Source organism: Chionomys nivalis, chromosome X (assembly GCF_950005125.1).
Source record: "Chionomys nivalis chromosome X, mChiNiv1.1, whole genome shotgun sequence".
Classification (NCBI taxonomy): Eukaryota; Metazoa; Chordata; class Mammalia; order Rodentia; family Cricetidae; genus Chionomys; species Chionomys nivalis.
This window is the reverse complement of record NC_080112.1, coordinates 27469032-27757389: the sequence shown is the minus strand read 5'-3', so window position 1 is coordinate 27757389 and position 288358 is coordinate 27469032. Positions and strand designations below refer to the sequence as shown.

Genomic DNA, 288358 nt, shown 5'->3' with positions numbered 1-288358 from the left:
CCCCATGCATACATTTGTGTGAGTGTGTGTGTAATGGTTTTGTTTTTAGACTGAATGCTGGATGATTCAGACAGAATTTGACATCAGAAGGCGGGAAAATAAAACTTTGTGATACCCTAAACCTCATTTTTCATTTTGCTTTATCTGGGGACTCTCAAAGGCAAGATGGGGTGTTGTGATTCCCAGCTGGGGAAGAGATGTTTTGGTTTAGGGCAGAGAAGTGGGTGGAACGTTTCTGTACATCCTATTCTTTAGTTTTTACATATGCTATGTCTCATGGAGAACCTCCTAAGAAGCTGGAGGGAAGAAAACAGAGCAAGAGAACAAAGAATCCTTTTATAACACCACACACACACACACACACACACACACACACACACACACACTCCTACCACTTGGTAATTTGGTATTCCTTACTTCCCTTCTCTGAGAAAGGAGGAATTGTGTTGATTAGGTAACTTATCCAAAATGGTCTCCATCAAACCATCTCGTGACAGTCTTCCTGACAAGGGCTACTTAACTGCTTTTAGACTGCACAAATCACAATTTAAAAGCCTATTGCGCAGAGGGAAGCATTACTGTGACTCATTTTTCCTTGAAGACAGACAAGCAGCAGTTCATGCATTTTTAGAGACCTCACAGATGCTGTGTAGATGCCTCTATTTTGCAATTTAAATATTTCATTTTTATGACTGATATTAAAAGTCTACATTGCGCTAATGCTGTGGGATGTGAAAGCCAGTTAGATTTTGGGTTTACTCTATGTTGTTTTTGGAGCTCCAGAAAGTTACTTTTATGATGCCTACATTTTGAAAGATTTAAAATATCATTTTTCCAGGAACTTGGAGTCTTCTCACAAGAAAGCATACAAATACAGACAAGTCATACCTGAATTTTATCTAAATTAAACCAATGCACTCTACAGAAACAACTGCTACATAGTCAGGACACCATGAGATGACTAATATAATACTAATATACTAGCAATATGAATACTAATATATTGAAATACTTCTATATTGGTTCATCAAAAGGACTAAATAAATCCTTGAATAGCAACTGAAACAACACAGGCTCTTGTCTCAGGCTCTCAGAAGCTACTCCTTGACTTAGCAAGCAAATAGCTATAGTGTACCACGTAAGGCTTTCTTCGGGACTCTGCCCCAATGTTTGAATGGGTTACTAACTGGTGCTATATATAGTTATAAAATATTTTAAATATATGTTCGGCACACACATGTGGTAACAAGAGGTCTGACATGAAATTTTGGATTGAATAAGTTATCTCTTATTTTTGAGATTATGTCAGTCTCCCCTTCCCTTTACCCCCTCTGAACCCTCCCATCTGGAAATTGGGGTTTTTTAAATTAGATTTCTTGCTTAATCTCTATGGACCTCATTTTATCAGTAAATTAGTGAAATGAGAGTTTGTACAAGATAATACCTAATGACACTTTTAGGTCTATTCTGGGATTCTATGACTTAGAAACATCTGAACAGTTTACATTTTCAGCTGGAGGCTTTTGTGTCTTACAGAAGGCAAAGAATGACTAAGTGGAATTTGATAACTAGTTCCTAAATTTGGCACATAGTGGGTTTTGTTGAGACCAAAGGCAACAGAAACCAAACAGAACACTGGCTAAAATCCTGCACAACCATGGTAAGAAAGTCATTTGCAACTCTGATTCTGAAACCTCTCAAAAAAAAAAAAAAAAACAAAAAAAAACAAAAAAAAAACCTCACAGTGGAGCTGGATAATGTCCAGAGGAGAGCAGCGAAGATAACCGGAAATGCAGGGGACCTTCTCTTTGAAGGCATGGGAAAAGGCTTACAATTGTGTTACTATTGAATAAGAGATACAGTCTAGATTTATACCCATTTTTGAAATAGGTACTTGTGTGTGTATGTGGAGGGGTGAAGCCTGACTCATTCAACGGTCCTTGATTATCCTACATCTGGGGAAAAAAAATCCCTTGAAGATTGAAATGGATAAATTAAATGCCTTCTAATCTAGGTAACCCTGATAGCGGTGTGGGATTGGGATAATAAATGTATGAACTAGATGTCCCATAAGAAGTTCTATGAGCTCTTTACATTGACTCAAAGTACAAAGATATTCATTCATGGCCGGGTGGTGGTGGCGCACGCATTTAATCCCAGCACTCGGGAGGCAGAGGCAGGCGGATCTCTGTGAGTTCGAGACCAGCCTGGTCTACAAGAGCTAGTTCCAGGACAGGCTCCAAAACCACAGAGAAACCCTGTATTGAAAAACCAAAAAAAAAAAAAAAAAAAAGATATTCATTCATAATGATGAACCTAGATAATCCAAGCATGGACACAAATGTTGAGGGTTCATCAAGGAAGGTAGAGCTGAGCTCTTCTAAAGCCCATTCAGAAGAAACAGCAGGACAAAATGTTAGCAATTTGCTTTTCCTTTACCCATTTTGTTTTTATTTTATTATTATGCTATAGAAGTAATTGTCATTTCCAAAGAGCAATACAAGCAACTCAGATTATAAAGTGTAAAATTGAATTTTCTCCACTGCCAACAAAAGTACTTGTTCATTTCTCATTATAAAAAGGTATACACATATATGTATATCTAGCTGACATGGATGTATCTCAAAGATCTCTATATGATCAGGGCATGCAAACAGTTTTCTTGATAACAGTTAAATAATATTTCACTGTGTGACTTGACTGCAATTTATTTAGCCTAATGTAAATTGCCTGCATCTTTCTTCACATATGCAGTATTACAATGCACATTTTTCAATCTTGTTCATATTTGCATTTTTGTTCTCTTGTCTGTCAAGTTGCTTTTGCACAACAATTTTCCAGGAAAAGTAGTGCTCTTTTAATTATATCACATGATAGCTTTTGACAAAATAGCCAAATATGCTTTCCAAACTCTGCTGTTTCTGAGTGTCCCCTTTTCTGTAGTTTTTCACAGTGTAGCGATTTTTATGTTCCCGTGTCTTCATACATCTTCTCCTGGATAAACAGAGACATATTCCATTACGTATGTTATTAGTCTCCTAAGAGTAAGAGCACAGATGTTGTGAGGATAGCAAAGTGGAACTTGGAGAAATGCCATAGAATCATATCTCCACTGGCCACATGGATAAAATCCTGAAGTTTTCTGGTGAACTTCATTCCCATATTCTCAAATATAGAATTTACTTGATCATATATTTATTTGATTATAAATCTCACAAAATTGACATGTATTTAGAACTTTCATGGTAGTTAGATCAGGTTAAACGAAATCATGGTAGTTTTCTTTAAACACAATTACATTGATCATGCTGTTTGCCCTCTCTGTCCTTTCCTTGCTAGTCCACTCTACCTGTATCCAGTAAAGTAGAAATTATTGGTGCATTGTGTTCCTTTTAATTTTGAATGTATTAACTATAACAAAGATTATAGTTTGTTTGAATTCAAAAGCTAAGGTGTCATGGTGTCATATGCATCTCAGAATTGTAGCATAGTACTAAAACAAGGAAGTTACAGCCAAAGAATAAATCCACGGATAAAAATATTTTGTCATAACTGTGTGGTGGTGACATGCATCTTTAACCCCAGCATTTGGGAGGCAGAGGCAGGTGGATCTCTGAGTTCAAGGCTAGCATAATTTACAGAGGCCAGCCTGGTCTACAAGAGCTAGTTCCAGGACAGCCAGGACTACACAGAGAAATCCTGTGTTGAAACAACCACAACAACAATCAAAGAAAATATTTCATCACTGGAAAGCAGATGGGAATGTGTTAACAAAATCAGCCTTTAGGAAAACCTTAGTGAGATGTGTGTGTGTGTGTGTGTGTGTGTGTGTGTGTGTGTGTTTTAGTGGCCCATGTGCTTCTGAAATATACCTCCTGTCTCGAGTTATACAACACGGAGAAAGAATGCTAGAGCTTGGCAGCTAACTGTTGGGAAAAAAAGCCTTTCTTGCTCCTCCACCTCAGCTTGCACCATATGGTCCTAGACTATCACAGGCAGAAAGACAAGCTGATCATCCAATGCTTGATCGAGACCTTGCCTTCCTCCTGTCTTGTTACATCTGAATGCACCAGGTCAAGAGGAAGGTGTTTTTCAAGCATCACGTGGAATCTAAACTAGTAATTTCAATATGATTATAGACTGGAACATTGGTTGGCTGCTCCCTGGCACCATGGCTTTTATTACCATGGCTACACTTCCCTGACCCTGTGACTAGGAGCATTCACTGGCTTCATGATGCTTTTTCATTTGAAAACCATACAGAAAATTTGAAGCCCTAGCATTCAGAGGGATTTGTGTGCAGAACCTAATTCCCATACAAAATAAATAAGAATCCCTTCCTCTTTAGCAACACTGCCAACTTGTTTACTTCAAGGGGGCAATTATGCACCTGCCAAAAGCACACTGGCAAATAGCCCCCCTGTATTTGAATTTGAAAGTCAGGTCCTCAAGAGGCTTAGGATCAGAAAGAACCCAGTGAGAGCTTACTTTGGGGGACTCATGCTCAATGTGAAATTTGCATCTTAATAAAGAGAATTTCTTTCCATTTGGGGCTAAAAGGGAGAGAAAATGATGAAAGGGAGTTAAGACCTACCTTCCCAATTAAGGAGTCCCAGTGGATCAGACTTGCTAATAGAAACTCAATTAAAATACATTTTTGAAAGATTTGGTGAGAACTTGTAAATATCCAAATCTGGTACTGGATTGTCAGCTCTTTTTTTTTTTTTGTATTTTTTAAGTTTGTAATTACATTTTTGTTGCGTGTTGCATACCAAAGGAAATTAAGTCTGGTTAATCAAACCCTTAGCAATCAGCAGAACCATTTAGAGCTTGAAATGGCTTCAGAATTCCTTCTAGTTCATGAGTCACACGGTCTCTTATTTCAACAGAGAAGGCTGTGATTAATTGGAGAATCTGGGCAGCTTCATTTGTGTCTGAAGATCGAAAAACTCTGCCCTTAGTAAGTTCACAGCCTCACTGCCAACCGGCAGGAACCTGCCAGGTTGGGAGGGTACAGCCATCTGGAACAGCAGAGAACAGGGTGAGGAAAGCCTTTTCAATTTGCAGAGAAAGCAATTACTCCATAAAATGAGCGAGATGGGACCCAAAAATGAATGCCCTGTCTACCCACCTGCTGTTCTTGATCTAGAAATAATTCCGTCCTTAGGTTATTTGCAGGGAGCGTTGGGAAGGGAACACATTTCCTAAATCCCCATGGCTACAGAGATTGCTGCAATGGTTACAATCCTGCCCAACACCCCTGGATTCCTGTGGACTGTTACACGGCTCGGCTGACTCTGAGTCACCAGCACCTGCTGCTATGAAGAACCTCGTTGTCCTCACTGCTGATAAGCGCAGCATGAGTGATGCATCCGAGAAGATGAACTGGCTGCCTTGGGCTCATTGCAGGTATTAGCACTCTCAGTTTTATCTCTGATGCAAGTCAGAAGACTGGAATAATAAAAGTTAACCCATTAATCCTTTAACCCATTATGCTATGAATCTGAGAATATGCTGGACAAAACCTTTTATTAAACCTACTTCTAGTATTTCAAGACCGTTTTCTGGGGTCCTCACAATCTCAAGCTCCACAAACACTGATGAGTGCCTTAATTTTGTTTCTCTAGGAAACAGATCTCAGACCAAGTGCTGGGTCTATGTTTGAAGGTGGGGGGGGGAGTACGATGGGGGAGGATTCGATTCCAGGGAACACTGTTGGGTGAGGTGGAAAACTAAACAAGGAAGAAACAGAAAATAGTCAGGGAGGTTTTCCAGCTACTGTCGATAGAATCCCTAGAGAAACATTGAAAGGTAGTACAGAACAAGAGTTGGTGAACGAAATCCTTTGTCCAAATCCAGCCCGGCTGTGTAGAGCTTATCCAGTATCTAGTAGTCAACTAATTATCACGATCGTGAAATATCTTAGGTAATGAGAGTTAATTTATAAAGACAAAAGGTTCAAAATTTTGGAGTCTGGGATGAAATCTCCCCACTTCATGAGGTAGGAAACAAAAGATAGGGTTCAGGCTAGGATCTTACAGTACCCCTTATAGGCAAAAATGACTTACGAACCTCTCACTAAAGTTTTTACTACCCTCCAATAATAGTACCACCAAGGGAACAAAGTCTTTAATACGCTTTTGAAGGAAACGTTAACATCTAAACTAAAGTTAGCAGATAAGAAGGCTTCCTATGTTTGCAATTGTGTGCAAATGGCCAAAAGAGCTATGTGTAACATAAAATTAAATGGGATTCAAACTTTGGTGTTCGCAAAGACTTTTAACGGAACCTAAACCATGTTAATTCATTTACATATTGTTGTGGTTCCCTTCACTCTTGAACACGGAGATGAATAATTACACAAGAGACCACGTGGCCCACACAGACTACAATGTTTTGAACTTAGCCATAATATTGCTAACCTATGATGTACAACATGCACCTCAGAAGGATTTCATCTTCCCCACCAATTTCTATCTATCATTGTCACTGCTCTTGCATACTTTTGCCTTCCCAGCTATACTAGCCTGTCCTGCCATAAATGGAGAACACGCAGGTACTGTGAGCTTCTGCAAAGATTCATTTCTAACCCCTAAAGGCGTGATTTCATATTTCTATCATTAAACAAGAAAGCATATAATTTGTATATTATTAGTTTTCTAATTTCCCCAGAAAACTCAGCTGCATTCTGGGCCCAAGAACATAAAGTAAAATAAATATTTCTGCCTGTTTTCTAAATGTGGTTTGAAACAACAATATTAACAAATTACATAAAGGTTCAAAATACACAGCCTATATGTAGCAAGGGTGGTGCAAGGAAGTACCTTTTCCTAGTTGGCATTATCTATGGTTATGAGAAAATAGATCTGAAAAATATCTTTTTACGTAACTCCACTGTGATGGCTAATCTTGGTTGTCAGCTTGACATGTCTTGGAAGAAGCAAACAACTGAAAAATTGAAAAATTGCCTCTGCAAGGCATTTTCTCCATGGCTAACCGATGCAGAAAGGCCCAGCTTACTGTGTGCGGTGCTACCCCTAGGCATATGGGGCTGGGCAGTATGAGAACAGTTATCTATCTAATAATCAAGCCAAAGACCCAAGCCAGTTAGTGGTGTTCCTCCAGGGTATGTGTTTCACTTCTTGCCTTGACTTTTGCCCTGCATTCCTATAGCCTCTAAATTACAGTTAACCCATTCCTTCCCAAGTAGTATTTGGTCAATGTTTTATCACATGAACAGAGAGGCAGACTAAGACATTCCCTATGCAGATTGTAAGGTAGTTCAGTTAAAGCAGGCGGTGATAGTGCACACCTTTAATCCCAGCACTTGGGAGGCAGAGGCAAGCAGATCTCTGTGAGTTCAAGGCCAACCTGGTCTACAAGAGTTAGTTCCAGGACAGAGAAATCCTCTCTTGAAAAACAAACAAACAAACAAACAAAACCAAAAACAGTTCAGTTAGAATGTTATCAAAATCCAAATGAACACAAAATATCATCTGATTGTTGCATTTATAAATAACTGAAAGTAATGAATAATAAAAGGAAGAAACATTGTCTGAATAACTAAGATAAAGTTCCCATTAATCAAAGACAAACTTGTTCTGCTAGCAGGTTCTAGACTATTTATTCCCAAGACTTATATATTCTTCTGTATGAGCACATTAAAAACAAAGAGTAGGGGCTGGAGAGATGGCTCAGTGGTTAAGATTGCCCTTCCAAAGGACCCAGGTTCAATTCCCAGAACCCACATGATGCTCAGAGCTATCTTTCACTCCAGTTCCAGGGACTCCACTCCCTCATGCAGCCATATGTATAGGCAAAACAGAAATGCACATGAAATAAAAATAAATTAAAAACAAACAAATGAACAAAGACTAATTTGAGTCAGTCCAGCAGTCTTAGGGTACGTTATGATGAAACACAAAAAGCAGTTTGGGGAGGAAAAGGTTTATTTGGCTTACACATCCATATTACTGTTCATCACTGAAGGAAGTCAGGACAGGAACTCAAGACAGAAACCTGGAGGCAGGAGCTAATGCAGAGGCCATGGAAGGGTGCTGCTTACTGGCTTGTTTCCCATGGCTTGCTCAGCCTGCTTTCTCATAGAACCCAGGACTCCCAGCCCAGGGATGGCACCACCCACCATGTTCTGGGCCCTCCCTCATTGGTCTCATAGAGTTGAGGTTTCCTCCTCTCTGATGACTCTGGCTTGCGTCAAGTTTGACACCCAAAACTAGCCAGTACACAGCCTTACATCCAAACACTGAAATGCTTAAACCTTACTCCCCTTTCTCTAAAAGTGAGAACAGCAGTACTGCTTAAAACCCAAAAAGAGCAATGCATAAAATAGTAAATCCAAAACAGTTCCATTTTTCATTCAGAAATTTCTTGAAGTTCCCTAGTCATCCAACTTAAACCCACTTGTTTACTCCAATTCCATTAAAGCTTTTGTGTTTTACATGTATTCTCCCAATCTAACATTAAAATGGAAAAAGGAAGTCTCTTTGTCCTAGGCCAGTCCCACAGTTAGAACAAATTGTACACTTTATTGATCTTGCTCATAACATTATTTCATGCTACACACTCTAGAGAATGCTTAGACTAAATGCAGCCAAATTTCGTCATGCCCGCATGAATTCCCCTGCTGATCTGATGCTTGGCCTTCCTGCCATGGGATTTGCCCACAGACATGTGTGCCTCCTATGCTAAGCTCTCCTTGTTTTCCAGTTTTAGAAGGATGGCCCATGATAGCAAGGTGGGAAAACAGTCATCTTATCTGTCTGAGTCTCGGCCTTATCATGTTGTTCCAAGTCCAAACGGCACTTTTCTCCAATTATCTAAGGAGTCTCAGAATTCCTTGAATTCATTCATTCGGTTATTTTCTTTCATTTGATAAATCTTTGAGTTTTAGTGTGTTAGGCAATAGCCCATTGTTACCTTCACCTCATCTCTAGTTAACTTAATTCATATTGTCCCCCCTGCCCAGCTGAAGCAGAGCAGGCAAGGAATGTGTGCATTATATAAGGACCTCCTATTTCAACAGGCACCAGAAGCACATAAGAGCTTTCTACAACTTTGAATGGTAGAGTAAGGAAGAGGATATTGACTTTGGACTTGAAACACTCTGGGTTGAATACCCAGAAAAATTTCAACTAGGTTTTACAAACAAGACTTACTTACTGGACCTTGAAGGTCATTTAGTGGTTGAGTATGTCTGGCCAGCAAAAGAAATAGAAGTTACTAAGCACTGCAGACTAGAGTTCTAGGTAAGGTACATATAGACAATGTAGCTTTGTAATAAATGCTATAGCTTTGGGGATGTGTTATTACTGTAGGTCAACTGTGTGCTGTGGAATTAGTTCCATAATCAATAGTAGGGGGATGCCGCCTGTGCCCTCAGCTAAGCTACGCAATGTGGTACATGACCACAAAACATCAGTTTTGTTCCTTCTCTATAAGAATAAATAAATGAATAAATGAATACATTATTTATTTTACATCTTGGCCACAGTTTCCCCTCCCCTCCCTCTTCTCCACCCAGTCCCTTCCTCCACCCCTCTCTGTTCCGACCCCCACTGCACTCCTCTTAAATCAGACCTTATGCTTCCAACCTTAGATTTCAACTAGATTTGAAGAAAAGATTTCTGCAATTTTAGTGTATTTCCATCTTCTATTGGCTCTCTTTTTATTGGATAAATACTAGCTGCTATGGCCATATTCTTGAAAGGAGACCATCACACAATACAACAAATTTCATTGATAACCATGAGATCATACATACCTCAGAATATCAAAATATCACCTTTTAAAACTGAGGTTAATTGTCACTCTTCCTCGGGCTGCTATGCAGCAGGAGTAGGAAGTGTCTGTTGAATGGGTTCTAATTGCCCCGTCTGAGCAGGACAGGCATTACTGGCCATCCACATATCTCTGTATGCAGATTCGGAGTATTTCTCCACATAAAGTGCAGGAGATCATTAGCAATATGAAGCCTAGGGAGGTTTGTTTGACATTCTTGGCATATTAGGCAATGAATCCCATTCTTGGGGATTAATATCAAGAAAATTATTTTTGAGATAGGTTTGATCTAGTTTTTAATTTAGAAGGGATGAAGAGAAAGAATGTGAGAGCGAATAGTGCATTGCCCATATAAAGAATGTTTTTTCCCTTTTCCTGAGGAGAATGCTTACTGGATTTAATTTCTATTCTAGCAGATGGATTTTAGCATTTAAACACAATCGCTTGGGTTTGAAAAGTCCTCTCATGGGTCATTTAGCTCATCTCTTAGCAGCAACACAAGGTAGATCTCATTATTTTTCTTAAATCTTGTCTTAAAGATGAATGAGCATCTAATGAATCTTTAAATGGTGGTTTTACTACCTACTCTGGTAATTTGTCTCATGATTTCTTCATTTGAATAGCTTCATAACTTTCAGATTTCAGCTGCTACCAATTCTCTGATATTTATCTAAAATTTCTCCACAGCATTAGAAGTCCATTTCTGTATCCCCTCTATTCACCTATTTAACAGTTATTTTTCACTGGTTCTTACATAAAATCTCATCTTTCCTAACTTCAAATGCTTGAAGTTGGGGGATAGTAAGACCCCTGGCCCTCTAGATTTAGTGTCACCTTGGGTAGGTCTTGGCATTGTCTAATTACTTCTCTATATTCTTTTGTATCTGATGCTGTTTCAGTCAGGAATCCCTATAGTGTTACACCCTACCATCATCTCAAACATCTAATCAAAAGAAACTATAAGACATTCTTACCTACCTGGTTCTTCCAAGCCATAGATCAAGTGGAGACTTAACTTTATGGAATGATTTGAGTGAGTCACTTTTATAATCAAAACAAACTTTCTAACTCAATAGAAAGGCTGAACCAATCATTAAAGAGTCCTTCTCTTTGGTTAATTACAAAAATAACCCAAGATTCATCGATGTTAATGATTTAAAAGTGCTATCCCACTGCCAGACATTCTTTAATATGAGTTATATACTTTTAAACTAACTTTCTTCCCAAATGGGCAAACATTAGTATTATGCTGGTATACCTGGTAGTGATGTTGAAATAAAAAAAATTGAGTGACAGAAGAGCACCCAAATGAAGCTTTGACTACTTCTCTACATGATAATAAGATAGAAGAAGTAAAAGCTCAAGAAACACACACACACAACACAACCATAAAAACTCAAGGGTAGGCCACATCTTTCTTTTAAAAATCTTGAGCTTCAAATTTACATTTTGTTATTAATTCTTCATTCTATTTTTCCTTTTATTGAAAACAGGCATTTTCCTCACATAATATATCCTGATTATGGTTTCCCTTCCATCTGTTCCACCTAGTTTCTCTTCAACTCCCTTCCTATCCAAATCTACCCCTTTTCTCTCTCTCATAAAACAAAACAAAACAGAAACAAAAAAATCCAGACTTCTGAGGGATAATAAGCCTACTTGCTTTTCTGGCAGGTTAGGCTGTCAGCTTCCCAGAGAATTCCTGCTGGAACTGGAGGTTGGAACAAAGTGAGTGGGGAGGAAGGTTGTGGGAGAAATGGGACAGGCCACACAAATGGGGGTAGGACTGGGGTGTTAGTTTTGGAGGAAGGAGATATGAACATGAGAAGAGCCTCCTTGCCTTCCTGGCCAGAGTGACCTGCTGGTTTCCAGGGAATGCCAACTGGAGTTGAGAACATTTAATAAAGCAATGGAGTGGGGGTTGGAGGGAAAGATCTGTACTATTCACTGGAGATCGAGTAGGGAGGGAGGGGAGGCAACAGCAGGTTGTCTTCTACAGAGTTGAAGATGAGAATGGGGAAAGGAAGATCTGCAGTTAGCGTTCCTGCTTCCCTAGTGGGAGTGGCCCATGGCTTCCCAAGGAATGTCTGCTGGATGTGGTGGGGAGGAAGATTGGAGGACAAGTTCTATATGACTGTTGGGGTTGAGGGCAGAGAGGAAGGGGAGGCTGTGGCAGGTGATTCGCCACAGAAATGAGGAAGAGATGGGGGTCTGGACTTAGAGGAATGGAGGAAAGGTGAAGATCTGCAGTTACCTACCTGCTTCCCCCACATGTCTGAATTTATCCCAAATTGATTTTGCTATTTTTATAACATTTGCTTAGGAGATGGTTCCTCAACTACTGAACAATGGCATTGATTTATGTAATATAATGTCAAAGCAAAGAGGTTTTCAAAAAAATATTTGTAAGATGTTTGGATATATACATTTACAGAGTGAAACAGTTATAACAGTCTAACATACTCATTATCTCAGTTACCTTTCTCTATGGTACAAATGTAGGAGGAGGCCACTAGTTAGTTCCCGGCTGCTCAGCCCTGAAATAATCACACAGAAAATGTATTATTTAAATCATTGTTTGACCCATTAGCTCTAGCTTCTTATTGGCCAACTCTTACATCTTAATTTAACCCATCTCCATTAATCTGTGTATCACCACAAGGTCGTGGCCTACCAGCAAAGTTTCAGCACATCTGTCTCCGGCAGCTCCGTGGCTTCTCCTGACTCTGCCTTCTTTCTCCCAGCATTCAGTTTAGTTTTCCCTGCCTACCTCTATTCTTTTGCCCTATCAGGCCAAGCCAGTTTTCTTTATTAATTAATCAACTCTATTCACAGCATACAAAGGGGAATCCCACATTGTAAAAACATCTAAAATCTATACTTTAACTAATTTATAGTTGTATAACATTAACTATAGTTTTATGCTATACATTTGATATGTAGATATGTACATCCCACATAACAGTAGCATGGCATACCTTGACCTAAACCTCCACCCACCCCCTATCCTCCTTGTAACTACTATTCTATTTCTATATCCTTGCCCTTTTCATCCTTTTCAATTCCATGTGCAAGTGCAATGGAAATCATGCACTATTTGCCTTTCAGTGTCTTGTTTCTGTTACTTATCATGTCTTCCTAGTCTCTCCAAGTTGTCACAGACAACAGCATTTTCTTATTTTCAATGCTGAACAATATTCCATTGTATCTACTACATTCCTTGAGTTCTTTACGCCACCATCCATCCACTGACGGACGCTGAGGTTGACTTCATATTTTGGGTGTTGTAAGTAATGCTATAATGAGCATACCATGACATCTGCAGATATCTCTACAGAATCTCTCTACAGATGTTGGTACAGTTGCCTTTAGTATATATTCATAAGTCTGGCTCATGTGGTACATCATATTAAAAACCCTTAGAGGAACCTCCATATAATCCATTATAATGCTCAAAATAATGGGTGAAGCTTTCCTTTCTGTTACACTCTGGCAAGTACTTTTTAATCTTCTTGAGTGTACCCAGAAGAAACCTAGATACCTGGAACAAAGGGAACAAGGAAACAGGACAGGGAATCATGGAAGCTAAGGAAAGAATTGGCTTTAGCAGAAGTCTAGCTAGCGTCAGCTTGACCCTATAGGGATCTTTAGAGCAAGGATAGCATCACAGACCCTTCTCCCTTGTGGCAAAAGGCTTTTGTTCCTACAGGCTAAGTAGCCCTTTTCTAGAATGCTAGGTACAAGAAACATTGAGATTTCAGAGTCTTGAGGATTTTCTATTATTCACTTAGACTTTACCCGTTGAGCTTTCTTAATTAGAATGAAAACCGTCAAACCGTTTTGAGTTTCATGTTAGTATTTAAAAGTATCACTTCAGAGAATTTAGTATTCTAAATTTTGTGAATATACACACTCAATCTACACACAGCACTCAGCCATTGGTTGTGCTGTGGAGTGTGTAACCTTGCAGGCATTGCTGCGTGAGGTGGCCACCAGCGAAGAGCAGTTCTTCACAGAAGAGCACAGCTGTGAGCTGTTAGCAGCCACCACTCAGAGCTGCTAAATATAAAGTAAACAGAGCTAGCCCTGGCTCTTGGTAAACTAGAGTAAGCAGCTGGGGATGGGTGTGCCAGACTTGTAAACAGGGCCCGGGTGGGGCAGCCACACCACCTTAACAACGGTTAGTCACACATTTCAGTAGAGATAATCACTGAACGCTGCCATTTCCTTCTGGAGCAGAGAACTACTAACCAGTTGTGACAGTGTGAGAACCATGCCTACGATGAAACAATCAACCTCCGGGGCACGTGTGGAGCGGGCACGAGGCTGACTTGGGAAGCTTATTAAAGACGCAGATTCCAGTGTTGCTGCAGAGATTCTTCTTGAGGAGCTCGGCTACAGGAGCTGCTTTGTAACAAGGACAGACGCTCATGTTTCTCTTGGAGATTATGGGGTGGTCATAAAATCCAAGCTATTTTAATGATGACAAACATCTTTCTATTTAAAATATGTTCCCACAACCAAAGGTGAAACGGAGGAGAACTCAACGTTAAAATTTGGCAGTTCCTTCTACAATGACGTTCACAACCATAAGAAGTATTTTTATAAGGATATTTTAATTAAGCTTGTATCAATTTCCTGTTGGAGGGTTCCAAGTAATTGCTTTATAAGGAGCCTTGAATGAAGTGATTGTACGCATCTGGGGCATAGAAGCCAAAGCTCGCAGCATGAGCCATAGGATCTGTGGAATTCTAAATGGCAGGTGACTCCATCAGCAATGAATCATAGCTGTTTTAGAATCATCTTCAGATAGTTCAAGGGAATCAGATGCTTATCAGCACAAAAATTCCTGAGAGCTGGCACCCTGAGTCAAAATGTAATGGCATGGATGGGAGAGAAGCATCTGTTCCCACAGCTGTGATTGTCCATATAAATTGACGTCAGCGTCAATTAGATGGCCTTCCACTAGAAAAGACAGTATATTGATCAGTATCCATGTCTGCTTAACAATGCCTGCTCTGTGTTGACGATCTAGAAAGAGCCTAAGATCCGAAATGAAATAGTATTTCCAAAGAAACAGCATAAAAGAAAAGGAGCTCGTCATATGACACGAGCTGTAATTTAGGTGGCAAGGGAAACGAGACTGATGACTAGCCTTGGCTACATAGCAAGCTTCAGGCTGTACGACAGAGAAAGATCCCGTCTGAGAGCTGAGCATGGTGGTTCATATCTGTAGTCTCATAACTCAGGAAGCTGAGGCAGGAGGAGTTTTTAAAGAGTCTGAAGCCAAATTGGGCTACGCAGTGAATTTCAGGCTAACCTAGGCTATTAGATAAGTTTCTATCTTTAAAATAATGAATGGATTAAGAAACAACATTTAAAAACATAAGATCCTGAATTCACAGCAACTAATTACCTGCACAAGATTGAGCCCATCTATATTCCCTCATCTAGGGTGGGGGAGTTCATGACCTCCCTCTCCTAGCTGAGGAGCTATTGGCAGTTAATAGTTGCTAGGGGAAGGGGCATTGTTTTTCTTTGAGAGTGTGCTCCATGCTCTCTCTACTAAGCAGCCCCACAGCCACGCTCATGCAAGCAACCCTAATTAAAGCAAACAACAAATAGAGACATGAAAGAGAGGGGTGCAGGAGAGGGTGATGGGGTGAATGCTCAAAGTACACTACATACGTGTATGAAATTGTCAAAGAAGAAGTCAAAATATTAAAATCCAAAACATAAGATACTGTTTATAAATAAATGTCAAATAAATAAATAAATAAATAAATAAATAAATAAATAAATAATATCACAAATCAATTGTTAATCAAGGACTTTTTCACGTCCTTCTGGGAATGTGACTGTATGGCATGAAAGCAAAGGGTCGCTTAGGAAGGTCTACTTAATTAGATGAAGTATCTTCCCACAGAATTTTTTTTAATGTTGACAATTAGTTATACACAGCTGCAATTATTTCTGTCCCTTTATTAGGATAGCAAACACAATGCTACACACTTAAATAAAGCAGCTGTTTTACTTATTTTAGGGCTATTTGTTTTGCTCATTGTTTTATTTTTAAAAGCTTATTTTTTTAAAGTTTTTAAAAAGTTTCCTACACATAAACCAATACATTATTTATTAAACATATTCTCCCACCCCTTCGTGTTAGTCCCCTTTGTGCTTTAAGTCCTCATTTGTTTGATGTATGCTTTAAGATCAAATGGAAACTGAGTTTAATATGGTTCCATTTCAGGCAAGATGACACGTGAGGGAGTATGTTATAATTTTATGGACCATTAAAAAAACCAAATTTTTTAATGATTACTCAGAACAAAATGCCATTCACAGTCAAAGCAAATACTAGGCTTGGGATTGGCTGTTTCCAAAAGTGTTATCAGAGAAACTGACTCTGCCCAAGGCTGTGTTTATAAATATATCATACCTTTCCAAAACTGTGCGAAGCAACTGGCTGCTTTATTAGTGCTAATGACTGACTCTTTGTCTGCTTTTGACATACAGTCAAATGAGCTTGTTGTTTGCTGATAAATTCTCAGAGGACTCAGGAGGTCAAAGGAAAGAGGCAGTGTTGTGTGGCAATCCATGATCATCTGTCTTACTTCCTCAAGGAAAGAGGCGCCCCGAGGTGAGGTGATGAGTCACAGGCAAGAATTGATTAATGGGCTTCATTTTTCTAGCTCCATTTATGTGCTTGTGAAAGCAAGCAGACTAGACTAGTCATGCCTCTGCGAAGAGGTTAAAAACAATAACCAAGGATGAGTTGCTCGGGCAGCCAGGCAGCTGCCATCCTAGGAGGCCATTGTGTTGCCTGGATTTAGAGGTCTCTCAGGGAATACAGAGACCTTGTGGTGACCACGAATGACCTTGGAAAGTCACACCTTCCTAACAGGGCGCGTCTTCTGAAAATCTGATTCTGAGATAAAGTTTAGGAGACTTTGTTTACTCAGGGTTGTACCTTTGAGATCAATATCTGGGAAAAGAGAAGAGACAGGAGTGAGCAGAAGAAGGCCAGTTGTGACGAGGTCTTAATAATGTTCTCAAAGGCCGGGCGGTGGTGGCACACGCCTTTAATCCCAGCACTTGGGAGGCAGAGACAGGCGGATCTCTGTGAGTTCGAGACCAGCCTGGTCTACAAGAGCTAGTTCCAGGATAGGCTCCAAAACCACAGAGAAACCCTGTCTCGAAAAACCAAAAAAAAAAAAAAAAAAAAAAAAAATAATGTTCTCAAAGACTCCACAAAGGACTTCTGCAACTAGAATGTTATCCCAGAATTGTCTTCAGTTGGGCCAAGATGGGTGGGAATTTATATTCTTTCACATGTATGTCACCATAGATGGTCACCCCAGAAACTAATCAAGGTAACTGTCTGATAGTTGCAGCTGCTGTCCTCAGCTGCGACAGTCTTTAAGGGAGCTATGACCCGAGGGCTATCTACTCTTAATTATCCTCCGATTTGGGATACCATGGACTTTATTGTAGGGGGGGGGGCTACACTGCGCTGGTTAGCACACTACTCAAAGTTAGGCTTTGACTTGCCTAAGTGATTGTATCATCTAATGGAAACGTAGAACTTCTGCTAACTCTAAAAGGCGAGTTATAGTACCTGAATTTGGTTGCATCTGTCAGAATGAGTTTATTTCAAGATGTGACACAAAAGGACAAAAGTGAAGACTTCTGATTCTAGCCATCACCCTGTCTGCAGGGAGAGGATGAAGTGCAAAATGGGGGTGACTATAGACTTATGGAGCATTAGAATAGTGGATGAGCAATATAATCTAAGAGGTTGGGCAACAGTAAATCAGTCAATATAGAAAATGAGACAAGCCAGGGATGGAGGCTTGGGCCTTTCCTCCCAGTACTTGTGAGACTGAGGCAGAAGGATCCTTATGATTTCTGGGTCAATCTCTGTTGCCTAGTGAGACATTGTCTCAAACTCCTGAAACAGGAGCCAGTGATATGGCTAAGCAGGTAGACACTTACATGCAGGCCTAAAGACCTGAGTTCAAGTCTCAGAACCCCTGTACAGGTAGAAGGCAGAAACTTGACTCCACAAATTTGTCCTCTGATCTCACACCACACACAGTGGCACATGCATGTACATAGACATTAATAATAATAGTAATAACAACAACAACAACAATTTAAAAATCAGGTGGAAAGTAGTATTTAAAAGTTCATGCAGTGTCAGGAGTACAGGGGAAAGCTGACTTTTGGATGGCATTATGGAGACTGATCTTGACTAAGTGCTTATGCATCTTACATATACAATCTCATGAAATACTTTTGCAGTTGACTCATAGTAGGCATTATTGTACACACATTTTACAGACAAATAAGCCAAATCCAAAAGGAACTTACTTAAAATTATACAGCTGCTGTGTGGCAGAGATTCTGGACGCAAATTCTAGTTTACAGGATTATATGATTTAGGCATGCTAATCTCTCTGTTCCTCGGTTTCTTCAGTTTTAAGGTGGGAATGTTAGCGCCTACTTCTAGCTGTTGTGGCTAGATGTATTGTTGGACTCCTCAGAACAATCCTGGCATGTGTTAAGAGCCCTGAAATTGTTCACTAAGTAGATGGGTCAGTGCAGTTCCAAAGCCTATTCCAGAGACAGGTATGCTACCCTGGCAACCCATTCTTGGGATGTGCCTGGAGAGAGGTAGGCAGTCTGAGTGACAAGAGGTAGCTATGATTCTAGACAACCAATCATTCATTCTTTCACAGATAGCATACATCTTTGTATTCGTGGGAGGCAATTTGCTAGGTAGTAGAGCTAAAAAAAAATGGACCAGAGCAGCCAAATGCCCAGTCATTGCAGCTGTTATATTCCAGAGGGGAGGCTGATGTGAAACAAAACAAGTAGGTAATTATATAAATAATTAGAGGTGCTGGTAAGAGAAATGAATGAATGGAAAGCAGAAACTAAGGCTCGAGGGGGCTGTGGGTAAGTGGTAAATGTGTGCTGTTTTTAGACAGAAAGATGGAAGAAGTCATGATGGTATGGCACTTGAACAAAGACCTGAAGGAAATGAGAAGAGATTCGGGTGGTAACTGGGGAGACAAGTCCCAAAGGGGATCATTAAGGGTAATAGGAATGGACCCCCAGAGTTGTCCCAAGCTAGGGAGAGAAATTGCCCTTGGAATGATAAGGTCTTCAATCAAGCAGTGTTCTTCACTGCAGCGGGTGCCTGGACAGTGGCTGACAGTTGAAAGCCTCCTTCCAGCAGCCTTGCTAGCATCAAGGGCAGTAACTGCTTTATCTTGAAGGGTCATCTGGGTGTTGGATCTCCTCTTACAGCCCCTGGCCTGCTTCAGTTGCTTGTTCTTCTATTCGTGGAAACTTCTGTGTAAATCAGTTGTTGCCTCCAAAGAATACATACAAAGAATAAATGCAGAGCATTCTAAAATTTCACCAACATTCTTGGGTAAAGTGTAAAGGTTGAAATGGTACTTTGGATTTAAGCAGTTTGACAGACGATGTAATACGGAACCAAGGATCCCTGGATTAGCCAGGGGCAAGAACAAAAGTCTGCATCTGAAAGTTCTTCGGGGGAGAGGACTGGCAGGCCAGTGATTTGAAAATGAGATACCATAGATGCGTTTTTTTATGTGTTATCAATAACACATCATCACTGCCCACATATTCTAGAAGCTATGTGAGGAAAGAGGCTGTCGTTAGATGTAGAAATTGCTTTGTGGTGTTGGCACATTTGTTTTTCAGCCAGGTTCAGGTTTCCCCATTTCTGGATTTGAACCCAAAGCAGTTGTCACTTTGTTCAGGAGATGGTGGCTCTCGGAGTCTGTGGTCAGAATGAATTCTCTTCCCTTAAAGCGTGATTTTGGCAGCACAGAAGTCTTGCGCTTAGTAAACCGAGCAAGCATTTCCATAGCACAGAAACAAGCTACTGTTTGACCCAGAGAGGCAGTTCTCAGCTGTCGTTTGTTGACCTGAACTGAGAGAAACAAGATGACAGATTGGACAAGCAGCACACCATGCAATGTATGCCCTTCATGGACTGTCAAACATTAATTTAATTTTAATCATTACCATCTGGTCCTTATATAGAAAGACAGATCCAAAGAGATGTTTCCTAATCTTGAACTGGTGAATAGAACTGTGGTTTGGCTAGCAGCCACTTCTGCACACCCCACCGAAGGATCAGAAAGAGCATCAGAAGGGAGGTTTGTAGCGCTATCAGGCATACAGCCATCAGCAGCCCAGGAAGTTGTAAGCAGAATCTGTTGTTGGTGTTGGCCCTACTATGGCTCAGTGGTTCCTTCTGTAGCCCACCATGGAGACAGAATCACTAAGTCCTGTGCTTGTATTCCTGAATATTGGTAAAGGGCTGTTTTTTTTTTTGTTTTGTTTTGTTTTTTGTTTTTTGTTTTTTTTTTTTGAGGGGGTGAGTGGAAACACTCAATTGTGGCTTAGACTCCAAGAGAAGTCAAAGTGACTACTATATAATTATTAAGCCCTGACAGTTTGAATACAGATTGGAACCAAATGTCCTTTAAGGTTCCCTCACCCTCTGAGAATTGGTGATTCTTTATACAGATAATGGTACCAGAACATCACTGTATGTTTATATTGAGACCAAGTAAGGAACAGGACAGGGGATAAAGCAGTCTCTCTGTCCCAGAAGTCAAGTCAGTCCCAGAGAAGATTTCCCTTTCTTCTCGGTCCCCAGATTGAACCTAAGGTTATTAGTGGTTAGTCGGCAGTAGAATGGTTGCCATTGAACTCCTAAGGATTGGAGAATTTAAAGCCAAGTAGCTTCTTAAAAACTGGAGGATGTCATTCAGGAAACTAGTACTGACCCTGGGAGTCAAACACTGAGACTTCTGAGGTTTCTTCATTTCATTATGGGCAAAGATCATGACTTTGTGAGAGGAGAACAAGTTTTTCCCTTTCCTTTGAACATAGCATCCTGTCTTCCCCCAGATTGTCCTGTAGTAATCTGTTGTACTTCACTACCCCCCAAACAAAATAGCTGCCATGCCAGGAGACCGTGTTTACTTGCAAGAGCTCATCACTATGGGAATCACTATTGGACCTGTGGAATGAGGAAATTCCTTCAAAGAAGGAGGCGAAGACTGAAAGGCTCCTGAGTCCCTCTCCTGAGCATTCAGCCATTCCTCACAGTCACATGTGTGCAGTTTACCCCTAATTGCAGTGTGGCCTCAGGGTCTTGGGGAGGGCTATGTTGTATAACCTGGGGAAGGCTAGGGGAAGGGCTTTCCTTTACATGGATAAGGGGAAGCCTTCATTCATGCTGAGGAAAGGCTTTCCAGTGTAGCTGCTACTGGGTTACCCACACTCCTGTCAATAGCCCCTCAGCCGTGTTATATAAGTAAGCCTAAAGGCTCTTTGGTCCCCACCAGGGTGAACTGTGGTCAAATCATAGTTCAGTTTGTCTCTGGAACATTGAGGTTTGTGAATAGATATTGTTCACATCTCCCCCAGGCAAGGACCTAAGCATTCATATATGGAGCACACAGATGTAGACTACTATTAATCTCATTTTGGTATCTATGTCTACACACACACACACATGCATACACAAGATCATGTGATAGTTAAAGAAAGCAAAATCTCTGTTGGGTGATTTTCTTCTCCAGTCAGATGTCAGGATGACCAAAAGAAATATTCAAAGGTTTCAAGCAGAGAAAAAGAGAACAGTACTATGAAAGTTCCCACTTCGAATTGTAGGACTCCATGTTCTTTCTAACTCCAGCTATATCTTTCCTAGTCACCTCTTGGCAACCATCAAGGCCAGACCTTCCAGCACTTCTGAAATACAAGGCCACTTCAATGTAGAATGTGTGTCTTCTATTCTTACTATGAAACAGTACATTTTTTATTTTTTTATTGAAAAAAATTTTCTGCCTCCTCCCCGCCTCCCATTTCCCTCCCCCTCCTCCCGCCCCTCTCCCCCTCCCCCCACTCCTCTTCTCCTCCCTCTCCAGTCCCAGGAGCTGTCAGGGTTCCCTGCCCTGTGGAAAGTCCAAGGTCCTCCCCCCTCCATCCAGATCTAGGAAGGTGAACATCCAAACTGTCTAGGCTCCCACAAAGCCAGAACCTGAAGTAGGATCAAAACCCCATGCCATTGTCCTTGGCCTCTTGTCAGCTCTCATTGTCCGCCATGTTCAGAGAGTCCGGTTTTATCCCATGCTTTTTCAGTCACAGTCCAGCTGGCCTTGGTGAGCTCCCCATAGATCGGTCCGACTGTCTCAGGGGGTGGGTGCACCCCTCGTGGTCCTGACTTCGTTGTACATGTTCTCCCTCCTTCTGCTCCTCATTAGGACCTTGGGAGCTCAGTCCAGTGCTCCAGTGTGGGTCTCTGTATCTATCTCCATCCATCGCTAGATGAAGGTTCTATGGTGATATGCAAGATATTCATCAGTATGGCTATAGAATAGGTTCATTTCAGGTTCCCTATCCTCAGGTGCCCAAGGAACTAACTGGGGACATTGCCCTGGGCATCTGGTAGCCACTCCAAGTTCAAGTCTCTTGCCAACCCTTAGGTGGCTCCCTTAACTAAGATATGAGTTTCCCTGCTCCCCTATCCAACCTTCCTATATCCCCAATCATCCCGTTTCCCCAAGTTCCCCTCATCCTCTCCTTCACACTTTTCTCTCTCCATCTCCCCTTACCCCCATCCCACCCTACCCCCAAGATTCCAATTTTTTGCCCGGCAATCTTGTCTATTTCCCATAGCCAGGAGGATAACTATATGTTTTTCCTTGGGTTTGCCCTCTTGTTTAGCTTCTTTAGGACCACAAATTATAGACTCAGTGGCCCCCTATCCATGGCTAGAAACCAATTATGAGTGAGTACATCCCATGATCTTCTTTTTGGGTCTGGGTTACCTCACTCAGGATAGTATTTTCTATTTCCATCCATTTTCATGCAAAATTCGAGAAGTCATTGTTTTTTACTGCAGAGTAGTACTCTAATGTGTATATATTCCACACTTTCTTCATCCATTCTTCCATTGAAGGACACCTAGGATGCTTCCAGGTTCTGGCTATTACAAATAATGCTGCTATGAACATAGTTGAACAAATGCTTTTGTCATATGATAAGGGATCTCTTGGGTATATTCCCAGGAGTGGTATTGCTGGGTCCAGGGGTAGGTTGATCCCAATTTTTCTAAGAAACCGCCACACTGATTTCCAAAGTGGTTGCACAAGTTTTCAGTCCCACCAGCAATGGATGAGGGTACCCCTTTCTCCACAACCTCTCCAGCAAAGGCTATCCTTGGTGTTTTTGATTTTAGCCATTCTGACAGGTGTAAGATGATATCTCAAAGTTGTTTTGATTTGCATTTCTCTGATTGCTAAGGAGGTTGAGCATGACCTTAAGTATCTTTTGGCCATTCGAAAATCTTCTGTTGAGAATTCTCTGTTCAGTTCAGTGCCCCATTTTTTAATTGGGTTAATTATCATTTTAACGTCTAGTTTCTTAGGATACCAGAAAATGGAAGGATCTCCCTTGCTCTTGGATTGGGAGGATCAACATAGTAAAAATGGCAATTCTATCAAAGGCAATCTATAGATTCAATGCAATCCCCATCAAGGTCCCATCAAAATTCTTCACAGATCTTGAGAGGACAATAATCAACTTTATATGGAAAAACAAAAAACCCAGGATAGCCAAAACAATCTTATACAATAAAGGAACTTCTGGAGGCATTACCATCCCTGACTTCAAACTCTATTACAGAGCTACAGTAATGAAAACAGCGTGGTACTGGCATAAAAACAGAGAGGTCGACCAATGGAATCGTATAGAAGACCCGGATTTTAACCCACAAACCTATGAACACCTCATTTTCGATAAAGGAGCTAAAAGTGTACAATGGAAGAAAGAAAGCATCTTCAACAAATGGTGCTGGCACAACTGGATGTCAACCTGTAGAAGAATGAAAATAGACCCATATCTATCACCATGCACAAAACTCAAGTCCAAATGGATCAAAGACCTCAATATCAATCTGAACACACTCAACCTGATAGAAGAGAAAATGGGAAGTACCCTACAACATATGGGCACAGGAGATCGCTTCCTATGTATAACCCCAGCAGCACAGACATTAAGGGCAACATTGAATAAATGGGACCTCCTGAAACTAAGAAGCTTCTGTAAAGCAAAGGACACTGTCACTAAGACAAAAAGGCACCCTACTGACTGGGAGAAGATCTTCACCAACCCCGCAACAGACAAAGGTCTGATCTCCGAAACAATACATTTTCCTTGTAAAAAGGAACAGAAAGCACTCCTCATCCTGGAGGGCAAGGGGCAAATGCAACACAAGCAGATGCACAAAAGAGAAAGCACAGCACCATCAGAAAACAGAAAGCCATTCTTTGTCATCATTCCCTGACTTCAAGGAGAGTCTTGGCCCACGTTTCCTGGGGACTTTTGTTGTAAAGAATGATTCCATCATACAGAACCTATTTCTATCTGTGCACAGACATATTAAAAAGATACAGCCCACACATGTATTTGGCCTTTGGGAAGTGCAGAATTTCAGCTACCTGCTCAGAGGGAAACCGAGCCTTGGCTTCTAGACTTACCAGGTGATAGAAGTCCACAGAGGCAGTCTGGATGAGGAGCAATGGAAGGCACCCAGTGTGTTTCAGTGAAGGAGGGACGTCTCAGACTAGTGGGAAGATGGCCTGCATTTATTCTCTACTTTTGTCAAGTTAAAACCAGAGAGGATCAAAGGCAGAATGAGTCACAGAGATGACGCCTACAGTGAGAGTGTGAGGGGAAGGAACAAGTGTAAAAGCAGCTAATGGTTATAAAAAGATTTATTATTTTCATTTTACATGGGTGAGTGTTATTGTTTGCACATATGCATGCCTGGGCACTATCTATCGGCCTAGTGCTCTTGGAGGTCAGGAGAAGTCAGATCCCCTAGAACTGGAGCCACATATGGTTGTAGGAGTTGGAAATTACACCTGGGTCCTCTACAAGAACAGCCAGTGTTTATAACTGCTGAGCCATCTCTTGGGCTCCCAAGGAAGCTAATCATTATTGAGTATCTATTTTGTGTTATAAGTTGTGCTATATTCCTTGTATTACTTTATTTCTTCACAGTGACCTTAAAATATAACTAAAGACCGGGTGGAGTTTTTTTGTTTTGTTTTGTTTTGTTTTTTTGGTAGCTAAAAAGAGTAAGAGTTGGAAAAGTTAAGTAACTTGCCCAAAACTACACGTCTTAATGGGACAACCGTGAAGAACTTCATATCTGCTTGGCTCCCAGTGTCTGCTTGAATCCCAGTGGCCTGTTCCCTCCACATCACACTGTCTGGAAATGGAATGAGTAGTCTTTAGGAGCTAATGTGTTCCTTGCTACTGGGATAAATTAAAGCAAAGACTTAGCTGTTGGGGATGACCTTATGGGGATTTATATCGATACAGAGCTGCACACATAGCTTCTGATAATGTTTTCAACTACATCGTGAAACAAGGTCCCTAAGTGAAACACATCATTCTGTCATCTGGAATGTCTATTGTGTTCACAATTAGAATGATGTTTTTGGTGAAGGTGTCATTTTAATAAAATGGAGCCGAAAGTATAGTCATATGGAGGTTAGAGGATCAAGTTCAATTTTTGTTGTTGGTAGTCCTCCCACAGTCTCTCAGAATTCACCATCCTAATTCATGCTGCATGTTCCTTCTGTAAGCATCCATGGTCCTCTACCTTATGAGTATCACTTGGTTCTTTTTACAGGGAAAACTGAAAGTGCCAGAAAATGACTAGCCTCTGAGGCAGCTCTCAGCTAGCGACTGAAAATGGATCCAAACATTGCCAGATATATCTGGGAACACAAAATGGGCCCCAGTTGAGAACGGTTTCTATTTGCTTGCCATGCCCATAGTAAATGAGTGTGGAGGGATGTAGGATGCGGTGAGGCAGCACTTTTTGGGTGGACTGTGGGCGAGATTCTCAGTGCTCTGCAGAGTTTAATGGAGGGGACAGGTGGAGTGAAGAGGAGGTTCTGTGTGTGTATGTGTGTTTTGGGAGGAGAAAAATGATGATCCAACCTTATTTCGTAACACTGCCGGGTGTCAGGCAGTCCCTTGAACAAAGCAGTTGAACAAGTTAGAGCTAAACTCTGAACCCCATATAGTCCCGTTTAGAAAATGATGAGTATAGAGAAACCATTTTGTTGCTTGTACATCAGTTTTCAGGTGAGTTCAGGTTGGACGACAAGCCTTTAAGCAACCATTTCACAGCTTTTCAGAATCTGGCTTGCTAGAGATACTTTGACTTTTGCTGACTTGTTTGGAGCTATTAAAAATCACGCTGGGTGGTGGTGACGCACACCTTGAATCCCAGCGCTTGAGAGGCTGAGGCAGGTAGATCTCTGTGTGTTCAAGGCCAGCCTGGCCTACAAAGCTAGTTCTATGACAGGGCTGTTACACAGAGAAACCCTGTCTTGAAAAAGCAGACCAAAACAAAAAATCAATATGTTGTTCTAGTAAGGATAATTGTGTCAATCAGAGGGAAAAGTTAGACAAAAGATGCAAATGCCTTTTCAGCTGAAGTTCTGGACCAAATTTGGCTGGTAGCTAGACAAACAAGACCCTTGAAGTGCATGCCAGATTTTAGAGGATGGTAAAATGGAGATATAGATGTCTGGTATTGCCCCTTAATTGGAATTCCATCCACACCTAAGAGGGATAAATATAGAGTATTAACCATGGCAAAGTCTTTATCCATTAATTTTCTTATAAAATGAGGTCCTAGTAGGAGTTTCTCAGTATTGTTGAAGTCTGATACTTCCCACGGCCAAGGGGTTTAGCAGGCTAGTGTTGCAGACAGGCTAACTTCCTGATTAACTGTTGGGGGAGGCTGTTCCTTCGTGTTCCCGGCTGCCCAAACATGAAATAATCACACAGAAACTATATTATTAGCAATACTGTTTGGCCAAAGCTTAAGCATATTTCTAGCTAGCTCTTATATCCTAAACTAACCCATCTCCATTAATCTGTGTATTGCCATGTGACTGTGGCTTACTGGCAAGGTTCCAGCAGGTTCCCCCGGAAGCGTCTGCCTCCTGCAGGCGGCTACATGGCTTCTCTCTGACTCTGCCTACTCTCTCTATATATATCTCTTTCAGCCTGGCTTTACTCTGTTCAGCCATTGGCTGAAAGCAGCTTCTTTATTAACCAATAGCAATAAAACATTCACAGCATACATCACCTCCCACATCAACTAACCTCATATCACTTCTGCCAGTTTGCTATGCTCAATGTGCACCTCTGCTGATGATTTGTACCCATGACCTTTGTTAGTGGCTTGTTCTTGAACTAATGAATTTACTTCCCCGCAAAGTAAGGGCCTGGAAGTTTCTTTTACTCTGGGGAGGCTCACAACTGGTGGGCAGAACTAGGAAAGCCTTGTCTCCATGCCTCATGTTGAAATCACCTCCAAAGGTAGTTTGTATTCTGGAGCTTGACCATGTGTTTGGGAGGAAACAGAGACTTTCTGAAATTGCAACTTTATTATTATTTTTGACTTCTTTTCTTTTTCTGTCCCGTTTCTTCATGTCTTTTCTGTCTTTGCTGGGCATGCTTTTCCAATAAATCACCTACATAGGAATCCTCATGTCTGTGTTTGTTTTCTGGAGAGTCTGTCAAACACAGACACATCCTAGATTCATTTGAGTTGAGGGGGAGGTAAATTCTGTGAATTGTATCACTCATATGGAATGTTCCAGAAATTTACCATCACCAACAAGATAGGTCCTTGCATGTTTCTTGTATCAGGGTCATGGGCTGGTAACACAACTCTGCCATTTATATACTGCGTTCATAGTCAGCAGGATCACAAGTTATCCCAAGAAGTATTGTAGAAGCCTGTTTAGCCAAGGAATGGCAGCTAAGCTAAGCTTGCTAAAGTTTTGAATGATTGGATCTTAAACACTTTAACTATGCCTCAGTGGCTTCAAGCTTGAAAGTCACAGGGAATCCTGTTTCAGGAGGATAGCTCTTTAGTGAAAGGATCTCCATAATTTTGTTGCAAAATGGATTGATATTATACCCCCATTTTTCAAGTTCTACTAATTCACAGTGTTTTCTCATTCATTATATAATTTACCTTGGTATCACAGTTGTGAGATGCTAATATCTCTCTCTTTTATAGGCAAGAAAGCTGAAGCTAAAATATAAATAGTAAAATTACTGTATCCTGCTCTAAATTAATACACAAGGAAGATTTAAGTTACAAATGATTAGAGAGAATTCATTATGAAAACTTGAGAAGTTCCTGCCTCACGTTAGAATTACGGCTTTAAAACCGGGCCACAGAACAAAGCGATAATGGAAGAATTTGACAGCATTCGTACACGACACACTACAAAGTCATCCGGAAATGTTTATATTGACTATGACACCGTGCTTTCCTAGCACTGAGATCGAAGTAGCTGAGAGAGCAAGTTGACAAAGGCAGGCGGTATTGTGCTTACGGTTTCTCAGGCTTCAGTCTGCATATGCTGGATACAGGGTATGTGTTCCTATTATAACCAGAGCAGTAAAAAGAGACTGCATGCTTCCTTTTACATTCTTAAAATGTATGGTTTCAGTGACTGGGGAGTCAAATTTGAAAGCAACTACAAAATAATTGATTTACTTTCATTTTCAGGAAGTCCAAGTTTAGAGCAGAGGTTTCATTTCTTTTTTTTCCCCTGGGGTCCAGAGTTTTAGCATGAGTAGGATATGTCTATGTGACCGAAATCATAGGAAAGGGCTCTAATTGTGAAACAGCTCAAGTCTAATGGCACTTAGCAAACCAAAAGCTCAGCGTGCGATTAGAAAGCTGAAAGAGGCCTTATGACGACATTGAGGTCTCTATCTCTCAGTGGAGACCAGCTAACTTATAATCTGTGTGTGGTTAATTTTGATACACTTTATAAATATGCATTATTTAATTTTTATTCTCATTCACATTATGTTTCAGTTAATGGTGGATTGTCTAGAATCACAGGCTGCCTAGGTACAATGAATGTGAGAAGTGAAGAATAATACTGTATAGAAAACTAAGAACAGAACTTCTTACAGGCACTGCTGGTGAAGCAGTAATGGGAAACTAAGCCAAAGTGAAGAAGAATGCCTGTAGTCCCACCGCTTGGAAAGTTCGGGTCATCCTTGAGTCAGAGGCCAGCTTCAACTCCATGAGAGGCTCGCTCAAAAGAAACGAATTATACTCACACAAATATTTTGTGTGACCCAATTTTCACATTTATCTAGAAAGAATAAGGTGACTATATAATACATATTCCAAACAAGGGCCTTTGGTAGGGGGGTGGGGTGCTATTAACTTTATCAGAACAGTAAGACTACTCTGAGAAAAGGGGATTAATGGCTACTCATTGAGACAATGAGGGATTATATGCAGAATAAAATTACTGTATCCAGCTCTAAATTAATAGGCAAGGAAGTTCTAAGTCACAAGTGATTAAGGAGATTTCATTATGACAACTTTTGATGTTCTTACCTTACACTAGAATTAGGATTTTTTTAAAACCGGGACACAGAACAAATAAAGACTCCATTCCAATAACTACAAGACTAAATCCTTATCTGAAAAGATTGGGAGACTGTTCACCTACCGCCCTATTAAAAACTCTCAGCCCCACCCCTTAGACTCATAACTACTCTCTCTTTCTTCCTCAACATGCACAACTTTTGGGTCAATTTGCAATTTTCTGTTTCTGGAAGCAAGCAGCTTCCTAAGTTCCAACTGTGAGTGCCTGGAGCTCTCAAAATTACACCAGGGAGGTGGAGACCACTATTGATGGCATGATCAGCATGCGCGTACAAACCTCAGGTACCTACCTCTTATTCAAAGATAATATGTCTGTGAAAGGCCTGGTTCATTTCTTCCGAGATCTGTCTGGAGAGAAGCATCAGGGTGCCTATCTTCTCCTGCCACAAAATCAGCACAGCAGCAGTGACCTCGTCTCTGATGTACAGATGCTGCCCTCATACCAGTGTGGTGGGAGCCTAGAGGCCATGGAAACATCCTTGGCCTTGAAGAAGAACCTGAATCAAGTCCTTTTGAATCTGCTCGTCTGGGTTCAGCCAACGCAGACTTGCAGCTCTGCGACTTCTTGGAGAAGCATTTCCTAGGGAAGGAGATGAAGCTCATGAAGAAGATTAGCGACTTTCTGACTAACCTCTGCCTGCAGACCAGTGAGAACAGCCTGAGAGAGTGTCTCCTCAAAAGACTCATGTTTAATGGTAATAAGGACCAGGAGTCTGTGGCCTTTGGCCTTACAGAGCCACCTGGGTTTTTCTGATTCCAGCTTCTCACCCAGCCCAGTATCACCTGCTAAAGCCACATGCCAAATGGAAGCAAAAAAGTTTCTCTATGCAGACAAAAACTACTAGGCTGGGGGTTTTATTGAGACAAGCATGAAGGATTTGTTGCCTGTCAGTTTCTAGTAGTGTTAAGTAAACCACTCTTTTCTGAGTCATCCATACACTAATGAAGTGAACCTGTGTTTTGTCATCGAAAAAACTGTAATAATTCATAACAATTGTATGCGGTCTTAGAGGTGTGATTCCAATCAGTTCTGGTTGCTCGACTACTGCACTCCAGATGTATTCTAAAATGTATAGTTATTTTTTGCCAAGTAGGAGAGAAAACTGATCACCTGAACTATATCACATTGAGCCTCACTGGCTCCCCACCAATCGCCATACAATTGCTTTCCCTGATTTCAAAGTTGATAGGATGCCATCTGCTTATTTGAGGGAACCCAAGAAGTAATTTTAAAACGTAGCAAGTGGTCTTAAGTGCTGAGCCAATTCTCCAGTATTCACCCAAAGTCTTCTGATGATAATAATAGAAACCTTATTCCTAGAGAAAAGAACTTTTCCCATTTGTTTATAGCAAGCAGTATGATAGATATGGAAGCTGATATCTCTTCAGAATTGTAATAAACATTTAAATCTCTGTACTTGATATAGAGAGAGCAAAAATTAGCACTCAAATGTGCTAATAAATAATAAACCCATATGTCCAATTTGTTTCCTTATGATAACAATATTTTATGAGGCCATTAAAGCTTCCCAGCTAGGCCCAAACATTCTTTGGTCATGAAAGAATGCTTGAAAAAGAGCCCTTTGCTGAGGAGAGAATAAATGATTCAAAGATTTGATAAAATATTATTTTGGCTCTTAGAAAGGGCTAAGGTCCTTGGCAAATTTATCTGTGGAAAATGGGGGGTTTCGTGATACTACATTTCTAGAGATTAATTTAAGAACAAGCCCCACAGTGATTTTCTCTGTGGCTATGAAGTTTGTGCTTGCACCCTTACAGAGACTTACATTAAATAGTTGTATAAAGCTCCAAGCCTTTCCTTGCTATACCATACATAATTGGGTTTTTAAGTCAAATTCCCTGTCATTGCAATTTGGGGTCAAGAAATTGATCCAATTGGTCACAAGCAAGTTTGTGATCCACTAGAACAGATGAGAAGTCAGAGAGAAGTTGAGACACTGATGGTAAGGTTGAGTTGGGGTTTGTGTTAGGGCTTCCTGTTGCCACACCCTAAGTTAAACTAAACCAGCGGGTTCTGAGACGGAGAGCAGAGACCAGACAAGCATGAACAGAGGCCAGCCCAGCCTTTTCTGCTAATCTCATCGAGACCCAGGAGAATGTCGGTGGGGGAAAATGCGGGAAGAATGTAGTTGACTCAATTGCCAAGACATTGCAGTTCCCCTGTCCCTTAGCTGATGTGCCCCAATACACATCAGGATGTCAAAGTGCTCCATATTCACCTTTCCGTCCTGTTCTTAGGGACAGACTGTAAGAGTTCTTTCATTTATAGAAGTGAAGCCAAGGTCTTTTGAGGTGACAGCAGGAAGCACTCAGTCAATCCTTGATTGCTTTCACCAGTATTTGTAATACTCGTGGGGTTCCTTTATCTGGAGGAGCTCCTAAACACCCCTTCACCAAATCAAGCTCTCCTTGCCTTTACAGAGCAGTTTTAATTGTCTTTGAAAAAGTCCCCTCAAAGGCAATGCTTTGTTCTTACTATCAACTTGGTTGGACTGAGGAATGCCTTGGAGGATTAGTAACACACACCCTTGGGAGTCATTTGGAAAGCACTGCCAGAGACGGTTCCATAATGGTTACTCCATCGATGGGTTCCTGGTATGATAACACTCCTGAGAATTGGCCCAAGGTAGGAGGCAGGGACTAGATAGAGAAAAATACTCCCGGGTGCATGTCTTACAGGCACTGTATCACACTCTGGCCCCTTCTTGGATTCTCTTTCTCTGCGTCTTGTCTGCCTTGCTGTGACCTGCTGAGCCATACCTCTTCCGTCAGAATGGGCTGAACATTCGGAACCTGAGTGAATGAATAACTCTGTCTTCCTTGCTTACATCAAATATTCTGTCCTGGCCAAAAGAAAATATGTCTCACATAGACAGCAATTGGTCTGGCATTGGTGCATCTTCTCTTAGATGACTTATGCCCCCGTCAGACTGAAGGCAAATGGTGAACTGGAAGGCTGATAGGACAGTGGTGAGCAATGAACCCTGGACCAGACTTAACCTGCATTTAAATCCTGCTTGCCCCTACAGTTAGCATGCTCTGGCCCAGCTCCTTTACCTCTTTGAGCCCTCTCTTCTGAATAGGTAGACCTGTTCATAATAACAATGGCAATAACATGCAACTCCTAGAATATAATCGATATGAAATGAGGTAGTCACGTGAAGCCAGAAGTGATGGGCCCGCACGTGCTGACGGCACACTAAATGTGCTGCTTTGAAAATCACCTGTCTTCATGAGAGCTATGCTAGGTATAGCTCTAAATAAACTTGCTTCTCAGCTGCTGGAAAATAGACAACTTTGGAGTCTAGGATCTAGCTTAATAACCATTCCCCCCTCTAAATAGCCCTCATATTCTGAAGTAATAGGAATTTGCTGATTTGGGGGGATGTGTTCCTTGGTGAGTAGATGAAAACACATGAAGGAGGGCTCCTCTCCAAATAAGTTGAGCCATTTTATTTAGGACCTAGGACTAATTGTTTTAATTAACACACTGCTGAAAGCATTTTTAACTTCTCTCTCAGGAAGGACAAGTCACACAAAGGGGTCATTTCAAAGCTGAAACTAATCAACCGCTGGCTGTTACTCTCTATCCAGTTGCCAATTCTTGGTGGCCGCCTCCCCCTCCTCTTTAATCTTCCCCATCCTCCCCTTGCACTCTGCGGGAGACGACAATCTATCAACGTGAGAAAACAGGGACTGAGAAACAGTTGTAGCTCCAGACATCCCTGAGACCTTGAACTTCTTTGCTCTGGGGCTTGTGGAAATCTCATGCGTTTGGGTTTCTATGCAGTTGATTTTCCCTCTCTGGAAAGTGGCAGTTTTGAAGTTATAAGGTATTGAGTTTTAAATGCCATCTATTCAGAAGTGAGCAAAAAAGGAAAAAAAATAAAGGAAATGAAGACCTAGAAAATGAATAAAACCAAAAACTAGAGGAAGAAGCTGTCTTTACTGCATTCATGCTGTGCTATTTATCTTTGTCAGTCATTCACCCACCCGAGTGAATAATTTATTCATCACAGTAATAATGAAGTGGGCACTAATCCATGCGTGAGTGCAGGCATATATTGGGAATTAATATAATATTTTAGCAGAGTGTAAGCTCCCCCAAAAGACATCTTAAGAATTATAACAATTCTTATGACTTAATTAATAATTACTGGAAGGAATATAGAAATGTCTAACTTCCCAATAATGCACAAGGTTAGGCCAAAGTGATACACATATGGGTAGAAGCAGATATTCCTGGAGTTAAAAATCAACTGCTTAAACCGGACATAGTGGTATATGCCTGCACCTCCAGCACACAAGGACCCAAGATGATGAGACAGCAAGATTGAGGCCAACCTGGAATACATAAAGAGCACCCATTTCAAGACAATAAATTCTAGCAAGGGTACAAGGAACCAGAAACCTTTATTTGCTTTTGATGTGAATGCAAACTGGTCCAGCCATTGTGGAAATCAGTAAGGAGATTTTTACAAAGATTGAAAATAGAACGACCACAGCCCAGCTGTACTACTCCTGGGCATACACCCAAGGGACTCTTTATCCTGCCATAGAGATGTGAATACTTGAATATTCAGATCCACTGTGCTCTATTCACAATAACAAGGACATGGAATCAACTTAGATGTCTATCATGAGATGAATGGATGATAAAATCTTGGTACATGTACACAATGAAGTTTTATTCGACCATAAAGAACAACGGACTCATGACATTTACAGGAAAATGATTGAACCCATATTTATTGTTAAGAGAAGTAATATAATTTATTATATTATATTATATTATATTATATTATATTATATTATATAAAGAGATGTAATCCAGAATCAAAAGGATCAATACTACAGGTCTCTTTTAGATGTGTATCTAAACTTTTTACATTTATATATGCATTTTTACATTTATATATGCATATTTATATGCATTTTTACATTTATATATGTAGTTATGACTGTGAATATAAGCCACAAACCTAGAAAAGTGACTACAAGAGTGGAAATAGGGTCAGGCAGTGGTAGCACACACCTTTAATCCAAGCACTCGGGAGGCACAAGCAGGTGAATCTTTGTGAGTTTGCGGCCAGCCTGGTCTACAGAGTGGGTTCCAGGACAGTCGGGGCTGTTACAAAGAAATCCAGTCTCAAAAAACCTAAAATAAATAAATAAACAAACCAACAAACAGGTGTGGATGGAGGGATAGGGTAAGAGAACACACGTAGAAGGGTATAAATGGGTAAGAGAACACACGTAGAAGGGTATAAATGGGTAAGAGAACACACGTAGAAGGGTATAAATGGGTAAGAGAACACACGTAGAAGGGTATAAATGGGTAAGAGAACACACGTAGAAGGGTATAAATGGGAAGAAAGAAAGATGGCAGAGAGGGTAGGAGGAATCAACAAAAACCAAATTGTGTTTGAGATGCAACAATGAAACATAATATGTTTTATAGTAATTCCAAATAAAAACACTGAAAGCAAAAAGACAAAATCATTCAAAAAAAATCCAGCAACCTATTCTTCCCAAAATGTAATAGCCTGAATCTCAGTATGAGAAAACATTACATAGAGCAATCTACGGAATAACTAGCCTATAATAGAACACTCGGGATCAAGAAGAGCTATTGTCCAAAGTTCATGAAACCTATAGAGCACAATAACCATATGACGATTAGAGAAGGCTGCTGTAGAAAACCTTTAATGCTATTGAAACTTTTGAGAAAATGTGCATGTGGGCCTCAGATTTGATGATGACACCGTGTCAATGGTCAGTTTCCTAATTTGGATAATCACATGGAAGTTAAAGAAGAGAGTACCTTTAGAATATATACATTTAAGTGTTTAGGACTAGCTAGTTTGACAAAGTACCTCCAACTTTCCAGTGGTTGAGAAAATTGATTAGGAAATTTGGATTCAGGCTAAATATGAATTCTTATACTATTCAACTTTTTCTGTAATCTAAAAATTATGTCTAAAGTTGCTCCACCCCCAAAATCAATTTCAGAAAGTTAACATTTATACATTCATGCTAGGCAAGCATGATGACCGTTAAACTACAGAAACTTAATTAGACATAAACATTTATGTAGGTGTGAGCACGTGACTAGCTGCTCAGGATTGTATGTTTGCCTCTAGACCCTACCATGTCCCCTCTCATTGTCAGGGTCTACATTCTGTCAATGAGGGCTGGGGATCTTGCTTTCTCCACTTCCATATTGTGAGCTCTTCAAACAAAGATTGATGTTGATGTCCCCATCTTTGGAGCTCCTTTATGCAACCTAACTTAGAACAGGGTTCAAATACAATGTGCTACATGAATTCGGACCTAGAATTCCAGCCATAGAGCTTCATAACCAAACAACCAAAAATTCAATTATTTTCTTTCTGGATACATTTTCTATACTATCAGGTTTGTTCTCCCATTCTTATACATACACAAAAATAACAGTTTTTTTTTTTAAAAGAGAAAATAGCAAGAATGGGAGGCAAAGAAAAAAAAACCATACTATTTTGTTGCTCCACAATTGCTATTGGTATTGTCTTAAGTGTTACAGTTCCCAGGCCTAATCATTTATATATTTAAAGAGGGGGATCTATGCTGCTTACATTTCTGGTAAGAAAAGTATTTCTTTCAGGCATTATCTGTTTTGGGGATTTGGCAAAGCCTCAAGATTTCAGTCTTGTCTACCTGAAAGGTCAAAGAGCAGGATAGGGAGGCCATTTTGCTTTCTGCTTTTATTCTTTCCCTCAATTCAGTTCTCATTCGCTATGACTGAGAACAATCAACATAAAGTCATTTTCTGAGCCTTTCCCCCATCTCAAAAAGTCATTGTGTGATGTTCAGAACTTACCTGACATTCACAAACAAATCATCCTATTGCAATCTGGCCAAATGCTCGTGGTCAGGCCATGTCGGTCTGTGAGACAGAAACTGCCTCACACACACACCAGCTTCAGATACTCTTGTGAGAACAAGATTCAGTGAAACAAAGCAAGCTCCATTTATAATTTTGCCTAAGCACAGACAAAATCAAAGACATTTGCTCTTCACAAATCACAAATCAATTAAGATTACCTCCTCTTTCTCATAGCATGAACTCTAGAGCAACCCTTGCTTCCTTGGCCCCTTTCTCCAAATCACTAATTTAAACCCCCAAATACTATTACAGTCTCCAAGGTGTACTTACAGAAATTCCCTACATTATGTTTTTCTCTTATTATTTGTGAATGAATAAAAAAGAAAGGACATGACTACTCCTAGGTACGGAGGAGAAGAAAGTTTCTTGTAGATACGTAGTATAGCATAGTCAGAGGCAGGGACATCTGGAAGAGTGCAGAGTGGACATGACCAGGCTGAACTGGGCCACGTAGGGAGAGGGGGAGGGGAAGATAAAGGAGAGAGAGAGGAATTAGGGGGAGCCAAGATAGAAAAGGTACAAAAGATCAGATAACCAAAATGTCTGGATTATATAGGCAAGGGCCTCTGGAGGAAGGGCAGCCTAGGCCCTAGTCTGGAGAATTCATGGTAGAAGGTGAGGTGACCAGCCATATCCTGTAACAGGTAGGGACTGAGTAATGCTGGGAAAACCTGGAGGTCAGGTCTTCTTTGATATGTTAAATAGGCACCTCAGTTTGAAGCTTAACAGTGAAAATTCATCCTGTGTAGCTTCAGGGATTCTTGGCCATCTCTGGTTGAAGATTATGGGTACTTGATTCTGAGTACTATTTACCACAACCATACACACATTTAGACTACCAATATTTGGGAGGCCTTTTAAGGATACCCACAGATGGCATCTTCAGTTCCATGATTTGCTGAATCCGAAAGTACTTATTACTCACACTCATTTATATACCAAAAATATTACTGAGCATTTACGCCTTGCCATGCATTGAGCTGTGTGTTACAGATAATGAGAGATCTGTGACACTATTCACTTCCTCAAGGAGTTCGTACTCTGTAATCCAGGACCAACACACAAAACAAAATTTAATGGCCAGAGCTGCAGCTCAGTGGTAGAACACATACATCAGACAAACAGCAGGTTCTATTCTTGGCACCACAAAAATAGAAATAGAAATATATTCTTAAAATGTCAATACACGTTGATAAATTGTATAGATAGTGGCTAGGAAAAGGGCATAAGTATTTGGAACTTGGAACATTTTATTAACGAAGAGGTACATAGCTGATTCTGTAAGATGTGAGTCAATGCGTTTGCAATGGAAGAAAGGTTATTGTAGACAGAATCTGTGGCACGAGAGAGTAGAAAGCAGACTTTGTCTTCACCCCCCCCCAACCCCTGCTAACTTATGGGTAACCGGGTGGACTAAATCTTGCAATAGCAAGGAATTCACCAGAAGTCATAGAGATAGGGCAATCATACAAACATAAGAAGTGGCCCATGTACTCCAAGAGTTTTTATTACTGTTCATGAGATGAAAGTCATACATTAAAAAACAAAAAATGAAAATAATATAGAATTTTGACTTCCATATTCTGTTAATCTATCCTAGAAATTTCCTGTAAAATCCTTGGCATGAAGGAGCACACTTGGTCTACAATGAGATAGACCTGAAATGCCAAATGTTAACTTTCAGCCCTTCCCTCATACTTGATCTTGAATAAAGAGCACAAGTTAATGGATAAACATCTTAGTTTTCTCGGGTGTCACAGACAATTCTGAGGTATATTTTACACAGTAATGCTGTGGGCTATTTGTCCACTGTGTGAAGATGTGTGGCAGTGATTGGTATAATAAAGAGCTGAGTGGCCAATAGCTAGGCAGGAGAGGTTAGGCAGAACTTTTGGGCAGAGAGGGAGTCAGAGGGATGAAACTGAGTGCCCAGGAGAAGAATAGAACAAATTAGACAAACAAGACACAGGAAAGGTAACTGAACCACATGATAGAGCATCGATTGATGAATAGAAGCTGGTTACTTTGAGTTAGAAGAGCTAGTTAGAGAAATAAGCCTAAGTTAAGGCCAAACTTTCATAATTAGTAATAAGTCTCCATGTCATGATTTGTAGGTTGGTGGTTCAAACAAATAAGTACAACTACACAGCATTTCAGAGAAGGCCCAGGAAGACTCATCATCAGTTGCCCCAAGTATAAAACCTGCATTTACATACCATTTTAGAGTTTTCCTTTTCCTGAGATCAGGCTGCCTCTTCTGATCAATTAATTGTTCTCATATCTTCGATCAAGGTCTTTTTTTTTCTAGACCCTCAAACAAAGACATGCATTGGTGTCAAGCTTTGACTCTTAAATGTCCTCTAAAGGCTATGAATTGACAGCCTTGGTTTCCAGCATGTAGGCTGATTGAGAGGTCATTGGATCTTTAAGAGGTAGGGTCTAGTGTATGGAATTTAGGTCACTAGAAGCATGCCTTTGGGGGGTATGTTGGATGCCAGATCTTCCCTCTCTCTAACCCCATGCCCTGGGTGAGTGATCAGATGACAGATTGGTGGGGGCCATTGCCATCTCAATGTAATATGATCTTCTCTTTATGGGGTCCAGATGTGGATGCTGCACTTTTCCTTGACCTGGTATGCTTGATAAGTTTAGGCCCGACTTTTTTCTGTATATAGTTTTTAAATCACATATGTGCTTATGTGTTCCCAGTCTACTTTGATAAGCTTATAGGATGGTATATATATATATATATATATATATATATATATATGTATATATGTATATATGGAGTCACTTTTGACAGGCGGTGGTATTTATGTGCAAATTGAGATGTAGAATAACCCTGTCTCTGCAATTGCACTCAAAATAGAGCTAACTGCTGGTCATAAAATGGAATCACCCAGGGCAAGGAACAAGCCACTCTTCTTACCCAATATACAATAATTTAGAGCTGGGCACAGCCTGACCTCCATAGAGTGATTTTGATTGGAATTCAAAAGAACACATTTCTTATAAGAATGTAGCCAATAAACGCTGTGTTGCTGAAGTTTTCAACGAGGACAAGGCCTCTCCTGGAAACTGGACTAGGCGCCACTCATCTTACAAAGAATATGTCTGTGTCTCCAAAGCCCAAGACTTTTTGAGAGGCAGAACAACAACAACAAAGAAGAGCCCCCTCAATTAATTAGTTAGGATGAAGAAGGTCCAACTGCACCATATTAGAAACCAGCATGAATTTTAATGATCATTGTTTTCTAGATTTATGAAAAAATCACAAGCAAGAGGGAAGATCAGAAAAACTTTCTGTAGGACCACAAAAATGCATACACTCTACTTTCCCACCAAGAAAGGAGCAGTTGCTGAGATGATGAACATTGTTAAAAAGAACTCAAGAGTTTTACCTGGAGTCACAGGGCAATGTCTTGAGTGTGTCTCAGGAATTGTTCACACCCTACTTGTGGCAGGCTCAAACTGAGTTCTGGGGTGCACTGCTTACACGAACAGTGCCTAGGGAATTATTTTCTTGGGATTTGTTTCTCAAACTTCAGGTGGCAAGATATTCTGGCCATAGAAGCCACACCTTCTAAGGATTCAGCAGGCACACCTCATGCTGTGATAGGCCTTGGCATCATTAACATGATGTTGCATGTGTGCACAATGCAATAGCTGAGAAGCTAGCTATGCTGGTGTCTTCCCAGATTCCTAAAGAAAACCTAGAACTGAAAATGGCGGTGCACATCTGTAGCCCCAGCACTCAAGAGGCAAAGAAGGGAAGACTGCTTTCAATCTGAAGCCAGCCTGTTCTGTATAGCAAGTTCCAGGTCAGTGAAGTCTACATAATGAAACCCTGTCTCAAAAGACTTCAAAGAAATAGAAGCCCAAGAAACCTGTAGGTGTGTGGCAGGGTCAGGCACACAAACCCTGAGATGACAAAACAAACATGCAAGCAAGCAAGCAAACAAACAAAAAGCAGTAAGAGTTTAGCTAAAACTACAAAGGGAGCCTCTAGGATGTAAGGATGCCTGATGGAGGTGGGTCATCTTTCTATCTGTTGTTTCATTGGTTAAGTAATAAAGAAACTGCCTTGGCCCCTTTAATAGGACAGAAAATTAGGTAGGCGGAGTAAACAGAGAGAATGCTGGGAGAAAGAAGCCGAGTCAGGGAGTCACCATGATTCTCCCACTCCAGACAGACGCAGGTTAAGATCCTCTCTGGTAAGCCAGCTCGTTGTGCTACACAGAATATTAGAAATGGGTTAGATCAATATGTAAGAGCTAACCAATAAGAGGCTGGAACTAATGGGCCAGGCAGTGATTAAAAGAATACAGTTTCCGTGTAATTATTTCGGGGCATAAGCTAAACCATGTGGGCGGCTGGGTGCCGGAGACGCAGCCCCGCCGCTCTTATTACAACAGAGTGGCACCCAACGTGCTAATGAACTCCATGTAAAACCTGAGAGGGCTTGAAAAGGACACAGAATTTAAGACAGCTTTTTGCTGTTTGTGGGTTGCGTGCGGCAAAGAAATTGTCCTGACTCAGCAACAGGAAAAAACTGGCTGTTTTAAAATGCCGGCTTTCTGCGCTGTGCCGCCATTGTAATCTCTGTCTGGCTCCTGCGGGAGACAGAGCTTTTGAATGGAGCATTTGGAGTAAAGTGCTACGATTTGTTTGATGGCAACTAGACTCACTGTGTGCCTAAAAGGAAGTCATTTTGTGCTGCGGCTCAGAGGCACAAACAGCTCCACCATGCTACTGGTGCAATGTGCAAGGATCAGAGGCACGAGCGGCTCCGCCATGTTGGACTGGGTGGGGCAAGCAGGCAGTACCTGTTTTTGACCTAGGGATGTCACAGCTTAGATTCTTAAGCGCTTAGCGATTTAAAAGCGCAAAACAAAATGCTCCTGGATAGTAAAAAAATTACAGATTCACAATAGAACTGATTCAGACACTGTTGGATGAATGTACGTAGGCTTGAGAGAGAGAAAAATATATATATATATATGAAGAATAAATTTAATGTCTTAAAAAAGGGTAAAGTCTTTAAAGAGACAGAGTACAGATAGTTATAGATTGAAAGAAATAAAGAAAAATAAGCCATGTAAAAATGGAAAATTCACAGAGAGTCTGGATTTTTTCTATTATTGTGTTTTCTTTAAAATTTTTGACTGTAAAGGAGCTAATTGCAGAGAGACATTTCATTATATGGGCTGCCAAGCTAAACCAGAATGGATACAGGGGTATTATGATTTCAGAATATGGGTCTAAGGATATGATGCTTTGGAGAGGGTCTTCTTTTGTTTTCACAGAGGATGCGACCCTGTGGATTTCTTCTATCCCAATATGGTATGATAGACCACGCCCTCCTGAAAGGTTACTGTGAACACCTTCAAAAACTTACTTCACACAACTGCCAACCGAGATGACCCTGGCACACAGGTTATCCCATAAAAGACCTGAATAACAGCGCCCCCATTCAGCAGGAAGCAGTTCGGAGAGAAAAAACTGCGCCCATATTCCCAAATATTGTTTATAAATGTTCTTTTACATTTAAAGGGGGATATGATATAGATATGAATAATTTGCATTGGTATGGATTTTAAGGTCAATTTTGTTATATGTATATGTATTTCTGATCTTGATTACTGTATTGTGATTGTATAGTTCATTTAAAATGTAATGTATAATTAGGAAATATAGGTTGTTAATGGACAATCATCAATAATAGTCAAGCTTGTAGTCATGTTAGTTAGATTTTCTAGATATATAGAGATATATTTCAGTTAGATAGGCATTCTTCATATCTTTCAAAGACTACAGAATATGGCATTTTAAATGTTTTAATAATTTAGGGCTTTTCATGACAATGAGACACGTCTGCTTCTGGCAGCACCAGCTACTTCAAGAGGAAGATGGGCACCGAAGAGGCTCCTTAAGGAGTTTGATAGCCATTTGGGCAAGAAACTGCTCTTGCCTGGACTGTTGCATAAACTGGACACAGAGAACCCGCAGAAAGAGGACTGCTGAACTTGCCTAAAGGTGAGATGGTTTTTCGGGGTTCCTAACTCATAAAAGAGTCTGCGAGACATTCTGCAGGACACAGCAAAAAGTGACTAAACTGTCTTTGGAATTTCCTGCTTGGTGAAAATGTCTGCTGGATACTATGGGCCTGAAGGCTGAAGATGGATGCCCCAACAGTACAAAAGAACTTTGGGTGACTGTCCAGGCAATGAGATGTCTCTGTCATTTCTAGAGTTTTCTTATTTCTTGTTTACTTAGGTAATATTATATCCTTCTGGAGTCTTTGATGGAGTTGAAGAATGGATAGATAGTTATAGTTTTCCTTAGTTATGATAAAGATAAAATAGATATAAATATTGTAACTGTAATTCTTGCTTGATAACTATTTTGTTATATGTAATCTTACCATGTTAAAGTGAAAGCCATTTTTTGTTTAAACAGAAAAAGGGGAAATGATGGAGGTGGGTCATCTTTCTCTCTGTTGTTTCATTGGTTAAGTAATAAAGAAACTGCCTTGGCCCCTTTAATAGGACAGAAAATTAGGTAGGCGGAGTAAACAGAGAGAATGCTGGGAGAAAGAAGCCGAGTCAGGGAGTCACCATGATTCTCCCACTCCAGACAGACGCAGGTTAAGATCCTCTCTGGTAAGCCAGCTCGTGGGGCTACACAGAATATTAGAAATGGGTTAGATCAATATGTAAGAGCTAGCCAATAAGAGGCCGGAACTAATGGGCCAGGCAGGGTTCAAAAGAATACAGTTTCCGTGTAATTATTTCGGGGCATAAGCTAAACCATGTGGGCGGCTGGGTGCCGGAGACGCAGCCCCGCCGCTCTTATTACAACAGAGTGGCACCCAACGTGCTAATGAACTCCATGTAAAACCTGGGAGGGCTTGAAAAGGACACAGAATTTAAGACAGCTTTTTGCTGTTTGTGGGTTGCGTGCGGCAAAGAAATTGTCCTGACTCAGCAACAGGAAAAAACTGGCTGTTTTAAAATGCCAGCTTTCTGGGCTATGCCGCCATTGCAATCTCTGTCTGGCTCCTGCGGGAGACAGAGCTTTTGAATGGAGCATTTGGAGTAAAGTGCTATGGCTTGCTTGATGGCAATTTGGACTGCTGTGTGCCTGGAACTGTGTGTGACTCAGGGGCACCAAATGGTTCTGATGCTGGAGCAGCTCAGCTCCACCACACAGAACCGTGCTGGTCTTAGGCAGGATCTACCGTAATTACCATAACAACAGCGCAGTTAAGGTTTAGACTGGGCAGGACACAGGCAGTACCATAATACTTCTAAATGGTACAACTTAAGTTTTTAAGAACTGCTTAACATTTTAAGAAATGCTCCTGGATAGTAAAAAAAAAATTACAGATTCACAATAGAACTGATTCAGACACTGTTGGATGAATGTACGTAGACTTGAGAGAGAGAAAAATATATATATAAAGAATAAAGTTAATGTCTTAAAAAAAGGGTAAAGTCTTTAAAGAGACAGAGTACAGATAGTTATAGATTAAAAGAAATAAAGAAAAATAAGCCACGTAAAAATGGAAAATTCACAGAGAGTCTGGATTCTTTGTATTATTGTGTTTTCTTTAAAATTTTTGACTGTGAAGGAGCTAAGTACAGAGAGACATTTCATTATATGGGCTGCCAAGCTAAACCAGAATGGATATAAGGGTATTATGATTTCAGAATATGGGTCTAAGGATATGATGCTTTGGAGAGGGTCTTCCTTTGTTTTCACAGAGGATGAGACTCTGTGGATTGCGTCTCTCCCAATATGGTATGATAGACCACGCCCTCCTGAAAGGTTGCTGTGAACACCTTCAGAAAATTACTTCACTCAACTGCCAACTGAGATGACCCTGACACACAGGTTACACCATGAAAGACCCGAATAACAGCGCCCCCATTCAGCAGGAAGCAGTTTGGAGAGAAAAACTGCGCCCATGTTCCCAAATATTGTTTATAAATGTTCTTTTACATTTAAAGGGGGATATGATATAGATATGAATAATTTACATTGGTATGGATTTTAAGGTCAATTTTGTTATATGTATATGTATTTCTGCTCTTGATTAAGGTATTGTGATTATGTAGTTCATTTAAAAATGTAATGTATAATTAGGAAATATAGGTTGTTAGTGGATAATCATCAATAATAGTCAAGCTTGTAGTCATGTTAGTTAGATTTTCTAAATATATAGAGATATATTTCAATTAAATAGGCATTCTTCATATCTTTCAAAGACTACAGAATATGGCATTTTAAATATTTTAATAACTTAGGGTTTTTCATGACAATGAGACACGTCTGCTCCTGGCAGCACCAGTCTACTTCGAGAGGAAGATGGGCATTAAAGAGGCTCCTTATGGAGTTTGATAGCCATTTGGGCAAGAAACTGCTCTTGCCTGGACTGTTGCATAAACTGGATACAAAGAACCCGCAGAGAGAGGACTGCTAAACTTGCCTAAAGGTGAGATGGTCTTTCGGGGTTCCTGACTCATGAAAGAGTCTGCGAGACATTCTGCAGGACACAGCAAAAAGTGACTGAACTGTCTTTGGAATTTCCTGCTTGATGAAAATGTCTGCTGGATACTATGGGCCTGAAGGTTGAAGATGGATGCCCCAACAGTACAAAAGAACTTTGGGTGACTGTCCAGGCAGTGAGATGTCTCTGTCATTTCTAGAGTTTTGGATCTCTTGTTTGCTTAGGTAATATTATATCCTTCTGGAGTCTTTGATGGAGTTGAAGAATGGATAGATAGTTATAGTTTTCCTTAGTTGTGATAAAATAGATATAAATATTATAACTGTAATTCTTGCTTGATAACTGTTTTGCTATATGTAATCTTACCATGTTAAAGTGAAAGCCATTTTTTGCTTAAACAGAAAAAGGGGAAATGATGGAGGTGGGTCATCTTTCTATTTGTTGTTTCATTGGTTAAGTAATAAAGAAACTGCCTTGGCCCCTTTAATAGGACAGAAAATTAGGTAGGCGGAGTAAACAGACAGAATGCTGGGAGAAAGAAGCTGAGTAAGGAGTCGCCATGATTCTCCCACTCCAGACAGACGCAGGTTAAGATCTTTCCTGGTAAGCCAGCTCGTGGGGCTACACAGAATATTAGAAATGGGTTAGATCAATATGTAAGAGCTAGCCAATAAGAGGCCGGAACTAATGGGCCAGGCAGTGATTAAAAGAATACAGTTTCCGTGTAATTATTTCGGGGCATAAGCTAGCCATGCGGGCGGCCGGGTGCCGGGGACGCAGCCCTGCCGCTCTTATTACAACACTGGAACTGTTAAGGCATCTAGGAATTCTTGGAGAAGAATGGATTGTTTTGCATTGTAAGATGGAAAAGAGCTTTTAGAGACCAGAGACAGAAATCTTAAAATGTCCCCCAGAAAGTTTATGTGTTGGAGACTTGTTTCTCAGCATATGGCAATATTGCGAGGTGGTAGAAACTTTAAGGGTGGGGTCTTGTTAGAGGAAGCAGAAACATTGGCTCTTGAGTGATGGTTTGGGATCCTGATCCATTCCTCTCTCCCTCTGCATTCTGACTGCCTGATTTGAAGAGCTTTGTTCCATTCTCGCTTTCTGCTATGGTGCTGTGGTTAGCCACAACCAGAGAATGATGGGACCAAGGAGCCATGGATTGAAACTGTAAGTCAAAATAAATCCTCCTTAGAAGTTGATTGTCTCACGTGTTTTGTTACAGAAACTAAATGCCACCTTTGTATAGTCTCTAGCAGTTCTAACAACTATAAGGGATAATGCATTCTTTTCTCCTCATCACTCTCCCATAACACTGTTGTCATTGTCCTATCCTCAGGGAAGTAACAGTCTAGTCTTAGTGTCCACATAGTTCCAGGAAAGAGTTGGCTAAAAAAGACCATTTCCTTATGTGAAGCTGCCGCTCTTTAATCTCAGCTAGCTAAGACAGTCACTTTTCATCTTTCATAAAAAATTGTCATGGTTTGGTGACACTAAGTCACTGTTGCTTCCTAAATATGAATACAGCAGGGTGTGGTGAACTCTTTGAACAGCCATTGGTCACTTGAGAGGCTCTGCAGAATGAGAACCTTAGTATTGGGCCCAACTACAAATGTATTCATGTAGGCATCCAGGTCATGGACCTGTTGAGACTGGAGACAAGCACTTGAGACTATTTCTCCGAAGCAAACATTAATGATCCCGAAAATCTATTCTTGAGTCAGCTCTCATTCTAATTATTAGCTGCTTACATCAGTAAACTTGTATTTCGAGTCACACCTGCTGCAAAGAGGATCATGTTTCTGTATGCCTGGAATAGCAACTTAACTCTTTAGGAGCAGCCAGCATTTGACATTGAATCTATTCTTGTAGACTGGGGAAAAAAATCTTTTTAGCATGCTGTGAGTGAGAAGAGAAATTTTTTTTAAAAAGTTAAAAAATAGAAAGATCAAAGAGAAAACAAGGAAATTAGAATGTTTTGTAATTTTAATGATTGGTTAAATCTAGTAATGATTTTCAGGATATATATTGAAAACAGTTTATCAACTTTAAAGGTTGTAAAAACAACGTAAAGTTTCACAATGACAGTAGTGATTAAATGGGACACATTTATACAATTTACATAACAAAGATATGTGTAAACTCTGCACTTTAAATATGGATTTTTAAAGAATCAGAGTGTAATGAAGTGGATTAAAATTAGCAATATTCATATATACAAGTAATAAGAATTTAAAGAATTTAACAGAAGTAATGATCCCATTTACAAGACCCCATCATTTGTTACAATAATAATAATGTGTTAGAATATAGAATAGAAGGAACGATTCCCTGATTAAACAAAGAATAAACTGAACTAAATAAAAAGCAACATTCATTTGAAAACTTACTTCAAACATGTCCAAAATCTATATGAGAAAACTTAAGACATTGCTGGAAATACACAAATACATATGAACAAATGAAAAGATGGCATTGTCAAGAACTTTTTTCTTTAAAGTTCTTAATTAGTTTTATTTTTTACTTTAAAATCAAGCAATACTTCATCACCTAAAATAGCTTAACTATTTGGATGGACTTAATGTTAAATTTTAGTTTTTTAAACAAAGGCTAGATAAGGCATTAAATAAAAGCAGACTGGTGATTTCAACCTCACTTCTCTTATAAAGTAGGTTCAGGGATATAGAACAATAGAAGAACATCTGATGGGTTTGCATCCAATGACCTCATTTTCCTTTTACAAGGATTAAAAGATGTAAGAGGACATTTCCTTTTAATGCTGATAGGCCTGCTATGAAAATTTGGCTAAAGGTCAGGTTTCTAACATCTCCAAAGGCCAGATAACAATTTGGTTTTGGTTTGACAATGTGAACATTTTTAGCATTTTGATTTTCAGTCTGGTCTGTCCTGGTGCAATGCAAGAATGTAGTCTGCAATAGCTGTGTGTAGAATTTTTATTAGTACTATGCTCTAAGTTTGGAGGACTCATTATCACTGAAGTATCAATTCTTAAGTTGTTTGATATTTGCATATTAACTAATAACATTAAGGAGTTATTTTTAATCTTTTAATTTAATTTGTCATATAATTGCTTAATTGATGGAGTAAATTATTCTTAATATTGTATGATAATATTAAAACCATACTTAAAAGAGTTTTAATTCATTAGAGAAGTATTTTGAAGGGTGCATGAATAAATTAACATTATCTGGGCTTGCTTTAAAAAATTCAGTGTTCAGGAGTAGGGAAAATGGTCAGATTATGTATAAAATCAAGATGGTTTTGGTTGCAGAGTCTGAAACCAAGTGATAGAATATGGGAACATTATCTTATATTTTAAATAACCTTATTCAAAAGCTAAAATTGTAATTATTTTTTAAAAAATAACAGTGTATTCCAATTATCATTATTATTTTCTGTTATTCCCTTTCCAGTGATTAGACAGACAGATAAAGCCCCCCAAATATAAGCCAATATGTCCCAAAGCAAAAACAGAAAGATACTGGGGAAAGAAGGAAAGAAAGGAAAGAAAAAAAGGCAGGGGGATGAGGGAGGAGGGAAGGTGGGAGACAAGGAAGGAAAAGAAAGAACAGAAGAGATAGTAAAATATATATGGTTAAGTCAGGTTCCTAATGCTATTTTGCTATACTAATAGATTAGTGCCTAGCCCATTTGTCATCAGAGAGGTGTCATCCAGCAACTGATGGGAACAGATGCAGAGACCCACAGCAAAACACTAGATGGATCCAGGGGAACCTCGCAGAATACGGGGAGTAAGGCTTGTAAGAGTCAGAAGGGTCTAGGATGCCATGACATCATGGCCCACAGAATCAACTAAGCAGGGCTCATAGGGGACCACAGAGGCTGAAGTGACAAACACGAACCCTGTATGGGTCTGAGCTAGGTCCTTTGCATATGCTATGGTTCTGTAGTTTCATGGTCTGGTGAGACCCTAAAAGTGGGAGTGGTGGGTGTCTCTGACTCTTTTTGCCTGTGACTGAGACCTTTTTCCTTCTACTGGGTTGACTTGTCCAGCCTTAATATGAGGACTTGTGTCTAGTCTTCTTGTAACTTGCTATGCCATGTTTGGTTGGAATCCATGGGTAGGCTGCACTGTTTTTTTTTTTTGAAGACAATTGGAGGAGAAGTAGATCTGGGGGAGAGGGAAGTTGAGGGGACGAACTAGGAGGAGTAGAAGGAGGGAAAACTGTGTGGGCAGGATGGGAGAAGAATATAAAAATAAAAAATTAAACAATACATTACAAATATCTTCTTACTCTTTTAGCTTCACAGTGCACCCGAGCAGTGGTTCTTTAATTAAATAACTTTCTGAAATTTGCAAGTACAAGTTCCATACATTTAGCATATATGTGTGTTTTGACCACTATCCCCCAAGTGCATGGCCCCTAGCTCCTTGCTAACAATTACCCTGCCTTCTCCTTTTGTGGGATCTGCTGTTTTAGATTCTATGTATTAGTGAAATCAAGCAGTCAGAGAGGAAAGCTGTGTCCCAGACTGGATAAAAAGGAGAAAGTGAGCTGGATACAAGCCTGATGCTCTCTGCTTTCCATCTGTGGATGCAATATGACTTGGTGCCTGTTCCCATGCCTTTTTTCCGTGACAAACTGCATGCGAGCACATGAACTGTACAGCAAATTCCTGCAGTCCAGAAATTCGTTTTCCCTTCTTCAGTCTGCCATTTTTAGACATATGTGATGAAGGAATCCTCTTATCATGTGATACCCACTAGAATCCTCCGAAGTCACTGTTCTTTAATAAAGCAGAAAATTCTTCCTTGAATGCTGTTTGAGAAGTAGAAGTTTGGATTCAACTACCTCTAAGGAATCTTCTCACTCTGTGAATTGAAAATTGCAAGGCCCCATTATTTATGGCTGAAAATATACTCCTGACTATATTCTAGCTACTTTTAACTGTCATCTTGATACATCCTAGAGCCTTCTGAGAGATTGTCCCTATAAGATGCCTTGTGGGTATGCCAGTGGGGGATTGTCTTGGTTATTGACCAGTGTAAGAGAGACTAGTCCATGGTAGGCAACACCATTCCCTGGGAAGATGGTCTTGGTCTGTACAAGAAAGCGTTCTAAGAATGAGCCTGAGCAATCCAGCAAGCCAGCAAGCAGCTTTCCTCCATGGTTCTGACTTTAAATTCTTGTGTTGAGTTTTTGCCTTAGCTTCCCTCAATTACGGACTATAGCGTGCAAGCAGAAATAAATCCTTTTCTCCCATATGTTGCTTTTGGTCAGAGTGGCTTTTCAGCACAGCAACACAAAGGAAATAGATGAGAATGGAGGTAACTTGTCCCTCTGTGTCTGCTCGGGTCATCCCTCCAGTTGATAATGCACTGGCAGGTTCAAATGCTTCCTTAGTGCACGCTTTTAATTGCTTTCTGCCTTCAAACTCACACTCCTAGCTCCGCCTCCCACCTTTTCTTTCAATATACCATGGAAGCAAAATTAGTAAATCTTTCCAATATTTGTCACTTTTTAATTGAAGAAATAGCATTTATACCACTACCTTAATTGGAAAATTCTGTCAGGAGAGCATTTATAGCTTTCAAAGAGAAAAATCTTAAGAAAAATGTTTTTTATTACCCCACCTCCAATTGGAAAGCAAGAGAGCTGAGGTCTCTGAGAGTTAATTGTTGGTACCAGGGTGACCAGCCATTCTGATTTACCCAGGACTGAGCTATTTCTAGGGACACGGAGCTTTCTGTGCTAAACTGCCCTATTTGTTGCCAACGATTGTTTGACAAGGATGGGGGATATGCACGTGAGCCCAAAGACATTCCTTATGCATTTTCACTAACATTCTGGCTTTTCCCTACTCCTATCGTCATAGCTATCGACTGTTATTAGGCGTCGTCCATCCCTTTATTATGCTTTCTTACCTACTCAAAGGATTGTTTCAGGCTGCTGAAGTAGTTCAAGGGTGACATCTTTTAAGATTTTACTTTTAACATTTTGATTTTTGAGCTGACATTCCATGCCAGTGAGAGAAATAAAGACTCGGAGAATGCATCCTTGGGTGGTTTCCATCTGCATGGGCACTGATGAGTGTTAGTGATACGCACGGCTAGAGAGAAAAGCACATATTGGGGAACATGCAGTCTCCTAGAAGGCACTGAACACAGCTTTGTTCAAATAAGCAATAAGCCAGATGGTACCAAATTTACGCTGCCCCTTATTGATTGATTAACTGGTTGAAACAAGCACAGAACAAAAGCTTATTTTGAAAGCATTAAAATTTCCTTTATTTGGTCCTCACTAAGAATTTATTTGTTGTTTGTTTAGCTCTAACAGCATGCTGGAAATGTAATGATCTGAGGGGCTTATTGCCACAATTCTAGTTATGTTTATTAGACTGCAATAATAATAATAATAATAATATTGATAGATTATGAGTTGGAATTCCTGTTAATAATTCCCTGAGCTGCAGTTCTCAAGTATGACGCAGAATAACAAGACCTGCTCTTCTGTTTCTAGGCAGCAAGATTCTTTTTACTACCCTACATTTATTATTTTCTGGCTTCAGTGGACCATGGATCCAGACCCAGCTTTCTCAAAGCCTTCTGGGTTAAGATCTCCTAAAGGCTGCAGGCAAGATGCAGACAATAAGTACAGTTTGATCTCAAAGTTATTTGTCTGAGAATGATTGCTTTTACTCATCTAAATGTTGGCTTGGTCACCTGATCTGAGAACATCAGATTCTCATTGGATCTTAACTAGAAGCTACTCTCAATTTCCCATCACCTGGGTTGCTCCAATATGGCAGCTTGCTCAGTGAAGCCAGTGGGATGATCTGCTACCAAATCTAGCATAATTAACCCAGCAGTTAAAATCAATTTTACAATATTTTATTAGTGAAAGTCAAATCACAAGATCCAGCTCATATTTATGAAGTGGGGATTGTATATGTATATTTACAGCATTAGGTGGTGATCTCAGGGTTCATATTAGAAATCTCCCTTCTACAAAACAATGTACCCTTGCAAAGATTATAGCAAATCAGTTGATAGATCCTTGTTGGATTCTGAGCATTGCCAACTATAAGCTCTATAGATTTTAAAATTCTTAAGTTCTTTAAACTGTGCATTCCTCTGCTGTTAAATCATGATGTTACTTTGTACTCAGAACAGACTTGAGGGTTAAAATAATAAAATTATTGATGGGCACATTTAATGTGGTATCTGGCACTTGGTTGGTACAGTTGCTCAGCGGTTGACATAAAGAGACAGGAAAATGAGTTAGGAAGTAGGGAATGAAACCGAGATAAGCAAGGGTGAGATTTTCGTAGAAATTCTTCACAAAGAAATCACTGTAATCCCCAAAGGATACTTTCTTATAGTGAATTAGGCCTCCAGTCTGTGTCTTCACAAATGCCAATATATGTGCGTCTGTATTCCTACACAGTCATCTCGGAAGTAGTGAGGGAGGGTGGAAACTGCCCGCTGACCCTTCTGAGACTATGGGCAAAACCCCAGTAGCCTAAGGGCACACCAAAGGTACTGGTCTGGCAATATGAAGAGTACTGAAATTGTCGGAGGGAAATCATACAAGAGTGACATTATAAAGAGTAATTTAAAATAACCTACATGGAGCAATGACATTTTCTAATATACAGCCACATGGAGTTCAATAACAACAGATTCTGTTAAATCTTTCGCTGACTATATATGATATATACCTTACTGCTTGCCTAGATCATATGGTAAATATAGGCACAAACATCGTAAATGTGTTTTAGTCAATGACAAACTACTGCTATCACTGAGGTACTATGAGATTATAATGGAGCTACAGTGAGTATACAGATAATACAAATTAGACTTTTGTTATTGTTGTTGTTGTTGGAGGGGGGTCACGAGAGCAGGGGTGGACATGAAGGACTGGGAAGTGAATGTGATAGGGATGTATGATGTGAAATCCTCAAAGAATCAGTAAAAATATTATGTTGGACAAAAGACTATAATGGAGCCACAACATTTCTGTCACCTTACAATGTAGGCTTCATGACACTGTCGCACAGAGCTTTGCACTCTAGCAAATAAATTTAACTTTGTTGGAAAAGAAAGGAGAGAAAGCTCATGCGTATTTACCAAAGACAAGGCGAACAGGTATGAGAATTGGGAGTAAGGCAGTTGCGATGGTGAGAGATAGGGGGCACTGATTCGGATATTAGGAAGACAGAGAGCTTGTATATTTAAGATTTCCTGAAAATAAAAAGAACCAAAAATGGGCTTTGGGCTCTGAGAAATGAGATAACTCGTACACAGTCAAAACGCAGTTACCATTGGACTTGTGGAATTCGAGATGCTGTTGTCTTAATTGGTGAATGATAGCTATTAGGCAGTTGTGAGCAGACGAACACAGATTCAGAAGGTGACTTAAGATACACAGGTTAGGGAGATAAAATCATGGACATTGGTATATTTGCCAAGATAAGAGACAAAGTCCTGGCAAAACTTTAGAATCAAGTGGAAAAAGAGAATCAAGGCGGGGTCTGTGAAGGACTATTCAGAATAAAGAGAACAAAGGGGCTTCGGCATTATAAAAGTCATGGATAGGAGAGGTTAATGGTGGTGTGCAGAGATCTCCACGAGAGGAATGGGAGAAAAGGAAACAGCAATGAGATTGGCAATCTGTGGACAGTCACAGTGGGAAAGCCATCTGGGATACTGACGAGTGGCTTCAGTACAGTGCAGAGAGTGCTATCTACATTTTAAAGAGATGAATAGCAAGAAGGTATTGGGTTGTTGTTTTTTTCCAAAAAGTTTAAGTGTGGTTAGTTTTGTGGCCTGTGGGAAGCAGGAGAATTTTATTTTTAATACAAGATAGACCCCAAAATATAAAGGGAAGGGCTATTGAATTAGGAAAAATTAAAAATATAACTGGAAAAAGCCAGTTCAAAAGTGTTACCAGAAGAAAATGAAGTTAATATTTGAATTCTTCCTCCCTGTAGATTTTAGTCAACCCATTTGTCGCAGCTTACTGTCGTTGATGTTGGTGTTATTATCACAGCCCCCACTCTTCCTTTGAGCTTAGACACTGTCACATTGTGATTTAAATAGCCCCTCTAGTAAAGTGCCTCATTTCAGATGAAGCTTGCCGCTTGAGAAAGTAATACTCAAAAGATGATTCTAGCAGGATGAGGAAGAGCGGATGCCTGACTAGAATGAGAGCTTACAAATCCACCCACATACTCATCAGTATGGAAGGGAGCCATTATCCTCAAACAAAATGCCATTTACAGACATCATTTTTGCTTTCTGTGGGAACGAAAATTTGTATCAGCACACAGAGAAAAAAAATAACTTGCAATTGGACTTCATGTACGCAGTCCCTTTTCGGAACTTTAACGGGAAAGATGAGGGGACAAGTTTGCTAGAACCACACAGAACCCCAAATGATTGAGTGATGAAGCTGGTCACTGTTTTCATCTTCAACACATTTTTGTTTCTGTTGCTTGATTCCCTTTCTCAGACAATGGCGATTTAGGTTCCTACAATAGGACTGGTAATGCAGTAAGTAAATCTAGATCAATAGCATCACCAGTATTTCCCTCAGTTTATTTCAAACCAGATGATAGTGCTTAGATACAGAAGGCCCTTACCTTGTGCAGAGCCTTGCTATACTGTGCAGTCACCTTCTAAATCCCAACTTAAACAAACTGAGAAATTAGTCATATGGTGTGCACATGAGAGTTTCTTTTCACCCATCTGCAGTCAACATGAAAAAAGAATCTAGGACCACACAATGGAACAGAAAATACAGTTCACAGACATTACTGGAGAAAACATGGCTGGAATGAAAGGAGCCCTGAATATGCAGATTGAAGTGATATAGTCCAGAAAAACGGGTACTAAATGAATATGTCAGTTAGTCTCTCAGCTCTAAACTCACCTCTATGTTCCACTTGGTAGTACTGGTGTTGGGCTGGGATTCTGCAAATTGTAGTTTTTTTTATTATCTCTTGGCTCCCTAGAGATGTGTCATAAAGAAGAGGGAGCAACTTGTCTCTTGTTTGCATCATTCTCCCTTTCAAAGTATCCTACCTAAGACTCTTCGTAGTTCCAATTTCTTTGGCATTCTCACAACTGACTTACTTTGCTGCTTTAGTCATAAGAATAGCATCCAGGAACATGTATTCTTCAGAGTGTTGAGGTTCAGTTGAATTATAAAAAGCTGGCATAGTCATACTCCATTGAGTCCCTCCTCCACGTCTGGAGGCTTTGTTCCTTCCTTTTGCTTCCTGTTTCTTGGACCTGGGAGCAGTTTTCTGCAGGTAAGGTCTTATCTTTGGGTTCCATGGGCACTTCCTCTTTGTTCTGTTAACTCGTTGATGTTTATTCAAACAATTAATTATCTATTCTAAATTTTCTCAGACTCTGATATTCCTTTTTATGATGACATATTAACTGATAGAATGGTCAAGAGCAAAACTTATGCATTTTCTAATTTTTTATTTTTTTCCTTTCTTTTTTAAATTTTTTCATACAATATGTTTTGATCATGTTTCCCCCCACTGATCTCAGATCCTCCTCACTTTCTCAAACACAACTTTATGTTCATTCTCTCTCCTATTTAAAAAAAAACTAACAAAACAAAATTCAAAACAAACAAAATAACAGTAGGACAAAAATGATTAAAATTTAAAAATCAAGAGGGTATCTTAAAACATAAAGTCACCTATAAGGATCATAGCAATGACTATACACTGCTAATGGTAAAAGCATATATGAGTACTATGGTAAGATAAATATTGTTCATGTATAAAGCCAATAATGTTTTTAGCTATGCAAGAGTTCAGGAAATCTTTTTGATGAAACTGAAATAAGTTTTCACAAGCAAGTGATTGATAGAGAGTGGGGTAAATGAACCAGTAACAGAACTGACTTTAAAATATGTCTAATAATAATATGAGAGTAGACTGCAGATATCAAAATAAAATTTGCATATTAATGACATGATTGTGTTTGTTTATTTTTACATAAAGAATTAAATCATGGCTGAGTGATTGATACTGTAGGGCACAAAGCATCTTCAGTGCTTTCCAGAGTTAATCCACATTTTGGCACTATAATTATCAATGCTAAGAACACAGCTTTGCATAAATATACAGTGTAAAATGGCAGAAGTATACGTTTAGATTTGGATTATTTTTGGTTATTGCATGTTCAGAAATATTTGTTGTTGTCAAATAGTTTTCAACCCCTCACAGTTTAAAAAAAAAAGAGTTCTAGAGAAAGCAAGAGTCAAGAAAGTAATCACATAATCACATGCATCATGAGAAGGCTTGCTAATATACTAAACACACACCATGCCAGTTAACCCACTGTTAGAGATAGCAGAATGGGAGGGGAAGCCCTTTAGGATCCAATTACTTTAAAATTTCATCACCTAATATTATCATAGTGATAATTCAATATTTTATATTTTATTTGTTTTCTTTTGTATATATGAGTGTTTTGCCTGCATGTACATATGTGTAGAATGGGTGTGCACTGCCCACAGAGGCCAGAAAAGGGTTTCATATTTTCTGGAACTGACATTATTAGTGGTTATGAGTCACCATGTGAGTGTTAGGAGCCAATGCTTTTAACAGCTCAACCATCTCTTCAGCCCCATGGTTATAAAACTTTAACATGGATTTTGGAAAAGACCCTCATTCTTAGCGTCAGTATGGCTTTTCAATATTAAGTGATAGATGTAGTGAACCACGTGTATTAATTTTTCTAGTATCAAATCAGTTTGCATTCCTGAAGTCAGCTAAACAATGATTTGTTTATTATTTATTTATTGCCTTTGTTTTTGTTAGGGGTTAAAAAAACCCATTTGGTTTTGTTTCTATTTTTCATAGTCATCCTTTTGTATATTTCAAGATTCTTTTTTAATTTACTATTTTAAATTTCATGTTGCATTCCATCCATAGTTCTCCCCTCACCCCTCCTCCTGCTCCTCTGTCTTTCCCACAGAACACCCCCAATCAACTGCTACCAATGGGTAAAGGCTCCCATGGGATGTCAACAAAGTCTGGCACATTAAGTTGGGGCAGGACCAAGCCCCTTCCCCCTGTATTAAGACTGATCATTGCATCCTACCATAGGGAATGGGCTCCAGTAAGCTAACTCATGCACCAGGGATAGATCCTGGTCCTACTGCCTGGTGCCTCACAGATAGTCCAAGTTTCACAACTTTCTCCCACATATGAAGAGCCTAGTTCAGTCTCATGGAGGCTCCACAGCTATCAGTCTAAAGTTCATCAGTTTCCATGAGCTTGGTTCAGCTGTCTGTAGATTTCTCCATCATGATCTTGACCTCTCTTGCTCATATATACCGTCATCCCTCTCTTGGATTGTATTCCTGGAGCCCAGCCTGGTGCTTTGTTGTGGATCTCTGCATCTGGTTCCACCAGTTGCTAGATGAAGGCTCTATGATGATAGCTGGGGTATTCACCAATCTGATTACAGAGGAAGACCAGTTCAGGCTCCTTTTCCACTATTGCTAGGATGATGGAGGAGTTACTTTTATTTAATAAAGAAACTGTCTTGGCCCATTTATAGGCCAGCCCTTAGGTGGGTGGAGTAAAGAGACAGAATGCTGGGAAAAAAAAGCCGAGTCAGGAGTCGCCATGATTCTCCCACTCCAGACAGACGCAGGTTAAGATCTTCCTGGTAAGCCAGCTCGTGGGGCTACACAAAATATTAGAAATGGGTTAGATCAATATGTAAGAGCTAGCCAATAAGAGACTAAAACTAATGGGCCAGGCAGTGTTTAAAAAAATACAGTTTCCGTGTAATTATTTCGGGACATAAGCTAGCCAATGTGGGCGGCTGGGTGCCGGGGACGCAGCCCCGCCGCTCATATTACAACAGAGTGGCGCCCAGCGGCGCCCAGCGTGCTAATGAACTCCACGTAAAACCTGAGAGGGCTTAAAAAGGAGAGAGAGAGAGAAAATTTAAGACAGATTTTTGCTGTTTATGGGTTGCGTGCCGCAAAGAAATTGTCCTGACTCAGCAGCAGGAAAAAACTGGCTGTTTTAAAATGCCGGCTTTCTGGGCTGTGCCGCCATCACGATCTCTGTCTGGCTCCTGCGGGAGACAGAGCTTTTGAATGGAGCATTTGGAATAAAGTGCTACGACTTGCTTGATGGCAATGTGGACTGCTGTGTGCCTGGAACTGTGTGTGACTCAGGGGCACCAAATGGTTCTGATGCAGGAGCAGCTCAGCTCCGCCATGCTGAACTCTGCTGGTCTCAGGCAGAAACTACCATAATTACCATAATAACAGCGCAGTTAAGGTTTAGACTGGGCAGGACACAGGCAATACCATAATACCTCTAAATGGTGCAACTTAAGTTTTTGAGAATTGCTTAACATTTTAAGAAATGCTCCTGGATAATAAAAAAATTACAGATTCACAATAAAACTAATTCAGACACTGTTGGATAAATGTATATAGACTTGAGAAAAAAAATACATATAAAAAATAAAGTTAATGTCTTAAAAAAGGGTAAAGTCTTTAAAGAGACAAAATACAAATAGTTATAGATTAAAAAAAATAAAAAAAAATAAGCCATGTAAAAATAAAAAATTCACAGAGAGTCTGGATTATGTACATTATGTTTTCTTTAAAATTTTTGACTGTAAAGGAGCTAAATGCAGAGAGACATTTCATTATATGGGCTGCCAAGCTAAACCAAAATAAATATAAGGGTATTATGATTTCAAAATATGGGTCCAAGGATATGATGCTTTGGAGAGGGTCTTCTTTTGTTTTCACAGAGGATGAGACTCTGTGGATTGCGTCTATCCCGATATGGTATGATAGACCACACTCTCCTAAAAGGTTGCTGTAAACACCTTCAAAAAATTACTTCACTCAACTGCCGACTGAGATGACCCTGACACACAGGTTACACCATAAAAGATCTAAATAACAGCGCCCCCATTCAGCAAAAAGCAGTTTGGAGAGAAAAACTGCGCCCATGTTCCCAAATATGGTTTATAAGTATTCTTTTACATTTAAAGGGGGATATGATATAGATATGAATAATTTACATTGGTATGGATTTTAAGGTCAATTTTGTTATATGTATATGCATATTTCTAATCTTGATTAAGGTATTGTGATTGTATAGTTCATTTAAAAATGTAATGTATATAGGTTGTTAATGGATAATCATCAATAATTGTCAAGCTTTTAGTCATGTTAGTTAGATTTTCTAGATGTGCATAGATATATTTCAGTTAGATAGGCATTCTTCATATCTTTCAAAGACTACAGAACATGACATTTAATGTTTTAATAACTTAGGGCTTTTCATGATAATGAGACACGTCTGCTCCTGGCAGCACCAATCTACTTCAAGAGGAAGATGGGCACCGAAGAGGCTCCTTAAGGAGTTTGATAGCCATTTGGGCAAGAAACTACTCTTGCCTGGACTGTTGCATAAACTGGACACAAAGAACCCGCAGAGAGAGGACTGCTGAACTTGCCTAAAGGTGAGATGGTTTTTCGGGGTTCCTGACTCCTAAAAGAATCTGCGAGACATTCTGCAGGACACAGCAAAAAATGACCGAACTGTCTTTGGAATTTCCTGCTTGATGAAAATGTCTGCTGGATACTATGGGCCTAAAGGCTGAAGATGGATGCCCCAACAGTACAAAAGAACTTTGGGTGACTGTCCAGGCAGTGAGATGTCTCTGTCATTTCTAGAGTTTTGGATCTCTTGTTTGCTTAGGTAATATTATATCCTTCTGGAGTCTTTAATGGAGTTAAAGAATGGTTAGTTATAGTTATAGTTTTCCTTAGTTATGATAAAAGATAAAATAGATATAAATATTGTAACTGTAATTCTTGCTTGATAACTGTTTTGCTATATGTAATCTTACTATGTTAAAGTGAAAGCCTTTCTTTTTTGTTTAAACAGAAAAAGAGGAAATGATGGAGGAGTTACTTTCATTTAATAAAGAAACTGCCTTGGCCCATTTATAGGCCAGCCCTTAGGTGGGTGGAGTAAAGAGACAGAATGCTGGGAAAAAAAAGCCGAGTCAGGAGTCGCCATGATTCTCCCACTCCAGACAGACGCAGGTTAAGATCTTCCTGGTAAGCCAGCTCGTGGGGCTACACAAAATATTAGAAATGGGTTAGATCAATATGTAAGAGCTAGCCAATAAGAGACTAAAACTAATGGGCCAGGCAGTGTTTAAAAAAATACAGTTTCCGTGTAATTATTTCGGGACATAAGCTAGCCAATGTGGGCGGCTGGGTGCCGGGGACGCAGCCCCGCCGCTCATATTACAACACTAGGAGACTTAGCTGGGGTCATCCTTGTGGATTCATGGGAATTTTCCTAGCACCAGGTTTCTTCCTAACCTCATATCTCTCTACCAAGATCTCTCTTTCATTGCTCTTCTACGCTGTGTCTCTCGCCCCTCGTGTTCTCATCTCTCATCCCCCTTACCTCCAGTTTACCCAAAGAGATCTCATCTAAGTCTGCTTTCCTGGGCAATTCATGAGTCCCTCTTAGGGTCTTCCTTGAAACCTAGCTTTTCTGGAGCTGTGTATTGTAGCCTGGTTATCCTTGGCTACATTTCAAGATTCTTAATGAAGCATTTAAGACTCCTTCATGTATACTCAGTGATGACAATACGCCATTATTTTCTCTTCTTGTACTATGCTTGATTGATTATTGAATCAAAATTGTGCTAACCTTATCCAATGAATTGGAGTGTTTCCTTTTTTTTGGATTCATGACATGTATTTGATTTTACTGACACCCAAATATAAGTACTGTTTGTGTGAACAGGATTGGGTAGATCCTCATTAAATAAAGGTTCTCTTTACTTTTTATGTCTGGCATGACAGACAGACTGTAAATACAATGTTCAAAGTGTGTTGACAGGATCAAATTTGTTGATTGTCATAATTAAATCCACACCTTACTACTTTTCTGTTTTCCTTAATTCCTGAGGTAAATTTGTTAGTATTTTTCTATGAAAATCACAGATGTGTTTATTTCTTCTTGTATTCATATTCTTTTTAATTGATTTTTATTGAGCTCTACATTTTTCTCTGCTCCCCTTTCTGCCTCACCCCTCCCCTTCAACCCTCTCCCAAGGTCCCCATGCTCCCAATTTACTCAGGAAATCTTGTCTTTTTCTACTTCTCAAATAGATTAGATGTCTCTCTTAGGGTCATCATTGTTATCTAGGTTCTCTGGGATCACTCTCACCACTGGACAGGTCAGTCAGACAAAAATATTAACAGAGAAATAAGGGAACTAACAGATGTTATGACTCAAATGGACTTAACAGACATCTATAGAATATTCCATCCAAACAGAAAAGAATATACCTTCTTCTCAGTACCTCATGGAACCTTCTCAGAACTTGAGCACATACTAGGTAACAAAACAAACCTCAACAAATACAAAAAAAAAATGGAATAAGCCATTGTACCTTATCAGATCATCATGGTTTAAAACTAGAAGTCAACAGAAATACCAATTCCAGAAAACCCACAAACACATGGAAATTAAACAATGCTCACCTGAATCATCAATGGGCCAAGGAAGAAATAAAGGGAGAAATTAAAGACTTCCTAAAATTCAAAAAAAATGACCACACAACATACCCAAATTTATGGGACACAATGAAAGTAGTGTTAAGAGGCAAGTTCATAGCACTAAATCCCTACATAAAGAAGCTGGAAAAAAATCCCACACTAGTGAATTAATAAACATTTGAAAACTTTAGAACAAAAAGAAGCAAACCCACCTAAGAGAACTAGACGGCAGGAAATAATCAAATTGAGAGCTGAAATCAACAAAATAGACAAACCTTTATCCAAACTAACCAAAAGGAAGAGAGAATATCCAAATTAACAAAATCAGAAATGAAAAGAGGGACATAACAGCAGACACAGAGGAAATACAGAGAATCATCAGGTCATATTTCAAAAACTTGTACTCCACAAAATTGAAAAACTTAAAGGAAATGGACGACTTTCTGGATAAATATCACTTACCAAAATTAAATCAAGACTGGATAAGCAAATTAAACAGATCTATAACTGCTGAAGAAATAGAAACAGTCATCAACCAAAAAAAGCCTAGGACCAGATGGTTTCAGCTCAGAATTCTACAAGATTTTCAAAGAAGAACTAATACCAATACTCCTCAAATTGTTTCATACAATAGAAACAGAAGGAACATTGCCAAACTCTTCTTGTATTCATATTCTTACATGGCATATGCAAATGTATTATGTTACATCTTCTTGTTGACTTAAAATATGGTAACAAAGAAACATGTTTATCCTCCTCTTGAGCAACACAAATATCCTAAGGCTTTCTCTTAAGACAACTTTTAGGCAGGTGGTAGTAGCATGTACCTTAATCCCAGCACTTGTAAGGCAGAGGCAGGTGAATTTCTGAGTTCAAGGCCAGCCTGGTCTATAGAGTAAGGGCTACACAGAGGAACTCTGTTTTGAAAAATAAAAAATAAAAAAGACAGCTTTACATGCAAACATAATTTTTAGTATGTTAGTTTTATATTATTTAGATGTCACTATCAGTATATGTCAGTATATTTACCTGTTTTCGATATTCAATTTGATTCCAACCATTAGCATTTGTCCTTAGCTCTGAGATTAGATTTTCTTACTCAGACATGGCAGTTTTCTGAGCTTCAGTGGGTGTGGAGGTTTGAATAAAAATGACCTCCATAGGCTCTAGGCTCATATATTTGAATGCTTAGTCATCAGGTAGTGGCACTACTTGAGAGGGATTAGGAAGTGTGGCCTTGTTGGAGGACATGTGTCATTGGCATGAACTTTGAGGTTTCAAAGGCCCAAGCCAAGTGCCAGTGTCTCTTTATTCCTGCTGCCCGTGGCAGTTCCTCCAGCATCATATCTCTGTGTTGCCAGGCTTCCCACCATGATGACAATTAACTCAATCTCTGAAACTGGAAGCTAGCCTCAGTTAAATGTTTTCCATTATAAGAGGTGCTGTGGTCATGGTGTCTTGTCACAGCAATAGAACACTGACTAAGACAGGGGTTGGAAAAGCAGCACAATGTGAGATTTGATCCTCATTACAGAAAAAAAAAATCTTCAATAAAGCATCTTACTTTAGTGAAACTTAGGAGGAACCTTCCAAACTTTCTGTACTAGATTGTGAATGCTGAGGCACCCAGACTTCTGGACTGACCTGCATCCAGTTGTCAGCCTGCCTGTGTGAGAGAGCCTCTGTGACCACTCTGACACCTGAGGCACAAAGGCTGGAACTGTTTCTGCTTGGTAATCTCTACTTTTTCAATCTTCTCCTAATTCTTGTTTTTTTCCTTCAGCATCACAGAAACAGTCGTCCCCCCCCCACACACACACACAAGTTAACTGGCTAAGGAGACGTTTGGTGAAAGAGTAAAACTCGATCTAAGGCGATTTTCTTGAGGCCTCTATCTTGGCTTTGAAAATGTCAAGTACCTTATCTCCAATCCAGTAAAAGAAAGGAAAATGGTACCAGTAAGGAGTTACAACAACTTACTTTACAGATACTAAACAACCAAGGGAGCCCCCTCTCCATCTTCACGTCTAGTTTTTCCATTGTTTTGGCTAAAAGAGGTGTTGCATGGACTCCCTTTTGTTGTGAGTTCTTTTACTTTTAGGAACTTTGTTTTCTGTACTGTGTTTTAATCATGCTTGACACTTCTCCAGCTCTTCCTGGATCCAGTGGCCTTCTGTACCCTCCTGACTTTGTGTGTCCTTCTTTTGTTTTGCCCATTAAATCTGATTTGTGCTGTCATGTAGTCTTGGATATATAGTCTTCCACTAGAGGGGGCTTGATTGACCAGGGCCTAAACTCTTAGCAAAAACTGATTCTTTCTCCCAGAAGCTATCACTTGCCAATTACTCTTCAGCCAGGGGTGAGAATTAATGTCCACTTCTCCTCTCCATTCTGAGATTTGGTGTGGTTTCAACTTCCACAGCACTAGAACATGCTGTCAGAATCACAGTGAGTTCATATATGTGGAGCTACCCTGCTGTGTCCAGTGGACACTGTTTCCTTATAATCGCTCACCATTCTGACACTTAGCATCCTCTCTACTGCCTCTTCGATAATGACCCTTGAGCCTTTGGAGGAGGGATGTTGTATACTTCAGATCCAAAGGAAACCGGGCTTCCCCAGATTCCAAAAGGCAGAGGGGACAAATGACTATCTAAGGTGCCTATTAGCATATCAAAGAGCATGCTGGACTCCAGGCTCCCTCAGTAACACAAACACTTGCTCCACATTTCAGAGTCCATGCTAGCAACTCTCTTCTCACTTCCTCCCATACCATAAACTTCCCCAGCTCACAAGCTCATCTCTCCCTAGTTACTCATTTTTGGCTATGGTTGCTCTGTCTTCTTTTTTCCCTCTCTCTCTATGTCCCCTACCAGTTTTGTTCTTGCTTCTCTCGTCAGGTCAGATCTGCTGGGTATGTTCCATCTAATTTCTCTTTCCACTCTGGACTCTTCCAGCTAGCTCTAGCTGCTCTCTCTCATACATTGATATTAAAAACATTCCCCTTAACCATCCCATGGAACAGGCATGCCATCAGTTTATATAACATATATGTTCATTTAGGGGTCAACAGTCTGTGAGTCTCTTAGTCTCTGAGTCTTGAACAGCTGTGGCTCTCTCTCTTTTTTAATCACCATCTACTACAGATAGAGGCTTCTCAAATTAGCACTGAGAGATGCCTTAATCTATGTCTCCAAAACACTTAGGCAGGCTAGAGGGTCCATAGTGGGCAAAGTATGGGTTCTAGCAAGTCCAAATGGGTGATTGGAAACCTGGTTAGCAGCTGCTGAGTGACTAGAATTGGAGTGGGAGGGATCTGTACATGTGATTAAAAAAAATCTTTAAATCACTTTCCTTACAGGTGAGAGACCCTTTGAACTTATATTTAGAATGTTAATTGGTCATTTGTCATAAGTGTTAGGCATTAATTCTAATTTCAGAGAAACAGGAAAATCTCATGCAGTATCTGGTTCTACAGAGAAGTATTATTTCTGAGAATTACTGAATTATCACTGTCAGTTGGGTCCACAACTCTACTCTTCAGTATACTGCACTTTAGCTCAACTAATTAAATGAATAATGGAATAATGCTTACAAGAGTCACAAATTCTCTTTTTAAAAATTTTATGTGGCATGTGCACCTGTGCGAGCACATGTGTGTGTGTGTGTGTGTGTGTTATGTGCACATGTGCCAAGTGTGATCCTGTGCAAAAGAATGTGGAGGTCGTTTCCTCTACTGCTTTCCACCTTGGTTTTTGAGACAGTTTCTCACTGAACATGAAGTTCATCTGTTAGGCTAGGCCGGTTGTCCAATAAGCTCCCAGGATCATTGTCTCCGCCCAACAATGATGGGACTATAAGCACAGCTGGCCATACCTGCTCTCTTCTTTGGGGGTGAAATTCAGATACTCTTATTTCCACAACAAAAGCTCTTAACCACTGAATCATCTCCCTAACCATCACTAAATATTCTTGAGCTCTTAATTATGATATTAGAATTTACTTTCCTATTCCAGACAGGGGAGCAGGAAGGCTGACTGCAGATCTTTATCCTTCCTCCAGTCCGAGACCAATCCCCTAGTCTCGTCCTCAACTCTGGAGCAGACTACCCACTCTCTGCACCCATTCCCAGGGGACTAGGCAAATCCCAGGGGAACATCCTGTGAAGGCTCTCCGCCACAACCAGTCCATCCCCACTCCTAAGTGTCAGGTCCCAAGACCAAGAAACACATTTAAATGGAATCCCCCAGAAGCCATGCCTATTAGGATCCCAGAAGAATTTCCTACCAGGCAACACATAGCCACCATACTCTGCAAAGAACCAGAGAGGAAACAGAAACCAAGGAACAAAACAAGCACTTAACAGAAAAGATCAGATATCAGAACCTAGAGTTACAATGTTCCTAAATCAGATGCCTAGGCACCCAGACAAAACAAAATCAATAACACCCAGGACAGTGACGCCTTCTCTAGAGCCCTGCAGCACTGCAGGCCCTGAGTAAGCATCATAGCTGGAACCCAAGAAAAAGATCTTTAAAGCAGCATGTATGAAGATCATAGAGGTTCTAAAAAGGAAATGAATACATCCCTTAAAGAAACCCAGGAAAATACAACAAACAGTGGAAGGAAATAAATAAAACTGTTTAAGACCTGAAAGTAGAAATAGAATCTGATGGAGGAAGGTCATTTGTCAATAAACAAACTGCCTTGGCCCATTTGATAGGCCATCCCTTAGGTGGGTGGAGTAGACAGAATAGAATGCTGGGAGGAAGAGGAAGTGAGCTCAGATGCAGGGCAGCTCCTCTCAGAGGCAGACGCGATGCAGCCAGCCGCCAGGTCAGACATGCTGAATCTTTCCTGGTAAGACTGATGCTACACAGATTATTAGAGATGGGTTGATTGGGATATGAGAATTAGCCAGTAAGGGCTAGCGCTAATGGGCCAAGCAGTGTTTAAAAGAATACCGTTTGTGTGTCGTTATTTTGGGGCATAAGCTAGCCAGGCAGCCATGAGCTGGGCTGTGGGAAGAGGCCCACAGCTCCCTACTACAAGAATCAATAAAGAAATAAATAAACTGAGAAGAAACTGGAAATGAAAAACTTAGGAATTTGAACTGAAATCTTAGAGGCAAGCCTCGCCAACACAATAGAAGAGAAAGAAGAAAATCTCAGGTACTGAATACATGATAGAAGAAATGGATTCCTTGGTCAAAGAAAATGTTAAAACTAAAAAAAAAAATCCTGGCACAAAACATCCAGGAAGAAAAGGATAGTATAAAAAGACCAACTATAAGAATAATAAGGTTAGAGGAAAGAGAAGAAAGAGTTCAAAGGTACAGAAAATATTCTCAACAAAATTATAGGGAATTTCTATATCCTAAAGAAAAAGATGTCTATACAGGTACAAAAAGCATAAAGAACACTAAATAGTCTGGCCTGGAAAAGAAAGTGCCTTTGTCGCTTAATAATTCAAACACTAAATGTACAGAACAAACAAAGAATATTAAAAACTATAAGGGAAAAAGACTAAGTAACATATAAAGGCAAACATATTAGAATGACACCTTCTCAATGGAAACCAAAAGCCAGAAGGGCCTGGACAGATATTCTACATTCCCTAAGAGACCACAGATGCCAGCCCAGACTACCATATCCAGCAAAAATTTCAATCACATTAGATGGAGAAAATAAGATGAATGTTAAAACCATGATGAAACCAAATTCATACTACCTATAAATACAACCCCACAGAAGGGGCTGGAAAGAAGACATTCATATCTCAATAATATATATGCTACAGTTGTGTAGCTTGGTCCTCTTGTGGGGCTACTAACAGCAGAATTGGGACTGTCTTCAACTCTTTTATAGGCTTTTGGGACCTACCTCCTCATACTGGTTCATCTTGCCCAGTCTTAATACACAGGGGGGTGCTTAGTCTTACTGCAACTTGATGTGCCATGTTTTGCTAATATTTATGAGAGCTCTGACCTTTCCTAAATAGAAAGGATGTGTGGATAGGGGGGATGGGAGCAGAAAGGGGTGGGGGAGGGGAAATAGGCCAGGATGTAAAATAAATAGATAGATAGATAGATAGATAGATAGATAGATAGATAGATAGATAGATAGATAGATAGAAGAAATGGGACACAGATCTCAAAAGAGGAATCTCAAATGGATAAGAAGCACTTGTACTTAAAAATTGCTAAAATCCATAGTCAGCAGGGAAATGCAAATAACTAAAACTACTTTAAGATATCATCCTATATCCTTCAGCATGGCTAAGATCATTAAAACAGTGACAGCTCATTCTGAGGAGGATGTGGAGTAAGGGAAATACTCAGACATTGCTGGTGAGAGTGCAAACTTGTACAGCCATAATGGAAATCAGTGTGGCAGTTCCTCAGAAAGATGGAAATTGATCTACCTCACAATCAAGCTATTCCGCTCTTGGGCATGTACCCAAAAGTTGTTTCATCCTTCTACAGAGACACTTGCTCAACCATATTCATTCCTGTTTTCTTCTTAAGAGCCAGAAATGAGTAAGAACCTACATATCCCTCAAAATATTAGATAAATAAAAGTGCTAATCTACATAATGTAGTATTACTCAGCTGTTAAAAAATGAAATAATGAAATTGACATGTAAATGGATAGAACTAGAAAAAAATTATCCTAAGTGAGGTATCCCAGACCCATGAAGAGAATGTGTAATGTATTCTTTTATATGTGGATATTGTGTCAAGTCAATGATTACTAAGCTACAATAAGTAGTATCAGACAGGTTAGGTATTGAATAAGGAACTATGGGAGACAGATCTCATTAGGAAAGGGAAATAGAATAGACAGCTATGGATGGATGGGTGGGCTGCAATGGAAGATCAAATAGGGAGGCAGAGGGAAAAAAGGGACACGGTAGGGAAAATGGGAGAGACAACTAAAATTAAGAGTCATTTGAGGGGTAGTATGGAAACATAATTTAGTAGAAGCTTCCAGTATATATATATACACACACACACATACATACATACATACATACATATATAAGTATATATATGTGAATGTTATCTAAAAGAAATTACCAAATAATGGGAGACACAGAGTCCCAACTAGCCACCTCTTGTCACCAAATGAAGCTCCAGTACCAGGATTGGGTTACATCTAATTGAGTTGTTGATCAAAGGGTTGCAATGAGAGTCCTCAAACAACCCAAGTGTTGCCAAGACTATATAGGTTGCTCTCCACAAACTGCAAGCAAGGCCCTGTTGCTGAAGGCAACATGTAACACTACTCATTGAACATGGAGAAGTCAAGCTGGTGTCTACATAGAGCGTTCACCCCTACTTTCTAGTATCTTTGGTACAGGAAGGTTCTTTGACTGATACCAAAAATGAAACATAAACATAACCACAAATCCTTGGATCAACGTTGGTTTCCTGCCTTCAAGACATGTTAGTGTAATGTGGTTCAAAGCTTGTGGGGAGTAACCAATCTATATATGATTTGACTTAAGGTCCACTTGAGGAGTAGCAAACAATCGCTGACACTGCATGGGTGACCAAGAACTGAGAATAGCTAGCACAGGGACCAGGGCTAAAACCAAAAACTACTATTCTTTTAAAAATAGCAATAATTATTCCTAAAAATAATCTGGCTGGGCAGTGGTGGCACACTCCTTTAATACCAGCACTGGGGAGCCAGAGGCAGGCAGATCTCTGTTAATTTGAGGACAGCCTGGTCCACAGAGCTAGTTCCAGGACAGCTAGGGCTGTTACACCAAGAAACCATTTCTCCAAAAACAAACAACCAACAAAAAAATAAACTAAACAAACAAAAGAATATTCTGCTTTACTCATAGATCAGTGTCTTGCTCAACCATCATCAGAGAAGCTTCCTTCTGCGGCAGATGGGAACAAATGCAGTCTCACAGATCTTGGAATTCTCAGCCATAAATGGAATGTCTCTATCATATCTCTCCCTTAAGGGTGCAGGAAGCCCTGCAGAAGAGGAGGCCAAAAGAATGTAAGATCCAGTGGGAATGGGGGACACCAAAAAAGCAAGGTCTTTTAAGTCAACATGATCAAAGCTCATATGCACTCATCAGAGACTAAGGTAGCATGCACAGGGCCTGGACAGGTCTGCACCAGGTCCTTTCATGGCTTCTAATTTAGTGTTTTTATCAGATTTCTGAGTCTGTAAAAAAGTAGGTCTCCAATTCTTATGCTTTCTCTTGGGCTCTTTCTCTTTGGTTTGTTTGTGCTGTCCAATTCATATCCATTAGTTTCTGTTTCGTCTTATTATATTTCATTTTAGTATTATCCTTTAGAAGCCTATTTGTTTTCTAATGGGAGACAGAAAGGAATGGATCATATTAGAGATGTGGGGAGGAACTGGGAGAAGTAAAAGGCAGGAGAAACATGCCTTATATATTATGTGAGAAAAAAATCCTAATTTCAATAAAAGGGAAAAATTTAAAAATAGAACTTACTACTTTATAATAAGATACTACTTATATCTATTATACATTCATAAACAGTTTTCAAGATATGTAGTCTAGGCAGACGCGGCAGAGACACAGCGCAGATGCGAAGGTCCAAGCATGAAACAGTGAAGCCCACACTGAGAGTAGATCATCCCACTACAATTAAATCAAGTAGGTTTTTGGGGGGCTGGCCTGCAGAGTGGTAGGCCTTTTGTTGGCGAGGTCCCTGGTGAACGGGGAGCCTGGTCCTGTCCCTGAAGACCCTCCTGAGTGGTGAGAGTGTTCTTGGCCCACAGCGGGACCCAGGAAACGAAGTGGGGGCATTCCCTGACCCCCTTGTCTCCCCAGTCATTCTGCGAGGGCTGCTCCTCTCTGCTGGGGCTGCTCCTCCTCTGCTGCAACCTCTCTCTCTGTGGCCCATCCCAGCTTGTGCCCAGGGGCTTCCTTCCTTCTCCCTCCCTTCCGCAGGGCCGCAGGATCACCCAGTTCAGCCTGTTTGAGTGCTGGGTCGGGTGCTCGGGCAGAGGGCAGTGGGAGTTTCTTTGTTTTGGTGGCTGGCCTGCAGAGTGGTAGGCCTTTTGTTGGCGAGGTCCCTGGTGAACGGGGAGCCTGGTCCTGTTCCTGAATACCCTTCTGAGTGGTGAGAGGGATCGTGACCAGCGGAGGGAGCCAGGAAACGGAGCAAGGGCATTTTGTAAGCCGGAACCCTGGCCAGCAGGGAAACCTGATCCTGTTTTAGAAGACGCATTAGATAACATTGAAAGGAAGAGATGGGCAGGTGCCAAGGCAAGAATTCACCCATCAATCTGAAAAACAACATGAAAACACCAGAACCCAATGATCTTACAACACAAGGACTTGAACACCCTAACATAGAAGAAGAGGAAAAAATTGACTTTAGGAAAGCAATAGAGTCCCTTAAACATCATGTAAAAAATGCCCTTATAGAAATGGATGAGAAGTATAACAAAAAGTTTGAAGAAATGAGTAAATACGTAAATGATACCCTGGGAAACCAAGAGAAAATGATCAAACAGGTAATGGAAACAGTTCAAGAATTGAAAACTGAAATGGAAGCAAGGAAGAAAACACAAACTGAGGACCGGCGGGATATGGAAAATCTAGGTCAATGAGCAGAGACTACAGAAACAAGCATAATCAATAGAATACAAGAGATAGAAGAAAGAATCTCAGATTCTGAGGACATCATAGAGAAAATAAACTCACTGATCAAAGAAAACAGCAAAGCCAACAAATTCTCATCACAAAACATCCAGGAAATATGGGACACAATAAAAAGACCAAACCTAAGAATAATAGGGATAGAAGAAGGAGAAGAGTCACAGCTCAAAAGCCCAGAAAATATTTTTAACAAAATTATGGAAGAAAATTTTCCCAACATAAAGAAAGATATTCCTTTGAATATTCAAGAAGCATACAGAACACCAAATAGACTGGATCAAAAAAATCCCCTTGCCATATAATAATCAAAACACAAAACATACAGATTAAAGAAAGAATATTAAGAGCTGCAAAGGAAAAAGGGCAAGTAACTTATAAAGGTAAACGGATCAGACTTACATCTGACTTCTCTATGGAAACAAAGAAAGCCAGAAGGTCCTGGATAGAGGTACTGCAGAAACTAAGAGACCATGGATGCAAGCCCAAACTACTAAACCCAGCCAAGCTATCATTAACTATCAAAGGAGAAAACAAAACATTCCAGGATAAGAACAAATTTAAACAATACATAGCCACAAATCCAGCCTTACAGAAAGCAATAGAAGGAAAATAACAACCCAAGGAATCCAATATTGCCAACACTGCCCACTATAACTCAGGCATCTAGCGACCCTTCAACAGCACAACTCAAAGAAGAGAGACACACAAACTATACTACCAAAAACAATATAAATAACCAGAGTAAACAACCACTGGTCATTAATATCACTTAATATTAATGGTCTCAATTCACCTATAAAAAGGCACAGGCTAAGAGATTGGATATGAAAACAGGATCCAACATTCTGCTGTTTACAAGAAACATATCTCAACCACAAAGACAGGAATCTACTCAGAGTAAAGGGTTGGGAAAAGGTTTTTCAAGCAAATGGTCCTAAAAAACAAGCAGGTGTGGCCATACTAATTTCTAACAAAACTGACTTCAAACTAAAATCAATCAGAAGAGATGGAGAGGGACATTTTATACTCATTACAGGAACAATCCATCAGGATGAAGTCTCAATCCTGAATATCTATGCCCCTAATATAAAAGCACCCACGTACGTAAAAGAAACATTGCTAAAACTCAAGGCAGCAATCAAACCACACACATTAATAGTAGGAGACTTCAACACACCTCTCTCACCAATGGACAGGTCAATCAGACAGAAACCTAATAGAGAATTAAGAGAATTATTGGAGGTAATGAAGCAAATGGACTTAACAGACATCTATAGAACATTCCATCCAAATAGGAAAGAATACACCTTCTTCTCTGCAGCTCATGGAACCTTCTCGAAAATTGACCACATACTTGGTAACAAAGGAAACCTCCACAGATACAAAAAAAATCTGTGTCCACCTGTGTCTTATCAGATCACCACAGATTAAAGTTAGAAGGCAACAACAATGCTACCCCAAGAAAGCTGACAAACTCATGGAAACTGAACAGTCAACTACGGAACCACACCTGGGTCAAGGAAGAAATTAAGAAAGAAATTAAAATCTTCCTTGAATTTAATGAAAATAAAGAGACAACATACTCAAACCAATGGGACACGATGAAAGCAGTCCTAAGAGGAAAGTTCATAGCACTAAGTGCCCACTTAAAGAAAATGGAGAAAGCATACATTGGAGACTTAAGCACACCTGAAAGATCTAGAAAAAAAAAGAAGCTGATGCACCCAGGAGGAGTAGAAGACTGGAAATATTCAAACTGAGGGCAGAAATCAACAAAATAGAAACACAGAAAACAATAGAAAGAATCAATGAAACAAAAAGTTGGTTCTTGGAGAAAATCAACAAGATCGACAACCCCTATCCAAACTAATTAAACGACAGAGAGAGAACACGCAAACAAATAAGATCAGAAATGAAAAGGGGGACATAACCACAGACACAGAGGAAATTTAGAGAATCATTAGATATTACTACAAAAGCCTGTATGCCACAAAACTGGAAAATACAAAAGAAACGGACATTTTTTTTAAATACGTACAATATACCAAAGTTGAACCAAGACCGGGTGAACAATCTAAATAGACCTGTTAGTCATGAAGAATTAGAAGATGTTATCAAAAACATCCCTTCCAAAAAAAGCCCAGGACCAGATGGTTTCAATGCAGAATTCTAGCAGAACATCCAAGAAGAGCTAATACCTATACTCCTTAATGTATTTCACAATATAGAAATAGAAGAGTCATTGACAAATTCCTTTTATGAAGCTACAGTCACCTTGATACCAAAACCTCACAAAGACCCAACCAAGAAAGAGAACTACAGGCCAATCTCACTCATGAACATCGATGCAAAAATTCTCAATAAAATACTGGCAAACCAAATCCAAGAACACCTTAGAAAAATTATCCATTATGATCAAGTAGGCTTCATCCCAAAGATACAGGGCTGGTTCAACATACGTAAATCTATCAATGTAATCCACCATATAAATAAACTGAAAGAAAAAAACCATATGATCATATCATTAGATGCTGAAAATCATTCGATAAAATTCAACACCCCTTTATGATAAAGGTCTTGGAGAGATTAGGGATACAAGGGTCATACCTAAATATAATAAAAGCTATTACAGCAAGCCGACAGCTAACATTAAATTAAATGGAGAAAAACTCAAAGCCATCCCACTAAAATCAGGAACACGACATGGTGTCCACTCTCTCCATACCTCTTCAATATAGTGCTTGAAGTTCTAGCAATAGCAATAAGACAACATAAGGGGATCAAGGGGATTCGTATTGGAAAGGAAGAAGTTAAGCTTTCATTATTTGCAGATGATACGATAGTGTACAAAAGTGACCCCAACAACTCTACCAAAGAACTCCTATAGCTGATAATCACCTTTAGTAATATGGCAGGATACAAGATCAACTCCAAAAAAATCAGTTGCCTTCCTATATACTAAGGATAAGGAAGCAGAGAGGGAAATCAGAGAAGCATCACCTTTGACGATAGCCACAAATAGCATAAAATATCTTGGGGTAACTCTGACCAAGGAAGTGAAAGATCTATTTGACAAGAACTTTAAGTCTTTGAAGAAAGAAATTGAAGAGGACACCATAAAATGGAAGGATCTCTCTTGCTCTTAGATTGGGAGGATCAACATAGTAAAAATGGCAATTCTACCAAAAGCAATCTATAGATTCAATGCAATCCCATCAAAATCCCATCAAAATTCTTCACAGACCTTGAGAAGACAATAATCAACTTTATATGGAAAAACAAAAAAACCCAGGATAGCCAAAACAATCCTATACAATAAATGATCGTCTGGAGGCATTACCATCCCTGATTTCAAACTCTATTACAGAGCTACAGTATTGAAAACAGCTTGGTACTGGCATTAAAACAGAGAAGTCGACCAATGGAATCGAATAGAAGACCTGGACTTTAACCCACAAACCTATGAACACCTGATTTTTGGTAAAGGAGCTAAAAGTATACAATGGAAAAAAGAGAGCATCTTCAACAAATGGTGCTGGCAGAACTGGTTGTCAACCTGTAGAAGAATGAAAATAGATCCATATCTATCACCATGTACAAAACTCAAGTCCAAATGGATTAAAGACCTCAATATCAGTTTGAACATACTGAACCTGATAGAAGAGAAAGTGGTAAGTAGACTGCAACATATGGGCACAGGAGACCACTTCCTACATATATTCCCAGCAGCACAGACATTAAGGGCAACATTGAATAAATGGGACCTCCTGAAACTGAGAAGCTTCTGTAAAGCAAAGGACACTGTCACTAAGACAAAAAGGCAACCCACTAACTGGGAGAAGATCTTCACCAACCCCGCAACTGACAAAGGTCTGATCTCCAAAATATATAAAGAACTCAAGAAACTAGACGTTAAAATGATAATTAACCCAATTAAAAAAATGGGGCACTGAACTGAACAGAGAATTCTCAACAGAAGAAGTTCAAATGGCCAAAAGATACTCAAGGTCATGCTCAACTTCCTTAGCAATCAGGGAAATGCAAATCAAAACAACTTTGAGATACCATCTTACACCTGTCAGAATGGCTAAAATAAAAAACACCAATGATAGCCTTTGCTGGAGAGGTTGTGGAGTAAGGGGTACACTCATTCATTTCTGGTGGGAATACAAACTTGTGCAACCACTTTCGAAAGCAGTGTGGTGGTTTCTCAGGAAATTTGGGATCAACCTACCACAGGACCCAGCAATACCACTCTTGGGAATATACCCAAGAGATGTCCTATCATACAACAAAAGTATATGTTCAACTATGTTCATAGAAGCATTATTTGTAATAGCCAGAACCTGGAAACAACCTAGATGCCCTTCAATGGAAGAATGGATGAAGAAAGTATGGAATATATACATATTAGAGTATTACTCAGCAGTAAAAAACAATGACTTCTTGAATTTTGCATTCAAATGGACGGAAGTAGAAAACACTATCCTGAGTGAGGTAAGCCAGACCCAAAAAGAGGAACATGGGATGTACTCACTCATAATGAGTTTCTAGTCATAAATAAAGGACATTGATCCTATAATTCGTGATCTTAGAGAAGCTAAATAAGAAGGTGAACCCAAAGAAAAACATATAGTTATCTTTCTGGATATTAACCTTCATCAGGCGATGAAAGGAGACAGAGACAGAGACCCACATTGGAGCACCGGACTGAAATCCCAAGGTCCAAATCAGGAGCAGGAGAGAGAGCACAAGCAAAGAACTCAGGACCACAAGGGGTGCACCCACACACTGAGACAATGGGGATGTTCTATCGGGAACTCACCAAGGCCAGCTGGACTGGGTCTAAAAAAAAAAAAACATGGGATAAAACCAGACTCGCTGAACATAGCGGACAATGAAGGCTGCTGAGAAGTCAAGAACAATGGCACTGGGTTTTGATCCTACTGCACGCACTGACTTTGTGGGAGCCTAGGCTGTTTTTATGCTCACCTTACTAGACCTAGAAGGAGGTGGGAGATCCTTGGACTTCTCACAAGGCAGGGAACCCTGACTGCTCTTTGGGCTGCTGAGGGATGGGGAGTTAATTTGGGGAGGGGGAGGGAAATGGGAGGCGGTGGTGGGGAGGAGGCAGAAATCTTTAATAAAAAAAAAGACAGGGCTGGAAGGAAGGAGAGCCAGTAACTCCATCCCCCTCCGGCATCCTGGAAAAAAAAAAGATATGTAGTCTACAGAGCTCAGTACACTCTATCCTTATCTTGAATTTTCCTTCAAAACAAAAACAAACAAACAAAAACATCAACTTCTGGTTAGCTTTCCAAATTAGAGTGAGTACATGCACGAACTATTGATTGTCTGGATGAGCACACACTAACATCATCCATTAACAACTCTAATTAGGAGAGCATCAATTAATGCAAATCAGGCCTTTGGCTGACAATAGACATGACAGAAAGAAATCAGGATCTACTAATTACCTAATCATTAATGGACATCTGGAAGTTGAAGGGCAATATGACTCTCACAAAAACAATGAAAATTTAAAGTAAAATGCTACATGTTTATTATAAAAGAAGTTTAAAAAGATAAACATGAAGAGAATATAATCATCTTAGCAAATACCATGACCTACACAGAGATACTATTAATATTTAAAAATTTTTTTCTAGAAAATTAACTCATGAGGTTTTATGTTTTTATGTGTATGTGTTTTGCTTGCATTTATGTGTGTACACCACATGTGTACCTGATGCCTGCAGAGGTCAGAAGAGGGTATCAGAATCCCAGAAACTGAAGTTATAGTCATTTGTGATCTACCACGTGGATGTTTAACATGGGTCCCCCATTCGCTGCAAAACAAGTCCTCTTAACAGCTGAACTACCTCTCCAGTCTCAGCCATAGTCTCGAAAAGAATCCCACTTTATCATGGTTTTGAATATACTATTTATTTTATTTTCAAAAGTTCTTCAGTATTCACCATAAATTTTCCATGTTTCCATTTTATGGGTTACACAAGATTAGCCTGTCTATCTGTAGATATTCACCTGAAATGGTCATCCTTAAGAACACAATACAGAGAGGCTTATGGAACGGATTGAAAAGCAGGTAAACATTCGGTTAACTATAGTGTTAGGGAAACGTACCAATACTGATGAGGAAGAGTATATTTAAAGTCATGGTGTTAGCATGTCCATTTTGCCTTATTGATCCCATGCTGGTGTTAAAGTAGTGGTAAGTTCATTTTGCTTTCCTTCTGCATGGCTCTTCTTTATAACTGTTGTCTTTGTAATATTTCTTTTAATTGCTAAGCAGGACTGCCACCTAGCTTCAGTGGTTTACGTTTCCAGAATGTCATTGCTTCCATCAGGTAATGAATAGTCAAGATGGAGGACCTCTCAAATTCCCTTAACAGTTACCTTTATCACAGAGCAAAGAATCTCTTCATTTGGAAGATTGGGGTTCAAGTTTGGTTATAGTACTATTGTCAGAAATGAAGTTTTCAGAAGAAAAAGTAGAACAGTTTCTACTTGCGTGATCAGGAGATAACATGAAAGAACAGAACCTTTGGTTATGCAGAGGATGAAGCAAAGAGGAATGTGTCAAGGTTCTTGCTTAAGAACAATGAGGGCACCCCTCTTCTACCAGGAAATTGATTCTAAGTTGCACAAATCACTCATTACCAGGTGTCTTGTAATAGAAATAGTTGTTTTAATGATCATCACAATCTATAGTCCTTAACATTGCTTGCACATTAGAATTTTCTGAGATGCTTTAAAACTGCATCAATTACTCGTTCTCATCTCCAGAGACACTGATTTAGACAGCGATTGTTCTAAGATGCCCCTTAGGCATTGGATATCTAGAAGATTCTCAGTAATTCTAACACCCATAGTTTCAAATCGCAGGAGGAAATAAATAGAAAAGAGAAGCCTCATTAACTTTTAAATCCATAATTTAAAACATGCAAGATGTCACCTTGAACAGTTTCTCAAACTCTGGGAAAGGAGAAACAGGGTAGAGGGAAGACTTAGGGAGTGTTGGGTTTTTTGTGCTTTAGTATTGTTGGTTTACAGATGGGATGACCATATGGTTGATCATCCAATAAGGACACATTATATAGTGAAGTGGAACTATTAGTTATGATACAGAACAAAAAATGTAATTGTCACTCTGCTTAGAACTATGTTTTGCCTCTATCAGTAACTGCTCAATGTTAAGCTACAGTGTTGTTGATGTTTTAATATTTCCCTGATTGGAAGAGTTTGAAGACACTTGTAAAAAGTGGATGCTGTCACCATATCAATTTTTGGGAACTTTTTAAAGAATTTAAAATTTCTTTGCCCCAACATTTTATATTCACCTCTACTCTACCACTCTCTTCCAAGAGATGGAAAATGAAAACTACAAAAGTGGGCATTAAAATAATTTAACCACTATTGGATACTCTCTAGGACCAGAGTTTAGTGAAATATAACTTAGAAACTATGTTCTCCAATTAAGTTTTTAGATTTTATGTAACTTTTACACACAAAATAAGTTCATTAACAAAGAAAATTAAATGTTATTGGAACTTAAGACAATCATGAATTCATAGTCTTAGTTAATTACCTTTATTGATCAGGTCTGTTCTTCTGGCTAACGAAATGTCATTGGAAGCTACCCAAAGAAGTAGAAAGTACCTTCTAAATTAAGGTCATTATTATATCACAGAAATTTAAAATGTATTTGTTTTGAGGGACAAAGAGAGAGAGAGAATACATTTGTGTGGGCATCACAGTATACCTATAGAGTGGATAACTTTTGAAGATTTCCTCTCTTCTTTCACCTGGTGGATCTTAGGGATTGAACTCAGCTTGATAGGCTTGGGAAAAAACACATTCACCTGCTGAACAATCTATATTTTAAAATGACAACAAAAGATTAGCTTTCTGCTACAGTCTGAAATATTAGTGTACTTCTTGAAGTTTTCTTTCTAGTTGGGGGAGATTAATATAGTCTACCACCAGTCTGTCATTCTGGAATGATGCTTGAGTCAACGATGATAGCTATAATATATTTCTGCCAATGAGAATTTACACACATCTAATACTGTCTACTTTTATACAATAAACTCATTACTAATGCTTTTTTAAAGTTGAGAGAAAATACAAGACAGAAACATAGCTTCTGAGTTAAAGAACATTCTAAGCAGATCCTTACTTTCTTTTTTTACTATTTTTAATAAAGTCAAGTATGGTGGTTTGAAGGAGAATGGCCCCCAAAGGCTCATATATTTTCATGCTTAGTCCCAAGTTGATGAAAATTTTGGAATAATTAGGTAGTATGACCTGTTGGAGTAGGAGTTTTCTAGCTGGGGCAGGTGTGTCACTGGGAGTGAGCTTTGAGGTTTCAAAAGCCCACATCAGACCTAGTCTCTCTCTTTGCCTGCTGCCTGTAGATCAGGATGCAAAGCACTCAGTTACTGCTACAGCACCATGCTTGTCTACTTCCCGCCATGATCATACTGGACTGACCCTCTAAAACTGTAAGCAAGCCCCCACTTTAATGCTTTCTTCTATAAGTTAGTTGCCTTGGTCCTGGTGTCTCTCCACAGCAACAGAATGGTAATTAAATTACAAAGCCAACAGAGTTCACCCACTCTTGAAATTTTCTTCTCATAGATCAATAGTTAATGAATGGATGACTAAATTGTGGTATATCAATAAGAGGACCAAATTTCAAAAACATTGTGAATGAAAGATGCTAGATACAAAAGACCACTTTTTGATTCTACTTCATAATACTTGAGAAAAGGCAGATCTAGTATCTAGAAACAGAAAGCAGATCAGTGCTGCCTATACCTGAAAGTGGAGAGGACTGACTCAAATAGAGTACAGTTTCAAATCCTTGGGATTTGGAAACATTTTCTATTTATATGGTGAAGCTTTCAAGAATTTTTATATATTTGTCAAACTAACCAAAATATTCATTAAAAAGTAGGTGAATCTCTGGGGCCAATAAAATGGTATAGCAGGTACATATGCTTCCCACCAAGCTGGGCTACATAAGTTTAATACATGGGTCCCTCATGGTAAGACAAAACTGACTCTTTCAAGTTGTCCCCTGACATCCTCACATTACAATAGTTCATGCCTCCAACCCAAAGGAAAGGGAGGAAGTAAAGTGATAAGATTCTATTTCAATTAAAAATTTATTTTAAAAAATTTATTTAAAAGAAATATGTAAAAATGCAAGAATATAAGTACATTTTAGTGTATATAAACAGCATGTAAGTTTAGTTGATTAAAATGTCTTATTGTCAAACAAGCAGTCATTTGTTCTTGACAGTGATGAAATATTATGTTGAAACAGTGTTGTGTGTTATATAGATGAGTTGGTCTGCTTTCATCCCTTAGACATGATTCTATATTTTAAATTTATATCCTCTAAATTATTTTTATTTAAACCTCATCTTAATTCTTGTCTTTACACATTTTATAGTATTTTCACGCATATACACAAAAATACTGACCACTACGAGACTTGGAAATTCAGTGATTCTGGTTCATTTCAAAAGGCATTTCATTACTGTGGTTAGTTCAAAAAATGAATGTTTCTTGTATTCTATAAGTCTCTTCCTGAAATAAGCAGAAATTCAACCAAATGGGTTTAACAGGAGATATCCTGTTAATGAGAAACCTGGTTAAAAAAAAAAAATCTCAAACAAATATACTATGGACTAAGGTATTGGTTCTCATTGTTATTGGTGGCAATGGAGATAAAAAGTCCCTAAATATAAAGATATTTAGGGATATTCACAATAAACTTTTCCTTCCTGGAATCAAAACTGTCTCATGATATTGATGAAATGTGTTGTTTAGGGAAGATTTGCCATTGGGAAATGTGCCCAAAGAAAAGTAAATAAGTGAGATTATAAGTAACGAGTCCTTCTAGCCTCTGTTTGGCTAACTCTCCCATCTAGAATTTATGGGCCATGCAATAATTTAATTAATACAATTTCTGTGTGGTTATTTCAGGGGTTAAGCTAGCCGGGTGGCAGGATGCAGCCCGCCATCCTACAACAACTTCTCGCATATGAAGTATTTAAAAATTATATAGAAATGAGCCCTTGTAAAGTTACAATAAGGATAAGAATGTGGAACACTGAGTTAAGGTAAAGCTGGTCTATATGTGATTGCAATAGGAATGTGTAGTGAATACCTGCAAATAAAATTTAAATTAAGAAAAGGCCAAGTTCAAAACTTGTTCAGAAATTTAAAGACTGTTACAAAAGACATACAAAGTTGAACAGCAATCATAATGATTTTTTCTATCATTAAAATATTTTTGCTCTAAATTAAATATCCTTTCAAAGTATTTTATAATGATAAATATACTTTTTGTCTAGTAAGTTAATTTTCCTTCCTTCTTATGAATGTTCATAAGGAAATAATATTATTACATAAACACTTAAGTTGAAAGAATAGACAAGCTTAAGACTAAATTTGAAATTTTTGTCTTGGCAGCAAAATTTGCTATCTACATTATCCCTGTCGTTAATTCTTGCTACTTATAGTGTCGATAGCTAGTCCATAGCTAGACTGCAACTATAACAATCACCTAAAATCTGTAAACACTGATGAGCCCCACACTCTACTTTTTGAATCAGAATCTGCATGTTAAAAAACCCCAGGGAATGTGAGTACAGTGCACTTTGAGAAATTCAGTCCTACATTACTAATGTAACCAAACTTATTCAAGAAATTGCTATGATAAACAGCCACTTCTGTTTAAGAATATCCTGGACTAAGAGATGTTATCTTGTACTTGAGTTCAGCTTTACAACTGGGGAGGAAAAATTCTAGTCATGGATGTTATGAGCATGCTTTATCAGAAACACGTCTTTCCATAATATTAGAATTTATTAATTAATAATCAGTTCACAAACTACGTCAGTTTTTTGCTGACTACAGTTTACTGAGTAATCCCCATTTCCCTTGATAGTGTCACAATTGCAATCACAAATCACTTTTTTTCAAATACAAATTACTAATATTAACTTGCAGATCTTACATTACACTTTATGCAATAGTGTGTGTGTGTTTTGTGTGCATGCATGTGTGTGTGCAATGTGTGAGTGCACACACACATAAAACAGAATGGATATGTGCCTAAGATAGGGTTGAAGATGTTGCAGAGGTCATGAGAATGCACTGGAAGCAGAAGCCGATGTAGAGACAAAGAGAATCACTGCAGATGGTTTGGTGAGATATTAATGAACCCTGTTGGAACACTGCTGGAGAGTGTATAGAGCTGAGCTGCTTCAAGAAAGAGCTAGTTCAGGCAAGTCGAAGCAAGACACCAAACAGTCTAGGTAGACAAAGAGCAATTCAAGTTGCAGTGTCAAGCAGTGGGACTAGGTAAAACAAATTCCTGGAGACAGTTGGGAGTTCCCTGCCCATTTGTGGGGTTTCAGCTAGTGCAATGTTAGGTGTCCCTCTTTTTCTCCAGCCCTCTGTTTAGGTGGAAGAGTGTATTCAGTAAGTTCACTGACATTGTTTTCCCAAGATGGTTTTGATATGCTCATGTGCCCACATGTTCACAATGAACTTGAATTGGTTTATAGGTGGTGCCTTTTCACTGCATGAATAAGTTGTCAGTCAGCTCATTTGACTTTGTGGTGTCCACGTGGATGAGCAAGATTCAGAATCATCTCACCTCTGCATTTTCACTCAATGTGGAGCTAACTAAAAGACAAGGTAGACTTCCCTTCTGTGTTCCCTGAGACTCAATCCCCCAGTCTCATCCCTAGTGCTGTAACAGGGCACCAGCTGCAGCTTTCCCTCACTCTAGTCCACGTCTCCTGTGGATCTACACAATCTTCCTCTCATAACCTCCCCAGTCTTGATGCTTCATCCCAAACCTCAACTCCAGCAGGCACCCCTGCTAACCCAAGGGCTGCTCCTCCCAAGGCAACAAGTACACTGAAGGCAGACCTACACCCCTCCTAGTGCTCCTAAGATCCAATCCCCTCCATCTCATTCTTAGTTCTGTAGCAGGAAACCTGCTGTGTCTCCCTTCCTCTTTGATCCCATCCCCAAGGGATCACAGAGACCTTCTCCTCCAAACTTCCTGTCCCCAAGTCATCCCAGTGTCCCAGCCTCCAGCACCAAAAAGCATTCCCTGTGAACACTCCAGCTGAACAGGCCAGGAAAATAGGCAACATGCAACAATCACCCTGTCAGAAAATCCAGAGAGGAAACAGAAACCAAAAACAAAACACTCATCCAATGACGACAAATCCAGAAATCAGCACCTAGGCTTGTAATCATCAACACCCAGACACCTAGATGTCATAAAAACACAATCAATAACAATCAGGGCAGTATGTCTTCAATGGGAAGCCCAACAACCCCACCACAGCAGGCCCTGAGTATTCCAACATAACTGAAGCACAAGATAAAGACCTTAAAGCAGCCTTACGAATATGATAGAGGTCCAGGAAAACACAGGTATAGTACAAGAAAATGAATAAAACTACTCAAGACCATAAAATTAAAATAGAATCAGTAAAGAAAACCCAAACTCAGGCAATTCAAAAATTAAACATCTAGAAATTTGCACAGGAACCACAGAGGCAAATTTCACCAGCAGAACACAAGAATCGGGAGAGAGAGCCTCAAGTATCAAAGATATGATGCTTAAAGAAATGAATACATAGATCAAAGAAAAAGGCAAATCTAAAAATCTCCTGGCACAAAACATCCAGGAATTTGGAGACACTATGAAAAGACCAAATCAAAGCATAACAGGAACAGAGGAAGGAGAAGAAACACAGCTCAAAGGCCTAGAAAATGTTTTCAACAAAAGTATAGAGGAAAAAATTCCTAACCTAAAGAAAGACATGCTTTTATAGGTACAAGAAACATACAGAACACTAAACAGATGGGACCAGAAAGGATAGTACCCTCAGCACACCATAATCAAAACATTAAACACACAAAGCAAAAAATAATATTAAAAGCTGTAAGGGAAAAGGACTAAATAACATATAAAGGCAGACCTATTAGAATTATACCTGACTTCTCAATGGAGACTCTAAAAGCCAGAGGGGCCTGAACAGATGTGCTGAAGACTCTAAGAGACCAGAAATGAGATGCCATCTCAGACTACTATACCCAGAAAAACTTTCAGTCGTCATAGATACAGAAAACAAGATATTCCATGACAAAGCCAAATTTAAGTATTATCTATCTACAATTCAGCCCTACAAGAGGTGCTAGAAGAAAATCTCAGCTTTAGGGAGGTTAATTATATCTATGACATACAGGGAACAAAGAATCTCACACTAGAAAAAATTAAAAGAAGGGAAACATACATACACACACAAACACACCACCACCACCAACAACAACAACAAAAACCCAAAATAGCAGGATATCTCATTGATATCTCTCAATATCAATGATCTCAATTTCCCAGTAAAAAGACACAGACTAACAGAATGGATGGAAAACAGCATCCAACCTTCTGCGGCGTCCAAGAAAAACACCTCAACATCAAGGATAGACATTACCTCAGGGTAAAAGGTTGGAAAAAGATATCCCAAGCAAATGGACCTAAGAAGCAAGTTATTGTAGCCATTTTAATATCTAGCAAAAAAAAACTTCAAATAAAAATTAATAAAAAGAGATAGGGCTCTCTGTTCCTATCCCACCCAGCTTGCATCCAGAACCCTTCTTCCTTCTGCCCCCTTCCTTCTTTGGGCACATAACACCACCTAGCTCAGCCTGTCTGGGCGCTGGGGGCGAATCCTCAGGGCAAACAGGCGGGCGGGAGTTCCTCTGTTTCACTGGCCTGCCTGCACCAAGCAAGGTAGGCACTTTGTTTACAAACTACCCAACCAGCGCGGAGATCTGAGCTCGGTACCAGGAGAGACATCATTGGGGTGAGTTTGTGACGCGGCAGCAGCCCCGGACAGGGAACTCAGAAGTTCCTCACCCACCCCCATCCCTCCTGGGCTCCCTGCAGAGACTCTACTCCCTGCAGACTGCCTCTCTGTTCCTACCCACCCACCTAGCATCCAGAACCCTTCTTCCTTCTGCCCCCTTCCTTCTTTGGGCACATAACACCACCTAGCCTGTCTGGGCGCTGGGGGCAAATCCTCAGGGCAAACAGGCGGGCGGGAGTTTCTTTGTTTCACTGGCCTGTCTGGGCACTGGAGGCGAATCCTCAGGGCAAACAGGCAGACGGGAGTTCCTTTGTTTCACTGGCCTGCCTGCACCAAGCAAGGTAGGCGCTTTGTTTACAAACTACCCAACCAGCAAGGAGAGCGGATCTTGGCACCAGGAGAGCCATCATTGGGCACGGAGATCTGATATTGTCACCAGTAGAGACATCACTGGAGCACCAGGAGAACCATCACTGGGGAGTACCATCACTGGGAAGGTACAACAGTAGGCAAGGAGACCTGATCCTGTAAAAGAAGATCCATAGGAGAGCATTCGGAGGAAGAGATGGGCAGGCGCCAATGCAAGAATTCACCCAACAATCTGAAAAATAATATGAAACCACCAGAACCCAGCGACCTCACAACAGGAGGACATGAACACCTTAATCATGAAGAAGTAGAAAAAATTGACTTTATGAAAGTGATTGACGCCCTTAAACAGCATGTAAAAAATGCCCTTATAGAAATGGATGAGAAGTATGACAGAAAGTTTGAAGAATTGAGTAAATCAGTGAATGATACCCTAGGAAACCAAGGAAAAACAATCAAACAGATAATGGAAACAGTTCAAGTCTTGAAAACTGAATTGGAGGCAAAGAAGAAAACACAAACAGAAGGCTGGCTGGACATGGAAAATCTTGGTAAACGAATAGAGTCTACAGAAACAAGCATAACCAACAGAATACAAGAGATAGAAGAAAGAATCTCAGATTCTGAAGATACCATAGAGAAAATAAACACGCTGATCACAGAAAACAGCAAGGCCAACAAACTCTCATCACAAAACATTCAGGAAATATGGGACACAATAAAAAGACCAAACCTAAGAATAATAGGAGTAGAAGAAGGGGAAGAAGCGCATCTCAACGGTCCAGAAAATATATTTAATAAAATTATAGAAGAAAACTTTCCCAACCTAAAGATAGATATACCTACGAAGGTTCAAGAAGCATACAGAACACCGAATAGGCTGGATCAAAAAAAAAAAAAACATCCCCTCGCCATATAATAATCAAAACACAAAGCATACAGAACAAAGAAAGAATATTAAGAGCTGCAAAGGAAAAAGGCCAAGTTACTTATAAAGGTAAACCTATCAGACTTACACCTGACTTCTCTATGGAAACAATGAAAGCCAGAAGGTCCTGGATAGATGTACTGCAGAAACTAAGAGACTGTGGATGCAAGCCCAGACTACTATACCCAGCAAAACTTTTGTTCACTATAAATGGAGAAAACAAAATTTTCCAGGATAAAAACAAATTTAAACAATACGTAGCCACAAATCCAGCCTTACAGAAAGTAATAGAAGGAAAATCACTAACCAAGGAGTCCAACAATGACCACAATATCTCAGACAACTAGAGACCCTTCACCAGCACAACACAAAGAAGGGAAACACACAAAATTTACTACTAAAAAAAATGACTGGAGTTAACAACCACTGGTCATTAATATCACTTAATGTCAATGGACTCAACTCACCTATAAAAAGGCACAGACCTTAAGATGGGATACGAAAACAGGATCCAACATTCTGCTGTTTACAAGAAACACACCTCAACTACAAAGACAGACACCTACTCAGAGTAAAGGGTTGGGATAAGGCGTATCAAGTTAATGGACCTAAGAAACAAGCAGGTGTGGCCATACTAATTTCTAACAAAGTTGACTTCAAACTTAAATCAATCAGAAGAGATGGAGAGGGACATTTTCTACTCATAACAGGAACAATTCATCAGGATGAAGTCTCAATCCTGAATATCTATGCCCCTAATACAAAAGCACCCACGTACGTAAAAGAAACATTGCTAAAACTCAAGGCAGCAATCAAACCACACACATTAATAGTAGGAGACTTTAACACTCCTCTCTCACCAATGGACAGGTCAATTAGACAGAAACCTAACAGAGAAATAAGAGAATTATTGGAGGTAATGAATCAAATGGACTTAACAGACATCTATAGAATATTCCACCCAAATAGGAAAGAATATACCTTCTTCTCTGCAGCTCATGGAACGTTCTCGAAAATTGACCACATACTCGGTAACAAAGCAAACATCCACAGTTACAAAAAATATCTGTAACCACCTGTATCTTATCAGATCACCATGGATTAAAGCTAGAATTCAACAACAATGCTACCCCCAGAAAGCCTACAAACTCATGGAAAATGAACAGTCAACTACTGAACCATACCTGGATTAAGGAAGAAATAAAGAAAGAAATTAAAGTCTTCCTTGAATTCAATGAAAATAAAGAAACAACATACTCAAACCTATGGGACACTATGAAAGCAGTCCTGAGAGGAAAGTTCATAGCACTAAGTGCCCACTTAAAGAAAACAGAGAAAGCACACATTGGAGACTTAACAGCCCACCTGAAAGCTCTAGAAAAAAAAGAAGCAGACTCACCTAGAAGGAGTAGAAGACTGGAAATAATCAAACTGAGGGCTGAAATCAACAAAATAGAAACACAGAAAACAATTGAAAGAATCAATGAAACAAAAAGCTGGTTCCTGGAGAAAATCAACAAGATTGAAAAACCCCTATCCAAACTAATCAAACGGCAGAGAGAGAATTTGCAAATTAATTAAATCAGAAATGAAAAGGGGGACATAACCACAGACACAGAGGAAATTCAGACAATCATTAGATCTTACTACAAAAGCCTGTATGCCACAAAACTGGATAATGTTAAAGAAATGGACACTTTTTTAGATGAATACCATATACCAAAGTTAAACCAGGACCAGGTAAACAACCTAAATAGACCTGTTAGTCATGAAGAATTAGAAGCTGTTATCAAAAACCTCCCTTCCAAAAAAAGTCCAGGACCAGATGGTTTCAATGCGGAATTCTACCAGAACTTCCAAGAAGACCTAATACCTATACTCCTAAATGTATTTCACAATATAGAAACAGAAGAGTCATTGCCAAATTCCTTCTATGAATCTACAGTAACTCTGATACCAAAACCACACAAAGACTCAACCAAGAAAGAGAATTACAGGCCTATCTCACTCATGAACATCGACGCAAAAATCCTCAACAAAATACTGGCAAACCGAATCCAAGAACACATTAGAAAAGTTACCCATTATGATCAAATAGGCTTCATCCCAGAGATGCAGGGCTGGTTTAACATACGCAAATCTATCAATGTAATCCATCATATAAATAAACTGAAAGAAAAAAAACATATGATAGTTTCATTAGATGCTGAAAAAGCATTTGACAAAATTCAACATCCCTTTATGATAAAAGTCTTGGAGAGATTAGGGATACAAGGGCCATACCTAAATATAATAAAAGCTATTTACAGCAAGCCTACAGCTAACATCAAATTAAATGGAGAGAAACTTAAAGCCATCCCACTAAAATCAGGAACACGCCAAGGCTGTCCACTCTCCCCATACCTCTTCAATATAGTTCTTGAAGTCTTAGCAATAGCAATAAGACAACATAAGGGGATCAAGGGGATTCGAATTGGAAAGGAAGATGTTAAACTTGCGTTATTTGCAGATGATATGACAGTGTACTTAAGCGACCCCAAAAACTCCACCAAAGAACTTCTACAGCTGATAAATACCTTTAGTAATGTGGCAGGATACAAGATCAACTCCAAAAAATCAGTCGCCCTCTTATACACAAAGGATATGGAAGCAGAGAGGGAAATAAGAGAATCATCACCTTTCACGATAGCCACAAACAGCATAAAATATCTTGGGGTAACTCTAACCAAGGAAGTGAAAGATCTATTTGACAAGAACTTTAAGTCTTTCAAGAAAGAAATTGAAGAGGATACCAGAAAATGGAAGGATCTCCCTTGCTCTTGGATTGGGAGGATCAACATAGTAAAAATGGCAATTCTACCAAAGGCAATCTATAGATTCAATGCAATCCCCATCAAGGTCCCATCAAAATTCTTCACAGATCTTGAGAGGACAATAATCAACTTTATATGGAAAAACAAAAAACCCAGGATAGCCAAAACAATCTTATACAATAAAGGACTGTCTGGAGGCATTACCATCCCTGACTTCAAACTCTATTACAGAGCTACAGTAATGAAAACAGCGTGGTACTGGCATAAAAACAGAGAAGTCGACCAATGGAATCGTATAGAAGACCCGGATTTTAACCCACAAACCTATGAACACCTCATTTTCGATAAAGGAGCTAAAAGTGTACAATGGAAGAAAGAAAGCATCTTCAACAAATGGTGCTGGCACAACTGGATGTCAACCTGTAGAAGAATGAAAATAGACCCATATCTATCACCATGCACAAAACTCAAGTCCAAATGGATCAAAGACCTCAATATCAATCTGAACACACTCAACCTGATAGAAGAGAAAATGGGAAGTACCCTACAACATATGGGCACAGGAGATCGCTTCCTATGTATAACCCCAGCAGCACAGACATTAAGAGCAACATTGAATAAATGGGACCTCCTGAAACTGAGAAGCTTCTGTAAAGCAAAGGACACTGTCACGAAGACAAAAAGGCACCCTACTGACTGGGAGAAGATCTTCACCAACCCCGCAACAGACAAAGGTCTGATCTCCAAAATATATAAAGAACTCAAGAAACTAGACGTTAAAATGATAATTAACCCAATTAAAAAATGGGGCACTGAACTGAACAGAGAATTCTCAACAGAAGAAGTTCAAATGGCCAAAAGATACTTAAGGTCATGCTCAACCTCCTTAGCGATCAGAGAAATGCATATCAAAACAACTTTGAGATATCATCTTACACCTGTCAGAATGGCTAAAATCAAAAACACCAATGATAGCCTTTGCTGGAGAGGTTGTGGAGAAAGGGGTACCCTCATCCATTGCTGGTGGGACTGCAAACTTGTGCAACCACTTTGGAAATCAGTATGGCGGTTTCTCAGAAAAATTGGGATCAACCTACCCCTGGACCCAGCAATACCACTCCTGGGAATATACCCAAGAGATTCCTTATCATATGACAAAAGCATTTGTTCAACTATGTTCATAGCAGCATTATTTGTAATAGCCAGAACCTGGAAGCATCCTAGGTGTCCTTCAATGGAAGAATGGATGAAGAAAGTGTGGATATATACACATTAGAGTACTACTCTGCAGTAAAAAACAATGACTTCTCGAATTTTGCATGAAAATGGATGGAAATAGAAAATACTATCCTGAGTGAGGTAACCCAGACCCAAAAAGAAGATCGTGGGATGTACTCACTCATAATTGGTTTCTAGCTATGGATAGGGGGCCTCTGAGTCTATAATATATGGTCCTAAACAAGCTAAACAAGAGGGCAAACCCAAGGAAAAACATATAGTTATCCTCCTGGCTATGGGAGAGGCTGGCTATGACAAGAGTGCCGGGCAAAAAATTGGAATCTTGGGGGTAGGGTGGGATGGGGGTAAGGGGAGATGGAGAAAGAAAAGTGTGAAGGAGAGGATGAGGGGAACTTGGGGAAACGGGATGATTGGGGATATAGGAAGGTTGGATAGGGGAGCAGGGAAACTCATATCTTAGTTAAGGGAACCACCTAAGGGTTGGCAAGAGACTTGAACTTGGGGTGGCTACCAGATGCCCAGGGCAATGTCCCCAGTTAGTTCCTTGGGCACCTGAGGATAGGGAACCTGAAATGAACCTATCCTATAGCCATACTGATGAATATCTTGCATATCACCATAGAACCTTCATCTAGCGATGGATGGAGATAGAGACAGAGATCCACACTGGAGCACCGGACTGAGCTTCCAAGGTCCTAATGAGGAGCAGAAGGAGGGAGAACATGTACAACGAAGTCAGGACCACGAGGGGTGCACCCACCCACTGAGACAGTCGGACTGATCTATGGGGAGCTCACCAAGGCCAGCTGGACTGTGACTGAAAAAGCATGGGATAAAACCGGACTCTCTGAACATGGCAGACAATGAGAGCTGACAAGAGGCCAAGGACAATGGCACGGGGTGTTGATCCTACTTCAGGTTCTGGCTTTGTGGGAGCCTAGACAGTTTGGATGTTCAACTTCCTAGATCTGGATGGAGGGGGCAGGACCTTGGACTTTCCACAGGGCAGGGAACCCTGACTGCTCCTGGGACTGGAGAGGGAGGAGAAGAGGAGTGGGGGGAGGGGGAGAGGGGCAGGAGGAGGGGGAGGGAAATGGGAGGCGGGGAGGAGGCGGAAAATTTTTTTTTCAAAAAAAAAAAGATATAGGGAAGGACACTACATACTCATCAATGGAAAAAATACCTCCAAGATGGCATTTCAATTCCTTTTTAAATTTTTTTTAGATTTATTTATTTTTATGTGCATTGGTGCTTGGCCTACATGTATGTCTATGTGAGGGCATCAGATCCTCTGGAACTAGATTTTACAGATAGTTGTTAACAGCCATGTGGGTACTGGAAATTGAACTTGGGCCCTCTGGAAGAACAGCCAGTGTTCTTAACTCTCTTCAATCCCGGGATTTCAATTCTTAATATGTATGTCTCAATCACGAGGGCACCAAGTTTGTAAAAGAAACACTACAGCTTACTTTACATATTGACCCTCACACTGATAATATTCTAGTACCCTCCTCCCACCAATGGACAGATCATCCAGACAAAAACTAAACAGTGAAGTGCTGAAACTAACATATTATAAACGAAATGGACCTAACATATTTCCAGAACATTTCACCAAACAAAAGAATATAGCTTCTTGGCACCTTATGCTACTGTCTCCAAAACTGACCACATTCTTGGACACAAAACAAATATCAACAGATACAAGAAAATTGAAATAACTCCTTATATCTTATCAGAGTGCCATGGACTAAAGCTGGATATCAACAACAACAGAAAGCTTACGAACTCATGGAAACTGCACATCTGTCCACTGAATGAAAAATGGGTGAAGACAGAAATTAAGAAAGAAATTAAAGACTTACTAGAATTAAATGAATATGAATGCACAGTATACAAAAACATGAGACACAAGGAAAGCAATGCTAAGAAAAAAATTTATAACACTAAGTGCCTACATAAAGAAAGTGAAGAAATCTCACACTAGCAAATTAACAGCATACCTGAAAGCTCTAGAACAAAAAGAAGCAGGCTGACCCAGGAGGAGTAGACTACAAAAAAAAAAATCAAATTGAAGGAAGAAATCAATAAAATAGAAACAAAGACAACAGTACAAAGAATCAGTGAAACAAATAGTTCGTTCTTTGAGAAAATCAACAGGATAGACAAACCCTTATCCTAACTAAAAGGCAAAAAGAAACTAACTATCCAAACTAACAAAATCAGAAACTAAAATGGGAACATAACAACAGACACTGAGAAAATCTAGGGAATCATAAGAACATACTTTAGAAAATTGTATTCCACCAAATTGAAAAATCTAAAAGAAATAGTTAATTGTCTCAATAGGAACCACTTAGCAAAGTTAATTATATATGTATATATATATATATATATATATATATATTTACGTCTATAATCCCTAAGTGAAATAGAAGTAGTCATTAGCAATCTCCCAATCAAGCCGGGAAATGGTGGCATGCCTCTAATCCCAGCACTCAGGAGGCAGAAGAAGGTGGATCTCTAAGAGTTTGAGGCCAGCCAGGTCTACAAGAGCCAGTTCCAAGACAGGCTCCAAAACTACAGTGAAACTCTGTCTCAGCCCCCCCCCCCACACACACACACATACAAAGCCCAGGTCCAGATGGTTAGTACTGCATTTTGCCTTCATCCCAGAAATGCAGGGATGGTTCAAGATACAAAAAAATCTGTCAACATAATTCACCACGTAAACAAACTGAAAGACAAAACCCACAAATCATCTCATTAGATACAGAAAAAACATTTGACAAAATTCAGCATCTTTTATGATTAAAGACCTGGAGAGAATAGGATATAAAGGACATTCCAAAACATAATAAAGGCAACATCAACTTAAATGGAGATAAACTCAAAGCAAATCCACTAAAATGAGGAACAAGACAAGGCTGTCCAATCTCTCTATATCTATTCAATATAGTACTTGAAGCTTTATCTGGAGCAATAAGACAACTGTGAAAGACCAAGGGAATACAAATTGGAAAGAAAAATTCAAAGTAGCATTATTTGCGGATGATATGATAGTATATATAGGTGACCCTAAAAATTCCACTAGGTAACCCTTACAGCTGATAAAAGTAGCTGAATATAAAATTAACTAAAAAAAATCAGTAACCTTCCTGTATAAAAATGATAAACAGATTGAGAAATAAATCTGTGAAATAGTCATTTTCACAAGAGCCTCGAATAATATAAAATATCTCTGGGTAACTCTAACTAAGTAAATTAAAGACTTGTATGATAAGAACCTTCAAGTCTTTTAAGAAGAAACTGAAGAAGATATCAGAAGATGGAAAGACCTTCCACGCTCATGGATCAGTAGGATTAACATAGTAAGAATGGCCACCCTACCAAAAGAAATCTACAGATCCAATGCAATCCCCATCAAAATTCCAACACAATTCTTTACAGACATTGAAAAGACAATTCTCAACTACATATGAAACAAACAAACAACAACAACAAAAAGATAGCTAAAATAATCATGAACAATAGAGATTTCCTGGAGGTCCCATCATTCCCAATTTCAAACTGTACTACAGAGCTATAGTCATAAAAACTGCATAAGAGTTCCTCAGAAAGTTGGGAATCAATCGACCTCAAGACTCAGCTTTACCACTCTTCAGCATATACCCAAAGGGTGCTCCATCCTACCACAAGGACACTTTCTCATCCATGTTCATTGTGGCTTTACTCATGATAGCCAGAAACTGGAAACAATCTAAATGTCCCTCAACAGAAGAATGGATAAAAAAAAGTGGTGTATATTAATACAATTGAGTATTTCCTCAGATGTTTTTACAAAATGACATCATGAAATTTGCAAGTAAAATGGTGGAACTAGAAAAAAAATAATCCTGAGTGAGGTAACCCAGAGTGAGAAAGACAAATATGGTATATACATACTTCTAAGTGGATTAAGTAAATGATATCCAAGCTACAATTCATAGACACAGAAAGCTTAGGTAAAGAAGGGTGGGAGGGTACATGGTCCTCCCTGGGAGAGGGACATAGAACAGATTTCATGGGCATGCTTGGAGTGAGTGAGGATGAGAGTGGGTGGATAAGGTTAGTGGGGGAAGGGGTAGAGGGAGAGAGTGTGGGGAGAGAAGTCGTGATTTGGCAGGTATTTTGGAGGGTGGTGTGGAAACCTAGTGCAGAGTTAATACAGAATCTCAACTGACAATCTCTTGTGGCTGGGCAAGTCTTTCAGTGGAGGGTTTAGTTTGTATTCGATTAAGGTGTTGGCCAATGGGGTCCTACGGGAATCCCCAAACAACCCAGGTTATTGCTGAGACAAAGAGTTGCTCTCGGGCTGGAGAGATGGCTCAGTGGTTAAGAGCATTGCCTGTTCTTCCAAAGGTCCTGAGTTCAATTCCTGGCAACCACATGGTGGCTCACAACCATCTGTAATGAGGTCTGGTGACCTCTTCTGACCTGCAGACATACACACAGACAGAATATTGTATACATAATAAATAAATAATTTTTTTTTAAAAAAAGAGTTGCTCTCTATATAAACTGACAGCAGGGCCCATTTGCCAATGACAGTTACCCACACTGGTCCCTACATGAAGCTTTCACAACTAAGTTCTAGTGTCTTTGGTATAGGAAGGAACTCTGCAGGCTACGAAAAGAGAAATGTAAACACCAACCCAACAACAAAACCTTTGACCTACAACCTGTCCTGAACACAAAATATGCCAGCTCAATGTGGCACAAGGGTTAAGGTAGTAACCAACCAACGTCCCATTTTACTTAAGACTCACTCCATAAGACAGAACCCATCCCTGACACTGCTTGATTGACCAAAAACCAGAGACTACTTAGCCCAAAGATCTAGAGTAAAACAAAACAGCATCCAACTAGATTAATGAAATCAGTGAAATGATTCGTAATGCTGTTCTGCTGTGCTTATAGATCAGGGCCTTATCAGCCGCCATCAGACAGGCTTCCTCTGGCAGCAGATGGGAACAGATGCAAAGACACACAGCCATGAATTATGTAGATACAGAGTCTATGTGGGATGTCTCAATCAAATCCCTCGCCTTGGAGCTCAGGAAATGCTACAGGAAAGGAGATGAAAAGATTGCAAGAGCCTGACCATAAGAACGAGTGCCTGACTCTTGTACCTATTCTTAGGACTCTTCCTCCTGTTGAGTTGCAGTGTCCAACTTCAATATGATAATTTTTGCTTTATTGCACAATATTTTATTTCATCATGTTTGGTTTTTATCCCATAGAAGCCTGTTCTCTTCTAATGGGAGACAAAAAGGGAGGAGTCGAGGGAAGGTAAATTATAATCAGGTTATATTGTATGAGAAAATAACTTATTCTCCATAAAAATATGGAGGTAACCCCTTCTTTGTAAAATGGAGGCAGCCAGGGAAAGGCTTAGCTCAAAAGCCACTGTTCCACATTATATAAAAGTAGGGCAAGGCAGTAACTTAAAACAGAGCACAGCCTTAACTACAGAGTGAGAAAAGGGTTGTGTAAATGTTTAGTATCTTACCTCTGTTCTTGTACTTTACATTTCTGCTCATTGGTTTTAAGTATTAAGAAAATAAATAGGGACTGGAGAGATGTCTCTTAAGAGTACTGGCTACTCTTGCAGATGACACAAGTTTGATTCCCATGACCTACATGGCTGCTCACCACCATCTATAACTCCTGTTCTAGAGTATCTGAAGCCTTCTTCTGGTCTCTGTGGGTACCAGGTACCCATGTGCTGCACAGACATACATGCATACAACATACCCATATACATAAAGTAAACTTAAAAAATGGAATGAGAAACATCGCTTAGTTCACTATCTTGCTGGGCTCTTGCAGCACTTTGATCCTCCCTAATCAAAAGAATGGCACTGAGTGAAGTCCTGAGTGGATTCTGTAAAAGCTGAAGAGTTAGCATATGGATCCCTATCCTCAGGTGCCCAAGGAACTAACTGGGGACATTGCCCTGGGCATCTGGTAGCCACCCCAAGTTCAAGTCTCTTGCCAACCCTTAGGTGGTTCCCTTAACTAAGATATGAGTTTCCCTGCTCCCCTATCCAACCTTCCTATATCCCCAATCATCCCGTTTCCCCAAGTTCCCCTCATCCTCTCCTTCACACTTTTCTTTCTCCATCTCCCCTTACCCCCATCCCACCCTACCCCCAAGATTCCAATTTTTTGCCCGGCACTCTTGTCATAGCCAGCCTCTCCCATAGCCAGGAGGATAACTATATGTTTTTCCTTGGGTTTGCCCTCTTGTTTAGCTTCTTTAGGACCACATATTATAGACTCAGAGGCCCCCTATCCATAGCTAGAAACCAATTATGAGTGAGTACATCCCATGATCTTCTTTTTGGGTCTGGGTTACCTCACTCAGGATAGTATTTTCTATTTCCATCCATTTTCATGCAAAATTCGAGAAGTCATTGTTTTTTACTGCAGAGTAGTACTCTAATGTGTATATATTCCACACTTTCTTCATCCATTCTTCCATTGAAGGACACCTAGGATGCTTCCAGGTTCTGGCTATTACAAATAATGCTGCTATGAACATAGTTGAACAAATGCTTTTGTCATATGATAAGGAATCTCTTGGGTATATTCCCAGGAGTGGTATTGCTGGGTCCAGGGGTAGGTTGATCCCAATTTTTCTGAGAAACCGCCACACTGATTTCCAAAGTGGTTGCACAAGTTTGCAGTCCCACCAGCAATGGATGAGGGTACCCCTTTCTCCACAACCTCTCCAGCAAAGGCTATCTTTGGTGTTTTTGATTTTAGCCATTCTGACAGGTGTAAGATGATATATCAAAGTTGTTTTGATTTGCATTTCTCTGTTCGCTAAGGAGGTTGAGCATGACCTTAAGTATCTTTTGGCCATTTGAACTTCTTCTGTTGAGAATTCTCTGTTCAGTTCAGTGCCCCATTTTTTAATTGGGTTAATTATCATTTTAACGTCTAGTTTCTTGAGTTCTTTATATATTTTGGAGATCAGACCTTTGTCTGTTGCGGGGTTGGTGAAGATCTTCTCCCAGTCAGTAGGGTGCCTTTTTGTCTTCGTGACAGTGTCCTTTGCTTTACAGAAGCTTCTCAGTTTCAGGAGGTCCCATTTATTCAATGTTGCCCTTAATGTCTGTGCTGCTGGGGTTATACATAGGAAGCGATCTCCTGTGCCCATATGTTGTAGGGTACTTCCCATTTTCTCTTCTATCAGGTTGAGTGTGTTCAGATTGATATTGAGGTCTTTGATCCATTTGGACTTGAGTTTTGTGCATGGTGATAGATATGGGTCTGTTTTCATTCTATAGCCATACTGATGAATATCTTGCATATCACCATAGAACCTTCATCTAGCGATGGATGGAGATAGAGACAGAGACCCACACTGGAGCACCGGACTGAGCTCCCAAGGTCCTAATGAGGAACAGAAGGAGGGAGAACATGTACAACGAAGTCAGGACCACGAGGGGTGCACCCACCCACTGAGACAGTCGGACCGATCTATGGGGAGCTCACCAAGGCCAGCTGGACTGTGACTGAAAAAGCACGGGATAAAACCGGACTCTCTGAACATGGCGGACAATGAGAGCTGACAAGATTCCAAGGACAATGGCACGGGGTGTTGATCCTACTTCAGGTTCTGGCTTTGTGGGAGCCTAGACAATTTGGATGTTCAACTTCCTAGATCTGGATGGAGGGGGGAGGACCTTGGACTTTCCACTGGGCAGGGAACCCTGACTGCTCCTGGGACTGGAGAGGGAGGAGAAGAGGAGTGGGGGGAGGGGAAGAGGGGCGGGAGGAGGGGGAGGGAAATGGGAGGCGGGGAGGAGGCGAAAATTTTTTTTTCAATAAAAATAAATAAATAAATAAATAAAAAATGAGTTAGCGTATGGAAAAACCAAGTTGGCATAAAGAAAGATCAGATACTACTCCAAACACACACTACAGAATGTCTAAAGTTCATCTTAACACTACAATGTACATCCTCGAGGTGAGATTAAGGATGTTCATGCAACTTGTGATGTTTGAAATTGTATGTAAAAGTACATGTAACAGAGAACTCATGAGAAAGTCCGTGCAATGCAAATAGGCCAGTAGTGGCGTCAAATGAGTGGCATCAAAGTTTCATTATTTGCACAAGATGGCCCTTTGAGCTACTGGACTTTCTTAGCTCCAGCCCATTTCTCCTCTCCTTTGAAGCTTGCTCTTCCTGAACCAGTTATCTCTGCTGCTACTGCTGTTGGAAATCTCTGCTCAATTCCTTGTTACAGGTGCAGAAACCTGGAATCCTTTGGGCAGTACCTCCTGAACCCTGATGTCTACTGGTATCACTCCAGGGAATTAAAACACAGAACACCAGAGCTGAAAGCTTACATGTGCAAATGTGTTTTGTCATTGAGTTTTTGCCTCTATGTTAAAGTACTTTCTAAGCTCAAGCAGGTTCTATTCCCTTTCTGGGTTTTCAGTCTGCAGTGAATGCATCCTGTCTGTGATCGTCTCACGTAGCTGCAAAACTTGCAGAGAAGGCCACCGGGGATAGAGCTGTTTGCTCTCATTAGCAGGAAAACAAAGCTCTGTTTATTCCTCTTGCTACTGTCAGGGGAACCCTGGTTTAATTCCAACACAAGTCTGGGTGTTGGTTTCATGCAGAGGGATTACCTTGCACATCTGTGAAATTTCAAAGGCAGCCTCATAGGAGCCATTTGACTCAACACCGTGTGACTAGGGAAAACTGGGTATACATAATACACTATAATTTTCTTTTAGCATGTGATTAGCAAACAGTTGTGAAAGGAAATCAAGTAAATAAAATGCCAATGACACATTCTTATTTATTTAGAATAGAGTGTTGGTTCTGGTCATCCCTAACAATGCCCCTATGTATATTAACCACCCATTGGATAGAAGGTGACTCATGAAAGACGATGCTGCCAGGGTTGCATGCATTTTAGCTCCCTGTAAACTTGAATTCCCAATAGTCTGCATCTGTATCTCTTAATTGGATTGTTATCGGTGAAGAGATGGACATACACCTTCACGCTGTCACCTTCAGCACCTCTAGGAGTTCCCTTAATCTTTTAGGGGATTTTGATTTAGGCAAACTCAGGAGGTGTGGCTTGTATCATGAGAGAAACTAATTTGGGGATTAGCTAGCATAAGGCAGGGTTAGTGTTGTACTAAAACTTAATAGAGCTATGTACTAAACTGGAGCCAAGGCTCAGCAGTTAAAAGTGCTTCTCGTTCTTCCAAAGGACCTGAGTTAGTTTCCAAAATCAATGTCAAGAGGCTCTAAGGAACCTGATACTCTCTTCTGACCTCTATGGGCACCTCCATCATCCTCCTCCCTCCCTCCCTCCCTCTCTCTCTCTCTCTCTCTCTCTCTCTCTCTCTCTCTCTCTCTCTCTCTCTCTCTCAAACACACACACACACACACACACACACACACACACTTAAAAAGAAAAGAGCAAAGTCACAGCCAAAGCATGAACGTGGACTTTCCAGAAGAGAGTTGCAATTAGGTGTCTTAGCGTTTGTCATATTCATTTGGTGGCCTTTAAGAAAAATCTGAAAGGGTTGTTAAGAAACTTTGCCTCCCAATTATAGGGTAACCCAGATGTCTTTGATGAAATTACACTCTGATAAGATACAACCAGAAACCACTAAGGTTTCATAAGAGTTTTCTGATGAAAGTCCCAGAAAAGTATAGGTTTTCTGCTGGGAAAAGAAAAAGCTCATAAACATTGGTTATTTTACTGGAAATTTTGTTTTTTAGTTGGTGAGAGGCTTCAGTCAGATTCCTGGTTGAGGGATTCTCTCTATTTTTATGTCCCAATCTTTGGTCCTGCTTGCAGATGAGCACCCTCAAGTGGCTGGGGCTTGATTCGCCTTGAGAGAGAGAGAAGACAAATTATCTGGGAATCTGGATCCCTGAGGACTGACCTTGAGCAAGCAGTGTGTGATGATGAAGAGAATTAACACTCTAGCTCCTTTGGCATTAAGTGGGTATGTGCAATACTGAAGTGTATCTTGCATTGTCTTTGCAACTCCCCTGAGTCCAAGCCAAAGCAACAGTCCTTGGATCTCTGCTTGCTCTCATATTCAGGGGTCACCTCCTTCTCATCTTCTCTCCTAACTCCACCAACATGCTGCATTTTTATGGAAGTAATCCCTCATTCATTTCTACAGAAATCCTTGCCTTAAAGTCAGCCTTGGGGAACTTAAACTGAAATATCATCTAGAAAGCATCCTAATCTCTAAGATCCCAAAAAGATGGATTGCAAAACTTGGCACACAAAAGACCATCCAGCCTATGAAAATAGTTTCTACAATAACCATGATAGAAAAATGTATATTAAGACTACATTGGCCTACCATCCACGCCCTTATAACATTAAATTCTGTTTCCCCCTTCTTGGACAATCCCTTTCCCTAGTCCTTTATGAGCTATATAAACTCTGTAGAGAGTCTAAATAAAACACACGTATCTAAAGCTTAAAGGGGGGAATTCCACCCCTACCTAACGAAGAAGCTCTTTGCAACTGATAATACGTTTTCTTCAATGGAGTACATCAATCATACTCCAGCAAAAACCTCATTCTCTCACTGGTCAACACAAAACTGATTCCATGTTTGTTTGGTTGGTTTGTTTGGTGTGTGTGCATGCTGTGTGTGTATGTGTGTGTTGCTATGGGATTTTTGTATTATTGGGTTTTTATTTATTTTTTTAGGAATTTTTGCACAATATTTCTATTTATTTATATTTATTATTTGGGGATTTCAAATCATGAACCCTGATCACACTCACTTCCCTGTCCTCCCAGGTCGACTTCCTACCCTTGTGACTTTCCTTGACTGGAGCATGTTCAAACTCCAGGTGTCCAGCCCCTTGAAGAAAATTGAGTCCTTCCCCACCTCTACCCCATTGGAAGCCATCAATTGTAGAGAACTACACTTCAGGATCCTTATCACAATTTTTATTAACAAAATTTTACCATTTTATTGGGATTTTCACATCACGCACTCCAATCCTGCTCCTTTCCCAGTCCCTCCATATTCTCTCCTCACCCCATAGCATCCCCCCAAAAGAATATTTTAAAAATATTAATTAAGAACAAAACAAAACAAAATATCTACTTTACTCCTCCATCTTCCCTGCCTCTCCGACACCTCTTCATTTGTCTTAATTGCATTAGGAGCTTTGATGTGACACTCAGTGTACCCTTTTGTCTACTCAGCTTCACTTGAAAATGTCCAAAGGATCACTAAGACCTCCAACCTTCCTTCCCCTACTCCGCCAGTTATTCCCGCCTCCAACAGCAGCAGGCATTCCCTGGGAACACACCAGCTGAGCAGGCCAGGAAAACAGGTAAGATAACCAAAGACCTTCTCCATTTCCTCCTTTCTTCCAAAACCACCCCCCCCCCAGTCACATCCCTAGATCTGCAGTGGAACACCTGCCACAGCCTTCCTCCCTGCTCTGTCCACATCTCCAGCGGATCCCATAGACCTTCTCTTTCCAGTATTGCTTTATTCCAGCCCCCATCTCCAACAGGCACTCCCTGCTAACCCACAGACCACTCCTACCAAGAAAGCAGACAGGGTGCTTATAGATCTTCCCTCTCCTTCTCATCTTCTAGATCCAAGCCTCCAACCTCATGCCCCAGCACTACAGCAGACCCTCTGCGGTGACCTCTCTCCACTGTCTCCCCATTCCAAGGAGAGAGATTAAGCAGATGACTTAGTTGAACTCTCGGCTCTCCTTCTTCCTGTGAATCCCTTCGGACTCCCAGCCTATGCCCATTTTTATGTGTCAGCTTCCAATATGCAGGAACTCAGTTTATCTGGAACCCCCAGTGGGCATAACTATTAGGTCCACAGAAAATTTCCTATGAGGCAACACAGAGCCAACATACCCTAAAAATGCAGAGAGGAAATAGAAACCAAGGAACAAAATATTTATCCAACAAGACAAACCCGGGTATCAGCATCTAGGACTATAATCATCCCGATGCCTAGACGCCAGCATAAAGACACAATCAGTGACAACCAGGGCAATATGTCTTCACTGGAGCTCAGCCATCCTACCACAGCAGGCTCTGAATATTCCAACATAGCTGAAATCTAAGTAAAAGACCTTAAAACAGTCACTATGAAGATGATAGAGGTCTTTAAAGAGAAAATTAATAAATCCCTTAAAGAAATGCAGGAAAACGCACACAGTGGAAGGAGACAAATAAAACTGTTCAAGATCAGAACATAGAAATAGAATCAAAAGAGAAAACCCCAAAATGAGGGAATTCTGGCAATGGAGCATTTAGGAATTTGAATAGGAGCTACAGAGGCTTCTTGAATAGAACACAAGAGATGGAAGAGAGAATCTCAGGCGCTGGTATAAAAGAAGATATGTATACATAGGTCAAAGAAAATGTCAAATCTAAAAACCTTCTGACACAAGTCATGCAGGAAATCTGGGACACTATGAAAATACCAAACCTAGGTATAGATAGTGTAGGAATTAAGATCCGCAATTAATAAACAGTACCTCATGAATCTGAAAAGCTTCTGTTAAACAAAGTATACCATCACACAGACCAAGTGGCAACCCACAGAATGGGAAATTTTTTTACCAATTCCATATCAGACAGAGATATAATATCCAAAATATATAGAGAACTCAAGAAACTAGGTATCAAAAATCAAATAATCCAATTAAAATTGGGTTACAGATCTAAACAGAGAATCCTCAATAGGGGAATCTTAAATGATTGAGGAACACTTAAATGTTTATCACCCTTAGCCACTAGTGAATTGCAAATTTGAGATCCCACCTAACACCTGTCAGAATGGGTAAGTTCAATACCACAAGTGACAGCTCGTGTGCTGGTGAGAATGTGGAAGAAGGGGAACACTCTTCCATTGCTGGTGGGAGCTCCAAATCGTACATCACTATGAAAATCAGCATGACAGTTTCTCACAAAGCTGGAAATCAATCTACCTCAATATCCAGCATATACCCAAAGGAAGCTCCATCTTACCACAGAAACACTTGCTCAACCATGATCATAGCAGCTTTATTCATCATAGCCAGAATCTGGAAACAACCTAGATGTCCTTCAACCAAAGAATGGATAAAGAAAATCTGGTACATTTACACAATGAATCATCTATTACCCAGTTGCTTTAAAAAGTTACACCATGAAATTTGCAGGCAAATTGATGGGACTGGAAAAAAAATCACCCTGAGTGAGGTAACCCAGACCCAGAAAGATAGAATATTATTCAATTATTTGCATATATTTGCCATTAAATAAATGATAACCTAGAATAACCTACAATCTACAATTTGTAGACCCAGAGAGGTTAGGCATAGAACAAGGGACTAGGAAGGACACATGGATCTCCCTGGGAAGGGGGAAATAAAATATATTTCACAGGTAGACTGGGGGCGGGTGGTGGAGGGAATGGGAGTATCAGGTGGGGATGAAAAGGGGAGATCTGGTCGAGGGAGAGGCTGGGAGGAGAGGCAGCTGTAATTGAAGGTCATGTGAGGGATGATATGTACAGTTTAAAATTCCTAAAATATTTGAAGTGATCTAATGAGGTCTCCTAACAATGGGTGATACTGAGTCCCAACTGGCCATCTCTTGTCACCAAATGAAGCTTCTAATACCAGGCCTGGGTTGTAGTCAGTTGAGTTGTTGGTCAGGTAATTCCATGGAAATCTTCAAACAACCTAGGCTCTTGCTAAGATCGTGTTTGCTTCCTACAAACTGACAACAGGGACCCATTGCTACAGATAACACCCACACAACCAGTTAAACATGAGGAGAAGTTGAGCTGGTGCCTACGTGGAGCCTGCACCCCTATGTTCTAGTGTCTTTGGTGTAGGAAAGTACTCTGCAGTCTGCTTAAAGAGAAACATGGAAACCAACCCAGCCACAAAGTCTTTGACTTACAATCTGTTCTGCCTGCAATATATAGGGCAATGTGGCACAGAACTTACAGGAGTTGCTAATCAATGTTTGATTTGACTTAAGGCCCATTTCACCAGATAAAACCAACCCTGACACTGTTGAGGTGACCAAGACCAGAGACCAGATTGCCCTGGGACCTAGGGTAAAACAAAAAGTATTAATAACATTATTAATAATGATATTCCGCTCTACTCATAGATCAGTGCACGAGGCAGCCATCATTAGAGAAACTTCCTCCTGCAGTAATAGGGAACCGATGTAAAGACCCACACTCAGACATTGTGCAGAAAGAGAGAGTTATACCTCAGAACACTCAGCTCTAAACGGGGTGTCTCCATTTAGACGAATCCCTCCCCTCGGAGCTCAGGGAACCTTGTGGAACAGAAGGCAAGAAGAGTGCAAGAGCCGGAGTGGAGGGAGGACATCAGAAGAACAAGACCCTGTAAATCAGCTGAGCAAAGCTCATATGAACTTAGAGAGACCGAAGCAGCAACCACAGGACCGACACTGGTCTGCACCAGATCCTCTGTGATATTATACTTTCCAGTTTAGTAATTTTATGGGACTCCTGAGTGTGTGGAGTAGGTCTCTGATTTCTGGGCCTTCTCCTCGGGCGCTTTTTTTTTCTCTTGGGTTGCCTTGTCCAGTCTCAATATGATGGTTTTTGTTTTGTTTTTGTATTTTATTTTGTCCTGTTTGGTTGATATATCTTAGAAGCTGTTCTTTCACAATACAATGAAAGACAGAAAAGAAGTAGATCCAGAGAGAAGGGAGGTAAAATGACACTGGACGAGAAGAGGGAGGGGAAACTCTAATCAGGATATATTGTGTGAGAAAACAATCTATTTTCAATAAAAAAAAAGAGAGAAATAACATGAAGTTGAGTGAGCAAGGAGATAGAGAAAGATCTGGGAAGAATCAGGGAGGAGAAACAATATGACCAAGACACACTGTATGAAAAATTTCAAGACATAATTTTAAATGTAATAAAAAGATAAACCATTATCAGCTGGGTGTGGAGGCTCATTTAAAGCACCAGGGAAGCTAAGGTAGAAGGCTTGCAACCAAGTAAAGACCAGCATGGGATACATAGTTCCAGGCTAAGCAATGCTGCAGTCTAAGACTCAATCTCAAAAAGTAAAGAATTAAAAATAGTGAAAAAAAAAAAGAAAGAAAGAAAATTGCATTGCGATATGACATGAAGGCAAAACAACCATGGGTTGACAACATGCTACTCTGGCGAGGTTTTGGGAAAATGGTCATTCCTATCAGAACTGTGGAAAGTCCAATTTATTTGAAGAAATTGTAGTATATTTTAAAAATCAAGTATGCATTAATACTTTTATGACATATTTTTCTTTCAATAGGAATTTATAAAAATACAAGATGGAATTTAAGGTTGGAAATAACTAAGTACACTAAAGAGGAGACTGGTTGAATAAACCACAATAACTCTAAACCATGAAATATTTGTTTACATTAAAAGGAGTAGGATATTTACATATTGCTATAGACTATTAGAATAATTTCTAAAAAGCAAAATGAAGGATGCTTGGTATCTGATGAAAGAAAAGTCTTGGGCACACACATACTTGCTTTTCTTTTCAGTAATACACAGTAGAGAGAAATAAAAAACTTATTATTTATATGAGACAGGTAGAAATATTTTGGAAGGAACAATGAAAGCAAGAATTTATTGAATGTAACTTGTTCTACAGTTTTGACTTTGAATATGTAACTGTTGTAGACAAAAAGACAAAATTAAGTTAGAATAAGAAACAAAGCAACCAATAAAATGTAAAACAATTGGAATGACGAATCTAATTATAGTCAGGTTGGGGCATAAACACAAAGGACTTTAAAGTGTACCCCTTCTAAATCACAATTTATTCCTTGAGAAATACAGTCTAAAAATCAAATAATCCCCAAATCAATGTTACACTGCATATAATAGCTTTATTTCAATAATAACATTGTTATTTATGAAACTTCCAATGTAAATTTGCCTTATAATGGTCACTATACAGTCAGGATTATTTGTAATTTCTAAAAATATGCAGATTTCTGAATTCTTTTCACTGAAAAACTATACAGAGGCAATGAAAATCCAGTAGGAATGAGAATCCCCAATGTCCCAATTATGATCTCTAAATAGTAGTTGCCAGAAAAAGAATCAGGACTTCTCAGAGCAATGCTTGATTCCAAGTATGGAACATAAAATGTAAAGGGAATTTGAGACCTTACATTGTTCCAGAAAACAAGAAAGCTAGCAAAGTCTTTGGGGGTTGTGATGAAATAGCAACGGCAGAAAGGAACTTCCATTGATGACACGCACCAATTCGTGCGTCAAAATGGAACATTCCAGATACATAAATAGTTATGCGTTTGTATGTTATAAAATGGGAAGAGATTCTTTGGAGGACTCTAGAGCATTGATACTGTTCTGAAAGTTGATAAAGAAAAACAATCAAACATTTATGGTATTTCTCATAAAAAGCCATGTTTTAAGAAGTAGCACCATTAGTGAACAACGTACAGTAAGACTCATCATAAACATAAGTTGTCAAAACCATTAGGCCTATGAATCAATACCTTAACCCTATGTCATCAGTAAAGATGTTACAGAATAAAACAGTATGACACTGTCAAATGAGATAGGTGGAAGATAGTTTAACAAAAGGATTGCTTACCAAATACTAATGCTACTTTTCCCATTGCTGTGACAGAATATCTAGCAGAAAGCATGCAAGAAAGGAAGTATTTATTTAGCTCCCAGTTTCAGGGATTTAAGTTTGTTATTGTAGAGAAGGCGTAACAGCTGGAGTGGCTCAGTTCATGTTGGGAGCACAAGGTGACTGATCATATTGTAATAGGCAAGAAGCAGCCACCCCAAACTGAATCAGAGATAAGTATAACTTTAAAGAACTACTTCCAGTAACCCTCCTCTGCCAGCTACGACCTATAGCTCCAAAGTTCCCAAACCTCGCCAGATAACACCACACACTGGAGAGCAAGTATTGAAACATATGTGTGCGTCGGGGAACATTACGAATTCAAGAAAAACCTACAAGGAAAAACGAAGTGTCTTAGCATTCTATTGATTGAATCTCAGTTACCCAAGGCCTAACCAGTAGAGAGGAAGCACTAAATGGCGAGAACCTAGACAAGAGAGTTACAGCTGGAAGAGAAGACCGCCTGGGAGGAGTAGTAGCGTTTTGTAGAGAAATGTAACCGAGGAAGGAAAGAAAGGAAGGAATTATGCTGACATTGGAAGAGAAGCTTAGGAGAGGGAAGGGACCCGCTGTCCTGATATCTAATCTGATTTTTTTTCTGAGAAAGCCAAGAAGTCTAAGATGTTACTAAAAAGGCTTAAATGGCTCATGGAGGCAATGTATGTTTTCCAAAAGGTATCATGTCGAAGACAATCTAAATTGTGCTTACTTAGGCTCGCTCAGGCAATGCATCCCTGAAGACAGTTTAATCAAGGATGTCAAGAACAGTAAATAAACTGTGCTTACTTAGGGTCAAAGTGGCCTCTAACCTGAGGGCCCTCTCTTTCCTAACCCTAAATAGTGACCTCATAAATCCATTTTACACCTTTGTGTACAAAGAAAAGTTCTTGAACTTTTAACCTTGTAACTAACTACCCTCTGTGGGCAATCATTGAATATGTAACATGAGAACTAGCCAAATCCTGTTTATACCAATTGTAAAGACATTTGGGTGAAACTTTTTCTTGAGAAAACCATACTCAAAGTAACGGATGTGTTGTTTTTTGAGGGGGTTTGTTTTTCTGTTTCTAATAAAATCCAATTCTGCACCATCTTCATTTATCCTGAAATTCTTTTATTCATTAAGGCCATAAATCCCAGTTTTTCCTGAAGGGAGATTCCCTAAGGAGAAAAGGAACTCTTGAGACTATTGTGGAGGTCAGGCCAACACAGAACCGAACTATGCCTCTGCCTGTATCGTTATCACTGCCAACATAGAATGCAGCAACTGAAGGAATAAAAGCTCTCCCTGCTAACTTCCTATTTAGTCATATGTACATTTCTATCATTGGTCAAGCAAGGGCTAGAGCCCATTTAGCACCAGTCTGCCTGTTTAATAAGCGTAAAGGAAAGAACAAGCTATGCAGCAATGCTTCCAGCTCTCAGGACTCAATTCTTCCTGCTTGTTAAAGACAAAAATGGAAGGAATAGGGTGGAGTTCCTTAGCCACAGAACATGTAATTGACACGTTTAAGCTCTGCTCTTCAATTTCTAGCACAAAATGAAAGGAGAAAGGGAAAGACCAGCACTATGAAACAGGTTGACGCTGCAGCTGATTCCATCAGCAGCCTCAGAATGAAGGCTACAGTGACCTTGTTTTTGCATCTCATCACCAGCAAGCAGGCTAACACGCCGACAGTGAAATTAAGGAGATGTGGACCATGGTGAGCTCTGGGGACTCCGGAGAAAGATAAAACCTGTGGCAAACTCTTTCTTGTTCTCAAACAGTGAAGCTTCACTTCCATCACATCTTGGTCCCTCATCTTCACCACGTTCCTAGTCACAGGCTATATTTTAAGTAGCACATCTTTAGATAATACCCATGCCAAGGAAGCTACTGGCATAGTATTTAGCAGGTCAGGGAACTAGTGAAGACGAACCTATAAACAAATAACATATGGTAGAATACAACATGTAGGCGAACACAAAACCTAGTTCAAAGTGTTATAGACATGGATCTGAGTTCGGAGGAGTCTACCGAAATTTCCAGGATCTTGTATTCCAGGACAAAAATTGTACCAGGTATACATGTTTAGAATGAAAATAGAGATATTTTATTAAGGATAGAAAACTTTTTCTGGAAATGAGAATGGACCAGTGAGGAGGGAAAAGACATCTGCTCAAAAGATGTTGCGCCACAAAGCTCATGACTTCAGGACATTTATGCAGCACTCGGTTCTACTATTTGCATATTGTGGTTTGTTTGTTTGTTTGTTTTCCTGAATATGCTTTGTTGCACACAGCTAAGCGAGTAAGGGCTTCCAGTCTTTCTCTGCAAACTGGCTTCTTTTACATGTTAATCTTTATGTTGTTTCCTTCAGTCCCTATTCTGATGCCACAATAGCACATAAACATATGTTCCCCCAAACCTTACCTATCTGTCGAGAATGGCATATGCAATTCACAAAATGCCAAATCAACTATTTAATGCACATGAACTATAGGAATTATTTTTTCTTTAATAAAGAAAATATATACACTCAGATTAAAATTTTCTGCTATCTATTTGTTTTGAAAGGTGTTTTGTGAAATTTAAAAAGAAACAAAATGCTCCGTTGGACTTAGTAGTGCATTCATATCTGTAATTTTAGCACACAGGTGGCAGAGAAAGGAGGATGGCAAATTCAGAGTTTGCCTGAGATGCATAGTGAGAACTTGTCTCAACAGAAACTAACGTGGTGAGGAGTTGCTCATTGATACCGTTATGAACAAGTTTTGGTGAATGAAGATTTGGAAAGCTTCCAAATCAATTACTGTTGGAATTCTTACTGACCAAGTAGAAACTCGGTCATATTCTTATGCCCATGTCACATGACTTTCAAAAACTAAGACCCACCACTCATGGCAATGAGCACCCAATGTACTAGAAACAAGTTTAGATGGGTCAACAAGTATATGGTAGGTAGATAGGAGTCAGATCGTAGTGAGATGGAGCCTCGTTTCTTGAAATGTGACTGTTTCTGGTTATCCCTTGCCAGATTTTCTCTTGATTGTCGACTTTCTGCCCTCTTCACAAGAAGTGATTTCTGAAGACAGACTGGTTTGAGAGCATTTGTTTTAGAGAGTCAAAAGAAAATGATGCAAGTATCGTTTTCCACAGAAACACGCATTGTAAGAAATGGATTGTTAGTGTCAAGGTGTTGATGGAAAGGAACACTTTTAGGGTTTGCTTGTTTATGCATGAAGAATAAAAATGACATTTTAAAGAAGTTTTTCCAGGACTCCATGTTTCTTCCATGGACTGAAATGTATTATGCAATTCACCTACTGTAGTTCTAGGAAATGTCCTGCTTTAAAGACAATGCTACGTGATGAATTGTTTTTATCAATACTAGCTTACTATTTTCTTTAAGCCAGTAATATAAACTAGTAACATTTGGCTTGTCCCTATCAAAGTGTACAGCATTCAAAGTACCTTCTACACCAGAGCTACTACATCTTCTTTTAATAATGTTGAAAAATCTGGTGCATCATAGACCTGACTCTTTATGTTTTGGCCATGGTAACATTGACACACTTAAAACTTGGGCAGCTTTTTGCTGTATAAAAACATACAGAACAGAGAAGATGTAAGGGTCATAATATTAGTTTTACCAATGACTAAATTTAGGTGTTAAAGATTAGATGTTTCATCTAGGGACACTTAGGGAATTTCAATCAATTCAATCATAGTGCTGGCATAGACTCCTAATACATCTTTTGTCTCAAGGAGAATGACCATGAAATTTTAGCCACTGGGCACAAAAATGAGGAGAGTTCCCATCGGTGTGCTTTTTTTCCCAGCAGCCTCTTTAGCCCATAGTCTTGCTACCAGCACCAGAATGCTTCACAGCGGTGCTGTCCATAACGACAGCACCATTTATTCCTTTTGGTGCATTCATTAAAAGACTTCACGTCGGCTTCGACTCCAGATCCTAGCTTCAGCCTCCCTTTTGCACAGATGTGGCCCTAGAAAAGCCATGCAGTCAGTTACATGAAACCATCTTGGCATCTGGAGTGGCTGGACCACTGAAAATCCGCACAGTGAGATTTTTACCTCAATTTTTCCAAGTGTGTCTTCGCATATTTGCATGTGTGCACGGATGTGTGTAGTTGTTTGCATAGGCATGTGTGGGCAACTCCCCAGCTGGAATTCTCTTCCTCTCCATTCTTCACTTAATTATATGGGAATTAGAAATTAAATACTTTCATTTCTTTTACTGACCTTAGTTAAAGAAATGTAATTTTTACAATTATATTTAATGAAAAGCCTTAAGGGGAGATAATCTTATTAGCACAAGTACTTTGAGAATTAATTTGAAGTGTCAAGCTGGTTGTTAACCTTAGCAACACAATGGAGTGAATTTCAGAGAACATTTATAGTCTACTGAGCACGTAAAAAGATACTATGAGAAAGAAACCTGTGTCGGTGGTTGTTTTTACTTTTTACTCTTTGCTCTCTTAGAGAGCCTGTCACCCAGCTCCCAAGTAAATCACACATGGAGTCTTATTTTTACTTATGAATGCCTGGCCTTAGTTTGGCTTGCTCGAGCCAGTTTTTCTTGACTTAAATTATCCCATTTACCTTTAGCCTTTGGAGTTTTACCTTTCTCTGCTTCTGTATATTTTTCCTTTTCTTCTTGGTCCCTCTCTGACAGTGTAGTTGGGTAGCTGGCCCCTTCTTTTTTCTTTCTTTAATCTCCTCCAAGATTTCTCCTTCCATTTATTTTCTCTGCCTGCCAGTCCCACCTATCCTTTCTCCTGCCTTGCTATTGGCTTTTCAGTTTTTTATTATTATTAGACCAATCAGGTGTTTTAGGGGGGCATAGTAACACAGCTTCACAGAGTTAAACAAATGCAACAGAAAAGATTGCAGCATATCTTTGAATCATTAAACAAATGATCCACAGCCAAAACAAATGTATCACATCTTATATTAATATTCCATAACATACCTGTTAGGGCAAAAGTTTTTAAAGATGTACAATCTATCCTATTTTTTAAAAGTATAGTTTTACATATCTTTAAGCACATTTAGCTCTGGTACATATTTTACATATGTGATCAGAATTCAATTTTTTATTTTTGAGAGTATAATGTATCATTTCCCCTGTCCCTTTATTCCCTCTAAACCATACACTCTTTCTTGTTCTTTCTCAAATTGGGGCCTCTTTTTTCATTAATAGTTGTTACACAAACATTGTACATTGTTACATATATATGTGTGTGTATATATATATAATATTTTTTTCTAAATATAATCTGCTGAGTTTGTATAATGTTACTTATATGCATGTTTTCAGGACTGACCTTTTGGTATTGGATCCAATTTTAAAGAGATAAATCTTTCAGAGAAATATTTCATGCTAAGACATGTGTATATTCAGTATAACCATTTATGCTCAAAACTTCTATTTGCTAAAGGAACCGGTAGCTGTTAACTAATGTAATAAACTATTTTTGTGATAAGAAATGGAATTCATGCTTGGGAAGCTGGCTCAGTGTTTAAGAGCATTGGCTCTTTCTGAGGACTTTGGTTCTATTACCAGCACCTGTATGGCAGATCACAGCTTTGTGTGACTCCAGTCCCAGGGTTATCCAATATTCTCTCCTGGTCACCATGCATACTAGGCATGAACATGGTGTATAGATTTCCTTTTAGGCAAAAATATTTTTTAAAAAAAGAAATGAATGGGCTCACCTAATGACTCAGTGAACTTGCCAGTCCTTATCGTGAGCCTCCAACAAATTGGATGCAATTCCAAGGAGCAGCTTTGGTTTCCTAGTTGATCTCATCACTCCAGATTCACTTTTAATGTCACCTTCTTTCAGAGGTTTGCTCTGGGAACTACATTTCAAGCAGTACTTCTAAAATTCTGGAAATCATTTTGTAGAGCCACAGAGGACCAAACTCTTTTCTACTTCCACAAACCAGAACTTCCCTATTCTTCATTATCTCTCCAAGTGATCCTGTCACCCACTGAAATGTGAGAGCTCCTATCTAAATGTGTAACTTTTATAGTATTCCTTCATTTTTCTATGACATTTTTTCCCCCACAGCTCTTCTCACAAGCTTCCATTTACAGGTGGTTGTCAGTCTCAGCTCCTAGGCCAGGAACCATCAGAACAAGAAACAGAGCTTTCCTGCCAATTACTTTCATCCTAAACCTCAAAACAATGCCTAGCACAAACCTGGGGCTAAAATCTTAGATTAGTAAGATATTCTTTGTAACAGTGAATCATAAACCTTTTGATATCCAGGAGAATGTTTTTGGAAGATAAAAGCAGAATCCAGCCAGTTGCTCTAGTTTAAACAAGAATGGGCATTCCAGAGCCTTTGTCATTTGGCTTTTGTTGGATCCCTGAGGACATTATAGTACCATGATCCACAAAACGTAGTCTCTGCATCATATGTATCAGGAAATGATCTAAAAGGAATGGTGGGTAAAACTCTTGAGACGTTAGCGGAAGTTGAAATTGGACAACCAAGATCTGTTGTATTCTTCCTAGTCACACAGAGGTACTTTGAAAAACATCTAGGCTCACTTTCAAAGGTCCTTGGTTAAGTGGTAACAGGTATGAGTATTAAATTTTGGCTGGTGAGTGCACATCTTTCTTATATTCTCTGTGTTGAAATACAGTGAATATTAGATCTTGTATTGCATAATGAAGCATGTACATGATAACATTATATTTAAAAGTACATGTGTGCAGTTCTTTGAGTTATGTTATTGAGCAAGTCATCATTTTTAAAAATTAGGATACTCATTTTACTTGGAAAAAAAGACTAACTATGGTCATTTGGATTTGGACATTTACAAGACATTGCCCTATAAAACAAAGACATAAGACTACCACTTCCAAGAAATCAAATGATTATTGTCAAAGGCAAAACTTGAGATTTTAAGAAATATTTCAAATACTATAAATTTGTATAAGCTTCCCAGTACTTAAAATGTTTTTCTTTTCTTTTTTGTTGGTAATCACATTCCTTGTACTGATGTTTATTTTTTTTCTTTTTTAATTTTTTAATTATTATTTTTATTTATTTATTTATTAAAGATTTCTGCCTCCTCCCCGCCACAGCCTCCCATTTCTCTCCCCCTCGCCCGATCAAGTCTCCCTCACTCTTCAGCCCAAAGATCAATCAGGGTTCCCTGCCCTGTGTGAAGACCAAGGACCACCCACCTCCATCCAGGTCAAGTAAGGTGAGCATCCAAACTGCCTAGGCTCCCACAAAGCCAGTATGTGCAGTAGGATCAAAAACCCATTGCCATAGTTCTTGAGTTCTCAGTAGTCCTCATTGTCCGCTATGTTCAGCAAGTCCGGTTTTGTCCCATGCTTTTTCTGACCCAGGCCAGCTGGCCTTGGTGAGTTCCTGATAGAACATCCCCATTGTCTCCGTGTGTGGGTGCACCCCTCGCAGTCCTGAGTTCCTTGTTCGTGCTCTCTCTCCTTCTGCTCCTGATTTGGACCTTGAGATTTCAGTCCGGTGCTCCAATGTGGGTCTCTGTCTCTGTCTCCTTTCATCGCCTGATGAAGGTTAATATTCAGGAGGATGCCTATATGTTTTTCTTTGGGTTCACCTTCTTATTTAGCTTCTCTAGGATCACGAATTATAGTCTCAATGTCCTTTATTTATGGCTAGAAACCAAATATGAGTGAGTACATCCCATGTTCCTCTTTTTGGGTCTGGCTTACCTCACTCAGGATAGTGTTTTCTATTTCCGTCCATTTGTATGCAAAATTCAAGAAGTCATTGTTTTTTACTGCTGAGTAGTACTCTAATATGTATATATTCCATAGTTTCTTCATCCATTCTTCCATTGAAAGGCATCTAGGTTGTTTCCAGGTTCTGGCTATTATAAACAATGCTGCTATAAACATAGTTGAGCATATACTTTTGTTGTATGATAGGGCATCTATTGGATATATTCCCAAGAGTGGTATTGCTGGGTCAAGGGGTAGGTTGATCCCGAATTTCCTGAGAAACCACCATATTGCTTTGCAAAGTGGTTGCACAAGTTCGCATTGCCACCAGCAATGGATGAGTGTACCCCTTTCTCTACAACCTCTCCAGCAAAGGCTATCATTGGTGTTTTTTATTTTACCCATTCTGACAGGTGTAAGATGGTATCTCAAAGTTGTCTTGATTTGCATTTCCCTGATCACTAACGAAGTTGAGCATGATCCTAAGTGTCTTTTGGCCATTTGAACTTCTTCTTTTGAGAATTTTCTGTTCAGCTCAGTGCCCCATTTTATAATTGGGTTGATTAGCCTTTTACGGTCTAGTTTCTTGGGTTCTTTATATATTTTGGAGATCAGACCTTTGTCAGTTGCGGGGTTGGTGAAGATCTTCTCCCAGTCAGTGGGTTGCGTTTTTGTCTTGGTGACAGTGTCCTTTGCTTTACAGAAGCTTCTCAGTCTCAGGAGGTTCCATTTATTTAATGATGCCCTTAGAGTCTGTGCTGCTGGGGTTATACGTAGGAAGTGGTCTCCTGTGCCCATGTGTTGTAGAGTACTTCCCACTTTCTCTTCTATCAGGTTCAGTGTGTTCAGACTAATATTGAGGTATTTAATCCATTTGGACTTGATTTTTGTGCATAGTGATAGATATGGATCTATTTTCATTCTTCTACAGATTGACATCCAGTTTTGCCAGCACAATTTGTTGAAAATGCTCTCTTTTTTCCATTGTATACTTTTAGCTCCTTTATCGAAAATCAGGTGTTCATAGGTTTGTGGGGTAAAGTCAGGGTCTTCTATTCGATTCCATTGGTCGACTTTTTTTTTTTTTTTTTTTTTTTTTTTTTTTTTTTTTTTGCCAGTACCAAGCTGTTTTCAATACTGTAGCTCTGTAATAGAGTTTGAAGTCAGGGATGGTAATGCCTCCAGACGATCCTTTATTGTATAAGATTGTTTTGGCTATTCTGGGTTTTTTGTTTTCCATATAAAGTTGATTATTGTCTTCTCCAGATCTGTGAAGAATTTTGATGGGATATTGATGGGGATTGCATTGAATCTATAGTTTGCTTTTGGTAGAATTGCCATTTTTATTATGTTGATCCTCCCAATCCAAGAGCAAGGGAGATCCTTCCATTTTCTGCTGTCCTCTCCAATTTCTTTCTTCAAAGACCTAAAGTTCTTGTCAAATAGATCTTTCACTTCCTTGGTCAGAGTTACCCCAAGATATTTTATGCTATTTGTGACTATCGTCAAAGGTGATGCTTCTCTGATTTCCCTCTCTGCTTCCTTATCCTTAGTGTATAGGAAGGCAACTGATTTTTTGGAGTTGATCTTGTATCCTGCCACATTACCAAAGGTGTTTATCAGCTGTAGGAGTTCTTTGGTAGAGTTTTTGGGGTCGCTTATGTATACTATCATATCATCTGCAAATAACGAAAGCTTAACTTCTTCCTTTCCAATACAAATCCCCTTGATCTCCTTATGTTGTCTTATTGCTATTGCTAGCACTTCAAGCACTATATTGAAGAGGTATGGAGAAAGTGGACAGCCTTGTCATGTTCCTGATTTTAGTGGGATGGCTTTGAGTTTTTCTCCGTTTAATTTAATGTTAGCTGTCGGCTTGCTGTAAATAGCTTTTATTATATTTAGGTATGACCCTTGTATCCCTAATCTCTCCAAGACCTTTATCATAAAGGGGTGTTGAATTTTGTCGAATGCTTTTTCAGCATCTAATGAAATTATCGTATGTTTTTTTTCTTTCAGTTTATTTATATGGTGGATTACATTGATAGATTTGCATATGTTGAACCCGCCTTGCATCTCTGGGATGAAGCCTACTTGATCATAATGGATAATTTTTCTAATGTGTTCTTGGATTTGGTTTGCCAGTATTTTATTGAGAATTTTTGCGTCAATGTTCATGAGTGAGATTGGCCTGTAATTTTCTTTCTTGGTTGAGTCTTTGTGCAGTTTTGGTATCAGAGTAACTGTAGCTTCATAAAAGGAATTTGTCAATGACTCTTCTGTTTCTATATTGTGAAATACATTAAGGAGTATAGGTATTAGCTCTTCTTGGAAGTTCTGGTAGAATTCTGCATTGAAACCATCTGGTCCTGGGCTTTTTTTGGAAGGGAGGTTTTTGATAACAGTTTCTAATTCTTCGCAACTCACAGGTCTATTTAGATTGTTTACCTGCTCTCGGTTTAGCTTTGGTATATGGTACTTATCTAAAAAAATGTCCATTTCTTTTGCATTTTCCAGTTTTGTGGCATACAGGCTTTTGTAGTAATATCTAATGATTCTCTGAATTTCCTCTGTGTCTGTGGTTATGTCCCCCTTTTCATTTCTGATCTTATTTATTTGCGTGTTCTCTCTCTGTCATTTAATTAGTTTGGATAGGGGTTTGTAGATCTTGTTGATTTTCTCCAAGAACCAACTTTTTGTTTCATTCTTTGGACTGTTTTCTGTGTTTCTATTTTGTTGATTTCTGCCCTCAGTTTGTTTATTTCCAGTCTTCTACTCCTCCTGGGCACGTCTGCTTCTTTTTTTTCTAGAGCTCTCAGGTGTGCTGTTAAGTCTCCAATGTGTGCTTTCTCCGTTTTCTTTAAGTGGGCACTTAGTGCTATGAACTTTCCTCATAGCACTGCTTTCATAGTGTCCCATAGGTTTGAGTATGTTGTCTCTTTACTTTCATTAAATTCAAGGAAGACTTTAATTTCTTTCTTAATTTCTTCCTTGACCGAGGTGTGGTTCTGTAGTTGACTGTTCAGTTTCCATGAGTTTGTCAGCTTTCTGGGGGTAGCATTGTTGTTGCCTTTTAACTCCGTGGTGATCTGATAAGACACAGGTAGACACTGATATTTTTTTGTGTCTGTGGAGGTTTCCTTTGTTTCCGACTATGTGGTCAATTTTCGAGAAGGTTCCGTGAGCTGCAGAGAAGAAGGTGTATTCTTTCCTATTTGGGTGGAATGTTCTATAGATGTCTATTAAGTCCATTTGATTCATTACTTTGAACAATTCTCTTAATTCTCTACTAGGTTTCTGTCTGATTGACCTGTCCATTGGTGAGAGAGGTGTGTTGAAGTCTTCTACTACTAGTGTGTGTGGTTTGATGTCTGCCTTGAGTTTTAGCAATATTTCTTTTACATAAATGGGTGCTTTTATATTAGGGGCATAGATATTCAGGATTGAGACTTCATCCTGATGAATTGTTCCTGTTATGAGTATAAAGTGTCCATCTCCATCTCTTCTGAGTGATTTTAGTATGAAGTCAGTTTTGTTAGAAATTAGTATGGCTACACCTGCTTTTTTATTAGGACCATTTGCTTGAAAAACCTTTTCCCAACCCTTTACTCTGAGTAGATTCCTGTCTTTGTGGTTGAGATGTGTTTCTTGCAAACGGCAGAATGTTGGATCCTGTTTTCGTATCCAATCTCTTAGCCTGTGCCTTTTTATAGGTGAATTGAGACCATTAATATTAAGTGATATTAATGACCAGTGGTTGTTTACTCCGGTTATTCTTATTGTTTTGGGTAGTAAAGTTTGTGTGTCTCCCTTCTTTGAGTTGTGCTGTTGAAGGGTCGCTAGATGCCTGAGTTATTGTAGGCAGTGTTGGCAATGTTGGATCCTTGGGCTGTGATTTTTCTTCTATTACTTTCTGTAGGGCTGGATTTGTGGCTACGTATTGTTTAAATTTGTTCTTATCCTGGAATGTCTTGTTTTCTCCATTGATAGTGAACAATAGCTTGGCTGGGTATAGTAGTTTGGGTTTGCATCCATGGTCTCTTAGTTTCTGCAGTACCTCTATCCAGGACCTTTTGGCTTTCATGGTTTCCATAGAGAAGTCAGGTATAAGTCTGATCAGTTTACCTTTATAAGTTACTTGACCTTTTTCCTTTGCAGCTCTTAATATTCTTTCTTTAATCTGTATATTTTGTGTTTTAATTATTATATGGCGAGGGGATTTTTTTTTGATCCAGCCTATTTGGTGTTCTGTATGCTTCTTGAATATTCAAAGGAATATCTTTCTTTATGTTGGGAAAGTTTTCTTCCATAATTTTGTTAAAAATATTTTCTGGGCCTTTGAGCTGTGCCTCTTCTCCTTCTTCTATCCCTATTATTCTTAGGTTTTGGTCTTTTTATTGTGTCCCATATTTCCTGAATGTTTTGTGATGAGAATTTGTTGGTTTTGCTGTTTTCTTTGGTCAGTGTGTTTATTTTCTCTATGGTGTCTTCAGAATCTGAGATTCTTTCTTCTATCTCTTGTATTCTATTGATTATGCTTGTTTCTGTAGTCTCTGCTCGTTGATCTAGATTTTCCATATCCAGCCGGTCCTCAGTTTGTGTTTTCTTCCTTGCTTCCATTTCAGTTTTCAATTCTTGAACTGTTTCCATTACCTGTTTGATCGTTTTCTCTTGGTTTCCCAGGGTATCATTTACGTATTTACTCATTTCTTCAAACTTTTTGTTATACTTCTCATCAATTTCTATGAGGGCGTTTTTTACATGTTGTTTAAGGGACACTATTGTTTTCATAAAGTCAATTTTTTCCTCTTCTTCAGTGTTAGGGTGTTCAAGTCCTTGTGTTGTAAGATCATTGGGTTCTGGTGTTTTCATGTTGTTTTTCAGATTGTTGGGTGAATTCTTGCCTTGGCATCTGCCCATCTCCTCCTATTGATACTATCTAATGGGTCTTTTAAAACAGGATCAGGTTTCCTTGCTGGCCAGGTTCCCCGCTTACAAAATGCCCTCGATCTGTTTCCAGGCTCCTGCCGTGGGCCAGATCCCTCTCACCACTCAGAAGGGACTTCAGGACCAGGACCAGGCTCCCCATTCACCAGGGACCTCGCCAACAAAAGGCCTACCCCTCTGCAGGCCAGTTACCAAAACAAAAACTCCTGCTGCCCTCTGCCCTGAGCTCCCTACCCAGCGCCCAAACAGGCTAAACTGGGTGATCCAACGGCCCCACGGAAGGGAGGGGGAGTGAAGGAGGCCCCTGGGCGCAAGCTGGGATAGTCCAGGGAGAGAGAGGTCGCAGTGGGGAGGAGCAACCCCAGCAGAGTGTACCAGCCCTCACAGACTAACCGGTTGGGTCAAAGGTGCCGGGGAATGCCCCTGCTTCGTTTCCTGTGTCCCACCGCAGGCCAAGAACACTCTCCCCACTCAGGAGGGTCTTCAGGGACAGGACCAGGCTCCCCGTTCACCCGTGGACCTCGCCACTAAAAGGCCTACCACTCTGCAGGCTGGGCCCCAAAAAACCTACTTGATTTAATTGTAGTGGGGGCGATCTGCTCTCAGTGTGGGCTTCACTGTTTCACGCTTAGAGTATCCCGCATCCGCTGCGTCTGCGTGCCGGTGTCTCCACTGCTTGGGCCTGTGCGCCAGTGTCTCCTGTACTGATGTTTATATCAGCTATTCTGCTCAACATCTTTGTCACAATAGGAGATATATAGATATGTATATATACATTATATATTATATATTTTTTCCTTTTTCTGCCACAATTCTTTTAAAGAATTTAAGTATTAGAAATGCTCAAACAAATAAAAGGTCAGTAATATTTACTTAGCATTTTTCTGGAGCGAACACTAATACATAATACTTTATTTAATCTTCCCAGTGACCCTGTGAAATTGTTTGCAGTTTGTATATGACGAGAGATTAGCAAAAGAAAGACAAAATGCAGGCCTCAATGCCTTCAACGACTGATCAATAGTTACAGCCTTGGGATGTGTGCGCTGCTGTGCATTTATACTTCATGGCTGTGGGGATGAAAACAACTTCCACAACTGGCGATTCTCAAAGTGCAGTCCCTGGACCAGTAGCAGGAGTAACATTGGGAATTTGTTAGAAATGGAGACAGGGCCCACAAGGGCTCACAAGGGCTCACAAAGACTGAAGCAGCAACCACGGGACCAGTATGGGTTTGCATTGGGCCCTTTGCATGTATGTTATGGTGGTTAGTGGTTTTGTGGGCTTCCAAATACCGAGGGCAAGGGTGGTCTCTAACTCTTTTGCCTGTTTTGGGGACCTTTTTCCTCCTGCTGGGTTGCCTCTTCCAGCTTCAATATGGGGCTTTATGCCTAGTCTTGTTCAATCTTTTTATGCTCTTTTCTGAAGGGAAAGGAGGAATAGTGGAGAGGGGAAGTGGGGTGGGTGGTGGGAGGAGTGGCAGGAGGGAAATTTATGTATTGAAATTTAGAGTATTAATGAGCATTCATATAATGTATGAGAGAAGAAAAAAAAGAAAAAGAAAAGAAATAGAGACTCTCAGTCCTCACTTGAGACCAGCAGAACCAAATTTGGGGATGGGATTCAGTAATATGTGTTGGGAAGCTGGAGAGCAATCTGCTGCACCATAAAATGAAAGGACTACTAAGGTATGCCAATACTACCTCAGAATGGCAACGCTAAGAGCAGAACCACTAAACACTTCTAAAATTGTCTAGCTATAGCAATGTGAGATCACCATAGTAACACATCACAAGTACTGTGTCAGTGGGGTTATGCCTGCTACTCTGCAGCGAAGTGGATTGCTCTCAAGTCTGTTGCATCTAGATGATACATTCCCTGTTATTAATTTGAACGCGTGAGAGGAAATATTTGCCATTACTAATATTCAGAATACTAACGTATGATCTTAACCGAAATGCTTATTGCTAAATACAACCTTGTCAATATCTGTCTAGCTGCCTCTTCCTACTTCTCCTTCAGTGCCTAAAGGATGAGTAGTACTGACCCTCCACCTCCCAAAATACCTTATTCTAAGAAGTCTTTGATCCAGTTCCCTGGAAGCAGAGACTGGGGTGGGAATTCTGGTGTAGGCAATGTACTGAGGAAGCATTCTTGGAAGAAAGAAAACAGCTTACAGCAGTGAGGTTAAGCCAAGTATATTAGTTGCAGAGTGGCAGTGAATGTGACTTCCTGGCTGAGTGTGTTCTCTGAATCCTGAGAGCAGTACTCGAGAGAAATGGTCAGCTAAGAGTCATTATCAGACCATAACAACTGGTGATGGGGGAAGTGAGTGGAGAAATCCAGGCAAAGTGATCCAGAGGAACCCTCACCAGCAACTCTTACCTGGATGCTTTTGTGACTGTTTATAGTTTGGAGTTTTTTTTGTTTTGTTTTGTTTTTAGATTTTTCAAGATAGGGTTTCCCTATAGCTTTGGAGCCTGTCCTAGAAATAGCTCTGTCATCCAGGCTGACCTCAAACTCAGAGATACACCTGCCTCTGTCTCCTGAGTGGATTAAAGACGTGCACCACCACCTCCTGGCTTCTGTTTATAGTTTTAGATACCCAGTGTCTATCTCTGCCTCATGTCAGATCCCTCCTTCTGTATAGCCTCTGACCCCACATCAGAACCATATCTCTGGAACAGCCAGTTTCCTATTCTCAACCATACCTATGAAGAAATCAATCCAAGTGGTTATATCCTAAATATGTTTATAAAGGAGTACTTAGCCCAAGAATTATCACTCTCAGATGGGTATAGATTAGAAACACTGTTGTTATTTCTTAATCTTTTCCCCTGTAAAATGAAGGTACAGACTGAATTCCTGTTAAATACTGTTCCATTTTTGTTTTGATTTAGTTTTTCAAGACAGGGTTTCTCTGTGGCTTTGGAGCCTGTCCTGGAACTAGCTCTTGTAGCCCAGGCTGGCCTCGAAGTCACAGAGATCTGCCTGCCTCTGCCTCTCGAGTGCTGGGATTAGAGGTGTGAGCCACCACCACCTGGCAAATACTGTTCCATTTTTAAAATTCATTTGCCTAATGGTTTTTGCTCAGAAAATAGTTGTACAAAAGCATGGATTAAAAACTAAATATAGTACTGTTGATAAAATCAAGTATTAATAAGACTGGAATGTTTAAGCCCATGACAAGGAATTGCATGCCATTTGACAGGACAATGTTTTTTTTTTTTTTTTTTTTTTTTTTTAGCAATAACTGATACCATTTTTCTTGATGATTTAAAAGAAAAATTACTTTATATCATAGTCATAGAACTGCCAAGTTGATCCATAAAACTTTGTTTCAGCTATTTGTATCCTGTATACATGCCACACAAAATCATCAAATGCCACCATTGTTTTGCTATAGGCTCTTAAAGAACTCCTCCCCTCAGTGGGACTTTTTTTTTCACTGTTGCATATGCCTGAATAGGTGTTTCATTTTCACAAACACTATGGGGAGAAATTCCAACAGCAACAACCAAAGGCATGTATTTCTCCTAGCTGAAAGGCCTGGAAGGCAACAAAAGACTACCATTGAGGTGCAGATCAAGGCTCAACCTTGCTGTGCACTTTCCCTTGTCGTTTTTGCACAGGGTACAACTTGCACAGCATCATATGATATTCCTGCTGGCAGGACCCCTTGACCGACTTTCCATTTTCAGTATGACCCTTCATATTTGTCCTGAAGAACTGCTGAGTCATGCCATCTCTGAAGATGTGACTTCAAGAAGTCATCAATGAGAACTTCCAAGACAAGAAGGTCCTGAAGGAATGTGCCCTGGATATCTTGTCAATCAATATACACTCTCCACTCACTCTTACCAAGTGAGAAGACTTGCCCTGGAACTTTAGCAATGGAACAAGGAGTCCCCAGGATGGAACTATGGTTCCAGGGTTATGTGCCACTGTGGTTTAAATACAAACTGTCCCTCGATGGGCGCATGCATTTGACAGTTCGTCCCCAATAGATGGCATGTTTTGGAATGCTGGGAAACTTACAGGATAGGGAGTTGCACAGATAAAGGTAGGTCACCGGTGATAGGTCTTTGGCGATTATAGCCCGGGTTCTATGTCCACCCTAAGCTGTTTGCTCCCTGAACTGTCCAGATATGAACAAACTTCAAGGTCCTGCCACCAAGACCACTTGTTCTGCCGTGCCTTCCCAGCAGCACCTTTGGGAGGCAAGCCACAATAAACACCTCTTTTAGGTTGTTTTTGCCAGGTACTTTTGTCATAGCGAGGCAGGAAGGAAGCAGTATAACATGCCATCAGTTGTTGCTCTGGGAAGCTGTTTCTAGCCTGGGATCCTATATTAATCAAGTCATTAGAAATATGTACATTAGAATTATCTGACATTAAATTGGTTTTCTGGAAGTAACTAAAATTGATCACCAAAAAATAAAATAAAATAAAACCTACTGAAGATTCTTTCCCAATGTAGAAATCACTGGAGTGCAATTAAGTGTACTTTTTCTATTTCCAATGTCACAGTGTTACAGAGAGCTTGTTAGAAAATAACTCTTTGGCTACTTTTGTTAATTAAATGGATAGTATTTCTTATATATGCTAGGGGCCCAGGGGTCACTGTTAGAGTTTTGTTAATCTTTGGAGTTTGGTGGTTTCATAAAGGGCAGCTGAGTAAGGAGGAAAGTGTAAGAAAATCAAAATAGCATTGAGAAAAACTTTAAGGTCAAGCTTTCTTCTTCCACAATTTTTTCTGATGATACAAATAATGCTTTCTTAGAATGAAAAGTTTTCAGAGCTAACAATTTCTTTCCAGTTTTGTTTAAAATAGAAGTTAAATCATGTGGAACAGAACAGTTGGAAAATTCTTAGGAAAAAACTAACTACATCATTTTTTTTAATAAAAAAAAGATTTCAAGTTATTTCTGTGGAGGAAGAACACTAGCCCATGCATGTGGCTCACTCAGGTAAAGTATGAGAGCCTATCACCATGGGAGAGCATCTGGTACTTAGAAGACAATGGCTTTGTGTATGTGCATAAGTATTTGTCCATGTGTGGGTATGAATGTCGAAGGTCAACATCTGCTGTCTTCCTCAGTGGCTCCCCACATTATCTTTGGAGATGGATCCATTCACTAAACCTGGTACTCACCTACAAGTCAGACTGACTGTCCAGTGAGCTCTGGGTATTGGCCTGTTCCCATGCCCCAATTCCCCCCTGGCTGTGTTAGGGTTACACACACACAAACCACACCTGGCTTTTTCAACGTGGAGTTGGAAATCGGAATTCAGATCCTCATGTGTATGTGGCAGGTACTGAGCCATTGCCCTCGCCTCATTACCTTTAATGTTTGAAGGTGAACCTTCATAGTCCATGGAGTACCTGCGGGTTGGATTGTTCCAATATTCTTTGCTGGAAGATTTTCCAGCAAACTTCATTCTATTTCTCTTTTAAGTGCTTCCAATAAACTTCAATAGATGTGAAGGTCACTTTTGACATTTACTGCAAAGTTTGATATTTTTCATGATATTACAGAATAATGTTTTATTGTATCTTCGTTGTAAATCTAATTTTTATTTATCTCTTGCTTATTCATTTAAGTCATAAATGTCTGCCAAAGAATATCAGTCAACCAGACTGAAAACATTTTTTTAAAATAGAGGTGGAATATAAAGTAAATTACATTATTTGGTTCTGTGTAAAATTGTTATTTTTAAAGAAAAACCACCTATATTATTTAGAATTTCAATTAAAACATTTAAAATCATATCATAGTCATTTGATGACACAAATTTTGACCATCTACATAAGAGATTTATTCAAATTGAAAATGACAAGCTAAAATAGGACAAACAGTATATTTACAGAAATAGTCGATTGTGGTATGAGTAGATTTGTGATAAACACAAGTGTGAAAGAATTAAATTGCTCTTACTGGAAAACTCAGAATCAAGGGCTACATGTTTCTAATGGACCTGCATTCCTAGATGGGTACTCACGGTTTTACCACATGCTAACAGAGCTTTCTCCCACTTGTACCATGAAGTAGTCAATACTTCATGATTGATGGGCACAGAGAGATGGATGCTCTTGAAGGACTCCCATCTTCCCATAAGTGGTTGAAAACCTTCAGTATGGTCAAGTTGTTATTTTTAAAGAATGTCATGATCTCTGTGTGCCCGTCTTCCTCATTGGCCTGAAAATTGTATTCTATTTGCTGGATGTCTGTCGTTTAACTTCCTCATTGGTCTTAAGGCCCATGGCCATAGCCTACAGACCTCTTAGTAGCTGACAGCCTGGCAAATGTTTATTTATAAATGAGCACGAATGATCACTTATTAAGGTAATAAGCACAGATTACATTTAATGAGTTAGACATTATGCATTGCAAGCATAGTGTTTTATGTTTAATAGAAGGAACTCTGTATGATAATTAGTATGATACCCAAATGTAATTCAGAATGGTGAACTAAAGAGTGAGTTTAAACCCAGTCAAGCAGATATTAAAGTGAGTTGGCACTTAAACTACAGGCTTCAAGAAAGTCTCACAATAACAAACAAATAACATATGTTTCTCATACCATATATTAGGGATTTGTTTACATTTTAAATTCTTCTCTTTTCCCATAAACTGACTTATGCTGTTGCTAAAGAGCATTGGTTTTCTCTTGGGATGTATCGCAGCGTCAAAACTTTGGCTTCTGGAGCACAGGTGAGTAGTCTGTCAGCAGGGATACCATGACAGCCTGGGATGACATAAAAAAAGAGAAAGAAATGGATAAGCATTAGTATAACTCTGCCTTGGGACCTAAACCAAGAAAATTAGGTTTCAGTTTTTCACACCTAAAGTGTCTTTTCCCAAGGCCACAATAAAAGAACAGTTTTCAACGGATATTTCCTTTTGTTTGGATAAAGGAAGATCCTAAGACATTAGACAGACCCAAATATATGCATAAACTCCCTGTTTACTTAGGACTCATTTCCCTTGAAATGTGATGTCACGGTGCTCGCAATGATTGGGTGTTCCAGTCAGTAGTCAGGACATGGACACTGGCTGGTTTTATGACCAAATAATCCCTTCTAGCCCAGTTCCTCATGTTTACTCCATGATTTGGACACTTGGAACCTAGAGAAGTTTGGTAGAAGTCATATGTAAGTAATAAATGTAAACTATTTAGGCTAATGAATAATGCTTGCTCTCTGAATTTCTGTCCTCTGGAAAAGAGGAGTAGCTCTATAGACAGGAGTGTAACTTGCTCTTGGGCTGTCAACCACAAACAGTTACTGTTGGTTTTACTTAACTCTCCCCAATATCCATGCTAGGGACAGTAGAAATTTATCAGAAAGACTAATAGTGAACACACACACACACACACACACACACACATCAAGTACTCCTTTTGTGGATGCTGGGAACTACACTCGTGTCTTCTGCAAAAGCAGTATGCATTCCTAACTGCGGAGCTATCTCTCCAGCTCCATGAATGTCCTTTCAAACATCTAACTTATGCTGAGTGGTTTCTGTACATCATCACACCACTTTAAAACCTTTTGTATTATATGAAGTGGTAAGAGATATGAAGTGTAAACAATAAAGATGAGGTGCAATTCTTCTGAATGGTTGGTGGTAAGAAGTGGATCTGTACTTGATTGTCCTAGGAATGTGATTTCTGTGCTCAGATAACTCTTGCCTCACTAAATCCTCAAGACCATTGGACTTTGCTTCTCCTTTTAGCCTCAGATTTTTCAAGTGAGAAAATCTAGTTAAATGAAATTAAGATATTTTCCAAAGATCAGAGGACTGAATTTAAACTCATTTTTAAAAGCATACATCCCCAAACCAGTATAATATACTGCATTTAGGGTAAAAAACCAAAATGCTTTGAATACATATTTAGGATGTGTTGCAAGCATGCTTCTAGGCATAATTCAGAACATCACAGACATGGTCATTGTTCTTAGGAATGATCTTTTTTCTCTCATTTCAGTAGGAGAACAATAGACAAAGATATAAAAATACAAGGTATTACTTTTAGACAATATTTGAAAGTGTTTAAAAAGATGCTGAAGAATCAAGTAAGAGTAAGCAGCCTAGGGAGGCCTTGGTAAAGAGAGACATTGATAAAAAGGACCCAGGGATGTCATTCTAGGATAAAAATATGTAACAGGAAAAACTGTTTAAGTTCTTTTAGGGGTTTATAGGTTAGGTCTGCATCTTCAGTTCTCCTTTATTGCTCATAGTCATACAACATGTCAAGCTGATGACACACACACACAATTAAAAATAGTGTTTCCAGACAGACTCAAATTAAAAGTTACACTTACATAGAGATGTCATCTAAACAGTACATTTTTACTATACACATATTCTAAATACTATATGGAATATGTTTATATTAAAATACATTGTTTATCTGAAATTGCAATTTAACTGGTCATAGTGTATTTAATCTGCCAATTCCAGCTTGGAGAGGAGTGAATGATTTCAATTACTGTGAATTGTATTTGTAAAGGTGTTCCATACTTAAGGGCCATCCAGATAACAGAGCTTTTAAGTATGTGCATTTTCAAGGGTTTCTTCAGGTTACTTTAGTAGCATGGGTTAAAAAATGTAGACAGTGGAAAAAAATATACCAGGAGTTTTATAAGTATTGCTTTCTTACTAATTACACAAAAATACAAAACCAAACTCTCTGGAGAGGAAAGGGTGCCTTTTGTTAATGTTGCTAAATGCTAAATGAAAGGACCTAAAGACCTGTGCACTATGGAGAGAATGGTTTGTTCATGAGAATGCTGGGAATAGATGTGTGGGAAAGTACTTAATGTGGAGGGGACCCTACAAAGGGCCTTACACATTTTAGGAAGAAGATCTATGTTCTGTATCTTTCAGTTGTCATTGTATGCATCTCAGACATGGAAGCAAGGTCGTATCTTTTCTGCTTCCTTCCATCTTGATTTTAAAGGAAGTTATATAGTAGAAAATCATTCCCTAGAGTCGTGCTGCTCAATAGAACTGTCTGCAGTGATGAAAAGACACTGCCTGTGCTGTCTAATATGGTAGCTACTAGCTACAGACAGTGTTGAACTGTGGGTTTTGAGGTTAGTTTGACCGAGAAATTGAATCTTCAATTTATTAAGTTTAATATAAATTTAAATAGCTATGTGTACCTAGTGGCTCCTGGACTGGTGGAACAATTGTAGGATATTGTCCATTTAGAGCATCCTGTAAAAATTATCACCGTGACCATTATGGACAAGCAGAGAATAATTTTATTGCCTATAAAACGTGGATGCAGTCTGGATGACCTCCAAGGTCTCATTTTGCTTGAACGTGTTCTGCACTTAGAAATTGTAACAGGCTATGTGAGGGCTGCATATTAGTCTCTTGTATTTTTATTTTAAATCCCCTGATGCCTGACAGAGCATCTGGCAAAGTTTGAAAGCTCAAATCATGTGGCTGAAATGAACTAAACTCCTAGGGACCTCCAAATCCTCCAGCATAGACACAAGGAGGACAGCCATGCGCTGCTACCTTTTCATCATTCATGCCAAGCTTGTTAATTAACCAGTTATGCCCCCACTTTTTGTTCTACACCACAGACACAAAATTTCCTTTCACACAGGACTCCAAGTAGCCGATTGATGACATTAGTGCCCTAAATAAAATGAAGTCTCATTTGTAATCTCTATGACTCCGTGAGCTCATTTTATGTGTGAGAAGATTGGGACAACTTCTCCAAGATGACACAGATGGTCTGCATTGAAACACTTTGGTAGAAGATGTTTCTTCATAGCCAGTTCAGTATTCTTTGAACTTTAGACTCTCTATATTCATTTTTAACATAGTTCTACCTTCTAGATTTCATTAAGATAAGTCTTTTCCTAATGACAGTATTCAAAGGCAAAGGGGATGGTGAAACAACAGTATGACCTAGATGGATAAAGTGGGGTACAAATATTCATTGTATGAATGTATGTCTTATAAACGTTTGAACCACATCAATACATTATACATTTATTTAAAAGTAACCTGAATTTAAACATGCTGTGTAATAAGCTTTCAAAGTTCAGAAACATAGACTATCTCCATATTTGAGATTTTTAGAACTTTAAAAAGCATTTCCCCCAGTATTTCTACAACCTTCCTTAACAGATTTACTTGGATCATCTTTGGCAACTTTAATTGCTCTCTGATAAAAAATAGAATCCGAGGAGGAAATTTTCTGTCTTTTTCTAAGTTAAATGTTGGAGAGCTTCCATTTTCTATTTTTCACCATCTAGATCTTTAATACCCAAATGGTGGTCCATAATACAATGGCACCTGAATTATCTAGGTTCTCATTAGAAACACCAACTATCCAGCTTCATCTCTGAACTAGGAAACATAAACCTTCACTTAACAAGATACTTGGGTGAGTGAAATGAACACTAAATCTTCAGAGACTAGCTTATAACATGTTAGCCACTATACTAAACATTTCATGGATTAGTTAATGTTTACAATGATCCTCTACTCACTGATAGGTAAACAAAAAATAAAAAGGTAATCCTTCTCAACTTGCTTTTCTCTACTATGGTGATTATTAGAAGCTAATACTGTGTTCTCTATATTTCCTTGAAGCTTTAGTATAGGAATGGTAATGAGTTCTATCCACTGAAGACGTGGAAATACAAGTGGACGACACACAATGGAAGTCATTCTCTGAATGACTGACTCTTCTTCTGTTCCATGTGCAGGTAGAAGTATCTGTTCCAGCTAGTGCATCTGAGTCCAATGGCTGTGGGTGGGTGTGTCTGGATTTTTCTGGCTATAGAACACCCACAGTGGTTTGGGGTAATTTCTCTACCTGTGATGTCTTTGCTATGTGGTGCTCCATGATGATTCACTGAATCCCCTCTCCCAAGAGATTAAAAATCTTCATAATCTACATAGGATGGAGTCTGTTGTTTGCAGTTAAGACTCTGAGTGTATAGTAGTTGAAATCGGTTAAACCAATTAAAAATGGTGAAGCTAACTTATAGCATGTGTGTATTCAGTTTGCCAGAGAAATTTCCCACTGAATATTGCAAAGCAGTTTTTAAGGTTAATATTTCTCAGCATATCGGTGATAAAAATGATCAATGGCTTTGTCTGAAAGGGACAAAAAACTTCTGAAGCAAAATTTGATATAAATTTTGGAAATATTCTATATCTATAAACACATATATCTATATGGCCAAACTCAAACGGAGAACTTCAATCATTTGATTAAGGTATCAAGAAAAGAATGAACAAGAAAAAGAAGAGAAAGAAGGAAATGGATTTTTAAAATCCATTTTATAGCAGGCACTGAATTAGCAGCTTCACTGAACACAGGCAGATTAGAATCTAAAAATTCTATAATATGTAACAGTTGGCCAGTAAGAGTAGTTAGTTCTTACAGTAGTTAGAATTTTGACTAAAATTGATGAATTTGGAAGGAGATCAATTTTAGTTCATTAAAATATACTATGTATGCTAATAAGAAATACTGACTTATTAACTTTCTGAACAAAACTAGATAGATACTAGGCTGGCAAAATGGCTCAGCAAGTAGAGACAACTTGCCAGCAAACATAAGGCCCGAAGACCCACATGGCAAAAGTAACGAACTGACTTCTGCAAAAAAGGGGAAAAAAAAAAAACTCCCCTGGTCTCCAATTATAAACCGTGATAAATATGTGCCACCTCTGTACACTCAAAACTAATTAAAGTATAATTTTAAAATGAAAAGCAGATGCCATATGAGCAATCAGTAGAGTTGGGTAGCCTTGGTTGCTTCTTTACCCAAAAGCATGGATTGCCAAGTTGCAAGCACACTTCGACTTTCAAACTTTCTTACCCTTCCACACACACCCTTTTCCTTACCATGATTGTCCACTTTCTATTTTCTGCCTCTGGGAACACTAATGACCGTGGAGAATAAAACACTTCATCATCCACTTCTTCCGGCTTTCTAGGCAAGCAGTGTAAAAACGTCCAGTCAGACGCAGCAACTTTAGCAGTCTAAAGAGATGGGGATAAGATGGCATTTTAAGTATCAACTCTTCTATGTGGCAGTCATATGTCTCTTCTTCAGTATTTTTACTGACACGGTTGTCCTGGCCTAATGTATCACTACAAAACAAAGGATAGAGTGAAGGTTTTGGTTAAAGACACCAATACTGAATTAATTCCTTTAACCTATGGCATTTTGTAGTCACTCTTTTACATTTGAGAGATCACCACTTCAAGTTAAACCAGTAATTCACTTTTCTGATATTCTGTCTAGAAGGGCAATGGCCAATTTCAGTTCTCATATGTAGTTGGTAGCAAAAGGTGCCAATATACAAAGAAGTTACTTTGATGCAATGGTATTATATTTTGAGCTTTTTTTCAAATTACAAGTGTTAGCATTTGAATTACCTTGTCACAAATTAAAATAATTTTGAAGAAAGCAGTGAGGTAGGAGTACATTAAAAAGGATTCCGAGCATTCTGCTCCAGTTATTTTCTTCCCAATGCAAATGTGCTATGACTCTCAATTTTCATCCGCAGTTAATTCCCAGAAGTAACATCCCCCCATCCATTTCCATTTCTTCACTTACAGATTCAAGCCTACATTGCCTCATGCTTTCTTTCCTCAAAATTACTGCCTTTGTACTAAAATTTTATTTCACTTTTAAGTTGAGAATAATTGAGCTTCTAAAGTACTGGAAAATGAGGTGGAAAGGAAGTAACATTTATACCTGTCATACATCAGGAAAATTATTATTCTGCAAGCTTACAGTACCAGAATCAGAAAATCACCCAAGGCAAGCAGGAGGCAAAGCATAGGTAAGTTAAAATAGTTCCACCAAATATTTGAAACATAATGACAAAAGATTAACCATAATGTATAAAAGGCTCCTATCAACAGAGACAAAAGGGGACTAGAAACCAAGTAACAATATGATAGCAATGTAAAGACATAGAAATGGAAATGACCAATACATATGAAAATATCTTAGCATAACCAGAAATACGGCAAATTTTAAAAATCACAAGATATAAAATGTAAATAACAAGGATGTATGGAGAAAGAAAAATAATATATATCTAGAAGAGTTTAAACTATTCACTCTGCTTGGAAGAGTATCACTGGTATTTTTTAAAGTATATAACACAGAACACAAAAATTCTTCCTTCAGCATCTTATTCTCTAGCAATGCTTTATAAGGAACTATGAATAAGGTTGTTCATTGTAGAACTGTTTGAAATTAGGATTTTAAAAATACTTCCATTAATATATCAGTAGGAATTATTATGGACAAAATTATCAGTCACTTGTACTTCAGATTCTATGGGCAGTACTGCAAAGAATAAAATATCTAAATAGAGTTAACTACAGAACTGAGCTGTGACTGGAAGGGTCAGGGATACTGGTGATGTTTCTCCATCGAGATGCTGGAAATAAATTCACTTTGTGGAAACAGAATCATCTTTATACTTATGCTTTGTGCTTTTTTTATTTAAATGCATGCTGCTCCTCAATAAAAAAAAAATCCATTTAAAAATCCCCAGGGGCTGGAGAGATGGGTCAGCAGTTAAGAGTACTGGCTGCTCTGCTAGAGAGGAAGGAGCTGGGTTCGATTCCTAGCACCTACAAGGTGATTCCCAATTGTCTGTAACTCCAGTTCTAGGGGATCCAGTGCTCTCTTGTGACCTCAATGGGCACTGCATGAAAGCGGTGCACAGACATACATGGAGGCAAAAAACCCATAAACATAAAATAAAAATGAAAGTAAATACATTTTTACAAAACTAAAAATATCTATATGAATTGATAAGAAAATCTAATTTTACCTAAGTGAAAAAAACAAGTGAGAATAATATGTCTAAAGGACCATGTATCAAAAAATCAAATCAGTATTTGTATGCAAATGGGCAAACATATGTAAATATGCAGAAAAGGGCTGAAAAGAACCACATTGTATTAGTAAATAGTAGCTTTCTGTGAACATAATCACCGTTGAGAGAGAGGTAGAGAGAGAAAAAGTAAACATGTTGGTTATGTACCTTGTTAAAAGGGGGGGGCAGTTTTTCTTTGTTTTCCAAGCTTCCATTCTATTTGATATGTAATAAGAAAAATATTTCTGTTACTTTTTCCATAATTTTTGTGCATCTGTGTAATGACTTCTCCATCCCAGTGTGCTCCTGTCATTTTGGGGTATGCTTTCAACAGAGGTTCTCAAAGTTGGGCCCTCAAGTAGCAGAACTGCATCATCTGGGAATCTGATAAGATGCAAATTCCTATGTGCAGGAGCTACTGAGTCAGAATCCCTGGGGTTGCCGCCTTCCAGCAATGCACACAGGCCATTCTGATGATTGCTCAAGACTGACTGAAGCAGGGTGTGTGGAGGAAGGTAGAGTCTGGTGGTAGAGTTCCTTGCCTAACATTCACTAGGCCCTGGGCTCCACGCCAGTGTCCAACACTGCAGACAACAAAAGGCAGAGGCGAGGAAAGGAAGGAGGCAGTCAGGAAGCGAAGTTTGATATGCAGTTTTTCTGATTTTCCTGGAAGGCATTAGATTGAAGGGGTGTCCCTTAGAGTGCCTAGGGAGGGTTGGCAAAGCTATCATGAATTTGAGAGACATTAGAAAGGAAAAGCAAGAACTAGCCTGGCAAGCACAGTTGTGGGCTCTTCTTATGGGAGAAAGCTTAAGAAATCGCATGCACCTGAAGTAACCCAGTGCTCCCGAACTTACACACAGTAAAGCATTTTGGGATCTCTGTTGTTGTTAGAGGGGGAAAACTTACTTTTCTCTACAGCCCAGGTTTCATAAGTGTTTTTTCCCCATAGGCTATGTTTGGGAGGACAGAGATCATGATGAATTGATGGGATCTTAATAGGGAATAGGTCAGTCTACTGTCCCTAAAGAGAATGAGGGCTGGGGTGGTGCTAGTCTTCATGAATGCAGCTAATGAACCTTCAGAGAAGCAGCAGTGTGTACCTTCATCGTGACCTGGTAACCCTGGAAAGCCTGAAGACGCTTTTTCTTCTCCTCCTCTTGCCCCATACTTATCCAAGTGTCTGTAATTAATACATTGCCGCCGCGTGCTGCTTCCAATGGATCATTCGTCATTGACAGCTTGGTACCATTCTAGCACAGAGAAATTAACTGGTTAAAAAACTAAAACTTCATGGGACAACAAAAAGCAATTCAAATATTACAAGAAGAGAGAGCATACCTCCTTGGCATACTGCTCTGCCTGCTTGACTATATTAGGATCCGGCTCATAACCCTGCAAGAGTCAAAAAATAGCTGTTATTTAGGCAGTTAGATCATTTAATTATCTATGACACGATTGAATATATTGTATACCTATCACATACCTAATGACTTAAGATAAAACAAAATAAAGCTCAAGAATAGCCTCTCTCTTCGCTTTTTAAAAGGTGTTCCATGTTCAGCAGAGCCATTGGCTTTCATGCTGTCCTTTGGACTTTAAAAAGGCAAACAATTGGTCCACCTTTTCTGGACTATCTCTGTCTTCCTCAATTGTAAAGACAAATAAAGAGCATGGTATTTTTCTAGCTCATGACAGAGTTCTCTTTGACCTTTCAATGGAATAAGAGTGTTAAATACAAACTTGTCCAGTCTAGTGCTTTTTTATCTGTGCCTTTGCACACAAAGCTCTTTTTTCTCTAACTGACATACTTTTCGTCATCCATTCCATGAACAATTTTTTGAAGTCTCAGTCTGAATGGCTGCTCCCCAGAAAAGTCTCCTGTGAGCACTCCAGCTAAATACTAATGGCTCTTGCCTTATTCTTTTCCAAGGGAGTGCGACTTGTTTTGATACGCCATTTCGAATGGTTTGGAGCGGTAAAGCAAGGTGCCTATGAAGAGGCACTCAGTCTTAGGATTAAATGCATTTGCATGTTGGGGGGTCTTGTTTGCTTACCCTAGTCCTAGCACTAATGGACAGTCTGCTGGTGACTAAAGTGGCTAAAGCTATTGCCATGCAACCATGAACAGCTTCCCCCACCCTCTTGCCTGTTTTGTTGACAGCAGTGTCAATTGGTTAGTACGTGCTCCTTATGTCAAAGCTGATTATGAGTCTCCAGCCTCTGGCTACATCCGGGCTTCCATCTCCTTTAATTTTTCTTACTGTACTCCCACAGGAAAGCCAATCTTCTTGGCGTCCCTGTACATATGTTTGCCCTTTTCTGCCATACCAGCCTTTCACCCTTGAACACCTCCTTCTGGTGGGCGTTTTCATCATAACATGTCCGCTCACAGACTCTAGCCTCATCTCCAATGCCTCCATATAGGATTCGTGGCAGTTCAATCCCCACAATTACGCTCCCCCTCCTCCATCTTTCTCAGTTTTTGAATTCTAAGCATTTATCATAAATCAATTGTTGTACATTTTAAGTATTGATTTTTGCTGAATGTTGCGGTATCCCCTTCACACCTCACTGATATGGGTAATCACAATTAAAGGATGTACTCCTCTCTGTTTCCATGGTGATGCTAGCAGGTGGCTTCATCTGTCAGCCCCCTTTGGACACTGACTTAGCTACACTCAAGCAAACACAGCCTTCTAGGGCCCCACAGATTCAAGGACTGATTGACATGAAGATAGGAAAATCAGAGCTCTCTGCACGTGCCCAGACAGTTCCAAGTGATCATTCCATATGCAAAATGCTCTGTAGGTCTACTGAATCTGTGGGCTGGGACCACATCATAGCCCAACTTCTCCCCCTGCACACGACTGCATCCTTACCCTGCTCTTTGCCACGGCCATCGATTTCAAGAACATGCTGTCATGGGCATTTTATACATCCTACACACTTAAACTCTCAAAGTCTGCTGTCCAAGAACCTCAGCTTGTGTCAGGCATGGCCAGGTGCATTCATTTGAAATCTGGCTTCTTTACCCATACTTATCTACCATAGTTCTCCCACCATCAGATTCTAGAGGAAAGAAATTGCCAAGATATTGATTATGATAACTGCAGACATTTTAAAGGAAGCTTTGCTCTGTTCCCACTGCCATGAGCTTTTGGTGCCCGGTTTATGGGGTTTGGGGGAAAGTAATTAATAAAGATTTGTGAATTTGGTAACACATGTTGTGATCAGTCATACCGGTAAACATGAGAAAAGAGACCTGGATATTACACCAGGTGCTCACTGCTCTGAAAATGGAGTCTTGCCCTCAGAGAGCAGGTCTTAGACTAAGAATCGTTCTTTGAGGAGGAATCAATAAGGGCTTAGGGAACCGAGAGGAAATCACCCAACCTTGCACACCCTGAGCCATGACATAGAATACAGAGGCAGATTCTTCTCTCACATCTCAGTTTTCAGCACTAAATCATTCGTTGGCTTCTACATAAATGTTCAAAGCAGATGAAGAAGGTGATTACCAAACCGAGTCTAAATAAATACACACTTAGAACAATGATGAAAAGCATTACCGTCGATGACTATGGAACACTGCCGCAAATCATGGACAGAATACTTAGTTTTAAACATGGAAGTTATTCTTGGGTGAGGCATGAGGAAATGGATTACTTATGACTTTGGAAGCTGTGCAATGTTTCTTAAATTTGCAATAAATCTCCTAGCTTTATCTTTAAGGGAAATAGTTCCAATAACAAGCAAAGACTTACAAATTGATGGACCAACTTCTGCACTATCAGACTTAACAGCAGGGTTTTTTTTTTAACAAAAACTTTGGTCTCACCAAGATTTAAGTGGCTTTTGGTACACTTTATCATTAAAATGAGTTTCCGTAAAAGAACAATACTGAAATTACTCTATAATATTGGAATTTTTTCTCTTAATGTTAATAAAACATTTTTTGACATGCAATCAAATGTTTAAACTGTATATTTCTTCAACAGAATGGAGCCATTCCAAAATCACCTTATAGCAGGGAACAATTATTGTTAATGCACATTTTAGCTGTAAAAGCAAATGCAATGACATTTTGCCTTAATGCGGAGCCTTTCTGCAGACCAGTGTTCTAGTGAGAATGTGCTCAAACCTGTCAGATCTGAGCTTTAATTTCAGCGAGTGCTAAATGAAAGGAGTATGGTGGTTATTGCAAGGGTCATCTCCCTGAGTCACTAAACTTCGCTGTAATAGGAGGTCTTCCAGAGCATGCCGTTATTGAATGTGTTTGCCATTTGTTCTACAGCATGACAGGTACATTTGTGCAAATAATGCCCTTAGAAAAGTCATGCTCTAAATATAGAGCAGTACTCAGAGGCAAAGTATTTAGGTAGAATATTTGAGGCCCTTACTTTGAACCCCGTGCACCACACGTGTGTGTGCATGCACACACACACACACACACACACACACATACACACACACTGCCCAGTGGGAACCCCAGAATGTAACTTAATTTGGAAACAGGGTCTTTGTATATATAAGTACTATATATATATATGGTCATGGTGAGTGACAGTAGACCTAAATTTACTGCGCTATTATTTGGAAGAACAGGAACATTTGCAAATAGAGATATATGGACACAGAATGAAGATGATAGAGGAAGAGAAGGGATTGGAGTAATTCAGAAAGAATCCAAGTAACAAATGGAATACGGCTGTGCCAACACCTAGATTTCAGACAATGTATTACTGTGCTTTGCGAGCCACCCAATTTGTGGTCATTTGTTTTGGCCACCCTAAGACACTTAAGAGAGAAGAACACACTGACTGAGACGGACTTAATAGTAGAGAAAATGACGTAATGGGGTTTTTGTTGCTGTTAACTTGTTTGGGATATAAAAGGCCACGCAAGTATGTTTCCAACATAGAGCTTGCTGCTTTTTAAAGAAAGCCCACTTTCTGGCTACCAGGCTGCTCTTCTCCCTGTAAGTATCAGAGACCTTGCCACTCCACTACGCCCATTGTCACTCAGCAGTACCCGCTCCAGAAGAAGGGAAACCTGCTCTCATGCCTCCAGATTGAGACAATTGTGACGCATACCTTCCACTCTAGACCTCACTTGCTGTATCAAGTTAAGCTTCTTTCTGTTTGACTGAGCATATCCCAGTGCTCGGGAGACCAAAACATCCTGGCTTCCCAGTGCTCGGGAGACCAAAACATCCTGGCTTCCCAAATACTCAGGACATTTTTAGCATTTCTCATCTCCAGAAATACCCAGGCCCAGGGAAACCAGGATGGTTGGTCCCTATAAATGATACACTTCCTTGACTCTTTCCTTTCCCAAATCTTCTACTAGTTCCCCGTATGTCTCCTAAATCCCTACCCGGGGATGCGTTAGGAGGAAAGAGGAAACTTTGCCTAAGACACAGGTTTGATTTGGGGGAAAGTGCATGAGGAACTCAAGGACTGGGTGATTACTATTCAAAAAATTCTGCTGTTTATCTTTATGTTATAATTCATGCTCCTGGTAGTTGGTAAGTAAAGATCAAATTTTAAAAAAAAAGCAGAGGAAGAGAGAAAAATTTTGAAGTTCCCCCTATGTTCAGCTCAGAATGAGCCACAGGCGAGACTACTGGGAACTAGCAACCACGTGCTTGTTAGGCGACACGGGGTCATCACTCTGGACAGTAGTTTCCTAATATGATGGTCAATTCTCTTACCACGAATCAACACTTAGTTTCTGAAATAGTTTCTTTTTAGGGAAATTTTCCTTTTTAAAAGACTCCTGAGCCGGGTGGTGGTGGCACACGCCTGTAATCCCAGCACTGGGGAGGCAGAGGCAGGCGGATCTCTGTGAGTTCGAGACCAGCCTGGTCTACAAGAGCTAGTTCCAGGACAGGAACCAAAAAGCTACAGAGAAACCCTGTCTTGAAAATCAAAAAAAAAAAAAAAAAAAAAAAAAAAAAAAGACTCCTGAAAGAACATCAAAAGCTAAATAAGAAACAGAATGGGGAGAAAAGAGTAGCACGTCCAGGTGTTTATCACATTCCTTGCAGATCCTTCAGGGTCGATTTGGGCTTCTTTCCCTTAGGTTAATTCCTACCTTTGCCAAGTTCTGTTCATTCTGTGAGGAACAAGGGTATCTTAACACAGGGCTACTTTTAGGGAGATTTGCATGCTTTATTTTAATTTACTTATTCATGCATGTATGCTATTACGCAGATCAAACATTTATGTGTTAAGGAATTCAAACCATATAAAAGGACAATCCCCAGAAAAACAATCTCCCTTTTACCTCTATTCTTGAACCTTTTAGATCTATATAGAGGCAGCAACAATTGCCATTTCCTTATATAGCAAGAGTTAAGGTATGAAAAATACACATTCGATGAGAGTGTATAATCAGGATCGAAAATATGTATGGGTAATTTTCCTAGACACATGAGACTCAGATTTAAAAATCCCAAGAGACCCTGGAGATGAGGTTAGAAATCTTAAGCTGGATGCCAGCAATGTGTCCTTCACATAAGACTGACTTTTTCTCTTTCTTTTTTTTAAAAATCAGATTGCTGTATTAGAGCGATTATAGCACCATTTCCAAGCACTGAGGATTCTACATTGTCTGGTTTTTCACTGCTTTTTTTTTTCAGCCTGTGTGTTGATAATAAACAAAGATGCCAGTCATCATAATGACCGGTATTAAGGCATTCAAAGGCATAATTTGGATGTGCTTTTTATCACAGACTCGAGGAATAAAAGGCATCAGCCAAGACTAGCTTCCAGTATAGAAATGGAAAATTGGGCTCTTAAGCTAGATAGCCATGCCACAGAAGAGTTGGTAATATAGCTTAAAATTGTGTAGCCTCTGCTATGCTGTCCTTGGGCAGAAGCTTTGTTCCTACCTAGTATTAACATCTGACCAACAGGGAGGTTCTTGCAGGGCAGAAAGTTTTCCTACCTTTGGAGTAGCTGCTTGAAGGTGCATCCCGAATTTTGCAGCACTCATCATGATGGAGTGCAGGATGTTGTTCCCATCCCCAATCCAGCTGAGGGTAAGGCCTTTGAGAGAGCCATAGTGTTCCTAAAAAAGAGGTAAAGGGGATTAAATATAGGGAAGAGACTCACTTTTATGGAACAGTTACTAGAGTTAAGATAAAGGAAACAGTTTTCCACTCAAAATAAATGCCTTGGTGGAATGAATAAACTATATTTTGCATTAAATCCAATAAAATGATGATATGATCACAAAACAGTAGTGAAAAGGTTCTAATATCTTGATCACAGGTCCAGCCCCCAAATGGGGTGGAGACCCTCTGCTCAATCATAGGCCACCCTATCCAAAAGACAAGAAAGGAAACAGAGACCAAGCAAGCCAAGCAATGAAGACAAACTCAGAAATAGGCACCTAGACCTATAATCACTCCAAACCCAGATGCCTAGACACCAGTGTAAGAACACAGCCAACAACAGCCAGGGCAATGTGTCACCACCAGAGTCCAGCTTTCCTACTGCGGTAACACCTGAATATTCCAACACAGCTGAAACATAAGGAAAAGACATTAAAGTCAACTTTATGAAGATGATACAGGTTCATAAGGAGGAAATGAATAAATTCTTTAAATACATTGAGAAGACAAAAAAATGAGAGGAAATGAATAAATCCCTTAAAGAAAGACAAGAAAAAAATTGAACAAACAGTTGAAGCAAACTAACAAAACTCTTTAAGACCTAAAAATGTAAGTAGAAGCAATAAAGAAATCACAAACTGAGGGAATTCTAGAAATGAAAAATCTAGGTAAGTGAACAGGAACTATAGATGCTAGCATCACCAACAGAATACAAGACATGGGAGAGAGAATCTCAGGCATTGAAGATATGATATGACAGAAAAAAATTGATACCTAAGTCAAAGAAAATTTTAAATATAAAAAATTCATGACACAAAATATCCAGGAAATCTGGGACACTGTAAAAAGACCAAACTAAGAAGCAGTCCTTAAAAGTCTCTCAACCCCCTATATCTCCCCCCAAGAAAAACAGTGCTGGACAGTTTTAGCACAGAATTCTATCAGACTTTCAAAGAAGAGCTAAAACCAATTCTCCTAAAATTATTCCACAAAATAGAAACAGAAGTAATATTGCCAAATTCTTTCTATGAGGCCACAGTCACCCTGATACCCAAACTACATAAGGATTCATCAAAGAAAGAAAATTAGAGACCATATTCTGTAATAAACATAGACATAAAAATAATAAAATACTCGCAAACTAAATCCCATAACACATCAAAAAGATCATTCACCATGATCAAGTAGGCTTCATCCCAGAGATGTAGGGATGGGTCAACATATGAAAATCAGTCAGTGTAATCGACCATATTAAAAAAAAACTGAAAAAAACAATATGATCATATCATTAGATGCTGAAAAAGCCTTTGACAAAGGCCAATGCCTCTTTATGATAAAAGTCTTGGAAAGATTAGAGATAAAACGAACATACCTAAACCTAAGAATGGCAATTTACAGCAAGCCTATAGCTAAAATCAAACCAAATGGAGAGAAACTCAAAGCAACTCCACTAAAATCAAGAACAAGAGAAGGCTTTCTACTCTCTCCATATAGTACTTGAAGTTCTAGTGGGAACAATAAGACAACTGAAGGAGATCAAGGGGATATAAATTGGAAAGGAAGAAGTCAAAGTATTGCTATTTGCAGATGATATGATAGTATACACAAGCAAGAGCAAAACTTCTAGCAGGGAACTCTTACAGTTGATATATGCCTTCAGTGAAGTAACTGAATACAAAATTAACTCAACAAATCAGTAGTCCTCTTATATACAAGAAATAAATAGGCTAAAAAAGAAATCAGAGAAACAAAACCCCTTACAATCACCATAAATTATATGAAATATCCTGTGCTAATTCTCACTAAGCAAATGAAAGACTTGTATGATTAAAAATGTCAAGTCTTTGAAGAAAGAAATAGAAAAAACATCAGAAGATGGAAAGACTTCCCATGCTCATGGATCAGTAGAATTTACATAACAAAAATATCCATCCTACCAGAAGCAATCTACAGATTCGATGCAATCCCAATCAAAATTCCAGCACAACTCATTACAGATATTGAAAGGACAATATTCAATGTCATAGGGAAAAACAAAAAATCAGGACAGCTAAAATAATCCGTACTATAAAAAGAACTTCTGGAGATATCAGTATTCCTGATTTCTGGCTCAACTACAGAGCTATGGTAATAAAAACTACATGGTATTGGCATCAAAACAGATAGGTTGTTCAATGGAATTGAACTGAAGACCCAGATGTAAATCCACACGTCTATTAACAACCTGATTTTTGACACAGAAGCCAAAAATACACAATGGAAAATAGAAAGCATATTCAACAAACGGTGCTGGCATAACTGAATGTCAGCATGTTGAAGAATGCAAATTTCTCCGTATCTACCACCCTGCACAAAACTCAGGTTCAAGTAGATCAAAGACATCAACATAAAACCAGATACACTGAACATAATAAAAGAGAAAGTGGGGAATAGCCTTAAACACATTGACACAGGAAACAACATTTGGAACAGAACACTGATATCACAAGCACTAAGATCAACACTTAACAAGTGGAACCTCATGAAACTGTAAATCTTTGTAAGGCAAAGAACATCATCAATAGGACAAGACAGCAGCTTACAAAATGTGAAAAGGTTTTCACCAATTCCACATCAGACAGAAGGCTAATATCCATTATATACATAAAGAATTCAAGAAACTAGACAAAAACAAATCAAAGAATCCAATTTAAAAATGGGATACAGATCTAAGCAGAGTTCTCAAGAGAGGAATCTCAAATGGCTGAGAAACAGATTCCTAACAGTAAGAGAAGGGGCTGTCACTTTTGGGACCCTACTCTTCATACTAGCTCACCTTGCCCAGCTGTAATAAATGGGGAGGTGCTTAATCTTATTTCAACTTGATATGTCATGTTTTATTGATATCCATGGGAGACCTGCCCTTTCTTGAATAGAAAAAGAGGAGTAGGTTGGGGGGGGGCAGAGGAGGGTTAGAGAGGAGGGAATGGGAAGAAAGGAGGGAGGGGAAAATGATGTAAAATGAAAAAGAGAAATGTTCAACATCCTTAGAATTTGCGGAAATGCAAATCAAAACTACTTTGAGATTCCACCTGTAATAATGGCTAAGATCAAAAACACAAGTGACAGTTCATACAGATGAGGATGTGGAGCAAGGGAAACACTCCTCCATTGCTGGTGGGAGTACAAATTTCTACAGACACTATGGAAATCAATGTCAGCTCCTCAGAAAACTAGGAATTGAGCTACCTCAATATCCAGCTATACCACTCTTTGGCATGTACCTAAAGAATGCTCCATCCTATCACAAGGGCATTTTGTTAATTATATTCATATAGGTTTTATTCAGAATAACCAGAAACTGGAAACAACCCAGATGTCCTTCAACACAATAATGGATAAAAAATGCAGTACATTTGCACAAAGGACTATTACTCAGTTATTAAAAACAATAACATCATGAAATTTACAGGCAAATGGATAGAACTAGAAAGATCATGCTGTGTCAGGTAACCCAGACCCCAGAAAGACAAACATGGTATGTACTTACTCAAAAGTGGACGTTAGCTATAATAATCATGATATGATAATCATGCCACACAATCCACAGACTCAGAGGTGAAGTAACAAGGAAGGATCAAAGGAGGGGTGCATGGATCTCCCTGGGAAGGTTAAATAGAATAGATTTTGTCGGTGAACTATGGGTGGGTAGGAATGGGGGCAGGAGGGTTCAGGTGTGGTGGTTGTGGAGGGAGAGAGTACTGGGAGAGAACCTGAATTAGGGAGTATTGTAGTGTTGTGGGAGCTGCGGGCTGTGTTCCTGCTGCCTCAGCTCCTGGTTGTCTGGCTAGCTTATGCCCCAAAATAACGACACACAAACTGTATTCTTTTAAACACTGCTTGGTCCATTAGCTCTAGCCCTTTCTGGCTAATTCTCATATCCCGATCAACCCATCTCTAATAATCTGTGTAGCACTAGTCTTACTGGGAAAGATTCAGCATGTCTGACCTGGCGGCTGGCTGCATTGCGTCTGGCTCTGAGAGGAGCTGCCCTGCATCTGCTCACTTCCTCTTCCTCCCAGCATTCTGTTCTGTTTACTCCACCCACCTATGTTCTAACCTATGAGGGCCAAGCAGTTTCTTTATTATTTAACCCATGACCTTCCTCCATCATTGGAGGGTGATGTGGAAACCTAGTGATGTGGAAACTCCCAGGAATCTTTGAGAGTGACCAGATTCCTAGTATGGGTGATACAGATCCCCAAACGACCATCTTTTATAACCAGGCAAGGCTTCCAGCAATGGGACTGGGGCACCAGTCAAGCCACAGAACTTTTGACCTACAATCTGTCCTGCCTCCAAGATGTGATGGGATAATAGTGATGCAGAACTTCTGGTAGTGACCAACCAATGACTGGTCCAAGTTCAGACCCACACCTTGAGAGGGAGCCCACCATCTCGTCCAGATGGCCAGGAACCAGAGGTGGGACAGTCCAGAGACTCAGGATAGAAACAACCATGACTGTAGGTGGACCAGGGAATGCTAATGAAATGATTCCTAATGATAGTCTGCTGTACTCATAGATCCGGTAGCCCAATTGTCATGAGAGAGGCATCATTCAGTCACTGATGGTAGCAGAGGCAGAGACCCATAGTCAAACCCTAGGTGGAGCCAGGGTAACCCTGGAGAAGAGGAGCGGGTAGGAGGAAGGAAGATGGCAGGAGCCAGAGGGGTAGAGGACATCACAAGAACACCGCCCACAGAATCAACCAATAAGGCTCCTAGGAGCTCACAAAGACTGAATGGACAATCATGAACCCTGTATAAGTCTGAGCTAGCTCTGCATATAAGTCTGAGCTAGCTCTGCATATAAGTCTGAGCTAGCTCTGCATATAAGTCTGAGCTAGCTCTGCATATATGTTTTGGTTCTGTAGCTTTGTGGTTTTGTGGGACTTCTCACAATGGGAGTGGGGGTGTCTCTAAAGCTTTCACCTGTTCTTGGGACCCTTTTCCTCCTAATGGTTTTCTTCCTCCAGCCTTGATGAGGGTTTGTGTCCAGTCTTATAGTAACTTGTTATGACATGTTGGGTTCATATCCCTGGGAGGCCTGCTCCTTTTTGTCTTGTTTTTTGTTTTTGTTTTTCGAGACCAGGTTTCTCTGTAGCTTGAAGCCTGTCCTGGAACTAGCTCTTGTAGACCAAGCTAGTCTAGAACTCCCAGAGATCCGCCTACCTCTGCCTCCTGAGTGTTGGGATTAAAGGTGCGCTCCACCACCGCCCCGGTGGCCTGCTCCTTTTTTAAAATAAGGGAAACAAAGGTGAAGTGGATGTAGGGGAGGGGGCAGTGTGTGTGGTGGGAACTGGGAAGAGTAGAGGGAGGGGAAACAGCAGTCAGGATGCAATATATAAGAGAAGAATAAAAGAAAAAAAAAGCTCTAATAGCTTAAATCAAGACATGGTACAGAGACTTAGATTTTCATGAATGTTGAATTTGTTTTATCATTCAAGGAATGAGCACTATTGATATCCATACATCATCTTTAATGCTGAAGATGAAACAAAGAAGAGAGAAAAAACAACCGAAAGTCACTACTTCCACGTAACTTTCACTCGCTGATGTAAGGAAGTAGCTGCTATAATGCACTAGAAACACCATCGCATAGTGACTCAGAAAACACTGCCACCATTGATGGTTGAAAACCATGCCCAATGATACTTTGATTGTTTATGGATGTAGTTATATATAAAGTATAAAGTCATTCCTGGGAATTATAAATACAAATATCACACAAACAACTTCTTTGTGGGGTGGGAGTAAAAGGAAATGTACACAGAGGTTTCAACTCAATCGTTTCATTTTGAATAGATAAATAAATTTAAAGTAATTGCTTTACCACCTGAGAAATTGACAGAAGTGCTGTGAAGATGGGGCTCACTAAGTAACGTTCTTTCCAAGCCTACGTGAGGCCAAGGGTACCATCCCCAGCCCCACAAAAGAAAAAAAAAAATGATAAAGTAGTATACTTTACACATAAGAGCTTATCTTTCTTTCTAAGTTTAAAGATATTTCTTTTATGGAGGGATGGCAAGCACATGCCACAGCATGTGTGCAGGAGTCATCTGACAACTGCCAGGGTTAGTTGTCTTCTTCCACCATGTGGTTTCCCAGAATTGAACTTGGGTAATGAGGGTTGGTGACAAGTGCCTTTACTCCCTGAGCTATCCCATTGGCCCTGGTTTTTATTCATCTTGAAATGTCTGTAGGCTTAATAGATTTAAATAGTTAAATATTTGTAAAGATCAAAGAAGAAGGGTAAAGACTAAGGAATTTGGAGATCATGAAACTACTAGATGGCTAAAGTAGGATGTGAAGCCAGATTCATTTCACGCAGACCTCATGCTCTTGAGAAACTGCCCTTTGGTCACCGAAATCCTCTTTTGGTGTCTTGTTGGTGAAAGCATTGCACAAGGGCCAGAAGGAGACCCTATGATGAACAGAACAGCTCATGACTCCCACCCCAGTGAGTTCATGATTTAGTAATGATAAAAACCCAGAGAGAAGCATGAAGCCATCTAGTGTCTACATGAGGTTTCACTAAAAAACAGCACCTATGCTTCTGACACCACTGATTTGTCTCCTCTTTGTAGATCTCGTCTTCATCTCTGAACAGCATTTCTTTGTGTTTGATCTCTCATTTCAATGTTCACAGCTTATTCAAATGGGAAGGAAGATGGGTTTATCCAGTTTGTCCTGTCTTCTCAAAATCGGAGACTCAGAAACCCTGATTGTTAAGATGCCAAGTGACAAAAACTTGTAGTTTGGCCATGTCTAATCAAATAATGTAAGTCTTAAAAGTTATTAAAGTTCCTGATGTGTGAACACATGGCCAAATTAGACCCTTAACTCCATAAAGTCTACATATTTTTCATTCTATTTTTAACCTTTTTTTTAAATGACAGAAAGTGCTCCCCTCATTCTATTGCTAAGCACTAACAGACCATCTTGAGCATTTGACCTAAATACCTCTGATCTTCATTTCTAAGTTACAGAGTCTGGTGATTGTAGAATGACGGTATTAGCTACCTTCTACAGTGCTTGGATGAAATACTTGGCAAAAGCAAGTTAAGGAAAGAAAGGTTTATTTTTGGCTCAAAGACTCAAGGATACAGTCTATCATTGTGGGGCAATCAAGGCAGCCATAGCTTGAGGCAGCTGGTCGGACTGCATCCAGAATCAGGAAGCAGAGAGAAAGGTGAATAACAGTATTCAGCTCACTTCCTCCTTCTGGTCGCTTCAGGATGCCAGGTCATGGAATAGTGCTGCTCATAGTTAAAGTGGCTCTTCCCACCTCAGTTAACCTAGTGTAGACAGTCACTCACAGACACATCTAGAGGCTTGTGTTCTAGGTGATTCTGGAGCCTACAAAGCACACAATCTTGAGCAGCAGAGTCACTTAAGTCATGGTAATTCTACATGCAATTGCATTCCTTCTTCTTCCATTATTAAACAGAAAGCAAAGTAATGAAAGAACAGAGGATGTGAGAGGAGCTGGAAGGGGGTTGGAAATGGGATCAGGAAGAAAAGGATTATACAGACTCTTTATAGCAATGCACTGTTTTCTAGATCTATAGCATTCACACATATGCTATAATTATCTTCAGACAGAAGTTGTTCACAATAATGATTAAACATCATTTAAGTAAATGGTTCCACTTGATGGTAGTAAGGAATTATTTGTTGATTTTTTTTCTGTTTTGTAAAGCAAAGAAATAATACCAACCTGGAGTGTGAGGTAATCAGCCAAGATCTGAATAGGATGATACAAGTCTGAGAGTCCATTGACAATTGGAATGGATGCTTCCTTAGCCAGCATGTCCAGATCTGATTGTTTATACACTCGAGCTAACACTGCGTCTGTCATGCTAGATAGCACACTGTAACAAGCCAAGAAAAGACATTATAAGCAAGTTTTACCTAATAAACCCATCTTTAATACAAGCTCCTAAAAGATATGAATAATTGCTAACAAATTAAAATGTGTATTACAATATATCTATAAACATGATAGACTGAAAAGCTAACATCAAACATATAGTCATTATAGAAAAAAGATGCTATTCCACCCCCATCTTATACAATGACTTTGTTACATTTTTACATACATAAGAAATCAGTTTTTCAGTTCAGCAAACATGATAAATTATAACTGATAAATGCCAGCTTGTTAGTTTATCTGTGCTTAAATGGAGAAGACCAAAGGGGAAGACATTCAAAGAAACATTAATGACCTGATACATGGCTAATTTTCTCTTATATTAGTCCACAGGGGAAAAATTTCACTGTTTCTATAAAATATAAAGCATCCATATAGCAGCTATGGAAACACACATAGACTGTCCTACAAAAGATAACCTGCTATATAGAAAACAGTCCACTGACAGACTCTGAATGTCATAGCGTCTGCACCTGCAGCATCAAGGACATGGCCACCTTCTCCACAGCCTGTTCCCATGCAGTGACTTAGTTTAGCAGAGGGGAATGGCGCTGGACCATTTAGTCTTTTCTCTGGAGATGCCTATCGCCCAGTCAAGTCTTTTTCAAAGTTGCACTGCCACATGGACCTCTCCTACTCGTACCTGTATCTTTTTCCTTACTTTCTCCCATATGCAGGTCAGTCCTGCATGTTGGTATGAAGTCTCCATCCAATCCCTTCAGGCTTTCTACCTCTATTCTCTTCCGCGGGTGTTTCCCCTAATAAATGTTTTGTATGGCTAATTCCATCTTGGAGTCTGCTTCACAGTGGACCTTTCCTAACAGCTCCAAATGAACTCTGGTGCTTAGAAAATTCAAGAGTCCCCCAAAGATTTCTTAGACACAGGATCAAAGATTGAAAAGTAGATTCACATATAAACATTTCCTAGGCATTTTGATTCTTTGAAATGTTGGTAGATTGAGCACAGCCATAATTCCCAGACTTCCAGATTTTTTTTTTTTGAATCAGCAAAGTTTCCAAAAAACATCTGGAGATCGACAAAATATCTTCAACTCCCTGACTTTGAGTATTTAAAATGATTAAATACAATGTATTGTTAGCCTTCCCTAATAAATCAGAGAACATTTTTAAGACAAAAAAGGTGTTGGGAGTGATTCATAAAGTCTGTAAATTGAGCTGTCTGAAATTTATGTTATTATTTAATTCTTTTTTTAAAATTTTGCTGCTGATGGGAGCTTCTCCACAGTAGGGCATCAGCAGAGGAATCCAGATGCACTGTAGCTCTAAATTGTGTAAGCATGAGATGGGTAACTAAAAAAAAAACCACTTTATAGTTGGGGTGATTTCCCCCCTCCCCAAGGCTCAGGGACCAATGCAGAGGAAAGTGTTGGAAATATTACAAGGAACAGAGGTTGGATAATACCATAGTAACCCAGTGTCCTCTGGACATGATGGAACCACTTTGCTCAGGACCTCCCAGCAGCTGGGGTTGCCTGAACAAGATCTGCCCATAATCAAAACAATCAACATTCTAGCATGGAAGAGGAAGGGGTTTATGGGCCCCTACCACTGAGGAGCTTTGGACAGTTGATGGCTTCTGGGAGAGAAAAGGTTAATTTTCTTTAGGTGTGGTTCCTGGTAGCTCAACCCATACCCCAATGGAGAGCCCTATACCAAGGAGAAGTACAAAATGGATTCCGTGGGCTATTTTTTAAAAAAAACTAAGACAAAAGTTGGGTGTTTGTCAGGAGGTGGGGTGGATTTGGGGGAAGAATGGGGGTGAGTATGATCAAACATATTATTATATTAAATTATTAAATAATTAATACAATATTTTTAAAAATACATGGTGTCTATTATCTTTTGGTGCTGCACTTAAGGCATTTCAAATCTTGTTCCACACGAAAATCACTGAGAATGGTTTTGAAATTTTTGATGCTCACTCTACATAGCATACCTTATGTCAGAAAAATCGGAATCTCTAGGAGATGGTACTTAGACATCAGTGGTTTTTGTTTGTTTGTTTGCTTGCTTGACTGATTTAATTTCCAAGGAGATGCCAATTTTCAGATAAGGCCGAAAACCCAAACTAGCCCATTGTTTTTCATTTCGGTATTGGCAGAACCTGGACCCTTAGCAGCGACGCGGGATCTCAGAGTCCACCCAGATTTTCTAATGCATCATCCCCACTGTAACTGGATCTCTAGTCCAAATTTGCACATTAAAGTTTAAGGTTCTTGCTAAAAAGAGAATTGAGTCCACCATATTTTTTTAAAAAAAAATCAATGATTCTTTTCTTAGAATCATAACAAGTTAGAAAAAAATACAAGAATAAAAAATGCTTCTGAGGTAAGCACCTATAATAGATGGTAGAGAATATTCTCTGAGTCACTTTAAATAAAAGGGTATCTCAACTACTCTGAGTATAGAATGATTCACCAGGAAATAGTTCCAGCAAAGCCTCCTTATTAGAACAACCAGCTACCTTGGATCTGATAAGCTGAGCCTTTGTTGACCTATACTATGTTGAGTAACAGAACTTTCTCCAAATATAGAGGATGACTTCTGAATTTTTAGGAGTTTCAGCTAACCATCCAAAGTTTAATAATAAAGGCACTAATAGCTATGTTAAAACAATTCTGTACCAGCTTTTCTATTCTTGATAATCAAAATACAAATCTTCTTCTGAGTAGAATGCCAGTTTCCAACTTTACTGCAGAAAAGTCAATCAAAGGAAGTAGATAACTCAGTAAGATCTAAATCATAACCAACCAATAAGCACACATTTAAAGAGAATTAATTTTATGACACCTACAATCTCATAAGAGAGATACAGTGAAAGACTTTGGGGCACCTCAGCATTACTGCACCCCCCTTCCTGGGACCCAGGATCCTGGTAACCAACCACGTATGCACTGGAGCTTTGAGTACTTTCCATCCCCTTTGTAGTCTTTCTTCAATAGACCCGGACCCTGGAACTGGGGTGAGACGACCTGCAGATAACCTGCAAGTGTTCCTCCTTGTTCAACCAACCCAGCAACCGCCATAGCTTTGATCAATTAGAGTTAGCTGACCATTAAATGAACTAGTCAAAATAGTTGACAAATGATTTCTGGATTCTCACTTTTGATTCTGTACTACCCCCTCCCTTATTCTGTGTTTTTTTTTTCCTTTAAAAGAGCCTGTAATAGGCAAAGCAGGGGTTCTTCTCCTCTCGAGGCTGAAGGAACCTCTGCCGCGGCAGCAAAATAAAAATTCCTCTTGCTATTGCATCAACCGCGCTGAGAGTGTCTCTTGGGGCGAGCTCCTCCTTGGTGGAGCTTTAGGGCCCAACAGCAGAAGTATGTTTGAATTTATACGTCATATTTTAAGGTTCTTTAAACATGAGTGACTTCTTAAAATGTATACATATGCCCCCAAACCCGGTGGCTTTGCCAAGGTACCACCTCCTAAATTTTCATCACTTTCTATTATCCTAGAAGTTTATGTTTGTCAATGAGTGTGTTAATCTACTGATGATGTCACAGCTCTCATGATTCAATCACTTCTCAAACTTCTCACCTATGGACATTTCTGCACTACTGACTAAGCCATAAACCTGTGGGGGATATGTCAAAACCAAACCACAACAACCCCTGTGTGGAAGAGTAGTCAGGCATGGAGAGAAAATGCATATGGTATGAAGACTTAGGTGGCTGAAATGAGAGGAAGACAGCCCTGGACATGGCCCTAGATTTGGAGCAGACAAGTACTGTGAATGTATGTCAGGAGGATTATACTCTAGAAAATTCTCTGCACTGTACAATCACAAAAAACCTGGAAATAGAATCTTGTAGTAACACTACAAACCAGCCTTCAGAAAGCAAAATCAACTTCTGCAGTATTCCAGCTATTGAGCCATTTTGAAAAAGTATGAATGAACTCATGAAATGTCTGTTAACACATGCTCTACCAGTTCGGTGCCACAATAAAGGGATGTAAAGATAGAAAAGCTGGCAGAAAGAACTGGGAGTGTAAATCAATAAAGCATTTGACTAACATGCATGTACTCTAGTTCCATCACCAACACTGAAGGGCAAAGTTAGGTATGATGGTGCACACCTTACTTACAGAACTGAAAGTTAAGATAGGAAGACAACCACTGGTTCAAGGCCAGCCTTAGGCATAGAGTAAGACACTCCTCACCCCACCTCACATACACCAAGCAGAAATAAGTTTCCATTCTAATTCCTTATACAGGGCACCAAAAAAGCTTCATTTGGGATAGTTCTTTAAGATCATGAAGAATTCAGGGTCCGAAGAGACAGTTGTAATAGCAAAATGGGTCATGCACTTCTCACTATTGGTCCATTACAGCGACTCAAATGCCAGAAAGAACCTGGTGTGTGCTAATAAAGTTCTTGTGTTACGACGGGGTGGGGGGAGGCAGAAAGAGAATGGGACAACAGCATGATATGATAGACTGGAAGGATTAAGATTTTATACACATATTAAGAGTTTTCATTTCAGCTCAGTCAGTTACCATGAGCGACAGTACAGAAGCTGTTTTTCCCCCTAGATCCCTGCAAACATCTTTAGCACAAAAAGATTGGTCTTTAAAATTGTTCTATTAAAAAAAATAGAAAGGGAAACATTAGAGGCTATTCAATTCAATGTCCTTGGCAGGATAAAAGCAGAACAGTTCTGTAACATCACATTGTTGCCAGGAAGCAAAAGAGCCTTTTAATTGGCAAGGGCGCAGTGAAGAAGGAGGGAGTCAACTTAAGGAAGCTTCCATTTTCCATCTAGAGTTATTTAGAGCAGTAAAAATTATTACATAAAACAAGTTCAATTTGTAAAAGGCAGTGGTACTTGTAAGAGATGGATTAACAGGAAGAAAATGTACAAACATAAAAGGGAAATATGAAAGATAAATTAATAAAATCTCTGCATTTAAATTTATTTAAACAAGTAGGCATACCTACATACATACATGATTCAGATAGATGTTTTATGGGTATTTTTGTTAAATATATTTCCTAAATATTAAGCATATATATCTATTATTTTCAACTTGCATAATCCATAAAAAATTGCCTTAATTTTTTCATCAACTGGTCCTAGAAACAGTAGAAACTGTTCCAAAAAAGGCCCTCTAGCATCTGTGGCCTTTTACAAGAGAGAAGCAGCAGTGTCTCCTGCAGTTTCCTAGCACCAGTTGTCACATGACTTCCAAAAAATGTGATAGTACTGTTATTCCAAAGATAATTAGTTAGCTATCGGTCTAAAATTTCAACTTCACATTCCTGCTTCTCTGAAGGGGAAATCTTTTCATAACTTAACTAATTCTAATGCAATGCAAAAAAACAAGGTGTATACTTAAACATATTGAGAGAAGACAAGAGTATTACAAAGCTGTGGCAATGGGTCATGTCAGAAAGAAAATGCAAACTCCAGAATAAACATGAAATGTTATAATAAGGATTCTGTGGCCAACAGAATAATGGGTTGCAAAGATGCCCATATTCCAATCCTCAGAACCTTCACAAAATGAATTGCACAGCTATAATCAATGTAAGTATTTGGAGAAAGGAAGATTCCACTGGGTTGAACTCAATAGGATCTCAGAGGCCTTTGTAAGTTAGAGAAAAGAGCTGATAAATGGAAGAAGATGCAATGGAGAGAGGTTTAGGGATGAGCTGAAGGATGTGGGCAACCTCTGGGAGCTGGAAAGAGAAAGAATTCAGATCTTCCCCCAAACCTCCTGAAGGAGGTACCGCTTCTAAATTTCTGATTACCAATGTAATGATTAGCAAATTATCAAAATAAGAAGTTTGTTTTCTAATTGCATAAGCCATGACATTTGGGACAGTATGTTCAAGAAACAACAAGAAACAAACAACCTCACAACAAAAGTGAAAACTATTGTGATAACAGGATACACAGCCCAGTAGTTACAGGTGGAGTTCAACTCACCTTGATCTTAGCAACCAGTTCTCGCTAACCAATCAGAATCAAGTGCCTAACAACTCACTTAAATTGTATCCCTGTGTTCCTGAGATTATTATTTTTTCTTCCCATCCAGGTCAAATTATTTAAACCCTTAGAGGATGGAAAAGAACATACAGCCCAATAATGTTTAAATTCCAAGACTGTGAAAGAATAAAAAAGAAGATATAAGAATAAATAAAATAATATCTATGAAACTAATAATAACATTACAACCTGTTTATCATCAAAATATTAGTTGACTCTGTAATCAATATGATACTTTATGTGTGAATTTTCCCTTGTAAAATGCTTAGAGCATTCTGGGAAATATGAAAGGTTAAGCTGTGATTAAATGTTGAAAGCCTTTGATTAAGTTTGCAATCAATATTGGAATGTTTGAGATTCCTTACTACACTATTACACATTTGATTGTATAAGCAGTATGGGCCTTTTTTCTTCTTGTAGTCCTAGGGATAGAACCCAGGACCTTGTGCGTGCTATCCAAGTGCCCTAGCACTGAGTTATACAGTCAGCCCTTCCATACACATTTTAAAGAAATGCAAACGTGAATGCACATCAGAGTCACCAAGAGGGCTTGCAAAGCATCATCAGCTCTATTTCTCATTCAGTAGGTCTGGTTTCAGATCCGAGAGTTTGCATTTCTAACAAGCTCCCGAGGGTTGCTTATGTTTTGCTTTGGTAACCACATTTTGAGAGTAAGTGATTTGCAGGAATGCATTCTGTATTCTACTTAAAGGATTGGAAAATGTTTGATAAATTTGTGTGGTTAATATATTGGACCATAAACAAAGGACAGTGTAAGGAATATCGTAAAACGGAAGCATGTCAAAACTTTATCGAAAGCACCACTTGACTCCCCTTTAGCCATAAAAGGTGCCGGTGAGGTGGCATGCAATGATGTGGCTATGATGTGGGCCAACTGGGAGAAGCAGTTCCCAGAATGTTTTTTCATTAGAAACACTTGGTGGAACAAAGATATTGCAGACACTTTTAGGTAATTAGTGCATATTATTTTGTCTGTGGCATTGGTTTCTTCATGCTTATAGTTACTAGAAATAGAGAAAACCCTCTTTTTATGCTTTCAGGCTAATAGACACCATTTATAAATATAAACAAACCCTCTCATCAAAAACAATGACAAGCTTGCAGCTAGAGCTGGGGACTTCATGCAGCTCTCTCATGTAAAACTCCAGCTTTCGACATACTAAGATCTTGATTATACTTGCTACAGAAGGAAGGCTGGCAAGTCAAAAATACTTCCTGGCTCTGTAAAGCATTTTCATTTTGGTCTCTCTTCATTTCTATTGAATGGAAATGGAGTTATGCTTGATTTCCAGTAGGTTCCTGCAAGCTTTCAGATGTTTTCAGGCCTCCACCAACAATTATAGCTTTGGCAAAATCTGAGTTTCTTGTATTTAAAACGCCCCTGGTGTGTACCAGCATGCCATAGGTATTTACTAGCCAATATTGGAATTTTTCAAGGATAAATACAGCTTAAAATATTTATCCATCATATTTTGTCTAGATGTTTGATAAGGCAAACAATCGCTTGTTCCTTTCTGCTCAGCAGAAGGAAGGACCAGCTGGAGACTTCCAATGGAAAGATGGTAAAGGACAACCAATTGTAACTGACTCTTTCCAGATAAGGGTGGGATCATTGCCAATAACTCTGAGTGTTTTTTTAATCAAAAAGAGTGCTCCTGTAATAATCAGAAAACATGTTTATATGATTATTTTAAAAAGTTAAAACCAATTTTAAAAATTATTATTCAACAAAAGAAAAAACTCTACTTGTGGTGGTGGGTAATGCCTGTAATACCAGCACAAAATATGATGATGCAGGAAGTTTGCTGAAAGTTCAAGGCCAATGTGGTTTACATATTGATCTCAAGGCCACCAAATGACTCGCCAAAACTACATCTTAAGAAGGGAGGGACAGGCTAGGGATATAACCTAGTGATAGGGTACTCACTTACCATATGAAAGGCCTCACCATGGCATCAAGAAAATTTCTGTCTAATATGATTGTAAAAATAACTAAGGTGGCATAGAGCTTCTTACATTAATGGCTAATTCTTGACCCTGTTAAAAAAAATGAGATGATCTGGAATGTATTGTCATCAAAGATGAATGGGGCTTGTTTCCAAAATGAGACAACTGGATGGAACATATACCACATTTTCCAAATATGAGACAATATGTACATCCATAAGGATAACAACTGTGTGTATTGCAACTTTCAAGTATATTAAAATCCATGAGTTTATAAATATGTTAAAATAGAAGAATTATAAGCCAAGCAGTGGTAGTGCACACCTTTAATTCCAGCAGTTGGGAGACAGAGGCAGGTGGATCTCTGTGTTTGAGGCCATCCTGCTCTACAGAGTGAGTTCCGGGACATCTAAGGCTACACAGAGAAACCCTGTCTTGAAAAAAAAATACAATAAAACTAATTTAAGGTCAATTTGAAAGAGCATATAAGCTCTTAGTCAGAATGTCAAACTACAGAAAAATGGAAGAAGGTTGATCAGTAGGTCAAGAGTATCCTGGAACTGGAGAGCAGGATCAGTGGTTAGGTTAGGAGCACTTGTTCTGCAGGGGACCTGGACTTGATTCACAGCACCCACAGTGCGACTAACAACCATTAATAAAGGAATCTAACGAAAACAAAAAAAGAAAGAGTGCCCTAAAGATTGGCATATCCATCCATGTAAGACCCTGACCATTGAAAGGGTGGGTGGTATGGAAGAAACATGCCAAGTGTGGTTGATCTAAACATCTCCTTTCCAGCACATGGTTTCTATTGTTCTTTGATGCGTTTTGCTTCCACATAAGACTGTGAAGTCAAACACCCTTAAAGCCAAACAAAACCAAATAATCAAGTCTCCCATGGTCCAAGGGAGGTCTGGTGCAGAATCTGTGGGATTAAGTGAACACGTTTTTAAAAACACAGGCCATGTTCTGAGGCAGATTGTAAGAGAAAATGTGAGTGTTGATGATATGGACAACCACACAGCAGTTTTCCTGCCCTCAAGTAATTATTGAGGACTATCTGACCCTGGTATATGGGAACTAGCTCCAAGGTACCCTGAGAATACGGAGATACATAGATCAAAGACTGCACAGGGCACAATCGACTGGGGATTTACTGATGGTCAAGTGAAGAGGCAAGACTTGAGTAACAAGGAAGGTGTTCTTAAATGTGACCAGGACAAAGGTGACTGGTAATCAAGCTGAAATGTACCTGACCACATGCCGACATAGTCTAACTTCAAACAAGCAAACAAAAACATCAGTAACATCCCCATACTTGAGGTGCCTGGGTTTGGTGATAAAGTTCCATAATACTGCTCTCATGAATTTTCTGTATGTATCAAGAGACAAGAATGTCTTCGGGGCAATAAGGATGGCCACAAATTATGATATTCACAGTGAGTTCAAGATAGAACCCTACAGTTATATATCGGGAGCTACTGAGTACCAGCCTCAGCACTCTTTCAGAGTTCTATGACAAGCGAAGACTGGTTTGGAACAGGATCTGAGGGGTAGAACAAACTGACTGACTTAGGAACTTTTTTTTCCTACATGTATCTTTATTTCTTGGGGGAAGATGAGAGAAGGGAGAAGCGGCAGCATAGCAAAGCATCAGACAGAAGGGTAAGGTATAAGGGTAAAAAGACGGCATAAGGGCATCAGGCATAAAGCACAAAGGGGTGAGGGTAAAAAGTGGGGGGCATAAGGCTAGGATAAGGTGTCGTCTCCACAAAGCTTTCAATTTATATAGGCAGACAGACAAGTTAATAGTCCTAAAGGAGGAAACAATGGTATCAAGCATGCATTTTCGCAGAGTCACAAGAAACAGGTAGATATGGCAAGGAGGCACTTTACCTCTCAGAGGGGGCGTGGCTGTGAAGTTCCCCTATGACTGGGAATACAGCACTGGTAGGAGCCTGCCCTGAGGGCTTGATTTGCATTAGCATCTAGCTGGTTGACTTAAAAGGAATCTGTTCTGGGGACCCTGCTTTTGACTCCAGCAGGGTGCCCACATGAGAATTTTCCTCTCTGAAACTAGTTTTAGCAACTCAGGCCTTTTTTCTGTATAAACAGTTAGTTTCCTAGGCTATGATCCAATGTTAGTTGAAGCCAAAGTAAAGGGTAAATACAAAATGTTAGTAGCCTGTTAGGTCAGAGAAGAAGACCAGTAGATCAGAGTTTCCTGAGTCTGCTGTAGAGCAGACATACTACCTCCTGTGTGAGGCTGCTTTCGTATAGGTGACTCCTGTCAATAAAGTTTGTGGGGGACTATTTTTATGTAGATTTTGCCTATGAGTATAAAGGCTTGACTGAATCCTTTTCATGCCATGGTGTGTGTGTGTGGGGGGGGGGGGTATCCAGTTGCCCTACAAAAAAAGTCAGGCTTATACACTGCTGGGATACTATAGAAGGGAGAAATGCCATGATTTCACAAGACGTTTACAGAATGAACAGTGACTTATCCAAAGGACAGCTGTGCCCGTAGCTCTGCACAAACAGGTTCTCCAGGTGGAGTATACGTCTGCACTTCCCAGTGATAGCCCAACAGATCTGTCAGCTGTACTTTTACTGTGTAATACTTGTGGGCTCTCCACAGTCAGGCCAAATTCAAGTAGTCTCGTAGGGCCCTGCGATTCACATCTCCCCTTGTTCCTATCCTACCATCATCCAGACTGTGCACCTTCTGGACTCCAGTGTTTTACCAGTGACATACATCACTTGATCAGCTGACTAGGAAACAGTGGGACAAAACGATGTTCATAATGACAACAGTGAGAAGTTCGTAATCATTTTCAAAGTGGATAGTTCCTTCCTTCCTTCCTTCCTTCCTTCCTTCCTTCCTTCCTTCCTTCCTCCCTCCCTCCCTCCCTCCCTCCCTCCCTCCCTCCTTCCTTCCTTCCTTCCTTCCTTCCTTCCTTCCTTCCTCTTCCTTCTCCTTCCTTCCTTACTTCCTTCCTTCCTTCCTTCCTTCCTTCCTTCCTCTTCCTTCTCCTTCCTTCCTTCCTTCCTTCCTTCCTTCCTTCCTTCCTTCCTTCCTTCCTCTTCCTTCTCCTTCCTTCCTTCCTTCCTTCCTTCCTTCCTTCCTTCCTTCCTTCCTTCCTCTTCCTTCTCCTTCCTTCCTTCCTTCCTTCCTTCCTTCCTTCCTTCCTTCCTTCCTTCCTTCCTTCCTTTAATTCCAAAACAGTCCAGACCCTACAGTGGACACACAGGTGGTCTCTCCAGTGTAAATTGATCAATACTCTCTAATGAGTATGTTCCAGGAAAGGAAATATCCTAGGCCTCTAGCATCTCTAACCAGGTGAAAATAACCTTGGCCTCTTTGGACTGCATTAAGAAAAATTGATAGAGAACCAAAAAATATAGCTTCAGGAAACCTAAATGTAGTCTTCTTAAATGAATTGGTATTGAAGAAGTAGGGATGAATTCAATTCCCATATTCCTTTCGTTATGAAATTACCTCCAATGACCAGATTGTTTTGGCTTAAATGTTAGATTCTGAGTCTGAGGACTACAGAGTGAAAAATCTTTAAGGTGTAATAGTATTTGGAATGACCTCCTCACAGTGTGCCCTGGTAACTTCAGAACTGAGTCTCTGCGAGCTGTGAAACCACAGAAATGGCTGGAGCTGAGTCATAGAATGTCCTGAGATTGCGTAAGCCATAACTTGCTTCAATCAACATTGTAAGAATTCCTTCCGTGTCCATGTCCTTTACAACAAGAACTCATTACCCTTCATGAAACTCCTGAAATATTATTATCTTCATTTTACAACCCAGTAAGCTGGGAATCAGAAATAACTGAAGCAACCCATAAGGGCTAGAATGTGCGAAAGCTGTGAACTGGACTAAAACTGGCCCTGTTTCAAAGTCTTTGCTCTTTACCCTATATTGTCATTCCTTAAAAAAGATAGCAGGATTCAAACTTGAAGAAATTGGTTTTTGTGACCATTTAACCAAGGCCACATATCTGTACTGGACATATCATCTAGGTTGTAGCAATTTATTAGTATCTAATTAGACACCTATTTCTTGTTAGGTGGAATTTTGAAAATGCTTTATCAAAAGCCTTTATGCTATTTATGATTTGCCCTTTTGATATTAATGTTGCTAATATAAATACTTTAATACTAATATTTCATCTTTTTACAGTATTCTTTCCAATAAGATGATGATTCGCTCCTCTCTTAGCTGTTTCCCATGCTCAATGAGATCCCTCTCTCAGGTTCATCATTTGGAATATCAGCATGGCACCGATAGGAAATTCTCCCATGCTGCTGCAAGGATACGTGTCTCTGTGACCATAAGGCTTGACTGCTGTCCTTCAAAACACCTGTCCACCCAGAAACTCAGAATGTGACCTTGCTTGCAAATAGGGTCTTTGAAGATTAAATTAGTTAAGAAGAAATGATAGTACAGTAGGAGAAATCATAAAGCCAATGGTTGCTGCTCAACACAAATTCAACTTTCTCTTCCTCCTCCTCGTCCTTGTGTGTGGGGAGGGCACAAGTGTGGGGGTGGACCAGGGAAGTGTGATTGGGGTGCCTGATGGGAAATTCCCAAATAATCAACAAAAATATTATGTTTAAAAAAGAAGAGAGGATACAAAGAAACACATAGAGAAAAAAGATGGAGAGAAAATGGGGACTGACTTAGAAGTGATGCAGCTTCAAGCCAAGAAATATGAAGACCTGCTGGGAGACAGCAGAAAGGGAACCAAGATGGTGGTGACACATGGATACGTGTTTTCTACCCTCTAGAATTGTGAAAAAATAAACAAAGTCATCTTCTAAATTTATGCCAACCTTTATGATAGCTCCTGAAAACAGATCCAGGGGGTGGTGCTGCTCCCTTAGCATCCCATCAGCAGAACATGGGAGCAGTCGCTACCCGTGGTGAAAGTGATCAGGATAGAACAACATCACACTATTGGTTTCTTATATTGAGCCTTTTGTGCACATGGCTCCTGAAGTCGCATTACTAACTACTGTATTAAAGCGAAAATGACTGCAAAGCCATCATGCCCCTGTCAACAGTGCACTCAGATCATTAGGCACGAAGAGCTGTCATTATGGAAGAAACCCAGAGCCTGGGAACTAGAGAGATAATGTCTCGCTGTTGTAACCAAGCTCTGTCTGATTTTAAAATTCCAAAGAATTGGTGACTTGAGTCATAGTTAAGTGTCACTCCTGGTGTGACATCTTAAAGTACAATTTCAGAGCAAGGAACAAAATAGAATACCTAACTCTTAACCCCAGTAGAACACCAGAGAATCTAAAAATACCTTCAAATCTGAAGCAAATTTCATGGAGCGTACACAGGCATGTTTTGTGTTTTCTGGTACATTCGGTGGTGGAAGAGTGTTGCTAAGAAAGATTTCAAGAAAGGAAAGGAAGCAATGGAGCAGATTTGATTCTGTGGGATTCCAGTCCTTCAATGAACCGGGCTCCATTAAGGAAATGAGTAAAAGTTTAAGGCTGTCCTTGCATGGTATAGGATAAATTCAAGTTCCCTGACCAGTTTTTAAATTGAATTTTGCTTGGTCACTGAGAAGCTTCCCATTTATCAGCCAACACTGGAGAGGGGCCTGTACATCTTCTAGGACCTTGGCCTGCTTTGAAAAAAATAAAATAGGGAATAATTGTTTAGAAAATGATTACATAGCTCTCGATGGTGTCATTGTGCACAACCAAACTTCCTCATACTGTTTCCTGGGTAACAAGGTTGAAATACCTTCTTGTGCAGGAAAGAGCTATGTACCAGGCTTGACATGGCAATCCTTCAAAATGGCCTGCTCTCAATGGTGGCCCAGGGCTGGCATCTGGAAACGCAGCATTTAGTATGTGTGTGTGTGGTGGGGGGGGGGGTCCTGAACTGGTAGGTATATACACACTTTGATTGTGTGGAACACCTTCCTTCTAAGATGCTGGAATGTGGATCTAGGGCAGGCAGATAGCTGAAGTAACCAGTTCCCAATAAAAATTCTGGGATCTGTTTTTCTGAGGGAGTAATTGTGTTTATGTGACCAGTCTCCAATAAAAACCCTGGGAACTGTTTTGCTGAGTGATTTAAGTACCTCCTGTGTACTTCACTTAGTGAAGAAGTTTGTGGCAATATGGTCCACATGTCACACATATGTCTTTTCCCTTTGTAATTGTTTTTTGCAGTGTTGGGATGAAACTCAAGTCCTTGTGCCTGGATCCCTGAGTTGTATCCTCAGCTCTCCTTTGGTGTTTTTCACTTGTAGATTTTAGTTGCTGTAAATCTTGGCCAAGAAGCAAAGAGAACCCTCCTAATGAAACACTGAACCTGTACATGGTGTTGCGATTCCTCAGCACAGCAGTTCCTCCCAAACACCATTGCTGTGGGAACTGTGTGGTATTTTGGTTCTGGGCAGATGGAACGAACAAGCAGCCTCCTCCTACATACCACTGGACATGTTAGTCTCTTATCTTTCTTTCTTTTCTTTCTTCCTTCCTTTCTTTTTTTTTAGCGTGCCTTTCAAGACATGGTTTCTCTGTGTAACAGCCCAAGCTGTCCTGGAATTCACTTTATAGGCCAAGCTAGCCTCGAACTCAAAGAGATCTGCCTGCCTCTGCCTCCTGATTGCTGGGATTAAAGGAGTGCGCCACCACCACCTGGCTTTCATTGTACTTCTTAATTTACCTACCTTCAGATTATTCGGTATTCAACTCAGGTTTAGCTAAGGAGAGATTATCCTAAATATCTTGTATGATAAACAGGTTATATTATTATAAATCAAGAAGAAAAGAAGTAGAATATTTGTTCAGTAATTGTAAAATCATCCTTGGGATACTTTTCTACTAGTCTTTAAGATCTTACATGACCCTAAGGATATTTTTGTAAGGTAGGAAACATATGTAACATGAAAGCTGAATGAGAAAACCAATCTGATGAGCAGAAAGGCAATCAGCAAGAAAAGGGAAAATATTTGCAATACATGAATCTGAACACAGAGATCAAAATGCCAAATATTTAAGGAATTCCTACAACTCAACACCAAAACAAATCCTAATTTCCAAAATGGGCAAAGCACGGAAATTGGCATTTCTGCAAAGACACTACCCACTGGCCAACATCTATTCTGAAACTGTGTTCAGTGGTGATTGTAAGGGAAGTGCAAATCTAAGCCACAAGGAGCTACCTCACCTGCTAGAATGGCTGGCATCAAAAAGACAATAGATAAGTGGAGAGGAAGGAGGGAAACACAACAAAGCCTTGCTTGTATGCTGGGTGGGAATGTAAATCGGAATTGGAATTAGGAATGTGGCTTCATGTAATTTTTTTCCTTCCTTGGGTAGGTAAAATTGAGTTGTAAACACACATACATAGGTATATAAGTGTTTTCAGACTTAAAATCGATATATTTGCTAATTTTAGGGCATTCCTGGCTTCCCTTCTGCTCCTGAATAAGCAGCTTGCCACTGCTTTAGGCCCTTTTCCAGAAGTTTTTTCTTTGTGTGATGTTCTTCCCACAGGGCTTCATGTCTGACTCTGTCTTTTCATTAATCTCTCAGCTTGACTGTCACATCCTTAGAGAAGCCTTCCTTGACCACAGAGTAAGGCAACCACGGGCAGGTCACACTGCCTTGTCTTCATCCCAGCACATCTTCCAATCAACTCTGCTATTCATTCTCACTCACTTGTTTAATAAAGTAATAGCGTATATTCCCACCCCCAAGAAAGATCTTGTTTGACCTAATCAGCATTTGATTCTCAATGCTTGAAAAGGTTTGGTAGAAAAAAAGAAACAGGTATTTAACAACTGGTTTTGAATAGATGAATAATTAAAGCATTTGAAAGAACAAGTTATATTCTGGAAATTGCATTTAACAGTTATCAAGAGACCAGCCAGCTTTGCTTTATCTCTCACCTTTCAGTGGCTGCACCTATTGAATCCACCTCCACCAGTTTCATCTTCCACCAACATAAGACACTTTTTATTGCCCCCGGCCCCCAAAGCAGCCAGACAGGTAGATTGGAAAAGTGGTACCATCAATCAGTGTCATGCGCGCACTGTTCTCTTGACTAGAAAGGGCGAGCACTGTCATTCAACCACCACACAGTGCCTTTGCATCTTCCAAAGTTAAACTTCTACAAAAAGCAAAGGATCCAATTGCTAAGGGTTGTTCCATGCATATTGCAGGGTAGGATGTCATTAAGATTCACCTCCCTCCTTGCCCTGTTCAGTTGCTTCTATGGAAGGCAGGGGATTTCTCTTGTCTTCTTCAATCTGGGTTTATTGAATTTCTGAATCTCAGCATACCTTGTTTGTCAGATAGTTTGACAGATTAAGTGGTAATGGGATACAGAGAAGAGAGTCAATGTCTCCAATAACTGCTACTCTCTTCTGACTCCCCCATCTCCCAGCCCAGTCTCTTCTTATATTCGAGTACACATACTCTCTTTTTTACCCTAATTGCATCTGCCCTTGAGGTATGACCTTCTGAAATTCTCCCACAATGAACCTATGGAGTTCAATTTTTTAAAAGCACTGAGCTGAAACATACGTCTCCAGTTCTCAGTGTCACCTAAGGTGTTTATTTCCACCGGCATAGAAATATATACTTGGAGGTTCAACGTTTAATGCAGTATATTCCTTCTCCCAAGATCAGAAACACACACACACTTTATTAACAACAAATCTGGAATAATTTAGCCACTATTACTTTTCACCTTTTAGAATCAGTTGTCATGAAGCCATGTGGATCTCTTATTATTTATCCATTTATTTACCATGACTTCATTAACAGATCACTGTGTAACAGTCTGGATTTTCCTGCACAGCTTCCCAAGTCTCCCCTTTATATGTGATGTATGCACATTTGCATGTGTGTATATTCACACACATGTGTGGAGGCCAGAAGTTGACATTGCAACATTAGTGTCTTACCCACTTGCTCTCCGCCATATTTATTTAATATAGGGTATCTCACTGAACCTGAAGCTCATTGATTCAGCTAGGCTTGTTGGTTGACTAATGAGCTACAAGGAACCCCTGTCTTCATTTCCCACCAGCACCGGGGTTAAAGTGTCATGCCACAGTACTTTCCTTTACTGTGGATGCCGGGGATCGAAGCTTGGATCCCTCTGCTTGCACAGCAGGTGCTTTGCTGAACAAGCCTTCTCCCCAGCCCTCAAGGTCTCCCAAAGTGATTCCAATTGCTCTTATATCATCATTAGAGTCATACAAACCATCTTAAACTTAACTGGGGAACAAACCTGTAAGTGTGGGGCCAGAATTTTACATTTTAACAAACTTACCAATTCCCAAACTAGCTTTTAAAAACCCGGTCATTAATCTCCTTATCTTCCATTTCTACAGTAATCCAAATTACTTTATAATTGTTCACATATGTACGGATATTTGCATTGGGACACACTTCTGTCTAGGGAACCACTCCTTTATATGTTAGACATTACATGCATTTGATAAAAAATGTGAATTTTAGGGTTGGTGAGAAGGCTCAGTGGGTAAAGGCACTTGCTGCCAAGTCTGATGACCTGATTTCAGTCTTCAGAATCTACATTATGGAAGGAAAAGAACCAACTCCCACAAGTTGTTTCCTGATCTCCACATGCACAAATATATGCTGTCTCACACACACACATACACACACACACACACACACACACACACACACTGGTAAACACACATAAATAAACAACTTTATCTTTTAAAAACTAAAAAAAAAAAAAAGTGGATCTTCAGGATCAGAACTCCTTCATCTTACAGAGGATACAATGGTTTGAATTAACAAAGCAGGCCTGACTGTTACCCTTTAAAAGACCTGAATTTAAGGCTGGCTCTTGGAATAACATCTGGTAACTTCATTTGGGGGAGTTTCCACTATTCCCCAGAACTGATAACACTGTGCCTAAAATGTTTTCATAAACAATATGGCTTGAAATAAACACATGCTTTATGTTGGCAGGGGGCAAGAATTTGGTTGGAATGTGCTAATGTGAACAGTCTTCAGCAACAACTGTGAGCTGGGTCTACTGTGGGCCTCTTTTCTTGCCAATATTTCACATACTTTGTCACATGTATTAAGTCTATTCTGTGCAGCCCCACCAGAAGAGTTTTGGAAGCTCGTACCTGGTGTCTTCTGAACTCTACTTCATATGTCTTTTTTATTGTATTTGGTATCTTATTGTTATAACAAATCAGAACCACGCATATGACTGTGTAGAGTTCTGTGAGGGTTAATACAATGACTCACCAAACCTCAGCATGATGGTCTTGGAGAGCTCCCACAAGTCAATATTGTCTACAACTTATTTTTTCCATGAAATAGAAACAGCAAGAGTAGGTAATAAAAGCATGGAAACCCAGACTTAGCATCTAAGTTTCATTACTTCTGTGTCTCGTGGCTTTTTTGATTATAAAACTGAGCCAATAATGCTGACTTTGCAAACATTTTACAATGATAACAGAAGTCTGTGGTAAACATCCTTTAAGAAGTAACTATTATTTTTATTTAACCTTTTAGGTTGAGTTTAATGATCAGAAAGAATTCTATGGATCCAGTTTTATCCTTATTCTACCATACATACACTAGAAGTAATTGGATGAATTCAAAAGGTCACAGTTACACTGGAGCTTGTGACTAGATGGTTTGGCTCTGGAAATGTGTAGAGCTTCTCTAAGGACCCACAGGGGGAATTGCTCGGAGAGAAGTCAAAGGAAGGTACATGTTTATATTCGGCCCCAGCAATCAGCTAGGGTTAGATGTTTGTCTTCTGCTTTGAGTCTCCTAACAGTCCGCTGATTTCTGGACCCTAATATTGTTCTAGCTGCCAGAATGCACTGCTTTACCTTTTCTTGGATGCTCAGCTATTCCCTCAGTTGCGTACTTCTGCAACCATTAGTTCACACTGCCTTATTCACTCCTGCTCACCTGGTGCATTCTAGAGGTCCCCCCTCAAAATGTCTCTCCTAGGTGCAGTCCTGTCTTTTTCTTTCACTTGCTTTTGTTACTTGCTTATGAATTAAAATGCTTTACTTTGTTGTAATAATCACTGGGCAATATAATCTCTGTAAGTAGCAGAATACTTGGAAAAATATCCTAAAAATGTCATGTTCATTTATTCTTTGTGTCCCTACTATCCAAAAGACAATGACATCACCTCTTAGTACTCCCATTGCTTTATATGAAATAACACAACATCTTCAAACATAAAAGGCTTGAAGAAGAGTTCTTGAAATCTCTTTAGGAAGTCAACTAAGCAAATTCTCTAGCATATACTAGAGGAGCTGGAATAAAAAGCAAACATTATTTGGAAAGAATTGCTTTGTGTCATGAGATGTTTGGGGGGAAATTAGTCTTCTCTATTGCCATAAAACATTCAACAAAGTTATTTACTGTGTATTTATGAGCTAAAAATGGACAATCGTAAGATCCTTATACAGGAAGTCAAAAGACCGATGTTCAAATGTTTCAATATTATATAGTGAGCTCAATTTTCTTCTCGCTGAGTGTGAGCTGCTAGGACTTGTCAGTGTAGTGTTGCTGCCATTGACTGTGGTACTTCTCTGGAAGACAGCTTTGAAGTGAATATAGCTTTTTCACGCTCTCTTCTCCTAGGATTTGACTGGAGGTTGACATCCATGGTGACCTTGGAGACTACTTATTGGATACGAGGGAGCCATTCTGTGTCAGAATTTCTAAGTGAGCATGTATTTCAATGGCCTGTCATTTTCTTTTACCAAACAAGAATATCTGTACTATATTAATACCTTGGCATTTGAGACTCTGTGCTATCACAGCTAGTATGTATGTTCCTGAGTTTATCGTTTCACTTTTGCGTGTTAATCTGTTCAGGCTCTTACTAGGGTAGATGCTTTAGAATAATACTTGCTCATATAGTGACTAATAAATGTTAGCTATTTGTATTATTGGTACAGATGAGCTATGAACGAACATGGCAGTTTTCTTAGACTCACACTTCCTTGATTGTTAAATGTAAGAGTCATCTTGATAAATTTTAAATTTTATTAAATTTGGAATTTTTTAATACACCGCTGTGAAATTGCTAAGGAGAGATGGAGAGATTTATCAGTGGTTATTTGCAATGGTTGTTGTTACAGAAGATCTAGAATAAATTCCCAGCACCCACAATGGCTCGCAGCCTTCTGTAAAGCCCATCCTGAAGTATTCAATGCCCTCTTCTAGCCTCAGAGGGCACCAGGCATTTACATTGTGCACAGAAATGCATGAAGGTAGATCAACCACACACACAAAAATAAATTGCTAAGGAAAAGACTCAAACCATTCTCTTTGTTAGATTTTTGTGTCTACGTCAACTTGATACAAACTAGTGTTGAATGGGAAGAGGAACCTCAGTTGAGGAAGTGTCTCCACCAGATTGCCATTGGGACATTTTCTTGATTGCCAATCAATAAAGGAGGGCCTAGAACACTGGGAGTGATGCCACCCCAGGGCAGGTAATCCTGGATGGTATAAGAAAGCAGGCTGAGCAAGCCAAGAAGAGTAAGCAAGGAAGCAGTGCTTGAACATGGATGGCCTCTGCATTAGTTCCTACTTCTAGGTTTCTGTCTTGAGTTCTTGTCCTGGCTTCCTGTATAATGGACCTTAACATGAAATAAGCCCTTTTGCTCCCCAAACTGCTTTTACCTTGGTGCATATCATAGCAATGGAAGCAAACTAAGACTCTCATCGAAAGGGGCTATAGGATGAAAGAGAGGCATTTCAAACATCAGGCAAAGAGTCCAGTAAATGGGAGGGGTACAAAGGACACTGAGAGGGGAAACCATTATTGAAAGAGAATCGTCATCTTCTCTTTTACATGAATCCATCAAAGTTTGAAGTAACATTTGGAAAGAAAAATTTTTTTACAAACCGAGCTGTGTCTGTAAGACTTTCATTCACACCCAGATGAATGTCTTGGGTGGTAAGAAAACAAGGGTGTCCTCCCAGTAGAGCAAAGCCTACAATGAAAGAAAAAGAACGTTTTTTTTTTTTTGAAAAAATAACTAAAGTGCAAAACAAAATCATGAGGCATTAATACTAGTACCATCTCCAATAGCAAAGTCTACACACCTTAAAGCTCTTCAACCATTCTGTTGGGAATTTTCAAGCATAACAAAGTGATAAATCTAGGGATGAATATGAAAACTATGCAAAAATATGAATATGTAAAACCACTTACCTTTCTTTTGAATTCATGCTTATCCCCCCCCTCTTTTTATTGAGGAACTGGAAATAATGGAACATTGCTCCCTTTGGGGGAACTGTGTCTACTTTTTAATTCTTCCAATATAGAAAGATAATCTTCTAGGATGACAAAGAAATAAACTTGAGTTATAAGGGATGTCCTGGGTGACAACGGGGTATTAATTAGCAATAAAAAAGGAATGAACCTTCAGAAATGTTATGCTAAATGAAAGAGTAAATATTTAGTGTAGGGAAATATCTAGGAGTAAATATCTGGAGTAGAAGAGATAGCTGTTGCTGTAGCTGGGCTATGTGTGATTGACTGGAAAGGGGTACTGCAGTGTTTTTCTGTGTTAACTGAAATATTCTACATCTTCACGGAGTTTATAGGTTACACAGACATGTGCATTTGTCAACATTGAATTGCACATTTAATATTGACCATTTTCTATACGTAAATTTTACTTTAAGTTTAAAAAATAGAAAGCAAGAACCGAGGTGGTAGTTTAAAGTTACTAAGAAATAAAGGATTACTGGTCATCATCTTCTAATGAAGACAAAGCAAAGTACCAAGTGGGACATGGCCCTCACTGCTTTCCACCATATGTGTGCTTAGAGCATTACAGGTGCTGGAGCACAGGAGTCTGACTCGCCCTGTTCTCCCAACACATTCTATTCAGCATAATTTCAAGATAACTCTTGTATTTTGCAAACATACTTTATATTGTGATGTGTCAAATTTATGTCCAGGAAAACATAACTGTCACAGTTTGCTAATTGCATCTGTTTAGGGGATTTACTTTGTAAGGAGGAAATCATCAATCACCCAGGGAACTGGGTGAGGAATTCTGGTCCTACAAATGGGAGTTGGATTCAAAATTTCCTGAAACTCTTTACTGATGTATAGGCATAATTTGAAGAATATTTCAGTATGGACTATGTCCTGGCTGGATATGTTTTTGTCAACTTGACACAAGTCCCAGTCATCTGGGAAGAAGGAACTTCAGTTGAGAAAATGCCTCCATAAGATTGGGGTGTAGACAGGCCAGTAGGACATTTTCTTGATTAGTGATTGATAGGGGAGGGCCCAACCTATTGTGGGTGGTGTAATCCCTGGCCAGGAAGTCCTGGGTTCTATCAGAAAGCAGGCTGAGCAAGTCATAGGAGCAAGCTAGTATGCAGTATTTCTCTCTATGACCTCTGCTTCAGTTCCTACCTCCAGGTTTCTGCCTTGAGTGCTTGTCTTGAATTCCCTTCATGATGAACAGTGACCCGAGAGTTCTAACTAATACAAGTCATTTCCTCCCCAAGATGTTGTTGAACATAGTATTTATATACATCCATAGCAACCCAGACCAAGACAGACTGTTATTGAATGTTATTAAGGAACCATTTTGTTAATCACATTGCAGCTATTGATGAAAATATTCTGTATTTTAAATAATGTAAAGGAGGGTGTGGGGGATAAAATGCCATAGTTTTAATTTATATTAAAAATACTTTAACAATGAGAACAAATAGACAAACTAAGGAAGATAATACGCTAACAATTGTTAGATTGATATAAGGGGTATTATGTGTTCTTTATGCTGACCTTTCTACTTTGTATTTACTTGAAAACTTCTATCATAAAAATAAGCATCAAAAGCTACAATAATTATTTATGTTACAATGTCTACCATTTTACTAGAAGCCAGCATGTCTTGAATCTTACAATACAAATCAAGAGCACTTACTGGCATTTTATACATCTTTCTCTTTGATTTTCCGCTAAGAAACAGTTTAATAGAACTATTGTATGAATTCTATAAAACATAACTCTTTGCTTTTTTGTAACTTGTATTCTAGTGATGAAATACTGATTATAAAGTAACTGAGTAGCCTCATATATATTAGATATTAGATACTGGTAAGTGTTATAAAATTTGAGTAACAAAGGACAACAGAAAATGTAAAACAGGAATTGCCATTTTAAATGTCATGGTCATTGAAGAGCTATTTGAGTGAACGTTGAAAAATGTGATAGTGTGGACCATGAGAAACCTATCAGATGGACAGAAGACTAGTTATTTGTCTTGTGTAAGGGTCACAACTGGTGGATTCAGGAGCTAGCAAGAAGATGGGTGTGGAAAATACAGTGTGTGTGAAGAGGAGTAGAAGGGAGGCTGCAAAAGGAAGGTGGGAATAAGAAGCAAGAATTGCATTTTGTCTGAGAAAAATGAAAATCTATCGAAGGTTGGAGCTGATGAGTAAGATAATTAGACTTTGGTTTTAATGAAATATATACATAATGGGGCAGAATCAAGGAGGCCAATAAGGAGAGACATTTGTAAAATTTGGATGAATGTTCAGAACTCAGACCAGAATGGCAGTCCCTGAAGTAGTAAGAAAGTGGTTGTATGATTAATCTATGCATATCTTGAAGGTAGCAGCAGCATTAAACTGCTGGGCCTATTTCCTACCTTAATGAGCATATTACAGCTATCAGAGGACTTCCGTGTTCCTTACTAACACTCCACTTACCTGCATCTGTGTCCATATATTCTGCTTTATTTCCCATTAAGCATGGGTGAACTTCTTATCTCTCATGTTTCCATGTCTCTTCCTACTGTCTTAACATGCCCAATTCACCCATATTCTGTAGATCTTTACTCAAATGCTTAACAACTCATGGGTCACCTTTGTCCCATGCTCCCATTCATACACTAGAAGTCAACCCCTTTAACTGTTCACGAACATAATCAATTCTTTATCTCTTTATGTCATAGTCATCAAGAACTATGCTCAGTCATTAACAAAACTTTTTCTTGGCACTATGTTCACTTTCAAGTATCACTTTAATTCTTTGTCCTGTCTAATGAGTCTCTCTCTCTCTCTTTCTCCCTCCCTCCCTCCCTCCCTCCCTCCCTTGAAGGGAGGCTTTGCTAGCCATCACTGCAGCAAGACTCCTCCCATCAACATCAACATGACCTCCACATTGTTCCATCTTTTTGCCCCTTTCTTCTCATCTCTTTAACAAAATGGAACAGCAGTCTCTCCTTAAAAACCATCCTTTATATAAACTCCAAGATACCACACCTTCCTGCTTTTATATCTAGTTTGTCAATTATTCCTTCTTGGTCTTGATTTCTGGTTTCTACTATTTTCCTTGACTGCTAAACATTGGAGCCTTCCAAGGTTAGTTCTTGGTCCTCTTCTTTCTATCTAACTTCACTGTATCAAGCTCTCTGGCTTCAAATATTCTCTCTATGCTGATGAACACCTCTTTCAAGGTCTTTCTCTTAACCTCCAGACTCATATACAAGCACTTTTCAACATCTTTCTTTGTATGTCTAACAGACATCTCAAACTCAACACAAGCAACAATGAATGTCTGGCCATTTGCTTTTGACCTGTTCCACCTGCAACTTTCATAATTCCTAGGTAGAAATCTTGAAGTCGTCCTTGACACCCATCTTTTGCCAAGTAAATTTAATCTCTTTGGATCTCCTTTCAAAACATATATAGAATTCATCCTTCCTGTCTTTCTCATTACTACCACACTGGGGCTAGCCTTCCTCTCTCTACGGCTCCCCCCACACTGACATATTTTACTGCTTTTGTATTGTTTCCGTACCCCGCACACCCACAGTTGATTTTCAACAGAGTAGTCAGTGTAACCTTATAAAATGCAACTTAGAGTATGTCTACCTTTTCCCCAAACTCTCAGGTGGCCTATTTCATTCTGGCTAAAAGCACAGGTTCCAATAATGGTGCAAAGCTTTCTACTTTGTCATTAGAGCCATTCTCTGTGCTGAGAGAATGCATTGCCATTCACCATGCTCTCTAATTCGTTTATTGATTATGCCTATTGTTTGTTGTATCTGTACCCACTAGAAAGTAAGTGCCATGAGAGAGGGGGGTTCCCTATTTTTTGTTTACTGTTGAGTGAGTCACAAACTTTTCCTATAAAGACTGTCAAATAGTAAGTATATCAGGAATGCTAGTTGAATCTATGAGTAAAGGAAGGAAGGACATTGACTCTGGAGAGAGGACCTATTTCCCAAACCTCTGTAGTGTTGATGGAAAGATTAGAAACTTCATTTTTTTTTCTTAATTTCAACCTTTTATTAAGTCCATACCAGAGACCTTCAGAGGTACACAGGATTTTGGATTATTTGGTCAGGCTTATTGAGTCCATTGTTCTCTCGCTGGAGTCTCACATGTATAAGAACAGTTTCAAGGCAAAGCTGGCTCATCTTACTGTGTCCTCTGCACTGCAGTGATTGGATCATCTTTGGGCCAGTCGCTAAGGTGGGAGGAAGACTCTGGACAGACTGACTCTGATTAAGGAACCTGAGTTAATGTACCAGCAATTAACTCCCAATTAATTAGCAATGATCACATCACTAAGTAAGGAACTCGCCATCTCAGCAGTGTGCACGGAAGTGTCCCCAAAGAAGTGACATCTACATTTACATTCTACAAGACTGATCGATGAATTAAAATTGTGGACAGTGAGAACATTGCAGGTCCAGAGCCCATTGATAATTTATCTTCTGCTGTTTTCTCTTTTTAAAGAGCACTTATTACCCACTTCTCTTTGAAACCTAACATCTGGGTGAGTACCAGGTAAACCCTTCTGGAATTGTGTAACAGACACCTCAATTCCACCTACACAGAGACTAAGAATGTCATAAAACAGCATACAAGGCCTACAGTAGAGGCTTTCCCATGGCTGTAGCTGAGGTACCCACCACTGTATTTGAAAGGGCTCATAACTTTCTTTGCTCTGTTGCTATGAGACTATTACATGGCCACTCATATCTGCCTTCAGAATAAACTCTCTTACTCTAAGGCAGAAGCTGTGTCTTCGTGTACCAACAACAGCATGCAGCATAAACATGTGTTTCAGTCCTGTGTCTGCAGCCTGCAGCCCGCCTGGGTTAGCTGTTCTGGTCTGCATTGTTCTGTGTGTTTCTCATGGTTCCTCTTCCATGAAGAAGGCACAAAAACTACAACATTCAAATCAGCAGTATCTGTGAAGTCAACTCCGGAGGTCAGCGATGAAGTCACACCTCAGGGCAGAAACCCAAACAGAGGAAGAACCTGAAGGCAGTAGCTGATGCAGAGAGGATGAAGGGGCACTTCATACTGGCTTGCTCTCCATGATATGCTAGGCCTGCTTTCCTATAGCACCCAGGACCACCAGCCTAGGGGTGGCACCACTCTCATTGGGGTGGATCCTCCCCACCAGTCATTAGTCAAGAAAATGCCTTACAGACTTGACTACAGGAAAATCTTATGTAGCTATTTTCTCAACTGAGAATCCCTTTCCCAAATGACTCTAGTTTGTGTCAGGCTTGACACAAAACTAGCAGGGTCAGATACTGCTTCTGAGAAGGGGTTTCTCTTTTTCACTGGTCAAAAAGAAACTCAGACCCCAATCCAAAGGTGCAAGTCGACTGTTTGCTAATTTATCAGGCCTGGGTGGTGATGCGGTATTCAAAGGGCATTAGAGGATTTGAAAAGCACTAAGAGCGGCCATGGCAGAGGAGAGAACAGAAGGGTGAGTCTCCACGCTCCCTCACCTTTCATTAAGACACATCTTTTTACCTCTTATATTTATTCCTATTTCCATTCCATGTTTTTTCTCCTGTTAATTTCTCAATTTCTGTTTGAGAAAATAAAGCGAATCTTATGTTTCTCTTTGTTTTCTTTACATTTCCCTGTGGGCTTTGGAGCAAAGGGTATAAGTAGAATCCATTCAGTACAAATAGGAGGGATTTGATGCCTCTATCTGGTAGACCTGAGGCACTCATTAACCTCTCCCGTGCCCTGCTTCAGACTAGAATCCCAATCTTCCTATCGGTACCTTTGTAAAGATGATGAATTTGAAACAGCTGCTACAGTACCAACTTCAATTTCACCTTGACGTGACATGCTCGTGTTAAATAATGGGAAGAAGCACCACTTGCAATTCCCTGTGTGTCTTTCTCTCTGCTACTGCATTTACTAGGATTTAAAAATATGTATCTGTCTATCAACTCAATTAATTTGCAATAAAAGAATACAATTGCCAGTAGATACACAGGAGAATTGCCTGGTTTGCCAAGCAGCCATACACTGAGAGATGCAGAATGAATGGTCTAAAGCTACACACAAAGACATGGACATTGTCTTACAAACATAATGCGGAGCAAAGAAGCCAGACACAAAAGAGCACATGCTGAACGGTTCCTTTAAGACTAAGGTTGAAAGCAGGCACAGCTAGTTTGTGGTAGTAGAAGCCTAGATAATGGTTGCCTTTGCATGGATGAGTAATGGCTTGAAGGAAAAACAGGGTTGATGCAAAGGGCTTCCGAGTCCCGTTAGCATTCTGCTCTCTTGGGTATCAGTTGTAATTATGCATTTACTGTAAGAATCCATTGAATTGTCATATACTTAGTGATCTATACACTTCTCTGAAAGTGTGCTAGACTTAATATACATGTTTCATGAACAATTAATATGTGTGGATAATCATGTCCTATTTCCTGAAATAAGTAGAAACATTGTTGGACCCCCGAATCTCAGTCTTAAGATGGAACCCTTAAGGACGATACTATAAGAATTGCCTCATCCTGGGGAATGGCACAATTCTGTGGCAGCAACTGACAATGAGATACAAACTATTTTAATTCTAAATAGCAAGGATGCTGTATGTGTTGGAAAATGATATACATATACAGAGGTGGGGACGCAGTGCTGTGACAAATACCTCAAACAAGATCCTGGTGTCTATTCCCTGGTGATGCACTCGGCAGAACTGGTTTGGCCATGGCTTTGTCATTTCTGCAAGCATTTAAGGCAGCTTCTCACTCTAATTTGTCTGTTCCTGAGTTTGGTTGGCAGCATGCCATGTCCAATTAGACCCAGAGGGATTTACTGAGGATAATAACAAATACCCTGTGAACCATACATTTTAAAGGCCAAATATTCCTGTCCTCATGCATTGGTTGATAGAGTTTGCAATGCTGTGCAGCTTTCGGAGCACTTCTTTAGAGACGGTTGTAGTCTAACAAAGTGCTTCGTGCCATTTGTGGGAACAATTTCACTAGAATAAAATGTGAGCATCTCAGGCTTCAATTAAACTAGATTTCTTAAAAAAGTAAACTTAACAATTGCATCCAATCGCATGTCTGCCATATGTTAGCTATGTGAACTTGGGCCTTTCCTGAACCTAGATCAACCTGCGCTCCTCCATCTTATTTTCATCACGTCGTCATGACGATGAAGTGTGGTGATCCATATAATTAATAGGGAGCACTGTCGGAGTCATTATCCAAACTCTGTGACAGCCTCACTCTTGCCATTACTGATAGTTTTAATACAGCATTATGGAGGAAACTATTCAGGGATATTTCAATATCAAGTATAATATTTAAACAGAGAAAATTGTAGAACCACCAAAACATAATCACTTAAGAAATTAAAAACTGAACAGTTTTTATATACTAATTCTTTAAGTCACCAATAGGACTCTTGAAGTACTAATGGTTAAATTTTTAAAAAGATAAAATTCTGCCAGATTCCTAGAAAATCAGTGTTAGGACGAAACAGAGTTTGAGAATGACTGGCAGGTTTATTCATTTCTCCCCACAATCGCTCAAATGCCAAAGAAATGTCTTAAAAAATGGAGCCATCTGTTTCCTTCCAGGGACTTCTAAGATTAGGTGACATCTTACAGATTTCCCTCTTCCTGTTTCCTTCTCTCAAGGGGCAAGGGAAGTATTTTAATAAGAAATGTGGTCTTGAGGTCCAGACCTTGGTGTGATTTTTACTGAGTGAAATTAGAGGTCACTTAATCCTTGTGAAATTCTTTGGGGGGGGCTATCTATTTGATGAACTTCATTATTAATCACTATAAGGCCACTCCAATAGAGATATAAAGTCCCAGGAGGCTCCGATGTAAACATCAGATGGCAATGCCCTGACGACCAAGCACACTAGCTGATCCCTAGCTTTCTAGACCTTCAAATATCCACCAGGGGTTAGGTATAACTGGAGACAGGGAAAGGAGACCCGATAACCATAAAATAAACCCTGAGACAAATAAGGACTGTCGAATGCAGAAGAGGTTAAATTCCCCTCATCTAATAGAATTGGCACAGAAGAAAACATTCATGAGTAAAAAGACCCATTTCTCAGCTGAGTTTTGGGCCTCAGGGTTGGTGTCCACTTACATTTCGCCATACACAGGAAGCACAATCTAAAGTGGCTAGTCAACTTTTCACAGCCGTCCTACAGATGAGGCTGGTCTTTCTGCCTATAGCTTTTACAAGAATTGAAGGACACCCCTGTACCGCTGCCCCAGTGAGACAGCTGCTCTCTGTGGTTGCTAAAGAGACACAACAAACTCCCCAGTGATGACGCCCTTCCTCGTGCCCATCCTCTGGCCGGCTCTTCGAGCCAAGTATGAGTTTTCCAGTGGACTCACCTGTTTCTGTGGACAGTCTGGTTCGAGTACTTCTTTTCTCAAAAATCATTCCCAAGGATTTTCCTTGCAGTAAAGGCAAATACTGAAAACCAAGGACAAAAATTGCAATTAAAATGCAAGGTATACTTCCTATCCAATATCAAGGATTGTATTTCAAAATGCTAATGAAAACACAGGTCAAATAACTACTACTTCAGAGTAAATGGACACAATATTGTTTAAAAACTGAGTTTAAAGTTGTTTCACATTCAATACACACAGATTATTAACATGAAATTAGGAATTAAGACTATTTTTAGATACAGGTTTCTCGTGCAGTCCAGGCTAACCTTGAACTTGCTATGTAGCAGAGGTAGGCTTTGAACTCCCCATCCTCTTATTTCCATCTTTAAAGGCCTAGGGTTACAGATGAATGTTGCTCTGCCTGGCATACATTATTGCTGATTAGTGGGCTCAATTTGGGAGCTTATGCAAAGCAGAATATTCCACACTGGCGCCATCATCTTACTGAACTCTATCACAATCCCTTTTAATTCCAGAGATGCTGAAGATACTGAATTCGGAGTGACTTTCTCAGCTAGTAAGATCCTACTCTCTCACAACATGGAACACTAAGAGTCCTTACTTAAGACACTAATGAAGCTCGGTTTTTCAGACTTCATATTCATCGGTCTCCCTCATGAGAGAACATACAGGCTTTGTTCCTGGAAGTCATTTGAAAACACTCCGGGAGCTTGAGTACTGGGTGGAGCTCTTTCTCCTTCCTCTTGTGTTATTAGGCTTCCTGTTAAAATGCGCTCGGGTCTTTTGGTCTTCAGTCAGCAAAGCATAAAAAGGCAAAGGTCTGCAGCCTAAGCAGGCCTTTCCCCCTGTTTCAAGTCTTCTACAAGAGCATCAACACATAGATGCTGGAGCATCACCTAGCCTCTTCGGAGCTTGGAGAGCTAGCCAGCTAGATAAGAAAGCCAAAGTCATATCAATTTTCTTCAGCCTGAAACAAAATATTTTTTAAATGCCTTTGAGCCAGGCAAAGTGACACACCCCAGCACTGGGGAGGCAGAGGCAGGGGATCTCTGTGAGTTTGAGGTCAGTCTGCTTCACATAGCGAGTACCAGGTCAGTCAAAGGTATAGAAGCAAGACCCAGTCTCAGAAACAAACAAGCAGCTTTTGTACAAATTCATAACACAAATATGCTTTCAAATTAAGCAATCCCTCTAGCTGAAGCCACTTCATTTAGCATTTTGAAACAGAAATTGCTCAAAATGCAGAACAATGCCCATAGTTAAGCACCACATTCCATTTCTTCCTCGATTTGGCTAGCATTTGCTTGTTCCTTTATAATTGAAATGCTTTTAAAAACATAATTTCATCAATGTGCATATTATCATAATGATGACATATCTGCCATATTTCCAGAACAGAAACGTATTTTTAAAAACCAATACATCATCTTTAAGTTTTAACTGATAGAAAACACAAGAGAGAAAAGGGACGTAGAAGAACAAAATCTTTCTAGACAAATGATATCTCAGTTTCAGATCCAGTTACTAATGAATTTCAGTGTTCTTCTGGGAAAAAAGCGCAAGGACTTGTCCTAGAATAACTGCTTTTCATGCTTATTCACATGCCTGTACACTCAGTGCTGATCAATTACCTTGCCTGAAGTTTCATTACTCAGCTAACGTTCAGGAATTTTAATGCATTTTGTTTCCCTCTGCCTTAGGAAAGCAGCTTCCAAAAGGGCTATTGGTTTGTAATGGAAGAGAAGAAAGAAATGTCACATACTTCTCCTTTGTTCTTTATCCGGAATTTCAGATCTGCAGAGAGCCATAACATGTACTGAATCTCCTCTCCAGTGAAGTTCTTCAGGGTCAGGAGGTCACGGCCTTTCAGCTGAACTTGGTTCTGTAGCGGCTTTCCACACCTAGAAAAGAAGGGAAAAATCAGAAGAGGATAACATGTATTCAAGACAACAATGCTGTGGGGTGATCCATTGGCCTATTCTTGGAAGTCAAACATAGTAAATCACATGGTATAGCATGTCTCTCGCAAAGTGTTAATAAAACTGATATGGCTGTGGTTTCAATTTTACATATCCAGTAATTGTTATGTTTGAGAGAAAAGAAGAATTTGTGGAAAGAAATCGAATTCTGACATGCTTGGATTAGCTGAATGGGCAGCTTTGGCACTTACTAAATCATACAACTTGAGGCAAGTTACCCAACCCCTCTCTGCAGCTGTTTCTCACCAACACAATGAGTGTAATAATTCTATGACGCCATTGTGAACATGAAACTATTTAGGCTATGTGAAGCAGTGTTCTGCGTAAGATGCACCAGGTAAAACTTACCTACTCTTCTTGCAAGCAAGATTTATAATGCACAACAGAAAACTGCATTGTTTACCCCTACTCCTTTCATACACGAGTGAAGACTTGTATTCCTTTTGTTCGTAGGTGAAAACATAGCTTTTTTAGTACCATGCAGAAAGAATTTTTAAAGTTCTCTGGTTATTTTTGCACCCAGAAGAATGATAGTAAACTAATAAACAATGATAATATAACAATGATAAGCATTTTTTTAAGTTTGGGAAATTCGTTGCAAGTTGACATCTTTTACCTTCAGCTCATCTCTGATTCAGATTGGTCTCCTTTATTGGCCGAAGACAAGCCAGGACCTGGTTGCTCCATTTCATTGCCTTCAGTCCCTCAAGGTGAGGTCAACAGGAGAGCAAATTAGTTATGTTCTAGTTGTCTAGTATTGGCATAGGGGTTTGAGGGCAAGTGTTTGTGTTATATTTATGGGAGTCCTCTAGAGAGACTCTCTCAGAACAATTTCGGATATGAATAAAAGCATTTCCTCTGGTATTAATGGTTTTATGTTTATCAGCCGCCGCCACCCCAATGAGATATTTATGCCTCTCCAGGACATCTCTTGTCTTGTCATGATCAGAAACAATGTCATGCTACCAGTTCTTTTTCTTTTTCCATCCTGTCTCAAGGGAAGCACTCCATATTGCTTGACCTGACGAGTGTAAGGTCCATTTTATTACAGAGTTCTCTTTTATTCTGCCATCAAGATAGTGAACTAATAATTACCTCTTTAATCTCTCCCCCCACCCCGCATGTGTGTGCTCTAGAACTTATTCTTCCTGCCTAATTTTGTCCCCTTTGATTAACAACTCTCATCCCTCATTAACCACTGCTCTACTCTCAATTTCTGAGTTCAAACTTTTCTGTTTTTCAAGACAGGGTTTCTCTGTGTAGCCTTGACTGTCCTAGAACTAGCTAGCTCTGTAGACCAGGCTTGCCTAAAACTCACAGACATCCTCCTGCCTCTGCCTTCCAAATGTTGGCATAAAGGCATGCACCACCACTGCCCAGCTGAGTTCAACTTTTTTACATTCCGCATACAAATAAGATTTTGGGGTATATGTCTTTACCATTCATGGTTTACTTCACATCATATATAGTATTCTAGGTTAGTTTGTGTTGTACCAAATGCCAGAACTTCATGGATATTTACTGGGTGAATGATATTTCAGGGTGTACATATATGCCACACATCTCAATCCATCCATCTATTAATGAACACTTAGGCTGTTTCCTTATCTTGACTTGTGTGATGAGATCTGTCAAGATGGCTGGACTACTATATTTAAAAAAAAAATCTTTTTCTCATTTTACATACCAATCCTAGTCCTACTCCCTTTCCTCCTCCTGTTCCCTCCATCTTTCCCCTCCCTAGTCCCACCCACTCTTCATGGGGAGTCAAAAAAGTCTGACAAAGCATGTTGAGGCAAGACCCCCCCACACCACCATATCAGGACTGAGCAAGGTATCCCTCCAAAGAGAATGGGCTCCAAAAAGCCAGTTCAAGTGTAGGGCCCGGGTCTACCCTTGTTCCTGGGGTTCATTTTGAGGACAGTTTCTGGTCAGCTAACTTAAGCATTCTGTTTGTTCCTGTGCTCCCCCTGCCCCGCCTGGTGATTATCTGTAGGGCATTGACTCCATCGTTGGTATGGTAATTTCCCACCTGCCTGGGCGGAAATCCTTGTGCAGCAGCTAGGTATATAAGGATTTCCCCAAGGTTGAATAAATGGCATTCGGCTGATCTCCTTTCGAATGACCCAGGTCTCTTTGTGTGTTCTTTCAATTTCCAGGCCCTTGCCCGACTCGCGTACAGTACAGTGGCGCTCAAACTGTACCGAGGGTATAACACAGAATTGGGTGTTACATTCAAGAAGTAGGAAATAAATCCTGGTTCCACTGCCAGTGGCCCCAGAGTCTGCCCTAGCCATGCAACTGTCAACCACATTTCAAGGGCCTAGTTTGGTCCTATGCTGCTTCCTTCCCTGTCTGGCCAGAATTGGTGAGCTTCCATTAGGTCAGATCAGCTGTTTCAGTGGATGAACCCATCATGGTCTTCACCCCTTTGTTTATATTCTCACTCCTCCCTCTCTTCTCCTCAGCCCAGTGTTTCATTGTGAATGTTTCCATCAGTTGCTGAATGAAAGTTCTATGATGACAATAAGGTAGTCATTAATCTGATTACAGGGGAAGGCCAGTTCAGGCTCTCTCTCTACTATAGTTTAGAGTCTTTCTTCACAGACCTCGAAAGAACAATACTGAACTTCATATAAAAAAAAAAAAAAAACAAAACAAAAAACAAAAAAACCCAGGATAGCCAAAACAATCCTCTACAATAAAGGAACTTCTGGGGGCATCACCATTCCTGACATCAAGCTCTATTATAGTGCTACAGTAATGAAAACAGCTTGGTATTGGCATAAAAACAAACAAGTGAACCAATAAAATAGAATCAAAGACCCTGGTATTAATCCACACACCTATGAACACTTGATTTTTGATAAAGAGGCTAAAATTATATAATGGAAAAAAGAAAGCATCTTCAACAGATGGTGCTGGCATAAGTGCATATCAATATGTAGAAGAATGAAATGAGATCCATATCTATTCCCATGCATAAAACTCAAGTCCAAATGGATCAAAGACCTCAAAATAAATCCAGACTCACTAAACCTCAAAGAAGAGAGAGTGGGAAGTAGCCTTGAATGCATGGACACAGGAGATCACTGCCTAAGTATAACACCAGTAGCACAGACACTGAGAGCAACAATTAATAAATGGGACCTTCTGAAACTAAGAAGCTTTTGTAAGGCAAAGGGCACAATCAATAAGACAAAACAGCAGCCTACAGAATGGGAAAAGATCTTCACCAACTCCACATCAGATAGATGACTGATCTCCAAAATATATAAAGAACTCAAGAAACTAGACATCAAAATACCAAATAATTCAATTAAAAAATAGGGTACAGATCTAAACAGAGAATTCTCAACAAAAAATTCTCAATAGGCTGAGATACACTTAAAGAATTGTTCAACAGTCTTAGTTGATGTAGGAAGTCCTTTTGTATATGTGTTGCTTTTATTGGTTAATGAATAAAGAAACAACTCTGACCTGTGATAGGGCAGAGTAGAGCTAGGCAGGAAAATTAAACTGAATGCTGGGAGAAAGAAAGCAGAGTCAGTGACATGCCATGTAGCTGCCGGAGGGTCAGATGTGCCCAAGAACTTTACTGGTAAACCACGAACCTCGTGGTAAAATATAAAATAATAAAAATGGGTTAATTTAAGATATAAGATCTAGCTAGCAATACGCTTAAGTGATTGGCCAAGCAGTGTATTATTTTGGGTCTGAGCAGCCGGGAAAGAATGAGCAGCCCCTGACTACATGTAGTCATCAGGCAAATACAAATCAAAATGACTGAGATACCATCTTACACCTGTTAGAATGGTTAAGATAAAAAACACCAATGACAGCTTATGTTGGAGAGGATGCAAAGTAAAGGAAAGGGGAGTGGGGGGAGGGGCAATATTTGGGAGGAGGGGGAGGGAAATGGGAAACGGGGACAGGTGGAAATTTTAATTAAAAAAGAATAAAAATAATAATAAAAAAAGAAAAAAAACACCAATGACAGCTTATGTTGGAGAGGATGCAAAGTAAGGGGAACACTCATCCATTGCTGGTGGGAATGCAAACTTGTACAATCTCTCTGGAAATCAGTATGGCAGTTTCTCAGAAAGTTGGAAATCAACCTACCTCAAGACCCAGCAATACCATTCTTAGGTATATACCCAAATGATACTCAATCATACTACAAGGACATTTGCTCAACTATGTTCATAGCAGCATTATTTTTAATAGCCAGAACTTGGAAACAATCTAGATGCCCTTCAACTGAAGAACGGATAAAGAAAATGTGGTACATTTATACAGTGGAGACTCGGTGGTAAAATAAATAAATAACATCTTGGAATTTGCATGTAAATGAAGGGAACTAGAAAAAAAAACATCCTGAGTGAGGTAACCCAAACCCAGAAAGACACAAGGTATGTGCTCATTCATAAGTGGCTATTAGATGTAATGTAAAGGATAACCAGCCTATAGCCCACAACCCCAGAGAAGCTAGGTAGCAAGGAGAACCCTAAGAAAAACAAACATGAATCTCCATGGGAAGGCGAAAGAGACAAGGTCTCCTGAGAAAATTGGGAGCATGGGGGTGGGGGGAGAAGGGAGGGTAGAAGGGGAAGAGAAGGGGAAGGGGTAGGAGAACATGAGGGAAAGAGAGGATCGAGATAGGGGAAAGATGGAGAGGGAGAGCAAGGAAAGTGCTATTTTGATTGAGGGAGTCATTATGGGGCTAGAAAGAAACCTGGCATTAGGGAAAAGTCCCAGGAATCCACAAGGATGACGCCAGCCAAGATCCTTTAAGATTAGTTTTAAAGCATAAAACATTCTATTGGAAAACTCCACCTCCTGTATTTCATAGAATATGGAAAATGCCACTATAGCTGTTGGATTCATACTTAACAACAACAGGAAAACAAACTCCTGGGCTCATTTTAAGGCTTTACTTTTGGCCTGGCATTCAAGCTCAGTCTTCTGGCTATTTTTGGAGTACACAAAAGCTGAGTTTCCAACCCTGTCTCCTTAAAGGATTAACTGCTTAGCCCTTCCTACCATCCTCTGAAGAATTTTGGTATATATTATCTAACTCCTGAGAACTTGCATGAACCCCAGTTTCATTAAACAAACAAACAACAAGAAGAAAGCCATAGAGTGGGGATGCAGTGGTGGCTCAGCAGTCAGGAGTGTTGGTTGAGCTTCTAGAAGAGCTGGATTAGATCCCTAGCACCAAGGTGGTGTCTCAGAAACATTGACAACTCCAGCTCCCAGGGGATCCAGCATTCTCTTCAAGCCTCTGTGGGTATCATCATCATATCATCATCATCATCATCATAATCATCATTGTAATAATAATAGTTATAGACTTTAAATAGGTATTGTTCTGCGGTTTCTCAGGAAATTCGGGATCAACCTACCCCTCGACCCAGCAATACCACTCTTGGGAATATATCCAAGAGATGCCCTATCATACAACAAAAGTATATGCTCAACTATGTCCATAGCAGCATTGTTTGTAATAGCCAGAACCTGGAAACAACCTAGATGCCCTTCAATGGAAGAATGGATAAAGAAAGTACGGAATATATACATATTAAAGTACTACTCAGCAGTAAAAAACAATGACTTCTTGAATTTTGCATGCAAATGGACTGAAATAGAAAACACTATCCTGAGTGAGGTAAGCCAGACCCAAAAAGAGGAACTGGGATGTACTCACTCATATTTGGTTTCTAGCCATAAATAAAGGACATTGAGCCTAGAATTCGTGATCCTAGAGAAGCTAAATAAGAAGGTGAACCCAAAGAAAAACATATAGGCATCCTCCCGAATATTAACCTTCATCAGGCGATGAAAGGAGACAGAGACAGAGATCCACATTGGAGCACCGGACTGAAATCTCAAGGTCCAAATCAGGAGCAGAAGGAGAGAGAGCACGAGCAAAGAACTCAGGACCGCGAGGGGTGCACCCACACACGGAGACAATGGGGATGTTCTATCGGGAACTCACCAAGGCCAGCTGGCCTGGGTCTGAAAAAGCATGGGACAAAACCGGACTCGCTGAACATAGCGGACAATGAGGACTACTGAGAACTCAAGAACAATGGCAATGGGTTTTTGATCCTACTGCACGTACTGGCTTTGTGGGAGCCTAGGCAGTTTGGATGCTCACCTTACTAGTCCTGGACGGAGGTGGGTGGTCCTTGGACTTCCCACAGGGCAGGGAACCCTGATTGCTATTAGGGCTTACGAGGGAGGGGGACTTGATTGGGGGAGGGGGAGGGAAATGGGAGGCGGTGGCGGGGAGGAGGCAGAAATCTTTAATAAAGAAATCAGTAAATAAAAAAAAATAGGTATTGTTCTGGTTGAATTTCATGAAATAGATTCAGAAATGAAAAGGACAAATTCTTTTTCAAACACCTTAAATTTTCTACCTGATTTCTATGCAAGAAAACAGACAGGAGGATCAATGCCTTTTAAAGTGATTCAAAGCTTCTAACTTCTTGATCTTATTACCCCTTTTTTTTTAAAAAAAAATAGACAGTTTGGAGGAGGTATATAGGGTCTCCAGGTCTTCCTAATATTTGTTCCTGTATATGTTAAATCCCATGTTTAAGGCTTAATGTCAATGTCCTGCCATTGAGATTCATGGTAAGATGCTGATATTGATATTTCTCCACTGACTGAAAAGTTGAGTACTAATGTACAAGTGGTAGGCAAACATGTCTGTCTATCTTTTGGCCAAAACCCTTTAATCTGTAAGTTTATATACAGCAGAAACTGCTAATTATTCTCATAGAGTGTGGAGGACATAAGACTCTCTGTATGTCACAAGCTTGATTTTCCACAGCATCAGCTGATAATGCTGCCCTCACTCTCATTGTGCAGAGACTGTTCTAGTACCAACCGTCAGCAGACTCACTTTCCTGACCAGAGACTCCTTGTGTCTTTGCCTTTGTTTTGCAGTAAGGAAATCTAGCCTCTATGCAAAGGTTGATGTGGAAAATACCATCCTAGTAATCAACTACTGCACCGTAGAGAGCATTCAGAACTTGTTTGTGTAGCATAACCCAAACTTTATATTCACATGCCTCATTCTCCAGCCTCATAACCACTGCTGCAGGTCTCTGTTCCTCTAAGCCGGACTAGTTTTGGTATGATAGGTCTGTGAAATTATGTCCTAGCTGTCCTTCAGTGACCAGTTAAATTCGCTTAGTGTAAAAGCCTCCAAAGCTTGCTTTAGAAAACATGCAAAATGTTTTCTACCTCGGCATGGTAGTGTTAGGTAATAAATAACCATTAAACCGGAAACAATACAAACTGACATTAATAATTAGTGGGAAAATCACTATTGTTCTGTGACTTCTAAATGGGATCAACCTACCCCAGGATCCAGCAATACCACTCTTGGGAATATACCCAAGAGATGCCCTATCATACTACAAAAGCATTTGTTCGACTATGTTCATAGAAGCATTATTTGTAATAGCCAGAACCTGGAAACAACCTAGATGTCCTTCAATGGAAGAATGGATAAAGAAAGTGTGGGATATATATGCATTAGAGTACTACCCAGTGGTAAAAAACAATGACATCTTGAATTTTGCATGCAAATAAATGGAAATAGAAAACACTATCCTGAGTGAGGTAACCCAGACCCAAAAAGATGAATACAGTATATACTCACTCATTAGTGGATTCTATCCATAAATAAAGGACATTGAGTCTATAATTCATGATCCTAGAGAAGCTAAATAAGAAGGTGAACACAGACAAAAATATATAGTTATCCTCCTGAATATTGGAAGTAGACAAGATTGTCAGACAAAAGTTGGGAGCACGGGGGTGGGGGTTGGGTGGGAGTAAGGGGAGATGGGGAGAGAGAAGGGAGAAGGGGAGGATGGGGAGAGCTTGGAGGAATGGGATGGTTGGGATGGAGGAAGGGTGGATATGGGAGCAGGGAAGTAGATATCTTAATTAAGGAAGCCGTTTTAGGGTTGGCAAGAGACTTGACTCTAGAGGGTTCCCAGGTGTCCAAGGAGATGCTCCCAGCTTGTTCCTTGGGCAGCTGAGGAGAGGGCACCTGAACTGGCCTTATCCTATAGCCACACCGATGAATATCTTGCATATCACCATAGAACCTTCATCTGGCGATGGATGGAGATACAGACAGAGACCCACATTGGAGCACTGGATTGAGCTCCCAAGGTCCAAATGAGGAGCAGAAGGAGGGAGAACATGAATAAGGAAGTCAGGACCGCGAGGGGTGCACCCACCCACTGAGAAGGTGGGGCTGATCTAATGGGAGCTCACCAAGGCCAGCTGGACTGGGACTGATGGAGCATGTGATCAAACCAGACTCTCTGAATGTGGCTGACAATGAGGGCTGACTGAGAAGCCAATGATAATGGCACTGGGTTTTGATTCTACTGCATGTACTGGCTTTGTGGGAGCCTAATCTGTTTGGATGCTCCCCTCCCTAGACGTTGATGGAGGAGGAAGGACCTTGAACTTCCCATGGGGCAGGGAACCCTGACTGCTCTTTGGACTGGATAAGGAAGGGGAGGGGGAGCAGGGGGAAGGAGAGGGAGAGGGAAATGAGAGGAAGTGGAAATTTTTTCATAAAAAAAATAAAATAAAATAAAAAAATAAAAACTGGATTAAGCTTGTGAACCCTGAAAATGTCTAAATTTAAAAAAAAAAAAACCTCCTTGCCAGAGCATTAAAAGCTCTCCTACTGTCCACCATAAACATGTAGAGAATCGCAAAAGCATCACAGCAGATGTGTCTCTAGTACACCGCCATGTTGAAAGAAACAGTGAAACTTGCAATGCTTTGTTCCTTTGTGAAATCTATCAAGATTTCACAGTGCTCGATTTTTTTTTATCATACATCTTTTCAAACAGAGCAAGGCTCTCTTCTAGTCTTCGGTGAATTGCCATATTCCTTCCTCAGACTGGATTAACTTCTGGTGATTTATCCTTTGCACTTTCGATGCTGTACATTATCTCGGAATTTTTTAATATCAAGTGTGCAGTCAGTATCACTACCTCACAGACAACTTTGTTCTTTCCTTACAACCATTTTCTGCATTTACGTCGATAAATTATTCTTCATTAGGTTGCTCTGGCTTTGTAATTAGTGTCTTTTGAACAGAGGCACAATCAACAATTTCATAGCCAGTTGTTTGTTCTACAATTTCATGTGGATTCAACTCAAAGACTTGTGAGGCATGGAAAATATTAATTGTAGCCTAGAATATTGCTGAAGCTGAGACTCCCCTAGGACTCAGCTACTCTGTCACAGGATTTGATCTACTGAGAACAATGAATGGGCGTGGATTCAGAAATGAGAGTACATCCTAAGGCATATCTCTTTAAGTCAGGTGCCCAGATCTAAAATCCTAATGGGAAAAACAGGTGGCATCAATGTGCACCCACCACACCACGATGGCTGAATTGTAAGCATGGCAATAGTGGACCACAAGCCCCTTTTGAACAGAATAAATTGAAATGGTTCTCTGGGCCAAAAATATAGATAAATAGATATGCTACATTTTGAGACACCAATATGTTAGAACTTACTGACTAGAAAAATGATTAACATTAAATAAACGTACCTCAACCTGTTTATATCATTGAAAATTAATTACAGCAGTCATTATCTTTTTGAATTCTATCCAGAAGGTGGGGCAGGAAATGTTAGCTTGGGAAAAAAGTTGTTTTTCATAGATACCAAGAACTAACCAGGAAAAATTATCATTAAAAGGAAAGCAAACACAATGGCCTTAGTTTAATTCCTATCCTGTTTATTCTCAACTCATAGAGCTTGCCTTAGCTGCAAAATGAAACTACCACACCTCTTTCCTAAGCTAACACAAATTAGAGAAAAGCACAGGAGCTCCACAATTGGGACATATTGAGAGAACTGAGACACAAAGCTCTTTTTTCCCAGTCCTTGTTCAACATTGTCCTCTTTGGGGTGAATGAGTCAGGTAAAGGTGCTGACAGCGTTACTAAGTCCCAATTCCAATCAGACACAGCTTGCTCTAGCTCAGGAGAACCCAAACTAAGGCATGAATCACTTTCTCAAAAGAGATTTGTTTCATTTTTGTTTGTGTGGCTGGTGGAGGGGATATGTGCATGGAAATGCGGGTTCCTGCTTGGCCTAGGGACCCTCGTTCCCCCGGGGCTGGGGTTAGAAGTGTTTGTAAGCTGCCAGATGTCTGTGCTAGGAACCAAACTTAGGTCTTGTGCGAGAGCAGTACAGGCTCCTGGCAACTGAGCCCTCTTCCCAGCACCACACAAGCCACTCTTCATGTTTCCCGTGAAGTATTTACCCTTATTGTGCTAACACATATAAGAAAGAGACGAAAATTAAACAAGAAATCACTTCTCAAACCAGAATGAAGCTACATTATCATTCTCCTTTTTTTAGAAATACATTTTGTTTTATTTTATCTTATTGAAATATGGGGAATTTCCAGGGCCTTGTGCATGCCAGGAAGTCCCCTGCCAATGAGTTCCAGCTAGAATCCCACATTATCATTCTTCTGCTCACATATAACAGAAAGAACAAACCATTGGGGCAAATGAGAATTCTGTACAGATTTAACATCAATGCTATCAAGATGATGTGTATGAATTACCTGTAGTTGGGCTTTACTCAATATTAGATTCATATACATGAGTCTAAATATTTTTTGCCTTGTAACAAATATATACAAATAGTATGTGTCGATTCAAATGTAAAAGAAAATAAGATTTAAAAACCAATTTGCAGTCTAATTAGAGCCTTTGAAAAAAAGCACAATTAGTTCCTCAAATTACACCATTTGAAAAAAAAATAAATGAAGAGCCTTCTTAAGCCCAAATCACTAACTTGTGTTTTTATTTATTTATTTTCTTTTTTTGTTTTGTTTTATTTTATTTATTTATTTATTTATTTATTTAATTTATTAAAGATTTCTGCCTCCTCCCCACCACCACCTCCGATTTCCCTCCCCCTCCCCCAATCAAGTCCCCCTCCCTCGTTCAGCCCCAAGAGCAATCAGAATTCCCTGCCCTGTGGGAAGTCCAAGGACCCCCCACCTCCATCCAGGACTAGTAAGGTGAGCATCCAAACTGTCTAGGCTCCCACCAAGCCAGTACGTGCAGTAGGATCAAAAACCCAGTGCCATTGTTCATGAGTTCTCAGTAGTCCTCATTGTCTGCTATGTTCAGCGAGTCCGGTTTTATCCCAAGCTTTTTCAGACCCAGGCCAGCTGGCCTTGGTGAGTTCCCGATAGAACATCCCCAGTGTCTCAGTGTGTGGGTGCACCCCTCGCGGTTCAAATCAGGAGCAGAAGGAGAGAGAGCACGAGCAAATCACTAACTTGTAAGAAGCTCAGCAAAGAGACACATATGAGGTTTACCCAAGTATCTTTCTCACTAGAAAATGGAAGCGCACGGGCTACTGGCAGCATAAAGCCTTTCGTCACTACAGTCTGCATTTTCCAGTTCTGACAGACTAATTGGTGTGTGTGTGGTGGGGGGGTCAACCACTTGGATGTGTTTTTGGAAAAATTGTATTTCATTGAAAGAGAAACTGCTTGATTTGTATAAAATGTGCTCCGTTAGAAACTGACTTTTCCAGAGAAGGAAAAACCTGCCTGTTAAATGATCCTCTGATCCCTCCAGAGAACTTAATGAAGGCTTTAGCTTTTGGAAACATTAGAGAAAGCCAATGGGCCTCATGATTAAGATTCTGATGCTTCTTTAACTTTGCAGCAATGTGAAAGTCAATATATATTTCCTTATTTTTCTTTATTTATTGACATATTCTGGCTATATCTGAAAAAGGATATTGAACCATTGTAGGTTGGTCAGTCTCGTCAATTTGGAGGATTCAAAGTTTCAAAGTTGAGTAATTACTTTGAAGTAGTTGAACTGCAGTCCCAGACACAGGAACACACTATGGCCTAGAGGAGACCATTTGCCACTTCTGGCATCAATTTCTTTTTGGAAAAACTGAGTCAGGGAATTAAGTCAATGGTTCTTCACGTCTTTCTCTTTCACAACATCCATAAAGTTAAAAACTATAAGAATTTACAATGGCCAACTTAAATTCCATTCACCTTCTTTCTTAAAAGGGTACATTAGAAAGCAGTCAAGGGGCTTCATTTTCACAAAGCTCTTGAATGGATCCCCTTGGATACATTTAAAATTATCCAAATTTAAAACCTTTATTACTAGCAGTTATAATAATTTTAATAAAATTATTTGAAACTTTCCTTGCTGTTACTATATACACACATGTGCTGTAAATTATTGTTGATAATTCAGTGACTATTTCTAAAAACATTTTAGAACATCAATATTGAAAAATTGTGGTACTTCTTTGAGAACTGAAGAATACAGACCAGCACCGGCTTTGTGTGGACCTACTGCTAAAAGCCTCAAGACTTTTCCTATCTAACACGAGAGTGCTGAAAATACGTGGTTTCCATTATTTTAACTAAATTACTAAGTGGTAGATGGGGGGATCCATTGTTGGCAATTCCAGTTTGGTCCCATGCCTTGTATGCGTTTTTGAGGTCACAATAGGAAAACTGTTTTAAATCATTTGAATTTTGATGTTAAAACACAATCAAAGATCATTCATGCTTGCCTCTCCTCTACGCAATGTCTATGATCACTTCATCCGAGTGTCTGTGTGTGTATGAATGCAAGTATGTTGGGACAAAGGAATAATGAGTCACGTGAGTCCTTGTGGAGGTCTGGAATGAAATACCCAAAAACCAGTCACCTCCGGCTCCAATCCATAACCTCCACAGAATTGGCTGGCTTAGCTCAATATTCTCTGAAGAAATTTCTATTTGGAAGATGAAATTGAAGTGCACTTATAAATTGGTCTTCTCTGACAAAGAAAGAGATTTTTAGTGGTTTCTTTAAAAGCTATAAGTGGTTTTCCTAACTGGCAACAAATCATAGAGCACTATTCTCCAGCCCCAGCCAGGCTCCACAGCCTTGTGCATGAGATAAGATGCCTGATGATTTGCTGTTTTTGCCATTCTTCGTGTCTGACCCTATTGATTTTGAAAAAAAAAGAAAAGAAAAAAATTAATTGGCTAAAATTGATTGATCCAGGTGTCTGCGTAGATGGTTTCAGTATCACTTTGGCTATTATTTTATCACATACATTGCAGTATATGACTATACACTTCTATTAAATCTCAGCTTTGTGGCACTGCCAAAATCCTAATCACATATTTCCCGTTAGTCTCTAGTGGTAAATTCATATGGTATGCTGTGTAATGGGAACCCTCCTTTCCCAGAGATGGAAAAGAGAGAAAGAACTCAAATTTGGGTGAAGGTAGAAAATCAAAGCGAAAGTGTAACAGTGTTTACAGGGAGTTTTCCTCTGTTATCAAGGAGCCTTGTCAAAGTCTGAGAGTCATGATAGAGACTGACAGTTTGGAATTAATCTCCATGTAGCTAGTTTGCCTAAACAAAGCAGTTAGAATACCAAACGCACACACTACATGAGAATACCCTATGCAGAGCCTTTCAGGGTGTGTCCATAGCTTCTGTGTCCTCGCCATTAAAGAGACAATAGAAATAACTTACGGGAGAAAGTTATCTCAGGAAGTTCAGCTTATTGTGTTTGAAACAATGCGTCATAGAAAAGCAGCTTACATTATGGTAGCCAGAAAGCAGAGAGAACAGGCAAGTTTTCCTAATGAGTTCATCCTCTCTGACACACGAGAGCTATGCTTTCCTAATATCCTAGATGCTACTCAGTCCAGTCAAGTTGAAGAGATTAACCATCACACAGCATTCTCCTATTTCTCATAGGACATATACCATTCATTTTCTCAAAAATCTAGATGACACTAGTATTTTCAAAAAGCCAGTACAGTTTTGGGCTAATTCAGCTGATTTTGCTCCAGATTCTGTTTGGCTTTAGAAATGGCTCACTAGGATTTTCAAATATGAGTACGGAGGTTAGTAGATACGAATAAGAGAACATTAGTACTGGTCAAAGAAGACAACTATTTGGGAGAGGTTTTTCTTATAAAATTCAACCTGTTAGGATTATAAAAATTAAGGTTGCATATAACCTGCTAAAAAGGATGCATGTCTAAGTTCTAAGCATTGGTTGTTTATTCACCATGGTATTTTAGATTCAGTGATTTTTTTTTTTTGGTTGTTGTTGTTGTTGAAGACTATAGAGTAAAATGGAACCACCTTTTTATCTGATGATACCCAGTGAGGTGGAGTGAAAAACAGGGAGCATTTATCTGTTATTTTACAGCTTTTGCACAAATTATCTCGATTATCACTAGAGCGTGACTTTATGTGACTGGAATAAAATATTTTATGTCGTGGTTAGGGTTTCTATTGCTGTGATGAAATTACCATGGCCAAAGCATTTTGGGTAAGAAAAGGTTTGTTTAGCTCATGCTTCCACAGCACTCTTCAGCACTGAAGGAAGTCAGGACAAGGACTCAACCTGAACAGGAAGCGTGAGGCAGAAGTAGGTGCAGAGGCCATTCAGGGGTGATGTTGACTGACCTGCTCACAGGGTTTGCTTAGCCTGCTTTCTTATAGAACCTGGGACCACCAGCCCAGACCTGGCACCACCCACAATGGGCTGGCCCCTTTCCCATCAATCACTAATTAAGAAAATACCCTACAGGTTTGCCTACAGCCCCATCTTGTGGAGACATTTTTCTCAGTTAAGATTCCGTCCTCTCAGATAACTCTAGCTTGTGTCAAGAGAACCTAAAACTAGCCAGCACGCCTTATCTACCATTGCTTCTCAAACACGACGCATACTGAGTGGGCCAAATTGGGGACTCAATAAGTATTTGTTGAATGAGTGATTGAACTACCCTATAATATAGAGCATATATTGTGCCCCATCCATTTTGTAGGTGAAGTGCATTGCAGAAACATTCAGTGACTTGCCCCAGGTCATGCAGCCAATTAGTAATGCTGCCAAGGCTGGAGGCCATCGCTATAGATTCCAAAACCTCAGGGGAGGCTATACTTTCAGGGATTATTTCCATAGTTTGTTAAAACCTGAAGGTTTCCCCCCACGCCCCAGGTGCTTTTAAGGATTTATTTAAATGATGTGCCTCTGGCACTAATTGATAAGACACCACAATCTCCCTGGGCTCCACTTATCCTATCTATCTTTAAAATAAAAGAAGGCATGACTAGATGACTTAAGTTCTCAGCTGGACTGATAACATGGGATTAATTTACAATATCATGTATAATATTAATCTTGCACCTGAGAGCGGTATACCAAAGAAGGGGTGCTAAAGATGGAGGCCAGTGAACCTAGATCTATCAGGTAATTGAGAGCAAGGAAGCCCAAGGATCACTGTCACAGATACATTTCTTCTGTTCGTTTGTTTTTCAAGACAAGGTTTCACTGGTTGTAGCCTTTGGTGTCCTGGATTTCACTCTGTAGACCAAGCTGGTCTTAAACTCCTGAGTGCTGGGATTAACTGCATGTACATACCACCACCATAAACTGACAGAAACTTTTTTGTTTTTGGGGGGGGGTTGTTTTGTTTTTCAAGACAGGGTTTCTCTGTAGCTTTGGAGCCTGTCCTAGAACTAGCTCTCGTAGACCAGGCTGGCCTCGAACTCACAGAGATCCGCCTGCCTCTACCTCCCAAGTGGTAAGATTAAAGGGTGTGCACCATCACTGCCTGGCAACAGATACATTTCTTAATAGTGAGAGAAAACTGCCAAGTGGAACCTCCCCTTAGTAATCCTTTTGCTGGTAGGTTTAGAGTGCAAAATGGCTCTGGCGAAATTCTGATTGTCATCAAACAACTATTCTGGAAGCTTTCTGCCCCGATGGCTTTGCTAATCAGCTAACTCCTCTTGCCCCCCCTTCACCACTGGCGCATGGCTTGCCAACTTCACCCGTGTGCTCCGTGTCTGTTAGAGGTCAGTAGATAAGCTTTTGTAATGAATTCATTGGAAACACACTCCTTTGCTGTACATGCCAGTAATTTCAGAGATGAGTTTCAAATTTTTACTTCAGTAAAAGAAAAGCCAGCTGTAGATACTGGTAGCCACAGATCCTTAAGCTTCCTTTGCAGCAGCTCGGCAAGTGTTCACTTCACTTACATTTGAAGTTTTGTTTTTGTCTTTTCAGATTGAATTAGTCCTGACACCGTAGAGTGACACGTTGTTTTCCGGAAAAACCAAGAGTAGAAGGCCCTTGTAAATTACTGCCTCTAGTTTCCTTCAGCCAATAGCTCATTTAGAATCTACTCAATGGAAGATGTCAAGAACATTTTGTCTGTTGTACTTGCCTTGGTTAACATGGCATAACCCAACTATACAATGACGGAGAGATGAAAACTCAGCTAGAATTAGAGATGTCTTATACAACTGTTAACGGGGGCTGCTACATTTACTCAGCAGAAAGAAGCACTGTGTACACTCCCTCCCCTGCAGAACACAATTCTAGCGTTTAGGACTGACCAGATCCCATTCTCTGTCACTTACCGGAAATTTCGAACCACGGAATTGTGACCCTTTCTAAGGGTTGCATTGTTGAACAGGATCCTCAAATTAGACAGCATCTTCTTTTGCTCCTGCCAAGGAGGAAATTTCTGCTCTGGAGAGCTCCTCAGCCAGTCAGGCAGTGGGGGCCACTGGCAAGCTGAGAATGCTTTCAGTTAAAGAGAGGGAGCAAAGGTCCTAGCACCTTATCAGATCAGCCTGCTTAGAGACAGCCAGGCCAGGGTGCGTGCGGGGCCACTTGAACTTTAAGCCTAACTCTGGTTTTGTTTTTTAAAGAAAAAAATCCTAACTCTTTCAGAGCCCACGCTCTTCGTTTTTTTTTTCATAATGTATTTATGCTGTCACTTGCTTGTATAAAATCAGTTGACAAGTATCCATTGAGCATGTAATATATGCAAGGCACTGTGGTGCTGGCTGCTGCGAAGGGACACAGAAATAACTCATTCAGAAAATGGGAACTGGCAGCACAAAACCCCAGATGGAGATATGACAGCCCTGAGAATTCCTGTTGATTTCGCTTTCTTACCTGCCTCTCCCAGCCTTTCCACAGAAACAAATAGAAAGAGGGTCGACTGGAAGTTGGGTTTCCATGGCAAAAAGCATAGAGGCATAGAGGTATAATGAAAAGATCTGGGTCCCAGGGTTCCTTTTATGTCTTGCACATAATAGGCCTTTAATAAATCAGTAGGCATTTATTGATTCTGGTATGAGCTTACATCGAGCACCAGTGACTCCCCCAGCCAACTCCCAGGTCACTGAGATCTGCAGCTTCACATCCGTGCATTTATCCATAGCTTGAAATTGACTGGTTTCAAATTCTCATCTGTGTCAGACAACAGGGTAGATTAGAATTTCAAAATAGGAAGTGATCTCATCACTGCAGAGCTTAAGATTTCAACAACTGTGATAGCATTTGTAAATAATATTCCTAGTGCACGTCCATTTGGAATATTCAGATAAAGTTGTTCTGCATAACACAGAAGGGGAAAACCTTCAAGCCAGGAAGGGTGGAAGACAATGCGGGGGAGGCAGCTGTCTTCTCTTGTCAGTTCATATGACTTAGCAACCCCTGGTAGGCATCTGCTAGACGTTTGTAGAATACCACAAGTAAACGTCATTTGAAAGTCAGCTATGGCTACTTCAGGAACAAACACGGTTATGAGAGCATCATTGATGTTGGCAAAGAAATAAATCTTGGCTCTTCCCTTCTATTTATGGGGAATGATTTTGGATGATCAGGGGGAAAACCAAATTTCCAAACTTCTGCTAAATCTTATGTTCTAGAAAGAGCACTCCAAGCAGAAGCAGTTGTTTCTAAACACACAGGACAGAAGGCAGAGGGTGAATGTGCCGAAGAGGAGAGTGGATGGCTGTGTGTTTGAGAAGACAGTAAAGCATCTTTGTGGTGGAAAGACAGACCAGCTGGACAGGTCTCAGGGACTGAAACTATTCTTAGAATACATGGAGGGGAGGGGATGCTGGTCCAGATCCTGAAGAGCACATGCCACTAGAAAGCTCCGAGCTTCACCCCAATATTGTTAGAAATTTGTGCCATCCACACAACCAACTCATAGGTGCAGTGTTTGGGCAAAATGCAAGACTTTAGGCTACAGAATGTGGGCAGCATTTCAGAAAGTAAGTCACCAGCCCTTCTAATTGAAGGAAGTAGAAGCTCAGAGTTGGAGAGGGCTAAGAGAAATTGAAGTTACCACAGAGACCGGGTTAGAGGCCCCGCACCACAGTTGGGAGGGTACTAAAGGCTATTTCCTTGACTCTCAAAATGAAGCTATATCAGTGGAATGGAGAGGTACATCTCAGCTAGGCCGACTCTGATTGCACCACACATGGGGGGCTTTTTTTTTTTAACCATTTAGGCTTTTGTACTTGTATAAGTTATTTGTCTCATCGTTGCCACAAAAACACCAAGAAAAAATAACTTAAGGACTAAAAGGATGATTTTGTCTTACAATCATATGGTGACGATGGCCTGGCTGCAGGAGCCTGAAGTAGCTGGTCACATTGCATCCACAGCCAAGAAGCTCACCTCCTTCTCTCCTTTTCACTTATTCCAGGACTCAAGCCTTTGAAATTGTATTGCTCACATTCAGGGTGGCTCTTCTGCCCCAGATAACCTAATTTAGAAATTTCATCTGACAGAGATTGGTTTCCATGGTGATTCTAAATCCCATCAATTATCAAGTTGATAATTGAAATTAACCATCACATGACAATAGTCATCCTCAGCACTCATCCGTGTGTACTTACTTAGCATCAACTGCCTTCTTTGGCGCCTTACCTTTCCATTTCAGACATTCCTTCATCTCTACCACAGAAACGAAATAGCCATGCTTAATCGTTGTCCTGGGTGGGCTCTGAGAAATATAGTGATAAACAGGGAAGATGAGTCACGATTTATGTAGACTATATATATAACTGAGCCCAAGCAACTTGTCACTTATTCTTTTGCTTCAGGGCACATGAGACACCCACTTCCCTAGCTTGGTCTGATGACTGTGTGGTATAGGATGGGTTTCCTACATGAGGTATTATTGATCTTTGATGAGTTATAACAATTGGGGGCTTTTCAGACCTGTAGAGAATTATAGAAGATTGTACAGTAAAGCAAGGAAGTTGGCTGTAGACTCAAAGAAAGGGACAAGTGGCACATATGGATAATCACAAATGATCACACCAGAAAGGATGGATACCCTCCATACACTGACTGTTTAAAGGAAACTCTGCCACCACCAAGCACACCAAACCATGATGTTTGTGTCTTGTTCTTGTACCCCAATACCCCCTTCACCATACTCACAAATAATGTCCACTTTATAGTTCAAGCTTTCTGCTTGAGAATATGTTCCTCATTTTGGTCCCTGCCCTTTATATGAGCAGCTGTAAAGTATGTTCAATACATGCCTCTTTGTTATTGTTGCTGCTGTTTGTTCTTTTTTTCGAGACAGGGTTTCTCTGTGTAGCTTTGGGGGCCTGTCCTGGATCTAGCTCTGTAGACCAGCCTATCCTTGAACTCACAGAGATCCACCTGCCTCTGCCCTCCGAGTGCTCGGATTAAAGGCATGCACCACCACTGCCTGGTCTACAGATGCCTCTTAACAGTCTTCACTAGAATTCATTTAATTTCCCTCATAGCCCATGGCAAGTTGACCATCAACATATGTCGTATCAGTGGCTCTCCTGACTCATTTTCCTTCTACCTTCTACCCTGCTTCTGCTTTCTAAGATTTGTGCTGGCTGATTTTATGACAACTTGACATAAGCTAAAGTCATCTGAGAGGAGAAAACTTCAATTAAGAAAACACCTCCGTAAGATTGGCCGGGCGTTGGTGGAGAAACCCTGTCTCGAAAAAACCAAAAAAAAAAAGAAAAAAGAAAAAAGATTGGGTTGTAGGCAACCTGTAGAGCAGTGATTCTCAACATGAGAACCCCTTTGCAAACAAACCTCCATCTTCAAAAATATTTACACTACAATTCATAACAGTAGCAAAATTACAGTTCTGAAGTAGCAACGAAAATAATTTTATGGTTGGGGGTCATTACAACAGGAGGTATTAAAGGGTTGCAGCTTTAAGAAGATTGAGAACCACTGTTGTAGAGCACTTCTTAATTAGTGATTGATGGGGGAGAGCCCAACCCACTGTGGGTGGTGCCATCACTGGGCTGGTGGTCCTGGGTCCTATAAGAAAGCAGGCTGAGCAAGCCAGAAGAAGCAAGCCAGGAAGCTGCAACTTCCATGGCCTCCACATCAGCTCCTGCCTCCAGGTTCCTGTCCTGCTTGAGTTTTTGTTCTGACTTCCTTCAATGATGAACAGTGATGTGGAAATGTAAGCTGAATAACAGCCCCCCAACTTGTCTTTGCTCATGGTGTTTCATCATAGAAATGGAAACCCTAACGAGACCAATCTCTTTCTATACACATAAAATAAAAAATGAAATAGATAAATACTTTTTAAAAGATTACGAATTTGAGCTCTGAATAAATAAGTTACATTATTGTAGTGACAAGTACTGATTTATTTCAGTGTTACTAGTTGCATAAATAATTTGATAGCATGTTCTCTTTCTGATTTTTAGAAATCATAGCTAGACAGATGGCTCAGTGGTTAAGAACATTTCCTGCTCTTTCAGAGGACCCAGTTTTGTTTTCCAGAACTCACTTTGGATGGAGTTGCTTCTAAGTTCAGCTTGAGGAAAGCCAACACCCTCTTCTGGCATCTGCAGGAACACATACACACACACACACACTTCACATACACATGCACATGGCATACACTCATACAGACACAGACATCTTCTTACATACATATATAGTAATAAATATTTAAAGAGCCTTAGAAATCACAGAATTTGCATACAGCATACAGTACATGTCTAGATCTTAAAAGTTTTGTGAAATTGTTGAGGGTGATATACCTGAAGCTTAATTTGAACAAATGGGCTTATTTTGCTGCCTGAAATGAGCATGCATCATGTGAGCAGGATGGGAAACAACCTTAGAATGAGGTTGTGATTGGCAGTGTTAGAAGGTGGGAAGGAATCTTAGTCATTCATGACCTTATTAAATTTCAACACCATTCAACCTCATGACCTTTCCTACCATCAAACCCCCTTACAGTCTAAAATAATAAATGTCTTTACTATTTAAAGCATTCTGAAATTGGATTTTCTTAAAAAATTGTGCACTGGTAGCCAAATGCCAACAACACAAAATTAGCTTAGTATTTGAGGTTTATTTCTCCTGTAAGAACAAAGAAATAGCAAAATCCTTCCAATAGGTGTGGATTGTGGTTCAGATCCACATATATTGGTTGAATAACCTTGAACAGGTAAGTTTCTTCACTTGCAAGTGGAAAACAATACTTAAAGAATTTTATTTTTGTTTAAATTGATGTATTTGATCTTTAAAGACTTATTTATTAATTATGTGTGTTTGTGAGTATGCATGTGTGCATACATATATGCGTGTGCATGCATGAGCACATATGCAGACACCCATGAAGGTCAGAAGATAGTGTTGTATCTTCTGGATCTGGAGTTACAGATTGTGAGCTAACTGGTATGGATGCTAGGAAGTGAACTTGGGTCCTTTTTAAGAGCAGTATGTACTTTTAACCCACTGAGCCAGCCATATCTCCAAACTGATATGTTTTGTTATTGATTGAAAACTGTAAATTAGTATATCATAATCTTAACTTTTTTCTGTGTTTACATGAATTTTAAGACCTACCTAAAATTGAGAGGAGACTATTGAAGTGTCCCGCTATATTACTATGTAAACTGCACAGATTAGATAACCACCACTACATCTGGGGCACAGACTAGTTCTAACAATCAAAGACTACCTTTGAAATGAACATGTAATCACATTCTCTTCTCTCCTAAGCCATGAAATATTAATCTTTTCTCTCTTTCCTGCAGTTTTTATTTTTCCATAATACAATACAAACAGAACCATATAGTATAAACTCTTTTGAGACCAACTTCTTTCAGTCAACATGATGTCTCTGAGATTTATCAGTTATCCATATTATTATACTATCACTATGGTGTTCCTTTTTATTAAGCAGTATCTCTCTGTGTGGATATATCAGTTTATTTCCCAATTTCTTCCATTAAGGAACATTTCTGTTATCTCTTGTTCAGAGAACTTGCCAATAGATCTTCTGCAACCATCTATGTATAGATTTTGGTAAAAATATAAATACTATTCATCTAGGTTAAACACCTATAAAAGATGTCTTCATTACACAGTAGATGTGGGCTTAACTGTCAGTGTTTTCTAGGAATAATTGCTATGCATCCATGTCAGCAGTGGTATTCTCAGTATTTTTTCATGATTGCCATCCTAATTTATGATAATAATTTACATTTCACTAAAGGAGAATAATGTCAAGAAATTTTCCCTTTGATTAGTTGTCATCCCTATATCTTTTTTTTTTTTTTTTTTTAGAAATATAGGTTAAATGGAGGTTCTGTTGAACTCGTCCATATTGGGTTTCATGGTCTAAGTTGATGAGGACGACTGACCTTCCTCAAGAGGGCATCAGATCTCATTACAGATGGTTGTGAGCCATCATATGGTTGCTGGGAATTGAACTCAGGACCTCTGGAAGAGCAGACAGTGCTCTTAACCCCTGAGCCATCTCGTCAGCCCCCATAAGATCTTTATTGGATGTAGTTTTTAAATTCCTTTAATTCTTTTATATCTCAGAACAGTACCTTTCATAAAAGAAAAAAATTGTAATCTGATCAAGTTCAGTTTATCATCTTATTTTGTTGTCTTCTAAAGATTTTATAGCCTTACATTTTATATTCAATTCATATCCATGACCCATTCTTAGTTGTTTTATCTAAAGTTTTAGATTTATGTTGAGCCCCTCCCCCTCATAAATTGGTGTGCAATTTCCCTTTTCTTATGGTCCCCTATGTCCTAGGTCATATCCATGTGCTGTAGAATCCAGTAATTCTTATTATCTTTGCAGTGCTTCATAAGCTGTATATAGCTTAGATGTGCATGAGAACTGGCAATGGGAAATAAAATTAAATCAAGATAGTGAAAAAAATCAAATTACCTATCATCTGGCTATATTTTTCTTTCCGTGTATAAATATGTCATCTGAGGAGCTCATGATTTATAGAAAATCTGAAAATTACTGTTCAATTAACAGATGGTAATGGGACTTTGACTGAAAATATTGACTTAGGGATGTTCTCTTTCTACGTCACTGCTAAATATTTGTTCAAACAGGCAGGCCCTAGGGAAAACTGTGAAATCAGTAAAGATTATCTGCACCCCCTTCCTCACCATCCCCTTTCAACTGAGACATTTGAAGATCAAAGTTCTGAACCATGTGAAATGCTGATCAGCAGACTGGATTCTAATATTTCTTCTCTCTTGTGAAATAGAAAATATTACTGTTGAAGTCATTCTCCTTTTATCATTTACTCTGACAGTTCTTGATTTTGAGCAGAGCTAAGAATTTTGCAGAGTTTAGATAGCAACGAAAAATCTCAACTGTTCCCGAGTGCTTTTCATTTTGTGATCTGGTAAATTTCAGCAAAACAGAGAAGATTGTGAAATTCATAGCACAATTACAAGATTGGAAAAAGGCAAGTAAGTATGGTAAGTAATCCAAGTTTGTATCTGAGGCAGATGAGATGCACAGGGCCAATTCTCTTTCAAAGATACCTTTTGTTTGCTCAAGATCCCACTCAGAATTCTAGAGCCATCTCCTCTCCCATAGGCTGATTCCTATCCCACCCCTTAGAAGTTCAGAGATCAACCTGTGCATAAAGGAGATTTATCAGCTCACCAAAGGCTATCAGGCATTAAACAAACAAGGAAATCACAGAAGTTTAAAGTTCATCAAACATCTAAGTGACTAACAGACACTTCCACGGCCAGGATAATGGAACTGCTGTGAGAACCTTGGCATTGTTTTCCACTTAAAAGGGCTTAGTAGAAAAGCGCTGTCTAGGTAATAATTTCCATGATAATATTCTCTCTTGGAGCCCACGTCACATGTCCTTGAATACCCTCAAAAGTCACTGGTGAATGCATATTTTACAATTCTAGTTCTTGATGAAACCTGTATTCATTTTTCTGTTTGATACTTGTCTCTTTAAGCCTACTTGTGAACTCATCTTGCTCATCTGCTAGACAAGGTCATTGTCTCACCTTAAGCTATTGGTTTTCTCTAGTCATCTTTTCTTAAGACTGCTCCAACTATTATCATCTCTGTAGCCTGTAGAATGGGACATAGACATATCTAGAAAATGATCTTCATAAAAACCTTTTGTAACCATTATTAAAATTCGCATTGAACTTGGTTGAGGATTGTTCACTGGGTTTGGATGCTCACCATTCCTGATCTCTTTCTCCACAGTTTTTCTGATCAGTTGGACAATTTCTTCCAGGGAATCAAGTAAGATATTCAGCCACTCTGGGTTATTACCCAATGTACTGCCATTAGGAAATATTCAGGTCACAATGGGAATCATTGCAAGGAGAACTGATTCAAAGGTTTGGGAGTCAGCTATAGGATGGAGAGACTTTATTGTGTGTGAATTATTCAGTCTCTCTACGTCTCAGTTTCTTCCCCCTTTAAGAGGTGGCACTAGCAATTCCTGTTTGTAGCATTGTTTTTTTTTTTGTTTTTTTGTTTTTTTTTTTTTGGTTTTTTGAGACAGGGTTTCTCTGTGGTTTTGGAGCCTGTCCTGGAACTAGCTCTTGTAGACCAGGCTGGTCTCGAACTCACAGAGATCCGCCTGTCTCTGCCTCCCGAGTGCTGGGATTAAAGGCGTGCGCCACCACCGCCCGGCCTGTTTGTAGCATTGTTATAAGGATTAAAGATTATAGTAGATTGTAGAATACTGTAGCAAAGTGCGTATTCCAGCACTTGATAAATGCTTCTGAAAATTGCAACTACAAGTGTATGGGGAGCCCACCTGAGTCCTAGTTGTAGGCAAGTTCTAGTTATTTTCTTAGTAATAGAAGTATTGATGTCTGCTTCTTTCTTTCATCTATTATTTGGGATGGAATTTAAAAAGTCACTTTGCATCTAATTGCCAACCTCTTAACTAATCAAAGATCAAAAAGAAACAAATTCAATGTTTCTCAATGAGAAATGGTATCTTCTTTTGGATTCTTTTCCCCATAAATAATGTGAAAACAGAGAATGCTCTTCTCAGCACATAGACTACCTAACATTTTGAGTTTCTAATCTCTTACTGTTCTTGCATAACCCTGTCATGCTAATCAACCTACTTCATTTGGGATGGAAAGAAGATAATGCATTTAGTGATTGTGGAGTGCCTCAAAAGTGCAAAGCACTCTATGATGCCAAGAGCAGTTTTTGCTTGCCAGTAGAAAGTAGAAGTATAAAAATGGCTCGCAAAATCACTTCCCTACCAGGACTGCAACCCTACTCTTCCAGTTATAATTTGCAATTAAAGCCTGTTTATTCAAAGCAACAAGAGACATGAAAGCAGTTCAGGCATTTTCTAAAGTAGGCTTCTCCCAATCAAGATCAGATGACAATAATGTGTGAAGAGCACCTTCAGTTCCTGATGATGTCACTGACTCGCCTAAGCCAGAGTCACTTTCTGTAATTAATGAGTGTACTACTCACATCTCTTTTGCGCGTGCTGGTTAGCTTTCAAATGTTCCTCAACTTATAATGGGGGTTATGTACAAATGAGCTCATGCATTCAAAATGCGTGCTCCACAGAAAGTCGTAGCTTAGCAACACGGCACACAGAACACAGCTGGTGATTTCTCTTTGTGATCATGCAGTTGAGTGGGCACTGTGGCCTGCTCTTGCTGTCTAGCATAGGAGCTTATCAGACTGCATGATGTTCGAATGGAAAAGGTTTAAAAACCGGATTGCATGCTTATTTTCTGTTAAATTGATATTGTTTCATAAACTGTAAACTTATAAATCACAAGCTAGGATAGATATCACTACCATGTATCATTTTCCTTATGTGCTTTGAATCAAAGCAGCAAGACTCAGGGCAGAAAGGACAACTAGTGCAAGCAATCTGGTTTCAGAAAGGGGAGAAAGGAGAAGTGCATCGTTTAGTTTAAAAGAAACTGTATGATCAACTTAAAACAAAAGCCATTTGCTAGTTATCCTGCTATAATTCTAAGTGGAACGATGTTTTAAACTTGCCAGATGAAACTGCCTGGAAGCCAATCCAATTTTATGTTTGAAGGAATCTGGGAACTTTCATGAGAGGCTACAAAAGATCAAAGCATGCGAAAGGATGAAAAAAATTGTGTTTTCATTGAAGGGTATGAACATGTCCTTCACTCAGAATTTAGAGCTACTCTGGAACCAAAGTCATATAAAAGTATTTCACAGTTTTGAAACTGACCAAATTCTTCTGAACACTCTGTGCTGGTTTCTTGTTTTGATCCTGATACTGCCTTTGTTTTGCTAAAGTGATGCTGGCCCCTGACTTTGCTCCTTAACTCTATTAAGTAAGTATAATTAAAAGTTATTTGTGTTCAATTATTTGCTTATCTGCTTGTCTGATTGTGCTTTCTCTTTTCATCAATACCAATTTTCCCTTTATTTAATCAAAGTGGTAAAATAATTAGATAGATAAGAGATTTAAAGTAGAACTCAAGCCTCAACCTTGATAAGACCTTAAGGCCTCCTTAAATATCAACTTCCTTTATCATTGCCTGCCTTTAGATTCACCTTGATTTTTATATGCATTTTAAATTGGTAGAGAAGAGATAAGTTATTAAGAAAACTACTAAAATCAATAAGAAATCTCAAGAATCAAGTGAGGAAAATGCTTCTGTATTTAATATTACAGAGAAATTCAATAAATACATAGAACCTGGCATGTGTAAAAGTCCCATATTAAAAGAGAAACTGGCTTAACATGATCATTTGGACCAACTCATTATATAAAAAGGAAAATCTTACATCGTGTATTTATTACATTTTTATTGTGAACATAGTACCTTCCAAACTACAGTCAGGAGCATCAGCAATCATGTTTCAGACAGATGGAGCCTGAATATCTTAATCCAATTCTCTTCTCCAGGAACACTAGAAAAGTACAGTAACATTCTCCAAAGTCAAAAAGGTAGGAAGAAAGTGAGAACTACAAAATAACTTTGGTGTTCCTAATAAAAGTGCTTCCACCATGGACTGAGAAATAAAAGAAGATTTTAATGCACAGCATCAGACCTTCGCATCCAGCTCCCATTGTGCACCTTACTGTATTACCTTCCCTCTCTAAACCACAAAGCCAGGCTATGTGCAGAGGACCCAATGGATACTAGGACCCACCTAGGACATTGAACCTTGGATTACTGAGGAATAAGGCTGGTGAGATGTGATTTACAGTATTCTTAACAACAAACAGTGCTGGTTGTGTTGAGTTCTTAGCCTGGCCTCGCCTTGGCATCTAAAACCAATCCCTGCAGACTACAAAGGCATCAACTGTATCCAGATCCAAGCTTCTGTTGCTGTTGCTTTCCTTCCCCAGTTTACTCCCTTCACCCAGGCACTTCTCTCCAGAAAGCCTGTTAATTCTGACTTATATGATATTTTCTTACTAAATCCTTTTTCTTTCAAGAACTCTGATTTAGAAATTGCTATCATAAACTAAGGTGCAGAAAAACTTGATAAAAATCAGCAGTACCATTCCTCTCCAGAAATGCTGCAACAAATTAGCTCTCAATTGCCTACAGTCACCTGCAATGCCCACCGTGTATTTGACTCAGAGAGAATAGCCTGAAGGGCCGGAGGAACTAATCCAATGACAGTTAATGAGGTGGCTGCTCTTTATAACAACTAGCTTAATAGTAGAAAAGTCATTTGCCTTAGTAGAACTGAGGTGGTCAAATATAAACTCAGACTTGGAGTCAGTGTGCTGATGAATTATAATATCGGTGGTATTCACAGCCCTAACAGGTTTCAGTGGTACACATTGTGGTATTATCTGGGTTAGTGGGAAAGCTGAGAAATTGACACAGAAATATATGAGAGGATTTACAAGTCCCTATGAAGCCTGAATCCTTAATTCTCATGGAATCTCCCTTGCCAGATTAAGAAACCTCTCCTACCTTGCCCGCTGAAACTCTTGTTACCTTGATTGAAGATATTATTTCACCTGTGCGAGTCACCCCCCCAATGTGAAGCCAATTCTCTTCCTCCACTTTACTTTCATATTGGTTGTTGGATTTAACACGACCCTGAGGAGGTGACATTAACAAAGTCAAAAGCCAGAGAAAGCAAACACATTTCTAGCTTTCTAGTTTATTTTGTAAAACCCTAGGGAGTGTACATAGGGAAAGGGTATGAGGATGCTTATTCAAGGCTGAGAAATGCAATTTTAGGTCAGCATGCGTCTAACACCTCAAGATTCCTTGTAGATTGGGCAGCTCTCCTGAATCCAAGGTGTGCACAAGGCAAATGACCCAGTGAGCAAAACTTCCCACGGAGTGGAGAAGATCTGTGGCACTAATCCACACACCTTCGTGAGTAGAGCTTAATAGTTCCAAAGACGTGAGAAGATGGAAGGAATAAAATTAAGGGCTGGGGTCAAGAAGGTTCTGAGTAAAATGTGAGAGAACTTTCCATAAGGTAAGATGTTGACGGTCCTGTGAAGGTACACTAGAAGACACCATATGGAGGAATCTTAAGTCTGTCTTACTCCTAAATATTTCCAAAATAAACTGCTCTGACTCTTAAAAATGTTACATTGAATTTTAAGACTTTAAACATTTTATAAATGTCTATGTAAATGGTGGCTTAAAAACCCAAGATTATACTGAAAGTCATGTGTGTTCATTGTAGTTTAGAAATCAGTAACCCCAAGGGCTGAGTGGCATCGAATATGCGTTCCAACTGCTCAACATTTGATTCCTAACTAGAAGTGGGAGCTAGCCATGCATCACTGTACAAAGATCTAGGATGATAAAGATGGAAGTGGAATTCTTGAGAACAGGAAACGGAGGAAGGAAATGAGACAACTTGAAATTGCAAATACAAAACCAGGCCCTTTGTATTCTCTATTGTCTTACTGTTGTAGATTAATAAGAATTTAAGAAGCCATTTAGGAGTGAAGACTTCTTTTTAAAAAAGGGACAGAATATTCTTTCTGAACTTCATTTATGTACTTACACTGAAGATTGAACCTGGTACCTCGTACATACTTGATAAGCACTTTACCCCTGAGATGTAGCTGCACTCCTGAACTCTTTTGTTAATATCTGGACATCTCCAATTATATGAGTTTTAAAAATATGACTATTGAGAGAAGGAAGCATATGATTTCCCACCAGGGAAGTCTAATGTTTTTGATATTGTCTATTCCTCGGAAAGATGCAGGCTAACCTCACCCAAATGGATGTTCTCACCTAGGACCTTGCTCTTGAAACTGTGTCCAAAATATAAAGGGACAATGAAATTAGCAGCATGATGAAATCAATTGTGCGTGGCACTGATGTCCTATCCAGGTTGGTCCTGCCAAGCCAACATCCTAGATCCCTGTCTTGTCTTTCTCTGAGCCCTGGCCTCTCATTCAGTCTGTGTATCAGCTGATAGCTTCAAGTGATAGGTATAGTGTTTATGAGGCACGTGAACATAGACTATATCAAGGAATTAAAATGTCTTCCAGCTTTTTCCTGTGGTTGGCCAATGGAGTCACACAGGGAGAATGGAGGGATGGAGTGAAGTTCCATATTCTAACTCATTCTTCCACCCTTATGCTGAACCTTGGTTTGCCTTATTCTCAATAGAAATGCAGCTTTTCTTAAGGTAGCACTGTTCTAGCTTTTCCCATTTGGGTTCTAACAAATGCTCTATTCCTTGATTGCTTCGGGCCACACAATAGTAACAGCCCCCACTAAGTACTTGCACCATTCTTTCTGTTTCTTCTAACCACTTCTAAAATTAATTCTTAGCAAATTCTTCTCAAATCATTTTAATAATAGACTGCTATCTGTTAGTTGGAAACTCAGCTAACAGACATGTAAGTGCATCTCTTTCTGGTTAATGTTGTCATAAAGAAACACAACAGACATAGCATCCTACAAAAAGGACCAAGATGGAACAATACCTCTGAATTGACATGAAAGGTGAAAAACTTGGTGAATGGTTACAAATAAAAAGGAATAAATGTGAGGGCCCCTGTTGTACAAAAGCCATTAATGACCAATAGGAGAGGAAGGGGATGGGAAAATAGGGGGTATGAATATGGTAAATATCATGTACTTGTATGAAAGTATCATTTACAAAGCCTATCATTTCACTGAATATATGCTAACAAAAATGTTACTCACACAAAGGCGCAGATGAAAATTGTTCAAAATACACTTAGAAAGTTTAAAAGCCTGATTTCCAGTCACAAAGGGCAATGGCAAATAGCTGATATAAGAGTTTGTGTTCATAGGCACATAATTGGCTAACATTTGGGACATTCATTTTGAAGTGTCAGAGAGCCATTAGGTTCTCCCTCCCAATTCCTGTAGTGCTGTTCAAAATGTAAAATGCGTGTAGGTTTTTCCAGATGCCTTTTCTCCAGTTTCTTTGCTGTCAAAGAGAAAAACTGTGCTGTATTTGGAATGAATCAGCGTGAGAAAGCTATTAATCTGGCTCCATCTAGATGCACCAAGTTTAACTGCAGGGTCGCCTCCATTTGAGAATGGGAATGTGTGGAAGCCATGTGATTTAAAAAGCACAGGTAATGAGACACAAGAAATGGGAATGAAAACCATGAAATTTGATAGGGAATATGTGAAGCGCTTGCTGAAAGTGAGCACTGTCGAATTTATTCACACCCTCTCGCATGTGTTTTTTGTTTTTTCGAGACAGAGTTTCTCTGTAGCTTTGGAGCCTATCCTGGAACTCACTCCATAGACCAGGCCAGCCTCAAACTCACAGAGATCTACCTGCCTCTGCCTCCTGAGTGCTGGGGTTAAAGGTGTGCGCCACCGCCACCCAGCCACACCCTCTCATCTTAAAACACACAACCCTGCAAGCTAGAAGTTAGCATCCAAATTAAACAGAGGAAGAATGAGAGGTAGAGTAGAAACAGCTTGCTCGCCTGGGCTCTAAGGCAGAAATAAGAACAAATCACGTGTTTGAAGCCTGGCTTACACTAGGCTTGTTCTCTCAATTGAGGGGACGACTCCCCTGGGGGTGCTCAAGGCCATCTGACTTGTTGAAGAAAACAAATAATAGAGCATCTAGTTATGCTTCCCGTCCTAGTCTGCTTTCTATTGCTGGGATATATACCCTAATCAAAAGCAACGTGGGAAGGAAAGGGTTTATTAGACTTATAAATCAGGATTATACTCCATCACTGAGGGAAGTCAGGGCAAGAGCGTGGAGGCAGGAACTGAAGCAGAGACCATAGAGGAACTCTGCTCGCTGGCTTGCTCCTTTTGTTCAGCCTGCTTTCTCAGACACCCAGGACCATTAGACTAGGAGTGGCATGGCCCACAGCGGACTAGACCGCCCCCCCCCAACATCAATCACTAAGCAAGAAAATGTTTCACACTCTCACCTACAGTCAAGTCTCGTGGAAGCATTTTCCCAGGTGTGATTCCCTCTTATTTGATGACCCAAGCTTGTGTCAGGTTGACAAAAAAAAAAAAAAAAAAAAAAAAAAAAAAATTTTACCAGCACAATGATCATTATTTATTTCTTTTTTATGGTGTTCTAAGTGTCCATCAGCTTAAACTTCAAATTACTCTTCAAAGTAACATTATTTTCTAAACTTTAATTAAATCTGTTTTTTTTAAATTCTGTTTAAATGTGAAGACCTAATATATACTTATGGCTTTTTGTAACATATCAGAACATATCTTATGTTCTAGCATCTGTTTAAAATGAAGAGTCAAAAACAATTCTTAGTAATCAAAGAAATGCTAGGCTGAGTGACCTGCTAAAGATAGTAAATGTCTCATTTGAATGCCTAAGTTATGCCCGTGAGAAAAGAATTCTCAAGGTACTGCAAAAATCTCTCCATTTTATTAGCACATGGCATAATGGGAGAAGTCCAGTCATCCATGTCTAATAAAACTAGGACTGAATCATGGCCCAATATTTTCTAATAGAATCACTTACAGATCACTAACCTCTATAAAGTGATTTAATAGTTTCTAGGACATATTTATTAAGTCTTGCCAGGTAGTGCAAGCCTATAGTCTCAGCTACTTGGAAGGCTGAAGTACAAAGATTGCAAATTCAAGGTCTGGTTAGGTGACCTGGTGAGACCCTGGCCCAAAGGGAGAGTGAAATGAGGACTGAGGAAGAGTTCAGTGGCCAGCACTTTCCCAGGCTAGGCCAGGCCCTAGGTTTCATTCCCTATACCACAATCCTTACTACAAAAGAAAATAGGAAAAAGCAAAGAAAGAGAAACTAAATTGTGTTATTATATTGACATCATTTAGACACCTTTAATTTTATTCTAACAATGATATACTTTTAAAAACACAGTCTTACAAAGATTATTTGCTTATAAAGAATAAGGTTTCATTATGACATCTTCTAAAAAATGTTCTCTACCCTTCACACTCTTTCCTATGCCCCTCTGTGTGCTTCCCATGCCCAGCAGTCTCCTTTCCATGTTCTGGCCTCATGTGACCTTTTGCTTTTTCCTCAAAAAGGGTAAGACCTCCCATGGGGAGTCAACAAGATCTGGCATATCAAGTTGAGGCAGGACCAAGCCCCTCCCCCTGTATGGGGGCTGAGCAAGATATCCCTCCAAATGGAATGGGCTCCAAAAAGTCAGTTCATGCACTAGGGAAAAATCCTGGTCCCACTGCCAGTGTCCCCACAGACTGCCCTTTATGAGGAGTGGATGGGGGGGGGTTGGGGGAGGTGAGGGAAGTAGGAAAAGGGGAGGGCGAGAGGGAGGGAGAACTCTGCTTGGTATGTAAAATGAAAAAAAAAACCTTTTAAATAAAAAATTTTAAAATAAGCTTATATGGAGGAAATGTTTGTTTTCACTTATAGTTTCGGATGTTTCCGTCTACGTGAGATTGACAAGGAATGCCTGTTCCTACCACTATAGTAGGAGCATGTGGCAGAGAAAACTGCTTCAGAGAAAGTCAATGTGTAAAATTTTAAGACAATTCTGAAGCCATTTATGACAATTGTGAGCCCTCTCAGTCTCAGCAGTAATGCTCCCGCCCAAGTCCCCTCTGGGAACCAAGGACCTAACAATTGCCCACACACGTACTGAAATGTTGGGAACTTTCCATCATCTCCCCGAGTCCTTGTGAATGATCTCCAAATAGAACTCAGTTATTGAATAGGGGCAAGATAACCCTTAGGTGTTGACTCAGTTACTGATGTTTTGACTTAGGCCCTGGGAAAAAGGGCAAAGTGACCCTCAGATGTTTTCCCTTACCTCATCTGATCTGGCAACCACTTTCCAGCCAATTACTAGTAATAGCCCTTCTGAATAAGCCAACTATAAAGAACAACCCCCAGACACCCTTCCTTCTGTGGTTTTTCCCTTTAAAAATAGCCTGTACCAGCTATTCGGGGTCTTTCTAGCCTCCTGAATGCTGGAAGACCCTGTCATGACAGAATTAACAAAATCCTTATGCTTTTACATCAGCTGTGGTGGTGAGAGATGGTCTCTGGGGGGCGACTCCTCCTCGGTGATTGGACTCTAGGGTCCAACAAATGGACTTAAGAAACAAGCTGGTATAGCCATTTTAATATCTGATAAAATAGACTTCAATCCAAAACTAATCAGAAGAGATAGGAAAGGACACTATATACTTACCAAAGGAAAAATCCACAAAGAGAACATTGTAATTCTTAATGTCTATGCACCAAGCACAAGGGCACCCAAGTTTATAAAAGAAGCACTACTACACTGGGCAGTGGTGGTGCACGCCTTTAATCCCAGCACTCAAGAGGCAGAGCAGGTGGATCTCTGTGAGTTCAAGGTCAGCCTAATCTACAAGAGCTAGTTCCAGTACAGACTCCAAAGCTATAGAGAAACCCTGTCTAAAAAAAAACAAAAAAGAAAGAAAGAAAGAAAGAAAGAAAGAAAGAAAGAAAGAAAGAAAAAGAAATACTGCTACAACTTAAATCACATATTGACCCCAACATACTGATCGTGGGAGACTTCAATAGCCCACTCTCACCAGTGGGCAAGTCATCCAAACAAAAACTAACCAGAGAAATGCTGGAGTTGACGGATGATATAAACCAAATGGAACTAACAGATATCTACAGAACATTTCACCCAAAAGCAAAAGAGTATACCTTTTCAGCACCTGACAGAGTGTTCTCCAAAAGGGACCACATTTTCAGACACAAAACAAGTCTCAAAAGATACAAGAGAATTTAAATAACTCCTTGCATTTTATCTAATCACCATTGATTAAAGTTGGATATCAACAACAGGGAGCTTACAAACTCAGGGAAACTGAACAACTCACTACTGAATGAAAGAAAAGTCAAGATAGAAAATAAGAAAAAAATTAAAGACTTCCTAGAATTGAATGAAAATGAATATACAACATACCCACACTTCTGTGACATGATGAAGCTGGTTCATAACACTAAGTTCCTACATAAAAAGCTAGGAGAGATCTCATGCTAGCCACTTAACAGCACACCTGAAAGTCCTAGGTGGTGGTGCACGCCTTTAATCCCAGCACTCGGGGAGGCAGAGGAAGGCGAATCTCCATGAGTTTGAGGCCTGCCTGGTCTACAGAGATAGTTCCAGGACAGACTCCAAAAGCTACATAGAAACCCTGTATCGAAAAACAAAACAAAACAAAAAAACCAAAAAAAAAAAAAAAAAAAGAAATCACACCCAAGAGGATTGGATGACAAGAAATATTCAAATTCATGGAACAAACACAAATCAAAGAATCAATGAAACAGATTTTGTTGTTTAAGGAAATCAATAAGAATGATAAATTCTTATCCAAATTTTCTAAAAGGCAGAGGGAGAGTATGCAAATTAAGAAAAATAGAGATGGGATCTGATCTCAGCACCAGGAGAGCCATCATTGGGGTGAGTGAGTTTCTGACCTGCGGCAGCAGCCCTGGACACAGAACTCAGACGTTCCTCATCCCCCTATACTACCTGGTCTTCCTGCAGGGACTATACTCCCCAGATACTGCCTCTCTCTTCCTATCCCACCCAGTTTGCATCCAGAACCCCCCCCCTTCTGCCTCCCTCCCCTCTTTGGGCACATAACATCACCCAGCTCAGCCTGTTTGGGCGCTGGGACCAAGTTGTGAGGGCAACCGGGCGGGCAGTAGTTCCTTTGTCTCAATAGCCTGCCTGCAGCAAGCAAGGTAGGCCCTTTGTTCACGAGCTACCTGACCAGCGTGGAGATCTGATCTCGGCACCAGCAGAGCCATCACTGGGGAGAGCCATCACTGGGAAGGTACATCAGTAGGCAAGGAGACCTGATCCTGTAAAAGAAGATCCATAGGGGAGCATTCGGAGGAAGAGATGGGCAGGTGCCAATGCAAGAATTCACCCAACAATCTGAAAAACAACATGAAACCACCAGAACCCAGCGACCTCACAACAGGAGGACATGAACACCTTAATCAAGAAGAAGTAGAAAAAAAATTGACTTTATGAAAGTGATAGAGGCCCTTAAACAGGAGGTGAAAAACTCCCTTAAAGAAATGGATGAGAAGAATAACAGAAAGTTTGAAGAATTGAGTAAATCTGTGAATGATATCCTAGGAAATCAAGGAAAAACAATCAAACAGATAATGGAAACAGTTCAAGACTTGAAAACTGAAATGGAGGCAAGAAAGAAAACACAGAGGGCCGGCTAGACATGGAAAAATCTAGGTAAACAAATAGAGACTACAGAAACAAGCATAACCAACCGAATACAAGAGATATAAGAAAGAATCTCAGATTCTGAAGATACCATAGAGAAAATAAACGCACTGATCAAAGAAAACAGCAAGGCCAACAAACTCTCATCACAAAACATTCAGGAAATCTGGGACACAATAAAAAGACCAAACCCAAGATTAATAAGAGTAGAAGAAGGAGAAGAAGTGCAGCTCAACGGTCCAGAAAATATATTTAATAAAATATAGAAGAAAGTTTTCCCAACCAAAAGAAAGATATACCTATGAAGGTTCAAGAAGCATACAGAACACCAAATAGATTGAATTAAAAAAAAATCCCCTTGCCATATAATAATCAAAACACAAAACATACAGAATGAAGAAAGGATATTAAGAGCTACAAAGGAAAAAGGTCAAGTTACTTATAAAGGTAAACCTATCAGACTTACACCTGACTTCTCTATAGAAACAATGAAAGTCAGAAGGTCTTAGATAGATGTGCTGCAGAAACTAAGAGACCATGAATGCAAGCCCAGACTACTATACCCAGCCAAGCTTTCGTTCACCATCAATGGAGAAAACAAAATATTCCATGATAAAAACAAATTTAAACAATATATAGCCATAAATCCAGCCTTACAGAAAGTAATAGAAGGAAAATCACAACCCAAGGAATCCAACAATGCCCACAATAACTCAGACATCTAACAACCCTTCACCAGCACAACTCAAAGAAGGGAAACACACTAACTCTACCACCAAAAATAAATAAATAAATAAATGGAGTTAACAACCACTGGTCATTAATATCACTTAATATCAATGGACTCAATTCACCTATAAAAAGATACAGGCTAAGAGATTGGATGTGAAAACAGGATGCAACATTCTGCTGCTTACAAGAAACACACCTCAACCACAAAGACAGACACTAACTCAGAGTAAAGGGTTAAGAAAAGATTTTTCAATCAAACGGACCTAAGAAACAAGTGGGTGTGGCTATACTAATTTCTAACAAAATTGACTTCAAACTAAAATCAATCAGAAGAGATGGAAAGGGACATTTTATACTCATTACAGGAACAATCCATCAGGATGAAGTCTCAATCCTGAATATCTATGCCCGTAATATAAAAGCACTCACTTATGTAAAAGAAACATTACTAGAACTCAAGGCAGACATCAAACCCCACACACTAATAGTAGGAGACTTCAACACACCTCTCTCACCAATGGACAGGTCAATCAGACAGAAACCTAACAGAGAAATAAGAGAATTAATGGAGGTAATGAATCAAATGGATTTAACAGACATCTATAGAATATTCCACCCAAATAGGAAAGAATATACCTTCTTCTCAGCATCTCATGGAGCCTTCTCGAAAATTGACCACATACTCAACAACAAAGCAAACTTCCACAGATATAAAAAATTTTAGTAACCACCTGTGTCTTATCGGATCACCATGGAATAAAGTTAGAATTTAACAATAATTCTACCCCCAGAAAGCCTACAAACTCATGGAAGCTGAACAGTCAACTACCGAACCACCCCTGGGTCAGAAAAGAAATAAAGAAAGAAATTAAAGTCTTCATTGAATTCAACAAAAATGAAGACACAACATACCCAAACCTATGGGACACTATGAAAGCAGTGCTAAGAGGAAAGTTCATAGCACTAAGTGCCCACATAAAGAAAAAAAAACAAAAAAAAAACAAAAAACGGAGAAAGCTCACAGTGGAAAGTTAACAGCACAGCTGGAAGCTCTAGAAAAAAAAGAAGCAGACTCATCCAGCAGGAGTAGAAGACTGGAAATAATCAAACTGAGGGCTGAAATCAACAAAATAGAAACACAGAAAACAATCCAAAGAATCAATGAAACAAAGAGCTGGTTCTTTAAGAGAGTCAACAAGATTGACAAACCTTTATCCAAACTAATCAAAAGGCGGAGAGAGAACATGCAAATTAACAAGATCAGAAATGAAGAGGGGGACATAACAGACACTAAGGAAATTCAGAGAATCATTAGGTCTTACTACAAAAGCTTATACGCCACAAAATTGGAAAAATGTAAAAGAAATGGACTTGTTTTTAGATAAATACTATTTACCAAAATTAAATCAAGACCAGGTGAACAATTTAAATAGACCTATAAGTCATGAGAAAATAGAAGCTGTCAATAAAAAACTCCCAAACAAAAAAAGCCCAGGACCAGATGGTCTTAATGCAGAATTTTATCAGAACTTTCAAGAAGAGCTGATACCTATACTCCCTAATGTGTTTCACATAATAGAATCAGAAAAGTCATTGCCAAATTCTTTTTATGAAGCTACAGTCACCCTGATTCCAAAACCACACAAAGACCCAACCAGGAAAGAGAATTACAGAAAATCTCACTCATGAACATCAATGCAAAAATTCTCAATAAAATTCTGGCAAAGAGAATCCAAGAACACATTAAAAAAATATCCATTATGATCAAGTAGGCTTCATCCCAGAGATGCAAGGCTGGTTCAACATATGAAAATCTATCAGTGTAATCCATCATATAAATAAACTGAAAGAAAAAAACCATATGATCATTTCATTAGATGCTGGAAAAGCATTTGACAAAATTCAACACCCTTTTATGATAAAGGTTATAGAGAGGTTAGGAATACAAGGATCATACCCAAATATAATAAAAGCAATATATAGCAAGCCAACAGATAATATCAAATTAAATGGAGAGAAACTCAAAGCCATTCCACTAAAATCAGGAACAAGACAAGGCTGTCCACTCTCACCATATCTCCTCAACATAGTTCTTGAAGTTCTAGCAATAGCAATAAGACAACATAAGGAGATCAAGGGGATTTGAATAGGAAAGGAAGAAGTTAAACTTTCGGTATTTGCAGATGATATGATAGTGTACATTAGTGATCCCAAAAACTCTACCAAAGAACTCCTACAGCTGATAAATACCTTCAATGATGTGGCAGGTTACAAGATCAACTCAAAAAAAAATCAGTAGCCCTCCCATACACAAAGGATAGAGAAGCAGAGAGGGAAATCAGAGAAACTTCACCTTTTACGATAGCCACAAATAGCATAAAGTTCTTGGGGTAACTCTAACCAAGGAAGTAAAAGATCTACTTGACAAGAACTTTAAGGCATTGAAGAAAGAAATTGAAGAGGATACCAGAAAATGGGAGGATCTCCCATGCTCTTGGATGGGTAGGATCAACATAGTAAAAATGGCAATTCTACCAAAGACAATCTATAAATTCAACGCAATCCCCATTAAAATCCCAACAAAATTCTTCACAGACCTTGAGAGAGCAATAATCAACTTTATATAGAAAAACAAAAAACACAGGATAGTCAAAACAATCCTATACAATAAAGGAACTTCTGCAGGCATTACTATCCCTGACTTCAAACTCTATTACAGAGCTACAGTAATGAAAACAGCTCGGTATTGGCATAAAAACAGAGAAGTCGATCAATGGAATCGAATAGAAGACCCGGATATTAACCCACAAATTTATGAACACCTAATTTTCGACAAAGGAGTTAAAAGTATACAATGGAAGAAAGAAAGCATCTTCAACAAATGATTTTGGCATAACTGGATGTCAGTCTGTAGAAGAATGAAAATAGATCCATATCTATCACCATGCACAAAACTCAAGTCCAAATGGATTAAAGACCTCAATATCAGTCTGAACTCACTGAACCTGATAGAAGAGAAAGTGGGAAGTAGACTGCAACACATGGGCACAGGAGACCACTTCCTACGTATAACCCCAGTAGCACAGACAATAAGGGCAACATTGAAAAAATGGGACCTCTGTAAAACAAAGGACACTGTCATTAAGACAAAAAGGCATCCTACTGAATGGGTGAAGATCTTCACCAACCCTGCATCAGACAAAGGTCTGATCTCCAAAATATATAAAGAACTCAAGAAACTAGACTGTAAAATTCTAATTAATCCAATTAAAAAATGGGGCACTGAACTGTACAGAGAATTCTCAACGGAAGAAGTTCAAATGGCCAAGAGACACTTAAGGTCATGCTCAACCTTCTTAGCGATCAGGGAAATGCAAATCAAAACAACTTTGAGATACCATCTTACACCTGTCAGAATGGCTAAAATCAAAAACACCAATGACAGCCTTTGCTGGAGAGGATGTGGAGTAAGGGGAACACTCATCCATTGCTTGTGGGAATGGAAACTTGTGCAACCACTTTGGAAATCAATGTGGTGGTTTCTCAGGACGTTCGGGATCAACCTACCTCAGGATCCAGCAATACCACTCTTGGGAATATACCCAAGAGATGTCAAATCATACTATAAAGGTATTTGTTCAACTATGTTCATAGTAGCATTATTTGTAATAGCCAGAACCTGGAAACAACCTAGATGCCCCTCAAGGGAAGAATGGATAAAGAAAGTGTGGAATATATATGCATTAGAGTACTACTCAGTGGTAAAAAAAAGCAATGACATGGAAATAGAAGACACTATCCTGAGTGAGATAACCCAGACCCAAAAAGATGAATATGGTATGTACTCACTCATTTCTGGACTCTAGCCACAAACCAAGGTCATTAAGCCTATAGTTCACAAGCCCAGAGAAGCCAAATAACATGGTGAACCCAAAGAAAAACATTTATAGATCCTCCTGGAAATTGAAAGCAAACAAGATTGCAGGACAAAAGTTGTGAGCATGGGGGTGGGGTAAAGAGTGGGGGTGAAGTTGGGGAAAAGGGGAGAGGGGGAGAGGGAAGGGAGAAGGGAAGGACTGGCAACAGTTTGGGGTAGTTGGAGAGTGGAGATGGAGGAAGGGCGGATATAAGAGCAGGGAAGAAGATACCTACATTAAGGGATCCATTTTAGGGTTGGCAAGAGACTTGGCTCTAGAGGGGATCCCAAGTGTCCACGGGGATGTCCCCAGCTAGGTCCTTGGACAGCAGAGGAGAGGGTACCTGAACGGTCCTTGCCCCACTATCACGCTGATGATTATCTGGAATATCACCATAGAATCTTCATCCAGTGATGGATGGAGATAGAGAGACCCTCATCAGAGGAACAGACTGAGCTCCCAAGGTCCAGTTGAAGAGCAGAAGGAGGGAGAAGACGAGCAAAGAAGTCAGGACCGTGAGGGCTTGGTCTTCCAACTGAGGCAGTGTGCCTGTTCTCTAATTGGGAGCTCACCAAATCCAGCTGGACCGGGCCTGAATGACCATGTATTCAAACCAGACTCTCTGAACGTGGCTGACAATGGTGGCTGACTGAGAAGCCATTGATAAACACATTGGGACTTGTTTTTACGGCATGTTCTGGCTTTTTGGGACCCTAGTCTATATGGATGCACACCTTCCTAGGCCTGGATGTAGGAAGGAGGGCCTTGGACTTCCCACAGGGCAGGGTTCCCTGCCCTCTCTCAAGCAGGGTGGGAGAGGGAGGAGGGGGAGGGCGTCTGGAGGAGCGGGAGGGGATTGGGAGGAGGGAAGGAAGTGTAAATAATTGAATGGAATAATAATAATTTAAAAAGATCAAAAAAATAAAACTCTAAATTAATTTCTGGCCAAAAAGTAAATAAATAAAAAATAAAAAAATCATAAAACAATAAAATTCCAGTCACCAGTTCAAATAGTGAATTTTAAAACCAAATATTCTAGGGCAACATAATCCAAGAATTTACTAACTTGATGCTTATGTGCTGAGGAATGACATGAATAAATATTAAAAAGATTTTTCTAGTAATGGATGCATCGTGTTTCCATATGGACAACGAAACAGTGCAGCCTGAAGTCTGAGCTGCGGCATCTCAGGCAGTTTGTTGGCACTGCATTGTGTGACAGCACATTCAGTGCAACGTGTTCGGGGCCCGTGTTTAGGGGTTAGCCTATGGTAATGTCACAGCAGACAACACAGGTAGGTGAGTGCTGCCAGAAACACGTCAGTTCACCAGACATTTGACTTGAAATCATCTTTTGGTCATTATGTGTTCAAAACCTTTTCAGTGTTGGTGAACACCTTGTTATCTTCCACATTCAGTTTCCTGGCCCAGTATGATTGTACACGTCACAGTTTGGAAAACTGAGACTTAGGCACTCCACACTCTCTGATATGAAGAAAATGACTTCATGGGTTGAAACAATATAACTGAGGGAATTATGCAGGAGGCCCTTACTGCTTGTTGAAGGGTCAACATCTCTCCCTCATTTACCAATACCCTTGTAGAACATAAAAAAAAAAAAAAAAACTCTTCTGACCCAAAAACACTGTATTTCTATCCCCACTCTCTTGCCTTCATGTGGTAACCCAGGAGGTCATGCTCATAATGCAGCCAAAACATAGTTATACCTCCATCAGTAGCCCAGGCTTCCGTGTGACCCAGTGAAACGTGTAGTCATTGAGTCATGCTGGGTGTGTAGTGGGAATCAAAATGAATCATTTGTGCTGTCATCGAGATGTGAGTGTTGTTTTTACAATGACACAGACAGCCTGGGTTTTCAGTGAGCATAGCCAACTTTGTCTTGTTGCTAATATCAAACAGTATTCAGTGCTTGATTCCAGGCACTCAAGTATCAGTTTATCATTCATTACCTAATACCTCTATGCGATTTTCGGAAATAGAGAATATTACAGATAATATAAAATATGTATGATCTAAGGCACTTTCAGAACTATATATGTGTGTGGTAGATTATATATATGTATATATTATATATATATATATCCTAGACTATATATATGTGTGTGTGTTGTGTGTGTGCATGTTTGTGTTTGTATAGTATGGTATATAGATATAATCTACATAAATATATAGATGAATCACAAATATCAATCATATATTGTGAGAGGAAAGTTTTACTTCCCTGTTCTGTGGTTCCACTTTCCCTCTCTTCCTGTGCATGCACTATTTCTAATGCTGTTGCCCTAGTTCATGCTGTTCCCTGAGCATCTCCTACTTCCTACTCCAATATTGCCTCTTCTTCCATTGCCACCACCAACCCGCCCTTTCAGCACAGGTAATAATCAGATCGCTGCATTCAGAAGATATTTATGTTTCCCCTTACTTAATACGGCCCCATCACGTGACCAATTTGACCTCACTCTTTGTTGGCACATTATTCCACAGGCTCTCTCCAGTCACACTTTTCTTGACGCTCTGTTGCTGGGACATTATACTTTGACATCCTTCATTACCCCTCTTATGTTCATTTGCCTTTCCCTTTCCTTCTTCCCTAAAATGTCATGATCATGTTTATCCAGGCATTCCATAACTGTGTGGCTCCACCTGGATCTTCTTCTCATCAACTGCTTGCTCGGCTCAGGGCCTCCACTGCACTGTCCTGTGTGTTCAAAGGCTGAGTCCACTATCTTCTCCATTCCTGCACTGACCTAACTTGAACACCCCCCCCCATTCTTCTCATCTCCGTTAAAAGTACCAACCTGTCCTAGTTAATTATGTTGGAACCCAGCATGGAAGTGCTCAGTCCAACTTTTACTTTATTGTACTCTGAAAGTTACTTTTAAAAGCAAATGAAATCACATTATAAACAAAGCAAGTCTTTAAATATTCTGATTTTTCTCATTGTGATTATTATTAACCTTTAAACAACTTGAGGGTCAATCAGGTCCTCCGTAAAATGAGTTAAGCTACCTTTTTGGTTGTTGTTGGTGTAAATTATTTAATAGTTAAGCATTTTCCAGGGGGTGACAATCAGACTCAATTTTCTGTGTGCCAAAACACCTGACTCTAAGCTGCCTGACCACTTTTGTATGTAAATACCTGTGATAATCTTTCTCTCATTGCTCAGATTTCCAGGGCAGGCAGAATGACTTCAAGAACACATGAAACTGATCATTCCCTATTATTGCACTGCTTACAGCTCCGTCATGATTTCTCGTGGTCTTTAGGATAAAAATTCAGAATCTGGAGGCACATGCCTTTAATCCCAGCACTCGGGATGCAGAGGCAGGCAGATCTCTGAGAGTTCCAGGCCAGCCTGCTCTACAAGAGCTAGTTCCAGGACAGGCTCCAAAGCCACAGAGAAACCTTGTCTCGAAAAAAAAAAAAAAAATCCAGAATCTGTAACATGCCCCAAAAGCTGCCATCTCGATTAAGCCTCATCAAGGTGCTGGAAAGACCAAGCTCCCTGAGAATCTTTGCCTACAACTGGCTTTGTCCAGAGTGCTCTAATCCATTTTTGTTTCTTTTTCTTCAGTCTTAACACTTACCATGTTTTCATTTGACAAGATTTTGTCTCTCTTAAACTCCTGTTCCGGGTTCTATTAGCACCTCACCCTCAATTTTAGCTTGTATACAAATGATTGGATTCGATTCCTTCTTCCCATTTTAATAAAAATGCCTTGAAAAATGTAGAAATACTCTCTAAAGTCATTCAGGGAGCCTTAAATCCAGTTCTGCTTGGTTAAGATCAACTACCACAGGTATATTTCTCATCCTAGAAACCAAGGTTTAGCCAGAAATATATAACGTTTCACAGGGAATTATATATATCTTCTATAGGAGACACAGGCAGACTGCTCAGAGTTCAGGATTGACTACTTTAACTGGGCCTCCCTTCCCCTGTATAATCAGCATAAATCTGCAAACAGGAGTGACATTACCCATCTTACATGATGGTAACAACATTCATTCATTTAGGAATGTTCTAATGTGTGTATCTAGTTTTATTTCTGGGAATACAAATGACATTTCGGATGTAAGACGCTTAGTGGCTAGCTCTGTTGCAGATTATCACTTATTTGTATTTGCAAAGCTGTGCGTTGACGTTTGCGTGTGTCACAGAAGTTATGCTGTCACTATCCCCTCTAGGTCCCTGCACGGCCAATATCTCTACAGAAGTGGATGCTGCGCTCTCAACACCTCGCAGTCTGCGGCGTGGCCGCTCTTCCAATCACAACCGCTAGAGGGCGCGCGGACACCTACCGCCTCGACCGCACTAGCGCCTCAGTGACACCACTTCCTCATCCCACCTTCCAACCGCCTTTCGCCCCGCCCTGCGTCTCAAAGCCCCGCCTCCGTTGCCCCTAGCGTCTGTTTGTTGACTTCCGGGAGCACAGAAGTGGTCGATGCCAAGAGGGTCGCGATGGGGCCCCCGGGGGCTAGGGCAATACCTTAGGCCCAATCGAGTCGCCCCTGCTGTCTTTCCGAAGCAGGCACAGATTCCCTTCACAGTTTTCGGCATGGCGGAGCCTGAGTCGCTGGTGCCGGGTGAGTCGCGTCCGAATGGCGGCGGCGGCTGGCCGGGAGGGAGGGAGGGTCCGCGGGCGGGCGGGAGGCCAGGCCCCGCCTCCAGGCCGGCCCTGGCAGAGTGCAGGCCGCAATCTGATCCGTTGTTAGAAGGAAACTCTTACCTTGCTGCTGCGAATAAAAAGCTTTGTTGGGACCCGGAGGAAGTGACTGGGAACAAGGGGAAGAGGGTCCTTGTGTTTTTAGTAAGCTTTCCGTGACTTTTCTCGGAGGCTGCGGCAGCCTAAGCTTTCCAAGGTCTCTACTTAACAACCGCTGAGCGAACGAGATGTCCCTAGGACCCACTTAGGTACTGAATTCAGTAAGGAGTGAGTGAACCTGGAGTGAGAGGTTAAAAAGAACAGAAGAAACGAACTGGACAAAGCCCTTAAACACATTTAAAAAAAAAAAAAACTGTTCTTAAGCGCTGGTTTTACGTAAGTTAAAATTATGACCCAGTACGGCTTCCGTACCGGGTAGTACAGGTAGACATTTCCTGAAGCAGCACTTAACTACAACTATTTGAAACATAGAACTGTTCAGTAATCTGTTAAAATGGTGGTCATAGTCCACTGAATTGATTTTCACATACAGTCTAATGAGTTCCGATTAACACTTTGAAAAATAGTCACTGTATTAGAGCAGAATTATATATTTAAATATGTATTGCACTTTCTGCCGTGCTCTTGTCTCAAAGGGATTTTGAGTTTATGCCTTCTGGAGTTCATACCTTAGTGAGAGTACAGAAAAATAAAGTGACAATAGGCTTGACATTAGAAGCCAGAGGATAGAATGGAGCCACCAAATCCTGGTTTTGGTTCGGGAGAGGGCTGTCTGGAGAGGCTTTCTGGGTTCTCAGAATAAAACAGTTAAATGATTCCTTGTAGGGAAGTTTTGAGTGGTTTCTAGGCCCTGACCTCCCAAGGCTCAGTTATTAAATTGGAACTGATTTGTCTCACAGTCGTTCGTAAATGGCTTAGACCCTCTCACATCCACTATGCTTTCTCTGAAAATTTCCCAGAACCTGGGTCTGACTTTCTATTTGGGGTGCGTGGGGGCGGGTGGGGGGAAGAGGTTAAATAGTTACGGGGAACTGGGAACTGTTAATGGACTTTTTAGTCTTTTGACAATGGTCCTGGTCTGTCTTTCTATTTGGGGTGTGTGTGTATTTAGTTCCTGGGAACTGTTCATGGATGTTTAGTCTTTTGAAAATGGTGCTGGTCCAAAAATGCCAGTAACTACTCCTCAGATCAAGTGATGGCAATTTGAGAATGTCAAATCTCAGCATCCACCTGCAGTCTCCATGGCCTGATCTATAAATCAAAGTCTCATTCTCCTCATTAGGAATAGGAAAAGCTGAAGTGTTCAAGTGTTAAAATCTGGGTGATATGCTGCCTTTCATACTAAAAGTATTGAAATCTCTTTGACTTCCTAGGCACCATTATAGTGACATGACGACAGTCATAAATAGTGTAGAAGGGAACTTTCCTGTGTGAAAATTAGAACCATCTTCAATGTAACTGGTGTTTATTAGAGGAGCACCCTGTGCAATGGGTATAAGTAGTAATATAGTTGAGAAAAGATAATGCCCATCAACAGACATTTTGGTAATCATTTGAGAGATTGCTGTATGGTGCATAATTGATTTTTAAAGCGTTATATGGTGCAAGTAAGACAGTAGGAAAATAATGTGTTTATTTCTGCCCTGCCCTAGTTTTAATGAATAGTCACTGGCATTTTCAACAGTTTGATATTTTTAGTACCATTTCTTCCTTGAATGCAAACACTGGCAGTTCTTTGGAAGAACTCAAGAAAATCCAAATTCACTTAAAGAGGTACTCTGCACAACTTTTCTGTGATATTAAGGGAAAAAGCACAGTGCTGTTTTGGTTCTGACTGGGAAAAGATCCCAGAAATTGTAGAAGGCAGAAATTGTACCAGCTCATTCAGGACAGCAGAAGAATTAGTAATGGATGGTGGCTTTCCTTGTCATTGTGTCCATTTACCTCAGCTCACTGACTAACACAGGCTTCAATTACCAGCCGTCACAGGTGATGCAAGGTGAAGGCTGAGGAATAGGATGAGTTAAGGCGAGAGAAGGAAGGCTGAAATGATGTTCAGTCAGAGTCAAAGCTGTCGTGGGGGAAACAGTTTATATACATGCAATAGGAAAATGTGTTTTCATAACAGGAAGCATGGTTCAATTTGTAAAATGAAAAGTGTTTTATATTTGCAGATACGGGTGCTGTGTTTACATTTGGAAAAACTAAATTTGCTGAAAATATCCCTAGCAAATTCTGGTTTAAGAATGACGTACCTATATGTCTTTCGTGTGGTGATGAACATACTGCTATTGTTACAGGTTAGTATTACAATCCTAGATGAAGAGAGTGATTCTTAGAGAATACTAAATGTTATGTGTGATGTTTAATAAAAGTTGTTGCTGCCTGATGTTAGGAACTCTTTATGCTTAATATATAGAAGGACATACGCTGCCTGATGTTAGTAACTCTTTACGCTCATATATAGAAGGACAAGGTAACCTGCTTCAAAACTGACAGATACATTTTAAACATCTATTGTTATTGCCTATAATAGATTTGTTTTGTGACTAAAAATATCATTGATTTGGAACCCAGGAACCTCAAAGGGAGTGATGATCTTATAGAATTACATTTGACCATATTTTACTTTTTTTTTTTTAAATGGCTTAAATGTTACTGTTTTGGTATGTAGAGAGAACAGGCTTTATCATGTGTTAAATATATTGAAAATGTATAGAAAGTGCTTTATATTTGTCAGAAAATTCTTTATGCATCATTTCAAGAGTTTTCAATTTTAAATTACTTTAATAAACGTTAATGTTTTTCTACATGTGAGACTTCTTTGGAATCTATTTCATTGCAATAAAAAAATTGTTAACATATAATCTTAAAAACTCTTTACACCGAATGGAATGTGCCCATACATGGACAGAAAAGGTAACTCACTCCTATTTCTTGTTTTTTGATATTTTTAAAAATGTATGTTTTTTGTTTCCTTGTGAATCATTCATATATTATTATCTATGTGAAGATTGCTTTAATTTGTTATTTCTTTTCCCTCCCACTAGGAAATAATAAACTTTATATGTTTGGCAGTAACAACTGGGGTCAATTAGGATTAGGATCAAAGTCAGCTATCAGCAAACCGACATGTATCAAAGGTTTGGAGCCTTTTCTTCTTTATATTATTTATATATTTTTTAAATATTTTCCAGATTATGTTAAATAACTTTAGTACTGATTCTTTGACGCTTTAATATCATAAATAAAAGTCTTAAATGTTTTTATTTTATAAGATTTACTTGACTATTATTCGTACCTACTCTTCTTCTTTCTGTGAAACTCAGAAATACTTTTATGGTGGAGTCAAAAAATCTCTTTGACTCGAAACCTAAGGACCACTAAGGAAGGAAAGATCCTCTAGTATTGAATTTGACTACCAAACAATTATTTGTTTGCAAAGTGATTTAAATATTACTGCTATTATATATAAGGAAATCAAGCTTCATAATATGCTATAATTTGGAGTTCTGTCTTTTCACAGTTATATGTAGTTATTGGTTATTAAAATTCTACAATGCAGAGTAATGAACTAATCAAGACATCAAGGCTAGTGGTTGATGAATAGAATACCAACAGAGCAAAGTATTTGACACGAGTGTTGTCTCAAGAAACTAGAAAACTTTCTCACTGTTTTATGAAAACTTGTAGGTGTAGCTTATGAACATTAAATTAAAAAGGTGGCGTAGAGTCCTGGGAGTGTGGTAAGAACAGTGTTCTCTAGCTTCAGGGCCCAAATTGAAATTTCAGCTTAAAATTTCAATGTGATTTTGTCATAACCATGCTATTTGTAGGCATTATTATGGGTCCTTTAATGTTATGATTAGAAAGTATTTAATTGGGCACATACTACTAAACACTTGATATTCCTAGTGACATGACCTTCCAAATACCTGATAGAACATTATCGCAGCCTGTGAGATCCATGGAAGCAGAGACTCATAGCCAGCTGTGCAGATGCTTTGCCAGTTGTTTAGGAGGTATTTGTAAGTGTTAAAATATGCAGATGAAGCCAGGTGGTGGTGGTACACAGCTTTAACCCCAGCACTCAGGAGGCAGAGGCAGGTGGATCTCTTGAGTTTGAGACCAGCCTGGTCTACAGATTAAGTTTCATGACAACTAGGGCTACACAGAGAAACCCTGTCTCGAAAAACTATAAATATTTGTAGATAAACAACTTCAACCCATGTACGTGCCTATAATGATTAGTTTTAGGGTTTTTACTGAGTGTCTTAGAAGTTTGTGGCAGGCTCAGTAATAGATCAAGTTGATGAGATACAATATAATGGAATGTACTAGCTCTTGGTGTATTAATTTCCTATAGGGTTTTAAAAATTGGATGCCTTGGCCCTACCTTTGACTCCACATCTCACTGTTTGCCACCCTCCACTGGTTTTTATGATGCACTGTGAATAAACTTCTGGATTAGTAATTTGTGATTAGTTGATTTGGAGTTACATATACCAGGTTTTTCCTAGGTTTTAAATTCCGTCCTGGGTTACAGATTTTTCAGAGTACATGCTTAACATACTCAAAGTCCTCGATTCTATCCCCTGCAGTACAGTAAAGAAAGACATTTCAGTTCTCCCAGTTACTTATCATTTAACCTGGATTATTTATCATTTTCATACCCATAAAATATTGTAATTGTCATATTCTCATGTCTAGCTCTTAAGCCTGAAAAAGTGAAGCTTGCTGCCTGCGGAAGGAACCACACTCTAGTTTCAACAGGTACAGTGTCCATCCTGTGCGCCTTCTATGCAGCCTTGAGAACTGGTTTCCCACTGCAGCAATATTTGTGGCTTGGTAAAATTGCTAGGCATGATCCTTTGGTGGTAGTTAGAATAAAGTTTTAGCAATATAAGTGTGTCGTACATGCATTTGCCATTGGGAATATACAAATTATTGCTGAGTAGCTACAGATTAAGGGCTAGCATCTTTTTCCCTGGGAGCACGCCTGGGGCTGCTTCCTGTTTCTTGTTTTTCCTTCTTTGCTACAGAGATTGAGTGAAAGCCACAGGAAATGCCCCTGATAGGAGTCATCTCAGTTTCAGTCAGAATCTAACTAGGCAATATAATGTGTCTAGAAGTCGATAAAGTAATTCTTAAATTTATTTAGAAAATCAAAGGAGAGCCACAATAGTCAGAACAGTTTTCAAAAAGCTAGCAGTTTTCTGATTCTAGTCCCTGTCATAGTTACAGTCATTCTGGTAATGTAGTATTGACAAAGGGTAGATAAAGTTTAATGAAATAAAGTAGTGTCAAGAAGCAGGCCAACACATGTATGTGTAGCTGATTCCTGCTTTCAGGTTCTCTCCTACTGAACTGTAGCCCCGGCGGCTGATTTCTAACACAGGTTTGAAGACTGTTCAGTGGAGGAAAGTGTGTTTTTACCACACGCTGCTAAAGAGTTAGCGGTGGCATCTTTCCTGGTTCTTCCCCATCACTCTTGTCTCCCAGCCCTTCTCCCTGCCTCAGCAACTCTATGCCACTCTCACCCTGGCGCATCTTTTGTTCATTGTTCATATAAGCGGTGTCTGCTGTTTTCCAGCATGTCTCAGAAGCAGGGTGACTACAGTATGTTAATTGACATTTTTTGTGTGTGTACAGATAAAGGCGGTGTGTATGCAGCTGGAGGAAATAATGAAGGACAGTTGGGGCTTGGTGACACTGATGACAGAGACACTTTTCATCAAATTTGCTTCTTTACACCTAAGGATTCCATTAAACAGCTCTCTGCTGGTGCTAATACATCAGCTGCTTTAACTGGTAAGACTTGTTTGTGCTTCTTTCTGGACACTTCTTTTCTAGTAAGGATATATGAACTCAGTAAATGTGTAACAGTGTTAGCGTTTGTGTACCTTCAGAAGACTTTAGATAGAACTTTCAATCTGTATGTATATGTTGAGTGAGAGATAAATACATTAGAGAAGGTGATTGATAAATAAGTTCTCAGCTCTGCTAGCTAGCTATTCTTTTAGCTATTCTTTTATTTTCATTTTGGTTTTGTTTATTTTGTTTTTTTTTTTTGTTTTTTTTTTTTGAGACAGGTTTTAACTGTGTTGTGTAGCCCTGGCTGTCCTGGATCTCACTCTGTAACCAGGCTGGCCTTGAACTCAGAGGTCTGCCTGCCTCTGCCTCCTGAGTTCAGGGATTAAAGGCGTGTGCCACCACTGCCCGGCTAGATATTCTTAAATGTTACCTTCATTGCATATTCTGAAAGGTACACTTTATGACTTTAATTAAAGTTGCTACCGGAAGTATTGATAGAAATCAGTTGGGATATATGTTATTGAATTGTGGGTAATATAATGATCATTACATATCTTTGTCTTCCTTCTCAAAGTAGATCTGAGAACTGTTTAAAGGTCAGAGCCATGATCCATGGGACCTCTCTGAAACTGCTGGCTTGTAGCTTTCTTCAGAGAAGAGAGAAAAGTGTTGTTTTATCAACTAGATTGTTTATTATTCAATGTCACTCCTTCAGTTTTTATTTTTAGTTTTAATTTTGACTTTTTATTAAACCCTGGAAGATCAATTTTTTAATCCACTAAGAGAAGTTGAGGTAGTGTCCCACTGTTAATCTCCTTAACTTCAAGGTCAGAGGCATGACAGTCATGAGTTCGTGGCTAGCCTATGCTACACAGTTAAGATGCTTTTTCAGAAAAAAGAAGTAAACAAGTATTAATAAAACCTGAAATACTTATCCTCCATTTAGCTTAACTATTCCCAACACTGAAACCTTATCAGAAAAGACATAAGTTAATGGTGTATGCTAAATATGGTGAATTCTCTGTAGCTAGGAAGACTATTTTCAGGTATACAGTAATAAAAAAAGAATTAGTGCATCATTGTATGTTTTGTTTTGTTTTCTTATTCCTTTGAAACGTTTCCATGGTGTCCTCCAGAGCAAGGTTTTTTTTTTTTTTTTTTTTTTTTTTTTTTAGTTTGGGAACTTGCTCTTTACATCTGGAGATATGTAGGTGCTTTCTGTGATCTCTCAGTTTGGTGGCAGACAGACTACCTGGAGGGAGGGGATCATTTCTGTGTTGAGACATTAAAAGGACAAACAGTGAATGTAGGAAATGGCATCGTGTCTTTACCATTGAGGTAAAGATCTGGGCATAACTAAAGGATTGAACATCCACTCATTCTCCACGCTTCATTCTTATAGAGCATATGAGAATAGAAGTTGAATTCCCGGATGGAGCTAATGGCTTGGCACTCTTACGGCACACCATTTTCAGTGCAGAGTTAGAGTTTATAAGGAGGAATATCATAATGTTTCGTGTTACTGTTTATCATTTTTTGTTTGTTTTGAGACAGTCTTACTTTGTAAACCTAGCTGGCCTTTTGTGTATTATAACTTTATTCACAGCAATCCCCCTGCCACTTCTCCCTGAGTTCTGGGGCATGAGCTGCTACACCTGGCTGCATTGTTCGTTTCTAAGTGGCGGCAGAGATTTTGAGTGTTCTCAATCCAAGGAAAGGATGAATGTTTAAAATGCCAGATAAATCACTCTGGGTTTGTCATTACATGCTATATGTGCATTTTAAGTATCATGTTGCATTCCACAAATATCTACAGTTATTACATATTAAAAGAGAATAAAATAAGACTAAAAATATAAGCCAGAAGACAAATTATAGTCTGTAAGAAATGTCATACCTTGAGAGCCCGTCTAGCCCTTTAAAGACCTTTCTCCCTTGTGCTTTCTTTATAGAGGATGGAAAACTTTTTATGTGGGGTGACAATTCTGAAGGACAGATTGGTTTAAAAAATAAAAGTAATGTGTGTATCCCTCATGAAGTGACCATTGGGAAGCCAATCTCATGGATCTCTTGTGGCTATTACCATTCAGCTTTTGTAACAAGTAAGATGAATGTTTGGATTCATTACATAATCTCTCACTTCTCAATCATTACCGCTAGTAAAATGAGTTATAGTTCACATGGTTGCTCAGCTACTAAAATAGTCTATGCTTTACCCACTATAGAAATGACCACTGAAAGTATAGTCTTTCATGTATGTTTTAATTCAAAACATTTTTCCATTTCTATATTGACAGTTTATAATTTCAAATTTTCTCTGTAAACTTTTTATAAAGTGAGTATTAGGTCTGTTATAAAAATTAGATTGCTATTTTACAAACCTTTCTAAATTTTGGTTCTCGAACTTGTTAGGCTTAGCCACTCTCCCCTGGAATCACTTGCTTCCATGCTTTGGTCTGCCCTATTCCTCCTGTCCTGGTAATTATTTTTTAGTGTTTCAAATAAGTGAGTCAAAGAGTATTCTTGTGAGAACCAGGATGAAGATTAGATGGAGAAGGATGAGGCCTTAGTCCTGTAGTCAGTATCTGCAGCCTAAAGTTTCTGGGTTCATTAACAGTCTCTGCTTGGAAGTGTCGAACTGTTGGCGTCTGTGTCTACACTGACATCTACATTTGACAGCTCTGCGAGTAACAATGGAAGGATGGTTGTGATTTTCTTTCTGACTGTTTAATCAGATGCCCAGATGAAAGTTTAGTGGATTCTCTTAGAACAGCAGTTAATTCAGAGGCCCCAAAACGGACAACGTGCTGAGCCAGCATGATTGCGGAGTGCTCAACCCTGAGCAGGACACCTATCCATATCACCCCCTCAAAAACGTACGGAACATCTCAGGAGGAAAAATGCAAGAGCTTGAAGATACGGAGGAGGACTTGAAATGCTGTCTTCTGGCCATGATGTGACTGCTGTACACATGATGTCACAGTACTGTGGTTACTCACACAAGACCTGCACAGGATGGGGTGCCCATCATGGATTGGGGGCTCAAGAGGCCCCACCCCCTAAGCCTGTTAATGGTTACAGAGGGAGGGGAGCCCTGGTTTTTCAGTAGAATAGCCATTTGTAGGTTGTGAGTACTGCAGTAGATACCCTCTACCAGGGCTCATGCAGGAGGCCACAATTAAGAATTGAGTGCAGGGTGGAGCAGAGAAAGGTTTGATGGGAGGGCTGTGAGAGAAGGTCGTACAGCCATGCAATTGTCAGAAGACTAAAAGTAATACTAAACGTGTTTAAGAGTGTTTTGTAGAAAGTTATGTTGGTAAAAGCATAGCACTTCTCTTTTAGAAGTCTATAGCTCTAAGATAACAATAACAAAGGCATTTTGAACTACAAAGGCATTTTCTTTACTCTCCTAACAACTGTGCTGGAGAGCTGTGCTCTATGATTTCATGTACTAGTCAGAACCAAGGTGATGCTGCATCTGAGCCAGAGACCCACTTCCCAAACCCTGGTTGATCTTCGGACACCCTAGCCATACCCAGGAAGAGGAAGGTGTAACAGCAGCATATAATAGGCACTGCCTGCGTGTCCTGGGCACGTCTCTAGTCACTGTGTTGTTTCTTTGTATGGAACAACAACCTCATGATGTGGTATGCTTCCTCCAGTCCCATAGCAGCATAATTACTAGTGGCTTCAGCAAGTAAGTTGTGGGATTACAGATAAGAATATGAAAGTCTCTGCTTTCAAGAAACTCACAGTGTTAGTGTGGACAAGGTGGAAATAGTTTATAGCGCCATCTAACCAAAATGTTACCTTCACAGCTATTCAACTTACGCATTGCATACATAACCGAGATTTCTGGAGCAAACTATTTGAGCCAGGCTGTTCAGGCCTATAATTCTAGCTACTCAGGAGGTTAAGGGAGAAGGATTCTAAGTTCAAGGCCAGCCTGGTCAACTTAATGAAACCAAGTCAGGAAAAATGAAACTTCTAAAGAATACTGGGGCTTAGCTCCATGGTCAGACTCTTGACTAGCATGTTTGAGGCCCTAGACTTAATCACTGGTACCATGAACGCATATACACACACATGCATGACATAAAGGTATAGAGAATGCGTAAGACAATTTTTGCTGTATTTTCTGGAAAAGCTAAAGGGATTGTTTAGATCTTTAGTCGAGAATTCTTTGTGAAGGGTACGAGATAAAATAGCTGAGAGGGAAAAAACATCCAGCTTTGTTTCCTTACCTTGTAGTGAAACACACCTGAAGAAAGGTCAGATTTAATTGGTTGCTGGCTTTTGGAGAGCATGAGAACATGTGCCAGAGGCCCAGTAGTCTGTTTACATTTATGTCCCCATTAATCCTTCTCCTTTTCTTCTCACAGCGGACGGGGAACTGTACACGTTTGGAGAACCTGAGAATGGGAAGTTGGGTCTTCCCAACCAGCTGCTGATCAATCACAGATCACCCCAGCGAGTGCTAGGGATTCCTGAGAAGGTGCTCCAAGTAGCCTGCGGTGGAGGGCACACTGTGGTTCTCACAGGTATGTGTGGAGCCTGCTGTACTCTTCTCTGCACTCGCTAGTAGCTAGTGACACTCTCACAGTCCTTTTTATTAGGATAGGATAAGAATACTTGGGGCTGGAGAGGTGTGGCTCAGTGGTTTAAAGAACTTGCTCTTCTGTCATGAGGACCTGAGTTTGGATTCCAGCACCTGAGTTGATCAGCTCACAAATGTCAGTGTAATTTAATCTCCAAGGCAGTGAATGGGAAAATTAAGGAGAAAATGTGATAAAGGAAGAAAACAGAGAGGGAAAAGTTAGTACACTTAAAACAGGCAGTGTGCGACGTAATCTACTAGTTAAGACATGATATGATATATTCAAATAGGAATCTCTTGCCATTGCACCAATATGCCTTCATACCCTTGTTCCAAGTATAGTTTCTGTAAGGAGTTTCATCTCTATCTTATTTATGTTTCCAGCATTTTTAAGATTTCTTTACTTATTTATGCAATGTATACTGGTGTTTTGCCTGTATATACTATGGGTGAGGGTGTCGGATCACCTGGAACTGGAGTTGCAGATGGCTGGTGCTGCAGTGTGGGTTCTGGGAAATGAACCCGGGTCCTCTGAAAGAGCATCCAGTGCTCTTAACCACTGAGCCATCTCTCCAGCCTTCAGGCATTCTATTAGAGAGAAAAGTGTAAAATATGTAGCAATAGTTAAGTATTCCTTGGTACCCTTCATTCTCAGATGAGCTAAATAGACTCTTCAGAAAATGAATTCTTTTCATTTTCTGAAATGTTTTTAAAATTGCCTGGATGGATTTCTTTAGGATTTATTAGGTAAGGTGTTAATATCAGATGATGTGAGGAATTTGCCACCTGGCTGCAGTTAAGGATGTGAAAATTTATATCTGCCTTTAAAGAGGGATTCCTGCTCTCCTTCCTAAGACTCCACAGAAGACAGTAATGTGACCAGTATGTCACTCAGTACAGTGACCAGCCACATTGTCACCAACTTGTCTCTCAGTACACAGACGAACAACATTGTCACCAGAGTATCTCTCAGTACAAAGACCAGCCACATTGTCACCAGCATGTCACTCACTACAGCCACTAGCCACATTGTCACCAGCATTTCTCTCAGTACACAGACCAGCCACATTGTCACCAGGGTATCTCTCAGTACACAGATGAGCCACACTTGTCACCAGTGTGTCTCTCAGTACACATGTGGATCAACCACGTTGTCACCAGATTGCTCCTCAGTACACAGACCAGCCACATTGTCACCAGTGTGTCTCTAATTACAGAAACCAGCCACGTTGTCACCGGTGTGTCTTTAGGTACACAGACCAGCCATGTTGTCAACAGGGTGTCTCTCCGTACACAGCCAAGCCACATTGCCACCTGCGTGTCTCTCAGTACACAGACCAGCCATGTTGTCTCCAGTGTATCTCTTAGTACAGCGACCTGCCTCATTGTTACCAGCGTGTCTCTCAGTACACAGACCAGCCACGTTGTCACAGTGTGTCTCTCAGTACACAGACCAGCCACGTTGTCACAGTGTGTCTCTCAATACACAGACCAGCCACGTTGTCACAGTGTGTCTCTCAATACACAGACCAGCCATGTTGTCACAGTGTGTCTCTCAGTACACAGACCAGCCACGTTGACATGCAGTACACAGACCATCCATGTTGTCACCAGTGTGTCTCTCAGTACACAGACCATCTACATTGCCACATTTTACACAGACCAGCCACATTGTCACCAGGGTATCTCAGTACACAGACCAGCCACGTTGTCACCAGGGTGTCTTTCTGTACACAGACCAGCTACATTGTCACCAGGGTATCTGTCAGTACACAGACCAGCCCCAGCCACATTGTCTCCAGTGTTTCTCTCACTACACAAACCAGCCATGTTGTCACCAGGGTGTCTCTCTGTACACAGACCAGCCACATTGTCACCATCGTGCCTCCCAGTACACAGAACAGCCATGTCACCAGCATGTCTCTCAGTACAGACCAGCCACGTTGTCGCCAGCATGTTCTCAGTATACAGACCAGCCACATTGTTTCTACAGTAACTCTTTTGTAGTCAGCCATGTTTTATGCTTCTCAGCTTCCCATCTCTAGATGATAAATGATCTCAAATTTTCTGAATTATTTATTGAAGGAGCTTTGGTGACTCTAAAGGTCACCTAAATCATCGTATAGTGGGAGGCCTCCTGTATTGTAAAGAAAATTTGCTTATGAATACATTAACATATCTACTATAATTTTTCATTCTTTTGAAAATTATATTCTGGATTAGGTATGTGTGTGTGCCACCGTGTTTTACAGGGAGATTCTGTGGCTTGTGCATGCCAGGCAAGTGCTGTACCTCCTGTTCATAATTTGTATTTTGTAAAATAATTTTATTGAACTACTTTTAAAGGGGGATATCTTTGTAGAAATTTTTTTAATTGTGGCAGTGAATGGAAATTGTTTAGTAACATTTGCGAGTTTCTGAGATGATGTGGTAATTATAAATACATGCCAGGGAGTTCTCTCATCTTTTAACCTACTTCATGATTGCAGTAACTCCTTTTATGGTTATTCATAAAAGACAAATCATACCCAGATATTTATTTTGTAACACCCAATTTTTTTCTTCTTTTGTCTTTGAAAGTTTGCACTTCATGTCAGTATTTTTCTGACAGCTCTTTCACTGGCAATTCATGTACATTTTAAAAGTTGAATGTTGAAATTATCTCACATATGATGTATCTCCATGCAACTCTTTTCATGTATGTGTTCATTTCCTTCCAGAGAAAGTTGTGTATGCCTTTGGACTGGGACAGTTTGGCCAACTGGGCCTTGGCACTTTTCTTTTTGAAACATCAGAACCCAGAGTCATTGAGCGTATTAAGGATCAGAAAATAAGTTTTATTTCCTGTGGAGAAAATCATACAGCTTTGATGACTGGTATGATATAATTTTTCTGAGATATATATATATATATACACACACACATGTATATATGTATATATATATATAGTATTATCCATTATAAAATGAATGTTATGTGAGATAAATGTATCTAACATCGTATAGAATTTAATATTCTAAATACAAAGTTATAAATTAGTTTAAAAGTAAAAGTATAATTCTGATTAAAACAAATGTGGGGACTGGGTATAACTCAGTGGGAACACATGTTCCTAGGCTTATGAGGCCTTGAGTTCAGTTCTTGGGTCATATCTTGATAGCACACGATGATGAGCAATCCTGCCACTTCTAACGCCCACCGTCACACACTGATACTGCAGTTGCCTTAAACAAAAATGATCCACGTTTCGAATCTTAAATTAGACCTTTGGAGAAGAGTAAGATATTAAAATCTTTTTCCACTTGTATCAAAACTCTCCTCAAGCCAGAAAGAAAAATCACACAGGAAAAACTTATCTTTACCTACTCAGTATGGAAGAGCTGTCCTCATGCTGAGGGACATTTTAGGATGCTTTGGCCACCAGGGGGCGTTTCACCACTTACTCCTTCCTTCCCTTTGCAAAATAGTTGAGAGAGAAAGGCGCTGCGATGACCACCAGGGGGCGTTTCAGGACTGACTGACTTCTTCCTTTCCTTGAAGGCCACCACAAAAACCACTGAGCAAATTCATTTCTTTGTTGCTTTCTGCATTACACAAGGAGATGTTCTGTTAGCCTGTTTACTTTTTAGTCTTATAAATTAGATGCTGTTGATAATGTAAGACTCAATAAAATTATCTCTTGAAGTGACTTAGCCATTCACTGTAGGGAATTTGAAAACTTACATGCTTTGTTATAAAATGTTTCATCTAAAAACAAAGTAAAACATGGAAAAGTCAGAAATAATTCTAGTATATTTGAATAATTCAGATTCTTGTATTTATGTTTTCCTTCCTTCTATCCAAAACAGCTCCAAAAAGAGCAGAGCTCATGCAATAGTGTCTGTTTAGGGAAGTAGAACTTAGAAAACGTGAGCTACTACCACAAATAGTTCCGTCTTTCCCACAGAACCCTTCGAGAAAAATGACCTGTCCATCATCAAGTACTGATGTTCTCCTTTGCGTAGCATGTAACAACACTATGTCCCATAGGAGCTGTTGATATGTATCCCGTACTGTGCTGCCCTAATGCTAGCTTCTCTGTTCATAGTGCCATTTTTCATCAACCCTAAATTGTCCCTGATGGTGAATATACTTTTTATGAATCGTGAACCTTATTATAGATTGTTCAGTTGTTTGCATAGTACTTTTTCTGATCTCTCCAAGTTCTCCATATTCGGCTTGCTGATTACTTTCTGGTCTTTTGCCTGGCCTGTTCTTGTACAAGCTTTCCCTTGTACTGCTGATTCTGCCTGGAGGGTGCTTTATTTCCTTCTTGGAGCTAAATTCTATCTTTTAGGATTGATTTTGAAAGCCGCCTTTAGTGCCCTGACTAGAGGGAATGTCCGCTCGTCTGTGCCCTGATTGGCCTCTGCTTCTGTGGCACTCACCACACGCCCTTTAAATGCAGGGTGTGAAGGAGGGGCTTGCAAAGAAGTGCAGCAGTTAAATGCAACTGCAGTGTCAGTGTGTGACGGTGGGCGTTAGAAGTGGCAGGATCGCTCATCATCGTGTGCTATCAAGATATGACCCAGATCTTGCTATGGGGATTGGTCGGAATGCTTGATTGACTCCAGCCGTTGGTTTGGCAGTGTCGCACACCCCAGGAGCCAAATTAAGAAAAGAGACAACTGTATTCTAAGTATTTAGTTCTCCACCAGTGACAAATTTACACCCCTGGGAGAGACAGATGATATCTGGAGACATTTTTCATTCTCACTGCTTCAGAAAAGGATTATTCTACTGGCATGTAGTAGACAGAGGCCAATGATGGTCCTAAATAGACTACAATGCATAATAGACACACAAGCCTTTGACCACAAAGCTTTAGTGTTCCGTTCTCATTTCCACTGCCTGCTCTTATATAGAGAACCACCAAACACTGTACTTTGTGCAGGCCAGTAGACCAGAGTCAATTCAATTCAGAATTCTATGAAAAGCTAACTGCAGTAGAAGTGAAGATATGAGTCTACAACTAGATCTGTACAAATGGAACTCAAGTAACTTTGATTTTGTTTGCATTTTAGATGTAGGCCTCATGTATACTTTTGGCGATGGCCGACATGGAAAATTAGGACTCGGGATGGAGAATTTTACCAACCAGTTCTTTCCTACATTGTGCTGTAATTTTTTGAAATTTACAGTTCAACTGGTAAGAGTTTCACGTTTCCTCTTGCATAGTTTCATATTTCAAGTTTTGAAACTTTTGTTATTTCATAAAAACACGTTTTTACATCTGTATGAGCATTTCATAGATATATCTAGTAGTGACCATAACCAGTTATGTAAGAGGCAAATGTTAGATGTTTCCAGTTTTGCTCCTTCAAGAACGTTTGTACAAATACTGCTTTTTCCGCTTCATGTTCACTTCTCTTGCAAAGCTGGAGCGTGCCATGCCTGTAAGTTTGTGTTTCATGTAGCAAGTACCCAGTAGAATGCCTTGCTCACACGGCTAACAGGGCAAATGCAACAGACCTGGGGGAGGTTGTGCACTCCCAAACCCTGCACAAGAAGAGACCGGATAATACGTAAAAACTGTTGCAAATGATTTATTGGCTGAGCACTCAGATAAGAATTTATCTTTTCAGTGCCACCTCGTGATCAGTCAGTCTTCTGTTGCATTGTTTCCAGGATTTTCAGCAGCTAAACTGTGGATGTGGAAATGCTGCTTACTTGGTAGTGCTCATGTTGTTTCTCCAAAGGCATTGTGTTTCATACTATGGAATCCTTCCTTTATTAATTTGATAACTGTGATGGTTTTAGTTGCCAACCTGGCACGTTCTAGAATCACCTGGGGAGGGGCCTCAATCAGGGATTGTCTAGATTGAGTTGGCCTGCGGGCGTGCCTGTGAGGAATTTTCTTAATTAGGTTCATTGAAGTCTGAAAATCCATGCTGAATGTCGGCAGCATCATTTTGCAGACTGGGCCTTGGACTGTGTGCACAGGAGAGAGCAAGCTGAGCACTAACTAGCATGCATACATGCGTTTGTCTGCTCCTGGCTGTGGACCTGATGTGATTACTTCCCTCAAGCTCTGCCACTGGGACTCTCTTATTATGATGGGCTTTAACCGGCAACTGAAAGCTAAAAGAAACCCCTAGGTTGCTTTTTTCAGGGGATTTTATTATAGTATAGGGTCTTTTTTCAATGACTTTCATTGGTGAGTTAAGACCATTTGTATTTAGGATTATTACAGAGATAGATTTGCTAATTTCTGTAATAAAAAATCAAAACATAATTGCATTACTTCTCCATCCTTCACATGCCTCCTCTGTCCCAAATTCACATCCTCACCTTTATCCATTTTTACATACACATAGAAACAAGTGCATACATATCCCCTTCTGTGTTCATTGTTGCCCACATGTGCATGTTCTAGGGCTGCCCCTGGCATTGGATAAGCAGTCTGAGCACTCAGTTCTCTCTCACTGCAGTTATTAGCATAGGGGTTTTGTTAACATTTTTGTGCAAAGCATTTACGACTTCAAACTCCTTAGTGTGTTTATTTTTTATTATTTTGTTCGGAGTGCTTGTATTTTCCTCTGAAGACTTGTAAGCCTTTAATTTAGAAAGTGTTCTTTGAAAAGATTTGGAGACATCATCTTTTTTCTTTTTGACAATTTCATATATATATATATGTATGTATTATGATTGCGTTCATCTCCTCATTACTCTCTCCTATCCTTTTCCTTCTCCCTCTCAATGCTTTCTTCCTTTCAACTAGCATGTCTCTCACTCTCATGCCTTTTTCTCGTTTTTTTGGTTGACTGAATTTAGGATTGCTTACATGATGAGAGGCTATTTGCTAGACCACGGCCAGTGCACTACGGCTACACCACTAAAGAAAATGTCCCCTTCTCCGTCAGTAGTAGTAAACTGCCAGTAGTTCCTGAGAGCAGGGTACCTAGTGGCTGCCCCTGCTCTCCATGATAGAAGGTTGAAGGCCCCAATCCTGTGCAGAGTTTTATATTTATCATTATAATGGTCAAAGACTAGTTATTCTTGAGTAATTTACATACCTATTATTTTCTAGATATTTTGTGAAGTTTTTAATGTTGTTTAAAGATCAAAACATAACATTTTCTAAATTTTAATGAGATGCATACTGTGACAAGGACATTTTCTCTAGATTATATTAAGTTGAAAGTAAATGTTGGAATAGATTGGTTTTAATTTTCAATCTGTTTAAAGAATTATGTTTAATTCATGTAAATGTATACATCTGTACATGTATACATATATACATATATACACATATATGTATATGCATACTTGTACCTATGTGTAGAAAGAAGCCATGAGTGAGACCATCTCAGAGGTTTGCCTCTAAGTAAATGTCTTGTTGCTGATCTGATAACTGTTAGCCCATTTGTGTTTGATGTTAGCATTGATCAATTTTTCTGTGGATTTTCACTTGCAGATTGCCTGTGGTGGATGTCACATGCTAGTTTTTGCCACCCCACGACTTGGTGCAATAGATGAATCGGAATTTGAAGAAGTGTATGAACCTTACCTAAGTACTGGTTCTATGTCCACCACTGACCTCACCCCAGGAACTCCACTGAATAGATCTTTATCGGCACGTCTGCGGCGAAGAGAGCGGGTACAGTTGTGGTCTAGTGTGTGTGATAAGCGCTGTCAACCACTGCAAATAAAATAGCAACAATTCTCTTTTTAAGGGAGGGTCTTTTAAGATGAAAATGATCAGAGATAAAGGCTTTTAAACTTTATGACATAAGTTTGGAGTTGACATTAAAGAATACAAATGGGAAAATTCAAATTATCATGAATAACCTTTGTTTATAGATCATTATCAAACACACAGCACATTTCGTACAGATCTTTCTTAGCTCAAAGTAAGTGGTCCCTTGATCTTTCCTTAAACTATATGTTGATATATGATGACTATTTGTTACATTCTGTGATAAGAACATTTTTATCCGTGTAACACAGCTTTAAGAATATACACCACAGCATTAGTATAAGAGATAGTGTTCTACTGTACAGCAAACATGGAGCACATAATATTAACATAATGCTGCCTTCTTTTGGTTAAACCTCCTAAACAATGGAAGGTTGTAGTCTATAAACAATGAAATATGGGCAACAGAGAAGTAAGTCCTTCACTTGGAGACAGAATGTTTCCTACTAATTACGTTTAGAGACTCTCTTCTATGCTTTAAAATTGCTATATAAGTTACATCTCTTTAAAATGAAAATATTTAAATACTTAAAAGCTTTGAAAATTATTTTAAGTTCTAAGATGTATTCCTTTTGAAGTTATATCTGTATTTTATTATGAAACAATATATATGGAATAATGAAGACTGTCCCATCAGCCTGTGGTAATAGCTGTTTCTTATGAACAACTTTTTGTTTCTCAGGGTAGACAGCTGAAACACAAACACACTCCCTAACATAAAAAATAGACTTATAGACTTTGATGGAGACAGTTTAGGGGACCGACGATACAAAGACAGAAGCACAAGGCTTTTGAGGCCTTGGGAATGCTTATGCGCATGTTGTGGAACATTGGCAGACTTGAAGGCTTTTTCTCTTCAATATTTTCAGTAACTACAGGAAAGTGTATGCAGCTGTTATATGTAAGATCATCTGACAGTTTGTTTAACCTTTCTTTAAAGGAGAGACCGCCAGGTTCTGCTTCACTGGTGGGAGCACTGCCTCCCTTAGAGGGAACTTCTGCTGGTTTCTTTTCCCCCAGTTCAGTCCCTTTCCGCTTGTCTATGAACTTCTCAGAGCAAAGCCCCTCGGACTCGGTAGGGCCACTGGACTCAGGTAAGCTTGGTCTGCTCTCAGTGGAAATGGGACTGGCACTCCTCTCATGTTCATGCTTATGGGCCAGAACATAGGTCGGTGGGATAATCAGAGTAGTTGTTTAGTGTGGGTAAGGCCCTGAGATTCATTCCCAGAACTAGAAAGAAATGAAACACCTGTGTTTTACAGTTTGCTATATTATCTTCCGTCTAGTTAGAGTGTGGTATTTCTAGTTGGAGCGGAAATCTATACACTCCATACACCACTCATCGTAGCAGCGACTCTATGGAGCAGTGGGCAGTACACAAAGAATCATTCTAGGCCTGCAAATTCCATAACTTTGGTGGGAAAATAGTCTTTATTTTATGGCTAAGAAAAGCAAGGCTCAAAGAGAAGATGTGACCTTCCTACATTCAGCTGGCGACTACAGTGGTCAGGGTGTCAATGGAAGTCTGTGCTGTGCTCATGTGCTTCAGCGTGCAATTATGTAGTTCAGCTCATCTAAATCACATGCTAGGTGTGCTACTTCTAAACTCTGGGACCATCTTAATTTTTCCATGCCCTGGGTTCTTTATGTTTGAAATGGGTTTAATAATACTGAATTAAAGGTCTGGCAAGATGACACAGAAGATAAAGACCCTTGCTAGGTATGAATGAGAACCTGAGTTTGATCTCTTGAACCCACATTAAGGTTAAAAGAGAAATGGCCGACTAACTATTCTGCACCTCTTCTACATAACTTTATTTGGAGATATTAGTGTTTCTTAGCTACTAATGTATACCTAAATATGAGCTCATGACTAAGGGATCAGAAAAACAGTAGTTTGGGGACTAAATAGGAAACAAAAGCAGATGAGATGGCCCTGAGGTTAAACGCCTTTGCTGTGAAGGTCTGCTGACTGGGGCTCGTTTCTGACTGTCACATATAGGTGGAAGGAGAGAGCTGACTCCACGACTTGTCTTCTGACCTCACACACATGCCATATGATGCAGTACCCATATACACATACCATACACACACACACACACACACACGCATACACACCAATAATATTGAAAATGAAACCTAGGGGTTGGGGATAAAGCATGGCAGAGATGACTTTTATATCTTTGAGGAATCTAGGCAAATGACTGAATTAATAAAGAGCCAGGAACCCTGGCAAGAGCAGGCCATGGAAAAGGCATGATAAGCAGGACATCAGTAATGAGGTAGTCGCATGCATCTCTCATAGGGCATACTTTGAAATATGCGTCAGCGTCAGTTTAGCCTTAAACATAAAAGAGTTACCAAGTTGAGAGGGAGCATGGGAAGGATTAGAGGGCGATGTATTGGATCGAGATGATCGTATTTCACTGCGTACATGTTTGAGATGCTCAAAAACAAAAATTTCAAAAAAAAATTAAAATGTTGAAAATAATAGCAGATTGTGCCAAAGAGTGTGTTGAGAGAGAGAGAGAGAGAGAGAGAGAGAGAGAGACAGGTTTATAGCATAGGAAAGTTTTTTTCACACTTCAGGAGATTTCAGTGTAGAGTGATACGTAATTCTATATTTTGTAGCTAGAGTCAATAAGAATTTCGTCTAAAGTTTAAACTAAATTTTTTATAACTAAATGTAATTTAGAGGCTGGAGAGATTGCTCATTGGTTAAGAGCATTACCTGCTCTTCCAAAGATCCTGAGTTCAATTCCCAGCAACCACATGGTGGCTCACAACCATCTGTAATGAGGTCTGGTGCCCTCTTCTGACCTGCAGGCGTACACACAGACAGAATATTGTGTACATAATAAATAAATAAATATTTTAAAAAAACTAAATGTAATTTAAAAGTAAAGTAATTCAAAGAGTCAGAATATATGCATCCCAGACAAAGAAAATAGAGACAAAGATTTGGAGGTAATGCCTTAGAAAAGGGAACCAGTGTGATTAGAAGATGGGGGTGGGAATTCAGGTGAGTATGTTGTTGAAAAAAGAAACGGGAAGAAAAATATTCTTCATTTCATAGATTAGAAGATACTTATTAGGACTGAATAGTTTTCTTCAGTCTAATGGTGTTTTTACCTGATGTGTTCTAGTCCAGTTGAGCTTTTAAGATAATCACACTTCTGGGTTACTGTGGATTGCAGGGAAGTCAGACTGTCATTTAGAAGGTAAAGGAAAAAGGACCAACTTTAGTTAGGAACAATGGATTCAGGAAATTAGTGTTTGAGAGAGTAGTAATTTGAATGCACAAAAGAGCTGACAGAGTTCCCAGTACATTTGGCATCATGGAGAACACCAGCAACGTCAACCTGAGAAGCTCTAGGGCAAGATCTGGGCAGAAGCCAGAGTGCTTAGAGTTGAGGCATGAAAGGAGAATGAGGAAGTAAAGAGGAGATAAGCTCTCTAGATCATTATTTTGTCTGTTTGGTTATGAGGCCGCCCAAAGAACTGGGTTGGCTGCTGGAGGGATTGTGAGACCAATGTGGGACACAATGGAATCCCACATGTAAGCCAATGGAGGTGAGCCAGTAGTCTAGGAGAGCACGGTAGCACAGGGAAGGCTGGGATACAGAACAGTCTTCATAGCAGGGAAGACACAGTACACTGTAACAGAAAAATGAGAAGTTGGATACAAATGTATATGGATACATTGATGGATAGATAGATGATAGAGAGAGGGGGGGGAGAGAGAGACAGGGAGAGAGAGAGAGAGGGAGGGAGGTGGTAACAGAAAGTAGATCAGGTCTTGTGACACATTTTCTCAATCGAACCTGAGGCAAAAGAAACTGATATCTTTTCTAAACCTACATTCTCTGGTTCTCTAATCTATACTTTTGTGACAGTTTCCACATTATTTTTGAAGTACAGTATAATGCCTACCTATTCTTTGTCCTGTGAATGATTCCTCATTTTTATAAAAATAAGTATAAAATCTCCCATATGAGTCCCACCTGTTGTTCTAGCTTCATCTTTCCATAATATTTCCTTATAGTATTCATCTAGGTTAGGAGATAACAAACTATGGCCCATGAGCCAAATCTATCTAGTGTCCTACTTTTGTAAGTGGAAATTTATGGAAACCATCTATCCTGGCTCCTTCATGTATTGTGAGTGGCTGCTTTCATGTCAAAATGTCAGAGGTTGGTGGCTGGAGAGGAAGATCAGCAGCTAAGAGTACTTGGCTCCTGAAGAGACCTGAGTTGAGGTCCCAGCATCCATGTTGGACAGCTCACAACCACCTGTGACTCCAGCTTTGTGGAACCAGATACTCTTTTCTAGCCTCTGCCCATGTGTGTGTGCATGCGTGTGCACGCGCACACCCACACACACACACACACAGAGTAATAAAATCTTTTCTGAAAGTTTGAGATATTAAGGATAGCCATATAATCCCTGTACTTACTTACAATCTGAAACTTTCACAACACAGCCTCAGATGTTAACGTATGGTGCTTGCTATTGCTCAAACTGAGTGATTCAGTTTAACTTCCTGAAAAGAGCATGTACTGCAGAGTCAGACAGAACTGAGACAGGAACTGAGCACCAGAAGAGTCAGTGAATCTACTTTCCTCTCATTGTCGTGGGATTAACCCAACATAGGTTAAACATATGCTTCAAACACGTGGGAAATCTTCAACATAAACTGCTTTCTTGGGTCTCTCTCTGCTTCTTTGCGTTGTTAGTATTGGGCTTGATTTTCTTCCCCTTCTACCTATAACTCCACCTACCTCTCAGAATTCTATACATCCTTGCATATACCATGCAAGTGAAATCTTTCTTATTCCCAATATTCATATGCGATTTTTTTTCTTTACCCAGTATCCTATGTTCTACATACCTTCTAGAGTATGAGTTCATTAAGGATAAACAGTTACATTTCTGTATGTTAATGAACACACACACACCACCAGCCTTATATCTTAAATATAGATAATTGAAACACAGAAATAATTAGTATATTTTAGTTTTCTCTGCATATTCTCATATGGAAGGAATGTAAAAATGAACAATTTAAATTCATTTACATTCAATTACAATTAGTTGAAAGGATTCAAAACAAAGTAATGAGTGTATACTGACATTTTAAATAGAGATTTCATAATATATAGTCAGGAGATCAAAAAGGGCACAGTGGCAGACAAAACTAAAATAGTTCCAATAGAGCAAATTGATTTGGAATTTTCTGCTTTGTGATATTACCAGTTTTTGAGTTCTAAATGATTATACTAGCGTTTCATGGCTACATTTAAAAATGACCAACATTTAGCAGATCAAAATCATAGATATTTGTTGTTTGGCACAACTTCCGAGAATCAAGAATCCAAGGGCAGCTAGACTGAGTGTTTCGTGCTCAGGCTCTTTAATGGACTTGCACTTTTGAATGGGTTGGTAGTATCTGGAAGCTTGAGTGGACTCCTAGCTCATTCATATGATCATTAGCAGGGCACTTCACATCTTTGCCATATAGTCTTCTTCATAGAAATGCTCACAATATGGAAATAAAACACACATGTGTGACCAAGAAACTCCAGTCATGGCACAGTTATGCTCACTTTACTTAGCTGATGACGCACATAGAACTCAAGCCCCATATCATATACAAGGGGAGCCACAGTGAGGTGAGAATACCAGGGGAGTGGGGTCATTGAGACTGTCTTAAGGCTAGTTGGCAGTGCTTGATACAGACAGCTTACCTGAGAAGGTCTTCTTCCAAAGGACTACTGTTTGCATGTCCTTGTGAATGAAGCTGTTGCTAAATATTTGTCAGCACAGTAAACTCTCAGTGTGAGGTTTGAAAATGTGCTGCTACTATGAATGACCACTGTTCATCTCCAATCACAAGATTAGAAGGCCTTGGATGCAGTTAGACCCCATGATGTATTATAGAGCGATTTTTTTTGTTCATTTGCTTTTCTCATTTCTGTTAGATCTAAGTCTGACTTTTTGCTTTTATTCATTCAGATTATTTTGAAGATAAAATGAACAAAGAGACAGAGACAGAAAATTCTTCAGCAGTGGATTCAGAAAACCTTGGTGAAACTACTGATATCTTAAATATGGTAATTATTTTTGGTCTACTTAGATATGAGTTTTGTGAATTTTAGTTCCCCATGAACTTGAGTGTATATACTTTTTATATTCTTTTATGTGTAAAATATGTGTCCTACAGTTACATCCATTTTCCTGAAAATGACATGAGTTGATTATTCTTTATGGCTGAATTAAACACCCTGGGGTGTCTGTGTGTCTGTGTGTGTGTGACAGAGAGGGGCGAAGGCAGAGAGAGAGTGTATGTGTATTTTTCTTTATCTGTTCATCTGTTGACAGAATCCATAATTTAACTAATGATTTTATTGCACTAAACATGGGTGTATACAGTTTTTGGTGTTTTTTTGGGTTTTTTTTTGTTTTGGTTTTTTAGTTTTTTGAGACAGGTTTCTGTAGCTTTGGAGCCTGTCTGGAACTCACTCTGTAAACCAGGCTGTCCTCAAACTCACAGAAATCCACCTGCCTCTGCCTCCCGAGTGCTGAGATCAAAGGCGTGCGCCACCACCTCCCGTCTTTACAGGTATTTCTTTTGTATGCTCACTTCATTTCTTTCACATAGAAACCCCAAACTAGTAGAAGAATTAGGTTATTTTTAATAATAGTTTTGATAATTAGTAATATTTAATAATTAGTAATTTAATAATAAATAGTTATTTTAAAATAATAAATAGCTCTATTCTTAGCTTTTGAGAAACCTTTGCACTGTGCATCCTGGCTATACTAGTTTATCCTCCTACTAAGAGTTTTAAGTGTTCCTTTTTCTCCACATTGTCCCATTTTTATCTCTTATGCATTTGGATTTTTTTCTCTTTGGTTAGTTTAGCTAAGGTGTTGTCCATTTTATTTATGCTTCAATGATGTAGCTCTTTGTTTCATGGCCTTTTTATGCTGGTCTTTTAATCTCCATTTAATTCATTTCTGATATGATCTTTATTGTGTATCATTTCTTTCCTTCTACTGATTTGGGTTTTGCTGTGTTCTTGTTTTTTAAGGCCTTGCGATACATTGTTGTTTTGTGATCTCTCTGGCTGTTTTGTGTGTTTACGTCTTCACTCATTGCTATCCACTCCCTTTCTGTACAGCTTTCTCTGTAGCCCACAGGTTCTGGCATATTGTGTTTCCATTTTCATATATTTTGCTAATTTATTTTATTTTTAAAAAAAGAAAACAAAGTATCTTTTTTTTACTTTACATACCAATTCCAGTTCCCACTCTCCCCTCCTCCCATTCCCTCCACCTTTCCCCCACCCTACCCTCCCATCTACTCCTCAGAGAGGGTAAGACACATTGATGGGGAACGTCCAAGGCCCTCCCTACTATATCTAGGCTGAGCAAGGTATACATCCAAAGAGAATGCATTCCAAAAAGCCAGTACAAGAAGTAGGGATAAATCATGGTGCCACTGCTAGTGGCCCTTCAGTCTGCCCCAGCTATGCAACTGTCACCCACATTCAGAGGATCTAGTTTGGTCCTGCGCTGGTTCTTTCCCTTTCTCACAAGAGTTGGTGAGCTCCCATTAGCTCAGGTAAGCTTTTTCAGTGGGTGTCCCCATCATGGTCTTGACCTCTTTGCTCATGTTCTCACTCCTCCCGCTCTTTCACTGGACGTTGGGAGCTCAGTCCAGTGCTCCAGTGTGGATATCTGCCCCAGTCTTCATCAGTTGCTGGATGAAGGCTCTATGTTGACATTTTAGATATTCATCAATCTGACTACAGGGCAAGGCCAGTTCGGGCACCCTCTCCTCTATTGCTTAGGGTCTTAGCTGGGATCATTCTTGTGGATTCTTGAGAATTTTTCTAGTGCCAGATTTTTTGCTAGCCCCATAATGGCTCCCTCAATCAAGGTATCTCTTTCCTTGCTCTCATATCTGTCCTTCACCCATCTCAACTATCCCGTTCCCTTCTGTTCTCCTCCCTGCTCCCTTTCTCTGGTCCTCCTCCCTTTCTGCACTCCTTTCTCCCCCTCCCCCATGCACCCAATTTTCTCAGGAGATCTTGTCTATTTCCCCTTCTCAGGGGGATCTATATATGTTTCTCTTAGGGTTGACCTTGTTACTTAGCTTCTCTAGGGTCATGGACTATAGGCTTGTTATCCTTTGCTTTACAGCTAGTATCCACTTATGAGTAAGTACATACCTTGTTCATTTGAGTTGTTACCTCACTCAGGATGTTTTTTTTCTAGTTCCCTCCATTTGCATGCAAATTTTAAGATGTCATTGTTTTTTACTGCTGAGTAGTACTCCATTTAAATTTACCTGTTCTGAATTTTTCAGTGGTCTGATAGTCACTGAAAACTATTATTTGACTTCCATGTGTTTGTGTAATGGCTATAGTTTTTCTTTCTATTGATTTCTATTATTTTCTTTTATTCCATGTAGTCTGATAATATGTTAGAAATTAAAATGTATTTGAATTTTGTATAATTTCCTTTATGGTCTTACATATGTTCCATATGCTGATGTCAAGAAATGTGCATTCTACATCTGTTGAAATATATGTAACATTACTGTGTTGCTTTTTTTCTTGAATAAGAATACAATACTGAAGTCACCACCATTATTGTGTTGGAGCATATCTTTCCCTTCACCTATAGTTGTATTTTTTCATAAAATCGAATACTTCAGTATTTGGTGAATGTATGTATGTATGTATATGTATTTTAATGTATTTTTCAAGAATTGTTTCCTTGATCAATAAGTAGTGACAGTCTTGGATTCTAATCCTGGCTTTCAGCATATTTTGTTAGATATTAGTATAGCTACTTTTGCTTATCTTTAGAGTCCATTCACTTTGAAATAAATTTCCACCTCTTTCAGTTCTCTGTATGTATTCTTGATGCAGTTCTTTGCCTAAAGTATATTACTCTTTGTTTCCAAATACAGTCACCCAACTGGTGTCTTTTGATTGGTAAATTAACCCCATTTACATTCAAGTTATTATTGAAAGGTGAATATATGTTACCGATTTAGTTCTTTCCAAAAATCTGTTTATTTCTTCTTGCTTTAGCATGTCTTCCTCTCATCCTAGAAGTGGCGGCTAGCTGCTTCTCAGTTGTATGACTAGTCTCACAGCGAGAGGTATTCTTTTCAGTGCTCTCAGGATTGTGTTTGGTCTCCTTTCTCTTCTAGGTGTAGGGTTGCTTTGATTGTCATCTGTGATTCTAGTCTATTAATCATGGCTTACATTGGTGCAAACTTATCTTGGAAGGTCTTTATTTCTACATTGAATTTGAAGGATAACTTTGCTAGGTATCTTAGAGTTACTATTGTAGTGATGAAATACCATGACCAAAAGCAACTTTGGAAGAAAGGGTTTATTTCACATTTTACTCAGTTCTGAATAACAGTTTGTCATCAAAAGCACTGAGGGCAAGGACTCACACAGCACAAGAACCAGGAGGCAGGAGCTGATGCAGAGGTCGTGGAGGGGAGCTGGCTTACTCCTCATAGCTTGATCAGCCTGCTTTTTTATAGAACCCAGGACTACCTGCCCAGCAGTGGCCCCACCCACAATGCTTGAACCCTTCCACATTAATCACTAATTAAAAAAATGCCTATAGGCTTGCCTACAGGAGCCATTTTGTCAATTGAGACTGTCGTCTCTGATGACCCTAGCTTGTGTCAAGTTGACATAAAACTAGCCAGCATTCTAGGTATGATAATCTTGATTGGCAATTATTTTTTATATGAATTGAAACACATCATTATTCCATTCTCTCTAGTCTTTAATTTAATAAATCTCTTATTCTAATTGATTTGCCTTTAAATCGAATCAAGTGTTTCCTTGTATAGCTTGTTTGTTGTTGATTGCCTTTGAGATTGCAGTCTCAATCTGTAACCGGTCAGTCTTAGAATTTACTCTGTAATCCCATCACCTAAAGGCCACAGCCTTCATAGTGTGTTTCTATGTTGAGATTTGCATGTTTGTTGGAAAGGATACGTCTTACACTATTATGTGAGATACTCCTATTTAGCACCTCTTTCCTGCTGGTATACATTTGAGATATCCGTTTGTTGTGTAGTGTTGAGTTTAATTACAACTGAACTTCCTGCTAAAATGTTTGTGTGGAATATTTGGCAGTGATCTGTAAGTTTTGACATGATGTGCATAATGTCAGTCTGGTAAGCCCACTCTCTCTGTATACACACACACACACACACACACACTCACTCACTCACAACTGTCATGCAGAATCTTATACACTTCTTTGCTTTAGTTTCTGAAAGTTGGATTCCTGAGGCTCCTGTCAAGAAAAACACCTTCCTTTCCACTCAGCATTGCATTCTAATTTCCCACTGTGTAGAATTTCTTCCTCCAGGCCAACCTGTCTCTAGGCTGCTACCTACCAAACTCATGCAATATTACCTGGAAACTATTGTGCATCTTTTGTTTGGGGCACATAAACAAACATGTATCCATCCTATACACAAAACTAACAACACCAAATTAACAATACCACCAAAGTCCAACTTGATAAGCCAATGGTTCATTGCGGGCTACTTACAAGTGCATAGATGACTCTAAAGTCTAATCACTGAAAATCCTGTCCTAGAATGTGTGAAGCTGCCCAAAACGTACCTCTTTGGAACCCCCTGTATACCTTGAAGGCAACTCAGCTGATCAGTCTCCTATCACCAGTAGTCCTTACTGATTATATAACCTGGAAGGAGGGACTTTGTGAATGAAGCTTACATGTTTCTGTGACTTCTTGACACTTGTGATTTGTCTACTTCCTAAGTCTTAGCGAGCTTCCCTTCAAGATAGAATGCTTCAATTAGGAGGCTGCATAATATGGCTGCAAAGATAGGAAGATAGGAACCTTCAGTTCTTAGAGCAGTGAAGTTTAGATAGTAAGACCCATTGCAGGATGACTCCCCCGTTGCAACACCCTGATAGTAATCTTGGAAATCCAGATCAATACTCCAGAACGAGTTTCCTGTGTGATTTGAGGTCTCTTGTCTTATCTAGACTATGTCTTCCGCAGCCCACAGTGTAATTTCTTATGGTCCTGAGGCTCTTTGGTGGGTGGAGATCAGTGCCATAGCACAAAGGAAACCAAATAGAAGCTTATGGACTCAGACACACAGATAGCACATTTTGTTTCTCATGTGTGGAATCTTGACTGGAAATAAAAATTCTAACATGAAAACGGAAGGAGAATTATGTAGGTGGCAGGGACAATGGTGTGAGAAGGGGTGGTAGAGTAGGAAGTGTGGCTGAAATATACACTGCATGTACGGAAATGTCATGAGACATAGTATTTTGTTGAATAAATGATTTTATCTTTTTAAAATCTAGGCCTGCAAAGGCTAAATTCAGAAATGTTTTAGCTCATGCCAGGATTTCTGTAAAGCCTAACTACAAAATTCTGCACTAGCGGCGCTCCCTGAGGCATTTTGTCCCTTGTTCTTACCAGCCTTTAAGGCACACTTTCCTGTAACTTGAACGGGGCCTGCTTATTGGGGTTTATGTCCTGCCCTGTTCCCACAGCTGTTTAGCCCCAAAGAAAATCACACAGAGATCTCCATAAGTTATAAAACTGATTGGCCCATCAGCTCAGGCTTCTTATTAGTTCTTATGACTTATATTAACCCATTATTCTTATCTATGCTAGCCACATGGTTCAGTACCTTTCTTAGTAGGGCAGCTCACATCTTGCTTCTTCAAAGTCTAGGCAGGAGTCGGGAAGAATCAACTTCCTCCTTCCCAGAATTCTCCTGTTCTCATTGCATCATTTCTACTTCCTGTCTGGTTTTCCCACCTATACTTCCTGCCTGGCCAGTCAGCATTTAATGCCACTGGTCTTGGGACATCTCTTTCCAGGCAACTCTGTTCCGATGCTCCAGCCATCTCTAAGAAGGCCACTCCAGTATCACATTCTGACACTCCATCCACCTAAACAAGTAGGAAGGGCTCCTGTTTTGCTTCTAATATAGAGAAGCTGGAAGGTATTGGATTGCTTTAAGCAATGTTCGAGTATCAGGCTCATTGAGTTCTCAGCAGCTTTTCTGTCTCGACATCATTTGCTGGCAGTTGTAAATAGATTGTAGTAAGGTCTGAGTTTCTTCACATTTATTATTCATATATAATTTTTCCATTTTATCTAGAACATATGTTTTATTTATTTCAGACACATGTGATGGACCTGAGTTCCAGTGAGACATCATTAAAATTTTCACCAATTCAAAAACAAAAGGTATAACACATAGAGTTATTATTATTATTGCTATTATTGTGGTAGGTAAGAACAGTTTTAATTATCTTTCTTTGAAATTTTTTTTGTAAAGAGGACAAAAAGGTAATCATTCACTTGTAGTAAAATTTAAAGACAGGAATCCAATGTAGATGACTTCTGTTTGCTTTCTTTTATTGGTATATATTTTCTCAAAGAATTTCATTGCTAGAATTGCTCATGCACTTATTCACCTAAGTTATGACAATTCTTTTCGGCCAAGTAATAGTCAGTCATCATAGCTGGAACTTGAGGGAAAAGGCTGCTATTTATCGACTGTAGCCCTTAATTTGGCTGTATATGACTGCATGAGTCACTATGAGACTTTGCTGGAGAATGTTTACATCTTTCTAGCTCTAAAGTTTTGTGAGTTGTTTTTTAGTGTAAAGTGTTTGATAATCATTTTACAATATTTAGATTGGACTTTATTAAGGAAGGATTAGCATAAAGCATGATTTAAATAAAAGTTGGAAATTAGTAAGTAGCTGTAGATGAATGAAAAAGATGCACTGTAGTTTGTAACAATGTCAGGAGTAAAAAACAGCATGTGATTTCCACAACCCTAGATAAATGATAAATTCATTATTTTTGCTTCTCCTGACTTTAGGGGCCAATGAAATAAAAATATGAGGTATTTGGAAGTTACTAAAATAAAGCAATTTATTTTGAGGTTTGGCTTTGGAAATCATTTAATGTTTCTACTGCCTTTGCTATATTATTAGGTTAAAATTCTTAAAACCAGATCCTATAAAATGCAGGAAGATTTTGCTGAATTATAAAAACGTTTAGGTAGCGCTCTAGAAGTGCGAGACACAGTGAGTGACAGCGTGTCTTTGAACATGGGAGAGCTGGTCTCTTGACACGGCTAGTGGAGCATGAGTGCCCACTACCTCAGTGACTTACTCTGCCTCAAGCCGCCATCTTTCCTGTGTCTCTCCTTCCAGTGTCTTAGATGCTAGGCTTGAAGTTTTCTGGGTTGTTGGAAAAAGAAAGGCACATGCAATTAGAAATAAGTTCTGGCAGTTGGGACTGTCTCTCTTAGGATTCAAATTTCAAAACTTTCTAAAGAGCAGACCCAGAAACAGTAGCAATGGGAACCCCTTCTCTTTAAACGGATGTGCACCCCATATTTCACATGCTGCTTTTATGTTAGGCTCTGTCAGGACTACTTGAGTGAGTAAAAATGATTGTATTTGTTATACTGTTTCTATTAGCTTGTTAATTTATGACTCATGTTTTATTAATTTATTTAAATCTAATAATTTATAAAGTTGGAATGTGAGCCTTCCCTAGCTGTTATAGATACAAATGTAAAATCTGTACAGTGATTTATATAACTTTGATGCCTTTGCCAATTAATAATAGTTTGATGGTTACTTCAAAAACTTTACAGAATCAAGACTTTACAGAGGAAGTGATGGAAAGTACACCTTGTACTGAAAATGATGATAGTTATGAATATGAAGAGATATCAAAAATAAAAAAGGAGACAGTATACAAACAATATCTAGCAAAAGGGATCTTCATGATACGACCAGCCGAGATTATGGGAGCATTTTCAGATGAGGAAGTAGGTAATGGCCTAGACCAGGCAGGGCCTCAGGTCAACACTGCTGAGAAGGGTTTACAAAAAGAGGAACTAGAACAGAAAAAAACTGAAGAACTAGCCCCTGAGAAGAAAACTGAGGTGATGGAGATAACAGATGTGAATGATATCATAGACGGGGAAGAGAGTGCAAAATCAGATCCATTTTTCGATGACTTACAAGACAAAGACATGAATTCTGAGAGCGAAGAGAGTAAAGATACTGCTCAGGAAATGAAGAGCAGTGAGCAGAATTTGATCTTTGACAGTGAAACAGAAGTGGTAGAAGAACCAGACAGTTACGTTGAATGCGAAAGAGAAAGTCAGCCAGGCAGAGCTGAGGTGTTGGAGCAGCCCGAGCCAGTAGAAGCTAGTAGTGACGAGAAAGATGACGATGAAGTGGAAACTGAGCACTACCTATGGTACAGCAGGAAATGTGCTGAACAAGAGAGTGAGAGCGAATCCAAAGCAGGCATGTTCGCTGCAAAATACGATCTTAAGTATGACCACTTGTCAGGGATACCAGAGGAGCAGGAAGGACCGGAGGATCCAGAAGGAAATGCAGTAGTGGAGCAAAAAGTTCAGGTACAAGAGAAAAATGTGGAATTGGAAGGAGAAGGAAAGGAGGAGAAAACAGAACCCCTGCCAGATGTCAGTACAGAAAAAGAGGTGAGTGAAAGTGAGGGAGAGTCAGGGGGAGAGGTAGAGGATGGATCTGAGGGTGAAAGTGATCAAATCTGTGAGAAGAGTAGTTTAGGAGCAGAACAGTGGCAAAGGGTGCAGGACAAACTAGACAGGAAGACAAAGAGGAAGGGAGAAAGGCACATCTTGGTTATGGAAGAGAAAGACTTAGAAGAGGAGGAAGGAGGGGAAAAGGGGGCTGAGGGAAGAGAGAAGATGGAGAGGGATGAAGGAAGCCGAGAGCAAAGAAACCAAGAGATGGAAGAAAGAGAACTAGAGGGTGAAGGAAATGAAGATGAGGAAGAGGAGGAAGAAGGGGAAGAAGAGCCAGAAGAGGGGAGGAATGAGGAAGAGGGGGGAGAAGACACATCAGAGGAGCAAGGTGGGGAAGAGGAATGGGAGGGAAACAATAAGGAAGGAGATAGGAAAGAGAAAGAAAGAGAAAGGGACGTTAAAGGAGTGGAAGAAGAAGGAGAAGAGAAAGAGGGAGGAGAGGAAGAGGGGGAAGAAGAGGAAGAAGGAGAAGGGGAGGAAGAGGAGATAGTAGAGGAGGAAGGGCAAGAAGGAAAGGAAGAGGGGGAAGGAGAGGAGGAAGGGGAAGAAGAGGAAGGGGAAGAGGGGGAAGGAGATGATAAAGGAGGGGAGGAAGGAGGAGGGGAGGAAGGGCAAGGAGAGGAAGAGGAGGAAGAAGGGGAAGAAGAGGAAGAGGGAGAAGGAAAGGAGGATGAGGAGGGAGAGGAGGAAGGGGAAGGAGAGGAAGAGGGGGTAGGGGAAGAAGAGGAAGAGGGGGAAGAGGAAGAAGAGGAAGAGGGGGAAGGGGAAGAAGAGGAAGAGGGGGAAGGGGAAGAAGAGGAAGAGGGGGAAGGGGAAGGAGAGGAAGAGGGGGAAGGGGAAGGAGAGGAAGAGGGGGAAGGGGAAGGAGAGGAAGAGGGGGAAGGGGAAGGAGAGGAAGAGGGGGAAGGGGAAGGAGAGGAAGAGGGGGAAGGGGAGGAGGGGGAGGAGGAGGAACTAGAAGAGGAGGGAGGAGAGGATGCAGAGGAAGGAAATGAGGAAGAAGAGGGACAAGAAGGAGGAGAGGAAGAGAGGGGAGAAAGAGAACAAAATGAGATGTATGGTGATGACAATGAGGAAGAAGAAGCATATGGTGGGGAAGAAGGGGAATATAAGGAGGTAGGTAGAAAAGACGATGAAAATGAAAGTAAGGAAGACAGAAAACAGTCTCAAAAAGTGAGTAAAATAAAGGGTTCTATGAAAAATGGCAGACATGGAACACACTCGGAAAAGCCTGGTACTCACCCAGGGAGAAGGGGGAAAGAGCGGAGGTCTAAAATGCCAGTGGAGTCAAAACAACTTTTAGAGAATGGACTCCCAGGTTCAAAAAAATTCTGGAATAATGTTTTACCACTTTATTTGGAATTGAAGTAACGGACTAAATTTGACCTGATTATGGACAGTGAAGTAATTTGCATGCCTTATTATGCATAATAAATATACTCACTACAGATTAGTAAACTGATTTGTTATAATGGTCACACATGGTTAAAAAACAACTGATGTCAGTTGTACTAAGAAGATACCAAAGGCAACAAGAGGAGTTGTTAAGTCTTGATTCATCCTAAACTCATATCTGTTACTCCCAAATTACTAATCTATAACTCGAAAATACTAAAAGGTTGTCTGTTATAGTTAACTTTGTATATTCCTTATGAATGACAGATTTATATACTAGAAGCATACTATAAGTACTCTGTATATAAAACTCAATCTTTTAAAAACAGTACAGATGCTTAAGGGCTATCAAAACTTGAGGTTTTTAATAAATATTTAAGTACCCCTTTTTAGTCTCTACTACCTAGAATATTTTAATAAGAATTGATGCTATTGCCAGGCAATGGTGGTGTATGCCCTTAATCTCAGCACTCAGGAGGCAGAGGCAGGTGGATCTCTGTGAGTTTGAGGCCAGCCTGGTCTACAGAGTGAGTTCCAGGACAGCCAGGACTACACAGAGAAACCCTGTCTCGAAAAACCAAAAAAAAAAAAAAAAATTGATGATATTGATGATAACTGAAGTGAGAAATTTATATTTTAAAGAAATGACATTTTTGTCCCTTTTGATAAAAATTTATGAAGCAACAGCTGGTTTTAGATCTTAGAGGCTAATAATTTTATCTCTTAAAATTTCTATCTAGATGTATGATATTATAGCTCATGAAATGACAGTCAACTTAAACCTATAATATAGGGGTTCATAGAAGTTTAAATGTTTCAAGAAGAAAGTTTTATTTTAAAATTCCTTTTTCTGCTCTTAAAAGTTTTGATAACTTTAATGTCTCTTGTCTTTTGTAATTGTAAATTTCTGAACTCAAGTCATTTCTATTTTAACTCTTCTGTAAGTGCTTTCATTCTCCATGTGTGTTGTGTCCTCAATGTATTTTCATTGACTTTTGTAATTTTTGTCTGTTGCTTTTCAGAATTTTTCAAGTAAAATAAAGATTAAATGTATATACTCAATATTGTTTGTGGAAAAAAAACTGTCTAACATAAGATATTGAACTTTTGAGAAGCCAGGTTCACTAGATTTATATAATATAGCTAGTTTGACTATCTATTCTTTATTTCTTTTTCATGTCTCATCTTCTTCATACCTTGGGCATGAGTGATTTCTTATACATTTTTCAAGGAAGACTTTCATGGTAACTTTTGTGAATTTTGTGTAGTTGAACTCCATATATTTTATTCTCTGTGGAAATTAGCATGAGATAGATGACAAGAATCAAGTGAAGTAGCATTTCCTTAGAGCAATCTGTAAATTATAACTTGCTGCAAAGATAGTTGCCAGTGTTCCCTGAATAGTGTTCCACTATTTTGACACTATAATCCTTGGCCAAAGTCTACCATATTCATTGTTGTAGAGTAGAATTAAGAGTGCGATTAAGTATGTATACCAAAGGTAATTATTTAAAAATAGATTTAAAAAGATTAAGTAAGAGGGATGGCAGCCATGAAGGTCATAAAGGAAATTCATATGAGAATGCCTGGGAGACAAGAATCTAAACATCCAGTTATTTATGGCAAAGGCAGAGGCATTCATCTTCCAAGAAGAGCAATACTGATGCATTCTTGATGTCAAATGGCACCTATTTTTACCATTTGAACTGATAGAGATATTCCCTTTCAAGCAGCATTTCTTACCAATTTCTTTGCATTTCCCTACCCCCAAACTTGGTGCACCCTTTAGAAGTAGTAATTCCTACAAGTTATAGTCAAAAGAGCATTTGCATAGTCTTTGAGTTCAGGGCCCTACTTACAGTGTGTGCTTTCAAGCTGTATGAAGTTATACCAGCTTCTTGTTCGCCTTTGTAGGTGTCTGTTTTTTTAAAATGTATACAGAATTAGAATGGGATACCTAAGTGATGGGAACAGCTATAAAAGCCTCTGGCTACAAACAGCTTTGTTATAACTTTGCCACACCAGACTTTCTGCTATTCCTGTTCCTCATTTTTTTTTAAAAAAAAAAGGCCTAAGTCTAGTCACAAAAAATCACCCAGGCTTCACACAAATGAAGTTATATGGAAGTGAGCAATAGCCCTAAATAAAGCATGCTAACTTTCTTTGCCCAGTGTTCAGCTAACACATTAAATCACACATGTGGCAGGCCCGGTACTCTCTAAAGCTTATGGATAGGAGTTCTGTGGTGGTTAGTGATACATTGAGGCAGGACATAAAAGAACATAAGCTTTCATAAGTAGAAGTTATTCCATATGTACAAATGTCATCAATAGAGAAAAAGACATTTAAGGATAAGACCACTTGATCCCTTGTGACTTGACAGCTGCTTACATAGATTTCAAAAGCTAGTTCTTATTTTGTTTTTGAGACAGGGTCTCTCAAAACCCAGGCTTGCTTAGAAAGTGTTTTGCTCACTACATAGCCAAGAATGGCCTTAAACTTTGGATCCTTCTGTCTCCACCCCTCCAGTGCTGGGATTCCAGGCACAGTATATCCACTGATTACTCACATGTTTGCTATAGTTTGCTAGTCATTACTGCAGGGAAGGTGAGGCATTGTATATGTAGAATCCCTTGAGGTACAGTTTCCTAATGTGAACTGTGGCAGAAAGAGACGTTTAGGTAAGCTGCAGAGATGGCTCAACAGCAGCCATCAAGGTGAGTGACGCTGAGATGTGTTTTGAGTGATAGTGACTCACTGTAGAGATTGGCTTACGTGGTGTGCTCTCTCCCACCAATGCAATAGTGAAGGAAGGTGCTGTAATCTTTTCCTTCGTTCTTTTCATTATGAAAATTTGATGTCATATAGCATGATTAGTTCCTAACATACAGTTTAATGTCTGGCATCAAGTATTTATGTATCTGGCACCAAAAAGTGAGTGGTCTTCCTCAAGTCAGATAGGCCTCAAGTGAGGGCAGGTTACAGTTAGCCTCCCATGGCCCTGTTCTCCCTTCCCCCATCACAACTGCAGGAAGACTAAAGGTATATTTCTCCAAAGAACACTTGGAAACACCAAGGAACCTCTGCTATGATCTTTTCATTTTTTAGCATGTTTTTTTCTTAATTGTATGCTTGACTATTTCTTAACAGTGCTATTTGTTTTTCTGCTTCTGTGTCCTTAGCCAAAGTCAGGTTAAGATGAAAATTCAGTTCCAAAATGCATGGATGGCTTGCTTTTGAAAAGTAGATTACTTAAAGATGTTTTGTGTCTTGGCTATGTAAGACTTAAGATATGGCCCCTGATTTCAGAGGACTCTAGAAGCCAGCAGGAAAAGTCATTAGCACAATAGAGTATGTTAGCAGATTTACTTCAGCTCCTATGTGAAAGGGTTGAGAATGAACTTACCAGGAGTGAGTAGGGAAACGTTGAAATGAATCAGGTTGATTAAAACTTAACCAGCAAATGGCCTTACATGCTCATACAAGATGTTACAGGGAAAAAGAGTAGAGTGGCTACATACACTTGAGGTGGTGTACAGTTATTCTGGCGGCAATTTGAAGAATGATTTGAAGCCAGCAGGAGCACAGGTATGGAAAGTAGGAGCCAGTTATAGTAGACCAGGTAGAGAGTGAAATAGACACTGGGGATGAGGATGGGGGATATGTATCAGGGAATCAGAGGGGTTAGGACAAAGATGTAGCTAGGAGGGAAGAGGAAAGTGAAGCCTTGCTTTCTTCTGGTCTAGAGACCTGGGTGGAAAGAGTGCTGTTCACTGTGACTACTAACAAGGGAGTAGAAACAGTCCGGGATGACAGTTCTGCACTTGCTAGTTTGTGATGGTCTCCAGATGTTCAGTGTCCGGGTCACCATATGTGTCTGGAGCTCAGTAGAGGTTGCTGGCAATCACTAGCTTATGTATCGAGTTAACTAGATCTAGTGAAAGCCTTCTTGTGACTAGAGCACCTCAGGAAGGATTCAGGGAAAGCATCAGTAAGTGAGGAGTTAGACACAGTAGTCCTCAACCTGTGGGTCGTAACCCATTTGGGGACCACATATCAGATATCCTGCATATCAGATGATACATATGCATATGCATTACTATTCCTAACAGTAGCAAAATTATAGTTATGAAATAGCAGCAAAATAATTTTATGCTTGGGGTTACCACAGCATGAGGAACTGTATTAAAGGGTTGCACCATTAAAATACAGAATTTAATATGCACAATTAGATACTTTTCTGAAATATCTCGTTTGTTACCTTAAGCACCAAATCACAATGGCCAGTTAAAAGAATCTCTAAGATCTTCATTTTTAAAAAAGTAATATTCCAGTTACACTCCAAAAAGTCTACAATGTGTGCTAACATGCTAAAAAACTTTAAAAGAAACTCTGTAACTTTGCCCAAACTGTTTTAAAATTTTGACTACAGAATCACTTTTTTGAGATTTTAATAGAGTCACAATATTTCTCACTTCCCCTTCCTCCTAAACGTCCCATATACCACTCCTTGTTCGCTTTCAATGTCATGGATTTAATTTTTCATTAGTTATCATATGCATATATGTGTATGTATATACATATATATTCCTAAATACAACCTGCCAAGTCTGTATATTACTCATATGTTATTTTTCATTAAGAGTTATCCATATATGTGTATGTATATATATATATGTATTCCTAAATATAACTTGCCAAGTCTGTATAATATTACTCATGTATGTATTCATATGGATGTTTTCAGGGCTGACCATTGGTACTGGACAACCAATCAGTGTGCACTTTCCTTGGGGAGACTAATTCTACTCTGAGGATTTCTTAGCTGCCTCTTGTTCTTTGTGTAGAGTTGAGGCCTCACGGGCCTGTTCATTTTAGTATGCTGGTATTTTTGTTTAAGTTGTCTTGTTGATGAAACATTGTGGGTGCCGCATCACACATTACTTAGAGGCACAGTCTCAGAGTAGCCTCCCTGGTCCTCTGGCTCTTTTGGTCTTTCTGTCCTCTCTTCCAAAATGTTCCCTGGGCCTTAGGTGTGGGAGTGTGTTGTAGATATACCTGTTGTGACTGGACTCCCCAACACTGGATTTTGATTGGTTGTGGTTTTCTGTAATAGTCTCCATCTATTGCTAAGAGAAGTTTCCTCAATGAATGGTGAGGGCTGCACTTATCTGTGGGAATAATGTCTATTCTGCTGTTCGTGATTGTTAGTTTAGTAAAGTAGTGGTTATAGGTTGCCCTCCAGTATCTATGACTTCACTAGCCCTGAGTGCTTCACTACGTTTCCAGTATCAGACACGGTTTCCATCCTGTTGAGCACGTCTATTTGAGACTGTTGGAAGTTTGCCTGGTGCCTTCTGGTACTGTGAAAGCTAGTCTTGAGGGAGTGGACATGCAGATTAGTTCCAGTTCTGAAGCCTCTAAGGCCCTGAAATTCTGGTGTCTTCAGCAATAGGAGCATTCCACCTCTGGGGGACAACCAGCGGAATTAGCAACAACCTAAATGTTTTGGGAGTCTTTTGGACAGGCCTGAGCAAAAACTCAAAGGAGAGCTGGTATTGGGGATTTTGTTAGGTGATCTTTGACTCTCAGAGGGAACATTATCAGCCCAAATGAGAAATTTTCATTTGATCTATGTAAGTATACATGTAATTACATGTATTGTCCATTCTTTTGGATAGTTAATAGTATTTTGACTTTTTCAGACATCCTTATCGTTAGTTTACCCTTCTCTCTCCTTATGTATTTACCTCTCCCTCCACTTCTCCCTAAAGAACCCTTTCTTGGGGGGGTCTCAGCATCAATGAGCGCTAAATTCTAACCCTCCACTGTCCTAAAGCTTTAGCCCAGGTACCCTATCTTCATTGGTCACTGCAGTCCCATGGCTGTTTGGAGATGAAGATAGAAAAAGTGAGTCGGTATGTTGACCCATTTTATAGTGATAAGATCTGGGATATGCTGGCCAACTGAAACATCACAAGGAATAGTGACTTTTTTGATATCCCTCACAAGAAATACAAAGAATATTGGCCTGAGACAAACCAAAGAGCAGAGTGGTGTGTGACCAATGCAGTGATGGTTGAGTTGCACTTGTCTGACCCATTCACTTCTTCACTCTAGTCCTAACACAAGACATAGACTTGACCATTCCAGACTATCTTTTTCAGAATGTACTTAAACTTTACCTTTTCTTTTTATAAAATGACAGTATTCTGCCAGTCTCTCCTAAATTATCTCAATTTTAAAGGTAAGTGTTTTCTGTGGTTTACAGTAGTCTTCCAGATGTGTTTATAATACGTTCAAAGTGCTATAATTTATGTGACTTTTAGTGAAAAATACCATGTTTAATAGCATTTAAAATGTGTTCATTATCTTTCTTTCTGGGTTATAAATAGCTTACCTTACTCATAAATATGAATGAAGTATAAATTTGGTGTGGAGGGGACTCTAAATCCCTGTTGTAGAAAATGAGTATAATACATAGATATTTTATTAAAATGCTATAGTAAGGAAAAAACTTTTTTAATTTCTTTCAAGCTTAAGATCATTCTTTGGAAAAAGTCAAGAAAATGTATTTCATGTTACTAACAGATTTTCAGGAACACTAGTCATTGTCATACAACAGCACACATACACAGAGCAACAGCCATAGAATCCTCAGTGATGTAGTATCTTGATGTTCACTGTGGGTTCTACAGTAGTTCATGTATTCGTCTTCTAAATGTGATTTCATAGTGGAAACATTCATTGAGCAAATATAAGTTACAGCAGCAGCATCTTTATCTATTCATTAAGAAAAGGAAATCTTTATGATCACCTTTGTCATAGGATCAGCTGCTTTCAGAAACGGTGAATCCAGAGCCAGGAGACATGGATGAGCAAATCAGTGCCCCAAATGTAGAAGGCATTATAGAAGAAGAAAAGAAGGAAAAAGAGAAGGAACCCGGAGAAGAAGAAAGTGTACCTGAAGATGGGCTTCCTGAAACAGCAAGCTCAGAAACTATTGATGCTTTCGATGACAACCCAGATGATACCATTAAAGAGGTATGATGACAAGGGCTTATGTCCAGAGATCGCATCTAAGAGAAAGGAGATGGTAGATTGCAGTTTCCTATGGGAGCAGAAATATCTCTGTGTCACTTCATTCATAAACTAAAAAAGTAGGTTTGTCTAGTCTAGGAACTAAGCAAACCTTGTCTCTAGCACACTTGCTACACTGCGATTAACATTTTATTCCTACATGAGTGGAAATGGGCACAGACAGTATACTCTTGAGAAATGAACCAGAAAGTTGGGTATCCGTCTTTGAAATGCTTATGATAAAAAGTTGGGAATCTAGCTGCTGGTGGCAGAGATGGCATGTGTTATGTGCATATATTGATACATATACACATGTAAATGCATACGGTTACAGCAATATTTGAGGTCATAACCTGTTTGTCATTGATGCAGTCGAGCTTCTGCCAACAATGATCAGATTAATATCAGATGTGTAAGATGCTGAACCCCAAATGGAATGGTGTGTTCATTTTCACCTTCCAGACTACTTTCATAAAACACTGAGTTAGTCATGGTTTCTACTTAATGAAGTATTCATTCCTGCTCTGTAAAACTCTTTAAAAAAACATTTTCTTTCTCCTAACAGAAACAACTACTAAAATATAGTTAACCTTAAATTTAAATGTATACTTTTAAGATATTGTATTTCCATTTTTCTTATTTTTTCAGTAGTATCACATAGCTCAGGTTAGCATCAAGTTCACTATATAACTGATGATGGCCTTGCACTCTTCATCCCCATGCCTCTACCTCCCAAGTGCTGGTATTAAAGGTATTTTCAACTATGTGCCTGCCATTTTTAATTTAAATACTATTGTTATGTAGAAGTCATTTTTTCTTGGTTTCTCTGTTTCTCAAGACTCTTTGTTTTCACTGAAGGAAAACTTCCGGCAGTTATTGGTTTCCTACAGAAGGAAAAAATGATCCTGTTTGTGGAAATTTTTATTAGCCTAGGTTTTGGTGATCAATAAGAAAAAAGCATTAAATATCCATTTCTTGTAAATTTTTGAGAAAAATTGTGTGCCGTTTACCAATCTTTAGTCATCTTATAGAGGATAAGATCATACAGTTTTCTTAAGTTCATAAACTTAGTTTTATTGTTTTTTAAAGAAAAGATAGCACTATCTTTTCTTTCTAGCCATTCTTAAACTTGCTATGTAGACCAGACTGGTTTTGAGCTGTGGGAACTACCTGCTTCTGCTTCTGCTTCCTGAGGATTACAGGCATGTGCCTGCTTTAGAGTCACTGAGGACATTAGCAATCACTGAACATCTGAGGATTCCCATGTCATAGGAGCCCAGCAAAGGAAAACATTTATCACATGCCTATGTTATTGAGAGGCAGGCTCCAGAACTGCACTTCTAAACCAAAACTAGGTTTGCCAGCACAGCACAGATATGCGAGGAACGTTCTTTTGTTCAAGTGTTTAGACATACTGTTTCTTTATTGTTTATAGGAAGAGAGTGTCAGCCTGATGCAAAGGAACCTTCGTGAGTACAATGAAAATCCTAAAGGTATGACCACATTTGACTTTAAAATGACATTTTAAATTTGTCTTATTTTTAACTACATGTATATGTGTGTGGGTCTGAGAAAATCCCCTGGACCAAAGTTTCAAATGAGTTGGAAGTTGTCTGATGTGAATGTAGAGAGCTGAATCTGAGCCCTCTACAAGAACAGCGTGCACTCTCAACTCCAGCCCCTCAACCCGCTTAAGAGGATGATTGTTTTTATCATCAACGAGATATACGATGTGGACAAAAATGCTGTTCTAATATTACAGCTGTTTCCCATATTTCTCTCAGACCTTGAAATCAGGAGATACATGATCTAATTCTCTGAAAAGGAATGGAGAAAAAGTGGTACATGTCATCCTGGTGTTAGAAATGATAATCTTACTTGGCCAGGACATTTGAGTGAATACGTGGAAAGAAATTTCCATTTTCTTAAGTGAGCTGAAATGTACATAGGATGGCAGAGGTCAGAAGTAAATCATAATGATAGTTTTAAAGAAGGAAGAGTCTTACAATTTTTTTTCATGGAATAGGCTTTTCCACTTTTACTTTTGCCTTCTCAGTTTCCTCGGGGCCACCACTCTACACTCTTTGCCATGGGTGTCATGTGTTACTGTTCAAGGATTTAGAACTAAATCTACCTCCCCCACTCAACTAGTATTAAGTTAGACCTTTGCCTCAAATCCCAACCTAATCTCTGTCAAACTAGTGACAAGGTAATATGACTGGGCTATCCTGGAGTCTACTTATTTCCCCCAGGACCTGGACCTGTGTCGTTAATGTCACCATCGACATTCAAGAAATAGCTCTTCTTAAGTCTATTAGTATAACAACAGGTGCTCATAACAGAGACTGTGATTGCACCTTGTGTTTTTGATGCAAACCATCTGTGTTTGTGCTGTAAGACTGTCCGTTACGTTTCTCCATCACCACTTTGCTGTGTTCTCATTAGAAAGAACTGCTCATAGGCTTGGGATGCAGTTCTGTGGTAGAACACTTGCCAAACATAGTCAAGACCCTGGGTTTGATCCCCAGTACCTCAGAAATGAAGAAATAAAATAAGAACTAAAGAGGAAAAAAAATAGTTTCCTCAGTTTTGTTCTTTTAACAAAATACTAAGTTTTAGATTATGTTTAGTAAAATGCTAAAGTATTATCATCTTTAAGGATTCTTAGAATGTAGGCAGTTGTATCAAAAAATAAATATAAGCTTCAAATGGTTGCCCATATCCAACCAAAAGAATACAATGCATCATGAGTTTTCTCTTAAAGATTATTATTCAGCTATATAATATATGGATTAACTTGAAACATTAAAAATAGCATGCTCATTTTAGTCCAAAGAATCAAAATAAACCAGGGTTAATAAAACCAGGAAAATAGCCCAGTCATTAAAGCCCTGGCCATGTAATCATGAAGATCTGAATTTGTAGTCGAAGCACCCACATTAAAAAGGGTGGTGACATACCCCAGTATTTCTGGCGCTGGGGTGGGGGTGGGGGCAGATGCAGGAGGATTCTCTCAAGCTCTCTGGTAGCTAGCGTTGCCCAGTCGGTGAACTTCAGAGTCAATAAGAAATCCTATCTCAAAACCTAAGATGGAGAGCATAGAGGTAGACGTGGGCCATTGTCCTCTGGCCTACACACAAGCATACACACATGAGCAGATGCCCCTGCCCACGGGTCTTTAAAAACACTTTAATTTTCATGTTCTCTTCTAGTATTTCTAGTACATATTTCACATCGCTAACATTTCCTGACAACTCTTCATAGTAGGAAATATTTGGATACTCATAATCTAAATATTTTTGCACTGGTTAAGTTTCTGGGCATCTAACCATTAAGACTCCAGTTTTCAGAACTGTATGGTATAACATTGCCCACTTCTCCAGTGGTGAGCTCTTTTTGTATTATCTCACAACTCAGAGTTAATAGCGTTTTCCTGAAAACATTGAGACATTGCTTTGTCTTCAGTTAGGATAATATGTTTACATATATCCCATTGCAGGACGCCTGTATGATCGTATAAAGAGCAGTTCTTCAGAAATTCTGGGAGGTAGTGAATCCATAAAAAAGTCCAAGAAGGTAAGTGAAATGAATTTTGCGCTTTGGTGTTAGGACTGAAGTATTGAAGTTCCATTCTACTTTTCCTAACTTAATCTACATCCTATGAGTTCCTTAATGAGTTTTAGAACCCCCAATATGCAAAGGGTTTAAAGTAGTAGCTCATGTTTTTACTAAGTTAGCTTTCTTCTGTTATCATTTGCCTGGTAGAAATATTTTACCCTTATCTTTTACCTGTATTTTAGATGGCTCCATTGTAAATAGCCTGAAAAGCTAGATTTTTACTTTGAATGTTTTCCATGCGTACCTAATGTCTGGAACTAACCAATGTTCTTATCTTTTTCTCAAATAATAGCAGAATCTTCAATACTTTTCTGCCTTGCCACGCATTCTTTCCCATTTTACAGCTACTGTACCGCAGTGTTTGATTTTATCCGTGTCACGTGCTGTGTTGTTACATGCTTTTGATACCATGTGCTCTGCTCACCGTTGCTTTTTACTTCTCAAATGTTCTCTCTGGGATCCTTATGCACCCTGAAGAACATTTTGGAAGTTCTTTTCATAGATGTCTTTTGGTAGTTCATGCTTTCCATTTTCTGTTGGCTTGAGTGTATTTCTATTTAATCCTAGTTCTCGAGTGATATATAGTATGACTAGTTGGCTGTTATTGTACCTGTTGCAATTGCTGCTATACGAATATTATGTTAGAGGTAGATTAAAGGTATAGCTCAGGTAGAACAGTTGCCTAGTATGCTTGAGACCCCGTATTCCTTTTCTAGCACTGCAAAATAAATATTATTTTTGCATAGTTGTTGAGAGCTTTGTATCTAACCTGTAGTTTTATCTATGCTTATTTTTTAAATTGTCTTTGTTTGTTGTAGCATGCCTATATATGTATTTTTTATTTTAGTTTAGTGGAAATTTATTATGACTCACGAATTTAAGAAGTCATTTAATTTATATTTTTAAAATTTGTTATCTATAAAAATTTATTTATTTGAACATTGCACCTCCGTTCAGAATATGACATAAATATTTTCTTTCTCTTATTTGTGTTTTAATATCAATTTAATATTATGTCTCTTGATATGTTGAACAATTTACTGTTTTTTATTGACTTTATATTTCCTCTTTTGCTGAGACTGTTCTGATTTTTAGCATACCTTTTGGGTACTAATTTCAATGTTTTTTTGCATTTTAAAAAAGATTTTTCTTTTCTGTGTATGAACATTTTAACCTGCATGCACCATATGCATGTATTGTCCATAGAGGCTAGAAGAGGCACCAGAGTCTCTGGAACTGGTTAACAGGGGATTGCGAGCCTGTATGGGTGCTGGGAATTGAACCCTGGCCCTCTGAAGGAATAGCACATGTTCTTGAGTGCTGAGCCATCTCTCCAATCCCATTTCTTTAAAGATTTATTTCTTTTTATTTCATGTATTTTGCATGCATGCATGTCTCTGCACCACTTGTTTTCAGTACCCTCAGAAACTAGAACATGGCCTCACACCCACTGGACTGAAGTTATAGACTTTTAGCTACTATTTGTTTTGTAAGAACAACAAATGCTTCTTCCCCATCTCTCCAGTCTTTTTTCTCCTTTAATTTTAAGTGAATTTATGTTTATTGTACTTCAAAATTGTTATATTTTCTGCTTTAAATAAGTCAATCATGCTCATTTTCTATTTTTTACTTCTCAATTTTAATGTCAGCCATCCTCCAAAGCCAAAAATCTATGTGTTGCTTTGGCTCAGTTACTAATAATAGTGATTTATTTCTGTATGTGTTTTAAAATTTAGATTGAATGCATGTTCAATCAGGACAATTGCATGTAAATCCTAAGCCCAGCTAAGTGTCAGTCCATCCATAGAGAATTCTCATTCGCCTGTTAGATCTGAAACGGTTTTAGGCTAATATCTCTTTTAAGGGTTCCCTTCCCACGTTGGTCACACAAACTTCAAGCTTACCTCAGCAAAACATGTTTCTTGTCATTCAAAAGCCAAATGGCATATGCTGTTTAGTTTTCTCATGCTCTTTCTATGTGGACTTCCGTAAACAGTCCTTTAAGAAGTCCCAGATCATGAGAGGGTTGACTCTGTCCAATCTCCTACATTTCGTGAACTCAGAGCTCTTAAAATCCCAGGAGCTAGGCTAAAAGGTTTACAAATGCTCACCCCTGAAGTATGCTCTTCCTTTTTTTAAGGCCCACAGGGATTGTCTTTAAATTTTTGAGAAATTACCTACATATTAGAAAGTGACACTTTCCTAACTTAGTGAGTTTTTCAAGATGGGTACCTTTCAGTATAGCAAGTAAAGGGGTACCTCCATTTTAATCCATAAGCCTCCTGCTAGAAGTCTTTATAGATTGCATTTTACTCGGTTAACTCCATCTTAAGATCAAAAGGAAATGACTATTAGTTTCAGTTTGATTTCTAAAAGAGGCGCATACAGCCTCGTAAAATGTTCATTTCTTGTGGTTTTCCTAGTTTTGACATCTTGTCAAAAGCATTATTTTTATGATAGCTCTTTGAAAGATACTGATTTCGTCCAGGATAAATCTTCAATGGTCCTAAGTCAGATGAGACCTTTGTCCTCAGATGACAGTCTTCCCGGTGTTTCCTGCACATGACCCCATAGGCAATGCCCTTGTTATTATATTGGCCTTTCCTCTAAGCTGCCTTAGTTTTCCTCAGTCCTCAGGGACAGCTTGCCACATCTGCCTGCCTCTCACTCATTGCCCCTCATCAGCCTTTCTTAAACACCCTTCTGTGTCTGCCAAGGATCCCTGGTATTTTTATCTGTCATCAATATTCTGCATGTCCCAGTGCTGGCATCCCAGATGACTCAGGCCTACAAGCATCACACAGCCTTCATTTAGCAAGCCTAACAGTGTCTGAGAGCTTCTGGTCTCAGGATTATGGAGGTATGCCCTCCTTTTCTAGAATATCACAGAAGAAATGATTTGTAGTTAAGGGACACCAGTGATAGCAGAAGTCCCCAAATGATCCAGTCTTCTTACATTAAATGTTAACACTGAGTGATTTCACCCTTGAAGAACCATGATGGTATGTTCTGGAGATATTGTTAGTGTTGAAAGGTATATCCTGAAAGGTCTGATTTTTGTCATCGTGGCTTTCTGATAAAAGGGGAAAATTTGTATATAGATACTAAGGACATATTGTTGTACATATATGTACCTTAAAATGTGATTAATTCATGCTCATACCTGTTAACAATTATATCCCTGTGTGCTTTCTAAATACTTCACTTACTGAAATGAAATCTTTTTGTTTGTCTGTTTTTGCTAGATTTCCTTCTTTAACCGGATGTCATTGACAGGTCAGAAAATGACGCAGAATACTAATGACCCACTCCCAGAGATAAAGCCAATAGGAGATCAAATAGCCTTACAAAGTGATAAGAAAGATGCCAACCAGAACCACATGGGTCACAATCTTCGGAATAGTGCAACACCAAATATGGAGGGAAAGTCCAAATCCTGTACAATACTGTAAATGTATGTTTATGTTTCCATGGTCACCGAGCACATTTGTTCTTCATACTTGAAAAATGTTTTGACTTCTTAAGGAAATTTCCTAATAACACTGTTTTAAAAAGATAAAAATCTATGTTTGGCTTGGTTTGAACAGTATGAACAGTTTTCATATTTATTTATGTTAATATTCTTAACAAGCAGTTTCCAAAATATTGTACCTCCAACCCTCCTTGAAGTGTTCTGGCCTTAACTGTTCAGTGTTGCATAAAACAATATATTTTTGTATTTGAAAACGGAATGAAGATATTTCATAGTTTTGCTAACATAGTTACCATTCTTTGTAATTTCCTAAGACAATGTTTACGATCTTACAACACTGGAACAGTTCTGGATATATTTACAACATTTTCAAGCAGGCAAAATTGTGATGAACTTGTTTTAATAAATTATAACTGGTTGTTTCTGCTGTTAATATGGAGAAGGTACTTGGAATTATCAACAAGGGTCAAAAAATCTAATTTTGAAAATAAAAGGAGGAGGCTGGAGAGATGGGGCATTTGGGGATCTTACACAGGACTTCAGTTTGGTTTCCAGTCCCCGCCCCCGCCAACGTGGGGCTCACAACTGTCTTTAAGTTTAGTTCCAGGGGATATGATGCCCTCTTCTGATCCCTGCAGGTGCCAGGCAGGCACATGGTACACAGACATACTTGTAAGAAAGTAATCTTAAAAATTAAATCTAATTTTTAATCAAAAGGCACAATTATCTTTAACCCTTAACAAAAATGTGTATCATCTAGAAAATTTGGCCAGTTTTTACCCTGAGACTCCCAAACACTGAGACTTGTTCATTTCAGCTGTCTCTGGCCACTAATGGCTGCCTTGTGACCCGAGAGCAAGCAGCGCAGTGATGTTAAAGCTACAGACCCGCTCTGACAGCGAGGAATGAACCCCTTTTCCCATCCTCCCTGTCACTTCCCCCATCCTTCCTTGTAAAGGAAATATGCCACTCTTCAGCAGTGACCAGTGTCCCACTTAAGCAAAGGAAACAGAACCCCATCTTTGTATTTTTACCTACAGGGTAAAAAAAGTGTTAATCCAGAGCGAATATGCTTTATAAAATCTTAAAAAATAGTTTTGTGAGTGGATATTATACTTCATAGATTTCTTATTTTATGAAAGGCAAATACAATTTCAAAACTTGGGTTGTTGAAGCTGCAGTGCCAGTATGATATTGTAAAAGTATCTGAACCAAACTGTAAGAACTGAGTGGAAGAAAAACTCAGAAATGGTACTAAGACATGCTATTTATAATAGGTAGACTTCTAAAGTGACCCCTGAGATTCGTGTTCGTGCTGAATCCCCTGAATAATCCCTTCCCGCTGAATATAGCTGAAACCAGTGACTTGGCTGTCACTTCCTCCCTTGTGTTACCAGATTTCTTAGAAAGATTTTGCAGATGTAATGAAAATTCATAGTCACTTGACATTAAGTTAGACTTTCAAAAGGAGTTCATCACAGATGGCCCTGACCGAAGCAGGTGAACCTCATCAAAGAGTCTTGAGCGGTCAAACATAGAAGCAGTCAGAACAGTTCAAAACAGCAGAGATCCTGTTGTCCTAGAAAACGCACACTGCCGTATTTATGGAGAACACCTTATACCAGAGGCTGTGGGACAGCATCGAGGGTCTGAGGGCTTGCCATTCTGCAACAGCTGGGAACTGAATTCTACCCACAACCACTGGGCCTAGGAGAGGAGCACAGCTCTCAGATTTGATCCTAGCGCTGGCTGGCACATTGATTGCAGCCTTTGGAGACTGAGCAGAAGACCCAGTGGGGCAGGGCTCACACTCCTCACCACCAAAAATCCCGAAACCACGAGCGCACGCAAGGAGTTTTTAGCTACTCAATTTATGGTGGCTGTCTTTAAATTTTTTTTATTAATTAATTTCTTTAATTATTAAAGATTTCTGCCTCTTCCCCGCCACCACCTCCCATTCCCTCCCCCTCCCCCAATCAAGTCTTCCTTCCTCCTCAGCCCAAAGAGCAAGCAGGTTTCTCTGCCCTGTGGGAGGTCCAAGGACCCCCCACCTCCATCCAGGTCTATTAAGGTGAGCATCCAAACTACCTGGGCTCCCACAAAGCCATTACGTGCAATAGGATCAAGAACCCATTGCCATTGTTCTTCAGTTCTCAGTAGTCCTCATTGTCCATTATGTTCAGCGAGACCGGTTTTGTCCCATGCTTTTTCAGACCCCGGCCAGCTGGCCTTGGTGAGTTCCGGATAGAACATCCCCATTGCCTCAGTGTGTGGGTGCACCCCTCGCAGTCCTGAGTTCCTTGCTTGTGCTCACTCTCCTTCTGCTCCTCCTTTGGATCGTGAGACTTCAGTCAGTGCTCCAATGTTGGTCTCTGTCTCTGTCTTCTTTCATCGCCTGATGAAGGTTAATATTCAGGGGGATGCTTAGAAGACTGGAAATAATCAAACTGAGGGCAGAAATCAACAAAATAGAAACACAGAAAACAGTCCAAAGAATCAATGAAACAAAAAGTTGGTTATTGGAGAAAATCAACAAGATTGACAAACCCCTATCCAAACTAATTAAACGACAGAGAGAGAACACGCAAATAAATAAGATCAGAAATGAAAAGGGGGACATAACCACAGACACAGAGGAAATTCAGAGAATCATTAGATCTTACTACAAAAGCCTGTATGCCACAAAACTGGAAAATGCAAAAGAAATGGACACTTTTTTAGATAAGTACCATATACCAAACCTAAACCAAGACCAGGTGAACGATCTAAATAGACCTGTTAGTCGCGAAGAATTAGAAACAGTTATCAAAAATCTCCCTTCCAAAAAAAGCCCAGGACCAGATGGTTTCAATGCAGAATTCTACCAGAACTTCCAAGAAGAGCTAATACCTATACTTCTTAATGTATTTCACAATATAGAAACAGAAGAGTCATTGCCAAATTCCTTTTATGAAGCTACAGTTACCCTGATACCAAAACCACACAAAGACCCAACCAAGAAAGAGAATTACAGGCCTATCTCACTCATGAACATCGACGCAAAAATCCTCAACAAAATACTGGCAAACCGAATCCAAGAACACATTAGAAAAGTTATCCATTATGATCAAGTAGGCTTCATTCCAGAGATGCAGGGCTGGTTCAACATACGCAAATCTATTAATGTAATCAACCATATAAATAAACTGAAAGAAAAAAACCATATGGTCATTTCATTAGATGCTGAAAAAGCATTTGACAAAATTCAACACTCCTTTATGATAAAGGTCTTGGAGAGATTAGGGATACAAGGGTCATACCTAAATATAATAAAAGCTATTTACAGCAAGCCGACAGCTAACATTAAATTAAATGTCTTTAAATTTTTATAACAATTTCTCTCTCCCTCTCCTCCCTCTTCTCTCTCTCTCTCTCTCTCTCTCTCTCTCTCTCTCTCTCTCTCTGTGTGTGTGTGTGTGTGTGTGTGTGTGTGTGTGTGTGTGTGTGTGTAAACTTAGAAAGGGCTAAACCATAGTTACATACCAAATTTGGTCAGTCGACTTGAGATCTCTGGTTGTTTTTCGGCTTTTCTCTGTTTTAAGTGAAGTGCATTGCTTTGGTAAGAAAATAAGTTTACAGGGAAATCATGTTGAAATAATTAGGAGTTAGATTTATCTTAGATATAATAATCACTAATTTGAAATTAAGTTTGAATCAGGAAATTATAATTTAATAGCTAACTAGAAAAAGTATGATTCACCTGCAGTAATTTCAGATTTTTCAATGCATAAAATATAGTGAGTTCCAGGACAGTCAGGACTATATAAAGTGATTTCCTGCCTCCAGACCAAAGAAAAGAAAACAAACTTAGACGGTTTACCCATAAAGTCTCACCAATGTGATTGCCAGAATGGGAACTGAGCAAGGATGACACCAATGAATATGCCGAACTGGACAGGGGGAAAATGTCAGGAGGCCTCAACTTGACATACAATACTATACGCAACTGAAGGAAGCTGGGAGAAGAGGTGACCTTTCCCAGGGAAGAGCACAGCACACGGTTCATTAGTGCCAGAGTCAGCCCCGAAAACATACATACAAGTAACATTGTACAGACTGAGCAGTTTATACTTAGAAATATGTATACCTATTCATATACATACATGCATGCAATAACAATTAGTGAGAAAGAGGGGCCATGAGTTTGAAGGAGAGTGGGGAGGGTTCTTTGGGAGAGTTTAGACGGGGGAGAGGGACGGAAAAAATATGATAGTTAAATTATGATCTCAAAAAATGAAATTTTTTAAAATCAAGAAAATGTAATGGCATTTAAATGTGCCGAAACAACAGCTAAATTAAAATTCTATAGACAGAAAATTTGTTTCATAAATGTGAAGAGAGTCGTTTCAAGATAAAAGGTGAGATTTCTCTATAGCCAGTTCACACTAAAGTGATAGTAGACATTCTTGTGCTCCTAAGGCAATAATAGCTCTTAGTCAGGAGGAGTATTCCCCTTCCCCAGAGGAGAGCTAGCAGCCCCTGGAGACACTTGGTTGACAGAGGTCAGAGAAGGCAAAGAGAAGATGCTCAGCATCCGCTGAGTACTGGTGGGAATGCTGCAAAGCAGCCCCCTCCAAACTCAGTTCCCTCCAGCACATCTATAATATTGACATTTCCAATAGCCTGTCCCAAGGAAAGCGAGTTAGGTTACCACAGAAAACATTTAAATATTTTATAGCAGCTTCATTCACAATCCCTGGACACAGAACTCAAGAACCTTCAACAGGGAATAGAAAGTAAACTGTAGGTCTGTAGAAGGTAATACTTCACTATAGGAAGACATACACTCTAGACATGTGCTCCCATTCACAGGAATATGAGACATGTCTTCACAGCTTCCCTACTGTATGCTTCTGTTTCTGTGGTGTTATCCCAAACACAAAACTGTAGCAATGAGAAACAAATTCGCGATCAAAGGAGGCTTAAGGATGTGACTTCAAAGAGCACTGGCCAGTATTTTGGAGAAATTGGTCCCCATTCTTACCTGGCTGGTTACTGTGTGAAATTAAAATGTGTGCAGTTCATAAAACTACAAAGCTGAACTGTTTCATTGGATTGCATGTTGATTTAAAAAAATCTATAAAACGAGTAAACCTTAAATAACCCAGTTCAATAACGTAAATCAAATGGATCCAAAGCAATGAGGTAAGAGCTATAAAACTCAAGGAAGTGACAAACATCTATGCCTTGCTTGATTCTCATCCAGTAGGTCAAATGGAGTCATTTGGGGAATATGCACTTTTCACGAGCTTATGATGCAGCAACATGAACAGAGAATCACCATGCTTTTGCAGAATGTTGTATCTCACAAGCTGACTCCTACTAGTAATTAACAAAATGTCCACATTTCTGTCCATGAGAAACAATTGTTGCATTAATGTATATTGTTTGAAGGCTGTAGCAAAGTATTTTCAAAGCTGAGTTGTTTAGCATTGTAAAATTTAAAATGTGAGATGTCAGAATTCACCAAAGATAAGAGCATGGCCTTGTCATTCAGGAACCTGGATTCTGATCATCCAGTAATTTTGGCATTTTCAGTTGTTTTAATCTACAGGCCTGAAAGTAGCATGTGTACTTTTTTCCACATTCCATTGGAAATGTGCCCAACATTCTGCATGGAAAATTAGAAAATTTAGGCTAATTTGTGAGTTTAGGAAGACAAGAAAGTTGTCATAATTAAATATTCTTATTCTATGTGCCAATAAGAATTGAATCTGTGTGCTTTCGCAATAAGCTGAATAAAGTAATGCAAAATTATATTCTTTATATAAACTTTTATGATATAAGCTTCGTTTTAAATGACAAAACAAAAACTACTTAATTTCCAAGGCATAATTGTATTGTTGTGGTTTCCTCAAATTTGATTCTGAGATTTCTCTGGAGAATGGCTGTAGACTTAGTCCCATTCTCAAACGAAGATGGCCATGGTTGAGTACAGTGTGCCTTTTACTGGTTACTTCCTATTTGACCATGTACAGATGAACACACCTAGAAGTGTGTGTATACTAGTAGACATTGTTATCATTCATATGTTATTCATAGCAGTATAACCCTCGCAGGACTTCTGGCGGGTGGGAGACCATGGCAGGTGGGAGACAGACAGATGCGCCATGCAGAGAGAGTATAGGTATAGAGTTTATTTAATGGGTAAGGGGATTATGGAGGAAAGAGGTAAAGGAGGAGGATTGAGATCAATTTGCCTCGGCAGGAGTGGGAGGGGGAGATTGGGGTGGGCGGAGCTTGTTTCTTAAAGGGACAGGGTTCCCAGGTGACAGGAAAGGTCAGCAAAATGATAACATTTACATCTTTCTCTTATAATAAACAGGCGGGGAGTTCTTCCTGCTTATTTGTGAGCATCGAAGTCTTGGGAGACCTGAGAAAGCTGGGTTCTGGTCACATCCTGAAGTAGCTGATTGCTTCACGCCTGTCCAGGATTTGGGGTGTGGAACTGTCCAGTGTCTCTTGGACCTGGCAAGGTGTTGGCAGAGCAGAGGACGAGGTTAAAGTTAAATGAAAAGTGAACAAGAGAAGGCTGGCTTTTTTTATTTAGAAAATAGAGTCGTTACAGGAGAGGAGACACACTGCAGCTAGGTCTCTGCGTGTAATGAGCGCCCCAGGGGGCCCTGCCCAGGTGAACCATTACGCAGATACACCAAACGCAATAGAGCATAAAAGTAATTTTTTAAAAGCATAGCGGATGGCTTAAAGGTAGCTGGTGACAGGTCATATAGATAGGGGGAGCCAAGCCACCACTGGAGTGCGGTTGCCTAATAGCAGGCTGCCTGCCCTGTTTGACTAGGGGCGAGACCTCACGTGGAGAAACTGCTGCAGGCACTCTGGCTGGGGCTGAACTTCACAAGTCTGTGACTCCTCCCTAACTTAAGCTCAAACAAACTGGCAGGTGGCTGCTCACGTGGCTTAATTCTTCACATTTAACAGTCCACTGGTAGAAGTTAGAGATGTATATGTTTTTGTCAGCCTCTTTCCCACGGGTGAGGCAGAAAAAGAGACAACTGGCTTAGGCCTTTATCTATTCGTCCACAAGATAATGGGGGCTGAGAAAGGGCCGTCGTCTGAGAGGCACTAGGCCAAGAGGGGGATCATATCCCAAAAAGGATCCATAGATCCGAGCGAGGGCTCTGGGCCCGAAGAAACGAATGCACTGTTCAGTGTGTGCGGTACTAGAGCAGAGCCCGAGAGAACCTTGCTCGTGGGAAATGCCGGCGGTTATCTTACCAATTGTCCCAGCAGATGGATGGAAAGTTGAGAAGTGGGCTGCTAGAAGGTCCAAGTTCAGGAGTTTCTCCCACAGTGCAGCAGTGGCAGAAACAGTGCTCCGTGAAAGGGAGAGTGACAGATTCCTCCCCCACGTGGGACATGGCGCAGCACTGGCAGCAGGGGGACACAGTGATTACATACTGAAACGAAAAGCAGATAGACAAACATTGGAAAAGCAGGCTGTATTTTCACCTAGCAACCACTGGCAGAATGTAAGCTCATGATAGGCAGCGATGTGGGTGGGCACTAACCGAACCCCTATGTCGTCACGTAGACTTAGGGGCCCAAGCGAGGGGCTTTAAGCCCCTGGGCAAGCGATTGACCAGTACTGGGCCATTTTTCCTCAGGGAAACCACTGCTGAGCAATTGAACACTCATGGAGGCATGTGTGGAAGGAACCTACTGTTTGATGTTGGGTGTAGAATTCCAGTGATCGTTAATTTGTAAAGGTGACCTTATTGAGGGGTTCCGGTTTTCAGGATCCCTAGCAGTCCTCAGCTGCAAGGGATAGCCTGCTGAGTTCACAACACCAATGAAAGATCTCATGGTGGAGTGACCCTGGAACATCCCTTGGCGGGGGATATGCATCGCTTTATTCTGTATAAAATTATTTAATGGGTAAGGGGATTATGGAGTGAAGACAGAGAGAGAAGCAGGAAGAGAAGGGGGAAGGAGGGAGGCAGTAGTTGCCTCTTCAGAAAAAGAAGGACAGAGGGGGGGGGTGGATAGAGAAAAGGAGTGAGATTAGCTAGCCTGGGGGGGTTGGGTGGGTGGAGCTTGTCTCTTAAAGGGACAGGGTACCCAGGTGACAGGGAAGGTCAGCAAAATGATAACAGACAGTGTAAGTCCTGGTCTCTGGCCATGCAGGCCCCGTCCCTGTGCCTGCCAAACCTTGACCCCCCCCCCTCCCTGGAGGAAGGTCAAGACAGCCCACCAAAATCCACCCGAGAGTGCAGGAATCCCATTAAACCTGGATATTTTTTAATTTGGCTTGTGATTTGGCTTGATTGGGATTTTTGTGTCGGCAGAGAGCTTGCATTAGGAAAATTCCTAACAGACATAGAAAGGGTTGGGGTTGGGTTTGTAGCCAAACAAATGTGACATGTGAGGCACAGAACATGACAGGGTGCAGGGCACATCACTTACAGACTCTACAGAGAAGAGGGCAGCACACCCACGGATGGCCATCCAAAGCATATGTTTTGCCAGCAATGAGAGAGAGAGAGAGACAAAGGAACCTAAGGACCACAGCTTTTATTAGGATCTAGGACATAATCATCAATGCAGTGTTCACAAAGAGAATGTGATGGGTGGGGGCGAATAGACTCAGATTCTTTGGAGTCCCCCAGTGACTGGGATGATCCCTGCACAGTTCCTGGAAGACACATGGGTTAGGAGAGCCATTCAGCCGCTGCACCTAGAGGCCTCACTAACAACAGCTGTATAAGCAGCTGTCCGGGCTGGCCACCCTGGGAGCTTGATGAGATAGACTGGAAACTTTGGAGATTGTGGGGTCTGAAGCCTACTAATGTGAGCCCTGATTATTTCCTAGTACTCAAGTGGAATCTTTTACCTGGCAGGGTGGATTGTTTGCTTGTTTGTTTTCTAGCTGTTTTACTCCAGGGTAGTCAGTGAATATTCAGACAGATGTGTTTCCACCCTCTCTACCTCTCACAGTGAAGAATACCCCACTCATTACTACTGCAGCATGTGAAAATACCCCTAGTACAGAACGTGGACTGTATGTCTTAGTGCATACAATAAACTGGATGTGGTTGATAGGATGAGCATCTCAGTGACACCCCAAGAAAATACTTTCGGTATCCTTTACCTTATTCCCTCACTCTCTACTGAACATCATAAAGACAATTCTTCAGCTTGTATGGGAATGTTGTGAAAAACAAGTTGGGGACAGGAGTGCGAAAATGAGGAGAGACAGTCCTGGGGATTGACTAGGCTCTATCAAGGAGGAACGAGAATAATAGAAATGACCTATTCTCTGATAAGAACATCCTGTGGCTTCCCTTGGCTTTAGCAGACAACATTCCCATCAGTTTGAAACAGATTTTATACCTGTATTCCAGGTTAAAAAGAGAATGGACAGAACGCATGCTCCACCCCCAGTTGACTGGGTTCCTTTATCAGCTTTCTCCAGAAGCGGGGAGATGACTTTTGTCTTTTCTCATTGGCAAGAACGTGGTTATATTTCTACAAGGGAAGCCAGAAAATGCAGTCTTTTGTCTTGAAATGAGGCAGTGTCCCTAACTAAAAAATGAGGAATCCGTGTATTTATTTAGTGTCAGAGATGAAAACACTGCCTGTGCATAGACTCCACCACCGGGCTGCATTGCCAGACCTCTACGACTGTTATTTAACTGAAGCCTTCAGCTTACTGATCTTTCCGTGTGACATATACCTGTTATTCCAGCAGCGTGGAGACTGAGACGGAAGGATTGTTAGTGCAAAACGAGCATCTGGGTGACATGTAAAGATTTTGTAAAAAAAATTCATTGGTCTGGTTTAAAGTAAAAATTTAGAGAAAGAATGAGGAAGAGAAACTATTTTTCCTATGGGGCATACTAGAAACAAACGGACTCCTTTCAAACAACTAGTGAGTGATGGAATCCCTGATTATCACCTATCAAAGAGCTCGCCCCCCACCCCAACACATACACACATGCCCCATAGACCTTGGAAAGAATCCAGATGTGAGAATGGATAGATGCAGCTTTCTGATTTGGAATATATTGAAGAGCCATCCTCCTCCATCCTAGACTTGAACACCATCTGATAGTAAAGAAAAGTAAGTTCTGTTTGGATGGAAGCGTCACTCCAGCCTCTGGTATCCACATATCCAAAGAGTCCAGAATGTTTGAGTGGGGGCTCTACCCCTAGCCCCTTCCACTAGAACTGCCTCAGTCTGGACTCTGCCCCTGAGAATGCACCATCTGCAGCCCCACCCATGAAGGTATTAAAAGTCCCTACCTTGTGGTCTCCTCAACTTCCCCTGGGGCCACCCAGGAATGCTGTGCTGAGAATAATTTCCTGGATCTATTAATTCAGTTTGATTGACTTATTACATCAATGGCGGTGGATTCCCATTAACCGGGAAATAAACTTAATAGATTCATTCTTGTTTATGATTAAACCTCTGTTTCCCAAGGACTGACCTATGCCCCGTCTGTAACCTTCACTACAAATGATTCTGTACTGCCTGCTCTGGAATGACAATTGTATCTTTGTTTCAAATGGTTGTTTATAGCCATCTTGCAACCCTTCCTTTGCTTCAAAAAGCTAAATGACCACCTGTGACTACCTTGTTAGGCCCACTTTATAAGCACATCTTGGTTTCAGGAGTTAGGGTTGACTTGTTCTGCTTATGTTCTGCTCCTGTAACCCCACCTACGTTGCCTGCCAAATCCCCCATTTGTAAATCTCCTACTGCAACCAATGCCGACCTCTCAAACCCTGCCTTAGGGGGAGGCAGTCTGTGTACACGAATTAAAAACATGCATTAATTGTTTGTTTTAGTTAATTTGGCCATGATGACTTGGGTCAGTGGTCTTTTATCTTTGGGATTAACGATATCATGAAATCTCTCTTGTGTTTGATGAAAGAAATGGGAAAGACCTAGACATATCTATGTCAACAAAAGAGAGAATGACCCTTTCTTAACCAGTTTCTCTCGTCTAATTGTGGCTCTGTAGTTCTAACCCCCTGAAAAGCACTGAATACATTAAAGAAAGAAAATACATTCAGCCAAGTTGATTGTAAAAATTATACCAATTAAGCCATTGCCACGTGACGATACACAGATTAATAAAAATGGGTTAAATTAATATGTAAGAGTTAGCCAATAAGAAGCTAGAGCTAATGGGCCAAGCAATGTTTTTAATTAAAAAATACCAATTATAAATTTTGACACTAATATTTGATTACACACAAATTCATGTCACACACACACAGAGCACACTTCTAGTGAAAAATTAACCCCAGATCTAGAACTGAGTCTGGTGAAACATACCACACTTGCTTGAATACTTTGATTTTATCTACCCTACATGGAGGAAGAAGCCTTCTTTATATCCACAGGACAAGTCTTTATTTCCATAGTGGTACTGAATCTAAGGTCTAGCAAATGCTAGATGCATGCTTTACCTTTAAACCATATATCCCCAGTTCCATGGAAGATTGTAGAAGACTTAATTGTTTTTATTTCCCACTTAGCTGTTTTGGGTTTTCTCTGATTATTCATAGATGTGAACATATCTTTTATCTAGCTTAGGAATCCTGTGTCAGTGATATATTTGCATACAGAGTGGGTGGCAGTGTGAAGACCGTTGCGTTGCTGGCTGAACTGTGCTTCACTGGAAGCGCATCCCTGCCTAAGGACCCAGCAGCAGGGCCCAGGCCTTGAGAGACATCCACCTTTCAGGACATAGCTACCACAAACTGACTACAGGCCTGGCTCTATCTGCGCTACCATCCCTGAGAACATGCCTCATCAACTTGACACAAACTGATAATAGGACATCAGTTGCTAAAGACAGGCCAAATATTCTGTGATTGGCTGAAACTTGGGTCTAGAAGTGTTCTATGATCTGCAACTTGCTGTTGTAGGATGGGAAATTGACCACAAATCTTCATATCAAGAGCACTGACAGAACCTCGACTTTTAATGTCATTGTTACCATGACTACCCAGACACCTTGGAACTCTTATTTTTTTAAGATTTATTATTTTTCTGTATGGGTATGTGTATGTCTGCATGAGTTCACTTGCACCAATGTGCTTGCAAAAACAGGTGTTATAGGCAGTTGTAAGCTGCTTCATGTGGGTGCTGGAAATTGAACTTGTGTCCTTTGAAAGAGCAACTAAACACTCAACTACTGAGAAGTTTCTCCAACTTGGCCCTCTTGTTTAGGTGATAAGGAGATTTGGTGGTTTTATTAAAAAGAAACATTACAAAATGGCTTCCCACCTAAAGGGGAAATGAAACTCTGTGCCCCTTCCCACTCCCTGTACAACTCACAGCTTTTACACTCTCTCCTGCCACACACACCATTTGATCTTTAGGTCCTTCTCCAGTCCCCTTACCCCAGACCTCACTGTCAGGAGAAAGTTGCTGGATAGACAAACATTTCCTCTCTTACCTAGAACCCTCATGGATGTCTGTGGGGAATGTTGAATGTTTTATTCTTTTTAATAGAGTAGAATATATTAACAGTAATACAAGTGACAATTAGTGCTCACAAGGTGAATGTGATATTAAACCCTTTCTTCAAAGGGAAGCATTTATCAATGATACTGTGGTCTTGGCTTTGCCCATTCTGGACATCAGAATCTTTGCCTACAGATATTAGGCAGGGGTCCACATCCCAATTATCTAGTTGCTGTAGAAAATGGAAGAAGCAGTTCTCCTAGACCCTAATAAACTCAATCAGGGAGTAACTGACTAAAAAACTGTGTTTTATTTGCAATTGAAATCATGAGACTATGCAGCAGCAGCACATAGTTCTCTTTAGTAACTCATTTAACATTCCCAACAATCTCAAGGGGAAAGTTTTGCTATCCTCATGACTCACAGAGAGATAAGTAACTTGTGTGAGAACACACAATATATGGTTTGGTTTCTAATTTTAAGAAACCTGTTCTCTTAAGCTGAATATTTTTTTCTTTCTTCTTTCTTTCTTTCTTTGGATTTTCGAGACAAGGTTTCTCTGGCTGTCTTGAAACTAGTTCTTGTAGACCAGGCTGGCCTCAAACTCATAGATGTGTGCCAACACCGCCCGGCTTAACCAGTACATTTTATGTTGTATACAGCACTCTTTGATTTCTATACCACTCTATTTCCTGCTTTTCTCAGTGAAAGATTGATGATTATCCACTGCTAGAGAAATTGCCTTCATTTTGATCCTTTCTGGACTTAATTTATGTTGTCAATGTGTTAGAAATATTTCCTAACATGAGCTCCCTGCCGACACAAAATTCCCAATCAAGCCAAATCAAAACAAGCCAAATTAAAAATATCCAGGTTTAATGGGAGTTCTGCGCTCTCAGGTGGCCCCAAGGGGGAACCAGGAAGCCTCATGAATGTGACCACGGGGAGGAAGGAAAAGGGACCACATGTTCCTCTTTTGGGGGTTCATTTAAATACCCTGGGGAGTGGTCCTAACCCCACCCCCAGGGAGGGGTCAGGACCTGGCCTGCTGGGATTTGGAGTCCAGACCAGGCCTGGGGGCTGGGATAGATGCGAGGGGCAGGGGCCTATGCTCCCAACTTGACATTCCAGACTCTTTGGATATAGAGGTGACAGAAAATTGGAGTGGTAATTATGACAAACATTTAGGCTCTCTTTGGAAAAAAGGGCATAGACTCAAATCTGGCTACTTCCTGCGGGCACAGGGCAGCGTGGGGACGGGGAAAGCTAGGTGTTCACGTTCAGTGAGAAGTGTGGCTGGAAAGGCATCCTGTCAGCTGTCATTCTGGAGACACTAGCATATGTTCCTCAGGGGAGAGTGGGTCAGGTTTAGGGGCATTAGGGTCCACTGGTGTGGTGGCAAGAAGACAACTGTCAACATGTGAACCAAGAAGGGACCTTAAAAGGGAGAGGTAGGGTAGGTACACCACCAGTGGAGGAGTTTGAACTGAGAGGTGATGGTTAAGGAGAAAGGGCCTGCAATAAAGCAACTCAAAAGGGCTCAGGCCCGTGGGGTAGCCCTGAGGCGAGGGCCAAGATAACCTGAGTTCAGTGAAGAGCTTAGTTAGTTGTTGTTTGATGAGTCCATTGTCCAGGAGAAGTTGAGAGCTTCTGACACAAGCTCCTTGACCCTGAGCCACCACACCTGCTGTTTCCCTGGAGACCGGAAATGCTTCTATCCATCCTGTAAAAGTGTCCACAAGTGTTAAGAGATAACAAAGTTGTTTATGAGTAGGCATATGGGTGAAATTAACCTGCCAATCTTTGCCCAGTTGGTGACCATGAAGCTGGTATACAGACTGACGTATGTGGAGAGTCCCTTTTGGGTTGGCCTGGGCACACA

The 288358-nt window shown here is 39.7% G+C and overlaps 2 protein-coding genes and 1 pseudogene across 6 annotated transcripts; 2 read left to right on the top strand and 1 right to left on the bottom strand.

Moving 5' to 3' along the window:
- Positions 1-28152: 28152 nt before the first annotated feature.
- Positions 28153-30131, top strand: LOC130868322 (ferritin light chain-like; annotated as a pseudogene).
- A 95484-nt stretch (positions 30132-125615) lies between these two features.
- Otc (ornithine transcarbamylase) lies at positions 125616-225579 on the bottom strand. 3 transcript variants are annotated; one of them, XM_057759715.1, is made up of 12 exons: positions 225455-225579; positions 199262-199337; positions 197682-197788; positions 180226-180364; positions 178440-178521; positions 169668-169755; positions 148549-148702; positions 140620-140742; positions 135007-135060; positions 134769-134918; positions 131666-131803; positions 125616-126524 (listed from the first exon to the last, which is right to left on the bottom strand). In XM_057759715.1, exons 3-12 carry the CDS (start codon positions 197747-197749, stop codon positions 126465-126467), a joined length of 1056 nt encoding a protein of 351 aa, XP_057615698.1. In that variant the 5' UTR covers positions 197750-197788; positions 199262-199337; positions 225455-225579; the 3' UTR covers positions 125616-126464. The 3 variants fall into 3 exon arrangements, with proteins under 3 accessions (XP_057615698.1, XP_057615697.1, XP_057615699.1); XM_057759714.1 differs by lacking the exons at positions 197682-197788; positions 199262-199337; positions 225455-225579 and adding an exon at positions 196948-197024; XM_057759716.1 differs by lacking the exons at positions 197682-197788; positions 199262-199337; positions 225455-225579 and adding an exon at positions 181059-181090.
- Positions 225402-274431, top strand: Rpgr (retinitis pigmentosa GTPase regulator). 3 transcript variants are annotated; one of them, XM_057759711.1, is made up of 18 exons: positions 225402-225551; positions 227806-227931; positions 228682-228774; positions 230342-230404; positions 231284-231442; positions 233398-233547; positions 235828-235986; positions 238763-238918; positions 241106-241230; positions 243499-243681; positions 244721-244874; positions 249796-249893; positions 256012-256077; positions 257507-258367; positions 266657-266872; positions 268344-268401; positions 270408-270484; positions 273772-274431. In XM_057759711.1, the coding sequence occupies exons 1-18, from the start codon at positions 225410-225412 to the stop codon at positions 273976-273978; spliced, it is 3093 nt and encodes a 1030-aa protein (XP_057615694.1). In that variant the 5' UTR covers positions 225402-225409; the 3' UTR covers positions 273979-274431. The 3 variants fall into 3 exon arrangements, with proteins under 3 accessions (XP_057615694.1, XP_057615695.1, XP_057615696.1); XM_057759712.1 differs by lacking the exon at positions 257507-258367; XM_057759713.1 differs by lacking the exons at positions 256012-256077; positions 257507-258367.
- The last annotated feature ends 13927 nt before the right edge of the window (positions 274432-288358 follow it).

Bases quoted from the DNA above. Each gene is read 5' to 3' on its own strand.
- Otc (XM_057759714.1), bottom strand. From the start codon at position 197,024: ATGCTGTCTAATTTGAGGATCCTGTTCAACAATGCAACCCTTAGAAAG. The intron at 140,743-148,548 runs GTTGGTATTATT...CCTCTTTTTTAG, and splicing joins CTGATTACCTCACACTCCAG to GAACACTATGGCTCTCTCAA. The intron at 135,061-140,619 runs GTAGGAAAACTT...TGACTCTTGCAG, and splicing joins TTCAAGCAGCTACTCCAAAG to GGTTATGAGCCGGATCCTAA.
- Rpgr (XM_057759711.1), top strand. From the start codon at position 225,410: ATGCCAAGAGGGTCGCGATGGGGCCCCCGGGGGCTAGGGCAATACCTT. The intron at 256,078-257,506 runs GTATAACACATA...AAAACTTTACAG, and splicing joins CACCAATTCAAAAACAAAAG to AATCAAGACTTTACAGAGGA. The intron at 258,368-266,656 runs GTGAGTGAAAGT...CCTTTGTCATAG, and splicing joins ATGTCAGTACAGAAAAAGAG to GATCAGCTGCTTTCAGAAAC.